At 44.9% G+C, this 288,358-nt stretch overlaps 2 protein-coding genes and 1 pseudogene across 2 annotated transcripts; 1 reads left to right on the top strand and 2 right to left on the bottom strand.

Annotated features, from left to right (window-relative positions):
• Window positions 1-38,755: 38,755 nt before the first annotated feature.
• On the bottom strand, window positions 38,756-38,995 carry LOC118579498 (annotated as a pseudogene).
• A 3,386-nt stretch (window positions 38,996-42,381) lies between these two features.
• Window positions 42,382-153,901, top strand: Rbm33 (RNA binding motif protein 33). The gene is made up of 19 exons (XM_036180437.1): window positions 42,382-42,941; window positions 55,439-55,517; window positions 60,345-60,393; window positions 67,406-67,482; window positions 69,996-70,308; window positions 73,503-73,622; window positions 81,048-81,219; window positions 86,839-87,047; window positions 89,620-89,902; window positions 96,863-96,921; window positions 116,706-116,838; window positions 117,190-117,530; window positions 119,150-119,464; window positions 120,849-121,136; window positions 124,204-124,908; window positions 141,485-141,694; window positions 143,981-144,169; window positions 147,975-148,063; window positions 148,314-153,901. Exons 1-19 carry the CDS (start codon window positions 42,899-42,901, stop codon window positions 148,360-148,362), a joined length of 3,723 nt encoding a protein of 1,240 aa, XP_036036330.1. The 5' UTR covers window positions 42,382-42,898; the 3' UTR covers window positions 148,363-153,901.
• An 18,643-nt stretch (window positions 153,902-172,544) lies between these two features.
• On the bottom strand, window positions 172,545-182,037 carry Shh (sonic hedgehog signaling molecule). Its single transcript, XM_036182874.1, is given in 4 exon segments — window positions 172,545-173,205; window positions 173,207-173,538; window positions 176,231-176,492; window positions 181,376-182,037. Coding segments are annotated over 4 exon segments (1,320 nt in total). The 5' UTR covers window positions 181,676-182,037; the 3' UTR covers window positions 172,545-172,779.
• Window positions 182,038-288,358: the final 106,321 nt, after the last annotated feature.

Consider the following 288,358-nt stretch of genomic DNA (forward strand, 5'->3'; position numbering starts at 1 on the left):
TCTTTAAAGTCTTATTTTATTACTTACAAACTACTTATTTTTTTCCCCTATGGCTGTCTATACACATTTTATTTTCTTTCTTAAGCCTATGCACATTTTAAAACACACTGTAACCTGTTTAGAGGTTTTTTGTTTTGTTTTGTTTTGTTTCTGTTTGAATCTGTCTTTACTGAGCATCTGCAGCGTTTTCTGATTGCATGAGACAAATCTTAACTGCTACGTCAGCTGCCACATGGCTCAGTTTAGTGCATGGTTGTAGCACGAATCTCTAAAGGGTCTTGTTAATAAAATCAAACCTGAAGTCAGGTATTGGGGTGAGTGCTGGAAGATCAGAGAAACAGAACAAGCCACAGCCACCTCGCCTTGCCAATTCCTCAGCTCATCCTGCTTCCTCAGATTGGAAGCCTCTGAGTTCTCATCCGAACAGATCTCAGCTGAACTGCTTCTCAAAAGCCTGAAAGCTTAACCAGCTCCAGTTCCTGGTCCTCACGCCTTATATACCTTTCTGCTTTCTACCATCACTTCCTGGGATTAAAGGCTCACTTTCTGGGATTAAATGCTTGGCTGTTTCCAGTGTGACTTTCAACTCAGATCCAGATGGCTCTCTGCCTCCCAAGTGATGGGATTAAAGGCATGTGTGCCACCATTTTCTGGCCTCTATATCTAGTGGCTGTTCTGTTCCCTGATCCCAGATAAGTTTATTAGGGTGCACAGTATTTTGGGGAACACAATATCACCACACATCATGCTGGTGGCTGGCTCCAGCCAGCAGGCAGCAACCAGTATCCATGTCTCTGTACATCACCAAGTCTACCCAAGAGACTGTGATCACCAGGAAGACATGTTTGACTCCATGTTTCAATTTTTTTCTAAAGCTTTCTCAGGCCTTATGTGGATACATGTTGCCCCGTGTTGGATGCCATATGGAGTCAGACTTTCCTTTTCGGGCCTCCAGCTCACAAAAAATTACACAGAGACATATTATTAACTATGAAAATGTGGCCTTAGCTTAGGCTGGTTTCTAACTAGCTCTTATAACTTAAATTAACCCGTGTCTTTTAATCTATGTTCTTTTATGTGGCTCAGGTACCTTTACTCTGTATTGTCATCCTACTGCCTCTCCATCTGGCTGGCAACTCTGCCTTTCTTCTTCCCAGTGTTCTCTCTGTCCAGAAGTCCCTGCTATACCTCCTGCCTAGCTATTGACCATTTAGCTTTTTTATTAAACCAATCACAGCAACACATCTTCACATGGTGTAAAGGAATGTTCCACATCAGGAGCCATGATGCTCAAAAGAAAACCATGGATAGGTTCTCCAAATACAGCATGACTGCTATCTGTCAGCTCAACATCTGCACTGGTGCATCTAGGTCCAGCCAACATCTGTGACCATATTCCTGTCAACATTCATCCTGGGCTAAGAACCATGTCCCACTTCATACCTGGACTGTGTGAGGGCTTGTCCTATCTTGGTCTCCCTGCATCCACAGAGTCCCAGTTCTCTTGCCTTGGCAATGGAATCCCAACCTTTTCTGGGATTTAAGTAAATATGTGCATCTAAAATGAAGGGTCAACCTGGGAGCCTGCAAGTTCCTAAGCCAGGGAAGCAGGTAAGCTAAATGCAGAACTTCCCTTCTCCATTCTTCCAAATCCAGCCCCTCAGTATTATCCCAACCTCTGTAGCAGACCACCTGCTGCAACCTCTTCCCCCCAACTCATCTCCAGGATCACACAGATCTTCCCCTCCAAACTTGCTTCCCCCCACTCGCTGCTTTATTGTAGCCCCCAACTCCAAAAGGCGTTTCCTGGGAACGTATAGGCCACTCCAGCCAGAGAAGCAGGCAGCCTGACTGTGGATATTTATTGCTCCCTTCTCTCCTCCAAATCCAATCTCCCAATCTTATCCCCATCCCTATAGCAGGCTCATCCCCATTGTGTAGCATGCCATCTGCTGAGGCCTCCTCCTCTCTGGCCCCATTTCCAGTGGATCACACAGATCTCCTCTAAACTTCCTCTCCACTCATCCTGTTATCCCAGCTCCCAACACTAGCAGACATTCCCTGGGACTTATGAGCTCAGCCTGGCAGAGAAGCAAGGAGGCCAGTGAGCAGGTAGAAAAGCTTCAGATCTTCACCCTCCCTCCTCTCCTCCAAATCCAGCTCTCCAGTCTCATGTCCTGTTCTATAACAGTCAACTTTTGTGGCCTCTCCTCACTCTCTGCCCTCATCCTCAGTGGACAAAGCAGGTCCTAGTGGAACATCATGTTTTCCTCCCTCCTGTGAACCCCCTTGCCCCCTCCCAGTCCATCCCTATTCCTAAGTGTCAGTTCCCAATACCTAGGAACACATCTTGCCCATAATCCACAGTAGTCATTCCTATGGAGATCCCAGAAGAATTTCCTACCGGGCAACACAGAGTCACCAACACTTTCCTAAGAACCAGAGAGGGCAACAGAAAACGAGGAACATAACACCCATCCAGCAGTGACAAGACCAGATATCAACACCCAAAATTATAATATTCTCAAACCCAGATGCCTAGATGCCAGCATAAAAACACAATCAATAGCAACCAGGACAATATGTCTCCACAAAAGCCCAGCAACCCTCCCACAGCAGGCCCTGAGTATTGCAACACAGCTGAAGTCCAGAAAAAGACCTGAAAATGCCTTTATGATAAAAGTCCTTAAAGAGGAAATCAATAAATCCCTTAAAGAAATCCATGAAACCACAAACAAACCTGGAAGCAAATGAGTAAAACAGTTCAAGATCTGAAAGCAGAAATAGAAACAATAAAGAAAACCCAAACTGAGGGAAATCTGGAAATGAAAAATATAGAAACTCAAACAGGAACCTCAGAGGCAAGATTCACCAGCAGAATACAAGAGATGGACGAGAGAATCTTAGGCACTAAAGATATAATAGAAGAAATGGATACATCTGTCAATTAAAATGTTAAATCTAAAATATCCTGGCATAAAACATCCAGGAAATCTGGGACAATATGAAAAGAAAAAAATCTAAAAATAATAGGAATAGAGGAAAGGCAAGATATCCAGATCAAAGGCACAGAAAATATCCTCAACAAAATCATAGAAGAAATTTTCCCAAGCCTAAAGAATGAGATGCCTATCAAGGCACAAGAAGCATACAGAACACCAAATAGATTGAGCCAAAAAGAAATTCCTCTGAGCATATAATAATCAAAACACTTAACCTACTGCACAAAGAAAGAATATCAAAGCTGCGAGAGTTTAAAAAGCCCAGATAACATATGAAGGCAGATCTATTAGAATAACACCTGACTTCTCAGTGGAGACTCTAAAGGCTGGGACAGATATTCTCCAGACACTAAGAGAACAGAGATGCCAGCCCAAAATACCAGAAAAACTCTTTTTTTTTTTTTGGTTTTTTGAGACAGGGTTTTTCTGTGTAGTTTTGGTGCCTGTCCTGGAACTCACTCTGTAGCCCAGGCTGGTCTCAAACTAACAGAGATCCACCTGGTTCTGACTCCTAAGGTTTGCGCCACCACCGCCTGGCTTAGAAAAACTCTTAATAGACAGAGAAAATAAGACATTCCATGATAAAACCAAATTCAAGCAAATCCAGCCCTACAGAAGGTGATAAAAGGAAAATTCCTAGGAAGGTTAACTATACTCATGAGAACACAGGGAATAAAGAATCTCAGAGCAGCAAAATCAAAAGAAGGGAAGTGTATACACCACCACCACTACCAACAACAACAGGAATCAACAAACACTGCTCATTGATAACTCTCAACATCAATGACCTCATTTCCCCAATAAAAAGACAGACTGACAGAATGGATGTGAAAACAGGATCCATCCTTCTGCTGCATCCAAGAAACACATCTTAACATCAAGGACTGGCATCGCCTCAGGGCAAAAGGATGGATAAAGATATTCCAAGAAAATGGATGTAAGAAGCAAGCTAGTGAGCCTTACAGACTGATAGTGGGAGACTTCAATACCCCCCTCTCACCAATAGACAGGCCATTCAGACAAACAAAACAGAGAAATGCTGGAGCTAACAGATGTTATAAACCAAATGGACGTAATGGATATTTACAGAACATTTCACTCGAACATAAAAGAATATACCTTTTTCGCAGCACCTCATGGAACTTTCTCCAAAACTGATCACATTCTAGGAGACAAAACAAATGTCAACAGATACAATAAAATTTAAATAACATCCTGCATCCTATCTGACCACCATGGATTAAAGATATCAACAACAACAGAACGATTACAAATTCATGGAAACTGAACAACTCAATATCAAATGAAAAATGGGTCAAGGCCAAAATTAAGAAATAAAATTAAAGACTTTCTAGAATTGAATGAAAATGAATATACAACATACCCCAACTTACGGGACACAATGAAGGTGGTTCTCAGAGACAAGTTCATAGCACTAAGGGCCTACAAAAAAATTGGAGAGTTCATACTAATAACTTAACAGCACACCTGAGCGCTCTAGAACATAAAGAAGAAATAACATCCAAAACAAGTAGACAGGAAGAATAATCAAATGCAAGGCTGAAATCAATTAAAATAGAAACAAACAACCAAAACAAAGGATCAACAAAACAAAGTTGTTTCTTTGAGAAAATCAATAAGATTGACAAACCCCTACCCAAACTAACTAAAAGGTGAAGAGAGAATACTCAAATTCAGAAAATCAGAAATGAAAAAGGAGACACCAAGAAAAATCAAGAGAATCATAAGGACATACTTTAAAAACCTATACACAACTGATTTGGAAAATGTAAAAGAAATGGGGAATTTTCTTGATCTGTACTATTTACCAAAGTTAAATCAAGCGCAGATAAGCAATTTAAACATACCTATAACCCTGGAAGCTGTCATTAGAAACCCCCCAGCCAAAAAATGCCCAGGGCCATATTGTTTTAATGCCCATTTCTACCCATCTTTCAAACAAGAATCAATGCCAATACTCCTCAAATTATTCCATAAAATAGAAACAGAAAGAATATTGCCCAATTCATTTTATGAGGCCCCTATTCCCCTGACACCCAACCCACACAAAGATTCAACAAAGAAAGAGAATTACAGACTAATTTCCCTTATGAACATAGATGCAAAAATACTAAATAAAATACATGCAAACTGAATCCAAGAACACATTGAAAAGGTCACCCACCATGATCAGCTAGGCTTCTTCCCAGAGATGCAGGAATGGCTCAACATACATAAATCAATAAATATAATGCACCATATAAAAAAACTGAAAGAAAAAACTCACATGATCATCTCATTAGACAAAATTCAACATCCCTTCATGATAAAGGGCCTGGAGAGGTTAGGGATACAAGGGATATACCTCAATGTAATAAAGGCAATTTATAGCAAGCCCAATCTAACACCAAAATGTTAAAGCTAACGTTTAAATGGGGAGAAACTAAAAGCAATTTCACTAAAATCAAGAACAAAATAAGGTTGTCCACTCTCTCCTTACCTATTCAATAAAGTACTTAAAACCTTAGCTGAGCAATAAGACAACTGAAGGAGATCAAGGGGTTACAAATTGGAAAGGAAGTCGAAGTATTATTTGTAGATGATATGATTGTATACCTAAGTGACCCTAAAAATTCCACCATGGAATGCCTAAAGCTGATAAACACTTTTGGCAAAGTAGCTGGACACTGTAAGAGAGTGTTACAACTCTAGGGGGAAAGGCATCCAACTGCTCGGGGAATCAGGTGATACCTTGAGCTTCTAGAACTGCTATGGGCAGCTAGAGCTGCAATGAAAGAGCTCAGCCCTGGAGGGGAAGGTATCCTGACTGTTTGGGGGGTCAGGCTACACTTTCAGTTGGGTGAGGTGGGGGATGGTCTCCCTGCAGGATATAGCAATCCTGCTCCTCTCCTGGAGAGCCACTACAACTAAGCTTTGCTCAGCCCCTGCTTAGGGGGCTTCCCAGCAAAGCTGTGTTTCTTCTCAGGCCCAAGATGTTGCTTCTTTTGTGTCACTCTTGCTAAAGGGGAAACCCCTGCAGAAATGTAAAAATCTCCTCCAGCTCCTGCGAAAAAATTTTACTTTTTCTGCTCCACCTTTGCTCAGTCCTCTAAGGGACATCTCAGCTAGGTTTTTCTGTTTAGCTCCCCCTTGCTCAGCCCTCTAAGGGATGTCTCAGCAAGGTTCTCCTGTTCTGCTCTGCCTTGCTCAGCGCTGTCCCCCTCCCCAGAAAGGGAACCTCTCTGCAAGTTTTTTTCTGCTCAGTCCTCTAAGGGATGGACTAAGTCTTAGCAAGGTTCTTCTTCTCTGCACCGGTGAATGAAGATCTTTACACCCAAGACTCTTTGAGAAAGAGATTTATTTGGGAAGGAGGAGTCCAGGAGAGTGGCTGCCTCTACCAGGTGGGAAGGAACAGCTGACATCTGAACAGGCAGGTGGTTTATATAGGATTTCTTAGGGGATGGAGTTTCTCCAGGGAGATTTTCTGTCCAGGGATTGGTTAGTTTCCTTGGCCAGGGGCAGAGATGGCTGTGATTTCAGAGCCAAACTGTGTTTCTTTCACTGGCCTTTCTTAGCTTTTTGGCTCTAATTCTAAGGCCAAGGTATATTTCTTTCACTGGCTCTGATTCTAGGGACAAATGTGTTTCTTTGGTGCTGGTTTCAGAGTCAGGGAATGTTTCTTTGGTTCTGGGTTCAGGATAGAGTGTTTCTTTCTCTGGATCAAGTCCCAGAGCTAGACTGTATTTCTTTCACTGATTCTGGGCTCCAGAGTCAGGGTGGGTTCTTTCAGCTGGCCCTTTTCCACCTACAGATACAAAATTAACTCACAAAAAGTAGTAGTTTTTTATCATACAAATGACAAATGGACTGAGAAAGAAATCAGGGAAACAACACCTTTCAAAATAGCCTCAAATAATATAAATTATCTTAGGATAATTCTAACTAAACACATGAAAGACTTGAATTATTAAAAACCTTAAGACATTAAAGAAAAAACCTGCAGAAGATATCAGAAGATAGAAAGATCTCCTATGCTCATGGATTGGCAGGATTAAAATATAGTAAAATTGGCCAGCCTACTAAAAGCAAATCTACAGATTCAATGAAATCACCATCAGAATTTCAACACAATTCTTCACAGATCTTGAAAGGACAACTTTCAATTTCATATAGAAACACACACACACACACACACACACACACACTGTTTGCTAAAATAATCCTGAATAATAAATAACCTGTTGGAGGTATCACCATCTCTGATTTCAAGTTATATTATAGAGCTATAGCAATAAAAACAGCATATTATTATCACAAAAATAGACGTGTTGATCAATGGAATTGAAATGAAAACCCAGACATAAATCCATAACCTATTGACACATGATCTTTGATAAAGAAGCCAAAAATACAGTGGAAAAAAAGACAGCATCTTCAATAAACGGTGCTGGTCACACTGGATGGCTGCATGTAGAAAAATGCAAATAGATCCATATCTATGATCCTGCATAAAACTCAACTCTAAATGGATCAAAGACCTTAATATAAGGCCAGATACACTGAATCTGCTAGAAAAGAAAGTGGGTAATAGTCTTGAACTCATTGGCACAAGAAAAAATTCCTGAACAGAACACCGCCGTTAGCACAAATACTAAGATGAACAACTAATAAAAGGCACCTCATGAAACTGAAAAGTTTTTGCCCAGCAAAGGACATCATCATTCAGACAACACGGCAGCCTACAGAAAGGGAAAAAAATTTACCAACTACATGTCTGATAGAGAGCTGATGTCCAAATAAATATAAAGAACTCAAAAAACTAGATGTCAAGAAATCAAATAACCCCATTAAAAAGGGGGTACAGATCTAAACAGAGAATTCTCAAAAGAGGAAACACAAATGGCTGAGAGACACTTAAAGATTCAACATCTGTCTTAATCGGAAATGCAATCAAAACTATTTTGAGATTTCATTTACACTCATCAGAATGGCTAAGATCAATATACAAGTGACAGTTCATGCTGGTGAGGATGTGGAGCAAGGGGAACATTCCTCCATTGCTGCTGAGAGTACAAACTTGTACGGCTGCTACAGAAATCAGTGTAGTGATCTTCAGGAAGATAGAAATAGATCTACCTCAAGATCCAGCTATACCACTCTTGGGCATATACCCAAAGGATGCTTCAACCTACCACAAAAATACTTGTTCAACCATGTTCATTGCTGTCCTATTCATGACAACTAGAAATTAGTAACAATCAAGATGTCCCTCAACAGAAGAATGGGTAAATAAAATGTGATACATTTACACAATAGAGTACTTCTCAGCTGCTAAAAAATGAAATTTACTGGAGGGTAGTGGTGCACATGCCTTTAATCCTAGCACTCGGGAGGCAAGGGCAGGTAGATCTCTGTGAGTTCGAGGCCAGCCTGGGCTGCAAAGCGAGTTCCAGGACAGCCAGGACCGTTACACAGAGAATCTATCTTGAAAAACAAAAACAAATGAAATTCACAAGCAAATGGATGGAACCAGAAAAAAATCATCCCAAGTGAGGTAATCCAGACCCAGAAAGAGAAACACGCATTTGCTTATATGTGAATAGTAGCTGTTAAGTCAATAATAACCAAGCTACAATCTGAAGAACCACAGAGCTTAGGCAGAAGGTAAGGAACAGGGGGTGAGGCAGATAGATCTGCATGGGAAAGGTAAACAGAATAGATACTTATGGTTGGATGGTGTTGTGGTGGGGGTCTGAAATCAGAGGATCAAGTGAAGAGGGGGAGGAGAAAGGGAATAGAGGGGAGACAGCTAAAATTAAAGGGCATGTGAGGGGTATTATGAAAATCTAACACAGCAGAAACTTCCTAAACTATGTACATATTTGAAGGCTCTCTCAATGAAATCACCAAATAATGCAGGAAACAGAGTCCCAACAGGCTGTCTTTTGTCACCAAACGAAGTTTCCAGTACCAGGATTGAATTGCATCTAATTGAGTTGTTAGCCAAAGGGCTCCCATGGGAATCCCCTAAGAACCCAAGCTGTTGCCAAGACTGTAGGCTGCTCTCCACAAACTGACAGCAAGGCCCCATTTCTGAAGACAACACCTACATAATTCATCAAACATGGAGATGTTGAGCTGGTGTCTATGCAAAGCCCTATGTTCTAGCATCTTGGGTACAGATCTACAATGGTGGTGCAAAGTTTGTGGGAGTAACTAACCAATATCTGATTTGACTTAAGGCCCACTCCATGAGACAGAACCCATTCCCAACACTGCTTGTGTGACCAAGAACCAGAGACTAGATAGCCCAGGGACCTAGGGTAGAACCAAATATACTGTTCTAAAAACAAAACAAAAAAAGTAGCAATAAAATGACTCCTAACGACATTCTGCTGTACTCATAGATCAGTGCACAATTCAGAGAAGCTTTCTCTTGTAGCAGATGGGAAAAAAAACCACGGAAACCCACAGCCAGACATTATGTAGAGTGAAAGACCTTGGAACACTCATCCCTAAATGGGATATCTCCATCAGACCCTCTCTTCAGGGCTCAGGGAGCCCTGTGAGTAAAGAAGTGGAGTGTCCTTTGCCTATATATTATGGTTTCAAGTTTAGTGTTTTTATGAAATTCCTTAGTGTGTAAATAAGCAGGTCTCTTTCTTAGGCTCTCTCTTGGGCTCTTTCTCCTCTGTTTTGTCCAGTTCTGATGTATTAGTTCTTATTATATTTTATTATTATCTTATTATATTTTATTATTATCCCTAAGAAGCCTGTTTGTTCCCTAATGAAAGAGAGAAAGTAGGTGGATCCTGGTGGGAGGGGAGGTGGAGAGGAGAGGGAGGAGTAGAGGGAGGGGGAAACCTAATCAGGATATATTATTGTGAGAAAAAGGTATTTTTTCAATAAAAGGAAAAAATGTAAAGAAAGAAAGAAAGGAAGGAAGGAAGGAAGGAAGGAAGGAAGGAAGGAAGGAAGGAAGGAAGGATCACTTCCCTTTCCATCTCCAGTGGAGAAGTTGTCTAGTTCCCAGGTGAGGCTGTGATGTCTACAGTGTTTTTGTGATACAGTTGGGTGTCTCCAATGTGGGAGTGTGTAATTTAACTTATCAAAGATCATTTTCTCCATGACCTATACAATGACAAGGGAAAGCATTATTCATTCCCCAGCCACATGTGAGAACATGGCTAGCAGCAGCATCTACGAAGCAGGAAGTGTCCCTTGCCAGATCCCACCATACTGATCTCAGGCTCCCATCCTCCAGAACTGAGTGGAGGGATGTCTGTTGCTGACAAGCCACCAGTCTGTTGCTTTCTCACTGCGTTCCCCTCCCCTCCCCTCCCCAAGGTCCTGAGGAATTGTGGGATATTGGATCACACTGTGACACCCTGGTTTTGCCTTAGTGATGGTTCCTAAAAGATCAAGGGAACTACTTGGCCTGCTAAAGGCGACAGTGTGGAGTTCTGCCTCCATCCCTTCACTGCTGACAGTCTCACTGTTCCCTGGCTACTCACCATCTGAGTGATGCTCCTAGTTTGTCAGAAGGCTGGGGACCCCTGGAGCAGCCGGTACTTGGTTGGGTCCTAGGAGGAAGGACACATTAAAACAGTAGTTACTAGTTGGATCTGATGGTACACACTGTCATCCCCTTGGGCAGCTGGAGAAGAAGGACAAGTTCAAGTTCAAGTTCAGCCTGGGCAACATACTGAGACTCTGTCTTGAAACAAAGCAAAAATCATGATAACTAAAAGAGAGAGAAAGAAAATCCAGTCAAAACCTCAGGCTTAAGATTTGCAAAGAGTTTTCTTTGAGACCTCTGTGCTTGCAAACTGAGGCCTGTAAAGGAAGCCTTGGCAAGGTTCTTCTCACGGGATTCCCACACCCTGTACTACCACCAAACCCACAGCTCTTTTATGTGTTCAAAAGCGCGTTATCGGACTTTAAAGATAGTCTGTTGCCTGCAGAGAAAAGGAATTCTTTTGCAGCATCTTTTCACAGCTCTGTTCTTTGCTCCAAGCAGATCGATAAGCTAAGGGGTGTTTAGGGAAACAGGCGCTGCTCATTCTGTGAGCCGGAGCTTCTGAAAGCGGTGGGATGCAAAGCTGGTCTAGAATTGTCCCAACATCATTTTGCATCTAAACACAAGTACATATTCATTTACTCCATGTTCTGGTTTGCTTCCAATTGCTGTGATAAAACACAAACTAAGAACAGCTTGGGGAAGGAAAGGGTTATTTGGCTTACATGTCCCAATCATAGTCCATCACTGAGGGAAGTCAGGGAAAGGACTCTGAAGCAGAAGCCACGGAGAAGCAGAGGGGAGCACTGCTTACTGGCTTGCTCCCCATGGCTTGCTCAGCATGCTTTCTTACACAACCCAGGGCCCCCTGCCCAGGGTTGGCACCACCTACAGTGAACTGGTCCCTTTCACGTTAATCACTAATCAAGAAAATTAAAGGCATTTTCTCATCTGAGGTCCCTCTTCCCAGATGACTCTAACGTGTGTCAAGTTGACATAAAACTAACCAGGACAGTTTAGATCCCTGAAATGATGCCTCTGTGGTTGTCACGGCTTTCTGTTTCCTCTCTCCTCTTCTCCAGGAGGTGGGGCATAGTCTTTGTGCTGACCAAAGCAGGTGAGATGCCTGAGATCACTCCTCTGTCATGTATAGCCCTTGACTGCCAACTTGTCTTCTCTTCCAGGTCACGGTATGTTTTCGGTTTCCTTCTCTGCCCCTACATGTACCACATATAGTTGTAGAATTAGGGCCCATGTGGAATCCCACAGGGGAGCAGAGGCTTTGAGTATGTGCAGTGTGTCTTTGCTGGGCCTCAGTGCACAGCTCAGGTTTAACTGGGGGTGGAGGGAGCAGGGTCTTGTGACAATGACTCCTCCTGCACTGGAAACTCCCAAACATCACAAGGGAGATCACACAGTGAGTGCCAAGCTCCTGCTGAGTCTGTGGTTCCAAAGCTCACTGTAGTATTTGTTTGTTTGTTTATTTATTTATGCTGGCAATGGAATTGTTGTAGGAATTCTTGCCATCCATCTCCTCCCTATAAGAGTCCAAACATACCAAAGTATGATTCACCAAAGTCCAACTTGGGGACCAATCTGTTTATTGCCTGGCTTACAAAACATGGGTAAAGGGGTGACTTACAGGAGTGTGGGTAAATCTTAGCGGCTGCACCACCAGAAAGTTTCACCAGCATTGAAGACTATTCCTCGTAGCTGCATGGAGAGTACCCCAGCCCCACCCCAGTGTCTCAGTCAGCCTCCCAGCCTCTGTGTACTCTAGCACCTCCCGGGACCAGAAGGTCACATGCAATTAGGGCAGAATTACATGTAAATGGCAGAGAGGTCCAGCTAGGATCTCAGCTGAAGGTCCAGTGATCCTTCCCCACCTCTTATGAGGGACCATGAACAAGTCCAATCTTGGGGCCCTTGCACAAGTCCCTAGGCTGTCCTGGTGACAATGATGGCTGTAATGGTCAGAGAATGGTGCTATATGGCAGGAACCCAGAACCTTGTCAAGCTTGGCAGGTGTCTTGTACTGAGCTCTTTTCTGAGGATGGAAGTTTCTGGGGAGAACTGCACTTCACACTGAACCGTCGGCAAAACTGATCCAAACTTCAATGCTGTGGAGAAGCTGAGATGTTGCAGGTGCAGAACCTAATTACAATTCATCTTGGGCTGTCGTTAGCCCCTTCATAGGCATCCCTTGCCCACCTCTGTGTCTGACCTAACATATCTGGGACTCACAAGTGAAAGGTTGTGGGATGTACCAACAGATACAACAGCTTCCGTAAACCAAAGGCCAAGGATCTCCTCTACTAGCACCTGAGGCCTACAGTGGTGCTGTTAGTCTGCTTTGCATTAGTCTGCCCACCTGACGTTCCTACCGATACATCTGAGAATTGCCTTTGTTCTGTGACCATAAAAAAAACCTTCATGAAACTGTTACCCTGTTGGAACATGAAATTTGGGGTATCCTGAATCTATGTTCCCAGGCCGTGGTCACTTCTCCAGAATTCCAGAATGAACTAGCTCTGTCCACTTGAGGTGAGAGTGGTGTTCTTACCCTGACATCTTCCTTTTCAACATTCATTTGATGGGTTGAGAACTACTATTGAGAATGGCAGTCTTCTGTTCACTGTCAGGCTGGGATCGCAGCTGACCAAACAGGTGTGTCGTTCTCTGTTGCAAATCATGGGCTGATTCGCTCCGCCAGGCATATTGCATAAAAGTGGCCCAAGTGGATCTGCCCTGCTCAGACAGGTCAGCTCTCGGGCCCTTCCAGCATGAAATCATTGGGAAATACTATTCTGACCCAGAGAGAAAACAGAGGAATAGACACGTCCTACCAGAACTGAAAGGTGAGTGGCTGAGAGCTGGTCTCAGGCAGAAACTAACATGCCTCCTCTGGCTTGGCTTTCCCCTTGTTTAAGTCAAGCAAAATCTGCACATAAGAATCAAAGAGGACACAGGAAAGGTGAGGTTTTGCATTTCAAACTAGTTTTGAAATACTGAGAATGCACCGGAGAAATGGATGATGTGAGTTATGGAAATCCTGTCAGTCTGGCTCTTTTAAATGAAGAAAAAGCTGATGATATACACAAGAAATAAAAAGCACTCCAAAAAATCCTTGAGAGATGATCAATCAAATTTTTTGTTGTTGTTAAAACAAAATTGATTTTTTTTGTATGCGGTTGGGGCCCATGTGCTCCAAGGTGAGCATTTGGAGGTCAGAACACCTCGTATGAGCTGGTTCTCTACTCCCACCACATGGGTGCTGGGGCTTGGCAGGAAAGAAGTGCCTTAACCTGATGAATTGTCTTAATGGTCCTTCCATAAAGTTTTAATTTTAAACTATCCACCTTATTAGATTGGGTTTTGAAAATCTTATATTGGGGGACAGTGCTGCTGAGACGTTCAGTTGGTAAAAGCTCTAGCCGCCCAAGCCAGACGACCTGAGTTTGATTTCTGAACTCATGGTAGAAGATGAGAACTGACCTCTGGAAGTTGTCCTTTGGAGCATTTATTGAACTGTTAATCCAAAGAGCAGGTTGTAGGTAATGTATGTTTAAAAAATACAAAACAGGTAGAATGTGGTGGCAGATGCCTACAATCACATCACTTGGGAAGTTGAGGCAAGTGGATAATAAACTGAAGGATGTCTCAAGCTACAAGACTTGTCACAAACAAGGCAATTATGATGAAACAGGCTCATCCCAAACACAATTTCATTTCCGCCCATATTCCCAAACTGGTTCTTTCTCCAGGGCTGCTCACATGCAGTGCCAATGATTGCCAGCAGGTGGCGCCATGAAGACTCAGGCAGGCCAGTAAGTAGATGAGAAAGCCAAGAAAGTGGTGTTCCTGCTCCTACCGTGACACATACAGTAAGGACATCTACGAAAGGCAAACCACGTCCTCCTTATTTCTTTCTATTTAAATATATTTGACATTCCATCTTTGATTAACATGTTTATATCTGAGGCATTTCTTTGTACACCACTACAGTGCCCTAGCACAGGGTACCATCACAGGCTAAGAAGATCCTAGAAGCATTATGTATGTCTTAATTGTCTTGGGAGCTTGGCAGGATAATTGAAGAATTCAAAGGTCAAAAAAAATCTACTTTGTCTTTCTTATTTTTCGAAAAACAGAAGTCCAGCAACACAAAGATTGATAGGAATACATTTTCCTTGTCTCTTCCACATGTTGTAATACACAGTAGAGATGTCAAGCTGACATGGCTTCGTTATGTCTTCTGTCTGATGGGAAACGTGCCTTAGTATGCCTACTAATAGAGATGCTAACTTCTAAAGAAAAACCAGGACTGGAGACAGAAAGTCAACACCGGAGAAAGCATTTCTCCCCAATGGTAAAAGCCAACTGCAAGATGCCAGGCCACACTGAACTAATCATCCACACTGAGCGCCTGCAAAGGGTCATATGAGAGAAGACCAATGGGACACTTTCTCTAGAGGAGAAGCTGGGGTCCTAGAACATCCAATCGTTGCTGTGGATTCATTATACCTTTTTAAATCTAACCTTACAAACAAGTGTAAAATCCAGAGACACAGGGACAGTTGTTTACCACTGGCAGTGGTATGTAGCCCAGGTTGGCCAAACCTCATTCCTCTGCTTCCTGAGTGCTAGGATTACATGTGTGAATCAGTAAGCTCAGCTAGCTCAACTGTAACATAGTTCTTTTAAGACAGGGTCTCACTGTGTAGCTCTCTCTCTCTCTCTCTCTCTCTCTCTCTCTCTCTCTCTCTCTCACACACACACACACACACACACACACACACACACACCAGAAGTCATCCAGGATTGTATATTTGGTGAGTTAGATAAAGCCTTCACCTTTCCTTGGAGTTATGCATCTGGGAGCACATAGGCAAGCTGTCTCCAGGTCTGAGCTCAGAAGGTTTCTATGCTGTTCTCTTACTTATCTGGGTTAACTACTTCTAGGCATTGCATATGTTTGTTTTAGTAATAAAAAACATCAGGAAACTTCATTGAAGCCTGGTTTACATAGTCAGTTCCAGGCCAGGGCCACATAGTGAGACCCTGTCTTAAAAGAAAAGAAACATGTTCAGCTGGGCTTGGTGCTTGCCCCTGTAATCCCAGCACTTGGGAGGCAGATGAAGGAGGGGACCAGTAGTTTGGCCAACCTGGGCTACACAGTAAGTTCTAGGTTAGTCTGAGTTATAAAAAGCTGATCTCTAAAAATTTTACGGAGGGGCTGGAGAAATGATTCAGGTTAAGAGCACTATCTGTTCTTCTGAAGGACCTGTCTTCTATTTCCAGCATCCACATGGCAGCTCACAGCCGTCTGTCACTCCAGTTCCAGGGGATCCTGACACCTTCTCTGGCCTACAGGGCCAACAGTTACTCATAGACAAATACATTAAAAAATTTACTGAGTGTTTGACGAGTGTGTGGTAATATATTGTGGACCCTAATAAAGTTTGCCTGAGGATCAGAGGACAGAGCTAGCCACTAGATTAGATATAGAGGTCAGACAGTGGTGGCACGCATCCTTAATCCTATCACTCAGGAAGCAGAGATCGGTCTGGATCTCTGTGAGTTCAAGGTTACACTAGAAACAGCCAGGCAGTGGTGGCACACACCTTTAATCCCAGTACTGGGAAGCACACACGCCTTTAAGCCCAGGAAATGACAGCAGAGTGGAGAAAGGTGTATAAGGCGAGAGGAAACAGGAGCTAAAGCAGTTCAGCCGAGAGCCTTTTGGGTGAGGACTCAGAGGCTTTCAGTCTGAGGATTTGGTGGAAACAGGATTGGCTGAGGAGTTGGCGAGGTGAGGTTGACTGTGGCTTGTTCTCCGATCTTTCAGCTTTCACCCTGATATCTGGTTCCAGGATTTTTATTATAATACCAATTAGACTTTGTGCTACACATGTGCTCACTGATTTTTGCCAACTTCACACAAACTTAAACATATCTGAGAAGAGGAAGACTTAATCGAGGAAATGCTTCCATCAGACGGACTGTAGGCACGTCTGGAGGGCATTTTCCTGATTGAGGATTTATTTATGTAGAAGGACCCAGCTCACTGGGTGGTGCCACCCCTGGGCTGATGGTCCTTGATGGTACAAGTGATCTGAGAAAGCCCTGGGAACAATGGAGTAAACAGCACTCCTCCATGGTCTCTACTCAGCTCCTGCTTCCAGGTTCCTGCCCTGAGTTCCTGGCTTCCCTTAGTGATGGAGCGAGTGTAACGTGAGAGGTGTAAACTGAAAACCCCTCTCCTCCCCTAGTTGCTTTTGACCATGGAGTTTTATCACAGCGATAGTAACCCTAGAAAAGATAACTGTTGTGGGATAATCATTCTGTACACTGTGAAGATGTGTCTTGGCCAAGACACCTTCTGATTGGTCTAATAAAGAGCTAAATGTGTTAGCAGATGAGTGATGCCATTCTGTACGCTGTGAATATGTGTTGCTCTGATTGGTTGATAAATAAAGCTGTTTGGCCAATGGTGAGAAGGAATAAGGTTAGCCAGGACTTTTTTTTTTTTTTTTTTTTTTCAGGATAAATGCTGAAAGATCAGAGAGACAAAGGAACAAGCCACAGCCACCTTGCACCTCACCAACTCCTTAGGCCAAAGGACTGAGCTCCTGTCTCCTCCTGCCTTATATTCCTTTTCTCCACTCAGCCATATCAACTCCTGTCTCAACCTTCTAAGTGCTGGGATTAAAGGTGTGAGCCACCACTACCTGGCCTCTATGGCTAACTAGCGGCTGGCTTTGCCCTCTGATCTTCAGGCAAGCTTTATTTGTTAGAGCATACACAAATATTACCACATTTCCCCCTTTGTCTAAAATTTTAAAAAGATATTACAACTAATATAAGGAAAACTATATACAATGAATACAATAACTATATATAATAAATAAGCAATAATTACATCAATAATGTCTAGTCTATTACCACTTGACAAATTCAGAGAAAATACTCCATTATTTATCCTATTTTGGTGAGTCCAAAATGTACTGAATTCACTTTCTTTTTTTTCATTTTTCTCTATTAAGAAACTTTCTACTCACTCCACATACTATCCACAGATCCCCCTCCTCCCTCCTCCCACCCCCCAGCCCTCTTTCTCAAGCCACCCCACATCCCCACATCCTCCAAATCAAGGTCTCCCATGGGGAGTCAACAGAGCCCAACACACAGAGCCTAGGCAGGTCCAAGGCCCTTCCCACTGCACCAAGGCTGTGCAAGGTGTCACACCATAGGCACTGGATTCCAGAAGCCTGCCCATAGACCAGGGACAGATCTTGATCCCCCTTAGGCAGGATATTTTAATGAGAGAGAGAGAGAGAGAGAAAGAGAGAGAGAGAGAGGAGAAAACAGAACAGAGGAGATGCTGCCAGTGCCACCAAGAGAAGCAAGATGTAAAGTACCACTAAGCCACAAGCCACATGGTGAAGTATAGATTTATAGAAATGGGTTAATTTAAGATATAAAAGCTAGCTAGCAAAAAGCCTACCATGGGCATGTTTTAAAAATAATATAAGCCTCTTTGTGTTTACTTGGGTCTGAACAGCTGCAACACTGAGGGGCCATGGACCAGGCGGGACACAGGAAAACTTTCAGCTACAGTTAGCATTCAGGCATTTACACTGGCCTGCTGTTGGGGACCTAGCAGGACATAGCAGCAGGACATAGCAGCAGCAGCAGCAGCAGCAGCAGCAGCAGCAGCAGCAGCAGCCAGGACACATCATCAGCTACAGCCACTCCCAGTTTGCACACACTACATCTCCTTCTAAAAGGCAAGCCCCTCGTGTGTGTGTGTGTGTGTGTGTGTGTGTGTGTGTGTGTGTGTGTGTGTCTGTCTGTCTGTCTGCCTCTGTGTGTGTCTGTCTGTGTGTGTGTGTGTGTGTGTGTGTGTGTGTGTCTGTTTGTCTCTCTCCCCACTCCCACTGCTCTTACCCCCAGAAGCTGGTCTTTGTGCCTCTGTACCTCTCCCCAATAAACCTCCAACATGAGCTCTTCTGCATGGTGTGACTTTCTGGTGCCCCTTGGCTCCAACCCACCAAGGTGGCTTTCCATTGCTAAACTAAACAACAAAATGGCCAATAGCTAGACAGGAGGGAACAGGCAGGATTTCTGAGGAGAGAGAGGAACTGGGGATGAATTTAAGCTCATGAGAGATGCCAGCAAGACACAGAGTAAGTTGGACATATAAAATGGAAGAGAGGTAAAAAGCCACGTGACAGAACGTAGATTAGTAGAAGCAGGTTAATTTAAGTTATTAGAGCTGTTGGGAACAAGCCTAAGCTAAAGGCCAAGTTTTCATAATTAATGATATATTTCTGTGTCAATATTTGGGGGCTTGTGGTCCCATGAGAAAGTACTACTATACACAACCATGTAGCTATAATAAGAGACTAAATATATAAGCATTTTATATACAGTATGAGCAAAATTAAATAAAATGATACATGTACTGGTTAGTTTTGTGTGTCAACTTGACACAAGCTAGAATCATCAGAAAGGAAGGAGCCTCAGTTGAGGAAATGCCTCCACAAGATCCAGCTGTAAGGCATTTTCTCAATTAGTGACCAATGGGGGGAGGGCCCAGCTCATTGTGGGTGGTGCCATCCCTAGGCTGGTGGTCCTGGGTTTTATAAGAAAGCAGGCTGAGCAAACCAGAGGAAGCAAGACAGTAAGCAGCTCCCCTCCATGGCCTCTGCATCAATTCCTGCCTCCAAATTCCAGCCCTGCTTGAATTCCTGTCCTGGCTTCCTCCAGCGATGGACTATGATCAGGAAGTGTAAGCCAAATAAACCATAACTAAGGCAACACACATTAATAAAGGAGATGCCTAGGTCACAGGTTACTGAATATCTGGGCAGTGGCTTCTGTGGTTTGAATGTATTCCCTCCTAAATTCAGATGTTCAAAAGGAATGGACAACGTGAAAGGATTAAGAGGCATGCCTTAATAGAGATTAGGTCTCAAGGGCTCTTCCCCTGGTGAATGGGCCTGTCCTCCTCTCAATGATGTGAGAACAGAATATTTCCTCCCTCCCAGGGATGCGGCCACACAGTACCACTTGGAAGTGTGGTCCCCATCAGACCCTGAACCTACTGTAGGCGCCTTTATCTTGGGCTTTGAGCTTCCAGTGCTAGAAGAAATAAACTTCTGCTCTTTATAAATTAGCCAATCAATGGTACTTGGTTACAGTAGCATAAAGGGACCAAGATAAAGGTTATCTTTGTTTTTCTCACTATTTCATATTTTCTACAATGAGCCTGCATTACCTTCAGTATCAGAAAACAATATTTTCAGTGGAAAAAGAATGAACTAGGACTCTTGTTATAATCAAAATGAACTCAAAGTGGATTAGAGACTTAGATGTAAAAACTAAATTATAAAATTTATAGAAGAAACCTTTGCCTTGTATTAACCAAAGATTACTTAGCAGACCAAAAATACAAGTCAAGGGGGGAAACTGGTAGACACACTTCATCTTAACTACAGACTTATTCTCTCCTTAAGAAAGGTTACAAATTTGAAGAGAAGCTGGGCATGGTGGTGCATGCCTTTAATCCCAGAATTCCACAGACAGAGGCAGGTAGATCTCTGAGCTTGAGGCTAGCCTGGTCTATAGAGCAAGTTCCACAACATCCAGAGCTACACTGAGATATCCTGTCTTGAAAAAAGTGAACACATGCATGTGCATGTGTGTACATGTGCACACACACACACACACACACACACACACACACACACTGAAGAGATTATTTCTGTTGTGGAATATTTAACTAGGCAAGATGTGCTAAATTTGTTTATGCTGCATTTGTTTAATTATGTAAAGATGTATTGCTGTTTTACCTTGCCTGCATAAGGCACCTGGTTGGTCTAATAAAAAGCTGAACAGCCAATAGCTAGGCAGTACAGGGATAGGCAGGGCTGGTGGGGTGGGCAGAGAGAATAAGTAGGAAAAGAAATCTAGGCTCAGGAATGAGAGAGAAGAGAGAATGAGGGAGAAAGAGAGGGAGACACCTGGGGCCAGTCAGCCAGGCAGCCACCAGCCAGCCAGGCACAGAGGAAATGGAAAAGTAAGACACACAGAATGAAAGAAAGGTAAAAAGCCCCGAGGCAAAACTTACATGAAGAGAAACAGGTTAAGTTACAAGAGCTGGCAAGGAACGAGCCTAAGCTAAGGCGGAGCATTCATAACTAATAATAGGTCTCCATGTTATGATTTGGGGCCTGGTGGTCTGAGAAAGCCTACTATACATGTCACCAACTGGAGAAAGTATTTTCAAAACACAAGCCTGTGTCCATCACATAAAAAGATTCTCAAAACTTGGTAAGAGAAGAAAATCCACCAAAAAATGGGCAAAGGGTTTGCACAGGTGTTACTAGCAAAGGTATGTAGGAACCAGAGCAGAGCAAAACACCCAGTGTCCTTAATTGTCACTAGGAAAATTCAAGTTAAAGCCACAGTGCAACACCAACCACTACACATCTGCTTCAATGGCCAAAATTGACTGTTTTTACAGACCAAACGGAAAGTTCTAAGTGCTGACAAGGACTGGGGCACTAGTGTCTCCCATGAGCTGCTAGTGCCCATGGGGGATATGGCCTCACTTTGAAAACCAGCAGGCAGTTCTTGGTGGATAAACTCAGGTTTCTCATGTTACCCAAAAATGTCACTTCTAAGTGTCTGCTTATCTGCTTGAGAGAAACAAAAACATGACTATGTCTGAGAATATTTGTCTTTCTTCCCCCTTTCTCCATCCCTTCTTCTCTCTCTCTCTCTCTCTCTCTTTCTCTCTCTCTCTCTCTCTCTCCTCTCTTGCCCTCCTCCTCTGCTTCATTTTTTAAAAAGACAGGGTCTCACACTGTATCCCACACTGGCCTTGAATTCATTATGTAGCTCAGGCTGTCTCACATTCAAGCCAATCCTGTTCTAGCCTGCTGAGTGCTGGAATGACAGGCCACTTGGCAAGGAGAGAACACAGTCACACCCCAGTGGAGAAATCCCAGATACACTGGGCTGAGGAAGAGTGCACCGGGCAAGATCACTTGTAAGACTTTCTAGAAAAGGCAACCAAAAGGCACACAGTGGACCAGAAGGGGTATAAAGCGCAGCTATTGGTACATCCTAGCTGAGGTGGGCTGTACCACTTACACTTTCACAGGACTTAGACCCACACTTAAGCAATGCTGGGTTCCTCTTTCATTGAGTTTCACGATTGTTGTTTCACGGTTGTTGTAAAGATGAAGGGATTCTGGAGCTGGGGTGTGGATGACTGTTCACCAATACGGCTGTTTTGGATGCCACTGCACTACACATTTCATGCTGTGTGTGTCCCACCCCAAGGACACAACTCCTTGACTGCTGTTCTGGGATTTATGTGTGCGGAGCAGTTGCTGGTAAAGCTGGTTTGTCTGACACACCACGTGTACCCTCCCAGCCTGACTCACTTTCTTGTCAATCATCAGGAGGCCTGGGAGGGAAGCCCTGCTTCAGGCCTGACTCATCTCTTACTGTTTCTGCTGTTGCTTTAAAAGGAGGGACCTAGTCATAGCTGAAGAAGTTGTGTCTTCTTGTCGGAGACACTGACCTAAGGGACTGTGATTAAATGACACAAACCAGAGATTTGTTTTCATCAGCCAAATCTATGAAAATTGAAAAAAAGAAGCCATGGTTCCATGCAGACAAAAAGCAATTACTGAAGACATGAACTAATAGGCAAGAGAAAACCCCCCTCACAGCAGCATCACTAGCCATAAACACAGGATCATGGGCTTAGGCAGCAGTGTTTGATGCTTGTTATAGTAACTATCGATTCAGACAGGAATCACTAGTGTTAACAAACCTCTTCAAGGTACTCTGTCGGAAGTGGGACATTCATGTGGTCTCATTGACTCCACAAGATGTGTGTTACATACAGAGTGAGAACTTCCAGGTGAAAAACAGGCCAATGTCACCTCACCACGGAATCTAAGCCACTGTCCCTATGAGTGTGCCCCCTCCCCCACATTGGCGATCAATGAAGACGCAGCTCATCCTGTGGTGTCACTACCAGCCTAAACCTGGACCAAGCCAGATACACTGAGGCACACCCTGCCAAGTCCTTTGTCAGTCTTCTCTGAATGAGGCGGGGACACAAATAACAGAGCTGGATGGAAGATACCTCAGCTTATTGAGATGCAGGATGTTGACTTTTTACTTTTGGTCTGTAACGGCTGAGCCATCTCTCCAGCCCAGGAACCTGACTTTTAAATGCAGCTTGTGACCTTGGGCCAGAAAAGCTCGTGGATTTTCCCACATTGGTATGTTGGGTTCTAGTCTGCCATTTTCATTTCTGTGAACACATCACAGTCTGTTTCTCCCTCTTCCTCCTCTCCCCTCTTCCTCCTGCTTTCCCTCCCTACTTCCCTCTCCTTCCCTTCCTGCTTTTGTTCCTTCTCCTCTTCCTCCCTTCTCTTTCTCTCCCCTTCCTCCTCTTCTTTCTCCTTCTAATTTGGTTTTCTACGTGCTTTGGTTTGGAAATTTTGTTGACTTTGCTCCTGTGACCGATGCTGCAAAAATAACTGGTTCGTATCTTACACATGCGCACAACTCTCCAGGTTATGTGGTTGTTTGGAGAGTCCACATTTGATGTTGCCAAGCCGCTCTCCACAATGGTTCCTCTACAGTGTTTCCAGCACCATGAACACCCTCACTGGCGCTAGTTGAACATCTCCACTCTGACCGGTGTGAAATGTGATTAATTTTATTTCTTCTATAGTATGAGCCTTAGCAGCTTCTCATATTGCTGCTAGCCACTGAGTTTCTTCATTTGTAATCTGTGTTTTTCTTTGCCTATTTTCCTGTTGGCCTATTTGTGTGTTTTTAGTAAGAGATTTGTAATGTACAGGGCACAGATTATTTGTTGAGTGAGCTGCAAATATCTTTTCTTGGTTTGTGGCTTGTATTTTCACATTTAAAAATAGATGTATATGTGTATGTCTTTGTGTGCCTGTGAGTACAGGTGTCCAAAGAAGCCAGAGGTGTCAGATCCCTGAGGAGTTGGAGTTGCAGACAGTTGTGAGCCACCCAGCATGGGTGCTGGAGACAAAACCATGTCCTCTGTGAGAACAGCACATGTTCTTGGTTGTGAGCCATCTCTCCAGCCTCATTTTTCACACTTTAAACGTCTACAGGTACAGAGCAATTTCTGTGTGTGCTTGTGTAGACATGTATGGGTGCATGTGGAGGCCAGAGGCCAGCCTCCAGGATGTCCAGTATCATTCCTTAGGAGCTATCCACATTGTATTTTGAGATAGGATCTCTCCCTGAGACCTGAGACTCACTAAGTAGGCTAGGCCCAATATCTGCCTTCTTTCTCTTCTCTGCTGGGATTCCATGAACATGCTACCAGACCCACCCTTTCTACATCCGTCCCTCACACTTGCAAGGCAAGCACGTTACTGACTGAGCTGTCTTCCCAGCTCTCTACCCACTTTTAATTTTAACCTAGTAGGGTTTGTTTTGAGAGAGTATCATGTGTATCAGGCTGGCTTCAAACTCACTATGTAGCCAAGGGTATCCTTGAATTGTTCCTCTCATCTTCAAGTTGAGTGTTAGTTTCCAGCTGTGAACCAGGATGCCCGTTTTATGCAGCCCTGAGGGTGGAACCCAGGGTTTCACTCACATTTGTTCATGCACTCTATAAAGCACCACCTCCCAGGCCAGATTCATCTTCAAATCAACTCAATGGTTCCACCATTCTCTTTGCCTTTGTTCTGCTTTATTTATTTATTTATTTATTTATTTATTTACTTACTTACTTACTTACTTACTTACTTACTTACTTTTCTTGCTGGGCATGGTGGCATGGCACACACTTTTAATTCCAGTACTTAGGAGGCAGAGGCTGGCAGATCTCTGTGACTTTGAAACTGGCCTGGTCTACATAGTGAGTTCCAGAATAGTCAGGGCTATAGAGAGATCCCATCTCAAAAAACCAAAATAAATAAAATTAAAAAAACTTTTCCTTCCTTCCTTCTTTGAAATAGGGTCTCCCTTGTATCACTGGTTACATGGACTTTGCTATGTCAATCAAGCTGGCCCCAAGCTTCCAGCTACCCTTCTGTCTTAACCTCCCAAGTGCTGTGATTACAGGCATGTGCCATCACACTAAGTTTTTCATATCTTGGTTTTTAGTCAATATTTATTTTACATGTATTTATTTTGCATGTGATGGGGTGCACAGGGGGGATACCTTGCAGGTATGGTTATCTGCTGTGGGATGTTCTGTATGTCAAATGTGTTGCTCTGATTGGTTAAAATAAATAAAGTACTGATTGGCCAGTAGCCAGGCAAGAAGCATAGGGTAGGCGGGACAAGGAAGAGGAGAAGGTGGGGAAGTGAAGGCTGAGGGGAGACGCTGCCAGCCACCGCCATGATAGAAAAGACATAAGGTACTGGAAAGCCACGAGCCACATGGCAAAGTATAGATTAATAGAAATGGGCTAAATATAAGAGTAAGAGCTAGACAATGGTAGGCCTGAGCTAATGGCCAAGCAGTTTCAATAATATGAATGTCTGTGTGTTTACTTTATAAGTGGGTTGTTGGACTAACAGGGCTTGGCGGGGGCTGGAGAGAAGCTCTCCAGCTACAGTTATCTTCTTCCACCATGGAGGTCCAGGACATAAAACTTAGGTCACCAGTTTCAGCAGCAAGTGCCTTTACAAGCTGAGCCATTTCTTCAACCCCCTCATCTTGATTTAGAATAACTCTTCCCTATCCACTGAACTGATATAATTCTACTAATAGGCAGCTGTGCTGTGGATATCGCTCTGTACAAATAAAATACTGTTTGGCCAATGGCTAGGCAGAAAGTATAGGCGGGACAAGAGAGAAGAGAATTCTGGGAAACAGAAAGCTGGAGGGAGACACCGCCAGCCGCCGCCATGAGAAGCAACATGTGGTAAGCCACAAGCCATGTGGCAAAGTATAGACTAACAGAAATGGGTTAATTTAAGATAGAAAAGGTAGATAACAAGCAGCCTGCCACGGGCATACAGTTTGTAAACAATATAAGTTTTTGTGTGCTTTCTTGGTTGGGTCTGAGCGACTGTGGGACTGGCAGGTGAGAGAGATTTGTCCTGACTATGGGCCAGGCAGGAAAACTCTAACTACACAGCTGCTTATCAAGACATTGATATTTCCCTGAAATGTTCCAAAGATCAGCAGCATGTTACCTTTGATGATCCCAACAAAGTCTGCTAATTGTCTAAAATGTTGTCACTGGCATCTCTTACTGTGCCTCGCTTATAAAATAAACTTTATCATAGGCATTTATATCGAGGAAGAGCATAAGACATAGAAGGGTCATTAGTCTGCCATTTCATTTACCCACTGGGTGTCAGAAAATGAGGGAACTACTGGATATATTATCTTCAAAGATAGTGGATAGATCTTCAAATTACAATAGAGTTAAAAATTGACAAAGCAAAAACCCAGCCAGACGTGGTAGTGCATGCCTGTAATCTAACAACTGAGCAGGAGAATCAGGAGTTCAAGGTCATCCTCAACTACATAGTTTGGGGCCAGCCTGAGTTACATAAGATCCTGTCTCAAAAAACAAAACAAGTCAGCTGGTGGTGGCACATGCCTTCAATACCAGCACCGGGGAGGCAGAGGCAGGTGGACCTCTGTGAGTTCGAGGCCAGCCCGGTATACAAAGCAAGCTCCAGGCCAGGCTCCAAAGCTACACAGAGAAACTCTGTCTCGAAAAACCAACAAAACAACAACAACAAGAAAAACAAGCACTGACGTAGGCCATGTGCCCTTTGAGCCTGGCTCAGGGCATGCACACAGCCCCACTTCTGCAGTCCCCTGCTGTCCACAGTGCTTGCCGCTGTGTTTGTGCTGCCCATCTCTCCAACTGTGTTCAAACTCCCAGGCAGAGATAACTCCAGCTGCTGTTAACCATGCTGTGGAGAATGCTATAAACCGGCAGCTGGCAAGTGGAATGCAAACAATAGTTGGCAAATGATTTTTGCATGGGGTTGTTTAGACTTCATGCCATGGGTCTAAAGCTCATAAGCCAGAAGTCCGCCGTCCTTCCTTTTTTTCTGCTGGTGGAAATCCCACTGTTTAGCTTGTACTTTAGGAAACTGACTTTGAGGTTGCAGGGTGTCTCGGGCCCCAGACCTCATTTCTGGCTGCTGCCTCTCTTCCTTTGAGCCTGGTGGTGCTCTGAGGGAAGGGCGCAGCCACTGGCAGTGCTCAGGCATTGCCTTCCCAACTCCAATCTGTGAGAAGATGGACTCCCACCACAGCTGTGGAGGCGAGGGTTCTGTGAAGGGTCCTCACTGGATCTATGCCACCTTTGAAGACCCTGGAGAGGTGAAGACAGGATTCTACCCAGGCTTCAGCTGCCAGAATTCTGCCCATTCTTCAACTAGGCTTTTTGGCTCAAGACACAGCCTCCCAGCTGTCCCTGCCAGTCACAAATTGGGTGGGGAGTTAAGGAGATAGCAATTGCCCCGAAGAAGGGGGTGATCTCCCTTCACAGAGAGAAAGATAACTATAGAATAGATAGAATATTTTCTTTAACTTTGCTAAATACAAATAGACTAGATATTATAACTCTAATTCCTGCTTGATAACTGTTCTATTATAGGTAATTTTACTATGTTAAAGTTAAAATCTTCCTTTTTGAGTAGACAGAAAAGGGGAAGTGTTGTGGGATGTCTTTCTGTATGCTGTGAATATGTATTGCTCTGGTTGGTTGATAAATAAAGCTGCGTTGGCACATGGCAAGGCAGCTTAGAGGCAGGTGGGAAATCTAAGCAGATACATGGAGAGAAGAAAGGAGAGGGGAGGGAGATGCCAGCCACCACCAAAGGAGCAGCAAGATGCCAGCAGACCGGTAATGCCATGGCCATGTGGCAACTTATAGATTATAAGAATAGGTTATAATCTTATAGAAATGGGTTAGTTGTAAGAGCTAGCTAGCAAGAAGCCTGACATAGGCCATATAATAAGCCTCTGAATGATTATTTTATAAATGCCCCAGAACTGCAGGGCTGGGTGGGACCAGAGAAACCTTCCGGCTACAGATAACATGGTCACCACATAGAATGATACACAGTCACCACACAGGATATGGATCCTGGTCTAGATAGCTTATGGGGCCTTGGCCAAACCTCTATTTATCCTCTATGATGTCAATATACTTATAAGCTACCAGATGAAAAAAATCCCATTATTTCATAACAAATGGGGGTCATGTGTTTCCTCCATTCTTAAAACCTTTGCCAGTACATTCATCTGTCCTAAACTTTAGAAGCTACCAGAACTCTACACACACTCATTGTGTAGCTATGTATGATTGCATCTTAGGAAATTTCAGTCACTTTCTCTAGACTTGTTGAATGACCCCTGTGAGGTCATTTAGTGATTCCGGGATTCTTGAGTATAAAAGGTCCTCTCTCTACAGTTGTTCTTGGTCCAAAGATCTAGGGTTTCAGGTGCTCATAGTCACCAAAGATGTAACTGGGTCAGGCCTCCAGCTTGTTGTCTTACACCAATGAATATTAAAGTTGAACTCTTATGGGACTAAACAAAGTGAAACACAAGCTTTCCTACGACTTATTAAGGAACAGTGAGGAATTAGGAAAAATGAAACCCTGGAAAGTGAGAGGAGTTCCCAGAAGAGAGAAAAGCCACTGAGCTTTCCTGTCTAGGGGTTTTTATAGAACCATTAGCAAGAGGCAGACTGAAGCCAAGGTAATCTTTATTGGTTCTCTGGGCTCTCATGAGCCAAACCAATGGAAAGCACACACCCTGTCTGCATGACCTCCTGGTCTAACCAGAAATGATTATCACGCTCTGTTCCGACACTACCCGCCCAGTAAAGGGTGGTGGAGTCACTCCTCTAGCCGTGTCTGACTTGTGCTTTGTTAGCCATTGACCTTGCTACCTAAGACCTGGCGGGTGTCTCAAGTCCTTTTTTCTTACAGCTGTAAGAAGCAGTTATAGTCATTCTTGGTCAACTTCGTGTCTGTAGGATGGTCTGGTCTCTTCCCTGAGTAGGTGGAGGCCGCTTGCTAGAAGCCAGTCTTACTTAGAATTTAATTTGTTACAGTTAGCTGCATTAGAAACAGGGATATATAAAAGAGCAGTGGTGCCTAGTTCCCTAAGTGTGCATGTGTTCCCTGACTGTGGTGGTCTGAATGAAAATGGCCCCCATAGGCTCATTGGGAGAGGCACTGTTAGGAGAAGTGGCCTTGTTGGAAGTATGTCACTGGGGGTGGGTTTTGGGGTTTCAAATGCTCAAGAAATGCCAAATCTCTCTCTCTCTCTCTCTCTCTCTCTCTCTCTCTCTCTCTCTCTCTCTCTCTCCTTGCTGTCTGCAGATCCAGATGTAGAAACTCTCAGCTACCTCTCCAGCACCATGTCTCCCTGCAGGCTGCAATGCTTCCTGCCATGATGATAATGGATTAAACTTCTGAACTGTAAGCCAGCCCCAACTAAATGTTTTCCTTTATGAGTTGCTGTGGTCAGGGTGTCTCTTCACAGCAATAGAACTCTAACTAAGACACTGAGGGTAAGGAGTATCTCACGGAAGCTAGCCAGCCATTCCCTGAGCATTGGCCTTGCTCCTTAAGAGTTTTCGCCTGCCTCTCATGAGGTCCACTTGGCTATCTTACAGCTATCTTCAAGCTTCTCTGCTTTTCCTGTCTAGTGCTCCTGGCCTCACCATTTTAACCCTAAGTTCCTTTTTAATCTTGATGTCTGTTCTCACTGTAACGTGTGAGCAATTTGTGGTTTTCACCATGGGCTCTGTTCTCTGCCTACTGACAACTGGCTCCTACCTCATCAGCATCATAAAATGCACCTAAGGAAAGCTCAGGGATGTCATGGGAGGTGACTTCATTAACAAAATTGCAGCCTAATTTTTTTCTCCTGAGACAGGATCTTAATACATCATGCCTGGCTCAATCTAACTTTTTAGTTGGAGTAATCAATGGCCAGGCTTATGTATCTAGCCAGTATCTGAGATGATCAAGTTGTAGCTATTAAAAGATGGTGCTAGTTTTTGAGTGGAGTATACTGATTTTTTTTTTTAATCATTAGCTTCTTTCAGTAAGAATATTTCAAAACATGACCTTGCTGTTTTGGTATCAGCCCAGATCTTCAGGCAGGTGCAAGGCTGGGACCCCCTTGTGGAGAGAGGCAATCTTTTTTTCTTCTATGGGTCAGTCTACTGCACAGCTGCAGGCCTGGGCTGTCTCAGAGTCAGAAGAGACATTTCATTTGTTTTTACACAATCCCTAATGTTAGTGTTAATGCCATTCAGTAATTTTATACTGTTTTCCATAATATGAAAAAAAATATCAGATCTACCTGGGCAGTGGTGGCAGTATGTGCCTTTGGGAGGTGGAGGCAGGTAGATCTGAGTTTGAGGCCAGTCTGGCCTATAGAGTGAGTTCCAGGACAGTCAGGGCTATGCAGAGAAACCTTGTTTCCAAAAAAAAAAAAAAAAAAAAAAAAAAAAACCCAAAACAAACACACAAACAATCAGATCTAAGAGCAGAGGGTGGACGAATGTCATTGTCCCCAGCACATCTGTGGAACTTTGTCTCCTGGATCTCCCATGTGAGCAGCAACAGAGGAATAGTAAAAGCTTGAGGGGTGGGAAGCCAGGCTGTGCACAGTGCCCACAATATACCACATCCAGATTAATGCTCTGTTCTTTCATGCTAGAAAAGAAAATCTTACCAGAGTAGCGCCAAATAACATGTCACATGGTAAGTCATCACTGACAGAGAAACTCGTTCCTGTTTCACAAGCAAATACCATTTGATTAGTGTTCTTGTCTCGGTTGTACTTTATCTCCTGTCATCTGGATGGGACTCTGGTGAGGCATGCTGCTTGTGTGCTAGAAGAACTGGAATTGGGGTCTGGAGAGGTGAAGCAGTGGTTAAGAGCACTTGCTGCTTTTGCAGAGGGCCCAGGTTCAGTTCCCAGCACCAACATGGTGGCTCACAACTCTCTATGACTCCGTTCAAGGGGATTCAACATTATCTTCAGGTTATTTTGGGAACTGGACAACTGTGGTGCACAGATATACATACAGGTAAAAAGCTCATACCCACACAATAGAAATAAATATCTCTTTTAAAAAAGAATTAGAACTGTCATTTCTCCATAATTAATGTACCCATTCTCACACTCTGCTTACAATTAGATGCATTGCTGTGCCAGGAGCTATGAAGCTCATGACCTTGGGCTTGTATTAGCTTCCACGGTGGACTGAATTTAGCAGGTGGTTCAGAAGTGAGTCTGTCATTTCTGTGAGGATTTCAGTTTCCATTTCTAAATGCATTATTTAACTGACATGTTTTAGAAATCATCCAATTCATATGGAGTATTTCAGTCTTATCAGTACACATTAGGATGATGTGGTTTTAATGGCTTTATAATGACTTGTTCTTAAAGTGAGAGGACAAAACCAGGCTAAGAATAAAGCAGCATAATAAGAGAATTCATTATGATTGAAAGTAGTAACTGGGAAGTAAAAAGGAAGATAGATGGTGTATTAGGTAGGGTTTTCAACAGAACCAATGAGTGTGTGTGTGTGTGTGTGTGTGTGTGTGAGATCCTCCTTTCCATCTCCTTACAGACATGTGCCACCATGCTCAGGTGGAGGGATTTTATGAGATCAGTTTACATAATGGGCGGGTACTCCGACAATGACTGCATTCTGGAGTGCCTGAGAACTCCGTAGCTGCTTACACACAGTTGGACTCTTCAGCAGTTGCAATCCATCCCTGAAGGCCTGGATGCTCTCTGAGACTGTCTGGCCTGAGTCCACAATGGGAGGCTGAATGACCTGGAGCATCATGTCAGCAGCAGAGATAGGCGTGCTTCTGGAGGAAGAAGCCAGGCTCCTGAAATACTATAGAGACCCACAGAGGTTTGCTAGTGAGAACTTACTCAGGATCTGAGAATCTGAGCTTGCTTCACCTAGCAGGGCTGCATAAGGGGATGATTTGACCATGGGCATGGTTACCAGGTGTTTGCAAGGGTCTCCACTTGGCTGTGTGGTGTGCTTTGATCTAGTAAGGGGAGGTCTTTTGCCCTGACCCTGGGCATTGTCATAAAAAGCCCTTTTGAATAAACAGAAAAGGCCATTGGGTATTGACCCAGGTCCTCCTGAAACCATCCTATGTTTCTGTCTTTCTCTTCTTTACTATCTTTCTATCTAATATTTTCTTATCCCTCTGTCCTCCTCAAAGGAACCCTTGAAGAAGTAAGAGCTGGTTTCCCACAAAACAGTACTTTCCCTCATTATATAAGCACTGTCCTCTGGACAGTGTTATCCAGCTTGAGGGCAGGTCTCTCTCCCTCAGTGAATACTCTCTGATCTACCCCAGAAATGCCTCCTAGGTAATTCCAAATCCTGTCAAGTTGTGCCAGCAAGACGGCTCGGTGGATAAAAGCCTTTGCTGCCCAAGCCTGGCAACCTCTGTTCTTTCTCCTAGAACCCACAGTGGAAGGAAAGAATTGACTCCCCTAATTATCCTTCTTTTGGCTTCCATAGTTGTCCCACCAATAATAATAAACACTACTAATAATACTACATTAACCATCGAGGATGAACGAACATGAGATTCTTTACAATAACTGCCTTTGAGAGGATTGTGCATCTGGTGCCTTATGTATACAAGAACACAACTGTGGAAAGTACTTGTGAGGGTTTCTCAGGCCACTTTTAGGAACAGGGATCATATTAGGGTTTCCCATGACCCCTTGAGTTTGATAATTTCCTGGAATAACTCCTAGAACTCAAGAGAGCACTATACTTATGACTGGGGTTTAAGTACAGCAGGAAAAACAACAACAACAACAACAACAACAACGAAGCTAGGCTAGCCAGAGGAGGGATCTAGGTAGCCATAAGCTACCTGGATACAAAGCCTCTGTGCTTTCTCTGAGGAAGCCTCCTTCTCCTTCTCCTTCCTTGATGCACACAACCAAAGGGCTTTGTGAGCACTGCATCTGCCTTGTGATCTGCTCTCTTTCATTCACCCCTGCTTTGGGCTTTGCCATCTCCTGCTTTTCCATGTTAATTCAGTTGTGCTGGTTACACACAGCTATGCACCGATATCCTCCATTTATGTGGTTCTGGGGCTTTAGGCAAGCAATCTGTCTACCAACTGAATTGCATCTCTAGCCCCTAATTACTATTGTTGTTGCTGTTAGTGACAGAGTCTTCCTGTGTAGCCTTAGCAGGCTTGCTGCTCATGGTCATTCTCCTGCCTCAGACTTTCTAATGCTGGAATTATAGGCTTGTGCCACCACAACTGGCTTTGAAAGTGGGTTCCAAATAACAACTTGATAGCAATCTTTTTATTAGAAGGCAATTTACATTATGACTCTTAATAACCTGTTAATAGCTAGTTTCTATCATTTAGTATTAATCCAGTTTCGATCTTTTCATAGTGTTTCCCTTTCATTGATTTCTACTTTTGGTGGTTGTCACTTTTTTGTTGTTCAATTTTCCTCTCTCCCCCACTTCGGTGAGAAAAATTCCAAGTGTGTTCTGTGGTATTGTGTTCCCAAAAATATTTTGCAGGTAATAAATTTATCTGGGGTCAGAGAACAGACAGCCACTAGATACAGAGCCACAAATGGTGGCTAGAAAATGGGAAGAGTAAGCCATAGCAGAAGTTGGGCAGTGGTAGCACACGCCTTTAATCCCAGCACTGGGAGGCAGAGCCAGGTGGATCTCTGTGAGTTCAAGGCCACCTTGGAAACAGCCAGGCACAGTGACACACGCCTTTAATCCCAGAAAGCGAACCTTTAATCCCAGGGAGTGGAGGCAGAAAGGGAAAGATTATACAAGGTGTGAAGACCAGAAACTAGAAGCACTTTGGCTGGTTAAGCATTCAGGTTTTCAAGCAGCACAGTTCAACTGAGAGCCATTGGGATGAGGATTCAGAAGCTTGCAGTCTGAGGAAGCAAGACCAGCTGAGGAACTGGCGAGGTGAGGTAGCTGTGGTTTGTTCTGTGTCTCTGATCTTCCTAATTCACCCCAATAACTGGCCTCAGATTTGATTTTATTGATAAGACTTTTAAGATTCCTGCTACAGTGTTCAGCATAACTCTTATTTTTCTCTTGTTTATTACATTTAATTGTGCATATGAAAAGGTGAAAGTGTTTATGCTGAATTCATCCTATGAGCAACATAAGGTCTTTAGTAGAATTACTCTGGCCACAGCCTCCTAACTTCCACTTGCTGTTTACTTGGTACTTCATACTTAGCCATTCCACAAACGGGACAAAAACAAATTCCACACTAGCTGTGACCTGGTTTCGTGTGGGAGTACCACGCACATTTGCTTCCCTTGGCATGCATGCTCTTGGGTCTTGTACTGGGGCCACTTGCCTCCTTCGGCAGTACTTCCTTTGCAGCCTCTTCTTCCGGGCTTGAGGTTGGAACACTAGTTTTGTTCCTCAGAGTATGGCTTTCTTGTTCCCTCATGATTGAAGACTGCACTGAGTGTTTGCAGTTCTCATCAAGAGCTCTAAAGATTCTCCTTCTGTTCTGGTTTCTATTTTTGTTACTAAAAGGTCTTTTCTTAGCTTGTCTTCACTGGGTAGATGACCAGATTGTTCTTTCTAACTACTGAAAATGTGTTATACTTAAATCTGTTGAGGAACAATTCATATAGAATGAGATGTGCATTTATGTATATGTGATCAGGGTTTCACCCTGTAGCTCAGGCTAGCCTTGAACTTAAAATACTCCTGCCATGTGCCACTATATCTGGCTGAACATTTCCATTATAATCACGATTGGATGAGCTTGATAGTTTTATATGTACTTGTGACTGATGGCACCTCCCCCTTTATTCCTTTGCATTGACCTTCCTCATTTGCAACCCTAGCAACCAGAGATCTGCTTCCTGTTTGTGGTGATATTTTGTTTGTGGTCTAACAAATAAAGCTTGTCTGAAGATCAGAGTGGGGAGCTAAGCCACTAGTTAGCAATGGTAGCACACACTTTTAATCCCAGGACTTGGGAGGCAGGGGCAGATGGATCTCTGTGAGTTTGAGACCACCCTCAGCTACACAAGATTGGTCCTGTCTAAAAGAGAAAGAGAGCCAGGCAGTGGTGGCACACACCTTAAATCCCAGCACTTGGGATCTCACGCCTTTGCTCCCAGTTCTTGGGAGGTATATACTCCTTTAATCCCAGCACTAGGGAGGTTGAGGTGGAAAGTGATATGGCTGGGCAGAGAAAAGGAATATAAGGCGGGAGGAGACAGGAGCTCAGGCCCTTTTTCAGCTGAGGAGTTGGAGGGGTGAGAGGTGTCTGTAGCTTGTTCCTTTGTCTCTCTAATCTTTCAGCATTTACCAGATATCTGGCTCTGTGTGCATTAGTTGTTTCGTCTGCTGATTGCTAAGTGATGCTCCATTATACATACATATTACTGTTGATGCACTGGTAGTGGATAGAAGCCATTGCACGTGGCAGTCTTGTAATTGTCAAAAACTCTTTCTTGCGCATCTTTTCATTTCTCTTGTTTAAAGAATTGGTAAATCACGACATTAGTCCTCTCATCACCTTATTGGAAATGTAACCTAGTGTCACATACATGCCAAGCAACTGTTTTACAACTGAGCTGTATCTCTAGCAAGTCTATTTTTACTTTAGAAAAATGCTAAACTCTTTCACAAAGTAGCCATACTACTTTAAAATCCTGCTAGCAATGCATGAGTTACAGTTGGTTACACTCAAAAGCTTATTTTGTCTTCCTTAGTGTTATACATCCTTGTGGATGCATACATGAATTTAAATGTGATATTAATTGGTCACAGTGACTAATGATGCATTTCATGTGCTTATTGGCCATAGATACCTTCTTCTGTGAGGTTCCTATATATTTTTTTCTTTCTCTATGTAGACCAGGCTGGCCTTAAATTTAGAGATCCCTCTGCCTTGATTCCTGAGTGCTGGAATGAAAGGTGTCCACCATCACACCCTGCTGTTTATCTTTTGTCCATCTGAAAAGAGTGTATTGTTTGTGTTCTTGTAACATTCTTTCTTCTTGTAAAATATTTTAAGCCTGGCAGTGATGGCGCATGTTTTAATCCCAGCACTTGGGAGGCAGAGCCAGGCGGATCTCTGTGAGTTTGAGGCCAGCCTGGTTTACAGAGGGAGATCCAGGACAGGCTCCAAAGCTACACAGAGAAACGCTGTCTTGAAACCCCTCCCCTGCCAAACAATTTTAAAAGTGTGTGTGTGTGTGTGTGTGTGTGTGTGTGTGTGTGTGTGTGTGAGTGTGTATCTGTGTGGGTATGTACATGAATACAGATGCCTGCAGAGGCCAAAAGAGGGTGTCAAATATCTTGAAACTGGAATTACAGACAGCTGTAGGCCACCAACATGGGTGCTGGTAACCAAACTTGGGTCCTTTGTAAGAGCAGTCAGTCTATGCTCAAAACCGTTTAGCCTTCTCTCCGGCTCCCAGCTTCATTCTTGTCTTCATTCTTGTGCTTTGTAGCAGGTTCTTAGTTATGTGTGTGTGTCTCACACATATTTCTTCCTTTGCCTGGCTTGCTTTTTCTTTAGTTAAGGGTGCTCTTTTGAGAGCAGAAGTTGAAGTTTTTAGGAAACCTACTTTTCAATTTTATTCTATAGTTTACTTTCTATTCCATTAAAAAAAAACTTTGTCAAACCAAATGCCATGAATATTTTTTTCTAGAAGAGTGGTCTCAATCTTCCTAATGCTGCAACCCTTTAACATAATTCTTCATGTTTTGGTGACTCCCAACCATAAAATTATTTTTGTTGCTACTTCATAACTGTAATTTTGCTGTTATGAATCATGATGTAATTATCTGTGTTTTCTGATGGTCTGAGGCAATCCCTGTGAAAAGGCTTTTTGACCTTTCAAAAGGGGTCCTGACCCACAGGTTGAGAAACCATTCTATAATGTTATCACCTCAGTTTGCATGCACAGGTATATAATACATACGTTGTTGATTCCTGTGTGGGGGTATAGTCAGGGTTGAGGTGGGGCTTTTCAGGATGGCTATGCAGTCATTTCAGACCATCTGCTAGATGAGACTAAACTATATTCCTATTGATACTGAGGATTGAAACCAGGTTCTTACATATGCCGATTAAATGATCTACTGCTGAGCTATGTCCGTAACCTTTACCCAGTTGCACAGGCTTTGATACGTGCACAGTCATGTATGGGATGCCACAGAGCTATATTGGATAGGCAGTCATCCTAACTCTCTATGTGACAGTTCTGTATAATCTGCTTCTCATCACCTTACCACCTGACAACCACTGACTAGCTTCCTCGTTCTACAGTTTTACCTTTTCCAGAACATATATGAACTATGAAGTGCTCAGCCTTCTGAACATATAGCAAAATGTATTTAAAATCCATCCACGCTGCTGTGTGAATCGACAGCTCATTAATTATTCGGGAGTTGTAGTCTATGACATGAACATACCAATTTATCCAGTCACCTACTGGAGGATGATTATTATTTCTGATACAGATAAGCATGCTACAAGCACTCACATGCAAGTTTTAAACCCTCACAGGCTTTTCTGTGAAAAAAAAAAACCAAAAAACCAAAAAACAAGTCTTTAGTTCACTTGGGTAAATACCTAAAAGAGGCATTGCTGGATTGTATAATAAGTGTACTTCAAAATATTATGTTGTGTGTATGTCCTGGCAGTGCATGGAGGTCAGAGAATAAGCTGTGGACATCGGTTCTTTCCTTCTTTTTACTATATGGGTTATGGGAATTAAACTCAGGTTGTCAGGTTCAGTGCATTTACCTGCTGGGCCATCTCACTGGTCAGATAAATATACTTTTATTTTTTAAAGAAATTGCTAGGTTTTCCCAAAGAAGCTGCACATATTTTGCATGTTCATTAGCAACTTTAAGGATGGTTTATTTTGGATTCAGGTTTCAGGGGGTACAGTCCAACCTGGTGGTGGGGCATCATGGCCAGACTGGTTCATTGGAAGCTTGCTGCATAGCTTACTCATACTTTGGCTGATTAGAAAGTAGAGATTGGTCTGAATGAGGGTGGGCTGTAACCTTCAAAGGCCTTCCCCTAGTGTCCTACTTCTGCCAGCCAGGGTAACTTTAAAGGTTTCACAGCCTTGAAATAGCACCTTCAGAGCAGAGGGGATCAAGTGTTCAGACACATGGAGCTATGGGGCACATTTCAGACGCGCAGGTGGTTCCAGTTCCTCTAGTGGTATCTTATCTGTCACATGTGCTGTGGTCCATTGGTTGTTATTTCCATTGTCCACTCTTGACCTGGATTTTGGCTTCTCTTCCTGCTGCATTCTTGACAGACTCAGCCTCTCACGACTGCCACCTGAATCCACCAGTTACTTGCACTGGACTTTTAATTGTCTTTCTATTTTCTTGAGGCAGGGTTTAACTGTGAATTCCTGGCTGGCCTGGAACTTGCAATATAGACCGGGCTGGCCACTCACTTGAAGCAATCAGCAATCTTTCTGTTTTTGCCTCTCAAGCGCTGGTGTTATAGGTATGTGTCACCCTGCCCACATGCACAGTCTTTGAGACTTGTTTAAAAATTGTTTCTGAGCTGGGCAGCGGTGGTGCACGCCTTTAATCCCAGCACTTGGGAGGCAGAGGCAGGTGGATCTCTGTGAGGTCAAGGCCAGCCTGGTCTACAGAGTGAGATCCAGGACAGGCACCAAAACTACACAGAGAAAACCTGTCTTGGAAAACAAAGAAAAAAATTGTTTCTTTCTCCTTTTTGGTGGTAGGGATGAAGCTATGGCCTCATACATGCTACACCAGTACTTTATCACCGAGCCACACCCCCCTAGTCCTTTAACACAGTAGGAGAGGGGAGAAGGGAAGTCTATGGATAATGATCAGGCCTCTATGTTGGGCAGGCAGCCCCTGAATCTTGGGGTGTGGTGGGGTTTCTAGTACTCCTACTTCAGTTGCTGTGCTGGATGAGCATGTGCTTCTGTTTCTCTCTTCTCTGTGCTCTCCCACAGTGTTACTGGTTTTCCTCGGTGCCCTGGGGCGTGACTACTTTTTGTTCTTGTCACATATCTGCTTTTATTGAAAACAGCAAGTGGGAAACTTGTAGCAATGGTTAAAAAAACCCCTAATTTACAAAAGCAGGGACTTGGTGAAGCTGCCTGGTGGGTACTCTTGGGGACTCATATGTAGATGCCAACCCAGAGCAGGAGGAAGAGGACTCTGAGGCCTGTGAAGAGTGAGGCCACCAAGGAGATGAGGAGCTCTTTCGAAGTATCACGTGTGTACTTGGTAGAGGTGACCTCGTAAACCAAGAATCAGGAGGGGAAGAAGATGCCAATGGCAAGAAGTACCACAGCCAGGCTTGGGAAGACAGCCCAGTTGACTGGGCTGGTGTACCTACTCATGGTCTCAAGCTCCATTTTGCTCCACACACGGTAAACCACCGACCGGTCCACCACCAGAAGATGTGGCTTCGCTTTTTGTTGCTCCCCTCCATGAAGATTGAGAATCTTTTCATAAGGATAAAAAGGGAGATGTGTGTGGGTGGAATTTCTTAAGTGGCCACCGTTCCCTTCTTCAGCCATCACAGTGCTGGGCAGTCTCAGGATTCTCCCTACCTTTCATGAGTACATGATCTAGTTCATGGAGAAGCCTGCAAGGGAGGCAGTGTTTTTACTCTATGGCTAGTCCACACATGACATTTACAAGTTCATTAAATGTTTCTGAATTGTAAGCTTGGCAGTGACGCTCTTCTGAGCTCTGTACATCTCTGTGATAGAACTAGGAATTTCTGATCTTTTATTCCTATCCACTAAGTACTTTATTTCAAGCATAGCTCTAGAAAGTTTACTTCATATCATCTATTATTTCCTTATTTGGACCTTATTTCCCTCTTATTCTTTTTTTTTTTTTTGAAACAGGGTTTCTCTGTGTAGCTTTGCGCCTTTTCTGGAGCTCACGTGGTAGCCCAGGTTGGCCTTGAACTCACGGAGATCCGCCTGGCTCTGCCTCCCGAGTGCTGGGATTAAAGGCGTGCGCCACCACCGACCGCCCGGCCCCCCTCTTATTCTTTGAAGATACTTATAATTGTTTGAAATTCTTTGTAATTCCATTGATTATCTTTCTTCTAGAATTGATCATATATGCTGCTTCTTTTTAATAAAGGTTTAAATTTTTCTTATGTGTATATGTGTGTATTGTTTTTTAACTAAGTCTCTATCGTTCTATTTTATCAATAAAGACTCAGGAGGCAGATGCTGGGGTGAAAACCTGCTAGCTCAGAGAGGCAGAGAAAGCACCCAGCTGCTTTCTCCTCCGCCACTGTTCCAGAAAGAGATTTTTCCTATACCATCTCAAGCGAAAACTCCTCCAACCAGATATCCCGGCCTTCTATTTCCTCTCCATCTCTCAATCAGTCCTCCTGACTCCCTCTTTCTATGTTTTTTTTTTTTTGTTTGTTTTGTTTTTTTCCCTGTCAACTGGTTGTTTACTCTGCCTCTAGCTATGGTTGACTTGATTTAATCCTGTTTACAATATTCAAGAAGAAAGCTTTTGGATTAAATGTGTGTGCTAGGGCTGAGCCACACCACAGCTAGGAACAGGTTTCTCCAGTAAATACCGCAATCTCGGGGGTCACAGTGTGATCAAATACACTTGGGAGTCCAGGAAAGGGTGTCAGATCCCCTGGAGCTGGAGTTCTAGGTGGTCGTGAGCTGCCTGACAGCGGTACTAGGAACTGAACACTGGTCCTCTGCAAGTGTAGTAAATGCCTTTAACCACTGAGCCATCTCTCTAGCTCCATGTTTGGCTTCTTCACTAATCATTTTGGGTTAAATGCACGACTTTGTGAATTTTGAGTAGATACCCATCCCCAACCCTGTGTATATTATGCAAAAGCATTCTTCTTACATATCAATCACAACAATCAAAACCAGGAAATTAACTGTCATATTCCACCTCGCTAATCCTGAGGCCTTCCTATTTTCACGAGTTGTCCCACTAATGCACCTCACTCTGGGAGACCCATTTCAGAGTCATGTGCTGCACTTGGTTGTCATGACTTCTTTATCCTGGGACTCCACCTCAGTTTTTCCCTGACCTTCACAAATCTGATGCTTTTGAAGATTACAAATCCGCATAGAAGAACATCTTTCAGGACGACCTTGCCATGGTTTCTCAACAATTGACTCAGGTAGACATCTTTAATGAGATTACCATGACAGACATACTGTTCTCCCATTGCCTTCTGTAGATACACATCATTTTTATTCACTCATGATTGAAGTGTTTAATTAATTCAGGTGGAGTTTTCTGAGTTTTTCCCCAATAGAAATCATTCTTTTAGAGTATAGGGTTGAAAAGCCAAAACTTGGGTGCTAGGTGTTGCAGTGCTCTTGGGCTGGTCTCCTCTAGGCTCTCTTGGTAGACTTCTGAAGTCAATTCCCAAGTACACACACACGGGGAGAGAGAGGCAGAGAGAGAGAGGCAGAGAGAGAGAGACAGAGAGAGAGAGAGAGAGAGAGAGAGAGAGGGAGAGAGAGGGAGAGAGAGAGAGAGAGAGAGAGAGGGAGACTTACATAGCCATCTTCCATGAAGGCACGATATCTCAAAGTCCACTTAGGTACTCATTGAGGGTAGGAAGCCTTCTTGGCTGACATATGAGCCAGCATATCTCACAACAGCTCTGAGGGTCTATTTTTAAACCCTCGTATTTAGGTAGTATCCTCAAGTAGAAGTGCATAAAGGAATGGCTTCCTGCTAGGTGTTTCAGGATTGTTCACTGCTCTGAAGCCAGAAGCATTGTACTACTCAGGGATCACTTTCACAAGCAGTGCAGTTTGGTATCCTAATTGACACCGAACCTCAACAGGTTTCTACAGAGTTGGCCGGAAGTGGTATGTAGTGATGAGGAAAAAGGAGTTTAAATCTGTACATAGTAAGTGATCAAATCTCTAAATATTGAATGTTCATATTGTAATGTTTTTCTAGTGAATGTTTGATTAAAAAAAAAAAAAAAAGTTTAGAGCTTCCAGTCCTGGAGAATTTCAGTTTTAGGTGTTTCATAATTCAGATACATGTCTTTTTTTCATATGTAATATGGCTATAACGTATTACGAGGTAATTTTATCATTGTGAATCTTTTTAAAATGTTTTTCTCAAGATCACCACTGCAATCATCTTGAAAAAACTCTGAATTGGGCATTCCATCTTGCGCAGTGCAATTAGTGAATTAGTGAAAGGTAACAAGAGGTTCAAGCAGTTTAGATATGAATTTATTAATGCGCCAGGCTTACTTTTATTGGGCAGTGACTTCATGAGTTAAATGAAAGTGTTTTTTAAAAAAAGAAAACAATTTCTGTTTCTTAGATGAACATTATTTATTCGTTACTTATAAAATCAGAAATGTTTATCTCCTCCAACATTTTATGAAGAAAAATTTCAATGAAACAACGGCGGAAGTTTATAGGAGACATTCTTTCAGCCCCCATGACTTCCCGTGAACGTCGACTCTGTCGGGAATGCTCACTGAGCCAGTGACCAGCCTCCATCCTGGCCTCTCCAGGAGCCCACCTGCGCTGCCCCTTAGCCTTCCCAGCTCACTTCTGCCCCGACACCTCCCTTCTAAGGCGCCAGGCCTGGACGCTTCCTGGGATGCTCAGGGTCGGTCTGTGAGGCTATGGTTCCCAGCCTCGCCTCATCCCGGCGCCCAGGACCACTGCAACACACCTCAGCTCCTTTGGCTGGACTCAGCCAGCCTGCGCTAACGCGCGTGCGCGAAGGCGGCGTTCCCGCGCACCATCCCGGGTCGCGCGGAAGCCAGACTGGGCCGTTACCACCGCGGGCCGCGCGCTTCAGCTCCTCCACCTGCCACGGCGGGGAGGCCGTCGTAAAGCGCAGCCGTGCCGACTGCTGCAAGGCGACTTATGACGGCCTCCGGTTTGACTTACGGCGTGCGGCCGTGCACACTCCTCCCGTTCGGATCCTCGGCCTTCTCGCCTGGCGGAGACCGTGTCTGTGCGCCGGTCCCGTTAGCGCGCGCCGCCGGGCACGGCCGGGCTCCGGGGACCTCGGGCGCCCGCCTGCCGCCGGCCAGCTCTTCCGCCCGCCTTCCTCCCGGCGTGCACTGCGGCGCGGCCATGTTGCCGTAGTGTTGTTTTCTTCCTGCGGAGGCGAGAGGCCGCTGCGGACCGCGACGCGCGGGCCTCGCCTCTGCTCGCTCGCGGGCTCCGGCCCTCGCCGCTCCCCCGCCTCTCCGGCCCGCACCAGCGCCGTCGGCCGCCAGAGGCTCGGGGGACGGCTGAAGGCCGGGCCCGGGGACCACCATGGCGGCCGCTCTGGGCGCGGGCGGAGGAGCAGGCGCTGGAGGTACGTGGGCCGCGGTTGGCGCCGTGGGCCGGGCAGCCTTTGTGTAGGGCTTTCGTGTCGCCCCGCCACAGCCGGAGCCGTCCTGGGCCTGCCTGTGCCGACCAGGCCGGGAGCGCGGAGCGTTAGGCTCGTGGCGGCGCCGCGAGGTCGGCGGCGAGCCCGTGACGGGGTCGGGGGTCGGGGGTCGGGCGGCCCTGGCGATTTCTAGCCTCCCTGGAAGATTCTCCCCTGGTTAGCGGCAAGTCGCCCAGTCAGAATGCAAGAGAAATTTCGCAGCTTATTAGAGTGCTTTAAATAAACCCATTGTCATCTGAGGAAAACCTGTGAGTGGCTATGTGCTTGCGAGGATGAAGATAGGGCACAAAGGTTTAGTTACGGAACCAGTTTCTTGGGTATTTGTTTCGCCATTGTAAACGGTATGGAAAGACTAACCAGTTTTAAATAAAACCACATTCTGTTGAATGAGAGTGTTTTTGAAAAATGTGAAGCTGAAAATGACGTTTCAGGACTTGGATCAAAGGAGACCCCTGGTAAAGTGTGGACAACAAAAGCATTTGCCACCAGCTTGCTCTTGAACTTAGACACTGCACCTTCCAGAGGCGTTTTGTGATGCTTCCAGATGGGCGGGCATATTAAAACAACCCTGCTTAGGGATTCTGGCCTAAATATCAAAATATTTGTATGATAAACGCAAAAATAAAACGGCAGAGGCTACATGCCAGAATGTCGTTTCTGGAGAGGATGTGGTATGGTCTGTGTCATTGCCAGCTATTACATAGATGATTTTTTTTTTTAAACATACGAATCTGAGGCTTTCTAGTTAAATCTTTAAAATACATTTTATCTGCCTTGAGTAGAGAAGGTAAAAATTAAAGTTTTATATGTGAGTCCCAATGTTATGGACACCCTTATATCAAAGTTGTCTTAAGTGAAAGATGAAGATATTTTAATTTTCCATTTGTTTTTCACTAGTGTGCATTGAGGCCTTCCAGAGGCTTTGTGGCATATGAAGACATGACATGGATGGCTTAGGGACTGTGTGCTTGTGTGTTTAAGTTTCTCATTAAGTCTTAAAATAGTAAGTACTGGTAAATAGCCACATAAACAAGATTAGGAAGCTATGTATTAATTTTTAGGCCTGGAAATTTGAGGGTTGTAATTTTAGAGGGCTAGATAGGTTTTCTGGAAGTTTGGAATTTTTCTTTCATTTTTATTACCCTGCCAGCGTTCACATTTCTTAGACTCAACCCAAACAGTTCTGTGTGAGTTGGTCCCTGTGTGAGTTGGTCCCTGGCACTCACCATCCCTGCAGCCTGCGCTCTTTCTGCCCTCTTTCTTGTAGGGCTGTCTCCTGATTCAGTAGGTTCAGCCTCCTAAGTGAGGAGGCCTCACCAGAGAAATCATTGGCTTATATGTGTTTTCCTTCTATGCTTCCCTGTCCATCTAGTAGCGCTCCTGTTTTCCCTTGAATGTTTATCTGAATCTGTAGTTTTGGTTTTTTTTTGGCTTTTTGAGTAACTTGTAAGACCTGTGAGAACAAGCATGTCTGCCTGCATTACCATGCACCCCAAGTTCCTGGTCCATAGTATGTGTTCAACAAATACTCGACAAAGGAATTAGAGATTGAAATGTTCCCTTAGTAAATCTGGACAAAAAAAGTACTGTGTCCTTTTGTCCACTAGGTCCATATGTTTGCTGTATAACCAACAAAACCATTACATTGGAAATATTTACATTGTAGGTAATACCTTCTTTGTATCTAGGTTACTTACTTGGTACCTCAGTTTAGCATATTACCTAGCACAATGGCTTTCAGACTTTATAGTTACAGCTCACATTCATATTGACATCGTGATAAAGTACTTGCACAAATTTCATGGCTAGTTCTAGTGGGTACTATGTGCCAAGCTTTCAGATTTCTGTTTCATTACATCAAAAGGCTGTTGTGTACCTGGTATGAGCTTGTAATACCAACATTTGGGAAGTTGAGGTGCAAAGGTGGTGAGTTTGAGGCCACCCTGGGTTGCATAGTGAGTGCCTGTCTTTACTCCCTCCCTCAACAAAACCTGATTGCAGCCTAATCTAACTTGGTTATTGAACTAAATCCATTAAATATCCCAGAATTGTCAGTTTAAAATCACCTCATGTATTGTAATGTTTTCATTATTTTCATTTTCATATGAAAAAAGAAGCATGAGAGTCTTGATGGTAAAGAGAATATTGGACATTGGTGATAAGCATAAATGTAGAAGTAGGCCTTTAAGGACACATATTGTAGAGCAAATAATAAATTTCAAGATCTAGTGCTTGCTTTGTAGTATAAAATACAAAGTCAAAATGAAAAGTCAGAACATAAATTTTAACAAAAATCCTCCAAGCTGATTTGTACGTTAAGTCCTAACAGTTCATAAAACAGTTCATGAACTGGGTTAGGATGAGTGCCCTATCTCATAATTTAACAGTATTCTTGGACTTCAAATACACTGATTTTTTTTTTTTTTTTTTTTTTTAGGTGAGGAAAATAAAAAGTACTTGTGAAATTTTGTTTCTTGGGTAGATCTTACTGAAGAAAAAGATTGAGTCAAGACTTTTCAGATATACCTAATATAATAAGCCCAGTGTCAACATTTATCCACATTTTGATGTTCCTTGACTCACACAACTTTTATTGTTTTTTGAGGCAGTGTCTCTCTGTGTAGCCCTGGCTGTCCTGGAATTCATTAGGTAGAGCAAGCTGACCTTGAACTCAGAGAGAGTCTGTCTACCTCTGCCTTTAAGTGCTGGGACTAAGGTATATCACTACACACAGCAAATTTATGACTCACATATGTCCCAGTACCAAATATGACTCAAAATTGAATTTAATGGGTTATCAAGATGTTTCACTGGGCAAAGGCACTTGATGCCAACTCTGACAACATGAGTTCCATCCCTGGAAATCCATCCATCCCAGTGGAAGGAGAGAACTGACTCCAGGTTGTTCTGTGACCTCATGTGAGTGGTGACATGTACCCACAATAAATAGGTAAACTTAAAAAATGAATTTAAACATTTAACCTTTGATACAGTCTAGCTAACTGTAAATGTGCTCAGAAAGCAGTATTGACAGTGCATGTTAGTCTGAGAGACGCTGAGAATTCATAGTTCCTGATCATGCTCCCTTTGGGTAGGAAGTCTGGAATACATTAATTTCTGTATGCTGATTGTTAGGTGGTGTGTGACAGCTTAATCCTCAACAATTTTTAAACCTTTTTTAAAGATTCATTTTCATTTTATATGTATGGATGTTTTGCCTACATTTGTGAGGGGTCTAGAAGGCCCAGGGTATCAGACTCCCTAGAACTGGAGTTATGGACAGATTTATGTGAGCCACCATGCAAGTCATGGGAACTGAACCAGGATCTTCTGGAAGAGCAACCTGTAACTGCTGAGCAATCTCTAGCTCCTCCTTTAAAATTTTAGCTTCATCAAAAAGAAATTGGGAGGTGGAGAGGACTTTGAGACAGCTTTGGCTAGCCTCTTGAATTCAGAGGTCTGCCTGCCTCTGTCTTCTAGTGCTGGGATTAAAGGCATGTATGTCACCATGCCTAGCTATTTTTAAGATTGATTTTTTAATTGTGTGTGTGTGTGTATGTATGCATATATGTGTACATGTAACTGAAGGTGCCTGTGAAGGCCAGAGGTGTTTGATCCCCTGGACCGAGAGTTACAAGTAGTTGCAAGCTGCCCAGTGTGGGTGCTGAGAATCCAGCTCCAATCCTCTGCAAGAGCAATAAACTCTTAACTGCTGGAGCCATTTCTTCAAGGATAGTTTATCAGATACAGAATTTTTGGCTTGGTCTTTCCTTTTCTTTCTGCATGTTAAGTATTTCATTGTACTGCATTCTGGGCTCTGATTAGGAATAGAATTAAATATAACCAAGGACCTTTGTATGTGAGAGGTCACTTGGGAATTTCAAAACCTTTGGCTTTGGTTTTGAGAGAGTTTGGTCTTATATGTATACCATTGTTGGTATGGACCTCTTGAGTCGTCCCTGCTGGAGTTCACAAAGTTCCTAGGGTTTGTAGGCTCATCTAATTTGGAAATTTAGGGCCATTTCTTCCGGTCTTGCTCACTTTGTCTTCTCTGTCACTCTTCAGTGTGTGCTCTGATACTCTGGATGGTGTTGTTAGCTTCTCTAAGTCTTTGTTCATTTTTTTAAAAATATTTTTTCAGGGTTGAGGATTTAGCTCAGTGGTAGAGCACTTGGCTAGCAAGCGCAAGGCCCGGGGTTCGATCCTCAGCTTAAAAAAATATTTTTTTTTCCTTTAGCTACTTAGAGTGTATAATGTCAGTACTTTTTAAAAATGACTCCGTTTTGGGACTGAAAACAGGTCATTTTGAATGTTATAGTGAAGTAATTTGGGAAATTTTAGGATGTATCTACTCCCTTGGCTGCTTATGACTTGTGATTTGTCTGTTTTTTAAAATAACTTTTCCAAACTGATTTCACAGAGACTGCTCTTTTTGTGTAGTTACTTATGTCTCCACCTGTCATCTTAGTGCTCAACCAGTGAACTGACATATTTTCTTATATTTCTGGAACCAAATAATAAAAAGCACACCCTGTTTAGTAAATTGGCAGTAGCTGAAGTACTTCAGTGTTCATTAGGCCATCTGTAACTCTGCCTTACTCTACTTTCTGCTTACCAGAGCCCTATCAGCAGCCAGAGATGTAAATCTTCCAAGAGTGTATTTAGACCTGGGCATACATAAGGTGCTCTTGATTCCCAATTATACATCAGTGCTCTTCAGAACCTTTTTCTCACCTGCAGCCTCCTCTTTTCCAGGCTTTTTGGTAGGTGTATTGTTTCCTCTGTCTACAGTTGGTCACAGTTGCTTTGGATCACTACTGCCTGGATTGCCACTTTAACTCTGAGCTCCAAGAGGGTAAAATAAAGGCAGCCTCTCAGTTTACCTCAGAGATCCAAGGGCAGGTCTCAGTGCAGTCAGGTGCTTTGAGGGTGTGAACAGCACTGTTAGTCTTGGGAAGCCCTGGGAACATTGCATGCATACCCTGTTGCTGCTGGGTGCTGGGCTGGGGAATGGGTTTGTGGTTTGTGGTAACAGAATTCACAGCACTGCATGCTACAGTTTACTAGCTGTTTTCTGTTTGAAGCTCCAAGTTTTTTTTTGTTTTTTTTTTTTTTGTTTTGTTTTGTGTGTGTGTGTGTGTGTGTGTGTGTGTGTGTGTGTGTATAAGATTCCAGGGTTCAAGGAAAGTTGATTCTGGCAGTTGGTAGTTTTTGTCAGTTTAATGTTGCCTCAGTGGCCAGACAGGTTCTATTCCACTGTCTCTAACAAGTTAAAAGAATTTTACAGTGACAATAAGGCGTGTTTGTCACTCCCCCATGTGTGTTATGTAGGTGTTCATGTGAGTGTGTACACGTGTGTGTGTGTGTGTGTGTGTGTGTGTGTGTGTGTATGTGTGTGTAGGACAGTGGTGTATGTATCACTTCGCCACCTTTTTTTGGGAATGATCTCACTGCACATGGAACTCATCCATTTGTTTGAGTTAGGCTGGCCGGCCAGTGAACTCGAGGGATTTGCCCTTCTCTGTCCCCTCCCATCCCCTAGCACTGGGGTTACAGATTCAAAACCATCTGGTCCAGTTTTATGTGGGTGTCGGGGATCTGAACAAAGTCTTTATGCTTGTGTGGCAGACACTTTATCAACTAAGACATCTTCCCAGTCCTTGAGTATAGTTTTTCATATCTGGAAATATCTTGTTTACATGACCACCTTGGAAAGTAATCCTGTGAACATGTAAGTTACTTTAAAGGGTGCTTTCTGGGTTGTGTGATTACAGATCAGCTCTGGCCTTGTTACCGGACTGCTGTCCTGGATAGTAGTGCTGTATTCCAGTAAATGTTTGCTTACATGAATGGGCTGTTGCTAAATTTAAATAAACATATATCACTGCTACTTGTCCCATGGCCAAAGTTTGCTGACTCATAGATGGACAATTACTAGATCCTGGTCTTAAGCTAACCCAAGGGTCTGGAAGATGACTTGATGAGAAGAGTAAGTAAAAGTTGTTTGTGCTCATCGTAGGCACCATTTATCATGTGCTAGAAACCTGCATCACCCAGCAAGAGGCCTTTAGGTTTTCTTGTTAGAATGAGCTAGGTAGTGTGGGATTTAGACTTAGAGCATCGAAGCAGGGATGTCCCCTTTTGTTTTATTGGGTGCTCCCTATTCTTGTAACATCTGGACTAAGGCAAATTGTCTTCCCTTATTTGTGTTCTTCATGACTGGTAGGTGTAAACTAGCATGACTGATACAAACTGGAATTTTAAAAATAACTTATCTCTAACCTGGAAGATGAGTGGAGAAAATATAAGAACAGAAACAGGTTTCGGGGCACTTAGTTTGCTTCTAAAGATTTTGAGCTAGAACTATTACACTGAATACAATGCCTTCAAGGTGTCCATGCTATAGCACGCAACAGAGTTGCTCCCACCCTCCAGTGTGTACATGTATACATGTGTGTGGAGGCTAGAGGTCGATATTGATGCCTTAGTAACTCTCCACTTTATCTATCTTTCTGTCTACCTACCTGCCTACCTACCTACCTACCTACCTACCTACCTACGTATCTATTTATTTGGGACAGAGCCTCTCACTGAACTCGGGGATCTTTGATTGGCTAGATTGGTTGACTATCAAGCTCTAGGCATCTAATAGGATGGATGCTGCTGGGCCTAGCTTTTTATGTTGGAAGCTGGGGATCCAAAATCAGGTCCTCATGCTTGCATACTAAGTACGTTAGCCACTGAGCCATCTCCGCAGTTGCAGAATTTCCTTCAACTTTTAAACAATTATACAATCCTCTCTTGTGTGTATAAAACATGTTTTCTCTGACTGTACTTGAATTTCCACCTTTTGTTTACTAAAGAGACACTGTTGTGATCACTGATACAGAAATAACTTCAAGCTCTGTATTGCTTGTTTCAGGTGTATTGTCTGGTTTTGGAGCCCAGTCTAATAAAAATGACTTTATCTGAATGAATTATATTTGCAAATTCTTTGCTGTTTCTAAATAAGGGCACATTCTGAGGTTCTGGTAATCAAGATTTTTGATGGGCACTAATTGTAGTATGATGAAAGGAAGTCTGGCTTTGTTTCTGGTTCCGATGCAGAGTTATTAAAACTCTGGGAATTTATTATCTTTTTTGCTAATGAAATGAGGGAGAGGGGTTTCCATAGCTGTGGGAATGGAGGCTGGTTATTTGAAAAATCAGCCATGTGTGTTTAAGGAGTTAGAACTTACAACTTCAACTTCTAACCTCCAAGGAATGCAGTCACAGTCAATGCACTTATCGTGGACACATCTGTGAGCTGAGAGGGTGGCATACATTCCCTGGCTCTTCACTAGCTCCTCACTCAATTGTCTTTGTAAAATTAAAAGGTACTTTGACTTGTAGATTGCACGGATTTAAACAATCACTCTGTAACATCAGTACTTCCTTTTAATTCTGACAACCCCAGAGTTAGGGCTCCATTCCACACACAGTACTGCTCCTGCTGAACATGGTGAATGAGGTCCAGGCTATCCACTGTTAATGCTTGGGCATGCTCAGGTTCTACAGTTTAGTGAAATAGTTTACAGGGAAAAAAAGAGTTCTGTCTGGCTTGTTTTTACTTGCTGTATTGTGCCTGTTGGGGAGTAGATGCTGTAGGTTCTGATGGTGTCCAGTTTGTTAGATCTTCCATTGGTTTTGGATTTACTGTTACATGAAAGAATGTTTGCCTAGCCCAGGAATAAAGACTTTCTTTTTGTGCTTTAGCGGAGTATTGATTCAGATTCACTTTATTTAATTTTTATCATGGCCATGCAGTGTTGGTGAATTTTCCCTTCCCTTGTATTGAAGTATTTAAAGATAACTCTGTTGGGTCACTGAGTAGGAAGGGATTTCAATACACACATTAAAAAAAGGATAGAATAGTCTTTGCAGAAATGGTTTGGAAGTCATTTAATGGATGACAGCCTTCATGAGTAATAGCAGTAACCATGGCCATGGGAGAGGTTGTTACTCTGTTGCAGTATTTAAGATACATAGTTTTAAATGAAAAAAATCAGTTTGTACAAAGAACCCAGGAAAGGATGACCTATTTCCAGGAGGAAAAGAAATAGAAACCATCCACTAGAAGGCCCAGAAACGCTTTGAAGTAACTGTCTTAAACACTCAAATTGCTTTAATAAATCCTAGGCCACAAAAGAAGAAACCAAAACAAATGAACAAGCATACACTGAAAGAATCCTGGAGAACAGTGTGCTCAGAAATGGGACAGAGCAATAAAGATAAATTACAAAGAGGAAGCAAGGGACAATTCCCTTTTTTTGGTTTTTTGAGACAGGGTTTCTCTGTGGCTTTGTGCCATTCCTGGAGCTCGCTCCATAGACCAGGATGGCCTTGAACTCACAAAGATCCACCTGGCTCTGCCTCCCGAGTGCTGGGATTAAAGGTGTGCGTGTGCGCCACCACCGCCCGGTGCAAGGGACAATTCTAGAGCTAAAAAGTACAGTTTCTGAAATAAACTCTGGGCAGTTCAGTAGGAGATTGAACAAATGTGGAGGTCTGTGAGAGTATCCATTTAATGGAGAAGGGGGTAAAAGCCTGTAGGATCTGTGGGATACCATGAAGTGTATGTACCTCTAAACACATGTACACACCCAGGAGGAGAGCACAGGGAGTGGCAGACAAGGATAAGTACCCCCCTGATTCAGGTGAAAGGCATAACTCTGCATATCTAAATAACACAAGTGAGTAGCCTGATGGAAACAGATTTACAGTGAGGAGACTGGAAGCGCCCTACTCTGGATACCATACTCTTCCAGTTCTGGTGGTACTTGTCTAGAAGCCTCACTGTTTGGCCTTACATGGTCCTTTCTCCTGTGTATGTCTTATCTCCAAATCTTCTTTTCCTCACAAGGACATTAGCCATTGATTTAGTGTCCTCTTAATGTCCAGTATTACCTCAACTTGAAATCATTTCCATCTTATTTCAAAAAAGGTAACAGGGAGTTATTTTCACATAATATTTTATAGCACATAATTCAATTAATGTGGATCTGCTAGACACAGAGATCTTGTTTGTGTGGTTTTTTGTGCATGTTATTTTCATCTCTGTGAAGGATAGTTTTCCAGGATAAAAGGCACTCTGAGTTCTGTTATCCTGCTGCAACCCCAGCTTCTGGTTCTGATGATGAGCCACATTTTCTGTGGTTACCTTGTAGTGATGAGGCCTTCTCTGCTTTCCAGATTTTCTCTTTGCCTTTGGGACATTTTAATTAGTATGTGTGTCTCTTTTTATTGTGTTGTAAATTAGTTGTACTTTTCTAGATATGAAGGCCGATTTAAAAAAAAAAATTGGGGAAGTTTTTAGCCATGTCTTCAGGTATTTTTCCTGCTCCTTTGTACCCTCTTTCTGTTATTTCTCTTGTGTTTATATTTATGGGATAGTGATGGTCCAGATTTTCTGCAATAGTGGTCATTTGATGTTACTTTCTATTTTGCCAGCTTGAATTTGCTTTTTTTTTTTTTTTAAATGTATACAGAAGAGGGCGCCAGATCTCATTACAGATGGTTGTGAGCCACCATGTAGGTGCTGGGAATTGAACTCAGGACCTCTGGAAGAACAGTTGGTGCTCTTAACCTCTGAGCCATCTTTCCAGCCCTTGAATCTGCTTTTATGACTGATGTAAATGAATTTTGTTTGTTTGTTTGAGACAGAGTCTCACACTGTAACCCTGGCTTTCCTAGAACTTACTTCATATCTTTGGCTGGCCTCAAACTTATGGCAATTGACCTGCCCCTCCACCTTTCTGTGGCTTCTGGGGGTTGAACTCTGATCTTCAGGCCCAGTGACAAGCACCTTTATCCCTGCTGAGCCATCTTTTCAGTCCTCCTGTTAGTTTTAATTTCAAGATTTATTTGGTTTTGTACTGGTTTGCTTCTTTATCTGTTCTTTGCTGTGGCATTGCTACCTTACTTTTTGATTCTTCTGGTTTCATTTAGTTCTTTGAACATAAATAATCTGTGATGGCTACTTAAATGTTTTTATGAACCTCTCATAGGTAGTTTCTGCTGCCTGCTTCTTCCCATCCCATGTATGAAGGATTATACCTTCTGCTTCTTTGTCTGCTGTGTCATAAGACTTTTCCTGGGGAGAGGGAACACACACACACCCTCACCCTCTCTGTCTGTCTGTCTCTCTCTGTGTCGTCATCGTCCCCCCCACCCCCCCACCCCCGCTTCTCACCTGCTCACTCCAGACCAAAGTCCAGCTTGGTGAACCATTGAGTTCTATGGGGGTTATTTAACAGGAATATAGGTTAGAGGTTTCTTACAGGAGCAGAAATGATTCAAAGACAGCTGCATCACTAAATCCCACCCCAGCCTGGGTGATAGCCCACAAAAGCTGAGAACCTGGAGCTCACTATACAGTATGTTGTAAAGTGTCTTTCAAGTGACTCAGTTGGTTCAGATCTTTTCAGGGTAACTGGTCTGGTCTGATTTCAAGATTTGCAGTTTGTATTGTCTGAATGACTCTCAGCAGTCTTTATTGTTTGCTCTTGGGAGGGAGGGGCTTAGTGAATCTGGTCAGTTTTAGGGACTTTCTGAAGCTATCATGAGTTATATACCTTGGACTTAAGAATTTTCCCTTTAGGATGGACTATTTCAATCTCAAGGAAACTTCTAAGCCCCCCCCCCCCCCCCTACCCCCCGTCTTTTTTCCCCCTGGAAATGGGCATTTGAGAGAATACCTTAGAGTGACTGTGGGTGCTGGCTTGCCTACTCCTTCTCCCTGGGTTTCTTGCTGTTCTTTGCTTGTTGGTTCCTTTGCTGATTGCTTGTTACCTACAAGTTGGGAAGCTTCTGTTTTCCCCTTCAGCAGGGACATCTTGGTTGAGTGCCCCACTGGTGAGTCTTGGTGTAGGAGAAGGGTTCCTTCCCCACTGATATCCCCTATAGCTGAGCCTCAGCAGCAGATAGGTTGGTGATGGGATACCAGAGGTTCTAGCCCTCATTGAGGGAGCAAGGAGCTCTGTGATTTTGGAGGAACAGGAGAACCCTTGCTGCCACAGCTTTGAACAGACATGTAGTCAATTTCTGTAATATGTGTCTTTCATTTGTTACTTATCCTTAGAATCATCTCAGAGACTTTATATGGTCATTTTTCTTTGTTTTTTGAGACAGGGTTTGTTTCTCTGTGTAGCTTTGTGCCTTTCCTGGAACTCACTTTGTAGACCAGGCTAGCCTTGAACTCACAGAGATCCGCTCGCCTCTGCCTCCTGAGTGCTGGGATAAAAGGCGTTAAAAACAGGTTTTATTTGTTTGTTTTGTTTTTTTCGAGACAGTGTCTCACTATGTAGCCTTGGCTGTCCTGAAACTCACACTATGTAGATGGGGCTGACCTCACAGAGATCCACCTGCCTCTGCCTCCCAAATGCTGGGATTAAGAGTGTGCGCCACTAAACTAAAAACAGTTTTTATCAGGTTCTCTCAGGAGTCTAATCTGGATAAGGGTTGATATGATTGATGGTTTTGTTAGAATCTTAGTGTTTAATTTTTCAGTCTGAGCTAGAGAGATGCCCTAGGCAATAGGAATTTGTGTTACCCAAGTGTTCTGGGTCTCTTTCTTTGCAATTCCCCTGTCCCCGCCTCCCAGCATGTCTCACATGAAAACTTTAGTCTCAGTTCTTAGTGTTTCCTAACATTAAAAATAACCATCAAGTGCCTTTCCTATTATACAAATATAGTCAAATTTAAACTTCCAGCAAATTTGTGAGGTAAATAATAGATTATTATTTTTTTTATAAAATAAAAACAAGTGCTCTGTTTCTGAGCTATCTTAGTGGCCTCTTGCCATGTTGAGATGTGAGCGGTGCTCAGAGTGGAAATGCACTTAGGACTTCATATGAAGCAAAACGCTCGCTGCTGCCTTCTGTTCTGATTCCGTGCCTTAACGGTCATACTTTGGATATAACATAATATAATATAAGTTAATAACAGTTAAAATTTTGTCCCTTAAGGTTTGACAGTTTTTGCTTTTTATAAAGTGGCCAGTAAATAGAAAACTTTTATATAGCTTGCATTCTATTTTTGTTATTTAGAAAAATGTGAAAGCTGAAAAATTAATATTATAGGAGTCTCTAATTTAAAAAAAAATCACTTAACTCCTTTTGTGCAGTAAAAAGTTATAATTTAAAAAATACTGTTTTCACTGAATTTTCATACCTAGTATTCAATAAATTTTTGGGTTGCTTTTATTTTATTAAATAAAACATTTTACTAATGCTTCAGGATGGTTGAGGATTTCTGATTGCTGTATGGGGAACTTTGTATCTGGAGGTGAAGCTGGACTCCTAAGGAGGCTGGTACCCTAGTTGATTTTGTCTTTTGTCTGCCTTGATTTAACAAAACTGACTTGAGTGGACTCTTCTTCACAGATGATGACTTTGACCAGTTTGACAAGCCTGGCGCAGAGCGGTCCTGGAGAAGAAGAGCTGCCGACGAGGACTGGGACAGGTGTGTGCACACTTGGGCTTCCCTAGGGTGTCAGTGTCATATCTGTGACCGTCCGATGGATACAGAGATCTTTACCAAAGATAGTGTGCTGGCCCTTTGGTGCCCTGTCCTACATCAGTCTCCCTGTGGGGCTAATAGGAGGTCTCTTCAGGCCTCACTAGGGCCCAGTCCAAGCTTGTGTTGTAGGTAGCTGTATGGAGCATGAATTTGCTTTCTCTCTGTTTATAGAACACCACCACAACCATTTGGATGCCACAGTACCTTTTGCTATGTATCCTGCCCAGTAGCTGTTGAGATTTGAAATTTTTGCAATTTTAATATGTATTGATTTTTAACTTCATTTCCCTAACTAGTAATGTAGGTGAACATAAGTGCTTAATAGTCTGCACTTGCACACACATTGGAAAACATTGGTGATGGCTGATGTCAGCTCAGTGTGCCTCGGGGGATCTCTACTTTAGAGGAGGGGTGCTGGAAGTGTACAGGCTGGCTGTGTTAGGTGCTGAGGCGAGTGAACAAAAACTATACTACGATTATGTGCTGATTTTGTTTAAGAACAAGTGCCTATAGAAGTTTACAGAATGATTTACAATGGAATCTTGGATGATCAACATAAGGTTGACTATCCTTTCCTGACTCATTCAGTGCATCAGTCAGGATGCTAGAGAAAGGACTGTTAGGGTGTGGAAGAAATGTATCTTATTTGTGTGGGTGGATGGGAGAGGTATGTATGTATTATATGGTTCTGACAGAGTTAAGTTTTTAACAGGGTATAGTTACCTGAAATTGATTATACCAATTGATATTTAACTTATTCAGACTTTCAGGCACATGTGAATGTATACTATAGCACATTGAACCCAATGTACTGTCACCCATGTGATGATCAGTTTTTATCTGTACAGTCTGCAAACCCCTGAAATCAGAAGTAGTTTCACCTGGAAACATTTGAGACTATTTCTTAAAATACAGTGTTTACACACACAGCCACATTGAGTTCAAGAGAAATCCATGAGTATTTATACATTTCTAGCTAGTGTTCATTTTTGCTCTTTTACCTCTTAGGTTTGCATTTGTGCCTGTGTCAGTGTGTTCTCACACAGTGCAGGTACATGACTGCTTTTCTGTGGTTTGAAATTATATCCAGATAAAGGTCCTTCCCGTGGGTGTTTTCTGTTACTACAGTGATGTGCTTGGACAGTCAACATAGGAAGTTGTGGTTTTGGGCTCATAGTTTTAGAGGCTCTAGTTCATGATGGAGTGGCCCATTAGCTTTGGGCCTCTGATGAGGAAGCACATCATGGTAGAGGTACATCCAAGTAAAACCACTCGTATTATGAGCCAGGATTGTACTCATGTCCCACTATCCCCTGTGAACCTTCCTAGGACCTCTCACTAGGTCCTGTCTCCTCAGAGTCTCATTACTTTTACCAGCACCACCCTGGAGACCATGTTTTTAACTGAATCATGACATTCGGAGTCCATTTATCAAAACCAAAGCCTTGAGTTCTTTGTGAGAGGAACAAAACAATATATTTTCTAGGATTTCTGCTTGACTGCTTAGTTTTAGATAGTCTAACCCTTTGTGTTTTATGTAAATGAATATAGGTGTAGATGTTGTTCACATTGAAGTCTTAGTGTAGGGAGTAAAGGTATGTGGAAGTCTCTTGTGTCTGTCCTGTACCTCCACTTCTGGAGAACTTAAAGTAGTCACAGAAGTTGCTGTAATGTGTCTATTAACTAGGAAGTCTTCCAAGGCACAGAGTAGACAGGAGATTTTCATCTGCCCATTTCCAAAGTCATTACCTGCAGCAACTTCTGCTCCTGAGCATTGTTTTAGAATAATTTTAAGTCATAGACTCTTAGGTCAGTTGTGTTTAACCTTCCATAGTTATTCTCTTAGTGGTGGTCAGATTGTCCTAATAGTCCCTCAGTTGGCATTTATCCTGGTTGGCTCCTAAGTCTGTCTGATGTTAGGATTTGTAGTTTGGGGCAGCTTCCTTCCTTCCTGCTCTGCTGTGTGAGGCAGCCTGGTTTTATTACTCTCCTCAGTGTGGGTAGCAGTTGTCTCTGTTTGTGAACCAGCTTCTGTCCCACATGGTCTTCAGTAAGATGTTTGCACATTCAAGATTCAGTGTTATGCACGTTTTTGATATTATTTAAGCATAAAATACCTTCTGCCTCCTTGCATAATGGACAAGTTTAGAAGTTTGGAAGAGTGATTGTTAAGAAAACCTGCTCTAGTGTTGTATCAGTGGAGATTTGCAAGAAAATACCATGATGCTGGCTCAGCATCTGAAAAAATTTTAAGTTCAAGCAAGACAGAAACACATTGAGAAGGTCTTAACTGAAAATCATTTGATGAATGCTTATTTAGAGAGCAGGCTTAAAGAATGAGGAGGACGCCCAGAACACAGTAGTTCCTACCCAGGCGCCATGGTAAGGCAGGTCTGGGGAGCCAGGAAAGTTGTAGTGGTGGTGGTGGGGGCTATCCTTATACTGCCTTCGATTGGTGGTGATGATAAATCTTCCTGCTTGGTGACATTTCCGTAGGTGCTTTCCATTAGTCTGATTGAAACCAGAAGTGGGACAACTCTTGTGAACCATTCCTGGTGGACATAGTCTTAAGTCCAGAATGGGTTGAAAGGGTCTGGAATGGACAGGAGCCAGGAGGGCAGGAGACTGGGCTTTCAAGCAATGGCCATGCTGTTATACATAGACCAGTGACTGACAACTAAACACATGGTCATTAAGAATTGGTTTCCTATTTTCAAATGCCTTTGCTTATTAGCAAAAGTTGCATATTCTTTGTGTTTTTTGGGGGGGGTAATTTTGAACACCTCTCTTATTACTATCCCAATTAGTGTTTCCTGGGAACGTGGTGTCACCTTCCATTTTTTCTTTACTTAAAGCTGTGGCATGGAGGTATGCTTATTTTCAAAGAGGTACTAGCATGGTTTTTTTTTTTTTTTTTGTTTGTTTGTTTGTTTTCCGGAGCTGAGGACTGAACCCGGGGCCTCATGCTTGCTAGGCAAGCGCTCTACCACTGAGCTAAATCCCCACCCCCACTAGCATGTTTTTGGTCGTGTAGAATCAGGTTCTTAAATAGGGCATTGTCTAGCAGCCCATTTTCCTGCCTTCATATGTGGAGTGTAACAGAAAATAATCAAATGCCAGATGTTATTGGCTTTAGAATATTGGAAGGAACTGGAAGCAGCCAGAAAGGTGGTTTTTTTGTTTGTTTCTTTGTTTTTGAGACAGTGTTTCTTTGTGTAGTTCTGGCTGACCTGGAACTCTTTTTGTAGACCAGGCTGGTCTTGAACTCACAGAGATCTACCTGCCTCTGCTTCCCGAGTGCTGGGATTAAAATTGTGTGCCACCACTGCCAGAAAGGTGGTTTTTAAAGTCCTTGCTTTTCATCTCTTTCTTTTGTGTGACCTTTGGCAGGTTATTTAAGGTCATGCCCACATTTCTATTTGTGAAGTGAGGGTATGAGACTAACTACAGGGTAACTTACAGTAACCAGAGCCTACCATGTGAACTAATGATTTGCCAGGCTATTTCTAGTTCTGAAAGGCCCTTTATGGGAGTGTGCTTTTCTCTTAAAACTCCATCTCTGCACTGTTAGCTCCTAGTATTAGTTCAGCAACCTGCTAAAATAGTAAACTAGTGCTGGTGTTAATCTCAAAACCTAAAGAATTTGTTAACCAGAGCCTAGTCTAATGGTAGCCATTTTCACTTATCAAAAATCTTGTTTTGATGTGTTTTCTGTGCCTTGGGGGCCAAATGTGACATACTATTACAATATGTACTTGGGCTAAGAATGGAGAAGCAGAACTGCTTTGGGAACAAAGGGAACAGTGGGAATGGGGAGAAGAGGGAATACCTTATACACATGAATGGAAGTGGCCTTACATAACCCTGAATAATAGAAAAGATTTAGAAAATGAAGTAGAAAGTATTTCAAGCTTCTTGATGTGTTATAGATTCCCTCTGGAGCCTTGAGAAAACCTGCTCCTAGTCACTTCAGCACAAAAGCATGCTGGGAGACCTGGCAGGTGACCACTGTGGTTTCCACACCACACTCCTTAGTTACTGCATATAATTTTATAGCATAATTTTAAATTTCGTTCTGTAAAAGATGTTAAAAAATTTATGTGCTCGTGTGTGTGTGTGTGTGTGTGTGTGTGTGTGTGTGTGCGTGAGAGAGAGAGAGAGAGAGAGAGAAAGAGAGAGAGAGAAAGAGAGAGATGCCCTTAGAGGCTAGCAGGGAGTATTTGATCTCCCAGAGCTGGAGTTGAAGGTGATTGTGAGTTGCCTGACATGGGTGCAGGGACAGAACTCTGCAGAAGCAGGAGGTGCTCTTGACTGCTGGGCTGCTGCTTCACTCATTTATTTTATATTCTTTTGGTTTCTGGTAGTTTAGTGAGTATCGGATGACTTCTTGTGGGCTTTTTCTTCTGATTAATGATATTGAGCAACTTTTTTCATTTACATCATAAGTTTTTAAAGATAGGAGAAAGCTTAGGTGTTCCTTTGTATATATTTCATATTTTGCTGATTACTGAGCAGGTACAAAGGGATTAAGTACTCTACTGTGTTGCTAAGCTTCAGCTTAAGTCTAATAAGCCACCTGTATTGAGCCTGACCTTAGCTGACAAAGACTTGTCCCGTGACCTTGAAAATATCTTTATTCTTCATGTAGAGGAAGGAAAATGTAGTATAGCTACCTGAAAGTTCCCACGCCCTGGAACCCTACTGGATTTCTGAGTGACTTCTCATTTTCTATTCTAATAGGAGTGACACTTTGCATTTGTCTTTCCCCAGTGAACTGGAAGATGACTTGCTTGGAGAAGATTTACTGTCTGGCAAAAAGGTAAAGAAATAAGGTCACTTAGAAGAATTATTTAATTGTACCTAAAACACGAACACATAGGATGAAGTTAAAGAAAGCTGAGCATAGACCAGAAGTTTGTAAATGGAGTGATTGTTATGTTGCTTTAGCACCTCACAGATACTCAGCATGTGTTTGGTCCTGTAGTTACTCCTCCAGCTCAACAGAATGACTGCTCATTAGTAGATGCTGTCAAAATTATTGTGGTGAGCAAGCATTTTGGTTCCTACTGTGTCCAGTGCACTCTAGCAGGTATCAGAATTGGGACAACAGTAGCATAAAACATGTGCTTAAAGGAATGTAGCATTTATAGTTTTGATACTTTACATTGTAATTATAGAATGCACTTCCTGGGAGTATTCACTGATAACTTAAAGGTAAATTTGCCAATTTATACTATATGCTATATAATAGAGCTGTATATAAATATGGCGAGACATTCTCATAGAAACTTTTCTGGACCTTTTTGGTTAAATACTTTGAAGCATTATCTTTAGTATGTGTGTATCTGCCTAAAACAAACATCTAATCTGTTTCATAAATCATGTGGAAAGTAGAAATGTGAAGCAAGAAATGAAAGTGAAAATTTTACTTTCCTTTTTTTAAATGTGGGTGCCTATGGTGATATTTTATTTGTACTGAAATGTGATTTTATTTGTATGTTAATAAATAAAGTTGCCTGGGAGTCAGAGCTAATAGCAAGCCATAGCAGAAGTCAGGCGGTGGTTGTGCACACCTTTAATCCGGATCACATGACAGACAGATCTCTGTGTGTTCAAGGATACAGCCAGCATGGAGACACACGCCTTTAATCTCAATACCAACCATAGAAGACCTGGAGGTCTGTATAGACAGACAGTGAAGAGGAGGTCATGTGGTTGGGTTTACAACCAATGAGAAGGCAGAACAGAAAGTCGATAAAAAGACATATACAGAGGAAGTAGGTGTCTTTTGGAGAGGAAGGATGGCAGTGGCAGGAAGGGTAAGAAAGGGTTTTTGGCATCAGCTCTTAGCTATTGCTCTGACCTCTTGGGCTTTTAATTCTGCATTTGGTTCTGTGTTTCTTCTTTAATAAGATGGTTACATCTACAGGTGCCTGCATGTTTGGGTATGCTTGTATGTGCATGTCTGTGTAGAGATCAGAGGTTGACATTCTGCATCTCTCGCAGTCTCCTTAGTTATTGAAGCAAGGTCTCTTGCTGAACCTGAAGGTAGCTCATTCAGCTAGTCTAGCTAGCCCTTGGGTTACAGTTGGGCCATCGTGCCCACCTAGTTTTTGCTTGTGTGCTGGGAATCTGAACTATAGCCCTTACACTTGATTGGCAAGTGCTTTATTCACTGAGGCACCTCCCCAAATCCTCTAAAGTGAGGTTTACTAAATAGTTTAAAAACATTTTCTGTTTTCACTTAGTATTAACATAATTATTTTAAAATGGTATTTGTGAGTGTATACAAGTGTTTGTAAGAAAGAGATTATGCATATACATGTATGTACGTGTGTATGTTCATGTGTGCATGTGGAGGCCAAAGGTTGCTGCTATTTGTCTTGTTCAATTGTTTGCTACCTTGTTTTTCAGACAGGTTTCTCACTGAACCTGGAGCTTACCATTTTGGCTGGACTGGCTGGCTAGTCAGGGAGTTCAGGGGATCTTCTGTCTCAACCTCTAGTAGTACAATTCTACTACTACACCTGACCTTCACATGGTGCTGGGAATTAAACTCAGGTCTTTATGCCTGTGTGGAAAGCACTTCATTAAGCTTTCTCCCAAGGTCCTCAAAATTATTCTTTATACTTCATTTTCAAGTCTTAAAATTATTAGGGCACGCATTGTCAAGAACTATACTGGAGCTCATTACACTTGGAGTTAAGACTGTTTCAGAAAGTATAGTAGACTTGGGCTGTGGGTCTATCCCCGTCCTGCTCTCTGGCTGTCTGTTAACTCTTAGGCCTCATCAGCAATTTCTCTAGTAATTGAATGTGACTTAAGGTTCTTCCTGCTTCTATTGATTTTTAGCCTGTGTCCCCTCTGGTTTTGGGCTGATGCAATCTTCCCCAATTTGACACATTTAACACATGAATCCTGGGGTATAGTTAAGCAGTGTCTAAATCATAGCAACTTTAAAAACACCAACAAATGTTCTTTTAAATTTTTTTGAGATTTTAAAGATAAGTACTATATATACAGTATTCCCACTCCACCCTTTCCCCCTAACAGCTTCTCTGGTATCTCCCTCACTAAGATCCTTTCTTTAATAATAATAATAATAATTATTATTATTTTTGGTTTTTCGAGACAGGGTTTCTCTGTGTAGCTTTGTGCCTTTCCTGGAACCACTTTGTAGACCAGGCTGTCCTCGAACTCAGAGAGATCCTCCTGGCTCTGCCTCCTGAGTGCTGGGATTAAAAAAGCATGTGCCACCACTGCCTGGCTTTAATTATTATTGATAAATACAAACACACATATGTATGATCTGCTGAGTCCATATAGCTTATATGTATATGTGTTTAAAGTTGACCACTTGGGATTAGATAACCTGTCAGGAGAGCTTGTCCTGTGATTCTTTCTCGAGCAGCCATTGCACTTCTTTGTTTTTGTAGAATGGGGCCTTGTGAGAGTTCCCCCATCCACGTTGGAATGTCAGCTGGTTATCATTGTGAGGGTCTTATTTAGATGACCGTATTGTTCATGGGTGCATCTCCCTGACATATATAGACATTGTCTGATTGCTAATGTCCTGGTCCTCTGGTTCTTTTAGTCCTTTTACTTTTTCTTTCCAGATGTTCCCTGAGCCTTCAGTCTAGGGGGATCATTTGGGGATGGGTAATCCACAGTCAGTTGTTTTCTGAATTTTGACCAGTTGTAGATTTTTGTAATGGTCTTTGTCAGCTGCTAAAAGGGTCATTCTTGATGAGGGGTCAGAGCTACATTTACTTGTGAATAAAATAGTAGGTTTTTAGAATGAAGTTGGGACTTCCACTGTGTGCTGGCTGGTCTGTGTCAACTTGACACAAGCTGTTATCTGAAAGGGGGGAAACTCAGTTGAGAAAACGCCTCCATAAGATCCAGTTGTAAGACATTTTCTTAATTAGTGATTGATGGTGAGGGCCCAACCCATTGTGGGTGTATCCCTGGGCTGGTGGTCCTGGGTTCTATAAGAAAGCAGACTAGCAAGCCATGGGGAGCAAGCCAGTAAGCAGCTCGCCTCCATGGCCTCTGCATCTGCTACTGCCTCCAGGTTCCTGCCCTGTGTGAGTTCCTGTGATTCCCTTTAATGATGGACTATGATGTGAAAGTGTAAGCCAGATTATCCTTTCCTCTCCAACTTGCTTTTTGGCATGGGTGTTTTCATCACATTAGTAAAACCCTAACTGAGACACACTGGTTTAGGAAAGTGGAAGTAGTAGGTCCTCCTCTAGGGTCCATGATCTCACAGCTACAGATCAGTTGTCTGGTTGTACAGTTTACGTGCTTGAGTTTCCTCCTATTGAGTAGGCCTTAAGTCTAATTAGGTAGTTGTTGGTTACCCTTGAGGTCAAGTGCCACTATTGTACCCTTGGGTATGTCTTGCCATGCTGGTCATTGTTGTAATTTGTAGGTTTTACAGCTGGGTAGAATTTTTAACTACTTTTCTCCGTTGACAGTTTAGATGGCACCTATAGATACCGGGAGAGCTATTCCTCAGGGAGGGGTCTTCCTGGTCAGTCCTAACTTGATTCTTTCAAGTTTTCTCTTGCAAGTATATGATGTTTTCAGCAATAGGGTCTTACCTTTAAGTTTTGGGAGGCGACTAAGGGTGATAGCAGCAGATTATATTGTTTAGGGAGTCTCTTTAGATTCCCCTGCCCAACAGATGGAAGGGGGGTTTCCCATGACTGATACTGCTAGATAGTTCATGGCTCTTGGAGGAGCATTATTACCCCAGTGGAGTAATTTCATCCCAATTATTTACATATGCATGTATGTACTGGCTATATATGTATGGTTTTTTGTTTTTATTTGCTTTTTTTTTTTTTTTTTTTTTTTTTGGAGACAGTCTCTCTATATAGCCCTGTCTTGGAACTCAATATGTAGATCATAGTGATGGCTTCTAACTCCAAGAGCCTGTCTCTGCTCCCACCACACCCAGCAATATATGTGTGTTTTTAGGTAAGCATAAAATACTGTTTCTCTTCGACTGGTTCAGTCATCTCTCTCTTTCCTTCCTCTTTAGTGTCATTCTCCTTTTCCTCCCTCAATAAAGCTGTCCCCCATTTCCATTTCCCCTTCACAGCACCTGTGCTGTACTATCCCTCTCTCCAGTACTCTCGCCTCACCTGACCAAGTAATAGTACTTGGCTGGTTTCTGTGATTACTCCAGGTTGTCTGCTCATGTTAAACTCTTCAGTGGAAACTCGAGTTTATAAGGAAGAAGAGAGAATGGTATAGTTCATTCTGATGGGGCTTTTTCCAGTGTCATCAGTGTTTAGTTAGAGGTGGTCTTGCTTCAGCATTACTCTCTCACTCCTTCCTGAGTTATTTTGAAGGGTACTTAAGATAGGATGTGTGGTTTTTTTTTTTTTTTTTTTTGTGGAGCCGAGGATCGAACCCAGGGCCTTGCGCTTGCTAGGCAAGCACTCTACCACTGAGCTAAATCCCCAACCCAAGATATGCTGTTTTAATGCATAAATCTTAATGTGCTTTAGTGGTCTTTGGAAGTCAGTCAGGGGGTAGTTCTGGTCTCAGGGTGTGGGCATTTCAAGATTTTTTTTTTTTTATATTGCCAAATTGCTTCCTGGAAATATTTGATTAGCTTTTGTTCCTAATAACAGTATGTGGCTTGGTATGTCTCACCTTCCTTTCCCACAGGTCTGATGCTGCTTTTAAAAAAAAATCTTTGTCAGTGTGACTGATCTTAATGATTGCTGGTTAATTCATAATTATTTGATTTCTAGTAAGATTTAGCACTTTTATTGCTCTTGTCTGTGACTGCACTGGGTGCCAGCACTATGCTTTCCGCTAGAACAGGTGGAAAGAGGTATGCTTTCGTAGTGGCATGTAGGCCGTCATGACAGTGCAGACTATCTAGGGCTGGGTTTTAATTGTGTTGAAAAGGCAAGGCTATAAACTGAGGAAGGGAATGGCTGAGGTGGAGCTAGGCCCCTAGTTTGTAAGTCCTTTCATTTGTTTTACTCTGGCATCACCTCATGTCTGGACAGGTATTCTGATACACCAACGAGTCTCTGTCTTAAGTACCAATGTCGGAAGAATGTTAGAGGACCTTTTTGTCCCCATCTTTAAACCCCTGGTACCCTGTGCAAAGTTCTCATTCTCAGGCCTTTTGGAGGCAAAGGATATCACAAGCATTCACTGCCACTCTGTATACCTTGCTTGGAACCTGCAGGCTTTGTTTGAGCAGAGTTCTCCCAGCCTTTCTGCTTGCCTGAAAAATAGTTCACAGCAGTACAGTGGGATGTGCTGAAAACCATTTCTGGTTTGGTCTAGTTTCCCCTTGAGGAGTAAAGCTTTTCCAGAGGAGTGGGTGTTGGTTCGCTGCTTCCACTGTTCTACTCGGTAGGCTCACAACTGAGAGAAAGACTCAGTCCTGAAAACTGAGATTTGACCACCCCTGGGACCTACCACAACATATATTCCATTTAATTTTGTTGTTGTTTGTTTGTTTGATGAATTACTACTGGGATGGTTTAGGAACCGGTAGTTGGGAGTTTAAACACACAAGTGCATACATACCCACAGAATCCCCTTGTAGTTTAGATACGTGTGCACGTGCACACACGTGTGTACACAAGTGGCCCCTGAAGTTTAAACCTACGGTACACACAGGCATGTACATACATGCTTCACACACAGTGAAGCAGCCCTCCTTGAAGTTCACTGAATTACCAATTTTTAAGCATTTCCTGAGGTTTTATTTGCTGAACTGGAGAGTAAGCTTAGGCTTGTTCATAGCAGGCATGGCTACTGGTTAGTATCTGCTCCACTGTCAGAACTGGCCCTTTTGAGTGGCTGGTTGTATCACTAACAGCAAATTTATTTTGGGTCTGTGAATTGCTGTGCTTTGTTCTCATACAGATCTATCCTGCTGTGTTGGAAGCATGGCTTTAGGTAGCTTACTTGATTTCAGAGCTAGATGAGGTCTCATGAGCTAATAGTTTCCTAGAATTGTTTTTGACTAACAGCAGTACTGTAATAAAGAATACACAGTGAAGTTTAACCTATTTTGCAAGCTGTAGATGTCAGACTGATTGTTCATTTAAGGAGTAGAAAATCAGGTCAGTTTTTCTTAGAGAAAGAGAGAGATCGAGAGAGAGAGAGATTGACTACCCTTTGGAAGGGTATACCCCATTTAGACTTTGGAATGCCTTTAGTAGAAGAGGAACATTGAACCACTCCTCAGTCTGTATATTGAGACATGTTTAGCCAAACCTAGAATTTGGAACTCTAGCAAATCACTCTGCTGCCTTTGTGTACTAATTAGGTGGTGACAACACTGAAAGAGCTGAGCTGTTCTTAGTATTTTCCTGTCATCTATATGGGAAAGTTCCCTAATTAGTTTAATTTCCGATGCAGTGACCTTACAAACAGCTTGTACTGGATTTGTATCTCTTCATTTTTTTAAATTTTTTTTTTTAAACTTCAGATTTTTGTTAGTCCTTTTAAGGCCATTCTTCTTTGAGTATTTTGGTGGAGAAATTGTTTAGCAGATTCTCTTCCAAGGATGTTTTACCTAATTCTTTTTATCCTAGAATTAGAATAAATTGACCATTATACTTGTTGCTTGATACTTACTTGCCTGTGGCATTTCTCAGGGGTTAGCCAGCAGGCTGTCTGTGGGCTCACTGGATTCTCTGTGGCAATGCCAGACTGAACAAACCTGAATGACAAGAGGTCAAGCAGCTAGAGGGTTAGAAACAACCCTCTCAGGGTAAGCTTGTGCTTGGTAACAAGTCTTTTTATGGGAATGACACATTAATTAGGTTTCTTGTTTTAATTAGAATCAGTCGGATTTGTCAGATGAAGAACTGAATGATGATCTTCTACAGAGTGATAATGAAGATGAAGAAAATTTCAGGTACTCAATATTGAATCATTAAAACTAGGCCATATTTAAATCAATGGGAACTGTTTATATACTTTGTAATTATAATGAGTAATTGAATAATGGGGTATTGGATTTCTAACATACATTACATTCTGAGTGAGATATTGGTATATTCTGATATGGAAGCCATATAGAGTGTTCTTATAAATAGATAAGTGGCTTAAACATACGTTATTCAGAGCAGTTTGGGAAGGCTTAGTGTTTTGTCTGCTTGGAGTTCGTGGTCTCTGACATGATGCAGGTGAGATTGATGTTACTTTGTTTTCCTTTCAGGCAGTTTTTTTTTTATTAAATATATTAATTTATTAATTTTTTTTCATTTTATATATCAACCCCAGTTCCCCCTCCCTCCCCTTCTCCCGCTTCCTCACCTCCCTCCCACTCTACCCCATCCACTCCTCAGAGTGGGTAAGGCCTCCCATGGTAGTCAACAAAGTCTGGCATACCAAGTTGAAGGAGAACCTAGCGGCCCCCCCTACCCCCCCCATTCTATCTGCTGAGCAAGGTATCCCATACAGGGAATGGGTTCCAGAAAGTCAGTTCATGCACCCGGGATAAGATCCTTTTTATTGATGCTGCTCTAGAGAGGTACTTTGGAGATACTCAGAAAATTTTCTAGTTTTAGGAAGAACCATGGGGAAAATACACACACATCTCTGGGTTATAAATATGATTGCAAATAGATCATATAAAGGCCATAGATTTGAAACTTGTTTTCCCACATAGTTTGTGGCTAAAAGTATAGTTTTATTTTACCAGTGAGATTCTCTTCTTTGATATAATGAATTATATTTTGATCTTTTGAATGAAGTTGGCCTTGAAATACATCTTTGGAGTTTGGCCAGATGCTTGAAGTCTATGGTGTGCTTAGTTTTGCTGTATAGGCTGCTTGCTGTAAACACAGATTTACTCTGTGGTCTTTGATTTAATTTATTTTTAATTAAAAAATTATATCTAATATTTTACCTGAATGCATGTCTGTGTGCCACTTATGTGTCCTCTGAGGTCAGAAGAGTTCCTCTGAAACTGGAGGTAAAGATGGTTGTGAGCGACATGTGGGTACAGGGAATAGAACCTGGGTCCTCTGGAAGAACAAGCCAGTGGGGGTCCCCCCCCCCCCATTCAGGGTTTCTCTGTGTAGCTTTGCGCCTTTCCTGGAACTCACTCTGTAGACCAGGCTGTTCTCGAACTCACAGAGATCCGCCTGCCTCTGCCTCCTGAGTGCTGGGATTAAAGGCACCAACACTGCCCGCCCAAGCCAGTGTTCTTAACAGCTGAGCCTTATCTCCAGCTCCTGTATTTGAACTTTTACCTTGAAATGTTTGCCCTTTAGGACTTAGTGATATAATAGGTATAGTAGGGGTTTTGTGACATTAAGGCCTTTTGCTATCTAATGAAGAAATTGCCAGTTTGTTTGGTTTACTTTTTGAGACAGATTATAGTGTAGTGTAGACTGTTCTGTAACTCATGCCAATACTCTTTCTTCAGTATCCTGAGTGCGGGGATTATAGACATGAGCCACCACAGCTGGTGGTGTATCAATTATTTTTTGCTAATGTATTTGTGATTAGCATACATTTATTTGAACATTGAGATGTACTTTGACACAGATTTTTGATTTGATTTTCTTAGAGAAGAGCTTACAATTTGCATCATACATTTTTAAAAAAGAAACCAAATTGTTCTCAATATTCTAATTGTGAGGGCTGGAGAAATGGCTCAGCAGTTAAGAGCACTTACTGATCCTGCAGAGAACTCTTGATTTATTTATTTTCCAGCACCTATATCAGGCTACCCACAATCATCTGTAATTCCAGTTCCAGGGGATCCTGTGTTCTCTTCTGGCCTGTGGGCACCAGGCTACATGTAATGTACATACTACCTGCAGTCAATCAAAATTTAAAGAAGTCTTATAAACAATCCTAAGTATGATTTTTCTGATTGAGTTGTACTCTTGCTTTCTGCAAACAGTCATACTATCCAGGTTCCATCTGTTTCATTGTATAAAAGTAGTTGCTGGACACGGTGGCACACGCCTTTAATACCAGCACTCGAATGTCAGAGGCAGGCAGATCTTACAGAGGCCAACCTGATCTACAGAGTGAGTTCCTGGATAGCTAGGGCTACACAAGGAAACCCTGTCTCAAAAAAACAGAAAACAAAACAAACAAAATAGTAGATGAAGATTCAAAGTGTTTAGGTTCAAGTCTTGGATGTTTGACAGCTAGACCAGCTACTTCATTGGGCTGACTTCATTCTTTAGGTCAGGTCACAGAGCTGACATGTGGAGATGCTGTCTGCATTGTAGGTCAGTGGCCTTGGGCCATTTGGAATCTATTGCAGCTATATTTTCATGGATTGTTAAGAGAGTGTACTCACCCAGTAGGATGACTTGTAACCAGTGTTTACAACTCAATCAATTATGTAATGATGCAGCTTTGTGTTTCCTCTCAGTATATCTTTTATTTGTTTTTTCTTCCTAGTTCTCAGGGTGTCACCATCAGCCTGAATACCACTTCTGGCATAGTTACATCATTTGAGCTGTCTGACAATACCAACGACCAATCTGGGGAACAGGAATCTGAGTATGAACAAGGAGAAGATGAGCTAGCTTACCACAAACCCGAGGAACAAGAACTGTATACTCAAGAGTACCCAGAGGAAGGACAGTATGAAGGCCATGATGCAGAATTGACAGAAGACCAAATAGAATATGGGGATGAGCCAGAGGAGGAGCAGCTGTACAATGATGAAGTGCTAGACATCGAAATCAATGAACCTTTAGATGAATTTACAGTGAGTCTTTTCTCTTTTGAATGGCCAAAGATAACATGGCTTCCTGCGCTTAGGTTTCTAGACTGATTTGAAATCTGTTTACCTCCCATGGGAAGGAGAGAAATTAGACCTTATTATCACTGTCTGCCAGTTTCTTTATCAGAGCTATGACAAAGTTTGTGTTGACAGCTTGTTTGGCCAGAGTTAATGCTCCTTTGTCATTCTGGAAGGCTGCAAAGAATTGTGACCTTGAGGATTGCACCCTAAGGAAGAAAACAGCTTTGTGTGGTGGAGGCACACTGTCAATGTTAGAAGTACTTAATGCAGGGCTTTTATCCAGGCTTTAGACAAGATCTGATAAAGTCCTTCTAAGGTGAAAAGATTATTGACCTGCTAAAGACATCTTTAAGGTGCTAATATTTCACAGTGATTGATGTCCTGTTTTCATTCATCCCTTTCTTACTGAGAACTGTCTAAACCTGAATAAAGAGGTTGAGGTTAGTTTAGAAAATGTCACACATAATTTGTTATCTATAATCAGCAAGCTAAGATGGTGGTGGTCTTTATTTTAGAAAGATGGCTTTGGTAGGTAGTGTTTATTTTTATTAAACACCAGGAAAGAAAGAAGTATTGGTGTAAGATTGGTCATCTGTCATAATGGTATGATATCAGAAAAGGTTTGTGTTTTATAAAAAGCACCTAATGACATTTATGCTGGAAAGATGTTATTGCTGCATTGCGTAATGCCTAAGGGTTTCATTTCATTGGGGTCCCATGAAAGCAGAGTGGAGGTGGGGCTGCTCAGATGGACTGGAGGTGTGTAGCATCAGGGCTGGTAGAACCTTGTTGGTAGGAGTAGCACTCTCACTTGTGGTGTCATTGTTAGTGTGTGCTTGCATTTGAGGACAGCAGCCAACAGTTGATAAATCTTGGTCACTTATTTGTGAAGCAGCCTGCTTCACAAGGGGTTGGTGATGAAGAGCCTGAAAATATTTAGTTCAGTCATGACTGTGCTTTGATGTCTCAGGAGGTAAATGCTTATTCTTCAGAAAGTATGTATGGTTTGTAGTCAGTAGAGTCATGAAACAGCGTTATGGAGCCTGCTGTCTGTGGTCCTATAATGGTGTATTTTAGTAATCAGCCCTTCAGTAGATGGGCAGCGTCTTCTGATAAGTTTGTGCTTGCTTATGTGAGACCCTGTAATTTAAAAAGTTTGTTGATTTAGCCCAAGGTCTTTTGAAAATGTACCTGTTTTCTTGTAGTATTTGACTCTTAGTATTCATTTGTAACATTATCTGTTCACTTCTTGGCTCCTTTACTCTTTAAATCAGCACATCTTTACTAACGGATAGCCATGTTAATATTGTTGAACCATAAAAAGCATGGAACGTGTGTGCAGGGTGAGTTTCCTCAGCCACTTACTTGGTTCTTGTGGTCTTGTGAAGAGAGAACTTACAATCAGTGAGAAATTTTCCTCTTAAATATTTTGTTGTCCAACTTAGGGCCACATAAAGTTCCAGGAGTAATACAAAATCCATTTAAATAATTCAGCATCCTGTGGTCCAAGATTAAGGTACTGAAAAGAGTAAAATATTTCAATTGAGACATTTATAGAACTCTTCATTAAAATGAAAGTTTTTCAGAATTAAAAAAAACTCAAAAACTTTGAAATTTTATTTAGAAATTCTGAGTGTGCTAGTATTTCCCAGCTGAATGCTCTATGAACAGTGGCTGCCTACCTTACTATTTGGTGTTAGAGCCACAGCTATCGTTTTCTTTCTTCATGGAAACCACAGTGGTAGTGTCTGAAGTGACGGCCCTGGGTGGGAAAAGATCAGAATTAAGCTGTGGAATGCTTTGCTCTTGTCCAGCAACCAGGCCTTGGCTCAGACTACTGTCCCTGATGTGCATATTGTCTTTATACCAGTAAACACATGAATAGATGGTGTCCCATGTACCCTAGGGGTGTGTAGTTTATTGAGTGATTTAAACTGGTTCCTTGTCCCAGTCAGAATTTGTTAACTTGCTCTCTAAAGCCAGACTAAACTCTGAAATGTGAACCCACAAGCATGGGCTTTCTTTTGAGAGCCCACCTATAAAAACATACATTTGGTGCATAATTGGTAATAGAATCTTTAAGACCACAGAGTTTGTAAACATGTTTCTGTTACCTGTGAAGAAAGGGAGATCTGAGGAGGTGTTGAGAGACTGGTTAGCAGAGCTCTGGAGGTCTATTCTATTGTGTTAAGTGAATTTTGCAAGCATCGTTGTTGAGCATGATTTTTATTTTATAATCTACGCTGGTAGCCCCAAGAATTATATTGCTCAGTAGCCAACAGAATAGTGTTTGTTGGTGACATTAGAGTGTATTTACTCTGAAGTTAGTACCAAATGAGATTTTTTTTTTTTTTTTTTTTTTGTAAAGCATTGTTTTGTAAAATTGAGTTCAAATTTACCATTTGTGTAGAGAGTAGCAGACTATCCCATTGTGTTATTTGGCTATGTTAATTTGCATCTCTACTTTTTGATGGGATGCTAATGATTTTTGTGCAAAGTGGAATGCAGTGTTAGGATCATCTTGAGGATCAGGTGGGTCAGCTCTCCCTACCTTTTTACTTGTTAGTAGTGCCAGCAGCAGTCTGCTTTCTTTGCCAGTGTGGTGATCTCCAGTCGCCTTGCCTGCTACCCTGTCTAAGCCCAGAAGAGACAAGCTTGCCTACTGATAAGCCCTAAAGGCCATTTACGAAAAACTTGGAATCATCCTTTCACCCAAGAGAAAGAAAGGCCTGATGAAGAATCCACTGTAGTGTAATGTCTGAAAAGCACTTTGCTGTGTCAAATTGTCCCACTCCTGTTGTCTCTGTTGGCCTTAGGTTGTTGAGGGGCATGAAAGTCCAGCTTCTGCTTCCAAGCTCCTCAGTAAGGACACAAGCCTGGCTTTTGACAAGCTTTTTTCCTTTGGGTGTGGATGTAAAGGCTGCTCACCAGGGGCTTGGTTCTGCAGCTGAGCCATTGTCACTCTGCTCATCTCTGGACCACCATGTACGCTTGGTTTGTATGACCATGCAGAGGAAGCTCCTACGCTGTGCGCTCAGTTAGGGCATCACCACAGTAGCATGTGTGACAATAACTCCGCATGAATCGTACATGAAAAGTGGTTGAAAACACCCAAAAGCTTTGTGAGAAAAATGTTTCTTCTCTTTAATGGCCGTTAGGATGAAGAATACTTGCAGGCTTATGGTGGGCAACAAGGGCTGCAAGTGCGGGAAGACTGTGAGGCTGAAGATGACTTAGATGAGATTACTGATTCCCAGGTTGCTTCTGAGACCCACGAGGTACTTGTTCAACTTCTACAGTTTCCTGAGTTTCTTTCCTTCCAGATTTAAAATGAGCGTTTTTTTTTTTTTTTTTGTTTTTTTTTTTAAGTATTAGTGAAAAGTTGATGAGTCTGTGAGTCTGTGAACTGTGCATTATGATAGAAACCCAAGTCTGTGCCTAGAGAAGTGAGATGCGGTGCCTGGTGCCTGTGAGAAGTATGTGCCCTGGATCAGTAATGCTTGCCTTTTTAAATGTTTCTTTTTATTATTGCATGTTTATGGTGTATGTATGTGTATGTATGTGTGTGTATGTGTGTGTATGTATTTGTGTATTTGTCTACGAGTGTCTCTGCATGCCACACGCATGGTCAGTCAGGGCAGCCTGTAGAGTCTCCTCTCCTTCTACCTTTTGTGAATTCTGAATGGTCAAACTCAATTCACCAGGCTTGTATAAGTGCTTCGCCTGCTGAGTAGAGCAGCTGGCCCGAGTGGTAGTGTTGAAAGTGATTTTTAGAGTTGACTTGCAAAAAAGTGTGATTTCAGTACCTTGAAATCAGTGCTGTAATTATCTTAGTTAGTTAATATTAGTTAATTTGGACCATTATTCAAGAAACACTGCAAGGTTTTCTGTTTTAGGTTCTGTCTTAGGTGTTGAAGAAACAAACAGTGATGACCTAGGTTTCGGCCCCCAAGGGACTTGCAGTCTGACATAGGAGGAAGTTGCTAAAAACTACCGTTACACACAGCAGAAAGTGATAGCTCGGGCTGGAGAGATGGCTCAGAGGTTAAGGGCACTGACTGCTCTTCTAGAGGTCCTGAGTTCAATTCCCAGCAACCACATGGTGGCTCACAACCATCTGTAATGAGATCTGGCGCCCGCTTCTGTATACATAATAAAAAAATAAATCTTTAAAAAAAAAAAAAGAAAAGAAAGTGATAGCTCCTGTGTTGGGGAGGGTCCATGTCTAAGGCTATATGGAAGAAAGGACCTCTGAAGTACTCTTAAAAGAACAGTGGGCCTCTGCTAATTCTCTCACTGAGTACTTGTAGGCACGGTGGCTTGGTCTATAATGGCAATAAAATCTTCTTAGCCCTGGGAACTTTCTTAAAACTTAACATTTTTTTCCTCCAATAGTTTTTTTAATGCTCTTTGCTGCCTGCCAGAGAAAAGTTACACAAAAACCAGTGTTTCCTGGCTTAAGCCATTTTATTACTTTGGGTGTTAATATTAGGACTTTAGAAGACTACATTTTCTTTTCTCTGTGAATACTGGGTGCAAAACAGGAACCTTTCCCTTAAGCTGAATTTGGACTTTTTCTTTTGTACTTTGTATCTCACTCTCACTCTGAAAAATGAATTAAAATTTCAGGAAAAAAATAAAATTAGTATAAGAGACTTATTCTCCCTGATTGTGGAGTTGCAGAAGAAGGCGTCTAATCCAGGGATCATGGCAGAGTTGAAGGAGACCCAGGTTGCCCATAGCTTTCAGTATCATTCTGCCCACGACACTGCTCACCCAACTTGCTCGAGCCTGCAAGGATGATTGCGATAGAAATCAAGAACCCCTGAAAGCAGGGAGTAGAGCTGCTGGGAGGCCACCAAGGAAGTCTTTGGGCGGTCAAAGATTGGAAAGGAAAAATTTGGTGCGTATGTCCTCGTGGATAAACAAATAAGCTATAAGCACATGAAAATATATTCAGTAAGGTAAAGATTAAACCTATTTTAATAGTGGCAAAACCTGAACTCATTGGAAGACGTGGTCTTCCTTTGTTGGGGAATAGTTACTAGAAATGTCACAACACCACATCTCTGGGTTCTGCATATTTTGTGAGCATATAACTACTTGTTCTTGGTTGTGCTTGTGCTTGTGCACCCAGTGACCTTGTTGAAAGAAAGGGTCTTCTTCAGGGCAGGTCTGTTTAGATTAGAACAGAGGTCCCACAGGTAAGGATACATCCTTAAACACAGATCCCTCTGGACATGATCAAAGGGTCCTGGGTGAGCAGGTCCTCAGGGCAGTACTGCTGCTGGGGAGGTGACTCATGACTCAGCCCACTTACACCAAGTCCTGGTCTCCTCACATCTTCCATGAGTTTGTGTTAGACGGCTTTGCTAGCTTTCAACACCCTCATTGTCATTGACAGGCTCATCAACCTTGAAGCATGTTAGTTTTTATTCAATACTTCTACTTTAATGAGTTTATTTAAAGGGATACTCTAAGATGGATTCAAAGCCCTAGTACTTGTGTGTGTTGGCAGTGTAAACATTCCATTAAGTCACTGTAGTGGCCCCATAGGAGAGGAACCCATGTCTTCCTTTTGCTGTCCAGCATGGGAAGATATGTCTAATTAAGTGAAAAAATGCTAGGTGATATGTTTTGCTCTCAGCTCCTCCATGCTCTGTATCTAAATTGCTTGTAAATCTAAAAATAAACAGTCAAAAGTCTGAATGAAGATAAAGTAGCCAAAGTGATTGATTTTAGACTTTGGGGTTGTTTAGTCATGACTAGAGTTTTATGTTAATTCCAGTATTGGAGTATTATAGACAAGTGGATCCTGGGAGTTCACCAGCCAGATAGTCTAGCAGAAATAGTGATTTTTGGATTTGGTGAAAAGACCCTGTCTAAGCCTGCGCACAGTGTAATAGTTTATATTCAGTGAATCAGTCATTTAGATATCAAATGATTAAATTTTTATTCATGTATAACCCAACTTACCATCTTGTCAGCAGCTGTGGGGTGCAAGCCAGAGACACAGCTCTGCACAGCCACCTACAGAAGCCTGATTCCTTTTCAGAGACCTCCAGTCAGGTGAAGCTGGGATTCTTGACTTTACCACAAGAAAATTTCAGGATAAGCCAGTATGAAGCAGAGTTGGAGACCATTGAGAGACAGATTGCACAGTTAAAAGAAAGACTTCCAGGGAAAAGATTAAGAATCCCTCCTGGCATTAGTCACACTGTATTATTATATGTCTTTATAGGAGCCACATACCCTTACGTTGGCAGGTTCTTCAGGGTTTCAAGTGATGAAGTAATTGGAATTGCTGATTGAGTTAGAATGTTTTCATTGTAAACTAAAATTAATAGTGGTTTTTATGAGACTCTCGTAAAATATCTGGGAAAGGAATAGGACAAACTCAGGGCCTTCAGAGTGATTTATGTTATTTTAACTTTCCTTTTTGAAAATAGCTCTATATAAAAGGAATATATTGTGATTCTGTTGGTAAATCTTGGTAATTATGCTAGAATCCTTGATTTGCCACTAGTGATACATTTCTCCCAAACTCCAGAATAGGGCTCCTTTCCTGTCTCAATGTTTCCATAATTCCCCTTGCCTTCTGTCCTACCTTTACTGTCATTGATGAGGGACAATCCCATTACCCTCCAAAAAAGGCAAATTCAGCTTAAGGGCAAGTCTCTTGTTTTACACCCAGCACTCACAGAAAAAAGATTGGAGTGGTTTTCTAAAGCTCTGATACTAACACCCAGTTAGACACCTTCTTCTACAACTGCACCATTGGGTTGAAGAGTCTTACACTAACGTACTTTTCCTCTGAGTTTTCATTTATTTCATAGAGTGAGAGTGAGACACAAAGGACAGAAAGTCACATTCAGCTTAGAGGAAAGGCTCCCGCTTTACAGCCAGTGCTCACAAAGGTAAAATTGGAGTAGTCTTTTAAAGCCTTGATATTAGCACCCAATGCAGATAAATGGCTGAAGCCAGGAAACACTGGCTAACACTATTGTTTCTCCCACCCGACTTGATCAGACTATACTGGAAGTTCATCTTGTGACTAGCTGCTCCCCCTTTGTTGGTTTTTGTGGTGTTGGAAATTGAAAGTAGAATCTCAAGCATGTTAATAAACAAGTTTGAGCTACTACACCCATAATCTTATGTTCACCTATTTTTGCTTAACATAATTTTTAATTAATTCAAGTACTTACATGTAGTAATAGTTATTTTGTTTATTGATACACCTTATTGGCTTTTTTTTCCTTTTGTTAAATATTGGGTTGTTTCTAGTGTTTTTTGTTGTTGTGTTATAGATGAATGTTCACCATTTTGTGGATATACATTTTTGTTTTGTTGTTAGATATTGGTAGAATTACTGAACTACAATAGCATGGTGCTGATTTATTCATTCATTCGTTTATTTTTTATTTTAAGGTAATTACCAGATTTTTTCCAAATATGATTATCATTTTATACCCTTCATCTGGTGGAGAGTCCTCATTGTTGTTCCCCCTTCTTTGGTATCAGTGTTTTTCTTCAGCCCATCAGTTGCTGTATCATTGTGGGTTTTGTTTGCATTTCTTTGATGGCTATGATACTGAGTACTGTTCATATATTCTTTTGGACTTTATATAGTCCATGGGTTTGGTTTTAGCCGCCTTTTCTTTAAAGTGAGTGGTCTTGTTTATATAAGCTACAGAATGTATAAGCTCTTCATTGAGATTATTATTTATACATTTGTACTCTACATAGTATAGTTGGTGCATATGTTCTTAGTGTCTGTTATTGAGAGAGGTTGCTGGATAAGTGTTTATATAGTCTAGATATCAAGTCCATTGGTAGATAGATACATGGTTTGTGAAAAAAAATTTTCTGAAGCTCTGAATTATATCTTCATTTTCTTATATTTAAAAGTTTTTTAAATGGGATCAGATGTGTTCAGGTTGTAAACAAATTTAAATTTTTAATAATGTCTTTAATGATATAGGAGTTTTGCCTACATGCTGGTGTGCCATGTGTGTACAGTACCTTGAAGGTCAGAAGAAAGGTCATCAGACCTCCTGGGTCTTCTGTTGAGCCATCTCCCCAACTCCCAAATTTAATTTTTTAAATTAGAACATAATTTGGATGAAGACCAAGTAGTTTTGTGACCTAAGAAAATTTTGACTACCCCATGATTATAAAATCAGCTCCCTCTTTTCTTGTGGAAGCTTTGTGTCATATTAGCTAGTGTTAGTTTAGAGTTAGAGGCTGCCTTGTCTAGTAGCATCTGAGGTACAAGAGTAATCCATTGGTTTTAAATAAAAATGTTTTTCCAGCTGTCCCACTGGTTTGCGGTAAAGGCTTTACTGCCCATCAAATCAATGTAGTTTTGTGTTGTCAGCTGTCTTTTTTACCCTCAGGCTCTTCTCCATTAATTTGTTTTTATAAAGTCCGTATGTTAGCACTACAGCAGTTGGAATGATGGAACCCGAAACGAGGCAGTGTAAACCCACCAAGTTTATTCTTTTCTAAGATTCTTTTATGTAATGGATTTGTTGATATCTACTAGAAGTCTGGATAGGGTTTTAATAGAGATGACCATGTATCTCTAGATCAAAATGGACAAGTTTATTATTTTAAGTTTTAAAGGCTTTATTTTTATATTGCTTTGCTTTGCACGCAAGTGTGTGTTGTTATGTACACAAGAGTGTGTGTGTGTATTTAGTTATGTACACAAGAGTGTGTGTATGTTTAGTTATATACACGAGTGTGTGTGTGTGTGTGTGTGTGTGTGTGTGTGTGTGTGTGTTCGGTTATATCCAGGAGTGCAGGTGCCCATGCATACCAGAAGAGGTGTATGATCTGCCAGTGCTGGAATTACTGGTGGTTGTAAATCACCTGATTTGGGTGCTGAAAACTCGGTTTAGATCCTTTGATAGAGCAGTGTGTACTTTTAACCACTGAGTCATTTCTCCAGCACCCAGGGTAACATTTTTAAAAATTATGTTAATGAAAGCATTTTCCTTCTTTCTCTGTAATCAGAATCCTTTTATTTCCTTTGCCTTACTGACTTGTAGTGCAAGTGCTATCTACAGCAGAAGACTAGCTCCAGAGCAGATGTTTCCTACCTTACTTCTAGTGCTAGGAGCAAGGCACTAAGTGCTAGCTTAAAGTTTTGCTTTCAGATTGAAGATGTTCTTTTTCATTCTAGTTTGCTGGTGGTGATTTTCTAATGAATACCTAATTTTACTAATTCCCTCTTTGTATCTATAGTAATTTTATGGTTGTTAGAACTGCTGCAGTAAAGTATTTGCTTTGGTGGACATGATGGCTTCTCTGTGGCCATATTACTGAGTGTGGATCCAAGAGTTGGCTTCCCTGGGAGCTTGTGAGGAATGTGACTCTCAGGTGCCACTCTAGACCTCTGGAGTCAGAAGCTGCTTCTGAACAGGATTTCCAGTCACTGGTGTAGATGTTAACACAGAGCAGGCCTGCCTGCTCATGTAGAGATAGAGTAGGGACATTGTGGCATTGGTACCTAGAGGGCTCATCATAGATACCACTCACTCTGTTTTCAGATTTGTATACAATGATACAGAAGAGGTAATGTTACACTAACAAGAATGTGAAATTCTAGGGCTGCAGAATTCTCCAGCACGCTGAAGCTCACAGCACTGAAAAGCGAAGTCATTAGACTGCAAGTGTTAACCTCCGTGTTCAGCATTTGGCTTCCTGGAGCTGCCTCTGTTTGTACTACTGTCATAGATTCTGACTTAGAGTTAGCGCCTCACATGGAAGATGTTTAGCAAGAAAATTCACAGTGATTGTCTGTGGGTTTAGCTTCTTGTGTATTTTCTAACAGCGTGTCTTTGTTTCTTTGAAGAATTAAAAATCGTTCATGATAATGGAGAGGCAAGCTGCATTTTTTTATTACACTGGTAGAAAGTGTTTAAATGAACCCTATATTCAGTGCATGCCAGTCTTCATCTGCCAATGTGCTACTGAGACTGACCTAAGAGGGCCATAGGAGCTCAAAAGGAAGAATTGTATGAAAAAGTTTGGGTTGGCACTAGAGGGGTTTGTAAGGGACTCTGCTAAAATAAAACTTGGTTTTGTTTGGTATGAAGAAGTGGCAGAAGGAGTGGTTTGTCTTTTACTGGTCTCAGCACTAGTATGTGGTAAGTTATTGGTAGACAACAAGAGTGAAGTAAGTAGGAAGGGGAGGGACAGCAATGGAGAAGTGTTGTGAAGACCAGAACACTAGAAGCAGCCACAAACCTCAGAACGGACAGCGACAGCGCTGACGGAAGGGCAGAGTCTGTGGTTAGGGGCTGTGGCCTCTTACGCTTACGTGGGTGAAGTGGCCATTGCGGCTCCCAGATGGACTCCAGTGTCACCTAGTGGTGTGGCCTTAGAGACGCTAGCTTACATTGTAGTCAGTTAGTACAAGTTAGTTGTGTGGGAACTTGGTTGTGTGTTCCGGACTGGATGGAAGGCAGCAGTGATGTTGAACTGATGTCTGTGCTCCAGCAAGTGTGAGTACCGGTGGTGTGGAGGTCCTCATGTGTTAACTACAGGCAGGAATTGGAGGATTTCTTGTTAATATTTGAAGTTTTCCTCCACTGGGGTTGGCTTCATGTTTCCTATGGCCTTTTCCTAGGATCTAGATGTCTCCTCACAGTTTTAAGTGACTATGGACTGACCTCTCCCTGTTTGTCTGCTTGTAGGGAGGGATGGAAACCCTGGAACTCCAGAAAGATATGAAAGAAGAATCAGATGAAGAAGATGACGATGACGAAGAATCTGGAAGATTGCGTTTCAAAACTGAAAGGAAAGAAGGAACAATTATTAGGCTCTCAGATGTAACTAGAGAGAGAAGGAACATTCCAGAAACTTTGGGTAATTTTTGGTTTTGGCCTGTGGGTAATTTTTTTTTTTTTTCCTGTTTCCCCAGTCTTCATTTTGTCTTCAGATCTTTCCAGATCTTATCATGATTGACTGTTGATGAGGGTGTGTGATATATGGGAGGCTGGTGCTCAGCTGTGCTGTGCTTTCATTCTGCCAAACAGCTACTTCTGGGTTATAAGTGTTTGAGTGACATATTTAAAAGTATTTTATTTTCTTAGTAGTTTTCTTTGGGAGTATATGGCCTAAAGCTACTCTCCTTGATGCCCTATGTTCCTGACTATACTGAGGTGGTGGCATGGGGATGCTTGGCAAGGATACTGGCTCTTCTCAACTAGACTGCCCCTTGGGAAGCCAGTATTAAATCTGGGCCAAATTGGTTTTATTTTGCATTTGTAACATCTTTGTAGTTGTTCAGTGACTAGCTTACCGAGATCATTAACTGGATGTCAAGAGTCTGCTGTTGAGGACCTTCCTCAAACTGTTGCTGGGTAACAGCAGTGACCCTACCCTTGTCTACAGTTTATGTCCCTTTCCACTGATTGTTGGGTTTAATTGGAGTGTCACAATCATCCCAGGGGCTGGGAATATTGCTTAATGGTAGAGGCATTTGTCTAGAACAACCCTGGGGCTTTTGAAAATAATGTTGGGGCAACTCCCAGCCATTCTGAGTCTTTAGACCCAGGCAGCGCCCAGGAAGATTGTATTTTCAGTGTGCTGCTTGGACTTTAGAAGAACAGAACCAACAGGGTATGGCTTTCTAAGAAGGAAGGCAAGGCTCATATGACATCAGGGTCTATCTTCCTTTCTGTTTGGGTCAAGATAAAAATCAAGATCAAGGCCTCATCATTATCTTGGCGATTGTGTGTGTGTGTGTGTGTGTGTGTGTGTGTGTGTGTGTACGTGTGTACGTACATACTCAAGTTGGCAGCCACATTCTTAGCCCCTTTATTTTTAAACACCACTGTTTGTGGTTTGTATTAGTTATTTTCTATTGCTGTGACACAATGCCATGGCCAAAACAACTTACAAAAAAGTGTTGTTGAGCAATGTATGGTGACAGGTATAGCTGAGAGCTCAAGTCTTGATCCCAGATGGGAGGCAGAGAGAGCAACACAGACACATTGTGAGTCACCTGAAACCTCAAATCATGCCCCCAGTGCATACCTTTCCAGCAAGGCCATATCTCCTGATCCTTCCCAAACAGTTCCACTAACTGGGACCAAGCATTCAAATATATGAACCTATCTACCTTGTCATTCAAAGCTTGAGACCTGGAACCCTGGCTAGGAACAGTGAGGGAATGAAGAAAAGACAGACACATATACAGTAGAGCTGGAATCAGGTGAGGTTCTCTAACAGTAACTTGAGCTACTTCCAGCTACTTGGAACCTCAGGTTTTTCATTATGTATAGCACAGGGGAAGGGGCTAGCTAATCGTGGTAGGAAGTCTGTATGGGGAAGCAATCTCAGGCTATAAACATCCGGGAGGAGGAAGCTGATAGTCTTTGCCCATGTAGATCAGTTGTTCATTCTTGGACTCTGACTCCAAGGAAAGCTTTGCTATTCCTCTAGAGCCTAGCCCACACGGGTGTAATAATATTTGCTAATTTCCCTTGGGTCAGTGAGTCCTCAAAATGGTTGTGTACATCTCAAAATACGTTTCTCTCAGGACTTCACTCACTTGGGGCTTCTCCACCTCTCCTCTACCTCCCCACCCCTGCTCCCTAATCTATAAGGGCCATTTTCATTCAAACCACAACATGGTTGTTTTTACTTTTAAACAGGAGCAAGCAGCATGCAGCATGTATATTTCAGGGGTACATACAAATTCTCTGGGTGAACACTAAGCTGCCCTTATCTACTAACTCAAATTCAGCTCATTATCATAGTTGTTAATTATTTTATCTCCCTTCGAGGATGTGAGGATGGTTGTTTTTGAACATTCCACTTGTCTGTATTTGTACTTTCATTTGGTACATCCCCTTTTCAGGATCTTTGCCTTCTTTCCTTCTTTTCTGAGTCATTTATACTTTCCTTTATTCCAAAAGCTGTCAAGTCTGCTTTCTTTTCAACGTACCTGACAGCTGTAGTCAGTGTCTCCAGAGACAAACGGAGTGTTGTTTTGTTGTAGACGAGTTGTGCCCTCCAACTGGAGAAGGGAGAGGGCTTGGAACCCTTAGAAACAGTACTATAAGGGTAAACAATTTGATTATTGACTGTTCTTCTAAAAAGGACTGAGTATTTTTGTAGAATATGGTCATTTGGCTAGGTAATTGGACAAAGGAAAATGTTACAAGTTTTGTCTTGCTGAGCAGTGGTGGTGAACCCCTTTGATCCCAGCACTTCAGAGGCAGAGGCAGGTGGATCTCTGTGAGTCCAGCCTGGTCTACAGGGTAAGTTCCAGAACAGCCAGGGCTAACACAGTGAGACCCTGTCTCAAAAAACACCCCCCCCCCCCCAAAGTTCTTTTGTCTCTATTTAGAGTTCTAATTTAAGGAAGCTTAATGTTTGCAAAGTTTACCAATAACTTCAAAGTTAGGGTCATTCTCAATATGTAAAGGATGTCACCACCCATCAGAAGACTTGCTTTCCTGAGAGAAGGAGCTTCTTGCTAGGGCCACACCTTCTCAGACAGTGGGCAGATACAAGGCTTGGTGAGAAAGAGGGGAGGGTGCCGTAGCCTCTGAGAGCTGGAAGTTTACATGAGTGTCACCTATTAGCTCGTGTCCCCAGTCCCAAGATTGAGTATATTGGATTATAAAGTAGTTTGCCTGCTTTTATACTGAGATAAAAGTGTTTCTACTAGAGTCCCTGTGTTCTCTAGTGATGTATAGCTTTTGGACTTTTTTTTTTTTTTTTTGTCATTTTGTTTACAAATAAAAACTTAAAAAAATTAGATTTATATATTTTATTTTGTGTGTTTTCAGTGTTTGCCTGAATGTATGTATGTGTATCATGTGTATGTGTTGGTGCCTATGGAGCTTAGAAAAGGGAACAGGATCCCTTAGAACTGGAATTAGGGGTGATTATGAGTGGCCATGTGGGTGCTGGGAATTGAACCCAGGTCCTCTCGAAGAGCATTCAGTGCTCTTAACTCTTGAGCCATCTCTTTAGCCCATAACTAACAGCTTACTACCTTAGTGATAGATAGCCTTAATTAATGTTGAGAATCCTTTGTTCTTTAAAGAATAATGCTGCTGTGGTACCTCCTGTTCCTGACTCTGAAAGCATGTGTGTGAAGTGATGAGTTCTTTCTGAGATCCAGAAGAGTTTGGTCGCTTTCAAACACATAATGTTGCCTTGTGTGAAGAGCCCTAATTCACACACATGACCCTCTCCACTGTTAAAAAGCTAAATACCTCAGTTGTTAATTGGGGCATTCACATCAGTCTGGGTTAAAATTGGGGGTTATAATTTGGGGCTTTCATTTAAGTTAGTCTTGCTTAATTAGTTAGCCTTTTTCTCAGTCAGGATTCTACAAGTTAGCCTTACAGAAAACTAGTTAAGTCATGGTTTTCTCTATTTTCCCAAGGATGACACACACCTGTGAATTCAGAACAAAGTCATTCTGTGCAGATAATGTCACTGGTGTAGGTAGTAATGCTCTGGTAGAGCCCAGTAGAGCAAGAGTGCTAGACCATGTGTGTAAAGGGATGTTTCATTGTGTATGAAAAGGCCAGAGTGTGCTTTACACATGGACACTTTGACCATCATTTTTTTTCTAGGCTGAGCCTGGAAGTGAAGAGCAGTGGCTTCTCTTGCTCTAGGAAGCAGACTTGGACTTGGGTGGTCTTTGAAAGCAGCATGGGCTATGAGGGAAAATGCTTTTTACTTTCTGAAGCTAAGATTTTTGTTCAGTTTCACTGGCACATGCATCATGTTAAATTACTTTTTATTGCTTTGACATAACTGCCCAGTAATTGTTACATCTTGTTTTGTTGAAGTAGCCCCTTGCCTAGAAGACCAAAGACCTATGGGAAGAACCTTTCACCTAGTGACAGTGGGCAGTGGTTAATGCTAGTTGTCAGATATTCACCTGTTTATACTGTGATTCTTGTGTTTGTTTTAAAATTCTTTTGGGTTCAGTTAACGTTTTGTGGTTTGGCATTTTTATTTTTGCCAAACTGTATTCCATAAGTAAGTATTTATTTCTAACTACTCTATAATTATTTGGAAGCAAATGTGTTGTTACTAGTTAAGAAGGAATAGGGCAGTATAATTATAGTTGCTTTATGATATATCTCTTTACTTTAGGATCTGGATATAGTTCAGAAAACACTTATGGGGAAATTAACATTTCAGTTGAAGTTACAAATGTAATTTCTATCCTGTCATATTTTGGTGACCTTTTGTGACAGCTTGTCTCAATTGGAGGAGAGCATTTTTTCTTGCTGATTAAAGATGTCATTTGAAACCATTTTATTACTGAGGATAGTAAAATTAATCTTGACACTCAGAACCACTAGAAAAATAATTGCTGATTCACTGCATAAAATGTGTGTGTGAAGCAATCATGTAGTCAAGATTCAAATAAAAATCTGTGCTGGTTAAAAGGAGATTATTACGTTTTCTTTCCGGTGGGTCCATATTCATTTGAAGGAGAAGGGATACCATATTAACATTTTCAAGAAAATGAATCATAGCTTACAGATGATTAGTCTGAGGCAGCAAAGTAGACTGGTGATACTTAAAATCTAGCCCCAATGGAGAAGAAAGGCTTCTAGTAGTGTCTAGTGGTGTTTTAACAAAATACACGTTTACTAATAAAAGATGTATTACCACATTTAGACACTACTATAAAAGAAAGGGACCCTATTTGGATGAAAGGGATCTTCCCCCTTAGGGGATTAGTATAATGTGCCCATGTTCATTGTCCCCTGGAGCATGGGAGAGACAAGTGGCTATGTGAAGTTCCTGCAGTGTTTAAAGTAGCCAGCTTTTCTTTGCATGGCTTTTCCTTTCTTTTGACAAGGTGTCTATATTTGGCTGTATGGACACAAAATGTCTTTTTATAGCATGGCATGTATACTAGTGAATGTAAAAGTTTCAAGTGAAATGCAATTAATGAGTGTTCCATTCTTTAGGAATTATCCTTAATAATTTTACTTGAGAAGGAGGTCGGTAGTGGCTTTGATTTACATCAGAACACTTAGGGTATTTCTTTTTGATTCTTTTTGATTCTGTGCCATTGTTAATTAGTGGCATTTTTTCTTTTTTTTTTTTTGTTGTTGTTTTTTTTTTTTGACAGAGTTTCTCTGTATAGTCTTGGCTGTCCTGGAACTCACTCTGTAGACCAGGCTGGCCTCCTCTGCCATGTAGATCTGCCTGCCTCTGCCTCCCAAGTGCTGGGACTAAAGAAAGGTATGTGCTACCATGCCAGGGTAGTGACATTTTCTTATTGGCCTAATTGGATCCCAGCAGCAGAGGAGGAGAGTTTCCAACTGTAATGGTCTGTAAGCATTGACTGCTTTTTTCACTCTGAAAGTGAAAGCATTTCAGATTGATAGATGATACTTGTATAAAGAGTTTGCTGCTTGGTCCTTACTGTTCTCTCTCCACAGATGTATGTAGTATGGGCTGTATTTAACACCTGTACATCTTTTTACATAGAGCTTTCAGCAGAAGCCAAAGCTGCATTGCTTGAATTTGAAGAAAGAGAACGACAGCATAAGCAGGGACGCTATGGTTCCCGGCGGGGAGGAAGGCGAGGAGGCTCTCTGATGTGCCGTGGAATGGGAGACCAGAGACGAGAGAACAGCGAGAGGGGACGGGTGAAGGAGCACAGACCCGCCCTGCTCCCTACACAGCCTCCTGTCGTGGTGAGTGTGGCGTTTCATTGCTGTACCTAACGGTTTTGGGAGTCACGTAGTTCATGCTTACCTTTTCTGAAAGGACACTGAAGCAGTAGAAGCGATGGCTGAAGTTTCTTTGGTCTATGGCACTCTGTTTCATTTGTAGTCTGAGCATTGGGCTCTCACATTATTGGTAGTTAAAAATCCACCTCAACTTCCATTGAACAGCTGTGGCTTTTCCCTCCTACCTACATCACTGAAGCCCTCTCAGTGCACTACTTTTGATATGCTGGTGTTAATATGGATGAAGTTTAGGCCATAGCTGATTATTTCATATAGTGTTTTTCTATAGGTTTTCCCTTCAATATCAGTTTTTCTTAATTATTATCTCTTATAAAGCTGTTCATGACTTGAGACTGAATTATGTGGATAAGCCTGGGTAAATGTCTCCAGGATGTCTTGGAAGCACAGATAGGAAGGAGTCATGCTGTTTATTGTCCTATTGTCAGCTAGAGGTAAACTTCATAGCTTTCTCCTTTGGAAGTCAGTGTTAAGAAACATAATGTAAGATGTGTCCCTAGTGTTTACCACATACCCCTTTAAGGCTTGCAGCCTACACTTGGCCTTTGTTAACAGTGTTAAAGGGAGCATCCATTGTTGAGATGATGAAGTAGAAAGGGTGATTGTTGGTCTTGTGTATGAATCTAGTTTTAATGTACCCCAAGGAAAGAAGAAAGTTTGGTGACATCAATGCATAGCTCTTTTACACACAATTGGATGGTTCTCCATCAGGGTAAACAAGTTATGCCCCAGCTTGGTTTTGTATCATCATGAGTGCCACAGAGTTCTTTATTTATTTACAGGTGAGGAAGGTAAATGGAGAGGGTTGGGGATACCATTAACAGCCAGTCAGAAAGCAAAGGTAACCTGCATCCTGACAGAGTAACTGTGCCTTTGGATCCTGGTGTGACTAACCACCTGGTGGATTGCATTGCCACCAAACAGCTGGTAGACTGACTGACCAGCAGCCATGCATTTAAATCAGGCTCACAGCATCCAGCAGAAATCAACCGAGGAAGTTGAGGCAGTTACCTGGTGTTTCTGATTTAGCTTTTTCTTCATTGATCAGCTTCCTGTGGCTAAAATTCCTGTTTGTCTTTCACTTTAGGTGTTTTAGGCATTTTTGTATCATGGGATAGCAATAATAAGATCTGTTAGAAATGGTTTACCTGATAGCTATTCTCAATGACATGATGTTTTTACTCTTGGGCAGTTTGTTATTCAATTCCTTCCTTGTCAGAAAGTTAGGGGGCACTCCATTCCAAGACAAATATGCTAAGGTCTGGAGTGGGGAGGAGACACCCCCCAATTTCAGTGCTAGCCTCTTTCAGTGAGCTCAGACAACACATGACAATTTCCCAATTTTGTATATTACATACTTGAGTGCATAAGGCAATGAGCAGCAGGGCGTGCCCTGGATTCTGGGAATAGGGAAGTTTAGGTTTATTGGTTCGTGAATCTTTGGGAATGTCTTTTCTGAGGAAAGCCAATCTTCTTGTTCCTCCCAAGTCTCTCAATGCCCTTCATCAGACTGGATGTTTCTCGTATTTGCCTTTTGCTGTGAGCTGTCTGCCAGGCCTGTGTTCATCTCTTTCCTCTCACATGATGAGCAGTCACTTTCATAGAGAAGGTCGATATCATTGGGGGTTCCTCGCCCTGCGTGCTGTATCTTTCACTTGGAATGCAGAGGCCCTCTGTAATTGGGCAGACTAATTAGACAGCTGAATTATGAGTATTTTGACTACTAATTGGCAGTATAGCTGATTTGATTTGTGGATAAAAGCAAAACTTGTGGAATCAGATCGTCCAAATCCCACTCACTTTCTGGCATTGTCAGGAGTGGGCCTGCTGCATCCGGTATAGCCTTCCAATGGGGACTTGAGATAAGGGCTGCAGTGGGTTGCAGGGCCACCTTGGGTTGTGTTTTCATTTATTTATTTGTTTGTTTATTTTTGGTCCCTGTCCTCTTACCTTCTTTTTTTATATTCTGTAACTCTCCTTGTTGACCAAACATGAAGTCCTTCCTCCTGGGTTTCTCCATTCACGGTCTGTTTTTCTCTTCTATGTGATGTATCCCTTTTCTGCATTGGAGGCTTGGCCCAGATACCACTTTCTCAAAACAACTTCTTAGAACAGCTCTCTGTAGCCCTGACCCTTTCTTAATGGCAGGCTTCTAGTGTTTTCTCCTATCTCCTGTCTCCTCGAGGAGAGGCAAGGCTAGCTGTGCTTAGAAGCTGTGGGTAGCTTTGCTTGTTAATGGGCTGTTTTGTTTCTTGGGCTGACATTCATTTTTCAGAATTCATGCTGTGTGGTTTGGGTTGTCATTTTTTTCTCCTTGCCTTGGACTGGTTGGGTTGTGTGTCATCTTGTGAGTCTGTGGCACAGCTTATTTATTCTGTGTACAAAATTTATGTATAAGTTGTGACTGTAAGCTTATTTCGAATAAGTTAATTGGTATAAGCCTTGGTAGCACATCAACATTACTTTAGTTTTCTTCTAAATTTTGATTTGTTAATTTTTCTCTTTTGGTGATTTTCAGGCTCACTCTCCAAGATTAATCCCTCCTCCACAGCCGCAGCCTCCTCCACCTCCGCCACCACCTCAGCAGCAGCCAATCAGAAGTCTTTTCCAGCAGCAGCAGCTACAGCCTCTACTCCCCTTACAGCACCCACATCACCCCTCCCCACCTCAGGGAGTGCACATGCCCCCCCAGATCGAGACTCCAAGGATGATGCTGACTCCTCCCCCAGTGACTCCTCAGCAGCCCAAGAACATCCACATCAATCCACACTTCAAGGGGACAGTGGTGACCCCTGTTCAAGGTGCGTGTTCTCACCTGGTATGTGTTGAAGGACTCTGGTGGCAGAGGCACAGAGCTGCCACAGTAGTGGCTAGATTCACATTCAGCTCTGTGAGGATTCACAGACACAATTTAGCTTGGCTTATAAGTTCCTTTCTTCAAAATCTCTCTCTCGTTTCGTGATTGGACAGAAAATACTATGCCATTGTCACACAGTATTTTGTCACTCTGTCAATGTGAGACACAACTGGAGATGTTACATTGTCTGAGTCCTTACTTTATGTGTCTCATGGCGAGAGTGTTGGAAGTGATGAGTATTCTTCTTATGTGTGTGTCTCTTTAGTTTATGTTACCTGGCAAGGAAGGACCAGCCTTATCTTTCAGTTGTTAACTGTGTTGCTATGACAGAAGAGGTCCTGGAGCTGGGAGCAGCTTCTTTGAAACAGTGGATCATCCTGTGTTTGTCCCTGCCTCAGGCAGCTTGGCTCTTTTGGAGAGCAGAACAGACAAGAGTTCTGTTTGTGCTCTTGCTCCTTCATAGGCAGAGGCAGTCCATCAGCACAGAGGGTTGGGAAATGGGGCTTGTGTGGCATGCTAGGTCCAGAGGAAGAGTAAAGCAGAGTTCCCAAAGGGAGTGGGTGGATACAGCTACCTGGGGGCTGACTGAGCAGGTTAATTCTAAGGGTGTTGAGAAAGATAAGGAGTGGCTCATCTAGAAAGATGGTCACAAGTCTTGGGGAGAGATACACCTAGGAGGGGCTGTTGATAGTGAGCCCAAGTCTTGTGTTGGAAGTAATTAAGAGAGATGACCAGCACTTTGTGGGGTGACAAAAAGAGGAAAGTGACACAGGGTCCTGCTTTTCTGGGCCACTGTAAGGACTTAGTTTTTTACTGGGAGGAGTGCCTGGGTTATAGGATATTAAGATGGAGCAAAAAAGAGTTGCAGTTCTCACATAGCTGAAACTGGCCATTTGATAGTAGAATGCATTTTTGTGTGCTTCTGCTTACTCATCTTTTTTGTTTGTTTGTTTTATATTTGTGTTTTAATTTTACACATCAGCCATGGGTTCCCCTGTCCTCCCCCCTCCCGCCCCCACTTTCCTCCCATCCCCTCCCCTCCATTCCCAACAGGGACAAGACTCCCCTGGCGATTCATTTAAACCTAGTGGATTCAGTACAGGCAGGTCCAGTCCCCTCCTTCCAGGCTGAGCAAAGTGTCCCTGTGTAAGCCCAAGGTTCCAAACAGCCAGCTCATGCACTAAGGACAGGTCCTGGTCCCACAGCCTGGGTGCCTCCCAAACAGTTCAAGCTATTCAGTTGTCTCACTTATCCAGAGGGCCTGATCCAGCTGGGGGCTCCACACTCCTTTGGTTCATAATTCATGTGCTTCCATTCGTTTGGTTATTTGTCCCTGTGCTTTTTCCCATCTTGGTCTCGACAATTCATGCTCTTACAGTCCCTCCTCTTTCTCGACAATTGGACAGCTGGAGCTCCACCTGGGGCCTGGCTGAGGATCTCTGCATCCACTTCTGTCAGTTATTGGATGAGAGTTCCAAGACGACTGTTAGGGTGTTTGGCCATCTGATCACCAGACTAGGTCAGATCAGGCTTTCTCTCGACCACTGCCAGCGGTCTACAGAGGATATATCATTGTGGATTCTGGGGACCTCTCTAGCACTCTGCCTATTCCTGTTCTCATGTGGTCATCATTTATCATGGTCTGTTATTCCTTATTCTCCCTTTCTGTTCTTGATCCAGCTGGGATCTCCTGCTCCCCTTAGCTCTCTTTCCCTCAAACCTTGCCCTTCATGACTCCCACTGTCGTCCAGGTTGTTCATGTAGATCTCATCCATTTCTTGCTGGTGACTGTAAGAGCCAGGGGTCAGAGGAGAATGCAGCAGAGACAGTGCGAAGTTGCAGATGATGCAGGTCGATTGGATGAATAGGGGGGAGAGGCTGGGTGTCTGGAGACTAGTCAGCAATTGAGCAAGTTCAAATGATCTGGGCTAATGGTTCAAGTTGGGCATTGCCTGTGTATAGAGGGTCTAGAACAGTGGTTCTCAACATGTGGGTCCAGACCCCTTTGAGGGTGTCAAACAGCCCTTTCACAGGGGTTGCCTAAGCCCAGATATTTACATTAAGATTCACAACAGTAGCAACTGTAGTTACAGTTATGAAGTAGCAACAAAAATAATTTTATGGTTAGGGGCTCACCACAGCATGAGGAGCTGTGTTATAGGATCGCATTAGGAAAGTTGAGAACCACTGGTCTAGAGCATTAGCAGAGGTATAGGTAGATAGAGAAGACCTGGGTTACTGGAGTTGTGAATGGGAGCAAGAGAATTTGGGAGAGCTGCTAGGGGCAGATTGGGAGCTGAGGAAGCAGTGCTGGGTAGGCTGTTGATTGCCATGGGCTGAGGGAAGACCTCAGTTCTGTTAGTGGCTTGTGAACTGGAAGTAGTAGGAAGGAGCCTGAGTTGTGCTTAGAAGGGCAGTCCTGATGTTTGTGGACAGGATTTCTTTCCATAGTGTTCTCGGAAGTTCAGTTGTTGTTGGGGAAGGGGAAGCAGGCTTGAGAAAGGTTGAAGCAGGGAGAGTCACATCCCACACTTAGAGGGAAGAGCTAGCTGCACAGGGAGGAACATCATTATCCAGGTGAGAGGGAACCTCATCCTGCAGGACCCTAGGTGCCAGGAGTGGGGATGGGGAACTTACAGGCATGGGGTCAGGGACAGCAGTGTGATTGCAGAAGGTGGCCCTACGTGTATGGTGGTAGGAAGCAGATAAGTTCTTGGGATGGCCAAAGTTTTCTTAGTGAGCAAGTTAGGGGTAGAATATGTGGGAAAGTTAGGAGAGAAGTCTAGAAGCCATGCTCTGGGAACAGAACAGGGCTAAGACCCAAATTTGGAAGAAATGACTGGAGATGAGAGTTGGCTCAATGTTGTGAGTAACTGTCTATGCTTGCCTCTTATTCTGGGTGTAGCATGGACAGCTGTGTTCAGAGCAGTGGATAAGCCAGGCTTGAAACTGATGGGTCCTGTGGAGAGAAAACACCAGAGGAGGGGAGATAGTTATTGAAATTGGTCCTGGAGGGAGAGCCATGACGATGGAGTGCTGAGAGATACATGGAAGGGAAGGTACCTTCTTGCAGAAGTGGCAATGGAATTGGGACAGTGAGTTATGAAGATGGTGGCAATGACTTCGGGAACTGATTTTACAAAGCAGAGAAGGAGCTTTAGGTGGCCTGAGGTTTGGGTCTGGGACAGTAGTAGGATTGGGAAGGAGCCTACCTGTCAGGAAGAATGGGAGGAATCCTTGCAACTTTGGGGCTCCTGAGAAAGGGACAGTGCTAGTGATTCTTTATGGTGAGCTCAGGGGGTAGAGAAAGTTCACAAGTTGAGAGAAAAAGTGCAGGGTCCCTTGCCACACCTGGTCAGTTGCTAGCTTATTCTGGGTATTCCCCATCTTTGCCTTCCCAGTGCTGTGATTGCAGCTGGGTTTTCATACCCATGTGACATTCTGCAGGTGCCAGGGGTCTAAACTCTAGTTCTCACACTTTCACTTCTGAGACATCCCTCCAGCCCTAACTTAAGTCTTCTCGGTTTCCCTAAATTGAATTTCTCAATAGTTGTCCTATACCAGCATCAGTTAATTCAGTATTTCATTGTAAATTTCAATGACAAACTGGCGGCTGGTAAGATACATGATTTTCTTCAGCCTATCAGAAATAAGATAGTACTGAAAAATAATAAAGCTGTAAAGTGGTCCTTCAATGTTCTCTAGGCCAAATGGTGTCACTTGCTAGAAGTCATCAGACTGGGAAAGTACTAAATGCAGATCCTGCATCCAGGAGCTTGAGTGATTCAGTAAATGTTGAGTCTATTTGAAGCTCCTTAAGGTCACTATGAATCCAGGAGTTTTGCTGCTACTCACTCCGTGCCTTTCATGCACCTGATGCTGAGAGAATTAAACCTTATTCTTCTTGCTGGGCACATATGAGGTCCTAGCAGTATTTGATCATTTAGTACTTTGTAAATAAGCTTAAATTGAAGCCCTACTGGGAGAGGCTGAATACAGATTAAACTAGCACTTTTGAGTCTTAACAGCTAAGTACACTTAAAAGTCTTTTTAAAGTATATGCCTTTAATCCCAGCACTTGGGAGGTAGAAGTAGGCGGATCTCTATGAGTTTGGGGCCAGCCTGGTCTATATAGTTTTAGGACAGCCAGAGCTACATAGTAATACCCTGTTTCAAGACAAACAATAAAAAAGATTATGTCCATCCATCCATCTACCCACCCACTTACTCACCCACCCATCCATCATCCATGCAGTCTCAGTGTATAGCCTTGGTTGCCCTGGAACTAACTATGTAGACTAGGCTAGCCTCAAATTCACAGAGATCTGCTTGCCTCTACTTTATGGGTGCTAGAATTAAAGGCATTTATCTCTATGCCTAGATAAATTTATTTTTAGTTACATATGTATCTGTTTAGGGGTGTGTGCATGTGTATGTCAGTGCCCATGGAGGCCAAAAGGTATTGGATCCCTTGAGCTGGAAGTACAGGTGGTTGTGAGCTGTTCAACGTGGGGCTCTATGAATTTGAGTTCTTTGTAAGAGCAGAATGCACTCTTTTTTTGCGCCTTTCCTAGATCTCACTCTGTAGACCAGGCTGGCCTCGAACTCACAAAGATCTGCCTGCCTCTGCCTCCTGAGTGCTGGGATTAAAGGCACAGAATGCACTCTTAACCACTGAATTATCTCTACATTCCCCCTGAAAATCTTTTCATAATTAGCATATAAACAATTTAAAGAGTAATTGTATGAATGCGCTTGCATGGTGCTGGAACTCAGAGCCTCCCCAATGCTAGGTTCTAGGTAAATGCTTTTCCACTGAGGTAGAGTCCCCAGCCCTTACACATCTCTTTTAGATTAGTCTCTTTTCTTTCTGAGGGTGAAAGACTACTCCATTGTAATATAATTAAGTGAGTTTGATAGAAGCTTAAGTTGCTCTCCAGATGTCCATCTGTACAATTGTAATAAATTGAAAATGTCTTCTGTTAGATAGATATACAGGATGCTAAGAGTCTATATAAATAGTAAATACCAAATTTTCAGGTTCAAGGTTTAACTAGACTGGTGGGAACATCAAAAGTTTTAAGTTTCCTTCTGCTCCATGTGATGCATTTAAGGGGTTGGGTCTTGATCCTACTGCTGTCTAGATTGGGCTGGAACACACCTGCTCCCATGCTCTGCTCTGCTCTGCCATTGTGAGCTCTGTACACCATTTATTTCTTGAAGAAAGAGGGCCAAGACTTTGTCATTGTTGCCAGTTCCTCAGAGGTCATGTTAACAAACCTATTCATTAGAATCAGCTCTCATCATGGGCTGTGTTGGAATTGTTTAATACCTATAAATGGTTGGTTTGGTAGAGGAGCTAGGTGTTTTATATTTGGTACTTGATTTAAAAATATTGTCCATCTGTTGTTAAATGTGCTGTTCTTTTCTTCACCTTCATTATAATCTTCTGAGATGAGAATACTCCCTTCCCCCTCCCCCCCCAATATAGCTTGTACTTTCCCTTTAGATACCTGGTTGCTGTATGTCTTCTTACAGGGAGTCTTATGTTGGAATAGACTCAGAAGGGCTTGGACTTCTGCTAGTTTGACATTCTGTGAAAGAAAGTTTCAGTTACATTTGCTTTTGATCAAATAGTGAGATGGTCCACATGCTCAGTTAACATTGAGCCTGTAAAGTGTGATATTAATTATACTAACCGTGATACAGTTCAATGTATGGGATTCATTTTGTGAGTCACTATTTTAAAGTGATTGGATTGTTTCTTCAGGTGCATTTTTTGTGTCTATATTTCTCATTTCTCAGTGTCCTCTTAAAGTTATGCTGTATTAAAACTTTGATTATTAGTTTGCTGAGGCTGGTGTAACAAGCACTGCTTGGGCAGGCTGATTCCCCTCGGCTTATTTCTTGGATTGCAGATGGCTTCCCCATGTTCTCACATGGTCTCTCTGTGAGCATGTGTTTGCATTTCTCCTTTTCTCCAGGATGCTGGTTAGGTTGGATTAGTGCTCACCATTGGGACATCTTTAAAGACCTCTCCAAATGCATCACATTTAAGGTGCTCCATATGGGAGTTTTCCTGGGTGCATCTAGCACCATGTTTGACTGCAAGCTCCCACAACACAACAGGGATGTGTTTTTCCAAATCCAGGTCAGTGAGATCAATATATAATGTGCGGCACATAGCCCTAAGGCTTAGCCCTCACTTTTTTGCTACCATGAGATAGCCTCTTAAAACAAATTGACTTCTTGATAAAGTAGACTGGTGGGAATTTGACCTCTTTGAAAACAAAACCAACCTGCAAGTGTCAGCACAGCAGTTTGCTTCCTTGTCATTCTCTGTAAGGCTACGTGCGCATCATTCCACCCTTCCTCTACCTGCTGCTTTGTCTTCCTCTTTTTCTCTCTCTCCCTCTTGTGATTCTAGAGGGTTCACATTTCAATTTGTGTGTAACTGGGCAGGGTCAGACTATATAATCTAGACTGGGTTTAAGCTCACTGTGTAGCCTAGACTGGCCTCAACCTTGCAGTACTCTTCCTTCTTCAGACTCCCTGCACGCTGGGGTTAGAAGTGTACCCTACCATGTCACCTCCCACTGAAACTAGGCCTTTTTATTTCAAAGGAAAATTATCTTCTTTTGTTGTAAACATATTATAATTCTAAGTAATAATTCTCTGTTAGAACTTAAACTTCACATTGTACAGTTTTATTCTGGGGCCAAAAACCTTCCTCTCTCCTTTTATGAGATTCTTAAAAGTACCAAGTGTGTATAGGTAAAGTCTAAACTTTATGTTACTGTGTGTCCAGTATATGTACTGTATGCTTTGTGTGAGAGCTCATGTGTTGTTTTCCTCCCAGGCAGTCTGATGCCAAGTGATTGTAATGCAAGATGTTTTCTTACAGTGCCCTTGCTGCCAGTTCCGAGCCAGCCGAGGCCTGCTGTGGGACCCCAGAGATTCCCAGTGAGTAGCAGCTGTTCTTCTTTTGGGCAGGAGGAAGCACATGCTGACTGAGAGATACTGGTACTGCACTTTCCTGGCCAGATACAGTGTGGGCATTAGTAAATGTTGACTGCAGTCTCTGTAGTGGAAAATGTTTATTAAAACCTTAAGGTCGGTGGATATTTGAGCAAAAATAATTTTAACTATAAAATAGCTGAATCAAGACCATCAGCAGAATTTCTTTCATCCTAAAGAATATGAATTCTGATTTCATCATGGTTGTGTTGAGGTCACATCTTACAGGCATGTAACATCTGTGAGTCTCTATGTCAAATTCCAGGCAATAAGAATGAAGTGCTTGTTTATTAAAGAGCTGTGATATTCCTGAGCAACCCTGAAGGGGGGGGGGGGTCAAAAGCTCCTTTTAAGCAGAGGTAAGGGAATTCCAGGGAGGAGGGATTAATCTGGTGATGATTGGTGGATGAAAGATTAGTCTGGGAGCTGGTTGGTGGGCGGCTGTAGTGGTTAGAGGCCCATTGGTGGTGGTGGGGGTCTAGTGTCTAGGGGGTTGTTGACAAGAGGGTAGGGAAAGCTATCTTTAGCTAGCAGAAGTCTGGGGGGCATCTGCTGACCCAGCAGAAGAGGCTTTGGGGTGCCTGCTGAGCCAACAAGAGGCTGGGGCGGTGCACCTGTTGATTGGTTGCCCCTAAGTTGTGGTTTTCCTGAGAATTGCTTGCTCAGTTCCAGCCGGTTCTAGTGAACCGAAACTAAGGCCTGGTTGATGTCAGGGCTACCAGGGGAGCCTGTTATGGCCCTGGGTTGGCCGTCTGGTCCTCTCATTTATCTGATGTTAGAAGGAAAAAAAAAAAACAACCTAATGATGTTTTAAGGATATTATTACTAGAGGAAATGAAAGCTTAGCACCTGGAGATCAGGACAACTTGAAGAAAAATTGGTTCTTCCTACCATGTGGGTTCCAGGAATGGAACTCAGATTGCAAGGCTTGGTGAGGCCGACGTCTTCACTCTACCTCAGTCACTGTTCTACTGCTGTGAAGAGACACTGTGACCACAGCAACTCTTACAAAGAGAACCTAAGTGGGGGCTGGCCCACAGTTTTCGAGGGTATGTCCCTGATCATCATGATGGGAAGCAGACAGGCATGGCGCTGGAGCTGGAGCTGAGAGCTTTACATCCTGATGAGAGAGAGAGACAGACAGACTTGGCCTGGCCTGGGGTGGGCATCTGAAACCTAAAAGCCCACCCAAAAGACATGCTTCCACCAACAAGGCTACAACTCCTAATCCTTTTCATACAGTTCCATTCACTGGTGACTAAGCATTCAAATATGAGCCTATGGGGTCAATTCTCATATAAACCATCACATTCTCTGAACCTTCTCCCTGGTCCCTTAATTAATTAATTAGTTAATTAAATAGTGTTAACCATTCACTTTTAAAATTTATTTATGTATATATTTTTTTAATTGGCAATTTGCCTGTGTGTATGTCTGTGTGAGGGTGTTGGATCCTGGAGTTAAAGACAGTTGTGAGCCATGTGGGTGCTGGGAATTGAATCCAGATCCTCTGGAAAAACAGTCATTGTGCCATCCCTGAGTCATCTCTCCACCACCACCACCCCAAATTTATTTCTTAAGGTCTAAAGACTACTATGAAGATGGCATTAATATTCCTGAAGCTCTTTCAAGACACAAAGTATTCCTGAAGCTCTTTCAAGACACAAAGTATGTTCTGTTTCCAGGTGGCAGCCTGTGCTGGGAAGTAGTTGGGCTAGATGTTGGCTGTGTGTATAACTGAACAAACCCTGGAGGTCTTTGTTGGCCACTGTCTCATAATGTTGCTTTGTGTGACACGTCCTAGCTTCTAGATAAAAAAGCTAAGTCATGGTGAGCTCACTGAAAATATGCAGGGCTTCATCTACTCCTGTAGTCTTTCAGAGAAATCAATGTGGGGCTTGTTTTTTCTAGTACAGCAGAGATATTGGGTGTGGTTTTTGTTTGTTTTTTATCCTTCAGAATATGTTTGGGAGATAAACTCAAGGCTGTCTTTTGACATTTATTTAAGCTGGGACTTTAAAACAACAACCACAAAAGGCCTTTTTTTTTTAAACTACTATTTTAAGCATGGTTGCATGAATATAAACTTGATATTATAAATGTTTAACAAGGATCTGTTTTATAGCAGTTCACAACTATTACACGGACCAAGCAGAATTAAATGAAGCCCAAGTTGGATCTTTACTTAATACCTGAATAAAGTGATAAAAGCAGCAAAAACAATATTGTAGTCTAATTAATAAGCCTTTGACCATTTGTCTCTGCTGGTCATATGTACTACAGACCCTATCTCAGCTCTTCTCAACAGTTGAGAGACAGTTATTTATTACACAGACTTTTGCTGTATAAATTGACACAGTGGCATATACCTGTAATCCTAGCACTTGGGAGGCTGAGGCAAGAGGATCCTGAGGTAGATGCCAGCCTGGGCTGGATAGCAAGACCTTGCCTCAGAAAAAGGGAGGAGTGGGGTCTAGAGATAACAGCTTAGTGGTAGAATGCTTGACAAACATGTTCAAAGTTCTGACTTCCATCTTTAGCATCAAGTCACACACACATGCACACAAATACTATACACAGAAATGATGAAGTATTTAGTTAAGAAACCCAGTTTCAGATTTTCTAGGTGGAGTGGATTCATTGTATTTCTTTGGTGCATAAAATTAGATTTGAATCTGAAAGTCTTTGCACCAGTTTAAATAGAATTGGGAATTGAGCAAAGTGAAGTTTGTTTTGTTCATCTTGTGGGACTCTTTTAAATGTGCATTCTCATCACCCTGAGCATAGATATTGACAAATTTTCGACTTCCAGTTATTAGATATCCTCCACTGTTGATGTAATAAACCAATCAAGTCAAATTAATAAATCCAGGTTTAATCTGAACAGAGCAAAGCACCTCCCTCCCATATGGCTCTTAGGAAGGCAAGGGAGAGTGCACAGCAGTTATGGTGGCCAGGTCTTAAGTAGCCTGTAGGTGTGGTCTTGAATAGCCCCAAGGAGGGGCTGACACTTGGGCTTTCTGAGGGGAGGGGCCACTGCTTGGTGTGCTTTTGTGGGGGGGGGGCAGGGTCTGAAATGGGAGGAGTGAGACTGGAACATGGAATCCCCCCTCCCAGCTGAGCTCCCTCCCCAGCATCCCAACTTTGGGGGTATATATGGACACTGGTTGGGCTTTCACCAAAACAGACACTATTCTGGGCAGTGCTACACACACAGTGCACAGCAGGTTCTCCTGTTAGAAGTTGTGTGACAAAATGTTTCCTGGGGAGATGCAATATATCCATCTACTCACCCCAAATAGGAATTCCACAGCAGGCGAAGGTACAGATACCACTATAAAGTCCAGCTCTGGTGAACCAATTAATTTATTGGGGGTACTTACAGAATATGGGTGAGGGATAACTTACAGGAGCAGAAATGACTCAAAGCTGCATGACCAAAGCCTACTCCATCATAGGTGTCAGCTCACAAAATCTGGGAACCTGGAGCTCACTGCACAGCCTACAGGCAGCTCAACAGATTGGAGAGTGCCTTTTCCAGGTACCTCAGTCAGTGTAAACCTCTTCTAGGCTGCTCTGCTGCTTGCTATCTGCTTCTTCCAGGTAGCTGATCTGGTCCAGAGTCATCTTTGAAGCTTTTCTCCTCTGAGTGTTTCTGGCGGCTCAGCTCCTTGTTAGGGGGACTCTCAGTGTTTATTGTTTACTCTGGCTGGGAGGGGCCTACTGAATCTGGTCAGTTTCAGGGACTTCCTGGAGCTATTTTGAGTTGTTTACCGTTGGCTTAAGGAGCTTCCTGCAGGATGGAATGTTTCAACTTGAGGAAGCTGTTGCACAATATTTGAGTTGAGAGTTTACTGGTACTTGTGAAAGTAAATAGTGTAGAGAAGAAAGAATGTTTAAATTTTTGTATTTCTTGGTTTGTAAACTTCAAGGATACATTGAACTTGTATCGGAGAATTAGGAGGTACATACTGAACTAAAAAAGATTCTCTGCTTTGCCTCCCTGACTGGGAAGCAGATGGGGCAGACATGACCAAGGATGGCCCCTAGCTCCAGGTCTGGAAAGGTTTATGGTGCATTTGCCCACTTAGCCTGAGCAGGTTTTCTCTTCCTGACCAGAGGTAACTTAAAAGTCCATTTTATTGGCTATTTATGAAAACTTGAGAAATAATTAAGAACTAGTATGTTGTAGGATATTTGATCACACTATGAACCGTTAGATTTCGTTATTTACTGGGAAAACCTGTTTCTAGTTGTATGGCTCAGCTCTATCACACATTTTTAATCCAAGAGTGTTCTGCTTGAATATTTTTAACAGAGTAAAGTCAACCAGGTCAAGAAGCAACCAGTTGACAGGAAGTGAACTTAAAATTATTATTAAGAAAAAACCATAGAAAGGAGGACAGATAGAGAGGCATACAGGAAGTAGAAGGGAGGGACATTGGGTTTGAGGAAGTTTGTTTGAGATGGTAGGAGAAGAGAGGCTTCTGGGACAAGGGCAGAGGAGGGAAGTAAGCTGTGTGCTTTCTCTTCCTCTCTGAGCCAGCAGGCCTTCATCCCACAGCATCTGGCTCCAATCCTTATTTTTAAAATCGAATGATTGAGACTTTGGTAAAAACAACACTAGTATGTGAAAAATTCTTAGTAACAGTTTCCTCTAGATTGGTTGGTGTGATAAAGTTTTTGTTTTGTTTTGAGTGGTGCTGGGACTTGAGCCCAGAGTCCTCCCAGCCTTGCCTCCATTATATTAATACAGAGACTGCTAGTCACCCTAACAGCAAACACTTTGCCATGTGATGACTTAGCATTATTTTAGATATGACTCTTAATGTATTGTAGACTGTTGGTGTAAGACTGACAATGACTATTAGATAATTGAATATCACCTTTCAGAACAAAGACTTAAATATCAAGATGAGAAAATGCTCTAAGAAGAGCCTGTGTTAAGTACTCCGTCTTTGAAGAAGCTGTTGTAGTGGCACCTGGGTCATAGTCTTTGTGTCATGTCAGTCTTCTTACATGAATGTGGTTTCTAACCCTTTCTGCTCATGTGCAGTATTCCTTAGTACTTTGTGATTTAAGCTTCAGGCTGAAAATTAAGTCTATGCACTGGATTTCCTTTTTTAATTTAATGAAATAACTTTTATATTTTCAGACCAGACTTATGAATTTCTTGCAAATATAAATTATATCTCAGTTGGTACTGATCAGAGAATGGCTGTTTCCCCTTTTATCTTGAGTCGCTGTTAGTCTTCTGAATGGAAAGTACACCTGTTATTTAAGTAATAGATGCCCACAGGAGCTAATAAAAAAACAAGCAGCATCCAAGGCAGGGTCATAGGGTCTCCTTTCTGGCCTCTTGCCTATTAATAAACAACACTGCACTCACTGCTCACTGTGTGGACCAGAGCTTGCCAATGCCAGTTCACAGCACATTTATGTCTTGTTTTTACAAGAGTAAGAGCTAGTTTACCTTCTAGACAGGTCTTGCCTGTTTCTGTTTGAGTTCTTCTTTCAACTTAAGTGTTCCTGTTTTCATGTTAAAAATCTTTTTTGTTTCATTGCACAGAGACAGTCCCTACTTTGTGTGCCATTTCTGTGGCTGGTTGTGAGTCTTTTTCTTCAAGTATATTTTTTAGTCATTTAAGAAAAGACATTGCTTACTCACAGCAATGCTAAAATGTCACTTGTTGCAATAAACTTACTTTGAAGTTTTGTCAAGATAGTTTCCATTTCAGTTCCATTGATGTTTTATATATAAAATTTTGATTTAAAGTAGTTATTCTCAACCTGTGGGTCACAAGCCCTGGGGGATGTCAAATGAGCCTTTCACAGGGGTCGCCTAAGACAATCAGAAAACACAGATATTTGCATTATGATTCATAAGAGTAACAAAATTATAGTTATGAAGTAGCAACAAGATAATTTTATGGTTGGGGGTCACCACATCATGAGAAACTGTATTAAGGGGTCACAGCATTAGGAAGGTTGAGAACCGCTGATTTAAAGCTTCTGACATAGGATAATAAGCATTTCAGTCTTTTGATTTCACACCGTTGTATTAGGCTGATGATGTTTCTGATGACCAACAGCATATGGGTAGACGATGGAAATGGTTTTCTTTAATTTTTTTTGCATACAGTATATTTAGATACTCTTTCCCTTCCCCTAGATTCTCCTCATTTCCCTACCCACCCAACTTTATGTTCTCTCTCTCAGAACGAACACACACACACACACACACACACACACACCAATAAAACCAGATGCCAAATAAAAACCCAGTAAGACAAAACCAAAAACCCAGTAAACACCCCCCCCCAAGAAAAGCACAGCACCCCCCCCCCCCCCCCCCACACACACACACACAAACCCATAGAGTCTCCTGGGCATGAGGCCTGACCTGGAGTGTGGTTGATATACCCAGTTATACTTCATTGGAGAAAATTGATTTTTCCCTTTCCCAGCAGGTATCAATTGCAAATAGCTTCTTGGTTTAAGGGTGAGACTTTGTGTCCACTTTCTTTTCTCTATACTGGTATGGAATGAGTTCTTGTTCTTTGTTTAAATTAAGGATGAAAATGTGTGTACTTTTAAGTTGGAATTAGTCTTTAGCAGTGGCTGTATTGTTTGACTTGACCTGGTGAATGAGGCTGATGATGTGCAGCAGGGCTCTGGGCATGCTGTGGTTCTTGGTATCAGGTGCTGATGATTGGGGCTTGCTGGCTGGGTCCTGAGTGCTATTTCATGCAAATCATGTCTCAGGGACTGCTGCAGCAAATCCTATTTCTTTTCTGATTATAGCCTCACTGATGAGAATCAAGACTCTCCTCTCCAGGAAGGAAAGTCTTGCTTTTGAGTGCTTACAGTTTTTACAACATGACTGCAATGCCTTATAATTATTACTACTTAAGATAGGGAAGGGATGATGGACATTTCCTCTTATCAGATCTTTGAGTAGTAGCAGGCGAATATGGTAGGAGATCCTTACAGCTGTCAGATATTGTCAGGCTTGCAAGAAGAGAATGCAGCTTAAAATGCAGGTGACATAATACCCAGCATCCTTCACTTGCTTCTGGGTTTCTGATTAATCATGATTACCATACATTATCATACCATCAAATTTAATCATATCAATGAATGCCCATCTGCAGCAGTAACAGGAACAGCTAAACACAGTGGAAACAGCCATTAAAGGAAGAGGTGGTTTATCAGATTCAGTAACCCATTAACTTGACTCTGCTACGTCAGCATGCCTTATGCACAGGACTGGAGGTGGGACTGGGTTAAAGGCCACACTAATAACCCAAGGTCCAGGAAATAGCCATTGAAATTGTTTTGTATTGATTTTTTCTTGTGCAGTAATCAGAATCATTGCACTATTCTGTAAAAACTACATTATAAAATAAGCTGTTTGTCTGCTTTTTGGGTAAAAGTATTAAATTGACAACAGCATATTATCCTGAGATGTGCAGTGCCATGTAAATAGATTTGTATCTTTTTTACATTCGGGGTGTGTGTGTATGTGTGTGTGTGTGTGTGCTGGCGCTTCTGTGTGTACATCTATGGGTATCTTGGCATTCTTAAGGAGTTCAGAGGACAGCTTTTGAAAGTTGGTTCTCTCCTAGTATGTGGATTCTCAGGTACTCAGGCTTGGCAGCAAGAGCCTTTACACAGTGAGCTGCTTTCCTGTCCCTAGACCTCACTCCTGAGTACAATTTTCCCCATCTACAATATAGTAATGCAGCCACCAGTGTCACGGTTTGTTCATGTAGCCACCCATGTTGGACAGTGATAAAGTTAAAACCATGGAATTGCTCTCTATGCTACGAAAATCTTCACGTTTTGTTTTGTTTTTATTGTGGTGTGCTCTACAGAGAATACAACACACCAGTTATTTTGTTTTATTAGGTTTTCGAGAGAGAGCATCTGCACACATACCTAGGTTATTAGTGATTATTCCTCAGGATCACTATTTATTTTGCAGGATTAATCACTGGGACCTGGGGTTTGTGGTTTTTTTTTATGCTAGGGTGGCTGTCCAGTGAGCCATTGGATCCATTCCGGTATTCACTTCCCCGGGACTAGGATTACACATATGCTGCCATACCTGGTTTTACACATATGCTGCCATACCTGGTTTTTTACTTGGGTGCCCAAGATCAAACTCTGGTCCTCATACTTGCCTAACAGGCACTTTCCAAGTGACCTATCTCCCCAGTCCTTACCATTTATTTTCCCAGGAGTTTTTAAGACTCTCATAAATCAGTTTAGATATATTTTCAAAAAGAAATTATCAATGTGAGGGTAGGGCACAAGTGCCACAACCTGTGTGTAGAGGTCTGAAGAATAGTTGATTTTCTCTTATCATATGGGTTCTGGAGGCAGAACTCAGGTTGACAAGCCTATGCAGCACTTTCCCCCCTGAGCCATCCTGCCATTGCTAGATACATTTTAAAAATAAACTTTGGAAGATGTCCTAGACACATTGAAATGCATTTCTTCCCAATGGTTAGACTGCTTTTTTTCCCCAATTAAAATAGTATTTTTGTTATAATGGTCGGTGAGCTCTTCATTATGGTGATAGTAAAGGACAGTGCCATCACACCGGGTCTGCGTTGTCCCTGCCAGCCCTTAATGTCTGCTGGAGGCGTTAGCACTTGAGCTTCCCTGGCTTTGTTGAATCTGCTCGTGACTTGTCCGTGCTTGTTGCTGTGCAGTATTCCAGTACTGCAGTTTGTTTATTCACTACATACAGTATTGCTGGACGCATGTGCTCATCGTTAGGTTGTGGAAAATGTGTTCACAGGTGGGAATTTACAGGCTCTTTGTTTTCCTTCATATGACTAGAGCATGCATGGCTTTGGGGCTTGTCGTCGTTGTGGTTGTTTTTGAGACAAGGTTTCTTTGTTAGCCTGGCTGCCCTGGAAGAGAGTATCCTCACTACAGACTGTCCTCGCTCTCTAGACCAGGCTGGCCTTGAATTCAGAGATCTGTCTACCTCTGCCTCCCAAGTGCTGGGATTAAAGGTATGTGATACTGCCACATGGCTATGACTTTGCTTTTTATTTGCTTCTTTTTTCTTGAAAAAGTTTTACGGCAATGTTGTTAAAGATCAAACGTGTACGAAACATTACTGATAGATTACTGCATTTTAGACTTTTTCTCATAGCTTATGTCCAGCAACCTTAGGATGCAGAGGTGTTACTATTTTGTCTATTTTACAAACTGGGAAGCTGAGTCTTGGAAGAATTAATGCTTAAGCTTACATAGCTTACAAAGCTGTGCAGATGTAGCATTTAAGCCAAGAGTAGTTCATGTCCAGCATGTCCTTTCGTTTTTTATCCTGTACTTGTCCTTAAATATCAATATGCACTTTTAAAATTATTGTTACTTGTATTTATTTAACTATGGTACGTGTATGTTCTTGCATGTGTATGCATGCACATGTATGGAGGTCAGGGGACAACTTGTGAGACTCAGTTCTCTCTTTTTACCCTGTGGGTCCAAGGGCTCAAACTCAGGTCATCGGGCTTGGCAGCAAAAGTGCCTGTACCCACTCAGCTATCACACTACCTCTCAGCATGCAGTGTAATAAACTTTGCTTTTAAGAAAGAGAGCTTGAAATCCAAGAAACTAAACCAATTCTACAAGATTGTCTGCAGGCTGTATTGTCCTTGGTATGCTCATGGAGGATTTGCTAGCGGGGCCTGTTGGTAGGCCTGGCTGTGGCGGGCATGTTTGCAGGAGTAGCGCACTGCTTCATTCTGTGACAGAATACAGGATTTTTTTTTCCTCCAGTGGTGGTATTTCAGATAGGTTTTTAGCTTACAGTCACTGTTCTAGTTACTTGAACCAAAAGTAACTCCATGTTCCTGAACATAAAACTAATACTTCCTTCTTTGGAATAGTCAACTTGAGTCTATAAATATAAAAATACCTTCTAGGAAAATCAATATATTTAGACAAGGCACAACCTTAAAGAAAAAAAGCTATGGAGAATGTTCCGATGAGAGGATTAACACATTGTGATAGAAGGCTGTAATTTTAATTATGTCAGAGGTCACCGGTGGCCTTTATTCTCTGCGTTTAACCTATTTAATTAGAATTAACTGAGAGGTGTTTTTAAGTGTCAATTGGTTTCTTATACAGTTCTTTGCATTTTAAGTGAGATTAATAAATGAAAACATGTTACACAGGAAGGTTGTAATTTGTTGAAAGATTCATGAAATTTCAATGACATTGTTAAAGTATTTAATTAGTCTTATTAAAACATACCAACTGACCCTTTTAGAGAAGCTGATAAGTGGCATAATAGCGGTTGAAGCCTTTTTATTCTTCCTTTATACGATTAAGTTTTTGCTAAGCAATTTATGCAAAGTTTCCATCTATTCTTTTTGTAACTGAAGTTATCAGTTCTTTCTGAATAGGATTAATATAGATAATGTCATGTAATTAACAAGAGATGCAAAAGTGAAAGCACAATCTGTATAGGAATTATGAGAGGATGATAATCCCTTATCTCGGAGTTTTAAAGGGATATAAAGAAAAGCAAAACAGCAGTTTGAACGGATTAGATTAGTCTTTTTTTCCATTGGTAGAAGACTTCAGCAGTGAAAGTTCCCTGACAACACAGTTGTCAAAGAATTCCGAGTTTGGTTGCAGGAACTAGTAATTTGCTAACCTTTATACCCCTGCTGTGGTAGGAGTCACTGCAGGAATGACATGATGAGTCAGAACTCATAACTGTGTCTTCTGTGGCTTAAGCATTGAGCTGCGGTCGGTGGGGAGAATCTCAAGCTGCCATTCATCTATAGTAGAACTCTAACCCTGAGTTTTTCATCCCATTAAGGAGTAGTGGCTTTTTCAACTCGATTCCTTGGATTGTCTGTATGCAAGGTGCAATATTGTACCTGACTTGTGTGGGTCAGGGTGTGAGCAAGGGTCATACAGCAGAACTCAATTAGTAATTTCTTTTTCAATTAGTAATTCTAAGGGGTAAGAAAGGGAGAGAAAGTTTGTGTTAATGGCAGTTCTATGATGATTTGGGGGCCCTTATTACTTTTCTGCTCTTAATATGTGTGAGTGCATTCCAGACTTAAGGCTGGGTAGATGGTGCATACCAGGGGAAGCACCCCAGGATTAAAGGAAATAAATAGCATTGTTGCTGTGCCCTTCTGGGATCCTCGGCTGGAGTGATGGCAATGGGGCTTGAATCTGAGGGTAACAGCAACACAGCCTGGCTGGGCAGAAGGAAACAGGAAAGAAAGGCTGTGAATCAAGGCTGAGTCTTGAGCTCCAACTTGTTACTTAGTTCAGGATCCTGACTCCTACCTTTAACCAGCATGTGTGGGTAAGAGTTCTCCCTCTTTTTGTTAGGTAGGTCTCAGAAAAGCTGTGACAGTGAGTCTGGGTGCTGTTTAAGATATCTGCAGGTGTGGTTTGGATACCTAGATGGCTTCAGAGTGCTCATCTCAGGTCTACACATTGGAGTGGACTGATCTCACAGGTGGAACTATAAGATATGCTTACTGTGTGGTTTGTCCAGCTTCATGTATATTGACTCTTCCTCTGATCCTGATGTGGCCTCTACATTTGCAGGCATTTGGGGAAAGAATGAGGATAATTCATGGGAAGTTTAAGGTTTGTAGGTTAGATTTCACTCATTGTGTATGTTCTCTGGCCACATGGCCTTCAGGGAAGGCTGCATGCCAGAGCCTTGCTGGTTCTCAAAAGATGACAGACACACTTGGGGAACTCTTGCGGCTAGCAATCTTTAGAGGAGTGGGACTCAGATCTGTGTAAAGCAGACGGCACTGGAATGCATTGGTATCTTTTTTTAGCACCCGTGTTCTTGCAGTAACAACAGGATACTTTTCAGTTTTTTTCTGTTAGCTGCTATCTACAGACAAAAGTTGTTGTCTAGCACTTGGACAAATTCAGGAAATTACTTATATAAATAATGTAATGGATGGGTAATTCTGCCATGGAGCAGACTCCTTCCTTCTACTTACTCTTTGATAAATTTCTGTCTTAGGGTATTTCTAGTTTATTGATCTGCTTTTGTGTTTGGATCTAGCCCTGAAAAATACTTAATACTTATGTGGTGAATGATTAGGGCTGGACTTTGTATATCTTATAGGTGTTTAAGTCTCAATTCAATGTATAACAGAGCAAGGGAGGCTAGCAGGAGTCTTGGAAGTAGACACCAGACTGTTCAAATACCTATAACGCTTCAATGAAAAAATGTTGCCTCTAAGACAACAACTGGGGAGACAGATTCCATGCTCATCTCAGAGAATCTTAGTGTACTATTCTTAATAGTCTTTTGTCTTTAAACCTGTGGTCCCGGGTTGGGGATTTAGCTCAGTGGTTCGATCCTCAGCTCAAAACAAACAAACAAACAAACAAAAAACCTGTGGTTACCTGCTCTTGGCAGCAGCTGGGAAGTGGCTGGGGAGAAGGGCAGGGTCAAGGTAACTGCCAGTCAGCACTGGGTTCTTCTACTCTATACCCTGGAGCAAATGCTGCAGTCAGTGTGATTGTGAACATCCGTTCTCAGCTGGGAGTTAAAGGTTCATCTTGAAGCCAGAATGCTTTACTCTGAGTCTTAAAAAGCTCCTATGTTCTACTGAACCAGAGAACTATTGTGTGAGAATCTGGAGACTTTGCTGCACACCTCACACATTGTAATGCTTGTGAATATGCATTTAAGCAGCATGTGGGTGCCTAGAAAAGAAAACTTAACAGTGTTAACATTCCAGAGGGGCAAGATTGGAGATTACAGTATATTTTCAGTTTAACATAAAAAGACATCTTTAGAAGTTACAAAGATTTAAAAGATACTTCTGTGGACTCTTGATAGTGCTTAGAGATACCTGGGACCAAGAGCATAGCTCAGTTGGCAAAATTCTTGCCATGCAAGGATGAAGACCTGAGTTCAATACCAAGCACACATAACAAAGCTCGATGTGGTGGTTTATGTTTGCAATCCCAACTTTGGTGAAGCAGAGTCAAGAGGATCCCTGGGACTTGCTGAGCAACCAGCCTGGCCTGCTTGGTGAGAGACTTGTCTCAGAGAATAGGTAGACACTACCTGAAGAGGGGAATGAGAGCTGGAGTTGGACTCCAGCCACCACATGCTCCTTCTCACACATGCATGGTCACTGAGAAGCAATGTACCTAGTTTGTCATAGCTTGAAGTTCTTATTGGAAACCGTTTGTTGGTCTCCTTGGAGTCCTGACTCTGACTACTAGTTGGGACAAGGATATGTGTTAAGGAGAGAGCAATGCCCTGGTCTCTCCACGACAGCATAACTCAGCATACCTTCACTTCTGGCAATGTGGGAGCCAGTCTGCTCTTGCAGTTACATTGGCCTTACCTATAAGAAAACCTCTCCTTGGGTGACTCAAAATTAACTGTTTGGTGGAGAGGGGAGAAGGAAGAGGGTTATGAAAAGCCCTTGCTGCCATATGACTTATCCTGTCAAGCCTAGACTCAGTGCATGTGTGACTGTAGAATCCACATGGAAGCAACACAGTTTCTAGTTCTGTGAATCCAGTAACAGAAACAGACAGGAATGCTGGACTTAATTATGCTCAGTTGTAAAGTACGTATGAAGAAAACAGAATGAAGGGAAACTGGAGCTTGCTTGTCTTCCTGAGATCTGAACAGAAAGGGCAGCTGCAGAGGGTCTTATGTCTTACACTTCCTGATACTGTAGGAGGTATGTGTAGAAAGCCAGGTGCACCCTGCAGCAAGTCACTCTGGTTCCGGAAGGAGATGGTGAGGCTGAGTGGGGTGGGGAGAGCAGCATTGTGATGATGAATGGTAAATTAGGCTTGCTGCACTCTTTGTTGAAAGTTGTAGGTTGATAAAAGTTTTCACACTGAGTGTTGCTTATTTCCAGCTATCAGTACAAGTGTTGTGTGTTATTAAGTGGTAAATTCTCCCTTCGGTTCTTCCTGCGTCTGCTTTTTGTCAGCTTGTTAACATAGCTAAACATTTATGCTTTTGGTGTTTGTTGTAATTTAGTATACTGTTTGTTTTTATGAAAAGTATGACTAAATGAAGTAATAGAATGAAAACTTGGATTATCTTAAATAGGCTGCTGCTAAAAATGAGCACACATGTTGCTGATGACTATAGATGATACTTGGATGTGGCAAGGCTGCTCAGACTGTTGCAGACATAGGAACAGCTGTGTTGTAGATCAGAACCAGAAAGAAGATGATCAGATGGAAAGTGACCAGGGCAGTGGGAGAAGGAGCTGACTAGGGATAGGAGAAAGACTACCCAGTGATGATGGACATGTTAAAATTAAATACACACTTGGTGATTCTGATCTGCTGTAACGAGCCTTCCTTTTGCGGACCTCAGTAGGCTGGGAGTGTGGGCCATCAGTGGTCTGCACCAGGGTGAGTCTCTGAAAGGAGTCAAAGAGCAGAGTCAGTCAGGGACTGTCTGGATTGCGGAGGGACGACAGAAAGCTCTGTTTTTACCAGAGAAGCTGTTTCCAGAGGATTTTGTATTTTTGTCTAAAACAAAAACATGAAAGTTTCCAGAAAATTAGATGCAGTGTAGAAGTTTATATACTGTGTGGCATAGTTCCCAGAGTTCATAGTGGCCATGCAGGATACAGGCACTGACATTCTAAGGGGAAAGTTGATTGTTGTTTGAAATCTCCAATTCAGCAATCTTTGTAAGGTCTTTCCTGGCTGGGCTTAAACTCCTTTCTGCCTTTTCAATTTTTCCTGACTATGATGACCTGTGGGAGCTCCCACTGAGTTTTTAAAGTGAAATCTTTTGGTGTGGTTTAGTGACTATAGTATGGTTTAAAATGACCAAGACAGAGGTGTATGGCTTTGACTTTAGGCAATGATTTGACACCATTTTTTCCAGGCTGTGATTGATGAGGTGATATGATTGATGATGCCTTGTTTGGGTAGTAGTAATGGCACTGTCTTCGAACTAGAGCACCTTTGGCCCTCTGCAGATGATTATGAAATAGATGATAATGAAGTGTGGATTCTGACTGGTTCTTGTTGGATTCACATGGTAGTTATTAAAATTTTGTGAGGCTTTCTGTAAGGTAGTGAGTGTGATCCTTCATTCAGACCCATTCTCTCAGCTCCCCTGACCTCAAGACTAACCATATAATCAAAGAATCAACAGTGGATTCACATAACCTCTTGTAAGCATGCCCAGTGCCTGATGTTGGAGTTGGGGCTACACCTTACCACACATACTGAGTTGTACCTTCTAAGCTGTTACATGAGATGGCCCACTGTTTCTGATTTTCTGTTTCAGACTGCCCCTGAGGTGGCAGTGCTACACAACTTTTGAGGACAGTGGAAAGGGTCAGGATTGCTAGTTTGCTTGGTGTGCTGGCTAGTTTTATGTCAGCTTGGCACAAGTTAGAGTCATTTTGGAAGAGTCAGCCCTAACTGAGAAAATGTTCCTACCAGATTGGCCTGTGGATAAGCCTCCAGGCTATTCTTCATTGATGATTGATGTGAAAGGGCCCAGTACATTGTGGGGTGGTACTACTCTGATGATGGTCCTGGATGGTATAAGAAAGCTGGCTGAGATGAAATGAGCTCATTCCTCCCTGAAGTTTCTTTTGGTCATGGTGTTTTATCACAGCAACAGAAACCCTACGGCACTTTCATTAGAAGCCACATGAGCAGTTAGACTTAGTCACATAGCAGAGGTATGTAAATTGGTTCTCATTCATTCATTTCATTCATTACTTTTCCCGCCCTTCTCTTACCCCCTTCCTTTTTCTTCTCTACCCCTATCAGAAGCTACATAAACATGATTGCTAGTTTATCATCCAGGGAGTTTTGAAGATCTCTTAGAAACGTGTTTGGAGGGGGCTGGAGAGATGGCTCAGTGGTTAAGAGCACTGGCTGCTCTTCCAGAGGTCCTGAGTTCAATTCCCAGCAACCACATGGTGGCTCACCACCATCTGTAATGAGATCTGGTGCCCTCTTCTGACCTGCAGGCATACATGCAGGCAGAACACTGTATACATCATAAAATAAATTTTAAAAATAAAAAAAAAAAAACAAAACAAGAAACGTGTTTGGATATACTTACAGATGTTGAGTCTGTCTGAAATGGTTAGGTCCAGAGTATTTCAGGTTTCAGAGTTGTCTAGTTTGGGGGATGCATACCCTACATTTTACCCATTGAGTACCCGTAAGCCAAAATTTGAAATCTGCAGTATGAAACTTTGAGTGAGTGACTTAGAAAGTTACTGATTTTTCACACTATGGATGCTCAAGTTGTATATGTCAGAATGTGCTGACATGTGAAACCAAAGCTAGAGTGCTCATACCACGCTTTTATAGATAAAGAATATGAGATGTACAGTACACCTGATATGTGTCGTTGACTTCATGGCAGAATAGGCATGTCCATTAAAACTCCTCTTGGGAGTTTATTAAGTATAAGCATGGTAACCTGTTTTGATAGAAAAAGGTTTTCTGCATGTTATCAAAGTGAAGATGTTAAAGACTCCTCAAAGCATCAGAGTAGTGATGTCACTAGCTAGTATCTTTGGTGCTTGTTCAGTCAGGGAGAAAGCCTTTCTGAGGATGGGCAGATGTGTTACATATTCAGGATCCTCCTTGTTGGCTGCGCTTTGAGGGGGAGGGAATCTTACTTCACGTGTTTTATGGTAGCAAGAAGCAGTGCTCTTTAGACTTCAGTATGGTGAGGGTTGACTCAGTATCACTTGAAATAGCAAGTAACAGCTAAAAGAATGTAAGCTTTAGGATTTCTATTCTGTCTGTTTGAATAAATCATAATGTTTTGCTTTTAGAAAGATGTAATATTTGCATTTCAAACCTCATTTTATTGCCATTTTTAGCTAACAGGTAAATGGGAGCATTTCTTTGGCAGTTTTTTTTTTTTTTTTTTTTTCAAGGCAGGGTTTCTCTCTCTCCTGTAACTCACATTGTAGACCAGGCTGCTTCAAACTCTCAGAGATCCACCTGCCTCTGCCTCCCGCCCAGCTGGCAGTCCCTCCCTCCCTCCCTCCCCCCCTCTCATACACACTCACTCTGTGTCTGGATGTGTTTGTGTGGGTGCATGGGTATGTATGTTTCTTATGTGGGTACACATGTAGAGGCCAGTATTGTTGCTGGATGTCTTCCTTGGTCAGTTTTGCACCTTATTTTCTGAGTTTGTCACTAAATCTGGAGCCATTTTAGCTAGGCTGACAGGCCAGTGAGCCCTAGGAATCCTCCTGCTGCTTTTCCCCAGTGCTGGACTATGAGGTCTGTGCTGCCACATCCTGTGTTTATATGAATGCAGAGGATCAGAAATCAGGTCTTGTTGCTTATACAACAAGTACCATTGAGACATCTCCCCAACTCTAAAGTAGACTTTTATATTTGTTTATTGTTTCTTTGTGCTTGTGTGTATGGGTGCATGTGTAGAGAGAGGTCAGAGGACAGTTTGCAGGAGTCAGCTTTTTTCTCCATGATGTGGATTCTAGAAATCAAACTCAGGTCACCAGGTTTGGTGTGAGGCATTTTTCATTCACTGTGTCATCTTGCTGGCCCCAGAACAGACTTTTAAAGGCAACAGAAAAAGTATTTCTGATGTTATAAAATGGGGTCACATTTAGGGGGAATAGCTAAAATTAGTAATAATACAATAAACAAGGCATTAGAGTTTTGTGTTTATGAGGAAGAAGATTCCATTTTTCTAAATTTTATTTTTAATTCTATATCTCTGTGTTGGAATGTACATGGGGGTGCTGTGCTTGCATGGGTCAGAAGAGGATTTTGGATCTGCTGGAGCTGGAGTTCTAAGTGGTTATGAGCTGCCTTCAATAGTGTTGGTAACCAAATTCAAGTCCTCTGCGAAAGCAGCAAGCATCCTTAATTGCTGTGCCATCTCTCCAGCCCTAGAAGCTCCATTTTTAAGAGTTGAGAAATACTGGGTCAGTTCCCATGGATGAGATGATGCTAAAAGAAAAGAATCTGATATTTATTATTTCATCTTAGAACACCTGGTGGCCTCTTCTCTTTTGAGTAGCAGTTTCTTAGATATTAGTGTAGTAGTTTAACTATCTCAGTGAGCACACTATGGGACAATGGAATGAAGCTTTTTTCCTTTACCTTTTTCAGCTATACTAGTAAAATATAGCTACTGAGAAATGCTTGAATGTTGCTTAGTTTTGTTTTTTTGTTGTTGTTGTTGTTGTGCTGGATATTGGACCTGGGGCTTCACATTGGTTGGCAGAGGAACACTCGACCACTGAGCTATAACCTATCCCAAATTTAAGTTGTTTTTAATCCAAGAAAGTCAGCTGTATATTATTTCTTTTTTAGTAGTTTGATTTCTTTTTCTTTTTTATTTAAGATTTATTTATTTATTATGTACAGAAGAGGGCGCCAGATCTCATTACAGATGGTTGTGAGCCACCATGTGGGTGCTGGGAATTGAACTCAGGACCTCTGGAAGAGCAGTTGGTACTCTTAACCTCTGAGCATCTCTCCAGCCTGATTTCTTTTCTTTCTTTCTCTCTTTAAAAAAACCATTTTATTTTCTTTATTTTATGAGCTTTGGTGTTTTAACTGCATGTATGTACTTGTGAGAGTATCAGGTCCCCTGAAACTGAGGTTACAGATAGCTGTGAGCTGCCATGTGGGTGCTGGGGGTTGAACCCTGGTCCTCTAAAAGATCAGCCAGTGTTCTTAACCACAGAACCGTCTCTATAGCTCCATTATTTGATTTCTTAAAAAGTCACATTTTTCTGTTATCTCAGTATACTAATTTTTGTTAAGGTACAAACTGAATTTTTTTTTCTTTTGAAGTAAATTTGCTTCATGGCTTTAGCCTAGGGTTATATTGAGTAAATAACAAAGAATAGCATCTTTGACAAACAATTGCAATGGGAGTCTGAAATAGATGTTTAGTTTTTTGGGATTCCTGGAAATGAGAGTCAACAGTTGTGTAGTTTCGTAGTTTTGAGTAAGCCTCGAGGCAATGCTGTGGCTCTCTGTAACGTATTTTCTCTTGGGCCACCAACCAGCTCTCAGATCAAGACACAGAGACATTAGTTATGGAATTCATGCCCTTATCTTCTGTGTGTCCCACCAGTTCTTCTAACTTAACCTGTCTCTTCAGTTATGTTTTGCCTCGGCTTTTTAACCCCCCTAACCCCCCTTGTCTGTCTGTCTCTGTTCTACTTTCCTGCTTCTTGTGGCTGGCTGGCTGGTGTCTTCTGCTCTCTCTTTCTCCCTTGTTCTCCCCACTTCCCCTCCTGTTGCCTAGATTTCTCCTCCTAAATATTCTCTCTGCCCGCCAGCCCTGCCTGTCCTGTCCCTCTCCTGCTTAGCTGTTGGCTGTTGAGCTTTTTATTAGACCAATCAGGTGCCTTAGAAGGGAAGGTGAAACAAATGTAACACACCTTTACACAGTTAAAGTAATATTCCACAACAGCTTTCTAGTAATGTTAAAATCCTGATTTAATTTCTTGATGTTGTATTTTGATTCTTGACTGTTTTATTATGGCAAAATCAGTTTTTATATAACATCATTTACATTTGCATATAGGTATTTGTCTTTTATGTGCATATGTAGAGAGAGATAACAGAAAGAAGTAGGCTAACCATAAGAAATGAGTTATTATGTTGTTAAGCTTGGGATTATGTGTATATTCTGAAAATTATATAGTATTTTTTTCATCTTGTTTTTCATTGTTCTTTAGGGCCCTCCAGAATTTCCACAGCATACACCTGGACCTGTTCCCAACAGTTTTAACCAGCCACCTCGACTTCCTCTCCAGGACCAGTGGAGAGCCCCACCACCACCTCAGGACCGAGACCCTTTCTTCTTGGGAGGTACATGAAGGGGTGTGATGGGCACAAGAAGTGACAGAAGCTGCATTGAATGGTGGACCTGTGCAGTTACTGCTAAGACAGTTTACTGCCCCTAGATGTATCCTAATATTCTACCCATCATTTCAGTGGCTAAAATGAGACAAATATTGGATCTGAAACGTGACATTCTTGTACAAAGAAGGAAATGTTTATAGAAAATGACCCATAAAACCATTCCAAGATAGCTAAAATCTAGGATTCTTTATAAAATACAATCCTAACATTTGGGAATAGTAAGGTGGTTCTTAAAAATACTTGTCTACAAAGTGTGCGGTCTTTCTAACTTGAAGATAATGTTGTGTTACTATTCAGTTTCAGGTGAACCAAGGTTCCCCAGTCATCTTTTCTTGGAACAGCGAAGTCCTCCACCACCTCCTCCTCCCACACTCCTGAACAGCAGCCATCCTGTCCCCACTCAGAGTCCCTTACCATTCACTCAGCCTGGACCAGCATTTAATCAGCAAGGACAACAGCCCGTGTTCCCTAGAGAGAGGCCTGTAAGACCAGCCCTGCAGCCCCCAGGCCCAGTAGGGATCCTGCACTTTAGCCAGCCAGGGTCAGCAACTGCCAGGCCTTTCATTCCTCCTAGACAGCCGTTCCTACCCAGCCCAGGACAGCCGTTCCTGCCTTCACATGCACAGCCTAACCTTCAGGTATGCACATGAACCAGCCTTGAGGGAAACTCTTATCTGTGTGGTGCTGATCCTTTGTGTTTCGTGAAAGGGAAACTTAAGCTTCTAATTGTTTCTGCTAACTATGGTTATCTGAAGAGTATGAGTAGTAGTCTTAATATACTGATTGTTACAGCCAGTTTTCTTGATAGTATTGTTTATTTCTTAAATACTAGGGACTATGAAAAAAGTGGTTCTCATTTTCCTGGAGCTGAACTTTGTCACTTTTAGAATTTTAAAGGGTAATTTTAACACTAGAGTACTGCACCTAACACTAAAGTAAGTCCTGATGGTGTATTTGCTCATCTTGTGTAGTGCTCTCCTCCATCATGTTCCTGCTGGGGAGGGGAGAGGCCTTGGTGGGGAGGGACACTCCAGCTGCTCACTCTGCATGTGTCAGGCTTGTGCGCCCTCTGCTGGTAGGTGTTTACTGGCCAGTACAAGTGTTTGTGACATTTTTCCTACCTGGTATATTTTCTTTGTTTTTAACCTTACTATCAAGTATCAAGGTATATAGCAACCCAGCAAGGTGCAGTGTCATTCCTTAATCCCAGCATTTGGGAGATGTTTACCGGAAATGGGGGGGAGAGAGAGTTGGTAATAGTACACTTTGACTCAACTGTTTAGATACATAGGGAATATAAGAATGTATACCCAGGGGCTGGAGAGATGGCTCAAGTCATAAAGAGCACTTGCTGTATTTCCAGAGGATGGGATTCAATCCTCAGCACCCACATGGTGGCTCACAACCATCTGTAACTCCAGTCCCAAGAGATCCAAAGTTTTCCTTTGGCCATGGTGGGCACTAGGCATGCCCCTTGATACATAGACATTCATTCACCTGAAATATCCATACACATGATCAATTCCTAAATAACATATCTAGGCTTGCAAACGTAACTTAGCAGGTAACAGCTCTTGCTACCAAGCCTGAGTACCCTAGTTTGACCCCTGGAACTCACATGGTGGAAGGTATGAACTGACTCTAGTAAGTTGTCCTCTGATCTCCAGTGTGTATTGTGGCACAGGCTTGTGTTGGTACACATGTACTCACATATACACACAGCCAGTTGAGCCATAAGTAAATGAAATAAAAATTTTAAGAGTATGTGTTTAAGTTTAAAAGAGAAGATAAGTATTTTCAGTGTTCAAAAAGGGGTAAATATTTTGAATTTTTTCTAAAAATAGAAATATTTCCCCTCTATTGTATAAATATTGGAATATAGGTGAGTATAAAGAAATTAAATAATTCTATTACCAAGCAGCAGTTGCCATAACCATGTAGTTGTATCTTTTTTAGTAGGAAAGCAGTCCTTGTCTACGTATTTTTTCCTCAGGTAATATAGTCACTGTGGTCTTTCTAGTCTTGTGAACTGTCTTCACTGTACCATCTGAGCATGCTGTAGGAGGTTACCTATTATGATGGTGCATATATTCTAGGCATACAAAGATAGTGCCGCCAGCCAATTGCTGCATTTATGATTCTATTCTCCACACGAAGCTGCTTCTCAATGCTGGGGATTTTTAAGGAAACCGTTGGGATGAAATCTACCTAGCACATCTGTTTGTAAGCTATTGTTTCTCTTTCTTTGGAATGGAAGGGACCCTTGCATCCTCCGTTGCCGCCACCTCATCAACCACAGCCCCAGCCTCAGCAGCCCCAGCAGCAGCCCCAACATCACCAGCACCAGCCACCCCTTCAGCCTCCCCTCCAACCTCCACACCAGCCTCCCCCACAGCATCAGCCGCCCCCTCAGCATCAGCCACAGCAGCACCAGCATCACCACCACCTTTCCGCTCCTCCGCCTCCTCTGATGCCCATGTCTCAACCACAGTTCAGGCCGCATGTGCAGACTGCTCAGCCTCAGCCCAACAGCAGTCGGATGCAGTGCACCCCACGTCAGGGGCTACGACATGTGAGTACCACATGTGGCTTAACTTACAGTTCCTGAGGTAAATCATTTTCCAGTTTTTTTTTAAATTAATAAATACGCAATATATTTTCCAAAGTAAAACAATAATTGGTTTTTAAAGCACTTTGGAAAACATTTTAAACTATAGATATTAACTTGTCCTTTTTTGAGCATTAAAGGCTATGCTAATATTTACTTCCTTCATGTATTTGAGTTTTCTGTAGTGATTAGACAGTACTATTGGTTGATGGTCATTCCACCAGCACAAGCAGCTTAGCCTTTGATACAGGGTGTCTGCCTCTGGGTTCTGAATAAGCCTACATTCAGTTGTGGAAGTTAACTTGCGTTTGTTTGTGGTGGTACATTTTACATACTGTCAGTAGATGTGGGTCTTGTGCATTGGAAGGAACTGGAAGGTAATAGGTTGCTGTGAGAGTAAAATGTAGCTGCCATTACCTTTTCCTCTGTTAGTAACTGACATTACTTTCTCTTTCAGGACAAAAGATAATATTGCTAACAGTTCCGTCTATAAGTCTTCTTTACAGTCCTGTACCTTTTTTCTCATTGTTTGAGCAGGTCATTGGGCTGCTTTGAACCTGTCTTCCTTTCCCTGCCTCTTTATATATCTTAATGTGACTTGGATGAAAGCATTAAGGGGATTTCTAGGTACTGAGGAGAGGCATGTGTGACTAGGTTTTCTTGTTAGGGTAATGGCAGCAACTCAGTCCCTCCTGACTCAGCTACCTCTATCCCTTGATGTATGGGTTCTTTCCCAGCCACGTCTAGGGAAAAATAACCAAGACTCTCTTGCGATAGGACTTGGTGGCAATGTTCTCCTCCAGAAAGCTTTTCATAAGATTGAAACATGGTATTCGGGTCTCCTGTTCCATTTTAAACTTAGATGAAGTAGAAACAGTATGCAATTGATACATTTGGGTCCTGGAGGTTTTTTGTTGTTTTGACCCAAAGTTCTGTTAAAAATGTTAGTCCGTAAACTGAAAAATCACTGGGTTTGACTTTTATATGAAAGCTGTGTCTTTATGGAACCGAGGCTTAAACATCAGGGCATCCAGCAACATTTGTATTTGCCAGAGTAAGGGATCCACCTCTCAGAAGAGAAGGCAGTTGTTTTTTGTTTTTTGTTTTGTTTTTGTTTTTGTTTTTGTTTTTTTTTTTGAGACAGGGTTTCTCTGTAGCTTTGGAGCCTTTCCTGGAACTCACTCTGTAGACCAGGCTGGCCTCGAACTCAGAGTTCTGCCCGCCTCTGCCTCCTGAGTGCTGGGATTAAAGGCGTGCGCCACCACTGCCCAGCTGAGAAGGCAGTTTTGATGACTGTGATCCTTCGTATTTTGACTCACGAATAAACTTGTGTTTCGTTTTCTGACAGAATTCATCATCCCAGAGTATAAGCAAACGGCCCATGCAGCAGATGCAACCCACTGCTCCCAGAAACAGTAATCTGCGCGAACTCCCCATAGCACCTTCACATGTGTTGGAAATGAGTGGGAATCGCTGCTCCTCCACACCTGCAGCTCAGGTGAAGCCCATTGTCAACACATCCCCACCCTGCAGGGCTGTGGTGGCTTCTAGGAGCTCACAGGGAAAAACTGATGCAAAAGTCAAGCCACTTAGCCCTGGGGCTCAACCTAAGGAAGAAGCAAAAGCAGAACCAGAGGTAGGACCTCTTTCCTGGGATGTGTTTGTTCTGGAATAGGGGGTCTGACAGTCACTATGTTCTGCTTACTTCAGTCATCCAGAAACTCTGCCCACTTATTCCTCCCAAGTAGATTCTTCATTTAGCCTAGACATGTTCATAAAAGATACTCTTACTGCTGGGGGAATGTAGCTCTGTGGCAGAGAACCTTAAGCAGCTTGTATTTTCATTCCCTGGAGTATGCATGGGTACTCTGACATTCTCAATGGTTTATGATATTAAACTTTTGTATTTGTACAGTTATTCCTGTATTATATAGAATCAATGTATACCCAGGTTTAGCAGATATTTTCTTTATTTTATTTTATTTTTTTTGGTTTTTCGAGACAGGGTTTCCTTGTGTAGCTTTTGCGCCTTTTCCTGGATTTTGCTCTGTAGCCCAGGCTGGCCTCCAACTCACAGAGATCCGCCTGGCTCTGCCTCCCGAGTGCTGGGATTAAAGGCATGCGCCACCACCGCCTGGCCCAGATATTTTCTTTAAAGGACCCCAAATTTTAAAAATGTTCCAGACCAGCATAATCACTTACCCCTGCCACTGTGGCTCAAGGCAGTTTGTAAATAATAGTTCTTATAGGAACAGGTGTGGTCTATACCAGTAAACCTTACAAAACTAGGTGGTTCTGTGGCCTTACTTATATTTGGTAATTTAAAATAGGTGTAGAATAATAATCATGGGTCAATATTTTACATGGTTTTCAATTTTGAGGTCCTTGGCCTTTCCCAAGTCTCAATTTTCTTACCTGTAAAATGAGGATGAAATAAGATAGGGTATATCTGGGAGCTGGGCACAGACAAGTCCAGGGAGTTACGTGAGCACCAGTAAAATCCATGCTTAACAAAGCCCCTGACCGGTTAGCTGATTATTATAGTGTTCGGTATAATGATAGCCTGGAGCATTTCCTTAAGTAAGAATTTAAAGAATTCATTCTTTCTTTCTAAAAACCAATTATACTATTTAAATCTTTTATTTGGGTTTTCATCATTCAGGTTTTCTTCTGATAAATGATTGTGATGGTTTTAATTGTATCACATCAAAATTATGAAGTCAGACTGTTGGATGTCATTTAATAAACTGTCATTAAAAGGGTGATTGTGGGTTTCATAATCAGTGTATGAAAAAAAAAAACTGTGGAACTATAGACTGGAATGGAGTGGTTTATAAAGAGTTCTTTGTGAGCTGGGTCTTGGATTGTACTCTTGTAATCTTAGCTACTCTTGAGGGCTGAGGCAGGGAAGTTGCTAGTTCAAGGCCAATCTGGGCAACTTAGATCCTTCTCAAACTTATAAAAAGAAAAAAGTAATAAAGAGATTAGGGATAACTATATATAACTATATATATAGTTTCAGTGGTAGTGCATTTGCCCAACATTCTCAAGGCCCTATGTTCAATCTCAATCTCTCTCTCTCTCTCTCTCTCTCTCTCTCTCTCTCTCTCTCTCTCTCACACACACACACACACACACACACACACACACACACACACACACCCAAATAATAAAAAATGGTTCTTTGCCAATAATTTGATAGTACCTTTGGTTTATATAGCTAGCTTAGAACTTGTATATATGTTCAGTCTGGTTCACATACAAATTTCTTACTTAATAACAGTGACTGAATAACACAAGGAGAGGAACAATCAGCCATGTTTATTCGTTTCATTTTAGACTTACCATGAATTCTTCTGTAAATTTACCACATGCAGAAAATTCTCGAAAGTAAAAGAGAAAGCTTACAGGTTGCAATGGTATAGGTTGAATATCTTAATTTGTTTTAGTTTAGTTTTTTGTATACATTAAGTGGAACTAGGTTTATATTTTTTCCTTTTAGAGAAATATATTTATTTTGCTTAACTAAAGATGGCTTAATGATTTGGATTCATTTAGTTGGTATTGGTTCAGAAAGGAATAAATCTAAAGTATTTTTATCTATATCTTTGAACCTACTTTCACCCTTTCTTGACTGCTTGGGAAACAAATGCTGACGAATAACTCCTGTGTTAGGAAATGGTGCATCTGGATCCTGCTACTGCATTCTTTGCTGTTGGATTGCAGGGCTTCTTACTCAGGCCTGCAGAGTAAGAGTCTCTCACTCACCTACCTTTAGTTTTATTTGAAATGTGCCCAAGACTTTGACCTTAGACAGGTCAGCCCATGCCAAGAAGTCCATGGGGGGGGGGGTGGGGCAGGGGACGGGACAGGACCTACTCAACTCTCCTGCTCTGTGATTGTCTTACATTTCTAATTCTTGAGATTTATGCAAAATAGGCAAGACTTGTAATTAGGTGAATTCCAGATAGACTGAATCTTATTCTTCTGTAAAGACTATGGATAGGTGATTTTAAAGAACTTTTTTTTTTTTTTTTTAAGTTATAAGCTTTCTTCATTGGATTCTTTAGTAAAATATTTACTGAAAATTCTCTGTATAGACTTTTAGTGTAGTTTGGGTCTGGGATATTCAGGGCATCCACTGACCATTAATATTCCAATACTGCAATTGGCAGCATTTTGATTCTAAGGAGGGTGTGGGAGTTCAAGGTCAGGAAGATTGACTTGTGCTGTTCATTATAACCAATTATTCTGTGACAAATGAGTTTGAGATCAGGCTGAAAATTCTGTACGAAAAATCAATAGTCCTAATCAGGGCCTTTCAGGTCATTTACACCCCACCTTTTGTTGGTATGTCAGGGAAGAGCCAGATAAAAACGCCTGTGACAACAGGGACTCGTGGCTGTTGCCATTCCCATTCGAAATATATTTTGATATCTTAAATGAATAGTTTAATTGGTTTCAAACTTGTAAATGAGTGGAAATTTACATTACTTCATTTTTAATATTCTGATAAGATTTTTTCCAAATTAGGTTTGGCTGTATAATTTTCCTCCCTCCCTAGAGGAAAGAGTTACACTTCTTGTTAAGCAGATTTTCAAACGCCTTCTTTCAAATACTGAATTGAAAGGTTTAGGAGAAATTGATTGTTTAAAGTGGCCACCCTGCACTGTAAAGTGAAGTGAACTGTGTTTCCATTTTAGTTCCCTGATGAAGATGAAGAGACAAGGTTATATCGACTAAAGATAGAGGAGCAGAAGCGTCTAAGAGAAGAAATCCTCAAGCAGAAGGAGTTACGAAGGCAACAGCAGGCTGGTGCCAGGAAGAAGGAGTTACTGGAAAGACTTGCACAGCAGCAACAGCAGCAGCAGCAGCAGCAGCAACAGCAACAGCAGCAGCAACAGCAGCAACAGCAACAGCAACAGCAACAGCAGCAGCAGCAGCAGCAGCAGATCTATGGCCCACAGACCCCTGTGGAGCAAGAGGAGCTGGCAGCTACACCATCGCCCACCAATGGTAACCCACTGTTGCCTTTTCCAGGGGCACAGTGCCGGCAGAATGTGAAAACCAGACTTCTTGTTAAAAACCAAGATGTTACCATTGCGAATGTTCAACCCAAGGCAGTAAACTTTGTCCCTCCTGGTGCTAACATGCAGCATCAAGGGCAGCATGTGAGACCACTGAAGCATCTGAGACAGCTGCCACACAAAGTCCTCCAGGTCAAGCCTATGGACATGGAGGAGCCCCCCAACTCCCCACAGGCAGCCAGAGTGACGTCCCTCCAGGGCCGGCCTCAGGACACCAAGCCAGGGGTGAAGAGGACTGTCATGCACAGGGCCAACAGTGGAGGTGGTGGAGATGGGCCACATGTCAGCTCCAAGGTCAGGGTGATTAAGTTGTCTGGAGGGGTAAGTTGATAAATTTTATAAATTCTTTATAAATTTGATTGCTTTAGAGGGTTTTAGTCTCCACAAAAGCATTGAACCTGGCCTCTGGTAGAGTCAAACCTTAAGGGTTGGTAAGAAGGTTGTCATTCAAAATCTGCTTCTGCCTGGACCTATATTGTCTCAGCTATCTTGAGTCTAGTGATTGACCATGGTGACATCCTGCAGCTATACCTTTCTCAGTTTTTAGCTTTTTTTGTAAATAACAGTGTAATCAATTTCTCATAATTCATCAAACGTGAACTTCAAGTTTGTAGTAGAAGTAAACTTTCCTATACATATGATCATTGTTTGTAGCTGTGGAGTCAGTGAGCATGTGTGGTCAGGGGAATGGACCCACTTTCAAGCAGCATGGACTGTTGAACCTGTTCTCAAGACTCTTTTCTCTGTTGTGTTTTAAAGAGAAATTCTACTTTGAAAACATGTTCTCTTACCAGATCATTTCAAAGGTGATTATTCTCCTTTATGATGATTCTCAGTGAGACACAGGAAGTGCAGTTTACATTGTAGTAAGGATAAGTTCAGCACTCTAGAATAGCAAGTTCTTGCACCCAGTCTTCATGAAGAGGTGCTGGATACTAACTTTCTTCTAGTTGTATGAGCTTTGTTACAGTGCATAATTCATAACTGTTGCCTTAATTACAGTGAATTCTAAAGCAAATGCCATTGTCCATATGTTTGCTGTGCTCTGTGGCAGTGATTCCTGTTATATATATATATATATTTACATTGTAAATTGGGAAAATGGGAACCCTGTGAGCATGAGCTTTTACAATAAACCAACTATAGTGATTGACTAAAGGCACAAAAATGTGTACACCAGAAAGGAAAACACCTCGGACTTCACCTGTGGAGGAAAGCGGTACTGAGGAATGTGAAGTGCCCTGTGGGTGACTTGTCAGTTAGCTGAGTGCTTGGAGACAGAAAACAGAATCTCTTCCATGTGGTATAAGGACACTTCTATAGAATAATATCGAGTAAAATTACATATGTAGAATACTCAGTGAGCATCTATAATTCTATTTTATCTGATTGTTTCCCACGTGTTTTTCTGATTCAGATGCTGATCAGCAGATGAACTGTCACATTTAACATACAAAGCTGCTGTGTTCAGTGGCACAGTAAATGCTCATGTGTTTGTACAATGACTTCTTAGCTTTGGGCCTTGAGGTGTCAGTCTGTCTCATTGAGTTTAGAACTTTCCCCACTGGTGGAAAGAGCTGTGTAGATCCTCTGCCCCTTGAAGGTTGGCAGTAGATGTTAAGTATCTACCCACAAAGAGCAGCATTTAAACTAGAAAATGTACTTCTTTTCAAAGAAAAACTATTTACTTAAAATTATCTGTCTGCTCAGATGTAAAAAAACAAAAACAAAAACAAAAAACCCAAATCATATTTAATATGAAATTTGATATATGATCTTACTCTAATCCTGCTGCCTAATTTTACAACAAATAGAAAAAACAGTCTTTGGAAATTTCCACTTGCTAGCCACCAGTCAAGTGCTTTGGAACAGGTTCTAACCTGTCTTTTTGACTCTTAAGTACTGACAAACATTTCTAACAGTGTTGATGGGCTTTTCCTGTCCTGACTGCCAGTTCCCAAATAACTGACTCAGGCTGAATATGAAGTATAAATGCTTGGCTGGTTGCTCAGGCTTGTTACTAGCTAACTCTTGTGTATTCCACCCCCTCCCCCCAGACAGGGTTTCTCTGTGTAGCTTTGGAGCCTGTCCTGGATCTCACTTTGCAGACCAGGCTGGCCTTGAACTCACAGAGATCCACCTGGCTCTGCCTCCCGAGTGCTGGGATTAAAGGCTTGTGCCCCTACCACCCAGCATACTAGCTAACTCTTACACTTAAATTAACCCATATTTCTTATCTATGCTTTGCCACGTGGCTTGGTACCCTTTCTTAGTACAACATGCCCATCTTGTTCTCTCTGCCTTTGCTGGGAACTCCTGACTCTGCCCTTCTTCATCCTAGCATCATCCTTAGTTTGGTTGCCCTGCCTATACTTCCTGCCTGGCTATCAGCCAATCAGCTTTTTATTAAACCAGTCCAAGTGACAAATATTCACACAGTGTACAAAAGGATTATTCCACAGCACAACAGGTCTTCTAATTCTGTGTTGTCTAACCTGATGAATCTCTGATGGGGTTTGCTTTTATCTTGGGTAAATAGTGTTTTCCTAATGCCATGAGTGTGTGTGTATGTGCGTGCGCATCCACATACACGCAGTGGCTAGGAACTATTCTTAAGAGAACCCAAAATTGTGAGTTAGTTGCAAAAAGGTGCCTAATTAGGATAGTGCAAAAAGTAAGCAGCCATGTGTCCCAGCATGAAGTGCCGTCACATTTATTTGACTTTTATCATTGTCCTTAGTTGCTACTAGGTATCAGTCACAGTTGTCCTCTTTTCTACACTGGCATCGTCCTAGTGGCTCAGGCATATGCTTGTGCTCTGCTGCTAAGAATCTTGTTACGAGTCTGCACAGAGTCGGGCAGTTGGGCTACCTGGGAATATGGGGAGGACAAGCTTGTGATATGGCATCTGTTGTAGTTAGGGTTTCTATTGCTGTGAAGAGATACCATGACCATAGTAACACCTATAAAGGGAAACATTTCATTGTGGTGGCTCACTTACTGCTCAGGTTTAGTCCATTATCCTTTTGGTGGAAAGCAAGGCAGAATTCAGGCAGATTGGTGCTAGAAAAGGAGCTAAGTGTTCTTACATCTTGACTCACAGACAACAGGAAGTAGTCTGAAACACAGGGTGTGGCTTGAGCATATATGAGACCTCAAATCCTGCCCCCACAGTGACACACTTCCTCCAACAAGGCCAAACCTTCTCCAACAAAGCCACACCTGATAGTGCCACTTCCTTTGGGGTCCATTTTCTTTCAAGCCACCACAGCATCTGTGTGGAACGTTAGCTGTATGTTTTAGTTTTCCAGTTCACTGTTTGAATTGTGACATTTCATTGTTAGTTGAATTTCATTTTGATAGGAGCTATTGACTTCTAATAGGGTAAAAGTATAATATATAACTTTAAAAGTTTCTTTAAGAAACCCTAAATATATTCCTTTTTGATTCCTTTTGTTGTTTAAGATAGTTTCTTACTGTTTCCCAGGGTGACCTCAAACTTACTATTCTTTTGCCTCTGCCTCCTTCATTCTTGGCTTGCAGACATGCACCACATACCCCGTTGGAAAGATATATCTATATCTATACATACATATGTATGTGTATGTATATTTCAGTACATATATTTCATGGTTTGAGATTAATATAATTATATCATTTCCCCATTCCATTTGCTCCTTCCAAACGCTCCCTTTGCTGTCTTTCAAATTTATGGCCTCTTTTTCTTTAGTTCAGTGTTTCTCAACCTTCCTAATGCTACAGCCCTTAGTGCAGTTCCTAATGTTGTGGTGGACCCCCCCCCCCCAATTATTTTTTTGTTGCTACTTCATAATCATAATTTTGCTACTGTTATGGATCATAATGTCTCTGGTTTTCTTTTAGTCTTAGGCGACCCCTATGTAAAGGTCTTTTGGCCTCCCACCAAGGGGTCAGGACCCACAGGTTGAGAAATACTGCTTTTAGGGTTTTTTGTTGTTGTTGGTTTTTTTTTTTTCTTTGGTTTTTTTTTTTTTTTTTTGGTATATTCTTAAATAAATAACTGCAATCTGCTCAGCCTGTATAATGGTACTTGTATTTTTTAGGGTTGACCATTGGAGAAAGTTTTATTATAGGGCAGAAGTGAGCACTGGCTTCCTAAAGCTACCTCCTTTACTACTGTCTAACCTAGAATTTACATAACTGAATCTAAAGTGTCCTGTAGTCTCTTCCTTCTGGTGGTCATTCTCTAGCCAGGATATGGGCTCCCTGACCAGCCCGGCTCAAGAACTTGTCTCTGTGCTTGGCTATAGCCAGCTGTTCTTGTATCTCATACCAACTGGGAATGTCTCAACTTCCTTGAGCTTCTGTGAGTAACTTAACACCTGTGAGGCTGCTGTGAATCACTGTAGGTGTCTGTTGTCTTCCATAGCTCATTCAAAAATCAAATCACAAGGTGGTGGTGGCGCACACCTTTAATCCCAGCACTCTGGAGGCAGAGCCAGGTGGATCTCTGTAAGTTCCAGGCCAGCCTGGTGTACAGAGCAAGATCCAGGACAGGCACCAAAACAACACGGAGAAACCCTGTCTTGGGGAAAAAAAAAAATTAAAAATCAAATCATTGATCTTCTTCACATGTTTTGTTTTGTCTTTTGAGACAGTCTTGTGTATCTCTGAACTTGCTATGTAGTTTGAATTCCTGATGTTCTTGCCTGCACCACCAGATGTTAGAATTAAAGGGGGATGCCACCATACCTGGCTTTCTTAGGATTTCTTTTAAAAAACTGGATTTTGTGAAAGATAGAGAGCCTGAGTCTAAAACAGTAGGTTTTAGGCTTGACTCTCCTTCTTTGGGGTCACAGGCTAACTTTCTTGTGTGGCCATGTGACATATCAAAGCTTTCCAGCTTTGGGTGCAGAAAACCCATGTTTGCGTAGTTGTCTATCTTGGCTGCTTCTGGGACACTAAACAATCTTTTCCCCCCTCTGAATCTAATTTCCTACCTATAAGTGGGCTTAATCCAGTTGCTGGGAGGAGTTCTAGATGGAGGTGTTCTTGAGGCCCTGAAAAGGTCTGTGCTTCCTGCTGGCATTTGCAATGGCTACTGTTTGTCCAGGGTTGAGCATGTGCCACAGCTTATGAGACTGGCAGAGGTGCATTCTCATTTCACAGGGAAGCAAACTGAGTCTCAGAGATGTCATGTGACCCACCTGGTGCCATACAACAAAGCAGTAGGCCCAGACATCTAGCCGGGTTTAATTCTGAGTCTTGGTCTATTTAATAATAAAAGCTAAGGTAGAAGATATAAAAAGTTTATTTACTGTGAACTACTGGAGTCATCAATCATTCTCTCTGATTAACCCAAAAACAAATAATTAAAACAAGTATATGCCTGGGGAAAAGCCCTTGCAGCCTCATCTGGCTCTTGGGAGACAGCATCCAGTTCACCTCTGAGTGACCTTGGTGACTTGGGTTGATTGAGCTCCTTTGCCAAGCAGTAAAATGAGGGCATGGTCTCCTTTCAGGATCTTGGAAGAGAATGAAGTGTGTTCCTTAGGACATGGTCATTGCTCAGGAAACGTCACAACACTGTCCTTTAGTTGAAGAAAGAAAGAACAGTTTAGTGTCAGGAAAGCAGGCAGATTTTATCCTGACCCAGGTTATGAAAATTTTAGAAATTTGGCAGCAAATGAAGTAAACAGTTGTTGGTTCTGTGGGCACACAGAGGCATGGGAGAAGTGCAGGACCCCCAGTAGGAAAGCCAGCTGTTTGGCTGTGGCTCTTTTGTATTTATGTTTAAAGGATGTCAAAAACTGCTTTTGGAAGGTCCCAGTTTATCTGTGGACGCTTGCTTTGGAAAGTTGGGTGAAATTGTCCATCTTTTTCTCAATCTTTGTTGTCATCACTGGGCCTCCTTTAGAGAGGCAGTGAGTGCATGGGTCCCTTTCTCTGTGGGCCATTGGATGAACTTTCTTTTGTTACATCTTCCATGAAAGAGAAGTTCTGAGGTCTTGCCCCTTTACCATATCCACCAAGTACTTATATCATACTGCATTTGCTCCTGCACCCCACCCTGTCTCTCTGTCTTTTAATGTCCATTCATCATCAATCACTTTCTCTTCCTCAGATGGTTTAGGAGAAGGTTGGAGGCCCAGTGTGTTGACTTAGGCCAGAGACACTAGAGACTGCAGTTGTGTGCTGTAGTGCATCAGCCTGACCTGGGTTCTCACCCAGAGTCATGCATTTGGTTTCTGGTCTCCTTTTAGTCTAAAGCAGTCCCTTGACCCTTGTGTTCCTTGCCCTTGACATTTAAAGAGCAAAGCCAGTGATTTTATGGCCTCTGCTGTAATTTACATTTATCTTTTTCTTCCTCCTTATAAGCTTCAGGTTGTATTTGGCAGGCTGCCCACAGAAGGTAACCTGTCCTTGGTGTGACTGCAGAAGACTTGTGCTATATTGCTGAGCTTAGCTTTGATGACTTGGGTGAGATAACGTTTACCAAGTCTTTCCTTCAGCTGGCCTCCCCTACTGTGTCTGTAAGTTACAGTTGGGAAGGAGCTCTGTGTGATGTGGCCGATTCCAGCATGCACTGTGTGTCTCTCAGCTGTCATAGTCTCACAGTGGTTGCTTTGTCTTCACCTTCATTTACTTGTTCATTTACCTAACATCATTTTAGGTGTATGGCGTTTTGATTTTTCAATGAACTGTTAATGGATAAAGATAATGCTAGCAATTCACAGAGTCTGCTTAAAGGGCAAAGGAATTCATTAGAGAAAGAAAACTTTACTATACAGAACAGAAAAATTATTTTAGGGTCCTGGAAGGCTGAGAGGCACAGTCCCATGCTGTTCTTTCACCTTGTCTGTCTCCAGCATGTAAAACTGTGCTGGAGTAAGGAGCACACCATAAGTGCATCCCAAGTCTTAAGGGTCCCCAGCAGCCACACCCCCGGGGCATGAACTTCAAGGTCATAGGCAGGTTTAACAGTTACCTGCTACCCCACTAGGGGCGGTGCTTCCAGGTCATAGCTAGAACAGCTACCCACTATAAACTACTGTCACTTACTTTGATGCTAGGTCTGGCCCTGATTCACCAGAGAGAGCCTCTTCCTGCAGACTTCTGTGTCCATTGAGAACTCTCCATTGTTCTTTAAATGGATGCTTACTTACTTCCTGTACTCAAGCTTGTTTGATGTGTCTTGGCCTATTTCTGTGTGATTCTGGGGTGGGTCCTATTCTTTATAAGGCTTCAGCTCCTTGGAACAGAAGTGTCAGAGGCTTCTGTGACCATTGCTTCCCATTGCTGTGATAAGATGAGGTAATTGGTTTGAAAGAGGAAAATGTTTACATTGTCTCACCAGGTCAGGGTTTTTGTCCACAGTTTCTAAGCTTCACCTCTTCAAGGTTATTTGACACAGTTCCTCATGGCAGAAAAGGCCTGCTTGTCTCCTAGCAGCTGGACAGAGAGGCAAACAGAGAAAGGAGCAGAGGTCCCTAAAATCTCTTGGGCTGTTGCATTGACTTTTCCTGGGGAGGCATGAAAAAATATTTGTTGCATGGCAGACCAAAGTAGGTTTCCACCAGAGTCCAGCTTGGTGAACCAGTAAATTTACAGAGCACAGAGGAAGGATAACTTACCAGGATGTGAATGACCCCCAAACGGTTGTATCACTACTAAGTCCCACTCCATCATAGACAGTGATCTTATGGAACATGCATCATGGAGTCCCACTTTCAGTGAACCTTCCATGTTTTGTATCTCTAGCATCTCCCAAGATCACTTGCAACTGCAGGAGAGCAGGAAGGATTCATGACAAGAATTCCAGATGAGCCTCTTGTGACTCTCTCCTCAATTACCATTGTGTTGACCTGGCTACCACTGTGTTGTTTTGCTTTTAGTGGCCCTAGCTACTGGGCCACAGAAATCTCTACTCCCAAGATAGCTTCATATTATGCTTGGAAGGAAAAATGCCATATAACTAGGGCACTTTCCAATGACCTGTCACCTTACAGGAACGCCACAGATAGGGAACTAAGCATTCCTTTAGCCATTGCCTTTGGAGGACATGTAAGATCTTACTTAGCCTTCAGTGGTTAGTACATCATTGCCCTTAATACATATCTGGGCCTTCCTCTGGGAGCTGCAAAGAGATCAGTCATCAAGGCACTGCTGCACCTGCTGAGTTTTACTAAGGGTGCATATTTCTTGAAAGATTATTGGCAGGCAATATATAGATATGCATGTTTTTTTATTACATTTTGTTATAGTTATTTAGTAGCGAAAAAATCAAGGGCTGGAGAGATGGCTCAGAGGTTAAGAGCATGGACTGCTCTTCCAGAGGTCCTGAGTTCAATTCCCAGCAACCACATGGTGGCTCATAACCATCTGTAACGAGATCTGGAACCCTCTTCTGTGTACATAATAAATAAATCTTTTTAAAAAATTGAATATATTCAAGGATTTTTATTTGTTTGGTTTTTCGAGACAGGGTTTCTCTGTGTAGCCCTGGCTGTCCTGGAACTCACTCTATAAACCAGGCTGAGCTGGAATTCAGAGATCTACCTGCCTCTGCCTCCCACGTATTGGGATTAAAGGCACACACCACCATCGTCTAGCATATTTAAAGTGAGTCCCTTCTGTACCTCGGGGCTGGCCAAGACATGCCCTTGTGGTACTAGCCAGGGCACTTGATGGGAAGGAGGCTGTCTGGGGCTTGCCTTTCATGACAAGGTCTCTGAATTTTGGTGTTCGTGTGTATTGGTGAGGCCTCTGGCTTCCCCAGTTACTCAGGGAGGACGGACATGGTATTGGTGTCAGCAGTGAGGTCTCATCAGAGTCTGCAGAGCAGCTGTGTAGTCTCAGTTGTCACAATAGATGTGACATGAACTAGGGCACTAGACATTAGTGGTATTTGAGCTTCATACAGAAGCAGGCCTGCCTTTGTGGAGCTTTACTGTGGACTGAGCACTCTGGACTCTGTGTATAATATCAAGGACAGCAGAAGTGAAGTGGGATAGTACCATAGCAGGGAAACCTGAAGCAATGGCTTCTGAGTGGAGAAGAAAGCAGTGTAAAGGTATGTGTGTGGGGAGGGGCGGCATGTGTAACAGTGGCAGTTGCTAGCTGAAGGAAGGGTCTCTACTGGGTTGAGTCTGGAGATGAGCCATGCATAGGCTCTTTGGGTCTTAATTGTTAGAGCAGCAGGAGCCACTTGAAAGTTCTGCTGAGCTGATATTCTCACTTTGTTTTGCTGGCTTAAGGAAAAAAAAAAACTAGAAAACTATGAAACTGGCAGTTTTATTCATTCATTCATCTATCTATTTATTTATGTTTTATGGATTTAGGGTTGAGTTCTGTCTTAAAGTTAATACACAGAAGGATATAAGACATAATTAATCACCTGAGTGTTAGGGTTGAGATGAACAGAGACATTTCTTTTATCCCTCAAATCTTCTGTCACTTTGGGAAGTACCAGTCTGACAGAGAGTTGAACACATATCCTTAGTAACAGGCTTATGTCGAATTTGCCACACATCCCCTTCTTGTTCTCTGGAGGTGCCATGTCTCAACCCTCTGACTCCATTGCTCAGGACTTCTGCTGTTCTGGGACCCTGCCAATGCTTCTGCATGTACTCTGTCCTGCCTGCTCCCCAGAGCTTCCCATGCCTTAGAGCTCTAGCTCCAGCTGCTGGTCCCTCCTCCTCCTCCTTGAGCGGCTTTCAGCCTCCTGTTCCATGTTTGACCCTAGATCCCAGGACAGTTTCAAGGATGTCTTAGGGTTTCTGTCACTGCAACGAAACATGACCAAAAAGCATATTGGGGAGGAAGGGGTTTATTTGGCTTACACTTCAGCATTGCTGTTCATCACTGAAGGAAGTCAGAACAGGAACTCAAACAGGGCAGGATCCCAGAAGCAGGAGCTGATTGTAGAGGCCATGGAGGGGAGCTGCTTACTGGCTTGCTTCTCATGCTTGCTCAGTCCATGTTTTTATAGAACCCAGGACCAGCAGCCCAGGGATGGCACCACCCACCATGGGCTGGGCCCTCCCCTATTGATCACTAAATGAGAAAATTCTTTACAGCTGGATCTCAAAGGGGCATTTCCTCAACTGAGACTCTTTTCTGAGGACTCTAGCTTGTGTCAAGTTGACACACACAACCAGCCAGTACTGAGGATATTAAAAATACTTAAGAAACTTAAATATGAAGCTGAAGACATCTGCATAGTTGAGTTTCTTGTTTCAAAACAGAGGTGGAATGGATGCAGTATCTCTGGAATGTCTGAAAATGAGCAGGGCAGTTGTTCTCTAGCTTTGTGGTAATACCAGGAAGCGAGCAGCAAAACAGGAGCAGGCCCAGGATAACGTTGATCTGTACTGTTAATCTCCCCCACCTTCCGCTTCCCCTCACCCCAAATCCCTTTTTCATTTGGTTTGCAGAATAGGATTGTGTTATAAGGTTTATTTGCTGCTTTTGAATTTAAAAATGCTCACAATTATTTATTTTGGTGATAAGGTGTGCTACTGTTTATGTGTGAAGGTCAGAAGACTTGTGGGAGTTGGCTCTTTCCATCATGTGGTTCCCAGGCATAGAATTTAGGCTTGGCATCAAACCCCCTACCCACTGAACCATCTTTTTCGGCCTGCTGTTTTGAATTTTGAAGTGGTCGGTCTGTCACACTTGCTAGTTTGACACTGTTATTCAGTGGACACAACTCTGCCCTACCTGGTTCTGGCAGAAGCTACCTTTGTAGGGCAGTGTGGCAGTGCATAGGTTGCTCAGGTGGAGGGAGGTAAAGGTCCAGGTAGAACTGACTGGGACAGTGGTCTTGGCAGGTATAAAGGACAGGACCATGGATAGAGTTCCGGGGAGATTGTTGTAGACCTGGGTGGGACAGCAGGTAACAGGTTTGTATTAGGAAGGCACCTGCAGGGACAGAGCTGCCTGGTGGAGGCCTCTGAAGCCTCACCTCTGAGTTGGAACAAGACAGTTCACAGCTCCACTGCCTAGGAAGCTTCTGTATTGGAAAGGGCCCAGAGCCTTCCTTCTGGTACATTTGCATCTTCATCTGGTAGATTTGTTCATCTGCCCTGGACCTTGTTGTTTCTTCTCAGAGGCTCAAAGCTTTGGTGGTTTTTTTTTTGTTTTGTTTTGTTTTGCTTTTTTCATTTAAAGACAAGCTAATTCTTCTCTTTAAAGATTTCTTCATACATAGCTAGTCTCAGAATGGAAGATTATTACACAGGTAAGCACTTAAAAATAACTGCCACATTCTCATATGGTAAAGTGGACACATTCACTTCCCTCATGAAATGAAGCCCAGAAGTTAGGTCTGCCTACTCAAGTGGCTTTTAGCCTTTTAGATTTGGTTTGAAGCTGCTCTCTAGACCCATTACCTGAAGTAATATTCCAGATTTCTGTCCCCAGTCTGCTGGTGTGTAAGCATGCCTGATGACAGAAAAGAACACTGCAATATAAGATGTTCTCACACCACACACAGCACCTGGTGCCAGGGTCAGGGCTGGCCTGTTTCTGGCCTGCCTGTCCTATAGTCCAGCAGTCTACAAAAAGAATATAGAGTTCTATACATATTTGTACTTGGAAATTTCACCTAGCTTGCATATCATTTATTGAGCGGATTCTGAGCAAGCCTCCCACAGATTGCTGGGATAGGCTTGTATTGTTGTCCTTAATAGAAACCTGTGCAGCAAGGGCTGTGGCTGCATCATCATCTACATTGCTGGTGACAGTGAAGTGTGGCCTTATCAGAAGGAGAATTCATAAGAGGCTGCCCTGGGACACCACGCCACTGTCCTTCTGTGTGTCCTGACAATGTTATCTGTCCTTTCAGTGCCGAGTATCAAATGTCTGTCATGAGTACAGAAATTAATTTAATGTCACCTGAAGACATGCAATTAATCTTTTAGAGGTTTTCATAATACCTTTACAGAAAGAGTTGCCAGTTTGGCGGATTTGGATTTTGGGGTTTAGGAGAAGATAAGGAAAATTAATTTTTCATCAGGGTTAATACAAGCTAGCAGGGCCACAAAGGCTGAGGAAAATGATTGGGGAATTTGTCAAGTGTTGTCACTCCAGAATAATGCTGCTTAACGCCTGATAGGTATAATCAAGGGCTGAGGTTCTATGGAGAGGGATTAATCAATTTGCCTGCTAGTGAATGCAACTCAGCGATACCACTTCTTCATGGGCTTTAAAGAATGAAAATAAGATTTGATCTGTCAAATTGCAAGAAGCCCTGACAATATCAGTGGGCATTTTTATCTGTACATTTAAACCATTTGTTATAAATAAATTTGTCCTGCTAATGTTGATGGCCACAAACCTCATTTTTTTTTTTATAAGATTAAGCTGATAAAAAGTATTCCCTGGGTTTACTTAATTCAGATAGGTATTTTAAAAACAAAATACTAGTCTAAAGAGACATTTTTATTGTCTTCCTTAAAGGGCAATCATTTTAGAGCAATTCTACAGTATGTTTCTACATGGGGTTAAGATGAGCACAACTTCTTCCCCTCATCTGCTTTAGAGAAGCTGCTGTACCAGAAGTTACAGCATGCCCCATGCTGCTTGGGGAGACTGCTCTTCCTGCAGGCTTGCTTTTACATGGGAATGTAATCTGCTAACCACTCCAGGATACTGGGTTGCTTACATCTCATCAACAGATTTCTAAGCAGCAATATTTTAAACCTTGTGTAACTTTCGACTAATAATTACAGCAGGTAATTCGGTGCTAGAATTGGGTGTACAGGTCACAGCAAGCTTATGGATATAGGCTTGATTTAGTTTGGCTTGACACTCACCATGTTGATGTGCATTACTGTGGATATAAAAATGTGTTCCTGGCAATGGCCTGTTAGCATGCCTAGTGGCCATTTTCTAAAGTTAATCCAGAGTAATAAAACAAAAAAAAACAAAAAAACACCAAAAAAAACCCAAAACTCCCTAGAATTAGCTTTTCATTGTACAAATATAGTATTTGTTCTCTCAATTGGGGGAAAATGTTTCTGTTTCTTTTCAAAAGGAGATAACCTGTTTGTTTATATTTAAGCCTTCAGTGCTTAGAATGAGTTTTATAAAAAGTTAAAGCACAGCATTATGATAGTTTAATTAAAACAATCTAGTTGAGAGCAAACTATGTGATCTTAGCAGTGGGAAGGCTGACACAGGAGGATCACCACAGGTTCCAGGCTAGCCTGAGCCACAAAAAGAGATGTCACACAAGCAATGAGGTGGAACTGTATGAGGTTTGGTCACCTCTGGGTAGTGCTTTGGTGTTGTGCATGTGTGGCCAAAGGCTTCTGTCCTATGTGCAAAACAAAGATTTTACTATCCAGCTTATGGGGAGGGCTGAAAGAAAACTTGGCACAGACCCTGGCACATTCCTGGTCACAGTCACAGGGTGAAGGATAGGTAGAAAGTGTGGAGTGGTGTGCAGTGCTCTTGATGGTTAAGACCCTGCCATGCCTCAAACTCAGGTGGTTGTAGAGGGCACACATGTTTGTCCAGAATTAACCTTCCACTCAGTGGGAGCTTGTGGAAAGGCAGGCTCCTTATAGGACCATGATCCTCAGAAAGTCGGGCTGTTGCCCTCTGCCTGTCAAGAGTCCTGAGAAGCTTTTGTCCTTAGGGTTAGGAGATACATCCAGGCAGGAAAGGCCTGTTCTAAGAGCTTATATTTTTCAAAATATTTAAAAAGTGACTGGGTTATCTCATTTTGTACATACTGAAGAATTTCCATGGTAAATGTTTGAAATGACCTGCCTACCCCCACAAGGGGGGAAAGAGTAGACTGTTGTAAGGCCAGTACCCCTCAGGCTGGGGTCTAGCTGTCCACAGCTAGATCACGTTATGGCACACTAATTATTTGAGAGTTGAATTATACTTGGCCATCATGTGAGATGCCTTTTCTGTCTTGCTAGAGTGAATCAGCTAACATCTTGATGAAGTTGTTTTGGTTTGTTTGTTTTTTATGTGTATGTTTCTGAGAGATGTTCTTTAGTTGGTGTTTTTTCTTTTTGATATTGGTGGCTTTGTGGTCAGCTTGGAGAATGAGCCAGAATATGGGCCTCCCATCCCCCCTTTTACTTTAGCTCTGTGGTAAAAATCTCCTGGGAGGAGATTGGAGTCTTTCTTTGTGAGAAACGTCTCTTCATTAATTCTGTGTCCTTGCTCCTTAGAGCTCTAGTCAGTTTGGGTTTTGTATGATTGGCCCACTTCATTGATTAATGTGATGACATAGTATTCATACATCCCTTTCACTGCTTTAGGGGTTATGGCCCCTCTTTGTTTTCTAATTTGGAGCATTTGTGCTCTGCCCATTCTTCTTGTTCAGGATGGTTAAAGGAGTGTGGTGTTTGTTCTCAGAATAGCCTGTGGGACTGATGGAAAAGAGGCTTCTCTGTCCCCACTCTTGAGTGTGGTCTTCATTGTCTCCTTTTTGCTTTGTTTGGAAGTGGGGCTGGTTCCTCTTAAGATCTCAACGTAATGTTCGGTCTTCCCCCCCCCCTTTTTGCTATAACTAGCATTTAAATCTCTACATTTTGATATATTATATTTGCTTTAAATGTTTTCTCTTCATTTTAATCATTAGTTCTTAATATGACTTTCTTAGTGCTAGACTGGTACTGCAGAGCTTAACACAGCCCTTCAGGTCCTACTCCCCTAGCCTGAAGGCACCCTGGAAAGTGCCTGGACTCTGTGGCTCTTTCAGTCTTCAGACAGAGCTACAGCCCCAGAAACTTGTGGGTCTATGGGTCGATCCAGTTCTGTACAGTGCATACACACTCAGTCCTGGCAAGCAGTATTCAGTCACCTGTTTTTTCACTGTGTGTGCTGATATATTGTATGCCCTATTTAACTTTTCTGAAGATCAGACAAAGGAACAAGCAACCTCTTACCTTTAGGACTCCTCAGCCTGAAAAGCCTCAACCAAAAAGGCTTTACTGTCTTCTCATGCCTTATAGACCTTTCTTCCTTCCTTCTTCGTGCTGGCATTAAAGGCATGTGACTTCCCAAGCAAAGGCATGAGATTTCAAGTGCTGGGATTAAAGGCATGTGACTTCCCAAGCAAAGGCATGAGATTTCAAGTGCTGGGATTAAAGGCATGTGACTCCCAAGTATTGGGATTAAAGGTATGTGCCACCACTGCTCTGGCTCTGTTTTTCTCCTAGACTGGGTCAATCTCATGTAGTCTAGGGTGGCTTTGAACTCACAGAGATCCAAACGAATCTCTGCCTCCTGAGTGCTAGGATTAAAGGTGCCTGCCACTGTCTGGCCTCTATGTTTATTCTAGTGACTTATTCTTGTCCTCTGATCTTCAGGTAAATTTTATTACAGTACACAATATATCACCACAACTATGTTGATTGCACTGTGTGGAAATGGTTGCTTAGCAAGTCTGTGAAGTTTTGCAGAGACAGCTGCAGTGGGTCAAAACTCTGTCTCCTTGTAACAGTTTTAAGCTTATCTTCTCTTGGGTCATAGTTACATTGTTTGCTTTTCCTTGAAGGCCCATTTGTTCCACTAAGGGGTTTCTAAAAGATAATTTAGGAGGTTTTCTAAGTCTTTTTTTTTTCTATTGTTATAACAAAATACCAGAAGCTGGATGAAGAAAAGAGGTTAATTTTGGTTCTTGATTCTCCAGAAGGGAAATTTCAGAGTATGGTACCAGGATCCAAATTCTGATGAGGGCTTCATGGAGGAAAGTCAGACAGATGCTTGCAGAAGAGAGGGAGGCATAAGAAGCCAGGTGCTTTTTGATAGCTAGTGGCATAACTAACCCATTCTCACAGAACCACATTAATCACTTCATGAGGGTGCAGCCTCTCTAACCAAAACACCTCTAAGGGCTTCATAGCCTTTCATGCGATTGCACTAACAGTTAAACTTCAACATGGTTTAGGTGGGGACAAACTACAATCCAGCTACAGCAAAGTAGGAATTGGAGGTGGATATGAACACGTACCTCTTTGGAAATCATTTGCTAGGTCGTCACCCATTACTCTCAAGTTTCTGCAGCCTGTGTGGAAAGGTTACCAACGATCACCTGATGCATGCCTCTTCAGGTCAGAAGGAATACAAGTTTAGTGCCACTTCTCAAGGCCCAGCATTCATTTTTACTAAGATTACATGATGTAGCAGAGCAGAATTCTTATCTGACCTTTTGGTCCCACTCACCAGTCATTCTTTGAAACACTGTGCTGAAAACTGCAGATTGCCCATAAGTCTCACCCACAGGCTGTCTTTATGTTGGTGCTTGGTAGTATAGTAGACTCAGATGCCTGCTTGACGTGGGCATGCCTCATAGTCCTTGTGGGCAGGAACAATTGAGATTGAGAGCAAAGGACCAGAAAACAGGTTATGGATGTTTCCAAAGCTCTTAGCCAAGCATCTGTACTACTTCTCTGGCATTCACTCACTGTGAAACCTTAGTGGTACATATCCTCAGCTGGGGAAGCTGCCTGGCTCCTCTTGACTCCTACAACAGATGCCAGAGCCAGGCAGCTTCCCCATTTGTGGTGGGTTTGAGCAGCAACTACAAAGTTTTTTGACTACTGCTTATGCACACTGTCAGTTTTCAACAAAAGTGTTCTTGACAGTAAAAATGAAGTAGTTTCACAATTTAGCCATACAAATTAAGCAGTACTTGTGTTCATTGCAGCTCTTTAAATGGATATATTCATTAAAAGAAAATTTAATGATTTAAATTTCAAAAATACTGTATTTGAAACCTTAACCACTGCCCAATGAGAAGTTTCCCTACTGGCTCCAGGAAAGAGGCAGATTTGATATTATTTATGTCTGAAAGTTTCTGCCTCAAGGTCAGCACTGGCCATGGGTGCCAGTGCTTGGCCAGACTGGTGGGCAGACACTGATCCGCCTGCTCCCTTGTTGATTTCAGCAGGGAGGAGAGAGCGATGGTTTTTCTCACTCAGAGAGCCAGCCCCAGCGGCTTCCCCAGCCTCCGGACATGAGACAGCAATCTACTCGCAAGGTGACGCTGACCAAGGGGGGCCCTCAGCAGCCCCAGCACCTGCCTGTGGGGCCACACATGTACCCGGCTATTCCTCCAGGGATCAAAAGCATCCAAGGGATTCACCCAGCCAAGAAGGTACCGAGGTGGAAGGGCCCTTGTCTCCTGTAGTTTCCTGATCACTGACTGAGAGAAGTTGGGCATTAGGTGGTTTTTCTGGGGCTTGCTAATATTCACATTAGTAAATGAGTCATTGTTTTCTTAGTCCTGATGTAGAAAGCCTTTCCCTCCAGTTGTTTACTCGGTGGTACAACTGGAGAGTGTGGCTGTCTTGTACCCCTGAACACCACTGCACTGCACTGCACTGCACTGCACAGGTAGCACTAGTACCCGTGTTCCTTCCTACTTGACACCAGCGCTGTCCCTAATGGAGAACTAGCACTTCCTGTCAGTGACTACTCCTCAGCTCAAGGAATGGAGAGAGACAAATCCCTATGGAGGTGTGGAAGTGTGGAAGGTCGTCTCTCAGCCCAGCCTGCCAGCTGGGAGGGCCTGGAGCCCACAGACTCCCTGTTGCTTCTCAAGGAAGCCAGTCTAGTCATGTTGTGGGCAGAGAAGTGACAGTGTACTATTCTTCAGCTTCCGGGGGAAAGGCAGCCTTCTAGATGCACAGACGTGTGCTGTAGCAGTAGCACATGTCTGAGGTGCAGGTGAGGCCAGGCAGGAGGAGACTGGTGCTGGCTCTTCAGATGTGGGGTCTGCTCATGCAGTGTTCCATTTACCTTGTGTGTGCTGGCTCTCTTAATGTCCATCTCTTAATGAGATAGGAGCCAGTAGCTGGCTGCTGCTGCTGCTGCTGCTGCTGCTGGCAGATGTGTACACTCGAGTGATAAATACAGCAATAAAGTGGTTGGTCTCACAGACTGTTCCAGGCTGCATTTCCCTTCAGACCTCACCCTGGCTGTATGAAGAACATAACTTTAGAAAATTACATGCAGGCGTGCTAGAAGTTTTTCGCCCACCCCCAACCCCTTAGCTCTCCTTCAAGAAGCTGATGATATTTCTCACTTGTTAAAGCTATTGTGAGGCTTTTATCAGACAGTTATGGTAAAACCTAGTATCTGTCTGAAATTCGCACTCGAGTGTTCATAGTGTGACTTTCTGTAATGAAAGCAGAAGACTGGTAGATTCGCTTTTAACTTGTCTTTGGTGTGAATCCTGGAACTGTTGTCCCTTCACTTCTCCATAACTTGTCTCACAGCAGTAGTGGTGGCCTTCTCTAGATGAATCTCTAGTTGTGTTCCTCTAGGTTTACATACCTGTGGTGCCCACGCACATCCTAGGCATCAACTCTGGCTTTCTGCCTTTTCTTATGAGGTGGCAGGGTATGGTAGGTTGCTCCATTTTTGTTTGTTTGTTTGTTTGTTTGTTTTGTTTTTTGTTTTCTCGAGACAGGGTTTCTCTGTAGCTTTGAAGGCTGTCCTGGAACTCACTTTGTAGACCAGGCTGGCCTCGAACTCACAGAGAGCCACCTGCCTCTGCCTCCCGAGTGCTGGAATTACAGGTGTGTGCCACCACCGCCTGGCTGGTTGCTCCTTTTAACCAAACGCTGGGACAGAGTTAGGGTAGGACCTGGGAGAGGTCCAGCGTACCTCTAATCAGACAGCTACTCTAGCTGACTCCATTGGTGAGGTCCAGTGTGCTTCTCTTCCAATGTGTCTGCACTCCTAGCTAGAAAACTGCAGACTTAGGCAGTCTCTCGTTAATTGTCTTACTAGTTGAAATGCTGGAAATGCCAACTATCTGTTCTTTTTAAAGGCTCTTCATTGTAGTTCTGATACTTGGGTAGCTTTGAAAGATGTGTTTTGGGGGTCCTTTTACTGACAGATTGGTGTGTGATTGTATAAAAGTTCTGGAGGTGATTGTCACACATGGCTATGAAGTCCTGTTTCAGAGGCTTGAGAAGGGTGCATATAAGCCTTGCCCATTTGAGTAGGATCTTGGAAGCTGTATACTACTCATTATTAATGCTGGATATTTAGCGCTGTGTATACCATGTGTTTATTGGCTTATGCTGTGGTGAAGAAGTGTGTGTTTGGGGCAGTGAGAACGGGCTCTGACCCCTCCCTGTGCTAACTGCATGCAGTGTCCGTATCCTTGCAGTGTTTGCTTCACAAATAAAAACAACACCAGAATCCTTCCCATGATAGCTGCGGAACTCTGGGACTTCCATCTTAGCCTACTCAACCATGATGTTTCTCCAGTCAGCTGTTAGGCCACCCTCTAATGGTAGATTAACACACAGAAGATTCTGTGGCTCACAGCATGTCCTCATGGGCTCTGGGCCCATGCTTACTTTGTACTTTAGCTACTACAGGAAAAATCCACTCAGATATCAGAATGCATCTTCTTTGTCATTGCCAGGCCATCATGCATGGACGAGGCCGAGGAGTGGCAGGTCCCATGGGCCGGGGGCGCCTCATGCCCAATAAGCAGAACCTTCGAGTGGTGGAATGCAAGCCACAGCCCTGTGTGGTGTCCGTGGAAGGGTTGTCCTCATCCACCACTGATGCCCAGCTGAAGAGCCTACTGATGTCCGTGGGGCCAATCCAGGTGGGTTACCTGAAGGTGGTGACGATGCCAATGAGTCATCGCTTCAGATCAAATTACTGTGTCATACAGCACAGTGGACATTGTGGGTCACACTGTATTAAGATGGTATTTGAGAAGAAAGGTGCTAATGCTTGCCTCAGTTCAGATTCTTATTTACAAAGTTTAAGAAGTAAATACTCTAGTAGAACATATTATCCCTTGAAATCTGTCCTGAAGTTCACATGTGTATGCACTTACATGTTTTGTATCGATTCATATTTTATTTGTGATAATTTCTCAAAATTTCAAGTAGTTAGCCACCTTGTCTAATTTTCTGAAGCTGTCTCATGTATTCACAACTTTGGTGCTCATTTTCACAGTACAGATGCAGCAGTAACTTGCACTTTGTCACATATCCTTTAAAGTGGCAGAGTCTAATGCCTAAGGTCTCAGCCTGTTACCAGTGATATGAAGGATGGGGACGGACAGCATTCCATGGCTGCTATAAGCAGGTTTGCCCTGCATTCTGCCCCTGCAAGTGGTCTTCAGAGTCAGGCATGGCCAGTGGAAAATGCAGGTTACCCAGAGAATGTTACATTTCTGAGCACAACAAAGGGCCTTCTTTTACTTTAGTTCTTGACTAAGGTGTTTCAGATCTCCATTTACAGCTGGATGTAGTGGCTCAGGCCTTTAATTCCAGCATTGGAAGGCAGATGCTGTGAGTTTGAGGCCAGCCTAGTCTACGTAGCAAGTCTTTACTATTAGGAGGTCTTAAAGTGAGTAGAGGAGAAAGCCTTCTAAAACTGAGCCTAGTGTTTAGGTATTTGAGTTTAATGATAGCCACCTTCATTACAGGATTCTCAGAGAAGCTGTAAAATTTAATTTAGTGTTTCTTATTGAGAGGTTAACCTCCAGACTTTGGCTCCCACTTTTGCCAGCTGTTGATAATACTGTCTTTAAGGATAGATAGTTTTAGCTACTGTTAGGTGCACACCTATAATCTCTGCACTGAGAAGCTCACACAGAAGGAGCATGAGTTTGAGGCCAACTGGGGTACATATTGAGGCTGTCTAAAATGGGGATTGATGCTTTCTGAGTAGTTTATTGTAGTATGGGTTATTTGCAGGAACAGAATTAATAATAGAGGATTATAGATGCATTAACATGTAGTAACCAGGGAGTCAAAATAACTAATAGTTGAAAATTTTGGGTCACATAATGGCCCAATAGGCCAGATTCCAACACCACGGTCTGGTCTGCCGTTATGCACCATGGCCTCAGGTGCCTGCTGAATGAAGGCTTGTGTTTATAATGGGGTCACTCCGCACTGAGAGTGAGGGCAGCTGTTGCTCTTGCCATGTGCCCTGGCTACAGCATTAGCAGTTCCAGGTATTCTCTTGACTCCGAAGATCCCCAGCAGAAGGTTGAGTGGGACCCACAGACTGCCTGGAGATAATTAGTTGAGACAGTGTTACCTCTTTCTTACCTGTCTCAGACTTTTGTACTTTGTGATTAATACAGACCTCTTCAATGGCTTTCCTTTCCTTTTGCCATTTTCTTGTGTTCTGAAAACAATCAGAATAGTTGTGTTTTAAATAAAGTTTATTGTGGCCATCTAAAATCCCCAGCAGAAGAAATGCTGCTTGCTGTTGATAAATGGCATGTGTTGGAGAGGAAGGTCTGCAAGCCAATGGAGAATTTCCTAGGTTATGCCAGTAACATGCCTATCCTTTAGATGAATTAGAAGATTCAGTGCTGTATTTGCCACCCTGGGAGTCCCTGAGGGGACTGATGGGCCCAAGGCCTATTCACCTTGGAAGAGAGCAGTTGGTTCCTACTGGTCTTAGGTCAGTGGGATGGTTTTGAGTAGGAGTGTGTGGATTTTTAAGCTCAGCATTTATGAAAATTACTGCATCTCTTTTTCTTTCATGTTCTCTCTCTCTTTCTCTTCTTTATTTGTTTGTTTTTAGGACAGGGTTTCTCTGTATAGCCCTGGCTGTCCTGGAACTCACTCTGTACACCAGCCTGGTCTTGAATTCAGAGATCCTACTGCCTCTGCACCCTGAGTGTTGGGATTAAAGGCATGCACCAAACAAAACAAGGTCTGTTTGTAGTTGATGGGTAAAGAAATGACTCAGGGCTGTAGCGATGACTCAGCAGCCAAGAATGTGTATTGCTCTTCAGGAGGACTAGCGTTCGATTCCCAGCACCCATATGTGGTGACTCATAGATGCCTGTAAACATTTGACACATTTGGCTTTCTTGGCGCACATGCATACACACACACACACACACTCAATTTTTAATTTTTTTTTTTTTAAGTGATAGAAATGTGGTTTCAAGAGTCTTTGCTTACTTTGACTGGTTTAAATACAGATATCAAAGAATTGGTGTGAAGTGGATGAACTAGCTCTCCAGCACTGCTGACCTGCTTTGAGAAGTTGTGTGTCTGGGGAATTATACTTTGGTGTTTCAGAATGAAATGTAGGGTTGATGTGCTTTGGGTATGGCACCACCTAGTGCTCACTCACTTAGTACTGGTGTTGGCCAAGAGGATACCTGTTCTTTCAAGCCTTTTACTTGAAAGAGTGATGGTAAACCATCCTTTAGTACCTCAGACCTGAGAATTGTGTGGGGTGAGGCAGTGAGCCCATAGAAACTGCTGGTCTCAATTAGCATGACTACTGACTAACACTCTACAAGCTCTTCTAGACCAAAGGAGACTGGTGAAAGGTGGGGCAAGAGATACATGAGGTGTATGTCTCCTGGTGTCTAAGTTTCAAATGGAGAGGGCCAGCTAGTTGAGACCTGTGAGTCAGAAAGTTACTGTTCTGAGAGCAGAGCCAGGTTAAAGCTTAGAGTGAAGGAAGTCAGTGTAACTTCAAGCCCCCTCTCTTGAACGAATCTGTTTGCTAGTCTTTGCCCCAAATTTAAGTTTTTACCCCAGGAACCTCCAGTATCTGCGAACAAAAAGCCACTCCTCCCCTTTGTGGCCCAATGACTGTGACTTCAAGGCTAGTACTGGGTGTGAGCCGTAATGTAGTGATAACTAGCATCTGAACCTGCCTCTGCCAGGTTTTCATTTCTGTGTTAGCATCCCTGTGTGTTTAGTAATTCTGTGAACTAGGTTGAAATGCCCAGCCGTTGTGAGGGTGTTTCCCGCTGCCACGTTGACTCTTGGGAAGGCAGCTGGCCAAAGCAGTGAGATAACAGGCCATGGGGCCTGCCTCGAATTAAGATCCCTGTTTTGCTGTTTCTCAGTGCAGCTTTTGTCAGAGTTCTCACCTGAGAGCCAGGTTTGCTACATTTGTAGAAATGGAGAACTGAAAAAATCCAAAGCGCTAGGGGCTCACTGTGCCATCCGTGCAGAGGGCATGCAGAGGGCCCCTCACCCAGAGTGGACACTTGGTGGATGTGTTGTGTCCCATGCCACCCCCACCCCATCATGTCATGTGTCCATAAACTATTTACCCAGTGGTAAACCAAGGATGAGTGCCATTTTATAGATGGGTGAGGACACCATCAAAAGGCACAGGGAAAGAGTTTTTACCCTGGGTACCCATGTTAGTCTCAGAGTGTGGGAGCTGGTGTGGCCAGGTGGGGGAGGGCTGAGTGTCATACTAGAGGGTAGACCTGTTACTCCCCAGCAAATCAGCATCATAGCTTTGCCCAGGTGCCCAGGGAGGCAAAGAAGGACACGTGGCTTGTTTTCATGTTCCAAGTGATAGCCTCGTCTGCTATTCTGTATAGAAACTTGTAACATGTAATTGCTCGTATTTTATGTCACAGTAGGCATTAATTCAGTGTCTTTGTTTTCTTCCTCTAGAGTTTACAGATGCTTCCCCAGCAACGGAAAGCCATAGCAAAGTTCAAGGAGCCAGCCCACGCACTAGCATTTCAGCAGAAATTCCACAGGTAGCCTTTGTTTTCTGTAGTTGGTGACTGGGGGCAGAGGGGAGGAGGGTGCTGTGCTGTGCTGTGCTGTACAGAGGTACAGAACACGGCTCCACATCTTTTCTATAATCTGCTTTTGCTGTCAGGAGAAGGCCCCTTCTGCTTCCATACACCTTAGGTTTTGCTCATCAAGTTCTACTTCACTTCTGTGTACCTTGGTGATTTGCTGTCATAAAGAGTTTGTGTTAACTGTCTGTTCAAATTTCCACAGGCACATGATTGATCTGTCCCACATAAATGTGGCATTGATAGTGGAGTGATCTTGAATGGGAAAATCTGACCTCATGCTGCACACACTGTGGAATTTCTTCAAGGAAGCTATAGGTCGGCGCAGGATCCCCAGAAGTGTAGGTCTCTCTGATCTGCGGTTTGCCAACTTGTCTGCGCGCCAGCCAGCCACAGGGTGATTCCAGAAGAGAGTTAAACTGGTGGACATGGGATTGGAGTCTGGTGTTTGATTGCTTTGAATTTGTTGTCCACAAGAACTCTGTTCTCGTGTTCTTTTGTTTCCAAGTGCTTACAATGCATGTAGACCTTGTTCTTTGTGATCCTACTATGTGATTGGTCACAGTCTTAGATTCAGGAAAGAATGTTACCAGCTCAAATTCCAAGGATTTTTCCACAGCAAAGAATATTTGATAATGGTTGCACTTATCTTCAGTACAGGCTAGAAAAGAATTCTCAACCAGGCTTAACTGGAGTGGTCTCAGAAAGCCCTCACAGGCTCTGGTAAAACATAGGTAAAAATTCGGGTGATTATGATTGACACTCACCTGCCCTGGAAAGCCAGGGTGTGAGATGGGTGGCTGGGATTGGTGCCATGGAAGTGGCAATTCTGCTTCTTGTAAATGCCTCCAAAGTGCTGCCTGTTCCAGCAGAAACTCTCAGGTGGGCACAGTGCTAGCTAAGCAAGCACAGGGAGCTCCAGGGTCAGTGGCTCTGTCGCCCCACAGGCAGCCTCTTGGCCTAGTTTCCTGGCACAGGTTGAGGCACTGCTTGAAGGGTCGTCAGACCTACTTGGGCCCTCTGCTTTTTAAATGCCCTAGCTCTGTGGTGTGTGCTGTCATTGCTTTGATTACCTCACTGTCCTTCAGGGCTCTGAGTTTCTTTGGGTTGCCCTTCTGTCTCACATGTGTGAGGGATGGATTTATTTCTCAGCAGGGCTAATGCTGCTCAAGATAAGTGTATCTGTCCACATGAGTCATGCTGGTCAATTCCAACAGGTGAGACTCATTTTCTACAAAGTATCCCATGGAAGTCCATGCTGTGCAGACACTGAACACAGTGCCTTATTATGTTTCCCCATGAGCGCTTCAGTGTTTGGGACACACTCTAAACTGGGCAGCGACACTAGGATGCACTCAGGACTTTGTAGTGGTATTCATACCTGTAATTTTACTTTCCATATCTTAATAGGACTGAGGGAGATAGAAGTCTGTTGTCACTGACTATCACTGGGTAATGAGGAGTAGGTGCAGGATTGGAAGCAGCTGGCTTCCACAGCTGACGTTTTACATTGCGTTTTCAATTAAGTTGCCAATGTTAACAACTGGAGAATGGTTCCAGGCCCTGTGAAACTGCATAGGACCAATTCAGAGGTGGTATGTGCTGGCAAGAAGCACCAGGGCAATATAGTGGTTGTTTGGGTTCCAGACAATTGAGGTGAGGCATTCATAGGATATCTTAGAAGACCTTGTGGCTATGGGACCACCTCCGACCACAGAGCCTCTGCCTTGCCCTTGGCAGGTGCCCTGAGAGTCAGCCTTTACCACGCTTGGCCCTACCCACCCAAGTGCTACCAGCTGGTCGCCCCATTGTCACTCCCACGCATGTCTCTTAGACACGGGGGTGTTGACAGATAGTTCACTATATTGGTGAGTTTGGTAATGTGTTAGCTGTAGTTGGATGAGATAGAGGCCATGTAGGAAGTTGAGGATTAGGACACAGTAAAAGGAGTTTAACAAGTTTGCTTCTTGAGTGCTGGGCCTTTAAAACCCAAATCTGCATTTTTGTCTGAAAAGTAGGCACTGGCGCATTGAAGTCACTTAAGGAAACATCCTCATCAACACCACTGTTCACCTCAGGCCTCAGGGCCACTTTGTGTGTGATGAGGTACCCAGGAGCATGTGTGTCCCTTAACAGTCTGCACACATGAGCTAGCTTTCTTTTAGTGCAGTGTCCAGAGAGACCAGCTCCAAACACTGCTTAGAACAGCCACTGGCTCTGGCCGTGGTTCACATCCACCTGGAGTGGACTGTCCTCAGACCAGGCAAGCCAGTCTTCAAGGCTCAGCTTCTGTGAAGGAAACCACAGAAAGATAAAGAAGCAGAATTAGAAAGAACACTCCCCTCTTGCAGTGCACTTCTCACAGTGCCGTCAGACCACCACCCGAACTCAAACAGTGGAAGATCTGCTGCAACCATTATCTCTGTTCTTTCTTTATCATGCATTTCAAATGAGAAGAAAAAGCATTAGCATACTGTGTAAATATGGACCTTTTGAGATTAAAACGTTATTGGAAATGCTTTCAACTCAAACAGCAACATCTTAGCTATTTGTTAGTTCTTTTTTTGTTGTTGTCTTATCAAAGTTTAATGGAGACACTTTCGTAATTGTTGTTGTGTGTACATTCGATTTTCATAAAGATGGTAGTAAGTCAATACATTAACCCTCATCTGTGTATTATTTGTTCACAAGTTCCAGAAGGTTGAAGGAATGACTCTCGTATCTGTCCTGAGGTGGAGAGTAGCGGGAGGGAACAGATAACTTTCCCTCTCTTTGCCTTGTTTATTTTGTGCTGTAATGATTGTGAGTTCACTTAGCTGCTTACCTCAACATAACCTTGTGTTGCCCTTGGCTTGGCCACATTTGTTAAATCCTTATATTGATACTCTTCTTGAGGGGGAAATCTCACCTTTTCTTTTCCAAAAGAGATTCTGAGGTAAATTCCCACCTTGCCCCCGCCCCCAACCCAAACAGGCAGTTTCTTGTGCAGGTCCTGCGCCCATGCCTTGTTGTGGAGGAGTGTGGCTGGAGGGGGTGGGAGGTGGGTTTCCATAACCATTTTCATCTGGGTAGTTCTCATATGATGTGAAAAGGTCCAGGATGGTTGTCTGAATCAGGATGGAGCTTAGTTCCCGCACCCCTTTTTCCCCCAAGCAGCATTCTGCTTGAGGCAGGTAGAAGAGGGCTTTGCTGCTCACGAAGCTGGCAGGGAACCTAAAAGGCATGGGAGGGAGGACTAGACAGTGGTCCGGTGGGTGAGGAGAGAGAGAGTCTTAAGGATGGGAATGTCAGTGATATACACCTCTGATGGGTCCCCAAGGGTGGTCTTTCACTCAAGTGTAGAGCCGCTCAGATGGGTGCATAAAGGAATTTTTAGACATAGGCTAGGTGAAGGGTCTTTCTTGGAGGACTAGGCTTAAGGACTATACCTGTCTTCTGTCTTGGTTTTTGTTGTCTGTCTTTTATTTCTTGTAGCAGTATTGGGAAGGTAAGCTTGATGTAGACCATTGGCTAGTCGAAGATAGGCACTAGCCCAAGAGGTCTGTGCAGTAGCTAAGTATTATTCTTGGTCATCATTGGGTGCTCTGAGGCTCTTCTCTGTGTCCTCTGACCCAAGACAAAATGAACAAGTCAGGAAGCATGTCCCTGTGCCAGAGCTGTGGGCTACAAGGGGTGGCTCTGTTGCTTGCTGTTTCCCTTGCTGGGAATCAGCTTTTAATTCCTGCCTCCTACTTGTTGGCCCCAGCTTTGGCTTTGCATCCTCACTCTCACGCCCATTTGTTTTTGTTTCTCAGAGAGGGAGAAGAGGCCTGGGAGAGCTAGTGGGAAATGTATTGGCCATGCAGACTGTACCTTGAGATGCTCTGCAAAGGAGCTGACTAATGGGCACAGGGTGGACAAGAACAAGACCCCTCCCCAAAGAAGAAGCCATGAGAAGCTTAGCTCAGTTATGGGAGAGCCTTAGATACTTTACCAAGTCTAATAATACTGCAATGGTGGTTGGGTATTTTATATTTTGTGAAGTGTTATTTTTACATTAAATGTAAAACTTGGAAAGGCAGTTAGCCTTGACTTATTAAATCCTAAGGATTTTCTGTAAGGTTTTTTGCAACCTATTTAGTTTTTGTCATTTAAAATGCCTAACCTCTTAGGTACACAAACCCATGGCTTTGTGTACTGGAACCAGAGTAATCCATGATTCATATTGGATCCCAGGTATACCTCCTGCTGGTATCAGGGGTCAGGAAAGGGCACTTGTTAATGTACCTCACCTGACTTTCCAAGAAACTGCTGCTCATCTAACTCTTCCTGTTAGTGTGTTGGTAGGATAGGCTGAAAGGACAGACACTTTCACTGAGAAGCTCTCTCCTTGTCCCTTAGACCTACCGTAGGGAGAGATAAGTGTTCTCCCTGGTTCAGGGAGAACCAGGGAGATTTGAAAAGGTTTGTGGGGAAATGCAGATGATTTAGAGAGAACTTTGTGTAATTTTTGTCTCAAAAGTCTCACAGGTGGGATGGGCAGGTGCATGTTATTGTATTCTGTGTTTGGAAGTTTAATGTGCTCTAGACAGGAGACCTCTTGACCTTCTTACATGACTCTCTGCTAAACTACTTTTCATTTTAAGGACACATGCAGCGGAGGCTGGTTTGGGGACTAACACCTTTTGCATTCTGCACTGTTGTCTTAGAACACATACATTATAGACAGCATGTTGCACCCAGCCACACTGACTGGCCCTGAGGAGCAGATAACCACTTGTTCTTTACATTTCACAGGTGTGGGATCCAGAGCTGTGTCCTCTGTGAGGATTTCCCTCCTAGGCATTAATGTCACTGTTTAATTTGCAGGTGCAGTGGTGATGGAGTGTGGTTTCCTTTATGAGTCTCTGATGTTCTGTTCTCTTCTCCCACTCTTGCCTGGCTGGGCTCTGGCTCCTTCCTTCCCTTCTGCTTCCTTCCCTTATTCACACATGAGCTGTTGTCACTGTCCCCTCCTGGTGATTCTCCTGTGTGCATGCTCTCTCCCTCAACTTCCATGGTTTCCACACTTGCAATGGCCACTGATACACTTGAGTCAGGCTCCCTCTGGCAGGAGGGGACATTGTGGATATCTGCACCAGGGCCACATCTCCAGTCTCTCTAACCTTTTTGCCTCAACAGGTCTTTCCTGGGATTTGCTCCTCCAGAACCTGAATTGGAGAGCCTGACCTTTTGCTTATTATTTTGCAGTTGACTCTGGGCCTAAAGATGCCAGTGCCTCTCAGCTGTGGTCTGCATGTCATTAACCACCCCTCTCTGTTTTTACCCCTCTACCTTTGCAGGACCCAGGGCGTGGGTCAGTGTTAGTGGTAGCGTGCTTTCATTCGCTTGGAAGTGGTGGCCATGTGGCCGTTATACTGCCCCTGCTGATATGGCCTCGTCGTCCGTCGTGTATGTGTGTGCGCCTCCCTGCTGTGCAGGCAGCTGGGAGTGCGGTATGTTGCTGGAAGTGCGCTGGCTGCTTAGAAACCACGAGACACCGCCTTGCTTTCTTCTGGCCTCACTGTTCTGCCGGTCTTCGTGTCTCTGCCAGTCACGTGCTCTTCCCATGTGAGTGACAGTGCCGTGCTTCACTCGAGTTTTCCTTGGCATTAACCACTTGGGAACTCTTGCAGGCTGTATATGTGAAAAATAGTAGTGACGTAGGAGCAAAGAAAATGTATTGTTGTGTGTATTATTTGTGTGGTTTCATAGCAAATAATGTGTTTGAGCTGTACTGTAACAAAACTTCTGTCAATAAAATATTAGAGGTTCTCCTGGCTCCAAGAGTTCACTTCCACTTGCGTCTATCAGCCCCATACAGTGCTGGGCAATGGCTGGTCCCGATGGGTAGGATTGGGGAGAGCTGTGTGTTTGTGTGTGCGCGCATGCGTGTCCCGTCCCCCCCCCCCCCCCCCCCCCCCCAGTCCAAAGCTTCAGCACAGGTGTTTCCTTGGTGGAACCGTGAAGCGTGAAGTCAGGCAACTTTCCCGCTGTCTTTGGACTGTAGGATTTGGAAGTGACCAAACAATGACACGGGGGTGCTGGAGTCAGGGGGTTCTCTTCTTAGAACTATGAATGCATTCACAGGTAATGGTTACAACTTGCAAGAAATGCATATTCTGCCACTGTGCTCTCAAGGGCCTAGACATGAAGGCATCAGCTATAGCACCATCTTGTCCCACTCCTCCTTGCAGCTGCTGGCTTTGTTCCAGATCTTGTATTCTTAGTCTGTTTTGGGAATGAGGTATCATACAGCTGCCCTGCTTCTGGGTACTGTTTAAGGAGAGAAGCCAGACAGTGTTGGGCCCCATGAGCCAGGCTTCATCATCCAGTGTCTGTGAGTGAGGATAAGGAAGGTGAGTGAGCATAAGGCAGGTGCACATGCAGCCATGCCCTGTCAGCCCTGCACCTTGTCCATCAGGCCAAGGCTATGAGTTGACAGTTAATAGGAAGGGACTTGGGGAAGCTCTAGTTACTTGAGCAGGAAAGGGACACTGTCCAGCCTTCCATCCCACACAGCCCAGTTGTAAGTCATTTTACATTTTGGCCCTTGGCCCAGCCATATAAAAAAAATGTGTATCCAAGTATTGGCTGGAGGATAGGGGACCAGAGACCCATTCCAAATGTGTTCTTGGAGTGCGGCTGTTCTAGTCCAGCTGGTGGGCCAGCTGTAAAAACATGACTCCTTTTGCCTGCAAGGTAGACCACTCAAAGGAGGCACTGAGTGGAGATCGCCCTGCTCTGGGGAGAACCTGGGTGTTCTCATCTTCTAGTCGTGGCTAGCTAAGGAATGGTACTTCACTTTTACCATGTTTTCTTCAACTCCTAGCAAGTGCAGAAACCCTTGGACTTAAGAAAATATTTTAATAAAGTAACATTAAAATCTTGTTTTTCAAAAAATCAAAATAGACCATATGCTGCTTCAGGAAAAAAGAGGAAGCACATATGCACGACAGGAGGTAACTGCTGAGGCAGTAGACAATCTCATGAGGTTTGGGTGTGGTGTGGTCACCTGTCCTCCCAGGTATTGCTTCACACCTCTGTGTGGCCCTCACGTGGTGCAGAACCCTCTTCATCCTGGGCAACTTGGACTCTGTCCCCATTGAGCGCCTGACTCCCAGCAGCTGCCATTCTGCTCCGTATGGCTTCCATGACTAAGGAATCATGCAGGAGTTTGCTTTTGTGACATTTTTTTCTTCAAGGTCTTCATGCAACTCATTTCAGAAATTCCTTTATAGTCTGCTGCTGGGCCACACTTTACTTTTCTGTCCATGTGTTGAGCATCTGGTCACTTATACCCTGTTACTGTGAAGACGTGAACAGGAGCATTTAAATGTCCTGCGTTCAGTGATTTTGGCTGTGGATCCAGAATGAATACTGGATCACATGATAACTATTTAGTGTTGAGGGCCACCATCTTGGTCTCCAGAGGCTGCACTGTTTCACAGCCTCGTCAGTCGAGTCCAGGGCTCCCACCTTCTGGCTCTCGACAGCATGGGTTATATATTTTTGTGACAACTGTCCTATCAGGTACGTGGGGATGATGGCAGTTTTGATTTGCATTCTGATGAAGCTGAATGCCCTTTTGTGCTCATGGCCATTTGTGTTATCTTAGGAATAAAGTCATCAAAGCCAAGCTTTGCAGATCTGCAAATAATATGGATGATACAATTTTGTTTATTAAGGGGCCACAGTGGGCATCTAGCTTAACTTGTTCTCTGTGGGAGCAGCAACACAGTGAACTTGTTGCAACTGAGATGCAGCCATGCTACATTCTGTGTCCACACAAAGCAACATCATCATTACTATTCTGATTATCAGTGCAACAGATAAAGAAATACCTGAGACCAAATACTACACTGAGAAATACGAAATTGGGCAGGAGAGATGGCCGAGTTAGTAAAGTGCTTTTTTGTGCAAGCATGAGGACCTGAGTTTGGGTCCCCAGCATATACATAAAAAGCTGAATGTGAAGGCATACATCTGTAATCCCAGTGGTGGGGGAGGTAGAGATAGGTGAGTTTGTAGGGCGCTCTGGCTGGCTAGGCTGAGACATTCTCAAAACAAAGTGAGAAAGGCATCTGATGTTGACCTCTTGGAGGCTCCCAAATGCACTATAAACAACTGTACCTATCAGCACTACAGGAAAGAAATATGACATTCCAGGTTTATACCATAAATGCCAGGTGTTTCTGTATTAGGAAGTCTATTAAACACTCACGAAATATTTGAAAATCTGCCGTATTTCAGTATCCATTCCTTCATTGCACTCAGATAGACAGGAATGGAGAAATTCTTAACACAGTAAAATGTGTGTCTTCAGTCCTAAAGATCAGATGTGTCTTGTCCCTGAGTGGATGTCTTTGCCAAGCCAGAACAGCCAGGACGGTTGTTGGTCTGCTACTTAATAGTCCTGGATACATTAGCACAAGAAGTAACTTTCAGAGCACTGAGCGTAATAAAAGCTTCTGTTTGCAAGTAACATGATAATGTACTAAGATCCCCTAGAAATCAATCACGAATTTATTTTAGAAAACAATCCAAGGTAGCTACAGATCAAACTATGATGAAAATAAAAAATCTGTGGCCCATACCTGTAAAAAATTTCAAGTTGCTGATGGTAGCATGAAAGAGAAAATGATCACTTACAAGACAAAAAGAATAAAATTAGTATGAAATTTTCAGAACAGCCAAAAACCTGAAAACAGGTGAGTAGGGTAGATACTTCAGGTACCCGATTCTCTCCTCCTCCATATCTGTGATTACAGGACTTGGTAGAAACAACTTTTAAGTTGGAATTGTTTCTCTTGGCTAGAGGTTTCCTGGGTCCCTCTGTCCTAGCAGGAGGGAGTCAAAGCACGTTAGCTCATGGCAGCCAGGAAGCAGAGAAAAGATTACAGGAAGGAACCAGAACAAGAAGAACCTCATGGATATACTTCCAGTGACTTGCTTCTTGCTAGGTCATTCTTCCTACTTGTTAGCCTCTTACAATTGTGCCATCATATCATGAGTTCAGCAGGATAGGTCAGGTCAGTGTTTGAACAAGCAAGGATCTGAAACATGGACACACTCCAGAGTGCTTTGCTAAAGCTGGGCATCTCTCCATCCAGTCACAAGTCCACACCCTATCAACTAGATACCCAAACACATCTTAAACTATAACCTTATACCTCTGGCACCTTGAGAGGCCCACATCACCTTCTAAGGCAAAATGTGTTCAGTCCATCACCTTGAGTCCCCATGTTATAGCTCCAACATTGAAAGCCCAAGTTCAAAGTCTCTTGATTCTCTTCTGAGACCCAAGGCAAAGTCAGCTGTGAACCACTGTAAAGAAAAAAAAAAAAAAGTTACATACTCGCAACATACAAGAACAGGAAACAGAACCAAAACAAAACTAAATGGACCCAAGATTCAAGCACCAATGCTCTGTGTTGAACATGCAGGGCAGGTAGTGTCATGATAGCTGGGGCAATCTCTGCCACTGTGGCTTTAATACTCACAGCCTAGTTGGTCACTCAGGCCATTTCTGCTCAATGCCTATTTTCAAAGCAGATCTTACACAGTTCTGGAATCTTCTGATATTCTGGATTGGGCATCACAGCCTCACAGTTTCATGCATTAGTCCCCAAAGGAGCTTTTGGTAGGAACACTGACCTTCCACGCATTGCCTGGCCTCCAAAGCCTTCCTCTGGAGACTAGCTGAAGCCTCCAACAGATGCACTTGGCCTGCCTGCACAAGTGACAGCGTGTGAGTGTCACCAAACTGTCATCTGGAGCAGTAGCCACTTCCTTGGCACCCTAGCTATAGTGACTCTGAGTGGCTACGTGGCTGAGCTCAGGAAAATCCTGTGCAGACCCTAAATGTTTTATGTCCTTGAACCATTGGTGGTGAAGCTGTTGGAGCTTCTGTGGGTTCCTGAGATATTGTCAGGATTAAATGTTAAAGACTAGACTTCATGTTGAAAACAAGACTCAAGGATATGAAGGGAAAATGTGATGAGGCGCTAAGAGAGGACCCTAGACTCTGGTTATCTGAATTCGCCAAAAATGTCTGTGGGTAGGACCTTGTGTTGAGTGTAGGGAGAGGCATTTCTGCAAGAGAAAGTTGGAGCAGACCCAGCCATGTGTGGAGGCCTGCATGAATAAGGACCCTGGGCCCAGTCACCGACCTATGTGTCAGAGTAACTGTAACCGTGCAGGAAACAAAGGATAGGAAGTTCATTGCTCACACTGGGGAAACAACACATTTGGAGACCAGAGATCAGAGACCCTTGGTCCTTGTGGGCCTGTGAGTGCTGGTGATCAAACACGCAGTGTCCTTTGTAGCTCCTGAAGCCACTTAGATTACTCCTATAGTTTCTGCCTGGTGGGGGAGCGGTCCGCAGAATGCCCTCATGGTAGCAGATGGCATGACAGTTGTAGCCAAAGCCCAGAGAGAGGGCAGTGCATGCCATGCAGGGATGGGGCACACTAGGGAGGGCATCGGCTGCACGGGTGGTGAGGGGCCAGCTGTGTTCCTTGTGTCGTTTTTCTAATAGCTGTGGTGCAATAGCGGATAAAAGTAACGAGGTAAGAAGAGGCTCCCAGTTTGAGAGTGTGGTCCGTTAGGAGGACCATGCTGGCAAGAGCTGAGCTAGCTGGGCAATGGGAGCATGAGACCATTCCCAGGTACCTCCCTCCCGAGTTCAGGAAACCGAGAGAAAACTGCTCTTACTGTCTGGGGTTGGCATCCAGGGTGGGCCTTCTCTCATCAGTTAAGCTTGTCTGAGGACATTCTCACAGACATGATTCTAGATGTGTCTCAATCCAGTCAAGTTGACAGTGCATATGAATCACTGCAGCATCCTAGAGTTGTTAAAACGAAGCACTGTAGCCTGTGGCTTAACTGGAAACTGACGTCTTCTAATCCTAAAGACTGGACATCTGAGATCAATGTGTCAGCAGGGTCAGCTCTTAGGACTATGAGAGAGGGTATTGAGTGATAGATACTGTTCCAGAGAGACAAGAATAAACATTTACTCACCCCAGATAGGTTAGCAAAAACAGAGCAAAATACTGATTCCACCTGTCCTGGCTAGTGGGTGTTTTGTTTGGTTTGTTTTGTTTTAATCAACTCAACACAAACTGGAGTTATCCGGGAAGAGGAACCTCAATTGAGAAAATGCCTGCATCAACTTGTCTGTAGGCAAGTCTGTGGGACATTTACTTGATTAATGGTTGATGAAGGAGAGCCTTAGATGGGGGGCTTTCAAAGTCAAAGCATAGTGGCCTCAGATCTGATCTATCAGCATCAACCCCAGCTGACTACCAAGCCTTCACCGCTTTGGGGAGACACTATATCCAGATCATGCCATTCTAGAGCAGTGGTTCTCAACCTTTCTGGTGCTGTGACCCTTTTATACAGCTCCTCGTGTTGTGGGGACCCCAACCCTAACATTATTTCATTGCTACTTCAGAACTGTAATTTGCTGCTGTTACAAATACAAATGTGAATATCTGATGCTCGGGATATCCGATATGTGACCCCTGTGAAAGCATCGTTCAACTGCCAAGAGGGATGTGACCCAAAGGTTGAGGACCACTGCCCTAGAACATTCACATCCAGGCTCCTTTCTGCCTATGCCCACTACTGGGTCACTCTGGCCAAAGGCTCGGGTGGTTGCTTGTAGAGCCAGCTGCTCATACAAGGCCTTTTTCTAGTGATAGGGCTAAAAGGCCCAAAGGAGAAACGGCCTCTTTCCTGCTCACTGTGTGAGCACCTGGAAAACCGTAAGAAACTGGAGGGGAGAGTATGAACCACTAAAGGGCCTTCTGGCAGAGGGAAGAAGGAATGCTCACCACAGCTGGTATTATGTGTTATTGATTCACCCCCTGACTGACGAGGCTTCACACCCTCTGGTGTCACAGTGCTGTCCAGAACAGGGACCCTCCATGGAAAACACCACGCAGAGCCACTCCCTAGTGGTAGCTTCTGCTGGCACACTCATCCTTTGCTCCACCTCTGTCTAGTATATGCACATGAGCTCACAGCAGCACATAGCACATACACAGAACCACATACAAATAGCACATATTCGAAGGCGCACACACACAGTTTCACTTATACACACACATCCATATGCAAGCACTTCCACACACCAGGTGACAGGTATGTACATACTTACACAGCCCTCCCCTCTCAACATCGCCCCGAGCCCATGTGGTCACTGTCTCTGTAATAGGGAGAAGGCAGCCTAGCTGAGGTCACTGCTGGAGAACCTCCAAGGGCTTGCTGGCCCTCATGAGTATAGAGGTCCTAAGGCACAGGAGGTACCAGAAGACTTCTGGGGACTCTGCCCCAGACTATAGGAGCTGTGGTGTTTTTGACAGCAGTGGCAAGCTAGTAGATACATTGTGGTAGGGACAGTCTGGGTTGCCTGCAGGTGCCAGGGGCTGGCTCTGGCAAGTCCACCTAGGTGAAGTCACCAGAGCTACTCCTGATAGTCTCCCCCTCCCCCACCTCCATCTAACATATTTGTAGACATAGCCAAAGTATTTTAAAACTCATTCCCTGACCTAAAAAGGGTTTTGTTTTTGGTTTTTTTTTTTTGATTGAATAGGTTGTCTTAGAAGACTGACTAGGGACCATTGTCTATAAATACCTCAGGATGGAGATGGAGAGATCCCAAGGCTGCTGCAGCCTGACGGACCAGAGCCACCACCTGCCTTGAACTTGAGAACTGGGCAAAGTGCATCATTAGGAACTAGCATTCTGTTGAGCAAGCCCAGAGGTGTATCCAAGACATACTTCACAGTGCAGGGACTTTCACGGAATCTGGGGTGTGGTCAGGACCCAGAGCTACCATGATGTGAGATGATTTGAGTGCTGAACTCTGTGGAATTTAAAGTCAGTCTTTGTGTGTGTGTGTGTGTGTGTGTGTGTGTGTGTGTGTGTGTGTGTGTGTGTGAATGCCCATGCCATGCCATGCCTGTGGAGGTCAGAGGGCAACTTGGGGGAGCCTATTATCTCCTTCTACCTTGAGGTTCCTGGTAGTTGAATTCAGACCATCTAGCTTGGTAGGAAAGCTAAGCCATCTCTCTGGCCTTGACCTTCTGAGACAACAATATTGAAATCTGATCAATTAATAACTGTGTGTTTATTAGCTTCTAAATGTCCAAGTGCAAGGATGAGCCTTTCAGGTTCAATAGAAAGTTGAAATGATTGGGCTTAGCCAAGGAGGCTAACTAAGGTCAGCCTAAAGCCAGGTCTCTTGCACTGAGTGGATAACCCAGTTCTGAGTGCCAAGGAAACCTGGAAGGAAATTGAAAGTCCTGCTCCATTGAGCACACTAGCGATAAGAAAGTGAAACAGCCATGTTGCTGATATGGAGTCACATCGGAGAGATCAAACCAGCCTCAGCTTTTTCTCCAGGCCACTGCCTGACCCAGAGAGGGTTCCTACACTCCCTGTCTAGGTCAGAGGGGCAGTGAAGAGGTGACACTCAATGACATGCTTTTAGTGTAGAGTAAGCCGTCTCTCCTTGGATGAAGACTCTTCTGAGAACATTCATAGCTGGAGAGAAGGAGAAGCCAATGTCTGAAGAAGGACAGATGGACACTTGTCAGGATCTACCAGGGATCTTAGGAATCATGGATCCACTGCCTGTTCTCTACTACAGCAAAAGAATAATAGCAAGTCCCAGAGAACCATGCCCACCTCTGCTTACCATGTGACTAACGCGGCTCCTGCGCAGACTAAAGGTCCCCTCGGGAAGTCCTTCAGAAAGTTGGCACATTGATATTGGTTGCAGCACCACTCACAGTAGCTAAACTGCAGAATAAAGCAAAGCGTCCAACAACAGAGAAATGGAGACATGTTACTGTAAGGACCAGCGAGGTGGCTCCACAGGCAAGGTGCCAGTAGACAAGTCTGATGACCTGAATTTAATCCTTGGAACCCACATGGTGGAACGAGAGAACCAGCTCCCAAAAAGTCACCTCTGCTTTTCGCACATGCACCCTGGCAAGCAGGTGCCCCCCCCAAAACAAACTAAATAAATAAGTAAATAAAATTTAAAATATATAAAAAGGATGTCACACACACACACACACATACACACACACACAGGATTTTTTTTTTTTTTTACAAAGAAGAATGAAGGCATGTCATCTGTAGGAAAATGGACACAACTGGAGACTATCAAATTAAGTGAATTAAGTCAGCCACAGAAAGACAAATACCATGTTTCACTCCTAGATGACCTATACATCGTGTATGTCTTTATGATGGGAAAGTAGAAATAAACCTGTCTAGGGGATCAAACAGGAGGGATGACCGAGGAGAGAGTGGAAGAGAATGGGGGGAATATGTCTAACCTACAATGTATTCCTGAGGAAGTGTCTTCAGGTAAAACACAATTCAGAATCGATAAGTAATAAAATACCAACAGTACCGTAGTTGGAGGCACACAAGGTCATGTTTTCATGTCTGTGGCTCCAGTGCAGCCCGCGGAGCAGGGAGGAGTCCCCCCTCTTTGGTCTGATGGAAAAGTCTATGTGGAGGGCTGTCGCTGTGGTGGGCAGAGGCCCCTCTGGCAGAACTGAGCAAAGTGAGTTGACAATGTTCTGGAAAGGACCTGCCACTGTAGATGCCATTCAGAACATTTCTGTTTCACAGGAAGGCCAGAGTCTGCACTAGCAGACATTTGGAAGGCAGTTACAGCCCACAGGGGAGGAGGAGGCTGTGGTTATTGAAACAGCAGGCAAGCTTGACTTGACCTGGGGCCAAAAGACTAGTGGGTCACTGCTGTCTGGATTGCCTGTGGATAGCGGAGGAGCTGGGCTTAGGGATGACCACAGGAGGGCATTTCTTCCTTTTAAAAATTTAAATCCTATCTATAGTTTACTTCTAAAAAGATTTTCTAAAAATTATGTGTTGGGGCTAGAGAGATGGCTCAGTGGTTAGGAGTACTGGCTGCTCTTCTTAGAGGTCCTGAGTTCAATTCCCAGCAACCATATGGTGGCTCACAACCATCTGTAATGAGATCTGGCATCCCCTTCTGGCCTGCAAGCAGAACACTGTATACATAATAAATAAATACATTAAAAATTATGTGTGCCTGTTTATGTGTGTATACAGCTGTGTGTGGATGCCCACTGGGTTTCATTATGATATCATAAGAGGCATCAGACTCCCTTGGAGCTATAGTTACAGGTGGCTCTGAGTTGCTGAACATGGGTCCTGGAAACTGGACTCAGGTTCTTGCAAGAGCAAGATGCACTTTTTAAAGAATACATGTTTGCATGTGGATATGTGCACATGATTGCAGGTGTCCACAGAGACCAGAGGCTTCAGATCCCCTGGAGCTGGAGTTACAGATGGTTGTAAGCTGCCTGATACGGGTGCTGGGAACTGAACTTGGGTCCCCTGGAAGAGGATAAAGTACTCTTAACCACTGAGCCATCTCTACAGGGCCTGTACTTCACTTTTGAAGTTGACTTTTCAGTTAATATACAATGATGGGTTTCACACACTCACATCATTTGATAGGGTAAGTCCTTTCCCACTCTTTCCTTTACCTCTGCTGGCCCTTGTCAACTCTCTGTGGAAGGTTAGTTAGTTGCTCTGTTTCATTTGTCAACTTGACACAAACTAGAGTCACTTGGAAGGGGGGACCTCAACTCCATCAGATTGGCCCACAGGCAAGTTTGTGGGGGCATTTTCTTGATCAGTGATTGGTGTGTTGGGGGGGGGGTCTAACCCACTATGAGTGGTGCCACCCTGGGCAGGTAATCTCAGGTAGTGTAAACAAGCAGGCTGAGCAAGCCGTAAAGAGCAAGCCAGGAAGCAGTGTTCCTCCATGCCCTTTGCATCGGTTCCTGCCTCCAGGTTCCTGCCCTGAGTTCCTGCACTGGCTTCCTTCAGGAGTTCCTGCGCTGGCTTCCTTCAGCGATGGACTGTGATGTAGAAGTGTAAACCACATAAACCCTTTCTACCCAAGTTGCTTTTTGGTCATAATGTCTTATTAGCAACAGAAGGCAAGCTAGAACAGGGAGCTATTGCATGTATGTGTGCCTATGGAGGGTAGAGGACAACTTCAGGCATCCTTCCTCAGGATCCTTTTCTCTTTTGTTTGAGACAGGGTTTCTCAATGGCCTGGTCTCCCCCCCTCCCCCAAGCATGCTTGGTTGGCTGGCTGGCTATTCACTGCAGGGATCCACTTGTTTTTGCCTCATAGCTTGCCATCACTGGGGTCAAGGGCACCCCATTATGCAAGCTCATATTTTTCATGTGTATGGATGTTTATTGGTGATCGTGTGTGTGTGTGTGTGTGTGTGTGTGTGTGTGTGTGTGTGTGTGTGTGTGAAGTTGACACTAGGTATCTCCCTCGAGCATTCTCCAGTTTTTATTGAGGCAGGGTCTCTGGCTGAACCTGGGACTTGTTCATGTGGACCAGTGTGGTTAGTGTGCCCAGGTATCTCCTGTCTCTGCCTCCTGGGGATTATAGGTAGTTGTTGCCCCTGTCTGTTTTTATGTGAGTGCTGGGGATTTGAACTCTTACCATCAAGCTTTCATGTGTTATCCACTCAACTGTCTCCCCAGCCGGGGCTTGACTTTGTACATGGTTTCTGGAAATTCAGACTTGGAACTTCATACTTTTGTGGCAAGTGCCTTACGGACTTAGCCATGTCCTCAAACTCCAGGAAGGAGGTTTCTTGAGAAGGAATCCAGCCCTGTGCCCAAGTGACAATAGGTGAATCACGGTATTATTATAAGTTTAGTTGAGAAGAGGCCGCAGGGCTGGAGAGGATTATTCCAGCTTTGAGAGAAATGTGTCATAAACTTAAGGGAATGTCCATGAAGGGAGGGTGGACAGGGGTGGCACAGTCCACTGTCTTATTAAGAGAAAAAGTCACCTTGAACACTGTAGCCTTTCACAGCCACCACACCAGTGACTTCGAGGAGTGATCTCCAGAAGCAGATACAGCTCAACAGGGGCCCAGATGGTTCCTGGCACTAAATCCCTTATTGCTAAATATATATTTTATGCTACAAAATATCTATATATCTCTCTCTCTCCACACATATGAGTGCGTGCGCGCACACACGTAAAATAAATGTGACTACATAATGCATTACACATTTAATAGACCCTGGTGAATGGGGCCTAGCAGCACAGGCCTGTAAACCCAGCCAAAGAGGCTGAGTCAGGAAGATTGTCAAATTCAAGGCCAACCTGGGATACAGAGTGAATTCAAGGCCCAAGGAGGTTCCTGAAAGAAATCCTATTTCAAAATAAGAAAGTATAAAGAAGGCTGTTTCCACAATCCACTGGTAGGCTCTGAAGTGGTTTGTCACCCAAGGAGAAAACAGAGTGTCAGAGCTAGGGGTGCTGTGAATAGTCATGCTTGGTCTCTGGTGGTGTGTGCAGGCGCTAGTCTGGAAGGACGGAGCTGTATGAAGCTTGGTGGTAACAGCTGTTTCAGATCCCAGCATCAAGTGGACATCCATGACCTGTTATATTCCCCCACTTCAATAAAAGTTCATTAAAAAGAAAGGGAGGAAGGCTTGAGACCATTAAGAGCACGAACTGCTCTTCCAGAGGACTCAAGTTCAATTCCCAGCACCCACAAGAGGGCTCATGATTCTAATTCAAGTTCTAGGGGATCTGGCACCCTCTTCTGGCCTCTTTGGGCACTGCATGCATGCAGTACACAGCCATCCAAGCAGGTACAACACTTGTACACATAAAAACAAAGAAGGAAAGGAGGCTGATTCTTGCTTACAGGACACGAGAGCTGGGTTGGCATGCTGGTGTCACAGAGAGCATCTGCCATTGTGGAATGCTGACTATTCCAGGATAAAAATTCCTACTGTCTTATCCCGACACTAGGTCTTTCCTGGGGTGGATCCCAGGTTGCTACCCAAGCAAGGCTGGGCCTCCTCAAGGGACCGTCTCATGTGATAGGAGAGCATTCTGGATCCAGCAGCCCAGGCTCCCGGCTTTGCTTCATTTCTTCATCTGGACTCTCCTGACTGCTTTCTGCAGGAGCTAGAGAGATGATAGCAGGCTCTCCCTTCCTCTCCTCCTCCACCTCTGTTGAGAGCACTTGCTATCCACACAAATGGCTGTTCTCACTTGATGGGTCCAGAGTGCTCTTAGCTCAACTCTGGTGACTTGATGCTGAAGGTAGATGCTGGTTCTGATGTGGCTGGGATATTGCCAGTAGGCAGGAAGAGGTGTGAGCTTCACCCATGGTGTCTGGGCATATCTTCTCTGTGCCCTCTGGGTAACTCTGCCACTGTATATCCATCTGTTTCTCTATTGGCATAACACCAAGGGCCAGGGGCTCACTGACTTGGGAAGGAGCTGTAGTAGTGGGCGAGGGTTGACAGATGTACAGGTGAGGTAGCTTAGGCCCTCCATGAACTCCTGTAAATGTTACAGTTGTGAGGGCATCTCTGCCCTCCACCCTTGGTCAGCAGGCTACTTCCATTTCTAGATTACACCTTTTCTCCTTGCTTGTCTTCATGGCTAGCATGACCTTGTGCCTCTACATGTTCCTTCCTCAGTGGCCCAGTGGCCCTGGATGTACATGAAAGCTAGAGAAGCCTGAGCCAGTGAGCATGCTAGCAAGCCGCATTCTCTATGGGGTCTGCTTCAAACTCCTTCCTGCTCTGACTGCCCTCAATAACGGACTATAACCTGTGAGCTGAAATAAACACCTTTCGCCTCGAAGTTGCTTTTGGTCAGAGCCTTTTATGACAGTTACAAAATGAAACTAAGAGAGTGCAAGCCCTTTCAGACATTCAAGGGAGGAAGGCGTGTCTTTCACTCTCCTACCTGGCCTGAAGTTATTTGCAGCCCAACTTATCTCAGTCAGACCCAAACCCACGAAGCACTCAGATGGCTGGACAGACAACAGTGGCCGGATGTCAGTACAGTGTGTGGGGGATCAGTACAGAGCTCCTAATTTGGCCTTTTCTTTTTACATTTTTATTGATGTCTGGGTAGTGCCTGCTCCTGGGCCATGCGGTTGTGCCCACGTGACTGTGTCCTGTCTTGGCCACCAGAGGGCGCGCGGCCTCCACGCAGGGAAGAGTACGGGCACAGCTTAGGGTCTCCTTTCCCACCTAGCTACCAGACAATGCAGGACCACAGGGAATTCACAGTGCCAGGAAAATGAAGAGTACACGCTCACCCATGCATGCCTCATGCTCCTGGGACAAATGAGAACCAGAAAAAAAGGAGAGGATCTGGATATGTGTGAGTTAAAAGGCTCAGGGCCAATTCTTCTGCACCCAGCATCTTTTACACTTATGTCCAGAGGAGAGCTGGGGTCGCCCAGCATGGGCTGGAGGACCCCAGAAAGTCAGCCTCGTGAACTTACAAAGAGAAACGGAACCATCCGCATCCCCCCAGAGCTGCCTTTGGACAGCCTGTCTCTGCAGGCGCTCATGGTGTTGTAGAGCTAATGGCAGCTGACCATGGACTCTGACCTCGTAGACTTGGGGGTTCCTAGAAAGCACAGATGATGCGCCAGTAGAATGAGACCACAGATGTTGACCTTGGCCTCCACATGCACATCCACACACAGCGAACACAAAAGCAAACATATGCATATGCCACACACAAAATACATCACCAATGAACTGAAAACCAAAATCGGTTTGGGGGCTGGAGACAGGGACTGGACTTCCGGGGCCTGTTACCATCCGAGGTGGGGGTGTATTTCACTAGAATTTGCAGGGCTGCACGCGATGCTTCCCTCCCTGAGAGGGTTTTTTTGTTTTTTGTTTTTTGTGTCCAGAGTGGTGGACAGTCACGTGTGTGTGCGCGAGTGCACTCGAGCATGGGGAGGTCACTGTCAATGCCTGATATCTTCCTCTGTTTCTTCTTATTCTCTATCGATGTCTTCTAGGAACCTCTGAGTCTATGTCTTCTAGTGACGTGAACTGCTCAGGTGACTTGTCATCTCCTGGGTCCCCTTCCCCTGCCTAGCTGCTCCATCTGCCCTCTTAGCCAGAGATGGGTGGCCCTCGGGACAGCTGTCAGCTGGAACCCCATGGACTTGGTAGACAGACTTCACCATGGGCCGGGGCCTTGAGGCTCCTCTCAAGGATGTGGGTTAGCCTTCAGGCTGTGGGGACCTAAAAGCCAGCCCTTGGATTGTGCTTAGGCGCCCTGGAGACAGTTTTCCAGCTGGAATGAGGCTGAGCCAAGGGAAAAAGTGTCATTTCTCCAGAGAAGCTACACACGGGTCCTTACCTTGCACACAAGACTCCACTGAGAAATCGGTTTTGGGTAGGGGCACTTTTTTCTTTTATGTGTGTTGTTTTATCATTTCTTCTGCTATGAACTCCTCGGCCTGCTAAAGTTTAACCAGCTTCCCATCGGGAGACGTGGCTGCTCTGCTAAACACCAGAGTGGATGATGGCGGTGGACTCCATGCCTCCTTCCAACGGGCCCAGCACTTTTAATGTGGTAAGATGTATGTTGGTGGTGCATTTTCTTAACTTAAGAATCAAGCTCTAGGCGAAACAGCCATTTTCTTCCTAATCAGGCTCCCATTTTGGGGGTGACTTGGGAAGTTTCTTTTGGGAGGTGATGGCTCTGGGCCTGGGCTATTCTCTCTGACCAACACATCTTTGATTGACATTCAGCTGTTTCACCACCAGGTGGGGTGGCTGCCCATTAACCTGGACCCAAACCCTCTGAAGTCCTCTGTGCTCTCAGGGAGGAAGGCGTTGTGTACAGCCCTGTGAATTCTAGTGTATGACACCCCTATTTCTGATGGTAGCAGGCCTCGGCAGCTACCTGCCCCCTACCCCTAAGCCAAATTTTTAAAAAAGTAATGTATTAAATCTTATTTCATGTGAATTGATGTGAAGGTGTCAGATTCCCCTGGAACTGGAATTATAGACAGTTATGAGCTACCATGTGGGTGCTGGGAATTGAACTCAGGTCGTCTGGGAGGGCAGCCAGTGCTCTTAACCACTGAGCCATCTCACCAGCTCCAATTTTGGTTTGTAATTAATCCTGAAGCTCACTGATTGGCCATGCCAGCTGGTGAGCCAGCCCCTGGATTCCTTCCCATCTTCATTGCGGGTACTGGGATCACAGGAAAGCACCGCTGCACCAGCCTTTTAAGTGGGGGAAACCTGGGGTCACCCTTGGTTCCTAGTTTGTGTCATAAGCACTTTGCTGACCAAACCACCTCCTCAACCCCTGGTTTGGATCTTACAAAGAGGACCAGAAGCAGCCTCGTCCGGGGCTCCACAGGCCTCATGATCTCTGCTGTATACAGAAACTCTGGCACACCAGCCGGAAGGAGGCCGTGGGCAACGTGCTGTGAGCATGCCTGGTATGTCCCTGTGATACTTTACTGATGGCCACTGAGCTGTGAGTTTCATGTAGTTTTCAGGCACCATGAAATATCATCCTTTAGAGCTGTTGTTTCAGACATTCAAAGGTGCTAAAAACAATTTCAGCACATGAACTATGTGGAAGTAGGCCTTGGACTAGATTTGTCCCAGGGCCATAGCTTGCTACCTCTGTCTTTGAATGTATTCCCAGCAGAGACCTGAGAAGTCAGCTTGTGATTTGTTCCTATGGAGTCATGTGCAGGCTACATCCCTGGGCACCCACAGAGAAGGTTGGCCTAGCTTTCCTGGGTAACAGGGAGCCCCAAAGGCTGAGTACAAGCCAGGTTCCTTGTGCCAGCTTGAGCCCCTGGCAGGCACTTTGGTGCTTTCTGGCCAAACCTTGCAGCCACCCGGCATTCTTTGCATGTGTACCCGACACTTCCCATTTGAGTGTGACGCTGACAACAGAGGGTTCCACCAGGAGAGGACCACTCTGCCATTCTATCAGCAGCTGAGTCACGTGCCTTCCTGCACAGGAGAAATTCCCACAGCTTGACTCAATCCACCCATTGAGAGAGTGACATCCACCCTCTCAATGGGGTTTTTCTTTCACACTTGCAGCTTGCTCTCGTGGAGAGACATGAAGAATGTGTGTGATAGTACTGGATAGGAATTCTGCCACATAACTGACATCGCAGGAAGTCTCTGTGATTTCTCCAATTATTCAAACTGTAAAGCGCAAAGACACCAGTTTTGAGAACATCCTGATGTAGTTTTTTTGTAAGCACGGACAAGCACTTACATATGAAGGGGTGGCAATAAGTGCCACAATACATTTTGCACAAATTCTTGACACCATCAATCCTGAAGGGGCAGGACAGCCTGTACTTTCTTCATGACCTCTATTTACCACCTCCGGGGTAATGCCTTTCTTTCACGCCTATCAAAAGATCTTTCAAAGGACTGAGGGAGCCTGGGAGGTGGGCATCAGGACTGTGCTACCTGGCCCTCCAGGAGCGGGCACTGGCTGAAGTTTAGTGTTCCGTGGTGCCTTTGTTTCTGGAACTCCTCTCAGGCCATGGCAAACTGTTGGGCTAGGTGAATGTCCAGCTCCTGCCTCTGATGGACTGCTGCACGGGCAGTTGGTCAGGGTGCTCAGCACAGTCAGGGTTGTTGGTGTGCACAGGCATTCTGGTTTGCCTTTGATGGATTGATCAGAAAGGACAACAGAGAAGCCACGGCCAATTCCAAGAGGCATCGGCAACACCAGCGTTGACACTGTTTACCACCTAGGAGACCAAAGAAAACTCTTTTGTGCAGAGAAACCAAGGCCTGCTGCTACCTACAGGGTTGGCCTTGGGGAAGCAGGTAGTGGGCCCAGCCTCAGAGGTTAGGCTCTCACAACAAAGCTCCTCAGAGCTGTAGGCACCCACAAAGGCCTTTCCTCGGGAGTCTGTCCTGCCAGTGCGGCTTCTTAGACCAGGGCCAGCCTCTATCTGGTCAAGGCTTGCTCAAGCCACAGAGTAGGACTTATTTGGTACACTAAAGAACCAGGAGTGAGTCTAGGCCTGATCCCTGGATAGAGTCCTCTTGAACACACTGCCGGGCACCAGTAAACTGGAAGGGATCCTCAACCAGACCTAGCTAACACTGGCACTGACTGAGCCCTGGGGCTAAACTACAGGAGTTGCCATTGTTCCAGACAGACATGGACCAAGAGATTACTAATGTGGCCAGAGGACCCTGGCAACACCCGCCCTCTAGCAGACAACTCACCAGGCCCAGATGGACAAGTTATTCCAAGGACCATGGTAGGAGGGTTGAGAGAGCTAAGCTCCTTTGGGATCCTGTCTCAAAGGACACAGCATCTTAAGCTATGGAGCCTGTTCTCTCCACATCAGAGACCACAAGGTCAGAGAAAGGCCCCGGGCTACCATGCAAAGGGGGCTGTACACCCTGGGCCTTTTCTCTCTGCCTACAAAGAAGGCTTTGCAGGTGAAGAGATGGGGCTGGGGGAAGACTGTCCCCCCAAACACCACCAACTCTGGGGAGTGTGGACAGAGCTTTGCAAAGAAAGCACAGGACTGAGGTCTCTCACCAGTGAGGGGAGCAGATGGTGGATTTGTTCTGTTGACTTTGGTTTCCTAAGCCAGGGTCTGAATTCACAGTAGAAGCATTACAATTCAACAGAATTCTGGGGCTCCAGATTCCCCAGAAAATGAAGCCCCCCAAAAAAGAAAATAAAAAAGGGCTGCAACAGGAATTCTCAGGAAATATCTACTAACCACTGGGTGCGTGGCACACTTTATTTCTATAAAACTATTACAAAATATTCAAAAATACATTTTAGTAAATTTACAGCAGTTATTTCTCAGTTTATTAATGCAAAAACATCCTTTTTTTTCTCTGTACAAACTACAGGCTCCATCATCGTGGGCTCACCGCTATGTGCGCTTTTAAAAAATATTATTTTCTAATAAATTCTTTGAAGTTAAAAATAACAGAGTTCTTCCAGTTTGTCAAAAAAAAAAAAAAATGTATGTGTGCATTAACAGTCTCGGTTTCCAAGAACATGACCAAAGTGGCAGGTACAAAGCAAATACAAACCATGAAGGCAGTACAGAAGACAGCTGTTACATTGGAAAATAGTTAAATTAAAATAATATATTTTCATATTTTACACTATTTCAAAAAAAATGAAATGTCATTCAGTTAAGTATTGATCTCTCAAAAATCTAATTTACAATTCTGTGTATAAAAATATAATTTGTGGACCCCCATGGAGCATGTTTTAGTTTACACTTGCCGAAAAGCAGGAGCATAGCAGACGAGGAACGCCGAGTTTTGCCTTCTGATGCGCAGGACGAGGGAGTGTAGAAAAATAGACTCTCAGCAGGTTGCTTGGCCTCACAAAATAATCTTTCCCCCCTGTGAGTACAGTTCACACGATAATAAATTATCCAAGACACAAACTAGTTAAGGCTCTTGAAGGTCCGTTCATATTATTTAAAACATCTATTCATACCAAACAAATAAATAGCCAGGAGAGGAGAAAAAAAAAAACCCAAATAAGACAATAACGAAAAAAATTAAAAAATATATATAAACTAAACACAACAACAGAACTCCCCGGGGTCTTTGCTTCCTTATAGTCTACTTTGGACTGTCCTACTTATTATTATTATTATTAATTACTCTTATAATTAAAAGTCTCCTTCCGTGCGCTTTCCCGCGTCGGTTGCTCATCTCGCAGTCGCCCCCCGCCCCGCCCGCCCCTACACCCGCTGCCCAGTCCCCTCCGACTTCAGCTGGACTTGACCGCCATTCCCAAGGGATGCAAGGTCTCGCTGTCCAACAGCCAGGTGCCAATTTGGTAGAGCAGCTGCGAGTACCAGTGGATGCCCGAGGCCGGCCCTGAGCCCCTCGCCTCCGCTGCGGGTTGGGGTGCGGGGACGCTGCCCCCACCCCCAGCGTCCGTGCGGGCGGGCGCCAGCGCGGCCAGGAGCGCGTGCGCCAAGCGGAAGGGCGCGAAGGCCCGGTGCGCCCAGCCGTGCTCCTCGATGACGGCGTAGCACGAGGCCAGCACCCGGTTGATGAGGATGGTGCCGTGCGCCGTGAGTGGCGCGTACGCGCCCGCGGCCTCCTCACGCAGCGTCACGCTGTGCACCGCGGCTGGCAGCAGCCGGCGGTCCCCGCCGCGTTCGGCCACCACGTACACACGCTGGCCCGGGGCGCACGCGGCTGGCGAAGAGCGCGCTCGGTCCGGAGGCAGGCCCCGCGGCTCCCGAGTCGTTGTGCGGCGCCACGAAGAGCAGGTGCGCGGCGGTGAGCAGCAGGCGTTCGCGCGGCTCCCGCGTCTCGATCACGTAAAAGACCTTCTTGGCGCCTTCGTCGCGGTCCAGGAAGGTGAGGAAGTCGCTGTACAGCAGCCGGCCCTGGTCGTCAGCGGCTAACACGCGGTCACCCGGACGCAGGTCCTTCACCAGCTTGGTGCCACCCTGCTCCAGGTGCACTGTGGCGGATCCCGGGAAGCAGCCCCCGGATTTGGCCGCCACCGAGTTCTCTGTGGGGAAGAGAGAAGATGAGAGAGGGTGTTGAGTGCCAAAGGAGACAGGTACGCCGCTGTGTTTACGTGCCTGTGTCTGTGGCGGTGCACGTTCGTGCCCCACTCGGCTGGACCAGGGGTGCGCGTGGTGGTGGGAAGGGGGGGCGGGGCAGGGGGTGTTGTCAAGCCAGACTGACCTAGCGCAGACCGCCCTGAGCCAGCAATCTCAGCGCCCCAGTGGCTAAGTTCAGACGCAGGCGCATTCCTAAACGACCCTTCAAGATTGCACCCGCACGGGGGAAAAGTTAGCTGGCATCTCCTGCAGGAGGCGGGGCAACCTTCCTCCTGCCTCCGGCCCCATCCCCCTCTCTTTAACCCAGCCTCACGGCGAACCCAGAAGGATATTTACTCTCCACTTGGATTCCTCAGGAAGCCTCCTTGAGCTCGCGCGGGCGCCGGGCACACCCTCCTCTCTCGCGCCCGGACCGCAGGGCGCGGCGCCTCCCAGTGCGCGGTGCGAGGAGGCTGCACCCGGGGAACCCGGGCCGCCCCCGCCTCCCGCTTCCCTAGTGAGGGCCTTGGTGTTGGCCAGTGGATAGCCAGGGGGTGGGGAGCGAAAAATAGCTGTAGTCGTTGTAGCAACTGGACAAACATTCCAGAGGTTTGCCCGAGGTGTGAAAGCCCAAGACTTGGGTGGATTTTCTAATTAAAATCCAATAAAGAGCCTGGTATTGTCATTGTGATTTGTGGGATAAATAGGAGACAGCCTTGGAAAGGGGGACACTTCCATTTTTCCCTCCTCCTCATTCTCAGCTCACTCTCCAGCTCGCTGGCCGCCCCCTCCCTATTTGCTCAGGTGCAACCCCCCCCCCTCCTTCTCGTGGAGTTCACACACAGGGACTCTCCAGAAGCCCGGGCCTCAAAAGGCACTATTTGCACAGCCCGGCCCCTCTTCCAAGCACTCGAGATGTGTATTTGAATTTTAAATGGCCAGGCCTGCTCAGAGCGCTGCAAGCGCGGGTTCTCAAGGCCCCTTGACTACCCGCTGTACCCAGCCCTCGGTAGCTCTTGGAGGCTCCCTGTCCGGGAGGACAATAATTGAGGATGGGGCGGAGCGCAGGGGGCCAGGGAGGAGGGGTGGGGAGGTCCCAGTCTTCTTTGCATTCCAATCTCCAGGATCATGCTTTTGGCAAATAGAGATTGCCAGAAAGAATCTTCCTGCTGGAATTGCAGAAGGCTTTTAATCTTCTCACCGGTTTCTCCAGCACGAAGTGCGGGGCTGGCGGTTGGAAGCACTCCATAGCCCCCCGGAATGCGACCCGGGGCTCTAGTGAGCCGGAGTCGTCGAGTCGCACGACCCCGCTTGACACACACGGCGCGGCGTCCCAGCCCGCGTGCGCAGAATGCCAATGAGCTGCCCTCCCCGGCCGGGGTCTGCACTGCCTGCGAGACCCTCGGGGCCGGATTACCGCTGCTCATTTGGGAGGAGATCCCCTAGGGACTCCCGCCAGAGGGACTACGAGAACCTGGGTGACAGGGAGGCCTTGTGTGTCCAGGGCAGACTTGAGGTCCAGGGAGGAGCTTCTTCAGAGCCTGGGCCACTCTGCTATCTGTATTTCTCACCCTGGCCAGAGAGGCAGGCGCGCCTGCCCGGGGCGGGGGCGAGGTGGGGGGCTCCTGGAGCTAACATCTTCCTTCCCGTCACGGCCCCTGCGCGTCCTAGCCAGCTGTTATTGCCAGAGCCACACTTTACATTACTGACTCCGTGTTTCTTGATGTTTGAATTATTTCCAACTAACATGTGTCCTTAAAATACACTTTAGGAAACTTGGGAAGCTGGGGAGCAACGGGGGTGGGGGTGGGGGTCGAGGGTGGGGGTGGGGATAAAGCTCCACGGATAGTCACTGCGACCTGCCCTGCCAGAGCACACAATCCCTAGAGGCATGTTTGCTGACTTCCTGCCTCCCTAGCTGTTCCTCCCTGCAACAGAGTGTGGCGTTGCAGGCCCAGGGAACTCGGCCTCGCGCCGGCTGGGGGCAGCCGCTCCAGCGGGAATTGCCTTCCGCGGTCTAGCCAGGGGCTTTCTGCATCCCAGCTGGGCTCCTAATAAGAACGGATGCTTCTGGGCTTGCGGCCTCCCGAAGTTGGAAGTACACAGTTTATTACCTCCCACCAGGCCTTTCCCCCACAGGCTTAGCGAGTGAGTTAAGTTAGTTTTGAATCCACAGGAGCCCAGCGGGGAGGAACCAGTACCTGGGTTTATGCCCTGGACAGACCCTTTGCCCCTGGTGTGTGTGTGTGTGTGTGTGTGTGTGTGTGTGTGTGTGTGTGTGTGTGCGTGCGCGCGCGCGCGCTGGCAGTAGGTTAAGCACTGAATGAAAGGGAAGATCAAGGCGAGCTCTGGCTAAGCCAGGAATCACCAGGGTTATCTCAGGACCTCCCTCCACGATGCTCACTGACACCTTGTTCTCTACTACCTGAAGCAGTGGATTCTGGAAACCACACAACCTAGGAATATGGGCCTAAAACTTTGCAGAGGTACCTGGCTGGGGAGGGGTGGTGGGGGTGTCATAGGCTATTTCCCCACAACTGAAATCTACTCATTTTCAAGAGCATTCCCCTCTTTTCACGTCTTTCCTCTCCTACCCTCCTTTCCCCCCAGACCTCCTGGTGGGAAGGGTTGGAGGTAGAGAAAGGCCATCTTGCTTACCTGCTTTCACAGAGCAGTGGATGTGTGCCTTAGATTCGTAGTAGACCCAGTCGAAGCCGGCTTCCACTGCTAGGCGCGCCAGCAAGCCATACTTGTTGCGGTCACGGTCAGACGTGGTGATGTCCACCGCTCGGCCCTCGTAGTGTAGAGACTCTTCTGAATGATGGCCATCCTCATCCCAGCCCTCAGTCACACGTAGCTTCACTCCCGGCCACTGGTTCATCACAGAGATAGCCAAGGCATTTAGCTTGTCTTTGCACCTCTGCAGGGAGAAGGGAGAACCCTTAAGTGACAGACACCTTGGTCGGTGGTTTCTCTACCAACCACAGGCCCAGGCCCCGGGGATTGTGTGAATGAGATGTGGGTGGAGGCAAAGCAGTTGCTGGAGGGGCGGGTTCTCCAGGGACCCAGCTGCGGGCCAGTCTTCAACCCAGAAACTTAGGTGCAGCTACAACGGTCCGAGGAATTTCTCCTTGTGTGAAATTCCAGGAGCATCTCTTGGTGGGGACAGAACTTCTGATGCACTTTAAGGATTGGAAGCTCTGCATTATCCACGGAGGCCGGGCCTTTCCTATATCAGCCTGGCCTGAGGAAACCCACAGCGAAGCAGCCCCAGGACAAGCAGGCAGGTGAATGCTGATGTCCAGCATAGGCAGGGCCAGAGGACAAACATTCTTGGTCCAAGCAGCCACATTCTTTCTCCTCTCTGCTAGGCTTGTCTGGGGCCTGATTGTATTCATGTTTTCTTTGACCGGTTCTCTTCCTCCCTCTTGTTTTCTTGGCCCTGCACAGAATGGTGTCCGGCAAGTTTGAAGAGCAAACTTAAGAAGTGGGTGGGGGGGGGGTGGGAAAGGTTGGGGGATGGGGAGCCAGAAAGGCCCAAGGCTTCTGAGCCCTGCCCACGAGGAGGGTCTACTGTGAAACTCCTGTAGCTCAACCTCCTCCCTTGCAGGGCAAAGTGGAACTTGGGATAGTGGGGGCATTCTTGTCTCACATTAAGAAAAAAGATGTAATAAAAATGTGTGTGTGTGTGTGTGTGTGTGTGTGTGTGTGTGTGTGTGTTGTGGGGGGAGCTAAGTCAAGTGTGTGTGGTGGGGCACTAATTCACTGCTTGGAAGTTGATGTTGCTGATGGTGGCATGCTGACTGGGGGTTTGTGGCTGGAGACAAAATGGTAAAGGCGCGTTACCCAGAGAATTGGAGCCCAGTGGAGGCAGTGGTAATTTCAAATTGACTTCTGCAGAGGGTAGGGCTAATCGCCAAGGATCCCTCAGGCCGAGAGGATTTCGGGCAGGTTACAGGGACGAGAGAATGGCCCCCCTAGATGACAAGTTCTAAGTGTAGCCAGAAGGACTCTTGCAAAGGATTGTTGCCCAGGCCTTCAGGGACAGACAAAAGGAAAAGTCATGTATATGGCAGCAATAAAGCCCAGGAATATGACTGTAGAGTTAAACACACAACAAATAGGAAGGGTGTAGTAACAGCAGTTCTGCTCTGGCAGGTTTCTGGGCCTGCCAGAGGTTTTCTTTAGGAGAAAAGTCCAAAGGACAGAGTTGGAGTGAGGTCATCTTAGGGACTGAACGCGTTTTACACGAAAATCAATAAGTAAACCAGGGTCAGTTTAGAACTGAGATTCGAAGTCAGGGCGCGCAGGCGCACACCACGGTATCTTATCTCCTCCTTCATTCCAGCCTGCTCTCCACCAGGCTCCCTTCTCTCAGGAAGGGGAAGTTAGCGATCTGTGGCTTGAACAAGCTTTCCCGGAATCCCGCAGCAGGGGCGAGCTAGGGTAGGTTGGAGAAGGCTACCAAACCGGACACCCTGAGCTGCGCCACTAGGGCAGACACGGAGGACCCCAGGCAACGAACTCTGGGCTGAGATAGGCCCTTGATCCGGACAGGCCAACGCCGATTGTCGCCTGGGTTGGCACCCGGTGCCCCAGAGCCCTCCCCAGCACCAGGTTCAGCGAAGCTCTGCAGGCAGATGCAGGGTTCTCCCCCCCCCCACCCCCCGCCAGCTCTGGAAGGGAATGTCGCAGGCAAAGCCGGGAAGCTCAGCCCGGTTATTAATTCATTGGGTCGTGTGCCGCTAATCAAGCCCGACTGTGCAGCCACCGTGAAGCCCGGCAGGGTCACTGGGGCCCGGCTTTGTGTCTGCGGAGGCCAAGTTGTTCCTGGGCCTCCAGCCCACCTCCCGGATCTGCACACCGGCGCAGTCCATGAGCACAGAGCAGGCAGGGACTGTCACCTCCAAAAGTGGGCTTCCCACATCGTGAGGGAGGCTCTATTCTCTAAACACGGTCTCACTCCATTCTTCCCCTAACTGGGCTGGGGCGGGGACAGACCTCACTCTTGAAAGCGGAAAACCACTCTTCAAACCCACACCTGGGCTCCTTTTCCCGGCTAGCCCCTAAGCACGCAGGAAATCTATTCAGCCAGGTTCCTCAGGTGGTTCCACCCCCCTTTCACCCTGCAGAGCCTGCAGATCAGGCCCCTCGTGGCCGGCCTCCCACCCCAGCCCCCTGGCCGCGGGCACAACAGCCTGGCACTCTCTGGGGCCTGGCCTGCGCAAGGAGAGTGTCTGTCGGCGCGTCCCTCTCCGGAGTTAATATTAACCTGGAGCTCCTGCGATCCAGAACTGCTCTGAAAGTTCCACTGGGGACGGTCCTGCCATGGTTGAGGGACTTGGGCTCAGTCACCTTAGAGAGACAGACTGGGAGGCAGGCGAGACTGACTGAAGAGAGGGGCACCGAATCAGGTGGTTGGCTAAAGAGGGGCTGGCCGATGGCAGGTTCCTAGGAGAGTGCTCAAATCCTGAGCCCATGGTTCTCAGACTTCACTCCTTCACCTCTAGGCTAGGCGTCTCGCCGCCTCCTTTCTTCCTGTTCCCTCTTAACTCGGCCAACCCGGAATAAGAAGCTGGCGAGGGTTGTACCAAGGGGAACTTCCAGACTGCCACCTTTACAGCCATCCTCATTGGGGGTGGGGGGGATCTTTGCGGGATGGGTGAGAAGATCCTGGCCTGGCCTTCCCCACCCCCCACTTTTGCTGTCTCTACCCTTTCTTTTTGTGTTGGGAACTAGAATAGCCACTGCCCAAGGGAAAAAGTATTTGTTTTCGTTTCGTTCGTCTGAAGGAACTTGACAGAAGGTCAGAAGTTCAAATGCTGCTGGCGCGCGCACGCGGCCGCGGCGGCGGTGGCGGCGGTGGCGGCGAGAGTGGCCCGGGGTAGGACTGCTGGGCCTTGGGTCCTGGGCCGGGAGGACCAGAGTGAGGGCAAGGATGTAGTTGGGGGTCTCCAGGGACCCAGAAGGCAGCAAAAGGGTTGCAGTCCAGGTCAGGCCGGCGGATCTCCCCGCTCTGCGACTCCTCCCAGCTCAACCCCTGCCTGCGCGCCCAAGGGAATGAGCGCGCTCGGAGCCCAGCGCTCCGCGCGTGCAGAGGCAGGGACCAGCCGCCAGAGCCCAGCCCCGCGCACGCTGAAACCCTAGCCGCGGGATCGATAACGCAGGAGTAAGTGGAGCTGAAAGGCGTCTGCCGCGCCGCACGGCTCGGCGCTCTCGCAGCTCTGCAGCACTCAGAGGCTCGGCTAGCTGGGCAAGGGAGCCGGCCTGGGACCCCCTCGCAGATCCACCCGGAATGAGAGACCTTGCGTGTCCTCGCCAGGCCTCTTTGCATGATCTCCCTCCTCACGCGTTCCCAAGGACCTCCTCACCCTGAGACGCACCCCCCCCCGGGGGGGGGGGCAGGGTAACCAGCGGAAAGACACCCCGAGCTGGCGGGAGAACTCGCTCCAGCTAGCTGCACCAGCCCGGCACCCCGCGGCCCGCGCAGAGTTAACTATGGCTCACGCAGCTTCCCGGCTCCCGCGCGCGCGCGCCCACACTCGCGGTCCAGATTTAAGGTGGTCGGGAGCAGATGAGGGAGACTAGGGAAAGAATGGCCCTGTCCTCAACCTCCAAGACTCCCCTTTGCTCCAACTCTGGCCCGCCACCCTAAGGCTAGTCTCCTAGGCTCCTCAGCCAGCAGGTACCGGGTGGCGAGCCTCGCGACGCGTCGCAGGCAGCTCCAGCCCCCGCCCCCTGCTCTTGCGCCCCGCCAGCGCCGCTCCGCCAGCCGCTTGGCGCACCTAGCCTTAAAGGTAGGACTTGAATGTTTTAATAGGGCAGTAAAAAGGATGCTGACCTATATTTGCAAGGAAACCCATTTCCAGCTTCAATCATACGTGCATGGAGTTTCAGAAAGTCTCGATTTTGCTGGGAGATTGGCAGCCCAGAAATCTCAAAGGAGGTGGGATGGGAGAGAGGATGGTGTTTTGCTTTGCTCTCTGTCCATCCACCCTCGCCGCTACTAATGTTTTTTCCGCTTCTAATTCTTATGAAAGCAGGTTGGAAATTAAAGCGATTGCAAAGCCAGCAAGTTCCAAGTCCCTCCCCTAAGGTACCGCGGGCTCTGGAGAACAGAGGAGCATCCTTAAAGAAATATCAATACATTCCCTCTGACCGGCACAATTGGGGACCATGAGATCGCAGTCAGGCTATGTGGTACAGTGGGGACAAGACAAGCGCCTCTGGAGCGCCTGCCTTTTGTCAGAACTGCCCCCCTGGCTTTCCCAGTTAGAGTTCTTTGGTGGTGGCAGGGTAAAGGGTGGGGGTGGTCTTGGGAGAAAAAAAAAAAAACAACAACAACACAGAAAAGGGAAAGGTAGGAGTTAGGAGCTGGAATGCTCCAGGCTACGTTTGCAATGACCTGGAGGCCCCTTGAAGTGTATAGGGGCATCCCCACTCCCTCCATTTTCTGTTCCCGCTTGGAAAGGGCAGACACCCCCAGAGTGAAGGTCTCTCCAAGTTACAAGCTAGACTAGAGACAGATAGAGGAGACCATCCCGGGAGACTAATTAAATGAGGGACATAGCGACCCCCATCTTCTGGTGCCCCCACTCCACCCAAATCCTAAACTTCCTGCTGGACCCTTCACCTCTTTTCTCCTCCCGGAAGAGGAGTGCTAGGTGGGCAGGTGGGTGGAGAAGGAGAGGGCCAAGCAGCCTTCCTACCTGCCCAAAGAGCAAACAGAGCTGGGCTGATTGCCTGGTCACACGCAACCCCCCAGGGGAAGGAGCCTGTTTCCCACCCGCAATGGGTCTCTACCTGAGTCATCAGCCGGTCTGCTCCCGTGTTTTCCTCATCCTTAAATATGATGTCGGGGTTATAATTGGGGGTGAGTTCCTTAAATCGTTCGGAGTTTCTTGTGATCTTCCCTTCGTATCTGCCGCTGGCCCCTAGGGTCTTCTCGGCTACGTTGGGGATAAACTGCTTGTAGGCTAAAGGGGTCAGCTTTTTGGGGTGCCGCCTCTTTCCAAAGCCCCTGCCGGGCCCGCACGCCAGCCCGGGGCACACCAGTAGCGAGGAAGCGAGGACCACCAGAAGACATCTCGCTAGCAGCAGCATCTCGTCCGCAGAACCCGAGGACTTGCGAGCTGTCCCCGCGCGGTCTGTGCGCGAGCGGGTACGCGCGGGTGTGTGCGTGTGCGCTCCTCCTTGCGCTCGGCTCTCCCTTCCTCGCTCGGCTCGTTCGTTCCCTCTGGCGCTGCCTGGCTCTTTCTCTTCCTATATAACCTTGCCTGCCGCTGCTGCAGGGGACTTGTCTCCGATCGCCACCCAGACAGGGGCTGCGATGGCAGGCTGCCGGTCGCTGGTAACGGAACACATCGGAGTTGGGTCTCGAGACAGCAATTAAAAGACAAAAAGAGCCTGATTTTAAATGGTAGCAAGGCTGGAGAGCTTGTGAGACAGGCTGCCTTTCGCACTATATTATAGCTGGCAGGGGCGCATCTGATTGGCCAAGCCGCACAAGCTTGTCTTCTGATGTTAACCCTGAGAAAGACTACATTCCGCCCCCCCTCTTGCTGCTGTGGCTTTATTTTCACCTGAAGGCTTCCAGTTTAAAAAAAAGAAAAAAGGTCTTTACTAAGGTAAAGGTGGGCGGGAGGAGGAGGCCTGTTTATTGGAATAATACCCCGCACTGCCGGCTTTGTGTGCGTGGTTGCTTCCCCCTTACTTCCTCTAGAATGGTAGATGCTTTGGTTCGAGCCAACATAAGTTTTTAAAGGACAGTCCAGATGCCCCCCCGCTCCAAGCTTCAACCATCAAACATTCTCTCAATTGTTTGAGGGCAAAGCTACCTCACTCTTACTTACCTTATTTACACCCCCACCCCCAGATGTGATTGTACAGGCTATATGTCATTGGGTTGTGAAAAAAAGCTCACCCTGAGTGTCTCCTGAATGTTTAGCATCTTTGGGCAGAGGCAATCACAAGTGGCGTGACCTAAAGTGTCGTTGTTTTAAGTGCCTTAGGGAAACTTGAAAATACTGCCCTCCATTCTGTTCCAATGACTACATCATAGGCGAACCTCTGCAGATGCATGCATCTGAGCAGAGGGGCAGGTACAGTGTGGCTGCAGGATGGGTAGGTTGCAGAGGCCCAGTGGGTCTGGGTGCTGCACCTTAGCCTAGGCATGGGAGGAGGCCAGGCTGGTGTGTGCTTGGTGGGTGGAGGCCATTGTGCCGGGGTAGCTGAGAGTGGGCAAGGCTGCATACATGCACCACCCCCATAATCGATCCCCGCAGAATACAGGGCTGGGATAAGTTGAATGTGGAAGCCAGGTTCCTCACTAAGGCTGGCCTTACGCTGGAGCTTTGCAATCTAGTCTTCAAGGGCAGAAGCTGGCCAGATGTAGGGGCTGCAGACTGAGGGTGTTAGGGACCTAGGGGGACAGTTCTGACCATAGAGAGGTATCTGAGAAGAGGACAGGCAGTCTAGAGGTCAGTACTGTTTGAGTGTACCTTTTGCCCCCCTCTTTTCAGAGAACGAAAATTGTCAAGAAAAGTCGCAGTTAAAGCAGAGAAATAAAATATGGAACTCCTTGTTTTAATGGCTCATAGGCTTCTGCTCTGGCCCTTCCCCCACCCTACTCACAGGCAATGATTCCTCTGGAATGGGCAATGGGGGTGAGCCATTCATGTGGAATGGAATACCCGCCTGCTTGAGGACTGAGTTCTCCCAGGTTACCCTGTGGGACCAGCCTCTCTCTCTTGATCCAGTGTGGGAGTGGAGGTGTGGGGGAGGTCCAAAAAGCCTGAAGCTCATCCCTCAAACAGTGGCATCTCCTAGCAGTTCCTTTTGCTTAGAAACTTGATTACTTTGGGGTTGGTGGTCATGAAGGAGAGAGGAGCTTGCTACTGTCTACTGTGAGTCTCAGCAGGCAGTATGGAGAGAGCCTCACTGTCCCAGGGTGGGTAGAGGACAACTCAAGCTCCCCCACCCCGCGGCTGCTCTGTGTTTCCTATCCTTTGATGTGTGGAGAACAAGTACAGATTCCCGGTGGGAAGTAGTGGTCCCAGCCTCCTGTAGGCCAAATGAAGAGCCAGGCTCTCAGCCTGTGTCCTGTGTGTGCATACTCCCAGGAAAAATAGATACCAAAGGGAGCTGCTGTCCTTGACCCAGGAGGGTAGGCCTGCATGTCATGTGGCTGTCCTGTCTCTGAGAGGTGTGGTGCCCGACAAGACCTGAGCATCCTGGAGCCTCATCTTGCTTCAGTCTTTTCTCACTTTTGGTGCATGCTGGCCAGCATGCTTTTCTTGATGTCTTTGAATATAGACTGGCCAGTGGATCCTGCACCTGTAGGCACCTCTCCTCAGAATCATATGGGGTGGGTGACTGTGCTTCGGAAACAAACCCCTAAGCTGCCAGAGTTCCCTGTGGGTACAGTTGACTTTGGAGGGCCCAGACATGATCAGCTCCCCCTTGGCTGTGGGAAAGGAGAGTGACTTGGTTCTGCGTTGGCCTGTTGCCCACCTCCACTCCATCTCTAGGGACGAGGGATGGTAGTTCCAGAGAAAGCCTGGTAAGGGCTGGCCTTCCTGGAGATAGGGAGGATCTTTATAAGAAAATAAAGATTCATTATAAACTCTGTTGTTTTTTTAACCTTGTACCTATGGGCAGATTGCTTTCTGCTCTCGACTGCAGAAATGCTTGGATAAAAAGCAATCACCGTTCATATTTGTTGTCTTGAAAACAAGATTATGAGCCTAGCTATGGGGTTTGAGGGATAAATGCGGCTGCTGTCCACTTGCCTCTTCCTGGTGCATCCCACCCACTCCCCACTTCCCAGACACCAGACACCCGCTGCCTTCCACCTCCAGACACCAGATGGCTCCCTCTCTTTGCCTTTCCCCTCCAGACCATTGGGGCCCCTCCCTGAGCCTACTAGAGGTTCCAAAGCCCAGCCTCTGCCTGGCAGGGCCAGCCATCTCCTTAACTCTCGGGGGCTACTTCTTATTTGTCTAGGCTCAGCTATTCTTCCTGCTGAGCATTTACATCCTTCTCACACTTCTCCCATCTTCCCACCCACCTTTCTTTTCTTCACTCTGAGGAGGACTAGCCAGCCTTTATGTCTGCCCCACCCCCCAGGAGGCGCAGTTCTGGGCATGGTCCCTTCCTTCTTCCGGCCCCTGCCGCTAGATGGCGTCCTCACCCTGCCTTCAGCCTTGGCCTGCCAGGTTTGGGAAATTCCATGGTCTCCGGTTGGAAGGACCTGGATGCAGGGCTAGACTTTGGTTCATCCTCCTCTTGACTCTGCCACCTGTCTTTCCTTCCCAACCCTTACTTCTCTTCCCCCCAGTTTGAGCCAGGGATCCAGTCCAGCCCCGGTCTGCACTTCCAGTCTCTGGCAGGGCTGGCCTCTTTTATTTTCCTCCTGGTTTTTCTCCCAGTTGATTTCTTTTCTTTCCAACAGCTCTGCACCATCTCGTTCCATCCAATTACCCAGTTAGTTCCATTTTTCTTCCTGAATTTTTTCAATTTTGGCAAATAGAGTTTCAGCGGCTCCGTTTTGTTCTCTGGGGTGACATCTAGGGAAGAGGAGACCCCCACAGTCCAAGAGATATGCTACGGCTAGGAACCAGCTTCTGGGTTAGCTGTCAGAGAGTCACATGGCTGAGTGACACTGTGTCCATGCCCTCTTGGTCCTTCAGTGGCGTCTGCTGGTCCCCACACCTCAGTGTAAGCCATGGGTGTTTCCTCTTGGGCCCAAATAGGCCTCAGCTCTGTGGATCCTTATAGTTTCTAAGTGTTTTCTGATCCACTATAGTCCCACCAGCTACATTTGTGACTTGGAAAGGGGAACTCCATGTGGGCAGGTGGCCTCAAGGCCCAGAGGACCAAGGGATGATTTTGGATGTATGACCCAGTTCTTTTGACCCTGGACTGGGCATTTCTCTACCACAGCTGCTTTGGTACACTACCATGCCACTACCATTCCTCCAATCTCAGAACTACTGAAGCGCAGATGCCCTTGGGAAAGGTAATACATTAAGCCTGCACATTAGAATCACCTGGGGAGATTGAAAAAAATATGCCAGCCAACAGCCATGGGGCCTTGCTCCCAAACAATCAAATCAGAGTTTCTGCTTTGCTGACTCTCTTGATGGGAATCCCCAAGACCTGGGGCAGGGGAGGGGGAGCCACCTGGCTGCAGGTTTCAGCTGGACTGGGGATGTCCCCCAGTCCCATGAGGATGCTCCTGGGTCCTCTGGAGACCCTCTTCTATGACTGCTCCTGGCATGGAACAATACACATGGCTTCCTAAGACAGAGAAAAAGGCCAGAAGTAAGCTTAATGCATTTATTCTTCTAGAGAGCAGTGTTGAGGTGCAGTGAGGGGTCAGTGTGTGGGTGAGGGGGTACATGAGACCAGGTTTGGAGTGCTACAGCAAAAGCCAGGGGTTGGGGTGGGGGGAGAAGGCAGGAAGCTGTGACAAGCCACTCTGTCCAGAGTAACCACAGGTCTAGATGCTCAAATGCTGTGGGTGGTGGTGGTGGTGGTGGTGGGGATGGAGTGGGGTCCCTGTCTTTGGATGTCCTTCAACACCTCCAAATTGAGGAATGGAAAAACAGACCATTTTTACCTTCTTTCTGATTCTGGGGAGTCTCATTACCCGCTTTGACCCTCTTTGGCCAGATGGGGCGAGCCATAGAGCATTACATCATCTGGGCATCCTTTGTCCAGAATGAAGAGAGCAAGAAGGGATGCTGCAGCCCGGGTGTAGGGCCAAGTCTGTATGGGAGGGTGCCCCAGATTCATCTAGCCCAAGAGTAGGTGTTATGGTGTGTCCATAGTCATCATCCTGTTGAGGCTCCAGGCTGTTGATTCTTACACTGGCCCCAGAGTCACTGTTTGGAATCTGTGTCAGTTAGAATGTAGGATTCCTAGTTTGCTGGTTGAATTCTTGTCAACTTGACACAAACCTAGACACATCCGGGAAAAGAGATCCCCAAGTGAAGAATTTTCTCCTTCAGGTCACCCATGGACAAGACTGTGGTATATTTTCTTGATTGATGATCGATGTGGAAAAGCCCACCCTATTGTGGACAGTCTCAACTCTGGGCTGGTGGTCATGGATGGTATAAGAAAACAGGTTGAGCAAGCCATGTGGAGCAAGCCAGTAAGCAGCACTCCTCCATGGCCTCTGCTTCAGTTCCTGCCTTTAGGTTCCTGCCTTGACTTCCCCTCTGAGGCACTGTCATGTGGAAGTGTAAACCAAATGAGCCCTTTCATCCTCCAAGTGGAATTTGGTCATGGTTGTTTATCACAGCAGTAGAAAGCTAACTAGTCTTTCTAGGAAATCCTGGAACTCTGGGTAAGGTAAGAGATTCCTTGGAGATTTCTGACATGGTGCTGTGGAGAGACAGGCTTGGATCTGTGTGTGAGAGGAAGGGGCTCCTCCTAGTCCTTTACATCCAGTCTCTTTGAAATTCTCACTTGTAAAATGAAGGTCTGAAGCTGAGATCTCCCTACTGGTAACCCTTCCAGTGGTCAGTCCAGGAAGTTGTGGTCTTAACCTCAGGAGAAGCTCCTGGTCCAGGCCACAGCCACATTTTAGAGGAGGGAATTGAGAACCAACCTCTGGACACAGAGGTCCATGCAGTACCCTTCTGACCTCCTCACAGGCTGGGTCCTGAGCAGCCTGATCTCCCTACACCAGGACCAGCTGCTGTCCAGGAGTGACCATATCCCCTGTGGCTTGGGTACGGACTGTGTTACAGTTGCAGGGTACAGCCCAGGGCAGAAACAGCAGCTCCAGGAGCTCAAGGAGCATTAACTTTTCTCCTGCTTGTGAAGGACAAGCTTTCTGTTTTTGCTGTCTTGAGAGAGACCCTGCCTTCCTTCTTCTTCACAGTGAAGCTGAGAGCCGGAGGCAGAAGAGGCTGGTGGTTCAGGCCTGCTGTGGCAAGGAGAGGGGCAGAAAGAGGGCTGGTAGGAGGGAACCAGGTGGGTACAGAGGGTGAGAAGGTGAGGGGAAGGGGCTGGGTGGGTCAAGAGGTGGGAAACTGCCCAAAAAAGGAAACCAAGGATGCTCCACAAACACTTGAGCTGTCTGGTGTTAGCCAAGCTGTGAGAACCTGACTCACTCAAACAGGCTTCTTGCCCTGTGATGTTCCTATGCCCTAATCTAGGAGTCTTTGGGCAACTAGAAAACCAGGTGGGCTACTCTGGCCCCCTTCTTCCCCTGAGGCAAGGGGATTTTGCAGAGGATCCTGCTGGCTGAAAGCGTTTGCTCACTCCATATAGAGCCACTTTCAGCAGAGGCTGTGTGGCCCTCCTGAGTGGTGTACCAACCCTAGGAGTCATGTCTGAGTGAGCACCAGAAGCTCAGGGCTGGGCCTAGTGGGTGGATAATGGGTGGAATGCTGCAGAAGTCAGCGTGGGCTCAGGGGCAGGAGTTTTCTCCAAGGAGAGGGATTCTCCCCGCTCTTTGTCTTGCACTCACAGTTCCCTCCTTCAGTGGCCATGAGAGTCCATTTCTTTGGGGGCTGGGCTCTTTATTTTTGTCAGTCTTATCCAGGGAGGGTCTCCAGGCCTGAAGTCACATGTCGCCTAGAACTCAGGTTAGTAGAATTTTCTTGCTCAGTGTTGCACATCTCTTTCAGTTGTACTTGGATTGAATGTCAGTTTACCAACACAAACAATCCTATCAGGGAAACGGAGGCACAGAGTTTGTATACCCAATCTGACCTCACAGGGAATCCACAGCAGGAGCACCAGCAAGCATGGTCCCCTGGCCTCAGAGCCTGCCTGTAGATCTTCTGATCTGTGGGGCTTGTAGCTGCATCAGCGGAGGGGAAGTAGATGGAAGGTCCTGGGTACACCAGGAACAGAGGAGGAAGCATGGGTATACACTTGGAAAGATAAGCTGCAGAGGAATGTATGAGTCTTGGGGCTCAAGCAGAAAGTGGCCCAGAGATTCTAGGGGTGTCAGAGAGCAGATCCCTCTGTTGCTCAGTCCTTTTTAGGCACACAGGATCCCTGGGAGAGATGGGACTCTCCATTCTCAGAGAAGCCTCCATCCTCACCCTTGCCCTGGAGGGGCATGCCTCTTCACAAAGGACAGGGGACCTCACCCAAAAGCACCAAGGCATGAGTGGTCTGTGTGGCCCTGACCCTCAGCTTCCTCCCTTCCCAGTCTGACATAGGAGTGTTTCCAAGAAAAATACCATGTGCCCAAGAGTGGGCAGACACCTGGGTTCAGGTCTAGACATGTTCAAATTTTGTGATTCTTTAACCACGGATGGAGCCATCTCCCTGCTGTTCTCAGAGGCCATTTCATCTCCAGGACTCCAGCTACTTTGCAATGGCTCAGATGGGCATGGTGGCTTACAAAGGAGAGATTTTTTTAGACGTGGCTTCTAGTTCATTTTCCTATTGCTGGCATAAAATATCATGACAAAAACAGCTTCAAGGAGAGCTTTCTTGATTCAGTTTGAGGCCCTGTCCATGACGACAGGGAAGTCCTGATGGCAAGAACACAAGGTGACTGGTCACTCTGCATTTTCAATCAGGAAGGAGAGAGAGAGATGAAAGCTGATGTAAGGCTCACTTTCTCCCAAGCCCAGGAGATGGTCCCACCTACAGTGGGCGGATCTTCTTGCCTCAGTTAAGCTAGTAATCAAACTTCCCTATAGGTATGCCCAGAGACCCATCTTCGATGTGATTCTAGATCTTATTAAGTTGACAACTGAGATTCACCATCATGGCTTCCTGCTTCGGCCTCATTGACAGACCCTTGTTTATGGTTCCTCTGTGGCCTGCACACTAAGACTGTGAGTGTCAGATCCCATTGCCTTTGGTTGGTATCTCTTAGAAGGGGACATGGCCAGGCTTCCATGTGTCAAATACCTGCTAGTATAGAGAATGGACAGTGACCATGGAGCCTGTCCCTGTGGCCAAAGTGATTCTTCTTTCTCCATTATCATGTTGTAGCTTTGGCAGAGTTCAGTTCTATTTTCAGATTATTGGTGTATGGGGTTCAGGTGACATGTATTCCAAGCAGATATGGTGACTATTCAGGGCTGAGTCTTTGTGCCATCTCCCCTTGAGGCAAGTTGCTTCTATCTGTGAGTTTGTTGGCTGGTCTCCTACATGCTGGGCACTGAGTGCTTGGCTAGCCTGGCTAACATGCTCAGTCTTGGCCTGTGTGTTTGGTCTATGTGTTACGCACAGTAGGCAGCTTAAAACAAGAGTCTCATTAGAGTGTAGGCTAAAATTATGGGCTTGGTGGTGGTGTTTGTTTCGTTTGAAGGACTAAGCTGTGACCTAGCTTTCTCTTGGTAGATGCAATGGCATTCAACCTCAAGAAATACCAGAGACCTTGGCCCTACTTGACAGTCTGCAGGGCATCTTCCCATTGGGATCTCACTGGGCCCCCAGCATTCCTAGTATAGGGCAAGGTGGGAAACCATGTACATTTCATAGCTGGTGTTGAGTGATTTCCAGAAAGATTCCCAATCAGAGGATCAGGATCAGACCTGGAAGGCTTTTATTTGGCTCCAGGTTGATATAGCAGAGATGCTGGGAACTTTATTCAAAGCTTTTGAGTAACTTCAAGAGGGAAGCTTCTAGATGCATCCTCTTCTATCTATTCCTGACCTTTGACGGTTTCTATAGGCACCCGCTCATGTCTATAGGATCCTCTGCCTTTGCCATAAATACCTTGGGCAGGGATCACTCCTGGTGTGTTCTGTACGTACTTTTGCCTGCTGCCCTGAAGGTGGCCTCCAGCCCTCCCAAAGCCTGTTCATCTCTAGCTGTCATTACCTACGGTCCCCAGACTTCTAGCTTATTGTGTTGTGGGAAGTTAACCAATGGCCTGTGCTGTTTTTTATATCTATATTTTATGTGGGGGGGGAGGGGAAGGGGGAGTCAGTACTTGCATTCTGATGTCTAGGCTGCTATCAACACATCTACTCACTTCTAGAAGAGTATTTAGGGTATTGGTCTCATTCATCTTCCTAGGTCCCCCAGCTAAGATGATGTTCAATAAATATCGATCACTTGATGAAAGTTTCTTATCAGTGCAACACACATCAGTAGTTTCTATTTAGAAAAGAATCCAACAAAGATAAAGCAAGGAAACCAGTGTGTAATAACAACCCTAGACACCACCGCTGGCATTTGGCTTCACAGGGGAAATGTGTGTGAAGTGAAAGGCAACTCAACATAGGAGAAGCCAGATGATTTTCAAGAGGCCATTTCTTTAGCATGTCTTAAAAGGACACTCAACCAAACTGAGTTACTTTAAAAAAATTCTCCCTCCTGTATTTCCTGTACTCTTTAGAGTAACAAACAGGGTAAGCCATTGGGACATTACCAGGTAGCTTAGTGGGTCTGACCCTTACAAAGAGGCTGCCCTTTAGAAAGCAGCCTCCTATTTATTTATTTATTTATTTATTTATTTATTTATTTATTTATTTATTTATTTATTATTATTATTTTCTGAGACAGGGACTCACTAGGCCTGTCCTGGAACTATGTAGATCAGGTTGACCTCAAATTCCTCTTACTTTTTTATTTGGCATATGACTCCTTTATACATAGGAGCCCTGTGATGACTGCAGAATAACTAATAGCCACGTGTTTCCAGAGGGCATTGAGTCCTCTAGGTAATACTGCCAAGTGGGCACACCTCAGCCATCATGATATTCAAGTGACAGGAAATTGAGTGTGGCTGGATTCTTAGTTCGGTCTCTGCCACAGCGGCCCAATGAGATGCATAGTTCATTCCCTTTCTCTGCCTTGGAAGGCAGGACCTCAGTGAGCTGTGTCCACTAACTTTGGGCTTAACTCTCCACACCTAAGGCTTGAACTTCCAGGACGCTCAAGTATCCAGGCACTGTCCGGCACTCACTCCACACTGTTTCCTTCCCCAGTGAGGACCACCATAAACTCACAACATCTGAGGGAGCTGGCTGTTTCCACCGGCAGCCTGTCCACAGAGAGGAGAGGCTCCTCACTGGCCTGTTCCCTGGAAAGTGCTCAGTGCCACTTTTCCACAGATGGGGGGTGGTGCTGAGAAGGAGCCTGGAGGGTGCCTTGCTGGGGGAGGGCAGGATGTCAAGAGAGACCCAAAGGTATGAGAGGGATCCAAACACCACACTTCTCCCCTGGCCTTTTCAGTGTGAGGTGACTTGCCCCAAAGTACACAGACCCTCAGACTGAATCCAGCTCTATGTTTGAGTAGCACCCAGACAAAGCCTGCCCTTGGGGATGCTCCCCTACTCCCTCCCACCATGGTAACCCCGGCATTCACTGGACCATGGGAGCAGGCCAAGTATGCATGTGATTGTCTAGGATTCTCTTGTTTCTTCACATTGGCAGACCGTGTTTGAATGTTGCGTACATGTTTTTCTTTCTCATCCTGACATATTTATACCCCAGTTTTGTTTTGTTTTATTTGGCCCGGTGGAGAAGGGATGTGTGGGAGGTGACAGGGTGGCCAGGACACCCTTTGTATTAGATTGGTTGTGAATGCCCATCTATGGGTCTTAGAATTTGACCACGGAAGGAAGGGACTTGGAAGCAGTCTTAAAACTGCATGCCAATGTGATCGCACGGCGTTTTGATTCAGCTATTAGTGAATCAAATGAAGCAGGTATAAAGGCTTCACATACCTCAGGCAACAGTTCCATAAAGAAGGCAGTAAAACACGTAATTAGGCAAATCAAATAAGGCACGGCAACAGCTTTCAAATATTTAGTCACATGCCATTTCCCATTAGTTTACTGTGTGCTTAAACGAGCCTGTGGTTTTATGGCCTGGTTAAAAAGAGAAGCGACTGCAGAAGCATGGCCGTTGAAGGTTGCTTCTTCACACCTCAGGGTGTCGAACTTCCCAAAGACTGCCTTGGCGAATGCCAGGGTCACATCAACATCAAGTTCATGAGGCTGCAACCAGAGGGGTCCTTGGGGCCCCAAGCTTCCCACTTCTGTGAGGTAGATGGTCTCTTGAACAATTGCAGTACTTTTGTCCAAATCCGCTGCAATGTGACAACTATTGGTCAACCCATCGGTCGCCTTTCTTTGTATAAATAATCAATTCCAATCAGTAATTGCGTCTGGGCAACAGTTCAACTCTGCTGTCATCTTTTGGCTGCCAGTATCATGACTCAAGGGCAGCAATACACTTTACTATTGCAGTTCTCAAGGCCAGACAGCATTTCCTCTCATGCTTAACCATCTGGTTAATACACTGTGTTAATAATATTACGCCACGTTTCAACTCCGTCTCCATCGTACAGAAAAGAGAGACATGGGAGAGTCAGACTCTTTGGAATGGTGACCATCTGAGCTCCTAGAGAGGATGAACCACCTCTCTTAGTTTTTATAGCTGTAGCCTGGGATTGCTGAAGAGGTTTCCTGGGCAATTTTCTTTTCTCTTTTCTTTTATTATTATTATTATTTTACTAAGGTGCTGGATACTGAACAGGAGGAAGGACTGAGGAGAAAAGTAGGTGTTAGGTCAAAGATAAACCAAAGCTCTTAATGCAAAGAGCTTGCAGACCTAACCTCTATCTGCATGAGTGAGCGGCACATGGGAAGGGAAATGGGCCAAGGCAAACAGGTGTGGCTACAAGGCTAGCATTTGCAAAGACACGCTGCGCCTCACTCACCTGTGTCCCTGCGTCCATTCTTGACACTGCAGCACACTGAGTCTCTTCTCTGGCCGTGGTGTGGCCTACCAACGGGCTCGGGGTATTCTAGACTGAACGGTGGCTTTGCCATCTAATTTGGCCTTGTATCTTCTCAAATCAGATGGTTAAATGTCCAATCATCTGATTTATTGAATAAGACCTCCCTTAAGAACCTTAGTTAGATTGAGGCTTATAGTACAGCCCTCTAATCGCAGCTACTGTTTTGTTTTTTGTTTGTTTTTTGCTTTTTTCTGATTTTGGTGGAGTAGGAGTAGGGGTTGAGGTAGGAGGATGACAAGTTCAAGGCCAGCCTGAGCTACAAAGTGAGTCCTAGGCCAGCATGGACAACTTAGTAAGATTATGTCTCAAAAAGTACTAACAACAGCTGGAGTTACAGCTCAGTGGCGGAACACCCACCTAGCATGCACATGGCCCTAGGTTCAACCCAAGTAGCAGAGAAAAGAAAAATAAGCTTAATTAAAATAAAAGATGTCTGTTCTTAACTATTACCTTAGGGTTGGGTAGGAGCAGGGGTCTGCAGGGACCGATGGAGTGTTCCTGACATCAGACCATCAGGGGGCTGGTTTAAATCAGATGTGACTACGACATGCTTTTAGGGGTATTTAAAGTGTGACAAGTTCCCCTCTTTTTTATTCTCTCTCTCTTAAGATGGAGAAGGAAAAAAAATTCCATTGTTTCATTAGAAGAAAACGTGACATTTGCTCCTGGTACAAAGGTTTGTGGGAGATGTGCTGTGAAGGAATAAGAATCCTATTGAAATATTTATAAATCGAAACAGCCCCAGAAGCCACATGCTCTATTAGGCCTCTCAGTGTTCTGTTCTGAAAGCCAGATAAATCATCATTCGGAGAGCGGAGATGAGAAGCGCAAACAGACACGAAGAACTCAGAGGGCTGCTGCAAGACGAGGCCGTCCAGGCTGGGAACTCGGCATGGCCGCACACGGCCCGGGAAGCCTGGGCATTTCTGACTCGTCCAAAGGGAAAAGGAGATCTGTGTGTTTGGTACCTCCGGAGAACACCAGGAGGCAACCCGTTGTCTGTCCTGGGCTGCTGATCCTTTACAGGAGAGTGAAGTTTGTCTGACCTGAGCCTGGAGAGGGTGGAGGTGGGGCAGGCCAAGGTCCCGCCCACCCAGACCGGAGACCCCACTCTGGCCTTGGAGAAAGACTTGTGGACCAGGGACACATTTCTGTGTGTCCAGAGCCTGTTTGCTCCCCGGCACAGCTGCCATCACTTCTGCCTACAACCATTTCATCCACTGCACTCCTGGGGCAGGCTGAGGCCATGCCAGCTCCATTCTTTGGTGTAAACTGGAGGTCCATCCTGTGCCGGGAGAAATAGCTGAAGTGACCAAGGAAAGAGGTCATGTTTGCTTCTTTATGCCAGGGAGCCATGGATTTCTCAACTGGGCATCATGTACCATATAGCTGGTATAAATTTGAGAGGCCACATCCGCACAGCACCAATGGGTTCTACAGTAGAGTTTCTACGGGCAAATGTGTGGTGTTTTTGTTGGTTTGTTTCTTGTTTGTTTTTTGCTTTTTTCTGATTTTGGTGGAGTAGACCCCTTTGCTCTGCTTGGAGTCAGTACTAGGACCTTCCTGTCCCCTTCTCAGCCACAGCACCTATGTTCAGCTGAGGGCTTCATCCCCCTCCATGGCACAGGCTAGTGCCCACTGCTGCAGTCGCTACCCAGCTAAGGCCCTGTTTATGTGTCTGACTGAACGTTCTATCTCCTTTTGGGGCATCTGAGGTTTGGTTTTCTTCCAGAAATATGCCAGACCTTAGAGGATGATAAGCTACTTGTCGAGTATATTTGCAGCCTGGGTGTGTGGTCCCAGCTCATGTCATGGTGACCAGATCTCTCTCTGGTCCCTTCTCTGGACAGAGTGCTGATCCAAGATCCAGAGGCACCTGCTAACTGGGAGGTGATGGTGGGCAACAGGCTACGACATTTCCCAGTTTTGTCAGTATGGTGGGTGTGTGGACTTACTGAGAAGAATGCCATCTGTGTAACCATGATGGAAAGTTCTCGGAGACCCAAACTAAAGGTTCAGCAACCCCACTACTGCGAAATAAAGTCAGTATGTTGATGGGACATAGGTCCTGACAGGCTCATTCCCACACTGTTTGTGCAGCAAAGACAAGGGGAAGCGGCTGGATGTTCATAAAGGAATGAAGAGATAAAATTTGGGATATACACACAGTAGGATATTACTCAACCTTTAAAAAGGAGAGGAGTTCCGTTGTTTTCAAGAACATAGCCTAGAAGAAACTATGTAAAGGCAAGGAGACCAGACACTGAAGGACACTGAGGTCCCATTTAGATGAGGTAGTTTGAGTGAGATTGTCCCCCAGAGGCCTGACGTTTGAATACTTGGCCCCCAGTTTGTGCCACTATCTGGGGAGGTTTCGGAGGTGTGGTCTGATTGGAGGAAGTGTGTCACTGGAGGCTGGCTCTGAGGGCTTCAAGACTGGAGCCATTTCTAATTAGATCTCTCTCTGCTTCCTGCTTGGGGAGAGAGCTAGTTTTATATATCTATATCTATATATCTAATCAGCTATTCCTGCTTCTGTGACTATTGTCTCCTGCCACAATTCCCTGCCGTGATGGGCACCGTGAGTCCAAATAAACACTTTCTCCTCTAAGTTGCTTTGGTCATGGTGTTTTATCACAGCGGTAGAAAAGCACTGGATACAGAAGCAGATTCTAAAACCAGCTGAGTCCACAGCAAGAGAGGACAGCATGGTGGTTGCCAGAGGCTGGGTGGGGAAGGGTACAAGGGTTACTGCAGCCAGACCACATGCCAGGGACTCTACAGTCAGGAGTCATGTTACAGGCTTCAAATTGGCTTAGGAAGTCAAACTCAAGTGATCTCAAGACAAGAAATGCAACCAGATGAGGCGGTACACATGTAAATTAATGTAGCAGCCATTTCACCTGAATGAGCAATCCAGGAAAGTGCTTGCTGTGTATCCACAAAGACTCAAGCACCCATGTAGAAGCCAGGAGAAGTTGTACTCATTGCTGGCAGGCAAGGAGGGAGGCGGTGGGAGATCGGTGGCTCCCTGGAGCTTGCTGGCCAGTCAGTCTAGCTGACCCAGTGAGCGCCAAGGTCTTGCTTCAGAAAGTAAGGTGGAGAACAATGAAGATGGCTAATGCTATTCTCTAGCCTCTGTGCATGTGTGCCCTGTACAGAATGACTGAAATATGTGCATCATTTTATTTGCTACTCCTACTTGGAACAAGAAAGGGTGTTTGGAGGCCTGGCGCCCAGGGTAACATAACCTCTTTGAAGGCGCTTGCCTCCGCAATGCCTGTGCCCATCCTTGCTTGAGGAGAGAGGGCATTCTTCTTCCTCTTTTGCTGTCTCACTTCTGATGCCTCTTGCTGACTGAATACCCCAGGGACAGCTGCAGGTAACTCTTTCCCAGAAGAGCTGATTGCTGGAATAGCCATCTAGCTCGGTGCTCTGCCCCACATGATGACCTAAGTCGGGCCACCGGGGAATGGTGCTTTAACAGAGCCTCTGTGCATGGTCAGCAGCAGCTCCTGGCACATCCTATGGGGATCCAGCACTTGGAGGGACTGTGCCACAGGAAGATGGAGAGGAACACAGTCCACAGTGAGTGGCTGGTGGGCAAGTGACCAGGAGCAGCCTGGCTTTAGACATGGCTCCACCCTTCTTGCAGAATGGCTGGCTGTGTCTTGGATGAGAATCTGAGTGTTTTGTCTCCTGTGGTGTCAACAGCCCTGGGATAACTTGTTGCTGGTCTGCTTAGCCCAGGACTGCTGGCTCTAATGTGTGGCAGTGTGGCTCTCTGTTGATGGTAAGTGGGAAGCCAGACCTGGTGAGGCACTGTTTGCCAAACACAAGTGGGAAACCGTGAGCAGGACCTTGAAGTGAGAGACCTGTAGAGGGAGAGTTGGGCTGAGCAGCAGCTGGTAGAGAGAGCTGGATAGCAAGTGCCGGGAGGTAAGTCCTGGGCCGCAGAGCCTGGCCCTGAGCCTGGGTCAGGATCTTTCTTTTGCAGCCTCCATTTTGCAGGTAACAGGAGGGAATTGCTGCATGTTGGCTGGGCTGTGAGGGGTGCTGATCTCCACATAGGTTTGGTGCCTGGCTATGACTGAGTAATTGCCAAATAGTGCTCCACTGAGGAGATGGTGTGTCTCTGAGAACCCTGTGGAACTCTCTGACTCTTCCTGAGGCCCTTTCTGTCCTACCATGTGTCCTACCCTAACACCTCCCCATGTGGGGCTCCTGCTTTGGTACTCTGTGTAACTGGCCATGTAACTGGGCATACCTGGCCAAGGATTAAAGCTACCAGCCACCGGATGGTAGCCCAGTTGGTAGTTTGTCTGTGACTTCCCTGTGGTCAGCATGGAGCATCTGTGGACCAACAGTGCTCTGGTCTTGTGTTCACTTGTTCTTGGGGTAGAGAATCTTCCCAAATGGTAAACAAGTACCAAAAGATGTCAGATCTATGAGGTATCAAAGTCCCATCCCAGGCCACTGGGTTCTTCACTTTGGTTGCGCATTGAAGCCATCTGGAATATTCCAGAAAATTGCCTCTGCCAACCTTACTTCTGGAAATGATGATTTGTTTTTTCTGGGGTGGGACTTATTCGCCACTTTCTAGGTACTTCTGATGGGTCACCAGGAGGAAGACTTACTGTCCCAGCATCAAGGAGCTCAGGAGTCTGGGAAGGAAATGACTGGGAAGGTAGAGGGGTTGGCGAGGAGCTACTGGTGGCAGGTCAAATTCTGTCTCCATCAGGGCTCACTGCTTATAGGTAGGGCTTCTTTTGCTGTGATGAAACAAAGCAGCTTGGGGAGGAAAAGATTAATTTCAGCCCACAGCATATAGTCCATCATCCAGGAACGGCAGGGCAGGAACTCAAGAAGGAACTCGATGGCAGGAAATGGTACAGAGGCCATGGAGAGGTGTCATTTACTAGCTTGCTCTCCATGGATTGCTCAACCTGCTTTGTTATAGCATGCAGGACCAACAGCCCAGGAGTAGCACCACACACAGTGAGTTGGACCCTCCCACATCAACCATCAATTAAGTTTTTTATTTTTTTTTGGAGGGGGAGCCTCTGGAGTAACTTAAAAATACCTAAGCCTGTGCTAGGGAGATGGCTCAGTGGTTATCCCCTGAGTGCTTGCTGTTCTCGTGGAAGACTCCAGTTCTGTTCCCGGCATCCATCCATATGGTAGCTAACAAACATCTGAGGGTCCATCTTCTTCTTCTGGCCTCTCTGGGCACTGCACACATATAATGCACATCCATCCATCCAAACAAACATTCATACACACGAAATAAAAATAGTAAAATCATTATCGGCTGGAGAGACTGTTCAGTGGTTAAGAGCACATACTGCTCTTGCAGAGGACCCAAGTTTGATTCACAACTTCCATATCAGGTGGCTCACAACTGCCTGTAATTCTGGTTCCAGGGGGAACTGACTCCTTTGGTCTCCATGGATACCTGCTCACAAATGAACACAACGCACAACTTTAAAAAAAAAAAACAACAAAACAACAACAACAAAATCTTTAAAAAAATATTGAAGTTGGAATTTGCAGGTTCTTGGAGAACATCCTCAATGGAACCTCAGAGTGGCCTTTTGTTCAATGTCTGTGCAAACATCCACCTCACAGATGGTAGGATTTCTCTTATTTTCATCTCCAGCTCCTTCTTGCCTCATCTCGAGCGCTGGGGTGACAGGTGGGTGCCACTGTGCCAGGCATTTGTTTAAGGGTTCGAAGCACTTACAGTCTTTGCTAATTGATCACCCCACCCCCACCCTCAGAGTGGCTTACAATATATTAGTACTGTGGTCAGTCCTGGGAGCCTGGGAGGGCATAGCAGCCCCGATTCTGTCCTTTGCGGGCCTCTTTGACTCACTGCCTGTGGACCAGAGTCCACGTCCCCAGGGAAGAATTCCTTGGCAGTGTCCTGGGAACGTGGTGGCCCCTGGGCTGCATGGTGACAGCTGGTGGGCTGGCCCTCCTGTCATGGAACATTCTTCCTGAGACAGCCTGAGACCGCAGAGAAGCAATAGTGTGACAGAGGAAGCTGGAGGTATGGCTACCTGCTTCCCTAGGAGGACCACCCAGCTAGTGTTCAGAAAGTCCCATTTTGGCCCTGTCCTTGTTGGAGATCCCTTGTGCAGTGAGGTCCAGCAGGAGACAAGGGCCCCTGGGAGTACCATCCTGATGCTGGAGAATGCAGGTGTACTCTGGATTCTGTACTCCGTAAGAAGGACTAGATTTCAAGGAAAGATGACCCTGTGTGTGAGGAAGGAGCACTTCCCAGGGCTAGGGGCTACTTTTTAGGGGGATGGTGGCAGGGAACCTGCTTTCCCTACCTGGATTGTGCTAGCTTGGATTCTGTAAGTCCAGGATAGGAGCCAGTGGCAAGTTTTCTGACTCCTCAAGAGAAAAAAATAATCAGTCATTAGGATATAATTCACTAACTATATGTTTTCTTATTTAAAGTGCTTATCATCTTCAGAGGTAAGTACAGCTGTCCCAGCTTTAGAAAGTTTAGAAAATTATTTTTGCATGTATGTGTGTCCTCTCATTTTGTGTATAGGTGCACTTGTGTGTGCACTCAGGTGTGTGCATGTGGAGGCCAGAGGAAATCTCAAGGGTTCTTCCTCCAGCATCCCCCCCCCCCCCTTTTTGAGACAACTTGGTCTTTCATTGGCTTGGAGTTCACTGATTAGGCAAGTCTGGCTGGCCAGCAAGCCCCAGGTATCTGCTTGTCTTTGCCTCCACAGAACTGGGGTTACAAGCACATGTAATCATGCCAGGGATTTTTAACATGGAGCCTGGGGATCGAACTCAGGTCCTTATGCTTGCATGGCAAATACTTTACTGACGAGCTGTCTCTCAGTCCTTGGCAGACTTTAGCTGTAACTCTTCTCTCTAGCGCCCCGACACTGGGCGAGCACAGATCTCTTCTGTCCACCCCAACTTCCTGCTCTGCACAAATCACAGATGGAGCAGTGCCCCGTGTGGGCTTGTGCTTGCCTCCTTTCAAGTAGTGTGGTATACTCTAGGACACCCATCACTGTGGCATCACTTTCTGCAACTGAGCAAGGTCCTGTTGCGTGGACAGGCCATCTTGTATCCACTCCCCAATCAGAATCAACTGAGTGTGTGTTGGTGGCAGTTTTGGCTATTGTGACCTTTGTGTTCAGGTTTCTATGAGGACCTGAGTTCAGTTCTTGAGACCGTTTCTAGATGGCTTTTCAGGAGCCAGGCCAAAAGTAAGAGGCAGTGTGAGAGACACCAGGAAAAGGGCTTACCAGAAGGATAAGGACACTTGCTCCTTGGTGGTGGCCTTGGACCAGGTGTCAATATGTAGAGCTACCCTTAGGAGAGCTAGCCTTTCAGTGTGCAGTATCCTGTGAAGGCTGGTGAAACTGTGTTGGTCCCTGCCCTCAGAAGTGGTCTGTGTTCTTCCTATAATTCTTGAGATTTTCATGTATATTAAAAGTTACAATGAAAACCATGTGTGTGGAAATATGCATGGGCACTCAATCTGCACATGTCCTGAAGTCCACCCTCCTGTTCTCTGGTCTTGAGGAATGGGCACAGCCACATGGTTAAGATGGATTTGTGAGTCATGAGAAGGAATTAGCATGTACAGGTGGAGAATATAGACCTTGGGGAGAGGAACAGGGACTCTTGCTTGGCAGGTTTCCTTGGCCTTATTTCCTCTAGACTGGGACCCTTGCCTCCTAGGGTACTTGCTTGCATTCATGCCATTGGACCTCAGTTTCCCTACCATTGAGACGAGGTGGCACTGGCGGAGGCCATCACTCTGAGATTGCATTTGAAATTGGAGACTCCTTGGAGATGCCTTACTGGCATCCTCATACAGCCCACTTCAGTCCACGTGACTCCCACCCAGGAGCTCTGGGATGTTTTCCTCGCTTGTGGACGAGCTGGCCAGGAGTTCATTTCCAGAGCAGCCCTGGCCAAGGACAGGTGAGTGTGGGCACAGAAGCCGTTCAGCTTCCTCTCCCTTGGGGCAACTAGTCACTTCCAGCATGTCATCCTTTGTTGTCCTATGGTCACCTTTTCCAGTGTTCAAGTCCTGGTCAGGGCACTGTCCCAGAACAGAAGTTCTCTATAAACCCATTTGTGCTTTTCCTTGTTCCTGGGCAACAGATTTTGGGGTGCTTGCCCCTAAGGAATATTTGTTGTTTGCTGTCTTCTGCCTGAGCCCAGGTGTTTTCTAGCTACGGTATCTCTGAGCCAGGTAAGGGAACTCTACTAATCTTTGCATAGCACACGCCTAATGCTTGGAATTAATCATCACTGTGTGCAAACAGGCGTGAGCTGGATCACGTCAGCTGGCATCATCGTGCCTATTCTCAGCTGAGAGCTGCAGAGAGGCCCAGGGAACTCGGTGGCTGATCATGATGAGTGTGGATGGTCAATCATCTAAGCAGAACTTCCAACACATGAACTTCGATGGAAGTGTGTGGTCCTCCAGGGCAGGGCCCCTTGAGCTGGGTATCCCATGTCTCGGCTGGGCCTGAGTTCCCTCCCATGAAAATGAAAGCCTTGAACTTGATCGTTTACCCAGGGTCCTAGTATGAGTCTCTGAGCTCCATGGAGCCCCCTGCCTGGCTGATGACCAGGGGCATATGGTCTTGGCTCCTAGAGGAGAGAGGTTTGCAGAGGAGCGAGACGCTGGCCATTGGTAGCTGGCCACTGAGTTCCTGCAGTGTGGAGAGCTCTTCTTCAGTCAGGTTTTGTTCCCATGTGTGGACCTGCAGATGGAGGCTTCCATGGCTGCCTTGGAAAGGGGCAGTCTCCCTGGAACTTAAGCTTGGAAGGTGCCTGTGCTCTGTTCTCCCCGAGGAGGGACTTATGTGTCATTTACATGCTAGCTCCCTTCCTCTCTGTCCCTGTAGGCACAGGAAAGGTTTAAAGATCCTTGAAAAGTGCTTGGAGAGTTTGCCAGTGATGATTCCAAAGCCTCACCAATAAGGGTGCAATGGAAGACGTTCTCCCCATTTTTCTATAAGGTGTTGGCCTGAACAAGGGGCTACTTTGCCGCTTAGGCCAGAGGAACATGAGTCTTTCTTCATGTTAGCTACCTGGGCCTTGGTTGGCAGAGATAGGCTGTGGGTTAGGGCATGCATGTGAGAAACCCAAGGCTCCCAGCTCTGCTGGGGCTTCAGAAGCTAGTTATCCACATAGCTTCTTTATTTGGTAAAGGGAATGGAGCCAAAGGTTTTTAAGAAATGCCTGCTAGGGCTGTCTTGTGGCTTTTGGTGACCCTCACATCCCATTGCTTTCTAGGAACACTGATCTGGAGTCAGAATGAAGACTGGCCTGCTTTCCGTGGTCTCTGGAACCTGGGCAGCCATTCTTAACTCCTGTTCTTGTCCTCAGCAACAAGTGGGCGTGGGCAGGAGCATTTGTACCCCACATTTACTTATGGCTTGAGCCCCACATGGTGGTGGGAATATGTGAGATAATAAAGATAAATAAAAGCCTTGTGTGTTGGCACACACCTTTAATCTCATTATTCGAGAGGCAGAGGCAGGTGAGTTTCTGTGAGTTTGAGGCCAGCCTGGTTTACAGAGTGCGTTCACAGACAGCCAGGGCTATATAGTGAGATCCTGTCTTGAAAAAATAAACAGACAATTAAACGAGCACATTAAAGCTTTGACAAAGGAAGAGAATGAGACATAACTGACAGCCTGTCACTCTTCTGACTATATTTACATATCCCCACCTCTTACAGACACTGGCTCATACTCACACAGCAGTATGGCCTTCTATCTGAAGATGTGGCAGAGCAGATGTCACTGCTGTACCCAGTACTTCATATGGCAGGAGGTGGAACTGTAAGGATGTCACGGAACACTGTGGTTCAATGCGCTGAGCCAAGGGACCCTAGACTTGAAAATAAAGTAACTTTGGTTGATTTCTGGACTGTTCATTATCATAAAGACTTGAAGCTAGATGACCTGAATTAGAGAAAAGTGGGTTAACCAAATACATTGCTCTCCATGCTAGGCTCTGACCTATGAACTTATATTACCCAGTGGCAGCCCTTGGCAAATGCTGGGGAAATAAAGAAATAGGTGACAGGTAAAGAGATGGATGGCTCAGCAGTTAGGAGGGCTTGTTGCTCTCTTTTTTGTTTTGTATTTTTGAGATAGGATTTCTCTGTGTAACAGTCTTGGCTGTCCTGGAACTCACTCTGTAGACCAGGCTGGTCTCAAACTCACAGAGATCCTCTTGCCTCTGCCTCCTGAGTGCTGGGATTAAAGGTGTGTGCTACCACCACTGCCCAGCTGAGCTTGTTGCTCTTGCAGAAGATCTGGGTTCTGTTCCAAGCAAGCTCAGAGCCATCTTTAACTCCAGTTACACAGGATATGTCGCCTCCTTCTGGCCACTGTGGGCACTGCACACATACAGTGCATGTACATACCTGCAGGCAAACACACATAGAACAATAAAATAAAACAAAAGTCTTTAAAAAAATAAGTAGGTGATAGTGAAATTTAAAAACAACCTATAGCATAAGCACCAAGTAAGAATCTTTCCAAGAATATTGATTTGGTTCCCGGACTTCTTTCTATGGTGTTTCTGCAAGCTTATAGAGTTAGTCCTTTAGCAAGTGAGCCTTCTGATTCTCAAGATTGCATTTGATAGATGTTTGCCAAGATTGGTCCAGTAAACTGCCGCATCCATAGAGAAAGTCCCGAGACCAAGGTCTTTTGAGTTGAGAGCACCAAACTGGAAGGACTTGGCTTTGAACCCCAATGTCACCACGAATCTAGTGAATCTACCTTTTATCCTGTGGCTTAGGATTTGGAGTCCAGCATAGGGCTGTATGTCACTCTGTAACACTGGAGTCTGTTCTCAGAGATGCCATGGTTGGTCCATCTGTTCCAGCTGCAGCACAGGCGCAATAAAGTGCTGTGTGCTTAGCCTTCTTTGAAGGCAGCAGGTCTTGTTTCCTGTCTCCAGATAACAACTGTCTGCCCAAAGCTCAGAAAACAGGTTCAGCAGGTTGTGTGTTCTGAAAAGCAAGGCTCTGGCAGTCTCAGGTCCTCCAGTGCTGATGGGAGAAAGGGGCTCTGACTGCCAAGGGGTCCTGCCACTCTAGGGAGGTTGGACCTTGTTCAGGTGTGGTTCTAGCATCAGATTTTCTCTGCCCTCTAGAGCAGCCTGTTGATGTGTCTGTATCTGCCCTGCTGTCAAAGAGAAAATCTTACCTCTGCTCATGACTAAATATACAAAGGGCAGGAACTCCGCTTGGCAAACGGCCCTGTTTACTTGGGGCTGCCTACCCTGAACTCAGGCAAAGTTCATGTGCTATTGCTTGCAGATATGGGGGGCTTTGAGTCCCCAGAGCACTTCACAGCCTGTGGGCTCAGCTCGGATGTGCACCAGCAGGGCTTCCCAGACACCAGCAATGCAGTTGAAAACTGGAGGGTTCCTGGTGGAGGTTCCTTCCTCCCAGGAGTGAGCCCCGTGCTGACTCTGTGGTCCCTGCAGCTTCTCCGGCCTCTGTTCCTTTTCTTATCAGACAGATAGAGTTTATGGGAGGTTGTGAGCAGCTATCCATGGGGGGATCTTGGACTTATCTTACCTGCAAGTGTGTTTCAGCCAGGTTCAGGCAGGTCCAAACAGGGATGACACAAGGCATGGTGATGTGACAAAGAGCTTCTATCTGGAGGAGGATTTGTTCCTTAAAATGGTTGGTTATGGAGTACCTGGGTTAGTCAGCTTTCTATCCTTGTGCCAAAACGCTGAGGGAGATGCTTTAAAGGTGGGAAACTTGGCTCTGGCTCATGTTTCAGGTGTCTCAGTTCGTGGAGCCTGTGGCAGCATAGTGCCAGTGTACATGACGAAGGGAGAGAGAGGAGAGAGAAGAGAGAAGAGAGGAGAGAGGAGAGAGAGAGAGAGAGAGAGAGAGAGAGAGAGAGAGAGAGAGAGAACTAGTGCAGCCAAGCTCCCAATGATCCAATGATTTAACTTCTCACTAGGTCCTATCTCCTGAAGATCCCATCACTTGGGAGCCCTGCTATTTGAGGATCCACCTTACATTACATGGCCTTTGAGGATATTTCAGATTTGAAGCCAAACAACACTTATACTATTTTATCCATTTATTATTGGCATATATTAGCTAATGATGTTCACACTTCATAACTCATAGCATGCATTATGACATTTTCATGTCATATAATGTGCTTTGCACATACTTACCCCTATTATTATCTCCTGACCTCCCACCACCACCCGATACTTACCTTCCTTTTCACAGGTAGATCTTTTTGAACGTTCATGTCTTAATATGTATATATGTGTATATGTGTCATCCATCTATCTATCTATTTATTTACACAACAGTGAAACTGTAAAATCCAATGGGAAGCTCCACAGCTTCAGAATGGCTGTTTTAACTATACAGAAGTTCATTGAGATGTATAGATTTCGGGAATGGTTAATTTCACTGCATGATGTTTTTATTGACAATAAATTTGAAAAATATGCAATATGACAGAATTTTAGTCTTTATGTCTGAACATTGTGTGTGTATATATCCATCTCTCCCTCCCTCCCTCTCTCTCTCTCTCTCTCTATCTATATATATATATATCACATTTTTTAAATCCATTTGTCTATTGCTGGGCACCTAGGCTGATTCTGTACTAGGCTCCTGTCACTAGTGCCACAATCAACAGGGAGAAGGGGTCTCTGTGGTGTGCTCACCTGGAGTCCTTCAGGGTTATCCCCAGGCATGGTGTAGCTGGGCCACGTGATAGTTCTCTGTTTGGTGTTTTGAAGACCTTCTGCGCTGCTGCTTTTCATAGAGACTGCATTAGTTTACATTCCCACCAGCAGTGAATAGGCTTCCTCTTTTCCCACATCCTCAGGATCGTTGTTTGTCCTCTCCATGATAGCCAATCTGCCTGGGGTCAGATGGAATCACAGTGTAATTCTGGTTTGCATTTCCTTCATGGCTGAGGTTGTTGAGCACTTCCTCATGGTTTACTGCTCAGTTGTACTTCTATTGAGAGCTGTCTGTGCAGTTCCTTTGTGCACTTGCTAACTGCATGTTTGGTCTTTAGGTTTTCTTTTTTCTTTCTTTCTTTCTTTCTTTCTTTCTTTCTTTCTTTCTTTCTTTTTTTTTTTTTTGAGTTCTTTGTAGATTCTGCAGCAGTAGCTTAGGAAGTAGTATCCCCTAGGCATTCATGTGTGGGTCTGTTTGGAAACATGCTATGCTGTACAATGAAACTCTTAGCAAGAGGAAAGGCAACTTTCTTTTCTTGGCACACTACTGCACCCATCTGGACCCTGGGATATCAAGCTCCCATTGTACTCGGATGCAGTTAGACATCCTCTTTCTGGAGTTGGTAGCTGTCATTCCTGGTTGTTTGAACATAAAAAGTTCACCTTTGCAGACTAATGTTTCAGATAGAACAGAGGGCTTCTGGGTGCTTGATTCAGGGTGGAGATTGATAGAAAGGTAACCTCATCTGTAGGAACACATTCATCGTGGGTACACATTTCAAATTCTATACCTCTCAGCTCTGGGAAGTATGTTCCACTTGGGGTCCCAGAGAGGTAAGGCATTGGCCCTCAGCCACCTGGTCACTGAGGGCCATGTGCCAGTTTCGAAGCCTGCCCTCTGGAGGCATCATCCTGTTCCTTCCCACCAGCTTTGCTTTTAGAAATGCCTTGCTTGTTCCTTTCTTATGGATCTGGCATGCTGGCATTGACTTTGGAGTTTTGCCTGCCTCGTCTTGCTTCAATTGGGACCAGTTCCCGACTTTGTAGACTTGGCTCTTTTTCACTTGTAAGATTAGTGACATCCTCTCTCCTCCCTGTCCCCTGCCTTGTCAAAGAGAAGGAGGGAACCACTAGGTCACTGATGTCTTAGAGCAGCAGTTCTTAACCTGTAGGCCACAACCCCTTTGGGAGTAGAACGGCCCTTTCATAAGGGTTGCCCAAGACCATCGGAAAACACAGATATTTATATTGTGATTCATAATAGTATCAAAATTACAGTTATGAAGTAGCAACAAAAATAGTTTTATAGTTGGGAGTCACCACAATATGAGGAAACTATATTAAAGAAGGGTTGCAGCATTAGGAAGGTTTCAAACCACTGTCTTAGAGATAGCATCACCTCATGAGCCAACATCTGCCCCTCATGACTGTACCAATGTTGAGCTCTTTATGCCCAAATGATGGTTGTGTGTGCTTATATGTACCCGGACATCTCTTTGTAAGGTTTAGGTTGCCATCCAGTGGCATTTGTTTTGTTGGACAAGGCATCCAGCTGTGCGGATGTTTTCTCTGTTGCCCTCTGTGGCTCAGCACTGTCCCAGGAACATCAACTGCCTGTATGAGGACGAGGAGGAAGTTGAGCATCCTTCTATCACCTGCTTAAGGAGACAGATGTGAACAGAAATGCCCCTTCGGAGCGCCCCCCCCCACCTCGTGCCTTCCCAAATCCCTTCAGTGTTGACATGTATTGTTTATTTTTATTCTCTGGATGCTTCACCTTGACAGTGAACTCTGACTGCAGCTCACAGATCCCAGCTACCTTATCCACACCATGCTCTATCTAGGGAGTGATTATTGCAGGGCCAGAAACAACCCCACCCCTTCCATCCCCCACCTTGGTATTGAATCATTTGCAACAAAGAATGGCCATAATGGTACCTGGTTCCTTTCTTGGCTCCTTTATCTGTGTGAACATGAACTCCTCAGAGCAGCACCCTTGCTTCACTTTCTGACAAGGCATACGAGGAAACCACCGAGGTCTACGAAGAACTGTTACCTTCTTCAGAGATACATATTTGAGGAACAGGCGTTTCTGCCTGTACCATGGTGGAGTGGGGCAGGTGTGAGGTCCTTCATTTTGGTCCCAGGAAGCTCATCTGTGCTTCAACAGTGAGCTAGAATACACTCAGTGCTGCCCTGTGTATCCCCACAGTCTTTTGGGAAATAGAAGAGGTGTCCTGAGGTAGCCCAGAAAGGAACTTCCCTTGAAGACTGACCAACCCTGAGATAGAAGAAGTTAATGTGTGAAGTTGTTGGAAGAGCAGGAACAAGAAGAAAGCTGAGAACTCTGGGCTTGGGTTCTCCCTCATGTTCAGTGGGCCAAGCAAAGTCCAGACCACCAACCAGGGAAGCTGAGGACTATAGGCCAGGGCTACCTTCTCCCTTCACCAAGACTGGAGGTCCCTCTGCCCAGGGATTTCCTTGGATGTGGAAACATTTTAGTGCATCTGAAAGTCAAGAAGTGCCCCTCCTTCCAGGTGAATCTGAGGGCTGCTCAGGCGGCTGGGTAATGCAGGATGGGGATGGAACCCTAAGCCTTCAGAAGTCAGTGACTCTTGCGTGCTGTTTTGTTTGATTTTTGCATGCAGGCTCTGCTTTATGCACATGTAGGATGGGAGTCTACCTGGCCTCCTCCTCTCAAGGGCAAAGAGTCAAGTGTGCCTCATTCAAGGCTAGTCCTCATTTGGTCCTTGGTAACATTGTGCAGACTGAGTGCTTGTGTTTCCTGGGTACATGAGAAGGCAGCAGGAGGAGACCCACTTCCTTCACCGTGGTCATTGTAGGCAGAGGCTCCAGGATGCCTGAGATGGGGAGATACCTGTCAGGACTGACTGTGCAATCAGGATAGGGCTCAGCTGTCCTGGGCAGCATGGCCACTGGAGAAAGCACCAGTCAGGAGACCATCCCAGGCTGCTGCATGCATGCTCTTTTGCTTCACTGTTGTCCCTGTTGGGCTCAGGGAGCAAAGAAAGTGCATAGGTCTGGTTGTTCCCGAGAAGCTTTTCTGCAGTGGCTGGGGCTCCCCCTTGCTACTTCCTTAAAAGCTCTGGGCCTGCAGGGCTGTGGCTCTCCTTGGGCCCAGAAGCTGTTAATGATTAACTTGTGAGCCTCTGGTGCTTGGTGTCCCCTCTCTGCTGGCACATCAGCAGCTCTTGCTCTTGAACTGGAGCCAAGGGGTGTTGGGGAGAGGCAGCAGTCTGAGAGCAGGAGGAGGGTGGAACCCCAGGCCATCCCTATAACTCTAGAAAGAGGCCAGACTGGATTTTCCTTAACACAACTCCGTCTCTGAATTTGGCAATGTGGTAGCACCCTGGAAACCAAGAGACATTGCCAGCCTTCAAAAGAGTCCATGTGGAGGACTCTGGGACCCTAGTTCCGAACTGTGTGAGGGTGCAGGCGTCCCAGTGGCTTCCCTGTGGTAGCAGCTGCTCTGCTTTTTGTGCTTTTTTTTTTTCTGCCTGCCTTCTCTGGATTACATCCCCACCATCTCCTGGCCCCTCTGCTCACCCCCAGGGAGTGGAACACTTACATGCTTGGAGCCCATTGACCCTGACAGAACACTCTGGTTTGGGGGGCACTCCATACCAGGATCCTCTTCAGCCGAAATCATGCCTCTCCTTGGGTGGAAGCCTTTCCCTGTCCCCTGAAGGGTTTCCTCAAGGCTGGCCAGGCCTGGAAGCCCTTGGTGTCTCCACTTTCATTAACTGAGGTCACTTGCTGTGTGGCCTGAAAGATCAGGGATCCAGTGAGAGTCATTTCTGCATCTCTCACAGCTGCCTCTGCTTACCTGTCAGGTCCTTTGGTGACAGGCTCCCACGGGACTACTGCCCTGGCTCCACAGGGTGTGTGTGTGACAATCTTGCTCAGCAGGTTGCACTTCCTCCCTCCTTAGCTCCCTATCCAGCTCTTCACTGCTCACCCAGTGGGCATATGAGGTGTGGGTGAGGACTGCTAGTATGATGAGGGGGTAACTAAAGGGGAGTAAGTTACATCAACAAGTTTCCATGGTGCTTTGGGGCTTAGCTGGGCCCTGACCAAGTTCCTTTACAGGGCATAAAGCTCAGGCTTCACTCTCAGTGATTGTAAACAATGGTTCTCTTCTTAAGAGGACTCACATAGCCCTCCACTCACTGCTCCTCTCTCTCAGGTTAGATGGATTTTCCTGGTGGTCTCCAGCAAAGCCAGTGCCATGAGTGTGCAGAGGTTTCCCAGTGAGCTTATATGAGGCTCTCCATCTCTGTGTGGTCCTGGCAATCACCAAGGGCAGATCCAGACATGATGGGTACTTGGTTGCCCTTTACCCCTTCTTTCAAAGACAACCTCACAGAAGGGGTTAAACTGCAGCTGCAGATGGAGAAGGCACTCACAGGGAAGCCATAGAGGAGTGAGGGTTCTGATGTCGCATCTTTATATCTAACAGCTCCCTTCCAGATGCTGGGCTGACCCTTCCGATCAGTGTGGCTAAGCTGGGGTTGAGACGCCCCATTAATGCCCCGTGGAAGTCGTGTGCTCGTGTGAGCCTGAGACCAGCTCTTGACAGCTCAACTGGAGCCTCTCACAGTGTTGCTCAACCTCCTTTTCAGCCACCCCCTGCCGGTTGTCCAGTCAGCCACTGTGACACCAGCCATCACAGGTGTCTCTGTCCCCTCCACCCCAGCCTCCACCCTCTGGCTTGTATGTCCAGAGGACTTCGCTCTTGCTTCCAGGATGGGCAGAGTGTGACTCACGGTTCTTTGACTGACGTTTTAGCACTGTGGATGTTTGCACAAAGCAGAAGCAAGCTTCAGGCATGTTCTAGTAACTTGCAGGAAACGGACCAGACCAGATATTCCAATGTGAGCCTTGACAACATGTAATACAGGGAGATGTTAGGGAATTCCAGGGTCAAGAGAATCCAGAGTTGTAGTAACACATGTTGGAAGCAAATGTCAAAGGATAAAGGCTCCCCCAGCTCTGGTGTACTTTACTTCGAAGTAAAATCACAAAGTTCTACAAAGACAATTTACTGTGAATACAGATGGGGCCGTTATTATTAAAATCTTTCCTGTGGACCATCCTGTCAGGAAGTTAAAATCCATTCTTTAGGTTTTATTTATTAATCTATTATTATTATTGTTTGTGGGCATGCGTACTGTGGTCCCCATGGAGTTGGTCCCCTCCTTTCACTTGACTTGGGTTCTGTGTATTGAACTCATGTTGTCAGGCTTGCGTGACAAGTGGCTTTGTCTGCTGGTCCATCTCAATGGCCCTAAAACCATCTTTGAGGGGGGCATCATAAAGATGGGAGTCTGGAAGTTCCCAATATTTCTTTGCTCCATAACAAACAAACATCATATGCTAACAAAATGGTTGAAGACAATCTGAATGGCCCAGGAATCTCAGAGACTTTCAGAGTAAAGAAACTGAGTTTTGCCAAGGAGAAAAGGGTGAAAAGGGTCTTTGCAGACGCTGTCTTATCCCTAGTTGGCTGCATCTTGGATACAGAAAGAGCCCTTTCAGATGGTCTCCTCCTGTAGGAGCACCTTTATTACAGATGCCCCCAGCCATCTTCACTGATATGGAGCCTACTAACAGAACTACTCAGGGGCCATGTCTCAGTGCTCCCTCAGAGAATGAGCTCCTGCTCTACCCCACACTTGGGCCCCTGCTGCTGCTGCATCCAATTCCCTGAGGGTTATGGCTGCTATCCCCCACTATCTGGATGATGATAACCGTAGCAACCTCACCCCTACTCTGCCCTCTGTGGATGATTGGTTGATAAATAAAACACTGATTGGCCAGTAGCCAGGCAGGAAGTATAGGCGGGACTAGTGGGAGAGGAGAATTGGGAGAACAGGAAGGCGGAGAGGAGCAGCAGCCAGTCTGCCCAGGGAGCATCATGTAAAGGCAGCAAGTAAAGCCACAGAACATGTGGCGACATATAGATGGACATAAATGGGCTGAGTATAAGAGTAAGAGCTAGACAATGGTAGGCCTGAGCTAGTGGCCAAGCAGTTTAAATAATATAAGCATCTGTATGTTTATTTTATAAGTGGGCTACAGAACTGCTCGGGCTTGGCGGGACCTGGAGAGAAAAACTCTAGCTACAATCCAGGGGTCCTTACTCTCACTACCTCTTATTCCCTGACCTAACTATGGAAAGAACTAGAGTCACCTTTGTGGGGTGTCCTTATCCCCTGACACCAGTCACTGCTGTACCCTGTCATCTCTGGGGACTTGTTTCAAGGAGCAATGACATACTTCCTGTGACATGAAGGCTCTTGTCCTGTGCATCCAATGCCTGAACCACAATACTGATGTTATACTGTAGGGGCCTGGGATAATATTCTGCTGTTTCCTACCTTCAGGCTCGGAGTGACAATTGTGTACCAGCATTCTCAGGACCCATGTTTCCATGGTGACTCATGTTTCATAGTGGCATCTTAATTGTGGGAAGGATCATTCCTTGGGTAAGGAGTCCTGGATTGTATGAAATGGAGAAAATATGATGAGTATTATTATGCACTCATTTCTCTAAGCGTCTTCACTGAAGATGCACTGTGGCCAGCTTCTTTGAGCTACTGACACTGTGACTTCCTATAGTGACAGACTGCACTTGGGACTGGGAGCCAGCGTAGACCTTTCCTCCCTTTAGTTGCTTTTCTCAGGGCTTTTATCACAGCAACAGGGAAAGAAACTAAGACAATAGCTGTAGCTTCAGTATTTTCTTTGAAGGATATACTGTATTGATTCATTTTCTATTACTGAGATAAAACACCATGGCCAAGACAACTTATAGAAGAAAGTGTTTATTTAGATGTATGCTTCTAGGGGGTTAGATGCTTGATGGCAGAGCAGAAGCAGCTGGAACAGAAGCTCAGGGCTCATATCTTGAACTGCAAACACAAAGCCGAGAGAGAAAATTGGAAATCATGCATGACTTTGAAAGCTCAAAGCTTGCCCCAAGTGACAAACTGCACTCAACAAAGTCATACCTCTTAAACCTACCTGAACAACACCAACTGGGAGCCAACTATTCAAACATTTGAGCCTAAGGGGAATGTTCTCATTCAAACCACATCTGCATACACATATAAAATTTTAAACTTTGAAAATTGTGACCTCAGAAGAATTAAGTGTTTGGGACAAACAAAAATATAATTTTTGTATGTGATTGAGAATAAGTTCATTAGTTAGAAATAAATTGGTTTAGTTTTAAAATGTTTTTTAATAGTTCTCACAATAACCATGAAAGATTACAAAGTAGCCAGAAAAGATACATAAGACAAAGACTTCAAATATATTACTATATAACATTCAAAGAAACACACACACACACACACACACACACACACACACACACACACGTGCAGAGAGAGAGAGAGAGAGAGAGAGAGAGAGAGAGGAACAAAGGAAAACAAACCATAAAACAACCAGAGAACAACATGATTTCATTAGTAAGCTCTTAACTGTCAAGTCATTAAACTTTCAACCTAAATGGATTAAGTTTTTCTACAATGGTAGCTGTATAGGTAAGAATGCATATCCCACTATATGCTGACTACAGGAAACTCACCCAGCTTCAAAGACAGAGGTAGGCTGGAAGTGAAAGGATGGAAAAATATATTCCTTACAAATAGTAACTAAAAGAGAAATGAAAAAACTATTTAATAATAAAAGAGAAAATTCATGAAAATATAAGAATAATAAATATTTATATACTTAATTTCTGAGTACCTAAATATTAAAGTCAATATTGACATAATTGAAAGAAATAAATGTAATAATAATAATAATTTTAATATTCTACTTTCAACATGATATCTCCTATTGAATCATCAAGATAGAACTGATTTCAATAACAGCATAGACAAAATGGCCCAAACAGACATGCACAGAAGATACCGTCCAACAGAAACAAGAACACACATTCTTCTCAAACCCACAAGGAATAGTCACCAGGACAGATTATAGCATAGCTTATGAAATACATCTCAACACAAAGTACCATAAAATGCTATTGTATACAGTTATGTGCTCATGAGTTGGATAACACAGAATAAATGGACAGATTGCTAGACACATACAATTCACAAAAACTAAGTCAGAAAGAAATATAAAATTAGAAAATACATCAGTAATTAGAGAGGGTTAATCAGAAATCAAATACCTCCCAACAAGAAAATCGAGGAGTTGATCAGTTTGCAGGTGAATTTGACTAAACATTCTGAGGAGAATGAATATTAATCCTTCACTAAACTCTTTAAAAAATGGGAGAAGGAATACTAAATTCATTTTACAAGGCCAGCATTACTTATAAGCTAGACAAGGAAACCACATAAAAGACAGCTACAAGTGAATATAATACAAAATTATTCAATAAAATAGCAAGTTGAAGAGTTATGAAGGATCATACACTATGATAAACTGGGATTTATCCTTGGAATGAAAGGATGGTCCAACATTCACTAATAAACCATATGATAAACTCATAGGGCTAGAAAAAGCATTCACCAAAATTCAGCATCCTTTTATGGTGAAAACTTATGTATAATAGAAATACACCTCAACACAAGAAAGGCTGTGCATGGCAGGCTCGCAGCTGGGCAGATGAACACACTGTATTTATTGGTTAAAGTGAAAAGGTTTTCTTTTAAGATCATGAACGAGACAAGGATACTTACTCTCCTCACTTCTATTTGACATTGTACTAGGAACCTTAGCCAGACGAAACAGGCAAAACAAAGCAATTGAAATTGTTCAGATTGTAAACAGAGTTATGTCTGTTCTAGAAGACATGCTGTTATGTACAGAGTCTTTGGAGTCAAAGACTAGGATGAAGTCTGTTGTAAAATAATTCAGTAGAGTTGCAAGATACAAAATATAGTTGCACTTCTATATGTTAAAATGGAGCCACCTGAAAATAAAGTTAACAGTGACATTACATAGCAACAAAATAATAAAATAGTAGAAATCAATTAACAGAGATCTGCCTGCCTATGCCTCTGGAGTCCTGGGATAAAAGGCATGAGCCACCACTGGCCAGCTAGATAAAAGAACTTTTAAGAGGCAAATAAATGGGAAGATATTCCATATGTCAGGACTTTAAGGTTTAATGTTTGGTTTTTTTTTTTTTTTTTTGATTTTTTGTTTTTTTTGTTTTTGTTTTTCGAGACAGGGTTTCTCTATGTAGCTTTGCACCTTTTCTGGAGCTCACTTGGTAGCCCAGGTTGGCCTCGAACTCACAGAGATCTGCCTGGCTCTGCCTCCCGAGTGCTGGGATTAAAGGCGTGCGCCACCACCGCCCGGCGGTTTAATGTTTTTAAAAGCCCCCTCCTGCCAGGCAGTGTTGGCACACGCCTTTAATCCCAGCACTCCGGGAGGCAGAGCCAGGCGGATCTCTGTGAGTTCGAGGCCAACCTGGGCTACCAAGTGAGCTCCAGAAAAGGCGCAAAGCTACACAGAGAAACCCTGTCTCAAAAAACAAAAAACAAAACAAAACAAAAAGCCCCCTCCTTAGTCTCACCCCTTTCCTCTCCTCAAATAGTCCTTTTGACTCTCATATATGCCTTAAAAAATCTTGATTCTGAAAATGTGATACTTATGTTTAGGGCTTATTTCATTTAACATCATGACCTTCAGTTCCATCTGTTTTCTTGCATATGACATAATTTGCTCTTTTTCTTTATTTTTTATTTTAATTCTTCTTCTTATTGTTATTATTATGGGTATAAATGCACATGCCCTACAGTATGCACACGGAGATCAGAGGAAAACATTGGGGAACTGGTTCTCTCCTTTCACATGGGTCATAGAAGTCAAGCTCATCAGGCTTAGCAGCAGGTATCATTACCAACAAGTCATCTTGCTAGCCGAGTTTTGTTTTTCTTTGTGGGCAAATAAAACTCTGTTGTGCACGTACATGTGAGCACAAATACATAACATACATATGTACATACCTCACATATTCTTTATCCATTCATCCACTGATGGGCACCTAGGCCAATTCCACAACTTCACGATTGTGAATGCTGCATCAGTGAACATGTGGGTATGCAGGCATTACTATTGTGTTCTGATTTGTTTACTCCGGGTGTATAACCAGGAGTGCTATAGCAAGAGCCCTAGCAGGTCACTCTAGTTTAAGTAATTCTGAAGAATCTCCATGTTCATTTCCATGGCATTTGGACTAATTTTCATTCCTGCCAATAGTGCACAATGCTTCCTCCTCACATCCGGCTATCCTCACCAGCATTTGCTGCTTGCTTTCTTGAGGATAGTCATTTTGGCTGTGCTGAGGTGGGATCTCAAAGATTTGATTGTCATTTCTTCAATGCCTGAAGATGGTGCATATTTTTTTGTGTGTGTTTATTGGCCATTTGTACTTCTGAGAACCGTTTGTACAGTTCATTTGCCAAAAGCATGCAAGTGTGGAAATGCCATGAAACCAATTATTTTGCATAATTAATATACATTAGTAAAAAGTTTATTAATTAACAAGGTTATTATTACTTATAGTAATTTGCAGATTCAATACCATCTTTCTTAAAATACCACTAAGAGTTTCCAGAGAAATGGAAGGAAATATCTTAAAATTCATAAGGAATCACAAGAGACCTACAAGAAGCAAGGCTGTTATTGTGAGCAGGAAACTCATAGCTGGAGTCATTACACATTCTTATTTCAAACTACATCACAAGGCTATAGTAACCAGAGCAGCATGGTGCCATTCCAAGAACTGAGGTGCTTATTGTTTGTCTCAGAACTGAGAGTTCAGGATTCACTCATGCCTAGGTGACTAGTGTTAAGGACACACAAGGAGAAGGCAGACCCAGTAAACAGGGATGGGGAAAGTTGGTACCCACTTGCAAAAGAATGAATTTAAATTCCTATCTTTCACTATACACAAAAATCAACTCACCCAAGGCCTGGTGGTGTGGGCTTATAATCCCTGCTACTTGAGAGGCAGGAGGATCATGAGTTTAAGGCCTGCCTGGGATATAGCTCAGTAGAAGAGTGCTTGTCCAGCATATACAAGACTCTTGGGTTCAATTCCCAGTACCACACAACAAAATCAACTCAAAATGGATGTAGGATGACACATAACAACCCAAACCCACAAAACAAGAAGATAACAAGGGTCGAGTTTCCCTAACACTGATCCTGGGGGCTTTATGAATACTATTCCTTAAACACAGGTAACAAAAATGAAAATAGACAGGTGTTGCTACATCAGACTAACAAGCAACTGTATAGAAAGGGGATCCTTACAACCCAGTGGCAAGGTGGCACCCAACTGAAGAGGACAAAGTACCTAAAAGATGCAGAGTTTTCCAAAAGGAGACATGGCCAACAGCCTATGAAAAAGTGCACAACAGCACGTGTTATCATAGAAAATCATAGGAAGACCACAGTGAGATGGCCAAGTGATGTAAGTGGTAAGGAGGTGCGGGACAGGAGACTCTTGTTCCCTATTGGAGGGACTGGAAGCTGGTGTAGCTGTTACAGGAAACAGCATAGGCATTCCTCCAAAAACTAAAAAGAGGAATACAATGTCCCACAATCCCACTATGTCTTGAAGGAGTTGGACTTGATATTCAGAAGAGAAATCCAACAAGCCTCATTCACAATAGCCAGGAGAGGTAAACAGCCTGAGGGTGTGGATGAATGGATGGAAAGGAGAAGAGATGTCTAATCATAATTATTTGTCTATGAAAAGTACATTCTGCCATTTTGAACAAGGGAGATACAGCAGACTGGGAAATCAATGGCTGAATGATTCCATGTGTACTGAACCTAACAGAGTAGAATTCACAGCAGCAGAATGAACAGCATGCTGCCAGGGACTGGGGATTGGTGGAAGGGACAGGATTTTGCTCCAAGGATAAACTTCAGTCCAGAGGAAGTTATGGCATGGTGATAATCAATCAGGTTAAATTTTTTTTGGATGCTACAGTAAATTCAGTTGTTTTCTTAATTTATTTCTGCATAGTTTCACGGCAGTGAAACTGCTTTGTGCATGTTGATTTTGTGTCTTGCAACTTTCTGTTTTTTCTTATTAGTTCTAGCAGTTGTTTTATAGAGCCTTTGGATTTGTTATATATGTATAAATTCTATCTATCTATCTATCTATCTATCTATCTATCTATCTATCTATCTAATCTTTTTAAATAGGGACAGTGTCTCATTTTTTCCAGTATATGCCTCTTTAAAAAAATTTGAGCCAAGGTCTTTCTGTGTTAGCCCAGGCTACCCTTGAATTTGTGATCCCTTTGATTCAGCCTTCCAAATGTTGGGAATACTCAGCTCTAAATGCATCTTTTTTTTTCTTGTCTAATTGCTTTGGGTAAGACTTCTAGTGCCATGCCTAACAGAAGATGAAAGGATAGGCATCCCATCCTGTTCCTGATCCTTGAGGAAAGGCCTTTAGCTCTTTGACACAGCATGATGTTAGCTTCTGGCATGTCATGGGTGTGTCACCACACACAGAGTGGTAATTATATATATTATAATTGATGATCATGTTAATTGTGTTATCACTTCAGTGTGTGCATGCATTATCAAAATAGCTTATTGAGCATCATGTGCCCCTTAACTATGTAGTTATTTGTCAATTATACCTCAATACAGCTGAAAAAAAAAACATTCCTAAATGTATACTTTACATAAATTCTAGTTGCAACATGGGATACATTTAAATTTATATATTAGCCACATTGCGGGCAAAAATGACCCTCCTGGGCATGTCTTGGGTAAGAACACAATTTACATTCATTTTGTTGGCTCTCATGGATCTCCCCTCTCCTGCTTGTAGATCTCTGTGACTCATTGGCCATCTTGTATGTGAAGATACACAGAATCCCACCCAGATGCCCAACACCCAGGGCAGCTGACCAAGGCCTGCCCTTCTCATAGCCTTCAGCACAACTGGCACAGTGTGGGCCGAGGACAGGCATGCCTTGGGCTTGAAAGGCCCCCCGGCACCCCTATAGGAATGCTATGTTTGCAAGGCTTATAAGGGAACAAAAGACAGTTCCAGGAAATAGAATGGCCCCACTGCAGCCCAGATAGCCGATAAGCATTGCCCTGTTGTGCAAACCCCTAGCTTGTGAGGCACGTAGGGGAACAAAGGAATTCAGCTAGAAGGCAACCAGAGCAGCTGGAATTCTAGATAGGGGTTGAGTCGACACACATATCTGGTTACCAAGGAAACCCACAAACCGCCCTGAGCCTGAATCCATGCCCCATTTGATTTATGCTTATATATTCGCGCCTCACTTGAATTGTCCAATCAGAACCATTCGCGCCTTGTTTAAACTATCCAATCAGAACCCTTTGACTATTCGCGCCTCACTTGAATTGTCCAATCAGAGCTTTGTAACCATTTGCGCCTTGTTTAAACTATCCAATCAGAACCCTTTGACTAATGCTTTCCCGCGCTTCTTGCTATAAAAACCCATCCCACCAACCCAGAGGCGCGCTGGTCTTCCGAGAGGCTTGGTTGCCCCAGGTACGTGTGTTTTAATAAACCTCATGCTGTTGCATCTGATCGGTGGTCGCTGCGTGCTCATTGAGCCGGGGGTCTCTCCTGAAGGGAGACCTCTCCGGGGGTCTTTCATTTGGCCACCCTGAACGCGCCCGATCTCGTCTGATCTCGGAAGCTAAGCAGGGTCGGGCCTGGTTAGTACTTGGATGGGCGCCAAATGAAAGACCCCTGGAGAGGTCTCCCTTCAGGAGAGACCCCCGGCTCAATGAGCACGCAGCGACCACCGATCAGATGCAACAGCATGAGGTTTATTAAAACACACGTACCTGGGGCAACCAAGCCTCTCGGAAGACCAGCGCGCCTCTGGGTTGGTGGGATGGGTTTTTATAGCAAGAAGCGCGGGAAAGCATTAGTCAAAGGGTTCTGATTGGATAGTTTAAACAAGGCGCGAATGGTTACAAAGCTCTGATTGGACAATTCAAGTGAGGCGCGAATAGTCAAAGGGTTCTGATTGGATAGTTTAAACAAGGCGCGAATGGTTCTGATTGGACAATTCAAGTGAGGCGCGAATATATAAGCATAAATCAAATGGGGCATGGATTCAGGCTCAGGGCGGTTTGTGGGTTTCCTTGGTAACCAGATATGTGTGTCGACTCAACCCCTATCTAGAATTCCAGCTGCTCTGGTTGCCTTCTAGCTGAATTCCTTTGTTTCCCTACGTGCCTCACAAGCTAGGGGTTTGCACAACAGGGCAATGCTTATCGGCTATCTGGGCTGCGGTGGGGCCATTCTATTTCCTGGAACTGTCTTTTGTTCCCTTATAAGCCTTGCAAACATAGCATTCCTATAGGGGTGCCGGGGGGGTCTTTCAGGCTCATGCCAAGGACTGTGCCACACTAGCAACAACGGACTCCCTGGAGCTGGCACTGGGCTGACAAAGGGAAGGGAGGGATCCCTGCTCCTGGTAGTCTCTGCTTGCTGCCCTCTGCTGGGCAGAGGTCCCTCATTTGTGTTTACAGAGCCCTCTCAATGCACTCCTCCTCCCCACCCCCACCTGGGTCCCACTGACCACTCTGAGGTAGCTCTCACTCACCTGTGTTCCAATAGAACACACTAAAGCATCAAGTCCACAATGCCTCAGAAATGCCTAACACTAGTTTATGCCTTCAGGGGGGCAGTTCAGTTTGGTCTGAAATGTTTCTACTACAGGAGGAGTATGTGTGCATGATGCTCAACTATGGATTCCTCTCTTGATCAGGGTTCCATAATCCCAGGGCTAACATTTTGAGGAAAGGGAAGGAGAAGATGATTAGCTGGGAGAAGCTGTGGAAACAAACTACAATGGTACACATCAGGTCCTTGAACTGCCCACTATGCCTGTCTGGATAATCATAGCAGGGCTGGGCATTCCTGCCTCAGTGGCAGTCAGTGGAGACTGGCTCACCTGCACTGTGCAGCTTGAGGAAGCTTTGCAGCCTTCTGGGGCCTCCATCATCTGCCAAACAAGGCCAAGAATCTCTCCTTGCTGTAGTGTTTGTGATGCATCATACCACCTACACTGACAGTGTGTTACCTTAAAAACTTGCATTTGGGATCCAGTATCCAAGTGTACCAACACGTCTATTCTTTGAGCAGAATCAAACCCATGAATATTCTGGAACTTGCTCCTCACAGTGTCATCCAAAGTCTGACAAAATTCCATCTTGGATGTTCCCACTGCTGAGGTCTTGGTCCAAAGCTGCATGTAGGTTGAAAGGCAGTTCAGTAGCTCCAGTCTATGGAAGAAGAGGCATTCACTCCACCGCTGTGTGTAATCAGGGCCAGGAGTACATGTGAACATGGAGGGCAGACTGGGGTAAATGATGGGAAGCAAGCTGCCTCCCAAATGCACTGTGACTTCTGTTATTTGTGAGTCTGAATCTGTGTTAGTGTGTGCAGATGTGAGCATACATGTATGAGTGTGTCCATGAATATGCATTTATATAAATGTGCACATATATGTCTAGGCATGTGTGAGTGTACACATGACTATGTGAAAATATTAGTGTGCATATTTGAGTATGCTAGCATATGTTCATGCATGTGTGACTATAAGCACATATGAGTGTAAGATGTGAGTGGACACTCATGTCTACAACACATATGTGGCCATGGTAGTTTCATAGTCTCTCTATTATCCATAAGTAGTCTGTTTATCTACCTACCTACCTACCTACCTATCTATCTATCTATCTATCTATCTATCTATCTATCTATCTATCCGTCCATCGTCTCTCTCTCTCTCTCTCTCTCTCTCTCTCTCTCTCTCTCTTTCTCTCTCTCTCCCTGTATATCTCTATCATCTATCCTACTTATTATTTACTTACTTACCTGCCTACCTATCTCATCTGTCTGTCCGCATATTAGTCATCTCTGTCTTCCTATTTGTGATCTCCATGTCCATCTTGCTGCCCACATCTGTCTGCGTTCCGACTTCTTTCTAGTACAAGCAGCAGGATCCCCTGCCATTTGCCCTCACTGCCTGAAGCTTTGTCCTCCTGGATGCTATTGACTCTGTGTAGGCCCTTTCTTCTGCTCCTGACTAAGCTTCCTCAGGGGGCAAATCTGGGGCTGCTCCCAGGGTCTGCTCCCTGGGTTACCAATGGCTCTGGTGAGTACCCCATGAATCACTGTCAGATGAGCAACATGGGTTGAGCCCCTGGTCAGGACAGTAGCAGGGCTGCAGGTGGCTCTTGGCAGCCTCTGTGTGTCAGGAAAGTGTCTGGCTCTAGGAAGCACTGCTGCTTTGTAGCTACTATTTTTAGACAGCCCACTGCAGAGAGGTCTCAAATGGCCAGCTCTTGCAGAGGGCAGCAGAGGGTCCCAGCTACGGAACTCCCGAGGGCCCTGGGCACTGCTGTGTGCATGGAGATGTCACACAGGTACACCCTGGGTTCAGGGCTGCCCACTCCAAATGAATGAAAAGACTCTAGAGAGGGGAGCGCATGCTTCGAATGACCTCATCCTGCTGTGGAGAGAAAGCTGACGTCTGCTCTTATTTGCAGTCCTTTTTCCTCTTTCCTGCAGAGCAGCCCCTACTGCCGGGAGAGCACTTGGCAGGCAGCCCCACTGTGGGCTTGCCAAGGCAGCATTCCATCACTGAGCACTGCTGAGAGCCCTGTGAGGGACAGCTGGGGAGGGGTCTCCCAAGGGTGAGTCTGGTGGACACCAGGTACCTCTTGAAGTGCCTGGCCCAGCTGTAACTCTGAATAAGGAGGCAGTGTGACAGGAGGGGCTGCTTCCCAGCTCCCTTGGAGAGTCATGGTGAGTTGGCCCTCAGCCAGCCTAGGAAGGGGCTCTCAGGCATCACCACCAGGCTGGGCTCTATAGATGAACCTGAATCATGGTCTTTGACACTGAGCCAGTGCACCTCAGCACAGAACTTAGGTGTAGGTGGAGCAGAGATTGTAGGAGGGGCCTGAGGCCAGCCCAGGTGCTGTATGCCAGAGCTCTGGAGTTCAGGTGCAGGACAGAGGGACGGTTTTTCTGACTAGTGGGGGCAGACAGGAGTTACCGGAAGTGAGGACTGTGCCTAGAGTCCCGGAGGCTTTTTGAGGCCACGAGGAGAGTTGCAAGTGGCAGTTCTCTGGGAATTGCTCCAGGTTTGGGCAGTAGCCTACCCTGGCCTGCTGCATGCATGCCCTTGCAGTCCCATAACTGTGCCATTCGGCTGCTCCTGTGCATAGCACAAAGCACGAGGCAAAGATACCTCAGCCACCTACCTTCCAGACTCTACCGTCACCATACAGAAATGACATTGGTGGCCATCTTTCTCTAAGGTACTGAGGTGCTCTTCTTCTTAGCCCAGGGGAAGGGTTCATCCTAGACTTCACTCCCTGTTTCACTTAAAAATAGGTGTGCATGGGCCACCAAGTTTTAGTTTACACACTTAAGTTAATGCGTTTTTAAGGACAGATGATTATCAACTAACCAATGTAGTTCTTGACTGTTAGGTCAGGATATACTTAAGATGGGAGGCTAATCAGTGAGGCACATTATCCCTACATACTTGCAACTGTACATTTCATCTTCATCCACAATCTCTCTGTCTCTCTGTCTCTCTGTCTGTCTCTGTCTCTCTCTCTGTCTCTCTCTCTCAAAGCACTGCTATTCTAAAAGTAAGAAAGCATAGAGAACATTCTTATCTGGCCACCTGTCATAGGCTGGGAGAACACACTCCACCCTGCCGCTGTTGCTCAATTTCAGCAGTATTGATTTTATTACTCATACTTTATAAATGAGATGCTATTCTTAAAGAATGCAAACATTTGCTTGGTCGTGCTGTTGTCTCGGCCCAGCACAAATCTTTCCTTGATACATGCCCATTGATGATTAGTCTTGTCGCTCTTTCACGGCAGGCTGCATTTTCATGATCGGGGCCTGCTGGACTACATAAAGACGTTCTGTTTGATGTTGGAAAATTCAGTGCAGACTTGAACTTGAAAATGACGTGTGATACATGTAAAGGATGCTGCAAGTCTCTGGAGAACTGGGCCTTCCCCCAGGCTATGGCTTGCTGGAGGCTCTGCCTATCCTGAGGACCATCTCTGACCCTGAAACCCTAGCCATATCTAATAGAGGATTCTCCACCTTCGTCATCTGAACCCCTATCTGCAATGCCAGTGAGCCTCAGAGATGTAAGGACATGGTGCTTACCAGTTCATACCCTAGGGATGCATTGTGCTGTGATTATTCATCCCCATAGGACTTTCTATATCAAAGGTTACCATAGTGCTCATGTGGACCACATAGGGGAGACTATAGCCTTGCCAGGGTCATCACTACAGCCTGTGCTTGGTTTGGCAGTCTGCTGGCTGTCCACACCCACGACACTTCTCTCCTTTCTTGCCACTGCTGTGCCCAGGGCCTCCCGCATCCACTCAATAGGGAATCCACTCCTTAGGTGAGAATCTACAGAGTTCACAAACATCCAGCAAGCTGGTGGGGCCTGATTCCCATATATTACTTCTTAAACAATTTCCTCTCAAGACATCCCTTTAGGTATGAGGGTACATCTTCACAGCTACATGTGTGCATGCATACATGTGAGGTCAGAGGTCGATGTCAACCTCTGTCATTTTAAGACTAGGTCTCAGTTGGCTAGGCTGGTTAGCAATTAGCTCCAGGGATCTGCCTGGTTCAACCAACCCCTGCCACTGGGGTTATAGATGTGTGCCGCCATACTTGGCCTTTACAGAGGTTAAGTCCATGAGCTCAGATCCCCAGGCTAGCCATCCAGGGGAGTTCTGTCTACTACTGCTCTCAATGACCACCTTCCTCCCTTTCATCCCCCTGCAGTTCATCCCTTTATGCTTTCTAGTCCCTTTGTGAGCATTCTCTCAGCAGAATCTGATGCTGGAGGGAGGGGAGACACACACACAATCTGACCACTTCCAGATACCAGCTTCTTCTATTAAATGAATCACATTCTACTTAGTTACTACACTAGAATTGTATGAATTTATATTTCATATGGAAAATGGATGTGAATCCCTCCCCATGACATAAATTATAGAGAACTGAACCTGACAGATATCCCTTCCTAGTGTGGACTTGCAAGTCTGTTTGTCTCTGGCCCATGAGAAGACCTCTGGAGAAGGGTTTGTTGAGATTTAAGCTGTACCCAGTTCAGAGTCCTTGTGATCTAAGTGAGATCAGCAGCCAATGAGTCATATTAGTCCAAGAGTAAGGTGTGGATAGGCCTTCCCACCCAGGTTCCCTCTTTCCCAAGCCACCCCATATCCCTACATCTTCCAAATTAAGGTCTCCCATGGGGAGTCAGCAGAGTCTGGCACACTGAGCCTAGGCAGGTCTAAGCCCCTCCCCACTGCACCAAGGCTGTGCAAGGCATCACACCACAGGCACCAGGCTCCCAAAAGCCTGCCCATGCACTAGGGACAGATCCCGATCCCCCTGCCTGGGTGCCTCCCAAACAGTTCGAGCCAAACAACCATCTTCCGTATCCAGAGGGCCTGGTCCAGTCCCATGGGGGCTCCACAGCCACTAGTCTACAGTTTATGGGCTTCTGCTAGTGTGGCCGGTCAACTTTGCATATCTTCCCATCATGATCTCGATGTCCCCCGCCTGTAGAATCCCTCCTCTTTCTCATTGATTGGATTACTTTGAGAAGATCTTATACATCAAAACTGGATTTTGGCACAGACTCAGAGAAGAAAGCAATGGCGTAGAGGAGAAATGCCCTTTTCTCTAATAAAAGAAAAGTCTGCTGCAGGAGAACTTGAAAGTCACAAGTACTGGGTTCCAAAGTGTACTTGACTTAGAAGCCCAGGACATCACTGTGTGCTCTTTCTGCTTCCATGCCTCTGTATTGTCACTCTCAGCCTCAAGGCTTTTGGGTTGCCAATCTGTCATCCCATGACTGTTCCAGGTGTAATGTGGTTTGATCAGAATAGGTGGAAGGTCTCTCCATTTATCCTGAGGAAAAAACATTCACATAACTTACCTCTTACTGCAAGATAGACAGTGAGAAGGCATGTCAGGCAGGAGATGGAATGGCAGGTGTCAACCCCCTTTTCCCAGTTTAAAACCTTATCAGAAATGGATGTCAAGATCACAACCAAGGTCTCACGTCCAGTTGGCAGGGGTTGGTGGCTGGGTATCTGTGGCATCAGAAAACTTCATGGGTGATTCTACTTACTGAATTTGAGAAGATCCCCTTAGCATCAGTGCTGACAGTGTCCTCCCAGGAAGACAGAAGACTTTAACATGGGACCCATGGAGGGTGAAATGACATCACACTGTTGGACCCTGATCAGGGACCTCCTTATATACTCACAATAATGTAAATGTATTCGTTATTTAAGAACATTACTTTTCTTTTAAAAATCAGCCAGCCTATGAGAAAAGCCCAGAATACTTGATTATGGCTCCAAGATAGAAATGCCAAAGCTGTTATTCCTGACAATGTAGATTCAAATGCTAATTGATGAAAGTGAGGTGGTAAGGGAGAGCAGAGGAAGGGGAGGAAAGACAGATCTGCTGCCATCCTGAGCTGCATAGCTGTAAGTCAATGGCTCCCTTCAAAGTGGAAGAAACAGTTTGCAAGGGTGGGCATCAGAAGAACAGAACACAATAGCCCCTTGTCACTCATTGTTCATACTTACCAACTGAGCTATGTCCTAGGCCTTGGCCACTTGTGTTTACATGGCCATTGACTTTGGAATTGCTTCTACATTTTTTAAAAATCAAAGGGAGAATGACGTTCCAGGACATATGAACATTATGTGTAATCTAAGTTTCTATAACCATAAGCAAGCTTTATTGGAGCCCAGCTATATTTATTGGCAGCTGGGACAGTGGCCAGAAGCCCTTAGAGTCTAGTTCCTTGCTCATCTTCATAGCACAGGTTTTGCTGTCCAATTGTCCACCATGATTCATTAAAAATTTCCTTAAATGAATTAATTTGTGTCATGTATGAGTGTTTTGTCTCTGTGTGTGCACAGCATGCATGTCTGTGCACCACATGTGTACACTGCCATAAGAGGCAAGAACAAGATGGTTGTGAGCCATCATGTGGGCACTGGGAATCAAACTCGGATCCCCTGGAGGAGCTGCCAGTGCTTCTAACTGTTGAGCCCTCTCTCCAGCTCCCAAGATGCGTTTTGCTGGTTATAATCTGCTTCCTGGTCCCCATTCACACTGGGTTCACATCTTGTTCACATGTCTAACTAGCATCTTCCGGGTGAGGGAGCAGGCTCCAGGGCTGCTGAGAAGACCCAGAAAAGATGGGTGTGTCTTCCATGCTTTGTATAGCACCCTGGTCTGCCATGTGGAAGGCAAGAAAGATGAGAGGCTGTCCTTATCTACAGAGTAAGTGCGGTTGGGTGTGAGACTTTATTCACAGGAAAGCATGAGGGCTGAGTGCTGGGTGAGGTTCTCCCAGGGTCCAGGCTCTGCTGGGTGGGTCTGTTACTTGAAGAGGGTGCTTTTACACTCACTCGTGGGGATGGGTGAGCAGTGCAAGGCCCCAGGCGCAGCCTCCCTTTAGGGCTTAGTGCTAACCTGGTTTATAAATATTACATGGAACTGCTCATGCACAACTGGGGAGAATGACCCCATTGTGGGCTGTGCAGGCCTCACATTCATTAACTTGGTGTTTCACAGGGAGCAGTCCTGGGTCCTGGCACGGCCACCTGAGGGCTGTGATCTTATCGGGACAGGCTGAGCTCATGGCCTGGTAGCAAGATGGAGGGGTGGGACCAGTTATCAGCTGGTTGTGGCAGCAGGTTCTCTGAGGTCCATCAGGGCCAGAACACACCTTGGGGAGGGATCTTAGGGACTCATTGCCCATGCTGCAAGTGGTCCATTTTCTAGAAGGGCTGGTTCATGGGGCAGAGGCATTTGCCTTCCCAGTATAGAATACCCCCCAGCCCTCCTTTCCTTGCAAGAACTTTGAGGATCCATATCCTCTCTCTCTCTCTCTCTCTCTCTCTCTCTCTCTCTCTCTCTCTCTCTCTCTGTATGTGTACATACGTGTGTGTGTGTGTGTGTGTGTGTGTGTGTGTGTGTGTGTGTGTGTGTGATGGGTACAAGTGCATGTGGATGTCAGAGGATTTGAGACAGAGTCTCCCATAGGCCTGAGGCTTGCCAAATAGGCTGGGCTAGCCAGCTGGTGAGTCTTAGAGACCCACTCGTCTCTGTCTGCCCAGTGCTGGAGTTACATGAGGTCACCATAATATCTGGTTTTTTACATGAATTCTGGGGCTAGAACTCAGGTTCTCCCCAGCCCGACATTTGTAATCATTATATATAAACATTATATAACACAAGGTATGTTGTGTTCTTCATGGCTGGTGTCTCAGGGCAATCATGGCTTTCTCTGCTACTCTGTTGTTTTGTCAACATGACACAAACTGGAGTCACCTGGGAAGATGGAGCTTCAACTGAAGAACTGCTTCTGTTTGTTTGGCCTGTGGGCATGTGCATGGAGCATTCTTCTTGTTTCATCATATGGGAGGGCATAGTCCACTGTGGGTGGTGCGTCCCCTGGACAGGTAGTCCTGGGTTGTATAAGAAAACAGATTGAACAAGTCACAGAGAGCAAGCTAGTAAGCAGCACTCCTCCAGGGTCTCTGCTTCAGTTCCTGTCTCTCGGTTCCTGTTTTGAATTCTTGCCCTGACTTAACTTCACGATGGACTGAGAGCTACAGGGCATTTTCTTGATTAATGACTAGTGTGGGAAGGCTCTGCTCACTGTAGGCAGTACTACTCTTGAGCACCATGGTCCTGGGTGCTATAAGAAGGTAAACTGAACAAGCCATGAGGAGAAAGCCAGTAAGTAGCATTTTTCTATGGCCTCTGCATCAGTTCCTGCCTTACTTGAGTTCCTGCCCTGACTTTCTTTAGTGATGGACTGTTGCCTGGAAGTGTAATACAAAATAAGCCCTTTACTCCCCAAGTTAATTTTTGTTATGGTATTTTATCACAGCATTAGAGACCCCCAACTAAGTAAAACACCATGTCATGGGGCATTGTCTCAATTGGTGATTGATGTGGGAGGGCCCAGCCCACTGCGGGTAGCATCATCCCTAGGCAGGTAGTCCTGGTCTGTATGAAAACGCAGCTGAGACTGGGACAGAGAGCTAGCCAGTAAGTAATGTTTCTCCATGGCTTTTACCCCAGGTTGCTACACTGAGTTCCTGCCCTGACTTCCCTTCATGGTAGACTGTGACCTAGAAATGTAAGAGGAAATAAACCCCTCCCTAAGTTGGTTTTGGTTGTTGTGTTGATCACAACAACAGAATTAAACTAGAAAACCTCACATCCTCTCAGGCCATTGTCCCTTTGTGTGCCCATGTCCTGATGTCATCTTATGAGGAAGCAGTCGGATTCGATTAGGTTCACTTTGATGACTTTATTTTTGCTTAATTAATTCTTGAAAGACCGTGTGTTCCAGTACAGCTACATTCTGAGGTTCTATTGTTTGGGAATTCACTGTAGGCACTTGAGGGTCACAATATAGTGTTACACCTCCCAAATAATTAGTATTGGGTGTTGGGGAGGTGGCTCGGGTGGTGGGGAGCTTTCTGCAGGCACACAAGAATCTGAGTTCAATTTCTAGTACCTCGTCAAAGAAGCCACAGTGATGGTGAATGATGGAGACAGAAGGAATCCTGGGACTCAGCTGGTCAGCCAAACAGGTGAGCTCCAGGTTCAGTGAGGGACCTTGCCTCAAAAAAGAAGGTGTATAGTGACTGAGGAAGACACCCAGTGTTGACTTCTGGCCTCCACACCAACATTTGCATACATGCACATCCACAGTGTGTTCACATGTGGGCACACACATACACAAAAGTAAATAAAATAGAAACCATTGCTTAAAGAAAGCTTTTTTTTTTTTTTTCTTTTTTCTTTTTTTAAGGACCAGATGGGCTGTGGCCTGAAGGTCCCCACAGCCACCAATGCAGCAGGACCTCTCTCTGCCACAGGAAGGAGGCAGGCTCAGAGAAGGAAGCTCTGACCTCAGAGTATGGGTAATAATCTGTGAGCTGGGCCTGGAACATGGCTCACCACTGTCCTCATTCCGTCCCAACCACTTCAGTTGTTGACAGCAACATTGGTGGCTTTGGGAATCATGTTTTCGCTAGTATTGAAGAGTTCCAAGGCCTAGCTATACGGCCTCTGGCTTCCCCTCAGCTGCCGTCACTGCTGTGCTGGCAGGGTGTCCTAGTGGGCTGTTTGCCACTCTTCAGAGCATGTTCACCTTTAGACCACATGTCCATGGTACCCCACCTTCAGCAGCTCTAGACAGTGAGCCCAGGAGTCTTGGATGGACCATGACCCCAAACCCATCCTTTTCTTTCTAGATAAGCTGAATTCTGAGGAGCCAGGCATTTTTCAGGGTCACAGAAGATATACCTTGCTCCTAACTAGCAACTGCATACATCTTATTTACGGATTTCCATTTCCCAAGTTGAGAGGATAATGTTATTTTTGTTCTGAAAACTTCAGCCTTCCTATTAATAACAAATGCAGACCCATGGCCATGTCCTGCCTCTGTTCCGTGCATGGATCGATGGCAGGATATAGCTTGTGCTATATGTGGGTTTTCTTTACTGATAACACATTCCATTTAGGTGAGTTTAACACTGTTTGGTTATAATTGTTCAGAGTATCTGAGAAATGACTTTGTGTTTTTGAATCCCCCTGGTTCCATCATGTGAAAAATGATTTGCAGTAATTTTAGCTCAATTTTGACTAAATAAGTCTCTGCCTCTCCTCCCTCCCTGTCTCTTTCTCCCTTGCTCTCTCCAGTGTGTGTGTGTGTGTGTGTGTGTGTGTGTGTGTGTGTGTGTGTGTGTGTGTATGTGTGTGCATCCACACCTATGCTGTTGCACAGAGACCAGAGGTGGGCATTAGGGGTCCTGTTCTGTCACCCTCTGCTGTATTCCCCTGAGACAGAGTCTCTCACTGAAGCTGGAACTCGCTGTTTTCAACCAGGCTGGCAGACAGCAAGCTGTAGAGGCTGCCTTGTCTCGGCTTCCCACAGCACTGGGTGTGGATGTTTATCCCCAGCTTTTCTTGTGGCTGCTGGGACTTCAAACTCAAGTTCTCTGCTACTGAGCCTTTTCTCTTCCCCACAGAGAATGAAATTTTAGAAGTTAAAAACATGAAGGTCATCTGCTCCCAAGGCTTCATGGTGGAAGAGAAAAAGAACCGGGTGTGGAGGGATTAAAGAGCTCAGCGAAGTCAGCACCAGAACTCAGGCACTTTGCTTAACCAAGGGTCTCTTCTTTGAAACCCAGCTTTGCAGAGTGCACTCTGTCTTACAGGGGAATCTGTCTGGGGGCTCCTGATCCACCGTCAGTTCAGTGATTTAGTCACAGCCTGGAGCGAGATCCTTTGGGTGACCTGGATTTCCTGCGGTTCCTTCATAGTCCTGTTGGTTAACACTGAGTAACCTCTGCTGGCACTTACCCAGCTGTCCATGCTGTGATCTGCACTGGCATCTCCTCTGTGCACGGGGCTGGAACAGATCGACTCTGCTGTTGGATCAAGGGAAAAAAGAAAACCACACTTGAGGAATCTAATTAGACATTTAAGGAAACAGCAGCCCCAGCATACTGTCCCCCAGGTCTGTCTTTGTGCTGCCTCAATAGGAAAGGACCCTGGAGCAATCTGAAAATCTGCACAGCCAAGTGCTGTCACCAGGCAGTGGTATATTGATCCTGCATGGCTTTTATCGATTTTGAGTCACCTCTATGATTTAGTCATGTTTTCTTTCCTAACTGTTCACAGTCTTCCTTGCTATTGTATGCCATGAACCAGATGCAGCCTTGTGGCCTCTGAGCTGGCCAAACCAACCATGTTTCCCAGTGGCATTGTTTCAAAGAAATTATTAGGCTGCCAGTATGGGGCATGGGTGGACAGCATCACATGGATTGTCTAATATCATGTGAGAGTGTAGGGTATCAGCCCCCAGCATTAGTTAAGAGTGGCATGGGCCAGCAACCGCTCTTAGGGGACATGTGCTTCTGTTGTGATGCTTTTGGTCTCATGCTTCTCATTCTTCCTCCCACAGACGCATGTGACAATTCTTAGGTCGGAATGGCCAGAGGGAGACGTAGTATCATGAGGTCATATTGTGTTCGTGAGGGGATCAAAATGGTGCTTACTGTTTCATGTCATTGGAACCATATGACATGAAACAGCAAATGGTCTTAACGGGAGTGGTCAAGACAGACATGAAAAATCAGGGCTAAACTGGTAGGCAGGGAGGGGACTGTGGGGCTGGCACAGAAGTTCCAGAAAGGACATCAGAGAGGCCAGTTAGATGGTTCAGTGGGTAAAGGCACTTGCTACCAAGCCTGAAAATCTAAGTTGGATCTCTGGGACCCACATGATGGAAGGAGAGAACTGACTTCACCAAATTGTCCTCTGATCTCAACATGTGCACCATGACACATGTGAACAGGAGCACACGTGCACACACACACACACACACACACACACACACACACACACACTTTTTTTTTTTTAAAGGACATCAAGGTGCACTTCCCTTAGATACAGGACTAAGTTTCTAGGAAGATATGTAGCAGTGACATGTCAGCTGTGAATGATGGCAAGCACTTAGCAGGTCCTGGCTGATCTGGGGACAATGGCTATTTCTGGTGGCAACCAGAAGATGGTGGCCATGTCCTAACATGGATCAGCCTGTGTGGTTGGTGATGAGACCAGAGTCTGGGAATTGACAACTTAAGAGGACTGCATTTAGAGTCTAAAACTGGGCCTTCTTGAGAAGGAAGTTATGGTTTTGCTTGATTTTAGTTTGTCAAGATAAAGATAGAGCAAAGGTGATGAAGAGGAGAGAGAGGTGGAGGAGAAAGAAAAAGAAGGAGAAGAAGGGGAAGAGGAATGGAAGGAGGGAGGGAGGGAGGGAGGGAGGGAGGGAGGGAAAGAGAGAGAGAGAGAGAGAGAGAGAGAGAGAGAAACATTTATCTAGTATTAGCCATTGCTCTCTGTGAGTGTTAGGAAGGACTGGCCTTCAAGTCCAGACCTCCCACAGTTAACTTGCTGTGCGATCCTGACATCGTTGTGGCTGATGCTTTAGACACAGCAGTGCAGTGTACCTCTAACTGCTCGTCATTGTTTCTTCCCCCCCCCCTTGGTTCCCTCTATTTCTCCTTCAGCTTGGTCAGACATTAGAATCTGGCTCCAATGCTGCATCCACCTTGACTAGGACCTTTGGCCTCTATTCCAAGCATCTTGGAAATAATAATCATGGAACAAGGAAGTTTCATTCATCAGGGGATCAAAGCATCTTTTATTTATTTATTTTTTATGCCACTGGGACCCTGTACACCAGCTCTTACAAGAGTGGTCAAGATGGAGTCATGAAAAGTCATAGTGTTCAGATTCCTTGTCACTGTACTAGAAATACTTAAAAGGTTAAGAGGGGTGTTGGCTGGAGAGATAGCCCAGAGGTTAACATCATGTTTTGCTCTTGCCAAGGATCTGGGTTCTATTCTCAGCACACACATGGTGGTTTACAACCATCTGTGACTCCAATTACAGGGACTCTGACATCCTCTCTGTCCTCTGTGAGCTCTTGCATAGACATGGTGTACACTTACATACTCAAGCACACATACAAACACATAAGACACACACAAAGTGAGAGAACATCTGAAAGTAAAACATGATGTGAAGGAATCAGTATGTTGGAAACAAGAAGAATGTCCAAATGTACCAACATATTGCTTGGAAAAAATAAAAACACCCCAAAAGTTTAATAATGAAGAGAAGATAGAAATGGCAAAGAAGAATTAAGGACAGATATCAAGTAACTAAAGTAGAGGAGAGTGAATACGATCATAATAGACTTTGATAAGATTTGGCTAGTCCTTAGGAAAATGAAGACTGGTAAAACTACACTGTACACACATGTATTGAAATGCCACACTGTACTCCATAGATGTGTATAATCACCATGTTAATTTAAAACACATTATTTGGGGCTGTAAAGATGGCTCAGCATTAAGAGAGCTTGTTGCTTTAGCAGATGACTGGAGCTTGATTCCCAGCACCTACACTGGATGGCTCTCAACTGTTTATGACTCCAGTTTCAGGGGACTAAACAACCCCTTCTGGATTCTGGGGACCGCTTGCACTCAGCTGCACAAACCCATACCTACATGCACAATTAAAATAAAATTTTCAATTTATTAATTAAAAAGAAAGAATATTCAAAATTGGCTCAGGAAGGTATCTAAAGTGGATAGATAAACATCATTGGACAAAGCTGAAACATTGTCAACAGCTATCTCTAAAACAAGAAAACATGGGTCTAGGACACAGGTAGTTTTAATGAATCAACCTCTTACAATCCCAGAAAAATCTTCATATTATTTAAATACTCAAGTCCAAAATAGAAACTCTTTCCAGTCCATTTTTCAAAGCTATCATAATTCTCCCATGAATCAAAACCAAGTAGGATGAAAATAGCAGCCTCAGATGCACATACAGGTGCTTTAAACTGGAAACACAATGCCAGATAATCCAGCAGGACAAAGAACACTGTGCCTCAGTGGCAGCCAGCATTTCTGTCCCATATGAGAAGCTGGTTTAGAACAGACATGTCATATGATGTATCTCAGCTGTAAGGATAATGGCCCCACTGATTATTTTGACAAATTTCCTTTTTCAAAAAATTGTCATTGTGTATATGAATTATTCTCAGCACTGTGTAGCATGATCCCAGTTTCATGAGTATGTATTGGTGTATGCTGCATATTGAACCTGTTCCCTCATGTTCCCTCTGCTTGCCCTCACCTCCTGCTGGTTCCTTTCATCTTGGGCCGGTGTCACCTTTACCTTAATTTATATAAACACATGTGATTTTATGGATCTATATAAAATCTAGGAACCACAAATGAGATAGAAATATGATGTTTATCATTCTGAAACCAGCTTAATCTGCTTAATCCGATAACCTTCATCTGCATCCATTTTCCTGCAAACAACATATTCCTTCTCGATGGCTGAAAAATTCCATTGCCTATGTAAACCCCATTTTCTTCGTTGGTTCCATAACTTAGCCCTTGTGACCACTACTGCTGCAATAAACATGCACGTGCAGGAATCTCTGTCACTGCTGTGATAACCATGGGTGTGCAGGTGTCCCCATGACATAAGGACTTGAGTCCCTTGGTGAATACTCAGGAGTGGTACAGATGGGCCACATTTAGGATACATTTTTAGATTTTTGAAAAAAATATTAGAAATTTAAGATAATTATTCTTTGACAAGTTTGTACTTGTACACAATGCATTTTAATCATATACTCCCCACCACCCTCTCTTTTTTCCACTCCTTACCTTGGGGACCCCTTCATCCACCTCTTCCTCCATGTCTTCTGTGATCCACTGAGTGGCTGGAATTAGGGTTGCTTGCATGAACACAGGTGGGTAGACTTTAGATTTCCTGGTGGCTGGACTAGCTTACATTCCCACCAGCACTGTATAAGGATTCCCTTTTTGTCCATGTCCTCACCAGCATTTGTTGTTCTTTGGTTTTCTTAATGACTGCTGTTCTGGCTGTAACAAGATGGATCTCAATGCAGTTTTGATTTGTATTTCTGAGACGGTTGTAAGCGTGGACATTTTCCACTTGTTTATTGGCCATTTGTGATTCATTTTTTTGAGAGCTGTTCATCTCATTAGCCTGTTCATTAAATTTGTTACAGGGTCTCGCTGTGTAGGGCTGGCTGGCTGAAACTCACTATATAGGATACATGGTCTGGAATTGTTTGTAGGTTTTTGGTTCTTTGTATATTCTAGGTATCAATCTTCTATCAGATGTATAACTAGCAAAGATTTTCTCCATTCTATAGGCTACATTTTGACCAATTTTGAACAACTAACCTAAGTATCATCATGAAGTAAGAAAACCAATGAAATTAAGATAACATGTACAGAAGAATGTCTAGATGGATCATTAATCCATAGATCCATTGTTTGGAAAAAATTGAAGACATTTGTCTTAGTTAGGGTTACTGTTGCTGTGATGAAACACCATGACCAAAAGCAACTCAGGGAGGGAAGGGTTCATGTGGTTTATGCTTCCACATCACTGTTCATTATCAAAGGAAGTCAGGACAGAAACTCAAACAGGGCAGGAACCTGGAGGCAGGAGCTGATGCAGAGGCTGTGGAGGGTGCTGCTTACTGGCATGCTCCTCATGGCTTGCTCAGCCTGCTTTCTCATAGCACCCAGGACTACCAGCCTGGGGTGGCACTGCCCACAATTGGCTGGGCCCTTCCACATCAATCACTAATTAAGAAAATTCCTTACAGGTCTGCCTGCAGCTGTTTCTTATGGAAGCATTTTCTCAGTTGAGATTCTCTCCTCTCTAGTGACTTTAGCCTGTGTCAAGCTGACATAAGCTAGCCAGCACAATCAGCAATTTTAAAAAGTTTTAGCAAATTAGGAATGAATTTTTATTCAACTTGATAAATATCCACCTTAAACTAAAACCTTTCATCAAACATTAAGGTAAAAGAGTTCTGAGATCTCTCAATGACTTCTGTTTTAGGGTCTTACTGCTGTGAAGAGACACTATGACCAAGGCAACTCTCATAAAGGAAAACATTTAATTGGTGCTCACTTACAGTTCAGGGGTTTAGTCCATTATCATCATGGTGTGACATGGCAGTATGCAGGCAGACATGGTGCTGGAGAAGGAGCTGAGAGTTCTATATCTTGATCCACAGGCAGTAGGAAAAGAACTGTGTGCCATTGAGCCTGGGTTTGAGCTTTTCAAATCTCAAGGCCTGTCCCCACAGTGACACACTTCCTCCAACAAGATCATACCTATTCCAACAAGGCTACACCTCTTAAAAGTGCCACTCCCTATGGGCCAAGCAATCACACACATGAATCTATGGGGGCCATTCCTATTCAAACCACCACAATTGGGCAGGAAAAGCCTTCTCTAACCTGAAAAATGTTATCAGTTTTAGAAAAATGCAATATGATAAGAAAAATACAACAAAAGCATATAATGAAAAAGACATATTTGTAGATGTTTTAGTTTGCTACTGAAAAGAACTCAAGAGAATAGGTTGAAAATACTTCTGATTACATTATAGGAGTTTGTATTAAACTGATAAGTCACAACCTAAAAACACTAACCGGTAAGTATTTTGTATATTGGCAGTTACTGACTTGGAAACAAGGGGAGAGTTGGGTATGGTGTCTCACACCTCTAATCCCAACACGCAGGGGGATTACCATGCTATTGAGATCAGCAAGGACTACATAGTGAATTTCAAACTTGCTTGGGCAGCAGAGTGAGAAATTGTTCCAAAAACCATCTGACTAACCAACGAATCAATCAGTAAACCAACCAATCAACCAACCAACCAACCAACCAACAAAGCCAAGGGGAGGATAGATGGTATTCATTGCAGTTGTACAAAATATTTTGGACTAAATAGAAGAAATATGCAAAGCTGATCTCACATTTTTTACTAAATGGGAAGATAGACCAGGTTTTCAAAGGGAAAGATTTAATGTCATAAAGGTATACTTTTTCTGTAATTAGTTAAAAACATAATTTAGTGCCAACCAAAATAATACCTAGATATATTGCAAGCTCAACCAGGTGGTTTTAAATTAGAGAAATATTTTAAAAGTGTATTAACATTTAAAAAAAAAGAAAATTCATGATTTGCTCTATTGGATTAAAATCAAGGAATTATTAGTTCAAACTACATATGTGTGTATGTGTGTGTGTGTGTGTGTGTGTAATATGTGTATGTGTGTGTTTATGTGTGTGTTTGTGTGTGTATGTGTGTGTGTGTGTGTGTGTGTGTGTGTGTGTGTGTGTGTGTGTGTGTGTATGTGTGTGTATGTGTGTGTGTGTGTGTATGTGTATGTGTGTGTGTGTGTGTATGTGTATATATGTGTATATATGTGTGTGTTTATGTGTGTGTTTGTGTGTGTATGTGTGTGTGTGTGTTTATGTGTGTGTTTGTGTGTGTATGTGTGTGTGTGTGTGTATGTGTGTGGTTTATTAAACACACGTATGTAATGAAGTGAAAACTGAAGAACAGACTCATCGCTTCATAATAACAACGTCTGACAGAAGGAACCCTCTGTATGAGAGGGAAAGAGTGTCTTGAGATGGAGCCTGGGCACCAAGTCACTGTTTGGAGACATGTTAGACCTCTTCTTAGGACATCACAGCACAATTAATCTCATGTTGATTAAATAATTCCACAGGGGGAAAAATCAAAGGGGAAAACCTCAGACTCGCTTATCTGATCTCAGTCCTGAAAGGCCTTTTTTTTTTCTTTCTTGCCAGCCAAGAGAACCAGAGAGGCAAACTTGGTAAACCCATTTTAAAATGAAAATACTTGAAAAATAAAATAGTATTTTAAGTTAAGATGGAAATATAATGTATTGAACAAATATTCACAAATGATAGACAAAAATTAAAATTTCTTAAGAGCTCTCCCAAGCCAATAAGAAAATGTTGGCTATCCAAGGAGAAAAAGGAACCCTGATATCAGACATTTACCAGAAATCAAACAAATGGGTAATAAAACAACATGTTCACCCTTCAATCATAAAAAGACTTTTTTTTTTCAGCAATCAAACTGGCAGACATCAGACAATGAGATCACACTAGTGTGTCTGGCAGAAGCAGAGAGATGCGGGCATTCCCATGTAACTATGAGCAAACTGGTGCCACTTTCTGGAAGTAATTTTATTACTTTTCATCAAGATTCTTAATGTTTAAATTATTTGATCTGGCAATAAGCTTGTCATAGAAGCTTATCCTAAGGAAATAATTAAACATTACATACTGAACTTTTCTTCAATGTCATTTATAACTTGGCAGATTGGAGAAAGCACAAACAGCTAAGTAGGGACCATCGAAATGTGCCCTATCCATGCTGTGGGAAAACAATCACAACACTGATGAACACCGATGAACACTGAAACTCGCATAATGTGACCATAAGTGACAGAGATGTCACCACTTGTCCTTGTTGGCTTTAATTGTCAACCTAACAGCCTAGAGTCATTGGAGAAGAGAAGCTTCAATTGAGGGTCTGTGAGCATGTCTGTGGGGGGATTGGATTGATTGTTAATAGATGCAAAAGAGCCCAGCCCTCTGTGAGCAGTGCCATTTCCTGAGTAGGTAGTCCTGGGCTAATGAAGAAGCTGGCTAGACATGAGAGAGAGAGAGAGAGAGAGAGAGAGAGAGAGAGAGAGAGAGAGAGAGAGAGAGAGAGAGAGAGAGAGAATTTCTCTATGGTCCCTTTTGTACCTCCTTGGCTGTGAGTGAGTTTCCTGGTCAAGGTAAGGCTGCATGTAACAGCAAACTGGCGGGTTCTCAGATTCCTGCTTCAACCTCCCTTAGTGATGGGCTGTGATCTGGAGGTATAAGCTGAGAGAAACCTTTTCTTCACCAAGCTGCTTTTGGTCAGGATGCCCTTATCATAGCAAAGAAAAGTAAACTAGAACACTGCTTAAAAGCAGTCTTAAGAACCCAGTGTTCTGAAATGAGCCTTTTTTATGGAGTAAGAACATAAAATTGTCACTGTTTATCAAGAACGACGGACTTGAGGACAACCCAAAGCTGCTTCTTTGTAGCTTCCAACTTGTGCAAATTGTGGTATTTTTACAAATGAGGTGAAGGAGTTATTGAAGATAGAATGTGGCATGTTCTGAAATGGACTACAAAGCCCACAGCCCAGGCCACTTGCTCTGCCACTTAATTTAACGGGGTTTTAAGTTTTTTTTTTTTTTTTCTGTTTCTTCTATGCATTCTTTTTGACACTAGCTGAGCCTCAGAGTTGATCTTCAAAGTGTATGGGTCTAGACCCCTAGAGCGGAATTTGGTTTGACCAGTTACAGTTTAACTATCATTTACAACTTATTATTTGTTTTCCATCTTTTCATGTTGATAAAGTATCAAGGAGCGAGGCTCTGAGGATACGTACCAGTGACCCCAGAGGTCTCCCACATGGAGAATAAGGCTCCTTCCAAAGCTTAGTTCTATCCCAGGGCTCTCCAGTCTGTGGTTCCCTGGAGCACCGCCAGACAGATTTCACTACATGGTAGTTCTCTATATGGGCGAGGAAAGGGTTCTAGCTAAGTCCCTAGGCAGGGAGCTTGGTGGCCTCAGACATAAGGACCTTCTGAATGGAGGTCTCCAGAGGGACTCAACACTTCCTCACTCGTAGCCAGTCCAGACATTCTACTGGCTTTGTCTACTTGCTTGCCATTCTGGAGGCATCTCTTTCCTCTGAGTGCTCTCCACATGTCTCTGATGGCTCCTGAAGGTAAAGTCCAATCCAACCATGAGTGTATCAAGATCACATTTCCATGGCCTGTCACACTAGCAGCCCTGTGTATACTGTGATGAAGTTACCCTATAAGCCATGCCTAGGGCATGACTGTCAGGTGCTGAGGTGGACTCTGGGGCTGTACACTAAACCTGCCCAGTAATTCAGTAGTCACATCTCATGGGCACTTGAATCTGGCCCTCAGCAAAAGTTGTACACTAGGATGATTTTTAGAGTGGCCTAGAAATAATGATTATGTTTTAAGTACCCATAAAAAATAGTGCCCAGAACCCATCCCCTATCTCTGAGATTTTTAGATGCTCAGTTGTCACCTCCAGGGCAGAGCAGAAAGAGGACACATTCATGACCTTTTTGGAGCCAGGTCCCCTGTGGTTTCAGTTCTCTTTGTGCTGGCCATTACCCCTCACCCTCTGCTTTTCAAGTTGCCCAACCAGGAACATGGTCCCAGTGAGGTCACAGGCAAGTAGCAGGTGGGATGTCAGTGAAGCACAAGGAGTGAAGCAGTGAGGTCAGGTGGGAAGGAGTCCCTGTGCTTTGCCTGAGGAGACGGTGGACCGCAGGGTCTTTCAGGTCCCAAAGGACCCTCAGTTCAGCTGAACTTTGCACATGGGTGCCATCACAGAGCACATAAACTAGTTCCTCCAAGGGTGTGTAGCCCAGGACCACCTACCCAGGGAATGGCACTGTCCACAGTGGGCTGGGCTCTCTTGCATCTATTAACAATCAACCCAGACCCCATAGACATGCTCATAGACCCTCATATTCACCACAGTGTCCTCAGCTCTGAAGCAAGGAGGGCTTTACAGAAAGGAACACTCTACTGTTATGTGACTCCTGGCTCCCTGGAGCACTGCTCACAGAGGCTCCTGCTTGTCTGCGCAGCTGCAGAGCAGAAGCTCTCAAACCCCACAGAGCCTGTGTGATGTAGCACAACTTTGTGAACTCTCTTCTTCGACAAACCGTACTCTCCCATCTCTAAGAAGGCATCAGTGTGGTGACCGCAGATTTGTTTAAAGTCAGATCAAATTTCTTGAAAGAATTAGCATGTCGTGGTCATGATGTCTTCCCCAGTACCTTGGAGTAAGGCCAAATCCTCCTCACTGGCCATGTCACTGATGTTGGCTTGGACATCGAGGGCAAGTGAAGCTTTTTGAGCCCTTCCTGAGTTGTTGACATGTCCCCATATATGGTGGTGGTGTCCCTTCCTGATTCAGTTGGGAGGATGAGACAGGTGGATAACAGCCCAGAGCCATGAATGTCAGTCTTAGGTGACAGGGGAGGGGCCAGAGCTAGGGAGCTCAACTGTGGGAAGCTGGTGTCAGCAGGGTCCTTTGGGAGTCAGGTGGCCTGCATGTGTCCCAGCCATGGGTGTGGGTGGGAGATAGGGAACACACTCAGGGGATTCTGAATTGTGAAGCAAGATTGCCTCCAATGACTATCCCTCTCAAGCTTTCCTGTCTGTCCCCAGGTGGTGGTGGGGTGGAGTGGGGGTAGGGGTTGGGCAATGCAGCATGGACAAGGGAGAAAAGAGAATCTACTCAGCGAAAGTGACTTCCTGCTCTTGGTCTGGGATCATCACCCAAGGTTGATGTCTAGATGGGCACCTCTGTCCTGCTCCACATGCGCCACGGTGCAGCCTTCAGAGTGAGCTGGTACTGAGAGCCCTCTGTAAGGGCTGGGGCCCTGGGATCCTTTCTAGGCCTGCCCTGTTAGAATCTGCTTATTCAAGGAGGGTTTCCAAATGGGGGTTGTATTTGCTAGGGTTCTCTAGAGAACAAAACCAATCAGATGTATTTAAATGACAAAAGGGGACTATTGGGCAGTTTCTACGGTAGGGGATACACAGGGCAGTCTGACAATGGCTGTCTGTACACTGGAGAGGCTGAGAATTTGGTAGCTGCCCAGTCTACAAAGCAGGATGCCTGGGCAGTCCTAATCTGATGCTGAAGGCCTAGAGCCACCTGGAGAATCAGGGACATTGATTTCTCACTGGAAGGCCGAAGAAGCCTGAGTCTGATGGTAACAAAGTGTAGCCACAGCGGATGGATACGCTCGCCTAGAAGAGAGGCAGGTAGTGCTTGCCGCTTCTCCTGAGGCCTCTTTCTATCAGGGTGGTTGTTGGGAGGTACTGCCCCATTCAGGGTAGGTCTTCCCTCTTCCATTAATCCTCCCTGGAAGCAACTTCACAGACACACCCAAAAGTGTGTGTCTTAGGTGATTCTAAATCCAGTTCCATTAACAACAGAGAGTGACCGTTGCAGGGTTACAATCCCATCAGAAAGGCCTCCCATTTACTAGCAAAAGGATGGGAAGGTTTGGTTTCATTCATGAAACCTGCTTGAGTCATAGGTCAGGCTGGCTGCTTGGCCTGGAAGCTGGCCTAGAGCAGAAGACACTCTCCCAGGCAGAAATCTACTCTGGACTGTGTGGCCTCAGAAGCTTCTGGACACTCTCTTTCCTGCTTGTGGGGATAGTGTCTTAGGACAGGTGCAGAGGGAAGAGCAGGCTGACCTAACATGAAGCTGGCCAGTGATGGAGGGCAGTGCCCTAGAGAAGTTCCCAGTAGCCCCTAGGCCAGAATGTAAGGCAGGACTGGAGAGTGGAGTTGGGTAGGACATGGAGCCTATGAACCTCCTGGAAGGTGGTGGGCTGAAGGTGCTTCTCAACTCCAAATGCCTTCCCCTTAGAAGGTTTGGCAGATAGTCATGTGGCCTCCTGTCCTTGCATGGATCTGAGTCTCCCCCTTTGTGTTTCACTATGAGCATGTGGTGTAATGACCCCACACTTCTGCCTGATCCCCAGCCCACATTTGAGGATTTTCCCTTCTGAGTGCACTGTTTCCAGCTCAACCCTCTGCTTGGTAGCTGCTCCACAGAACCGCTTTGTTCTGTCTTGAGCCACACATTGGCCTAGCGTTATAGACAAATAACAAAGAACTTGGTTGGCCTGACTCACTGCTGACCACCCTGCCCTTCCAAGGCTGTGAGCTCACCCAGCTTCCTCTCAATGACGCTGCTCAGAGCGTGGTGAGGTTTGTGTTTGTTTTCTGGTTCCCTCCTCCGCCTCTTCCTCTTCCTCCTCCTCTCTGTGGTAGAAGGGAGATGATTACTAGAGTCAGAAATCTTTTCCAAATGAGCACTCCTGAAAGCATGCCTTTGCCTCAATAGCAGAGAGGGAACATGTCAGATACCACTGTGAGAAAGAGATGGGTATTTTAGGAGACAGGGCCCATTTCTGAACCTAGCTTAGCCACACACCTCCCCACACCTGGATCTGTGGGAAGTGGGAAGCAACTAACCAGTTAGTGTGGAACCTGGAAGGCAGTGGGTTTTCTATATTCAGTTACTCCTAACATTCATTTCTGACCTAGGAGTCATGGTGAAATTCTCTGGGGGAAAAATGACATGGGTTCCTCATTTCCACTAATCCCCCATCTACTCACCTACCTACCCACCATTCATCCATCCATCCATCCATCCATCCATCCATCCATCCATCCCTCCCTCCATCCATCCATCCATCTACATATCCACTCATCTATCCAGTGACCAATCAATTCATCTATCCACACACGTATCTCTTCATGTATTCATGCATCCATTCACCCATTCACCTACTAACCCACATCCCCACTCATCAGCCACCTTCCTATCTATTCACATATCCACTCATCCACCTACCTCCACATATAATCACCGTATTTATCCACCCACCCATTCATCTACCTTCCACCCATCTATCCATCCCTCCACCCACCTATCTACATATCCATCTATATTCTCATCAACTATTCATCCATCAGTCTACCCATGCACCCATCTATCCATTCCTGCATCTACCTGCCCACTCACTTATCCATCCACTGATGTGGTCAGGGTATACTGAGCAAGCATGGCCTAAGGGATCTGATAGACACAGCATGAGAAAATGGCCATGCCAGATAGCCTAGAGCTCCAATCCTGTAGGGAAACAGGCACTAAAGAAACATGTAAATATCAACAGATGGTAGAAAGAGCTGTGCAGGAAGCTAACTTGGTCTTTACAGCCAGGTAACTAGAAGAACCTCCCAGACTGAAGGCTATATTCTGACTTGAAATTGCTTTGGCCCTTATAGATTTATATTAATGAATGAATTGATGAGTTACTTAATATTCACGTGTGAGGGTACATCTGTGTATGCAGGCACACATGCTTGTTTGTGTGTGTATGTGGAGTATCAGTCTCAAGTTGTCTCTGGTGTCATCCACCTTGTTTTGTGAGACAGGGTCTCTCATTGCCCTGGAGCTCACCAATTAGGCTAGGGTGACTGTCCATTGGGCCCCAGGGATCTTCCTGTCTGCTTCTCCAGCACTGGGATTACAAGTGTGTGCCACCACACCTGGCTCTTCTATATGGCTTCTGGGATCAAACTCAAGTCTTTAGCTTACGGAGCAGGTGCTTTACTGACTGAGCCATCTCCCCAACAACTGGTTTATTTAGGTTTTTCAATGGAGATACAGTTCATGTACCATCTTCCAGGATGTGATTTGGGGGGCTTTTTGTGTTATCTCCAGACGGTGAGCCATCACCACCACCCATTCTTACGTGTTTCCATCACCTCTAAAGAAACCCCACAGCCACTAGTCACTCTTTTCCATGAGGGGTGGGTGTAGCATCAGTTCCAATAGCAACCTGAGTGATGTCCCTACTCATTGGGGTAAGTTCTTGCTTAGTGAGGAGAGACACTCACAAATGCTTGCCTCACCACCTGGGCACCCTGTGGAAGGTGGCTCTCTCCTTCCTTCAGCCTAGACGAGGTTATCTTTTCCCTACAGGACAAAATAGAATTTTGGAAGCTTAAATGCCATGGCAAGTGGAACAGTTCCTTTACCTCAGTGTTACTGGACTTTGGGGTTTCAGCAGGAAGGTCTGGAATCCTGGGATGTCTTACAATCCTGTGCTCTTGGACTCAAGCTACTAAATGACAGGTTGGCATTTGAAACCAAACTCTTGACCCTTTTCACTAGAAAGTCTTTGGCTGTGTTGGAGATTTCTTGGGAGCCCCTTCCAGGCCTAAGAGCTTCATATATATATATATATATATATATATATATATATATTTGTAGTCTCATTTTAGGTCTTCAGGTGTTCATATTCCCATCTCTGCTGCACTGTAGAGGCCTTGAGGCTCAGAAGCAAAGGGTGACACCCTGTAGTCAGCAGGGGTGAGAGTTGGACCCAACTCTGGTTCCAAAGTCCCTGTTGTTTACTGCCTGCTGCCCAGGGTGCCTGGTGGGAGGTGGCTCCCAGTAGGGTGGCACCATAGATTCTCCTCCCTTGAGCCAATACTGGCCAGAGGAAAAGTGATTGCCCCCACCTGCTGTTCTGAGGAATGCAGCACCTGCCTGCCTGCCCAGGCCTTGCCTTGCCTTCCTCCGTGGAGATAAGAAAGAAGTAAATCCCCCTGTAAAATTCTCAAAGCTGTACATTCATGAGTGGTTTACTTTTGGGGGCTGAGAGACATTTTTTCCTAGTCTTTAATACAACCTTGGACCTCTATAAAGGGGCCTTTCTGGGGCCAGCTGTGAGATACAAAGAGCCCCGTGCAGGATGGGGAAGTCCATCAGTAGCTGGGACCCCACTGCCTTATCTCTACTTCTCACTGAGTGGCTGTGAGCCTGGAAGGTCTCTGGCCCCTGAATGTCTTTAGTGCAGAGTTTGCTCACCCGGAGTTGTTTGGGTGGCTAAGCCTCTGCTCTTTGCCCCTGGAGCTGTGCTAACACAGGAGGATGTGTTATCAGTGAGGTTGTGCCTACCTTCCACTGGAGAGGTGGGGGAGGGCAGGGGAAGTTGACCTTCTGGGAACCCTTAAGACAAAGCCACGAGGGGAGGGAGGGAGGCCTTGGAGTTAGGCAAACATGGGAGTGCATGGGGCAAATACTGAGGAATGTACAAGGCTGAGAGGGGAGGGCTGGCCCAAGGACACCCTGCAGAAATAGGCTGCAGCATGGAGTTGTCCCCATGGGGCACACCAGGTTCTCAGAAAAAGCTGCTGCGCTTGTGAGGCCTGAGTATTTTCCAGTGGTGTGGCGTGCCACTCAGTCCTTTCAGATGGCTCCTGGAATGGAGGTGTGCTTGATCTAGACCTTCCCCACTATGTGGAAATGTTCTACGACCTCCATGTCGGCATGGCATGATGGCTATCTAACTCATTCTCTACCCAAGAACACATTCCAGAAGGGCAAGAGACACCCACATTTAGGCCACATTCAGGGTTACCTGGAAAAGGCACTGCCCGTAGGAAGGTGGTGGTGGAGGGGGCGGAGGTGAAGGTCGTGGTGGAGATGGAGGTGGCATTTCCAGTATTGATGAGGTTGTGGAGATAATGGTGGAGATGAATGTGCTAGTTGTGGTGGTCGCGGCAATGAGGATGGCTTGCTTCTATTATTTTTATTTCATTATTTTATAACAATTGTATGTACTTAAGTGGTAAATGTGATGCTGTGGTGCATGAATACATTTGAGGATGAAATCAAGATAATAAGCATTTCCATAACCTTTAGTAGTTGCCTCTCCTTCCTCCGCTGTTCTACCTGTTCTGCAGTGTTCTATACACTGTTATCAATGGCAGTCATGCCTGTGCACCGATGCACAGCAGATCTTACTCTTCTCTTCTAAATAAACTTAGTCCTCAGTGGCTGAGTTCTCCCTCTCTCCTCTCTGACTTAGACTCTGGGAAGCACCATTCTACTTTTGACTTCATGAGACCCACTTTCATAGTGTCCACACATGAAGCAAGCACAGAAGGTGCATTTCTGTGCTTTGCATGTTGCATTTGGCATCCGTTCCTTACTTCCACCAGTGTTGCTGCAAATGACAGGATTTCATTTACTAACTGGTGAGTAATCTAATGTGTGTAAGTTGCACATTTTTATTTTTCCACTCCTTTGTCAACAGACACTTGTTTCTAATTCTTGGAATGAGTGAATAATGCCACAGTGAGCAAAGGTGGATAGCTGTCTCCTAAGTATGCCAAGGGGAGAGACTGAAGGATTACAGCATGCACTTCTGTACTCTTCCACACTGGTTGAGTTGGTTTCACTCCTGCCAATAGCAGGAGAGCTTCCTCTTTGTCACATCCTTGCCAACACTTGTCACCATCCATCTTTGATAGAGCTATTGTAATGGTATGGTGGCATCTACTGTGGTTTTGATTTTTATTTCTATGATGGCCTTCTCTATTTTTGATGTAGAATCTATGCTTCATGGCCAAGTTGTTTCCAGAGAGTTCAAAGGGACAGTCACTGATAAGTAACAATGAAACACAAACCTTCTGCTCTCCTCGACAGCATTTTTAGTGTGTTACCCAGAGGGCTAGAAGAGGCTAAAGAGTTTCCTCTGTCTGGCTTCCCTTGACCTGTGCCATCTAGAGATGGGCCAGTCTAGTCTCTCAGAGTCTAGGGACCCAGCAGAGGTGGCTGTGGCTGAGCCGAGTCCCCAGCCTCTCACTGCCGTTGGTGTCTGTGCCTAGCCAGCCCCACTCTGCACTTGGCCACACTGTCTCCCTGACTGACAAATGCCTGCTGAGCTGTTTCATGGAGGAAATTGAGAAGCGTAGTTTGAAAGGGAGAGCTCTGCTTTGTGCTGTGCAGGGATACTGTTGTTTACCAAATGCAGAGATCCCCGAGGTGGTGCAGATTGGGTCTTGTGATGGCAGTGGGGGCTCTGGCTACTAGTAGTCATCCCACCAACTCCCGCATCTGCCATTTACATGTTCACTTGGCACTGAGAAAACTTATGCTTCGGAGGCCATTTTCTACTCAGGGTGGGAGTCAAGCACCGTGTTCTCCCTGAAAGGCTGCCTCTCTTTACACAGTGGTTTGAATGTGGTATACCTCTGTTGGAACTCTACGTTTCTAGCTGGGTGTTGGCCTTCATGTGGGGCTAAGCTGGAGGACCTGAGCCACTGAGGTTGGGCATTGTCCTGGTTCCACTCTGATTCCTGACTGTGCATGCCTTGTGACCGGCTGCCTCATGCTCTGGCCTGTATGTCTTCCCCGCCATGATGGACCCGATGCCTTTCAACTGTGAGCCAAAACAAATGCTTCCTCCCTGGAACTGCTTCTGCCAGGTGCTTAGTCACAGCGACGAGACAAGCGACCAACCCACAGAGCACGCAGAAGGCGAGTCAGTTGGAAGACATTTCTTACAGAATTGTTTGTTTTCCCACACATGACTGCTAGCATCTGAGAGTTAGCAGAGGCAGTCTGCTTGTGAGGTGTTGTGTGTGAGGGAGATTCAAAAGCCTTCCCAGAACCCAAATGTCACAGTAACCGAGACATTGGCTGCGAGCTGCTCCAGTCTAGACTTTTCTCCATGGGACTTGGCTGACTTACCTTCAGGTTTCACAGTACCAGGAGCCTTTCGTGTCTGAATTCTGGATTGTCTCCACCTTCAGAGCAGAAGTTTGCCAATGCATCCGCATCCGTAGAGACGGGGCATGCCTTCTCAGCCTGCCAGGCAGACGGGGATCACCAAGACGGGGCTCCTCTGTTCAGGAGGTTTGCTCAGCTTGTGGTATGGTTTGTTTCAAGTTTCCATCCATCTCAGTGAGCAAGGCTCCGCATCTAAATAGTAGGCTTTGCCAGGCCAAGGCCATACTGATCAGCAGAAGTCTTGGTTCTAGGTGATATTAGCTCTTTTTGAGCAAAAAAAAAAAAAAAAAGGCAATTTGTTAGCATGGGTAACTGCCCCATCCAAAGTAGTATTTTTTTTCTTTTTGAGTATTGCTGACCCAGGTTTGCAAACAAAAGTCTGCCCCCCCAACTCCCCCCAAACACATGGGCAGGACCACACCACCTGCTTATATGTTGCTACACCCCATGATTCCAGAGGGGCAGCAAGGCTCTTCCTCTACATTTGGGATATCATGAAGGACTCACATGACCAAGCAGAGTCACACTTTCATCCCGAGGCCAGGGAGTCAAGTTCCTAGGTGAATGCACCTACTTGCTCAAATATGTTTTCAGTTCATAAACCAGTCCTTGGGGTACCTTTGAAGTGATTTTCAGGTGCAGAAGGCTAGAAACTTCCAGTCACAGATATGTGTGTTCCTGGCTGTGGTGGGACGAAGTAATAGATCCTTGACTCCTTGTCTTTGCTCATACTGTAGATAAACATACCAGCTGAGGTCTGTGCAGTGCGTTACTAATGCATTCTATCCTTTATTTAATGATTTTGCTGTTGATGGCCCTGACAGAGTTGAAGTATCTCTAAGCACAAGAAGGCCATGATGTATCATGGACAAAATGGGTGAATTAGATCTGCCTCGTTTGGGCTAGGTGACTGGGCTGCAACAATATGTGACCAATAAGGTGTTTGTAAACAGATATTTCTGTCTATGTCTCTCTACCTCTTTGTCTCTCTCTCTGTCTGTTTCTGTCTCACACACACACACACACACACACACACAGAACAAGGCTATGTACTGATTGGCCGAGGGACATGCAGGGATCAGTCTTCTGGAACATAGCCTACAGGTGCTTGCTTGTCAAGTCAGTATGCACAGCTGCAGTAGAACACACGTGTCTTGCACAAGGAGACTTGCTATAGCTTACCCACCATAGAGAAGCTGAGGGTCAGTAGCCCTGAGTAGTTAGGGCCTGGTACTCTGCTGGGGCCCTAACTTCTCCATCCAGGCCAGCTTGGTCGGTGGCCTTTCAAACAAGCACCTCTTTATTGTAGGCCATTGTGATCACAATGGCGTTTGTCTGTGATCGGATACTGCCTTTGCTCAATGCTGCATTCTTGGTGGATGCCGGCCATGCTGACTTAGGTCCCTGATGCTGTCACCTTTGTGGGGGCAGATACTTTGCTTGTCTAGGCACTCTCAAATGGCAGCGTGTGACCTTCCAGGCTGGACAACAAAGGGATTTTCATTTCTCAGAGACTTATAGCTCACCCATGCTTGCCTTGGCTTAGTCACACTGCTGGGTGACCTTCAGGCTGAGGATTGCTTGGAAGGTCTGAGCATGGAAGCCTACTTTTCCCCAAGACAATGCGAGTCCCATATGCCAGCTTTTCTCAATACCCTGCTTTGCTGTCTGTTCCATTCAAAGCCTGTAGGAGTCTGAAATACAATGCACGACGGGCAGGCCTCTAAACTGCTGTTGGGAATGTGCGCCGGATGAGCCAGCACATAGCATAGTGGATGGCTTCTGTCCATAGGCTGATCCTCGGCTGTGCTAGCTGCCTGGCTCCCACACTGTGTACCCTGCACCACCACCACCACCTGCTTCCTTCCTCAGATGCATCAGGAGTAGAGAGGGTAAGGGTGTGGGGACTGAGTGAGGCGGTAGCCATTCACCCCACTCTTGTGTCTGGAAGTGGGTGGCAGTTTCCTCAAGGAAGTCCTCCTCCATCTGGCCTTTCCTAGTGCAGCTCCTGAGGCTGTTTGTGGAAGTCCCCAAGGAGGCAGTGGAAGAGTGAGTAAAGTCACACCCCTGCAGGAATGTCATAAGGTAAGAGAGACTGTGGTGGACTCCTACTACAGACAGGGCATTGCAGCCGAGACAGGAAGCACAGCCTTTAGGGGAACAGCCAGACTGGAAGGGTGATAACCAAGGACTCTTTTCCCTTAAAAGAAACGATGAATTTTTCTGCCTCTGTTATCTGAGAGTGCATTTCCCAGCCGTCACCTTAGTAACCATCAGGAAGGTGATGGATGTGGAGAGTGGCCTTCCTTCACAAGTTACCTAGGTAACTGCTGCCCTCTCAGGAGCTTGGGGACACAGCAGCACAGGGACACTTAGATTGGAGCTCCACTTCTCTTGTGGTTTCATCTCTGATGCTAACCACACAGGCTCATGGAGGCAGTGTGAACCAATTTCCTACACTTGGGCAGTCTCCTTCATTTTCAACACACCTTTGTCTCTGGATTTGTGCTTGGCTGACATTCAGAATTTGTTGGGAGGAGTGGGCCCAGAGAGCAAGCCAGTAGTGCATGGACCACACTGATCCTGTTTGCCACCCCCTCTCTGCCTAGAGCGGCAGTTACCATTTTCCTGAGTTGCAAGGGTGGGGTGGAAACCCGCTACTGTGGACCTTATCTTGGGCTCCTGCTATTCTGAAAAGGCTCTAAGGAGGCAGAAGAAGACAGAACTCTGGAAGCAGGTGGCCTTGGGGGCGTCAGAGTAGCAGAATGTGGCATTATAGCTGGAAGAGGCTGGAAAAAGGGCCAGCTGGACCAGCATGTGGCTTGTGCTGTTTTCAGGGAAGCAGAACTTAGCAACATGGTCTATGTGGTACTAGTTGAAAGATAGAAGAATGGGGAAGTCATGGAGTCCTAGACCAAGATTCTAGACAGCCACTGAGGCCACATTACATTCCAGTGGAGGAGGCTGATGTTGAGCCTGATTCTCTATGTTAGACTGTGTGACAAAGAGAAGTTAGGGCTACTCACCAGGTAATCCTTTGTAGATGTGGTGGGGTGGGGTAGGGTGGGAGGGGAGGCATCCTGGTAATGAGCATGGACTGAAAGCCAAATGTCTCTCAGAAAAAAAGAGAAAACAAAACAAAACAAAAAACAGGGTGAGCATCAGAGGGACTTCACTGATTTGAAGGCAGAAGAGATCAGAAAATGTAAAGAGCAGCCAGCAGGTGACTTTGGGGTGAGGAGAAAAGATGTCCTCTTGCAGCCTGTAGGAGGAAACCGCCCTTCACCTTGGTCCATGGAGGACTTAATGATTGTGGAGCTGCATGACAATTAATTTGTACTCTAAGCTTGTGTGTTCCTACTGGCATCTTACAGAAGCAATAATAAATGAATGTATGAGCTGACCAAGAGTAGTTATGCTGATCCTCACTCCACAGGGTCTTCCTGTAGTGGTGCCTTAGTATCTGCTGGGGGATTGGTCCCAGGATCCCCATGAACACCAAAGTCTGCAGATCTCATTAAATAGCACATCATCTGCCTCATCATATACTAAAATCACCTCTAACTTCCCTGTTGGTATGATCTAAGCATCACATCAATTACAGCTGAACTGGTTGTTTAGGGAACAATGACAAGATAAACAGCCTATTTGTGATCAACACAGAGCTTTTCCCAATATCTTCAAGTTTGGTCAAATCTGAGGATGTGGATTCTGGGATAGGCAGGACTCCACACCCTTTAGTCAAAAGGAGGTGTCCTTAGCTGTTGTTCTTTGGGTCTATTTTTGGAGTGCTCTTGGTTCTTCTTTGGGTCTGCCCTTTTGGGTGCCTTGGATCCTCTTGATGCTTTGGTTCTTAGGGTTTGACCTTTAGGGGTGGTTTAAAATGGAACACTTTCCCTGACAGATGTGCGCATCCCTCATCCTTCCTTTCTCTCCATGGGGCACATCACCACTGACATGCCTCATCTTTCTGCGCCTGCTTCTTCATTACTTATTTTCTTCATTTCTGAGCCAAAAATACCTGGCAATTGAAGCTTAGAAAAGGAAAGGCTCCCTTTGCAGAAGAGCACCCCTGGCTTCTTTTGCTCATCACATGGTACTGTGAATATAACATGGTACCAGATGTGTAGCAAGACTCCCCATCTGACAGGTGGGTGGCCAAGGAAGACTGGGGCTATGAAGTGTGAAAGCCCAATGCCAATTGCAGGGGATTGAACTGTGTTCAGGGGAAGGACAAAACAAACAACAACTTTTACAAAGGTGTGCATTTTGGAAGCACGTGGCTATTAGCATTGACCCAGGGTTTTCTCAGGATGTGCAGGGCAGGCTGGATCAAGCAGATGGAGGAAGGGCCTTCTGGAGCCAGGATAAGAAACAGGAAGCAGAGAGGGAAGAGAGCATGGCACATGGGCTGCATTAATTGTAAATAGAGTTTGTGAGTGATGCAGCTGGTGCTCTGGTTAGCCCTAAGTGCCACGTTGCTCTGGAACTGGCAGAGGCTGACACAATATAGATTTATTTTGGAGACCACATGTGCAGTAGATGGAGGGGACCATGGGTGGAACTGATGTCTGAAGCAGGTAGGTGAATGTGCAGTGCCTGGGAACCCTGGCAGGAGTCAGATGCTAGGTCACATGGCTCCACCTGGAGTTCTGAGACAGACAGAGGTGTGGCAGGGGCTCCAAGGGGAGGCGATAAGGCATATACTCAAGTAGAAGGCTGCTGGAGACCAGAGAAAGCAGATGAAGCCCAGGGATTTAGCAACAGCCAGGTGTCCCAGGCAAGGTATTCTGTATATTCGGAGCCCAAATTCACATGGTGTCATTTCAGACGCAAACTCATGGATCCCAGGATAGGGGGTCACAGCTTTGGAGGGATGGGGTGTTTTGTGCTAGTGAATGGGTGGATGGAAGTGCATGGTCTCAGATGTGGCAGAACTGGGGTAGGCTGTCATCCTACCTAGAGACCTAAGGCACCAATGATGACAATAACATCACTCCTCACAAGATCCACTGAGAGCTTGGCCGGGAAGGTGCAGTTAAGTCTGACTCACAGAGTAGGAAACTGAGGTTCAAGGGAGCATAATGAGGCATCATAGGAAGAGTCAAGAATGGAGCAGGGCTGGGAGCTTGGTTCATCCAAGGATTCTGGGCTCTTCTGCACATGCCTGTGCCTTTTAATGGGAGTCTGTGGCTCTCCTTGCGGACCATCCAGCCCTTTCCCCACTAGCTCCACATTGTTCTGCCTGTGTTTGGTGGATTCCCATGTGCACACACTGGGCTCTGCTAGCAAAGGCCCTGCTTCTGCAGCGTTGCAGCCGGGTTAGCACTCACTGCTTCTGGGTCTGTAGATGAGGGCAGGAATCACAGCTCCAGCACCTCAGGATTTGGTCAGTTATAAAAATATCCGGCATCAGCCGGGAGCGGATTCAGGAACCGAAACTTCTTCTTCTTCTCTTCTTCTGGTATTGGATTGTACAATTATAGTGCCTCAGAAGTTTCCTAATGCGCCACAAGATGTCAAGCTGCGGCATCAAGATTAATTCCTTCTTTAATGACCAACCCTGACTTTGACCTTGGAGGGTGTGTTGTGTTTCCAGAGCATGCTGCTCTCTCATCAGCCTTGCTTCTGGGCTTTGAAAATTAACTCTTTGTTCTCAATCAGATAGTTTTCCAAAGGCGTTTTTTGAAATCTCTTTACCTTCAGGTGGTATATTTTAGAGAGCAATAGAGACAGGGATGAGTGGGGGTGGGGGAAGGGGCAAGGAAGAGGCTGGAGCTACTGGTGAGGACTGGTATTCACTGAATGTCTATCTGCCTCACTACCCTTCTCATGGCATCTCTGTTGCTGCCTGTGGGTAGGTGTCTGGGCTCTGGATTCTGGAGAGAGGGCAGGCAGGGTTGGGGAGGGATGGATGGGAAAGGCATCTAGCTCACTTGTACCAGTGTGGCTCACATTGCTTTAGGACAGTGGTTCTTAACCTGTGGGTCTTGACCCCTGGGATCAAATGACCCTTTTACAGGGGTCACCTAAGACCATTGCAAAACACAGATATTTGCATCATGATTCATAACAGCAGCAAAATTGCAGTTATGAAGTAACAATGAAAATAATTTTGTGGTTGGGGGGGTCACCACAACAAGAGGAGCTGTATTAAAAAGGGTGGCAGCATTAGGAAGGTTGAGAACCACTGCTTTAGGATAACATCCAGTATCCATCAGGAAGTGAACAGTTCCCAGGGTTCTGGAAACTTTAAGGAAGAGAGCATCTCTCTGGAGGACAGACAGTGGCCTCGGAGCTGGGCCTTGGAGGATGGGAATAAGGCAGAAGAATGGAGAGGACAGGGGTTAAGAGTGTACAGAACAGGTTGGGGGTGCAGTGGGGAGAGTAGGTCCATTAAGGGATGTGAGCATCTCTCAGTGTGCTCTGCATGGTTTGTGGATGAAGCTGTGTGTGCTCATCTGCCACCTGGGCTGTGTCACTTGCAAAATGGTTTCTCTCCTTTGAGTTACCTCAAGTCTTTACCCCTCCACTGACTCCTTGCTGAGTCACTCATGGATTCTGGCTTGGTGGATTTGCCTATATGCCAAAACATATCTGGAGCCTACAGTCGTTGCTGTGCCCTTTTGCGGTCACCACAGACACACGCAGTGGTGTGGCCTGTGACCCCTCTCCTGTGCTAATTGCTTCTTTCATGGTCATGGCAAAACCTCTGACATAATCAGCCTAAGAGGAGGATAGACTTAGCTCACTCATGGTTTCAGAGGATCACATCATGATGGGCAGGAAGCAGAGGGAGCTTAACAGGAAATCAAGAGGGCAAGATGTGACTCCAAGGATATGTGTTGAGATCTAACAGGTCTGGAAACACCCTCACAGACACACCCTACGATGTGCACTTCTCAGGCTCAATGTGGATAACCCAGTCTGACCTTCCTCCCTGGCTGTGTCTTTTTACCTGGGGGAAACAAGGCCCTGCTCTATCCTGGATCCCCATCACATGGCAAGCCAAGGGCTTTTGTGTGGCCTAATTAGTGCTACTGCCATTTACATTCATGTGATCTTTGTAGTGATTGATGTTACTGTTTGAAATGGCCCCATAAGCAGTGCTGAGCTCTGGAAGGCCCCATGTGTCCTGTGGAGAATCTGTGAACATGTGTCACAGTGCTCTGTCAGTGAGAACTGACTGTCCCTTTGCACCAGTTTTTTGTTCCTCTCCACACTCTGGAATTCTGACAATGGAATTGTTTATTCTTATCTCTCTGGCAGCTGGTGAATTCTTGAGTTTAGGCATTGTGAATAAGGGTGAGTAGAGACTAGAAACATCTGAGACTCCACCATAGTCCAGTAGTTCCTACATGGCATGCTGAGCCTAGAAAGGAAGAAGTAGGACTCAGACATACTGTGAGGGACTGACTGACTGGTCACGGTGTTGGAGAAAAGTGCTGGGTACTTGAGTGACACAGCCAGCTCCCTGGGGCTTAGGAGCCCATTCTGATCAATGCCAGAGAGTGTCTGCTCTCAGGAGAGGTCTGTCCTCAAGCATTTGAGGCATAGTGTGGAAACTTAGCATAGTGGAAACATCCTAAAATACACAAAAGCAATCCCAATGAAGTCTCCAAACAATAAGGAAGACATTGTCTCAATTGGCCATCCTTTGCCACCAAAGGAAGCTTCTAGTATTGGGACTGGGTTACATCTAGTTGAGTTGCTGGTCAAAGGGATCCCAAGGAAATCCCCAAACAACCCAGGCTTTTGCAAGACAACAGGTTATTCTTCACAAACAGACAGTATGTTCCCATTGTCTACACAACTCATTGAACATGGAGAGGTAGAGCTGGTGCCTACATAGAACCTTCACCCCTACATTCTGGTGTCTTTGGTGTGGGAAGGTACTCTACTGGCTACCAAAAGAGAAATGTAAATACCAATCAGCCACAAACTCTTTGATTTACGGTGCTGTTCTGCCTGCAAAATATGCTAGGGCAATGGTGGCACAAAGCTTGTGGGCGTAACCAACCAACATTTGATTTGATTTAAGGCTCAGTCCAAGATGAAACCCAGGCTTGCACTTGTTGGGTAACTAAGAACCAGAAATTAGACAGCCCAAAGATCTAGGGTAAAATCAAATACTACTTGCTTAAAAAAAAGTAGTGATAAAATGACTCCTAACAACACTCGGCTATACTCATAGATCAATGCCTTGCTCAGCCATCATCAGAGAAGCTTCCTCTTGCAGTAGATGGGAACAAATACAGAGACCCACAGGCAAACATTATGGAGAGAGAGAGAGAGAGAGAGAGAGAGAGAGAGAGAGAGAGAGACTTTGGAATACACAGCTCTAATTCGAATGTCTCCATCAATTTAGAATTCAGGGAACCTGACAGAAGAGGAAGCAGAATGAGTGTGGGAGCCAGAGGGGATGGAGGACACCAGGAGAACAAGACCCTCTAAATCGACTGAGAAAAGCTCGTATGAACTCACAGAGACTGAAGCAGCATGCACAGGGCCTGCACAGATCTGTACCAGGTCCTCTGCATACCTGTTATAGTTTTCAGCTTAGTATTTTTGTGGGACTCATGAGAGTGTGAAAGAACGGGTCTTTGATTCTTGTGCTTTCTCTTGGGGGCTCTTTTCCTCCTGTTGTTTTGCTTTGTCCAACTTTGATGTGATGGTTTTTGTTTTAATTTATTACATTTTATTTTGTTAATAATTTTTTAATCGTTTAACATTTTTATGCATATGCATGTTCATGTGTATGTATGTGTGTGTACATGTTCAAGTGTGTGCATGTGTGTGCGTGTGTGTGTGCGTGTGTGTGTGTGTGTGTGTGTGTGTGTGTGTGAGAGAGAGAGAGACCAGGGAAACAACCTTAAGTGTCATTTTCAGAAACACTGTCCTTTTTCCTTGAAACAGGAAATCTCACTGGCCTGAAGCCCACGAATTAGGCTCTAGGGATCCATCCTCCTCTGTCTCCATCTCCCAAGCATTGGGATTTACAAGTGCACACTACCAAACCTGATGTTTTCACCTGGGTTCAGGGGATCAAACTTGGTCCTCATGTTTGCAAGACAAGTACAGATAGCCATCTTCCCAGCCCTTTGTGTTCAGGTCTCTTGTGCACAGATGGGGACACCCAAGAGCACCATCCTTCATGTCTGCTTCACCATGTAAAACACTGGAAACCTGCTATGGAAAGAGCTAGCCAAGGTCAGCTATTGCTCTATGGATGGTGGCACATGAGGAAGTGGAGAGCTGTGTCCCTAGCCAGAGGACAGAAGTGCCTTGGCTGGCTATTAGATGGGAGGACACATGGATGCGAAACACCTCATCCCCTGCCCAGGAATTTTTTTGACTTTTATCAACCAGGACCTTCTCCTTTTTGTGTCATTTAGGCTGAAGTATCATTTCTGGATGTTCTACGCCAGCACATTGGTATATTGTCTTATAGAGAGATACATGTATGCAATTTCCATCTTGGATGGGCTTGGGAGCTAGGAAAAGTCCTTTGGAGACAAGGCAGGATAAAGCAGTCTATTTCCAGAGCCACACGCACATCTGAGGGTTTGGAAGTGACTCCATGATAAATGGTAAGAGGCAGGCAGACCTCACATGGGGGACTCAGACCTTTTCAGACTGTCATAGAGGTCTTCTCTGTCTGCAGCCTGGAGAGAGAAGCTTCTGACATTGTAAGCTGCTGCCAAGCTCATCCCAGTACACTGCCCCGTGGGTTTCTTCCCCTGTGTGCTCTGCTGTTGGGAAACCAAGACTGAGAGAGGTACCCCTGACTTAGTTATGCAAGTCAGGGCCTGGGCTCCATCTACGTATTCGCTGTATTACATTTGCCTCTGTCCTGAGCAATGGGGAGGCTCTGCAAACCCTTTCCTTCTGGACACTCTATATAAAGTCGGGAGAGAGGCACACAGGGAGTACCACATATGCAGAGGCAAGAGCTAGTCACTCAGAGGAGCCTCCCACAGGAGATTGCACTGTGTTGTTCAGCCCTATCACAAATCTTCAGTCACTGGGAATGGACTCTGGATTAGGGCTTCTCCACCCTACTTCCCTACCCCCAATGGACATGTGTTCACAAGCACAAGAGGTAAATGATGATGTAGTGGATAGCCATCCCAGCGTTGGCCTGGAAGTTCCAACCCCCATTGAGGCTTCAGTAATGGTCATGCCCACAAGGCGGGGTGGAGGAGGGAGCGGAAGACTGAGGATCGAGAGGAGGTTGCTCTCTCTTGGTTCTCTCTCTTGGTTCCAGGACCCTGGATGCTGGAGGTAGACCGAGCAGAGTTCTCCAGAGAACACCGCCGGACTGCACTATACCTTTGCCAGACCCTGCAACCTATCCCTTCATTTGTAAGTTACCCCACAAAATAAACCTCCCTTTTAACTACGTGGAGTGGCCTTAATAATTTCACCAATATGATGGAGTTCTGTGGGCCCAGGTTCCCCTCATCCCCTAAGAAGCCCATGGTCCTCAAACTTCTGCCTGAGTGAGAAACAGCATATATTGCTGGTGGCCAGTTAAGCCCTAGGGTCTGTTTGCTACTGAATCTGACCTGCGTGAATTGATGGACTAATTGATGGTTAGTTATTTGTCAATTTGACACAATCTGGGGTCATCTGAGAAGCAGAAACTTCAATTAATAAAATGCCTCCCTCGGATTAGCCTGTAGGCAAGTTTGTAGGGCTTTTTCTCAATTAGTGACTGATGTGGGAGCACCCAGTTTCCCATGTGCTGTGCCACCCCTGGGCAGATGGTCTGAGTTGTATAAGGAAGCAGGCTGAGCAAACTATGAGCAACAAGCCAGTAAGCAGTGTTCCTCTATAGTCTCTGATTCCATTCCCATGCCTTGAGCTCCTGTCCTGGTCTCCTCAAAGAGGTACAATAACCTGCAAGCTGAAAGAAGCCCTCTCCTCCCCATGTGGCTTTGGTCATGGAGCTTACCACAGAAACAGAATGCAAACAAATTCACTGAAAGTGACTGAACCCTCTGGGTCCACAGACACAGATGCCCAGCTTTAGGGACCTTCCCTCTGGGGCTCTGGAGTAGACTGTACAGGAGAACCTGTCCTTCTTAGTCTGTTAGGTGGCAGACCTCTGAAGCTTCCTGAGCATTTCTTAATCCACTGTTCTGCATCCCAGGGCTTCCAGATAGTACTCCTCAGGGTCAGTTAACTAATGAATTAATGACCATGGTAATTACCACCATTAGCATATCCATTAACACTGTAGGTCTCATGGCTCACATTACTGGGCTAGGCTGTCTCAGGAGTGTTCACAGAAGCCCCAGTTTCCAGTGGACACTAGAGCCCTGCTATGTTCAGGAACAGAAAGAGAGAGAGAGCAGTGGCAAGGAGGTGTTCTCATTCTTAGTCTTGGCATTATAGAGCATGCTAGCCAGTTATCACTGGCACACACCTGGACCATGTACCTGTGTGGAGGCCTAGAGTTCCACAGGGCTGCGACTTCCAGGGAGCTCCACATTCTACTCCAGGCTGTTTTTAGTGTCATGCCCTGTCTTCTGTGCTGTGCTGCTGAAAGCTCATGGCCTGCATTTGGGTACCCAGCCTCATCCCTGAGGCAGCCATAATAACACCTACCAGAAGTGACACACTGAGACGATGTGCCAGCACTTAGTCTCACCTCTGCCTCTGGGCTTCCTGGGAGCCCTTCCTGTAGGGAGGTGGGTGAGTAGGAAGATGTGGTTCCCACCACACAGCTCCCAAGGGACAGCACTACCCCTTCATTCCTCCCTTGGCAAGCATGTGCTGGGGCCACTGATCAACTGGCCCCATGCACCAGTCACTTAACAGTGACACAGCCCCTCCCCCTTCCAAGTGGGAAATTGACAAGGGATTGAACAGACAGCTGTAGCTGCTAGAAAGAGATTGAAAGGATAGGGGAGCGGAGACGAGCACCAAAGCCTGGAGGTAAGTGGGCAGCCCAGAGGATGTTCAGGGATATTTCAGCAGATGAGGTGGACAGTGCGGGGTCTCTGCTATGGACAGAGAGCACTGAGTGGCTTCTAGTGGGGAGAGAGGAGGCGAGGGTCTGGTGGTTCCTGTGTTCATCGGTTAGATTCTCCTCACAGCCCAAGTTTGAAGTGTATATAAGGCTGAACCCCCTGAAGCCTCCCTTCTTGGATTGTAGGTAGCATGTTTCCTGAGTTCTCATATAGTCTGCACCCTGTGTCAGCGTGCGAACCTCTTCCTAGAAGGACACCAGCTGTAGTGACAAAGGTCCACTCAGATGCCCTTGTTCTGACTTAGTTGTGTCTGTGAAGAGCCTGTTCCTTCACACAGTGATGTGCGGTGCTTAACAACAGGGGATAGTTCCAGTGACCACTCACAAGCATTTTCTTCTCGTTGTGTTTAGTGACAGTGAGATTGTGCCTTAGGAGGCCATCTTGTGCTGGAGATGAGGTCTGGTGCACTCACTGGCTAGGAGGAAGCTTCTCTCCCAGCTCTTTTTTCCTGCCCAAACACCTGCTTTCCGAATTTGAGCCACACCCCATCAGAGTACAACAGCAGTTTCCTCTTAAAAACCAGAATTCAGAGAATGAGTAACTGTCATTTACATCACACCCCTCTGCTATGGTTCAGGGAACATTTCAGAAGGGGTAAAGTGTGAGAATGGGGAAGGCTACAGTGAAACATGACAGGGCCATTGCACTCATGAACTCACAGTGGCTGTGGTTGCCTGCACAAGCCCAACACAAGATCAAGCCAGTCAATGTTCTAGCATGGTTAGGGGAGGGACTTATGAAGTCCCACTCCTAATGTAGGAGCTTTGGCAATTGATGGACGAGGGAGTCAGCTGTCTTCAGGGAAGTGGGAGGTTGCTCATACTCCAGTGGATGACCCCAACCCCATGCACATAAGGACAGCAGTGATTGGACCCAGTGGGCTATGGAAGGAAAATATAAAGTTGGGTGTGGAATGTAACAGAAGCAGTCTGGGAGTAGTTGTAGAGGGAATGAGGGGTTGATATGAACAAAACACATTGCATACCAACAGCCAACATCAAATTAAATGGAGAGAAACTCAAAGCGATTCCAGTAAAATGAGGAACAAGACAAGGTTGTCTGCTCTCCTCATATTTATTCAATATAGTACTTGAAGTTCTAGCTAGAGCAATAAGACACCAAAAGGAGATCAAAGGGATACAAATTGGAAAGGAAGAAATCAAACTTTAACTATTTGCGGACGATATGATAGTGTACATAAGTGACCCCAAAAATTCTACCAGGGAATTCTAAAAGATGATAAACTCTTTCAGTAATGTGGCAGGATACAAGATTAACTTAAAAAAAATCAGTTGCCCTTCTATATACAAATGATAAAAGAGCTGATAAAGAAATCAGAGAAACACCACCCTTTAAAATAGCCACAAATATGGGTGGTGGATTAATCCCAGCACTTGGGAGGCAGAGCCAGGTGGATCTCTTTGAGTTCAAGGCCAGCCTGGTCTACAAAGCGAGTTCCAGGAAAGGTGCAAAGCTACACAGAGAAACCCTGTTTTGAAAAACCAAAAAAAAAAAAAAAAAAAAAAAAAGGAAAAGCTACAAATAATATAAAATACCTTGGGTAACTTTAAATAAGCAAGTGAAGGACCTGTATGATAAGAAATTTAAGTCTCTGGAGAAAGAAATTGAAGAAGATATTAGAAAATGGAAAGATCTCCCATGCTCATGGATAGATAGGATTAACATAGTAAAAATGGCAACCTTACCAAAAGCAATCTACAGATTCAATGGAATCTCCATCAAAATCCCAACACAATTCTTCACAGACTTGGAAAGAACAATACTCAACTTCATATGGAAAAACAAAAAACCCAGGATAGCTAAAACAATCCTGTACAATAAAACTACCTCTAGAGGCATCACAACGCCTGACCTCAAGCTCTACTATAGAGCTATAATAATAAAAACAGTACTGGCGTAAAAACTGACATGTGGACCAATGGAATTGAATTGAAGACCCTGACATTAATCCACACACCTAAGAACACCTGATTTTTGACAAAGAAGCCAAAACTGTACAATGGAAAAGAGAAAGCATCTTCAACAAATGGTGCCGGCATAACTGGATGTCAATGTGTAGAAGACTGCAAATAGACTCCTATCTGTCCCCATGCACAAAACTCAAGTCCAAGTGGATCAAAGACCTCAATATAAATCCAGTTACTCTGAACCTGATATAAGAGAAAGTAGGAAGTAGTCTTGAATGCATTGACACTGGAGATCTCTTCCTAAATATAACACCAGTAGCACAGACACTGAGAGCAACAAATTAATAAATGGGACCTCTTAAAACTGAGAAGCTTTTGTAGGGCAAAGGACATGGTCAATAAGACAAAACGACCGCCTATAGAATGGGAAAAGATCTTCACCAACCCCCACATCTGACAGAGGGCTGATCTCCAAAATATATAAAGAATTCAAGAAACTAGACATCAAAATACCTAACAATCCAATTAAAAAATGGGCTACAGAGCTAAACAGAGAATTCTCAACAGAAGAATCTCAAATGGCCAGAAGACATTTAAGGAATTGTTCAACATCCTTAGTCACCAGGGAAATGCAAATCAAAATGACCCTGAGATACCATTTTACACCCGTCAGAATGGCTAAGATCAAAAACACTGAAAACAGCTTATGTTGGAGAGGATGTGGAGCAAGGGGAACACTTCTCCACTATTGGTGGGAGTGCAAATTTGTACGGCCACTTTGGAAAGCAGTGTGGATGTTTTTCATAAAATTTGGAATCAATCTTCCTCAAGATCCAGCTATACTATTCTTGGGCATATATATACCCAAGGAACGCTCAATCATACCACAAGGACACATGCTCAACTATGTTCATAGCAGCATTATTTGTAATAACCAGAATGTGGAAACAACCTAGATGCTCATCAACTGAAGAATGGATAAAGAAAATGTGGCACATATACACAATGGAGTACTACTCAGCAGAGAAAAACAATGACATCATGAGGTTTGCAGGCAAATGGATGGAACTAGAAAATATTATCCTGAGTGAGGTAACCCAGACTCAGAAGGACAAACATGGCATGTACTCACTCAAAAGTGGATACTAGATGTAAAGCAAAGGATAACTAGACTGCAACCCACAGCTCTAGGGAGGCTAGCTATCAGGGAAGACCCTATGAAAATGCATAGATTGCCCAGCTAAGGAGAAATAGATGAGATCTACATGAGCAAACTGGCGATGAGGGGGGTAATGAAGGGCAAGGGAACATAGGGGAATGGGAGGTTTGAGCTGGAACAGGGACAGAGTGGGAGAGCAAGGAAAGAGATACCATGATATATGAAGACACCATGGGAATAGGGAGAAACAGAGTGCTAGGGAAGTTCCCAGGAGTCCACAAGGATGACCCCACCATAGACTACTGGCAGTGTAGTTGAGAGGGTTCCTGAACTGGCCTACTCTGGTGATCAGATGGCTGAATACCCTAACTGTCATCATAGAACCCTCATCCAGGGACTGATGGAAGTAGATACAGAGATCCACTGCCAGGTGCCAGGCTGAGCTCCAGGAGTCTAACTGATGAGAGAGAGAGGAGGGATTCTATGAGCAAAGGACAGTGAGATCATGATGGGAAAATGTACAGAGATGACCAGCCAAACTAGTGGCAATGCATGAACTGTGGACCAATAGCTGAGGAGCCCCCATGATACTGGACTAGGCCCTCTGGATAAGTGAGACAGTTGTTAATCTTGAACTGTTTAAGGAGCCCCCAGGCAGTGGGATTGGGACTCATCCCTGGTGCATGAGCAGGCTTTTTGGAGCCTATGGTGGGATACTTTGTACAGCTTTGGTGCAGGGAGTGGGGGGGCGGGACCTGCCTCAACTGAATGTACCAGGCTGGTCTGACTCCCCATGGGAGACCTTGCCTTGGAGGAGGAGGTGGGAATGGGGGTGGGTTGTGGGGGGAAGGCTTGGAGGTGGGAGGAGGGAGGAGGGAGGAGGGAGGAGGGAGGAGAGGGGAATCTGTGGTTGGTACATAAAATGAATAGAAAAATCTCTTAATAATAAAAAAATGAAGGTGCTGGTGGATTTGAGCTGAATGATGGGAACATTTTCAGCCAGAGTAGTTTCTGTTTTATAATTCTAGTTCTCAGAGCCAACCTAGTCAGTGAGGGAGCAGCTTTGCTTCCACTTGCACTACGCATACTAGAGACAACAGAGTCGGAAGATGTGCAGTGGTGGTTTTCTGTGACCTGGGTCTTTCCTGGGTCTCACTTTGGGACTTAAGGTCTGTTGGAGGAGTTAGAGCCAGGATCCCACCAGGCTTCCTGGTCTCCAGGTTAGCCTCTGTCTGCTGTGACTCAGACCAGGTAGCCTTAGAGCTGGTCCAGAAGTGGCCAAACCAGTTCCCCTCTCAGAGCCTGCATTAACTTTCTGAGTTTCCTTCTTCAGACAGCCCTGGGTCTGGGGTTCCTCCCTTCCCTCATTGTGTGAGCTCACTGTTTCAGGAACATTTGGAAGGTCCTTTTTCCCCCAGCCCTGGCCAAAATTGTCAGACGTGCTGGTTTTGTCGAGCTGCCCCTGAGCGACTCAGAGGGAGTCACCTCTCAGGTCAGCAGTAATTGTGTACCATCTCCTGCTGTCCTTATCAGTGTAGGTCAGAGCTGCTAAGATGGGGACACACCTCCTTCATTTATGACGGCCTGGCAGGTGCTGGTTGGGAGTGGGTGGGGAGGGCTGGGTGAGCAGATAGGATACTGCTTTCTTCACAGAACTGTGTGACTTATTACCTCACCAGTGCACTTGTTGGGAAGCACAAAACAAGAAGTTTTGCTTTTTAATGGGACATGATTAAATGTTAATGACCAGTGACCTCACAGAGTGACTGCCATGCTTGCCGCCTACTCATCTACGCCTGTGTGTACCTTCCGGGCATCAGAAAATTACATAATTAAGTATAGATTACCTCAGACACATCACCACACATTGTTATTCCCGGGAGACTTAATTGGCATGTTTTGTGTTCATGTGTGCTTCTCATCAGAGCACCTCAGGTCGCTTAACAAATCGCATCTTCTTAAGCCTTTGCGACAGCCCTACACACAGCCCGATTTGATGGATTCGAAACCAGAACCTGAAGCCATTCTGTGCCAAGATGAGCACTCCCCGCTCCCTGTGCCACACAGGCCAGAGGCAGGTGTCCTCCACTGTCTTCCCTGGAAGTGCTTCAGGAGCTCATTTTCAAAGTTCACATGGAAATGAGCAGAGGCAGGTGGAGTAGCTATGGTTGCTGACACATAGGTCCTCAACCCAGCCACTCCTGTGGTGACTGAGTTCTAAGAGACTGCATGAACAGTGGCTCCTGGAAAGCTGTTTGTTTGTTGTTTGTTTTCTAATGTTTGTGCAGGGACAAGATGTGGCATTGACTGTGATGCTGTGAGGGATGCGTGCACCAGTTTGCCGGGTGTTAATGCTCAGTGTGGCCTTCTCTGATGTCAAGGTCAGTGGCAGGTGAGGTTGTGGATTGACCTGTACCAGGGTCCAGAGCCAATGTCTGTAGGCCTTTGAAAGGTGCATTCAGCTAGGATATTTGGGCCTCATTTCTGGCTTCCATGTTTCACGTTTGTGACCATCATTCCTTATAACACTCCTATAGGATACCCAGTGTCACCTAGTCTTATAAAATGGACCCCAGGCTGGAGACATGAGGTGGATCCTAGATGTCACAGGATATCAGAATGGTGAATATCAGGACAGATCCTGAAGATTCCAGGCTCAACGCAGCTCCCAAAGAGTATCTAGCATCCAAATTTGAAAACACCGCAACAAGAGAATGTAGCTGCTCCTGAAGAAACGGCCTCCTCTTTGAGGTTAATAAGAGGAAGTGTGACTCAGAATTACAATTCTCAGAGTTTAAACAAGCATGGTGATACCCACACCCTGTCCTAGCCTTGCAGTACTATCCACCTTAAAATGGTCCTTGCAGGGTACTCACATCATAGAGGGTCAAAGGGTGATGGGCTGCTGGCAACCAATCGGAACATTTCCACAACCGTCTTCCTCTCCGTCCACTCTTCTGTAAACCCAGCATTGAGGATGATGGCAATGAAGAAATCACAGTACCCGCTGGTCAGTGGTGCCCCACAAAGCAGATTTATAGTTCCTGTTTATTTTCTTCAGCTTCCTCATCAGCAGAGTGGGCGGGAGTCAAGCCTGTGACCTTGCACAGTTATCATGCATCTGCCTTGTCAGCTGGATGCTACCGGAAGACATTAAATGCATCACGTGTTTATCTAATGGGTAACTCATGGTGGGGGCTCTTGAAGAAACAAATTACCTAATTAATTGGGGAAATTTGACTTTGTAGGTTTAAGAAATTAGAATAGTTAGAACTTCCATAGACTCTTCTAGAATGGAGGTGAGGGGTGCCTGGAAGGAGTGGCCTGAGCTAGGGCCATCTGTGTGTGAAAAGGTGCTTGGATTAATGCTTTGGGCACCAGACAATTTTGTAAGACTGCTGTCCTGGTCTTTCAGGTCTTAGGAGGACCTGTGTGATACTGTGGGGGCGGGAGATTTGGGAGGGCACAGGCTTGGAGATGATGGAGATTGAGAGGACCTGCCTGCACTGTGCGTGCATCTCTCTCTCTCTCTCTCTCTCTCTCTGTCTCTCTGTCTCTCTCTTTCTGTGTGTCTTCCAGGACTTGATTTCCTTATTCACACTCCCAGTGACTGGTCCTGTTGGTGGTTCCCAGGCTTGGGGTATAGACTGGAACATTTAGCACACCAAGGAAATGTGTCTGCTAGCCAAGGCTACCTTCCATGTCTCTGCATTTTTTTTTTTTTTTCTGTTCAGAGTTTGGCAGAATTAAAGAGACCTATTATTTACTAGAAGTATCATGTTATAAATGGCAAAATGGTCCAAAACTAAAAAGGCAAACTTACCAACTGCAGGCAGTTCTTAAAATGTGATAAATTGGGCTTTATAGAAAGGTCATCTTGGGACAATTTCTGCTCTTACAAAGGACCTGGATTCTGTTCCCATCATCCATATAGCAGTCCGCAACCATCCACAACTCCACTTCTAGGGGATCTGATGCCCTTTCCCGAAGTCCACAGACACCAGGCATGCATGTGATGCACATACATATGCGCATGCATACAGGCACCCCCTCAAAACACTCATAAAATAAATCTAAAATAAGAAAGGTCATGCTGTTTTTCCTACTTAAGACAGTGTCTGACTTGGTAGCCCAGGCTGATCTGGAACTCACTATGAAGCTCAGGATGCCCTTGAATTCATGGCAACCCTTCTACCACAGCCTCCCAAGTGCTGGGGTTATGAGAGCGAGTCACCATGCCTAGTTATAAAAATTCACGTATGCCATGCTTCCTGCTCCTTTTATATCCGTGAAATCTTGCCAGGATCCAAGGATGAATATTTGGGGATCTGAGAACCTCTGGTTTACACCCTCTTGGTGGGACCCTAGCTCCCTACCTCAGAAGGCTCTGGTTTTCTAGAGGTTAGTCATGGGCATCCCTAGCCTGCAGTGGTCCATGTTTGTGACTGGAGGTCCCTCCCTCTACCATGTATGGGCAAGACATCACCACCATGGGAGCAAGAGTGTAGGTGCAGGTTCAGAGTCATCAGTGGCACCTTCCTGTCCTCTCATTGCTGAGTAACTTCCTGTGGCTTTTTTCATGACCTACCCCTTAGCCCTGGTGGCATGCTATTTGGGCTTTATGGAGGAACTTGCCCTCCGTGGCTACTGTGTGGGCAGTGAGTCAGTCCTGTTGGTAGTGGAGGTGGGGGTGAGGGGCCGTAGACTCCTCTTACAGTGTCTTTGGATGCTCCTGTAGCTAGGCCCTGGGTCTCCTCCTATCCTGTACTTCTGGGGCACGTCTGTTGGTATTTTCCTATGAAATCCCTTTTTTAAAAATTTTTTATTGTTTCCACCAAGAAGAGCTGATCCGGGTGCTTGCAACTGTAGAGTGGGCCTGCTTACTCCGGCTCCCTGTCTTGCCATGGGGTAGCACTGCTGCCCTTGCCTCCCCTTATGATCTGTACTCTGCCTCATGAATGGTTTGTGGAGACCACTGCTGGCACTCAGGCCACGGCACTTACTTGCACCTTGAGGAAAAAAATAGAATCCTCTCTTCAGCTCTGCCCTATTTCAGATGATGACTCTCTCATCAGCCTGGACACCTGGCTTCTCCTGACCTCTCTGGCTACTGTGGCTTGCGACTGACAGATGAGGGCTTCAGAAGATGAATGTTTCACACCAGGGACAGTTAGGCTTGCTTGTTACTACAACTTACCATGCACGTTTCTGACTACACAGAGCTCAGCATGCATGCATACATGCTTCTTATTTTCTTTATGTGCTCATAGAGTCTAGGCTGGCATCAAATTTATTATGTAGCCCAGGATGGTCCCTCTGCTTCTATTTCCTGGGTACTAAGATTGTAGGTGTGTACCACCATGTCTTGTTATATATGGTGCTGGAGACTGAACCTAGGGCTTCATGCATCCTGGGAAAGTGCTATACTGAAACTGATATACATCTCTTACCCTAATGAGTTTGTTTTTATTTTTATTACTTTATTATTATATATTCATGTTAAAATACTTTTATTAATTATTTGAGAAGTTCATGCAATGTATTTTGATCATATCCATCCATCTCCTAACTCCTCCCAGATTAACTCCCACCTCCCTACCCATCCATTCCTCTCCCAAGGCCTCCTAGATTAACCCCTACTTCCCTACCAACCTAAGTTTATGTTCTTTCTTTCTCTTTTTAATCTATTGAGTCCAATTTGTGCTGCCCAAATACTCCTCAGACTAGGACCTGCTCTGGCCCAAAGCTGACCTACCAGGGGCCACACTCTTAAAGAAAACTGACTCCTCCAATGGCAGCTGTCAATTGTCAATATCTCCTCAGCTATGGGACGTAGTGCCCACCTCTCTACCTCCATGCTAGGCTTTTGTCTGGCTTGAGCTTGCACAAGCCTTGTGCATGCCATCACAACTTCCATATGTTTAGGTGCACAACTGTCCTGTTGTACCTGAAAACAGTTTCCTTCTAGTCACCCACTGCCTGTGACTCTTAAAGTCTTTCGTCTTCCTTTGCAATGACCCCTGAGCATTGAGAGGAGGGTTGTGATATAGACATCCCATTTAGAGTCTGCCGCTTCGTAGTCTCTTATTCTCTGTATGGGTTGTGGGTCTCCATGTCAAATGTCATCTACTGCAACAAGAAGCTTCTCTGATGAGGCCTGAGAGACACACTAATTTATGGATAGAATGGTAAGTTATTAGGAGTTGGTTTAATACTATAGCCATTCACCAGAATAATAGCATTAGGTCTTCCCTTAGAGCCTATGACATGTCTAACCATGGGTTCTCGGCCTCAGTAATGGTGCCAGGTGTGGATTCTATCTCAGGAAGTGGGCCTTAAATCCAATCAGAAAGTGGGTGGTTACTCTCAAAACATTCATGCCACTATTACACCTGTGAGATAGCTTGCCAGGACACTTGAACCTTGTGAGCTATAGTAATGACCGTCCTTATGTGATATTACTTTTAAATTTGTATTGAGATGGCATATATGCTTATGATATGCTAGGTAGTTGATGTGGGTATGCACTGTGGGATGGTTTTATTAATCCAACTAATATATCCATCAGCTCACACTCTTATTAGTTTTTGTTATAAGAGCATTGAAAATATATTTTCTTCGTGATCGTCAATCATACGATACGTGACAGCTCTGTCTCAGGCTGCAGAGTGGGGCTCTAGCACCTATTTCTCTTTGACTAGCACCTTGTGTGGCTTGTCACATGCCCTTCTTAAATGTCATAGCAAATCCATTAGTCAACCTGCAGCATCTTCTCTCAAACCTTGTTCTCATGATGTAGAAGGCAGACAGAGATAGCTCCTCACTTACCATGGTTGTGAGGTCTGATGAATGAGGCATCAGCACAACTTTTTATGAGGACTGGGTATATCTTCCTGGTCACTCTTACAAATGTGTCCTTAATGTGACCTGAAAGCTTGTCCCCAAGTCATCAATGCCCACATTCCCACAGTTCCTCACATTAGCCCATTGGTTCCTGAGGGCTTCTTCTTCACTTTGGTCTCTTTCCTCTCTTGTGTAGTTTTATTGTTTTAGAGACAGAATCTCATGTAGCTCAGGCCAGCCTCAAACTCACTATATAGTAGAGGATACCCTTGTACTCAGTCTTTCTGCTTCCACCTCCCAAGTGCTATGATTACATATGTGTAACACAGTGCATGCTCGTCAAATACTTTGCCAACTGAGCTGTATCCCAGCCCCTGTGATCATTTTTTCTTTTCATTTTCTTCTGACAATGATGTCCTCCACTCTACCAACAGAGCTATATTTCCAGTCCCTCCTAATCTGCCAACAAAGTAGATCCCAGGCAACATTCTGCTCAGTGACTATTTTTTTCTCATAACAATATAGTGTTCTCAGAGATGTCTTTTCCTGCCTTACAGTAGGGTGGTTGTGGAGCTCTGTAGACTGTCTGGTAGTGAGTTAATTATTTATGCTTCTTCACAGCTGCAGGACATCATTAGGATGGACACTGGAAGAAGTCTTTGCACATATTTGTCATGGCTTTCCTAGGTTCCATAATTCAGAGTGGCTATACTGTGTGCTGTACTGAGGATTGACACATGGTGTGTGACTCTCTTCCAGAAGCTGGTCAGTTCATTTATCCTGCAGGCATGGAGCCTTGCACATTAGGGCAAATATTGGCAGTAGTTTCTATCAAAAGCTCTTGTGCCTTACTTCCAGTTTCCTAGAGGTGTGTTTCTGATGCTGCATCTCCACCATGACATGTGAGTCCATTTCCATCAAAGATATCCAGTTAAATTAGAACCTCAGACATACAACTTTTTTTTTTTTTTGCAGTATAAAGGTGACCTAAATATTGCACTGGACATGCTAATGCAAAAAAATGTTCTGAAATAGCCTGATATCCAGAATTTGATCTGGCATCCCTAATAAGAGGGAAGACTTATTTCCAAATAAAAATGTGAAGTATGTTTTAATCAATTGCCTGGACTGTCCCTGGGGCACTCCTTGCTCATTGGTGACATTCTAGCCTCTGGAGTGACAGTTAACGCTGCTGAGCTTGTACTTCATGGCAGGTGCTGTCCCAGGACCTCTGTGTGGCACTGGCCTCATTACTTCTCCCAAGAGCTCTGTCACCATGGTCCTGTCTGGCAGCTGTGAGGGATCATGCCATTGCTCTAGTGCTCTGCATGTCTTTGTCTGCCTTGGAGACCCTCATCCTCTATCTGATGTTCACACTACTCAGCATTCTTTCAATGTACTGTCCTATTTATTTACCATACTACCAGGAAGTTTATGGTTCATCTCTCCAATGAGACTATCTGTATCTAGTTCATTATCCTCTCCTAGGACGGTACAAATAGTTGGGATGTACTAAGGCCATTCTGAGTGGGACTACAGTGCATCAGTGTGGGAGTTTGCCCTCAAGGAGCACCATCTAGACGTGAACAGCTGTGTGGACATTCTACATGCATTATTCACTTTGCTCACCATAAAACCCCGGGGATGCAGATGAGGCTCAGTGGCATCAGCTTTGCAGATATGTCCACAGAGAGCTTTCTTTCTTTTCTCATCTTCTGACCTAGGCCTGTCCCTGGTACCTGGGAGACTCTGGCTGGACACATTGCAGCTAAAATGTTTCTTGGAAGTCTGACCCATCTGTCAGCCTTGGAGGATGGCCACGAGTCCTGTGCCAGCTCTCACTTTTCTCTCTGGGTGTGAAAAGGCTGGAGCAAGATGTGCTGGGCCCTGCATATGTCCTGTTTCCCAGGGAACAGATGATCTGGAAAGTGACCTCATGCTGTGCACTTTGGTAGCAACTAATGGGGTATGGGATGCTGGTGTCACCTCAGAAAGGATCAAGGTGGGCAGGAATGGTGATGGGTTAGGCACTGAGGCATTGGAACTGAGCAATTTTTCCAGTCTTGCTGCAAGGAAAATGTCCGCTGAAAAGGCAGCACCGCTTGGTTCATCTACCCCAGAGCCTGGCAAACAACAAGTATCTTAATAGAGTTTTTCCTCAGTGTGAAAGCCTTCTGTATGTCAGGGACCACTTCAGGTTTGTAGGTTGTGTCTCTGGACCCTTTCCTGTGTTTCCACATGGGAGTATCCCACTTGTTTTCAGGGCATGCTCTCATTCAAAACCCCACTCCTTAGAGGCTAGGGGGGCTCAGCCATTAATATTTTTATTTTATAATTAACTTAATTTCATATATCAGCCACAGATTCCCCTGTCCCCCCTCCTCTCACTCCCAGCCCTCCCTCCCAATCCACCCTCCATTCCTACCTTCTCCAAGGCAAGGTTTTCCCTGGGGAGTCAGACCAGCCTGGTAGACCCAGCCGAGGCAGGTCCAATCTCCTCCTCCCTACACCAAGGCTGAGCAAAGTGTCCCAGCATAGGCCCCAGACTCCAAAAAGCTAGCCCATGCACCAAGGACAGGTCCCCGCTCCACCGCCTAGGGGCTTCCCTAACAGTTCAAGCTAATCAACTGTCTCACTTATCCAGAGGGCCTGGTCCAGTTCCATGGGGGCTCCTCAGCCATTGGCTCACAATTCATGCGTTTCCACTAGTTTGGCTATTTGTCCCTGTGCTTTTTCCAATCATGGTCTCAATATCTCTCACTCATACAGTCCCTCTTCTCTCTTGCCAACTGGACTCTGGGAGGTCCACCTGGGGTTCGGCTGTGGATCTCTGCATCCGCTTTCATCAGACACTGGAAATCAATATGGTGCTTTCTTAGAAAATTGGGAATCAACCTACCTCAAGACCCAGCTTTACCACTCTTGGGCTTGTACCCAAGGAATGCTCAATCATATCACAAGGACACATACTCAACTATGTTCCTAGCAGCATTATTTGTAATAGCCAGAACCTGGAAACAACCTAGATGCCCTTCAACTGAAGAATGGATAAAGAAAATGTGGTACATATACACAATGGAGTACTACTCAGCAGAGAAAAACATGACATCATGAGGTTTGCAGGCAAATGGATGGATCTAGAAAAAATCATCCTGAGTGAGGTAACCCAGACTCAGAAGGACAATCATGGTACGTACTCACAAAAATCTTAAAAAGACAGAATAAGTACATGCACATGTGTGTGTGTATGTGTTAGACATGTGCATGCACACATGTGCATAGGTATGGGTAACTGCATCTGTGAGTGCATGTGTCTGTATGCGGGCAGTGTCCTCAGGCTGTGGCGTGTGATTGAAGGTACTGTTCTTCCTCTGGCATTGAACTCTCTAGTGACTGCATCTTTTTCTCGTTCCCTGAGGTCAATTTACCATTTGACTTGGGAGGCAGAGACAGGAAAATTCCTGAGTTCGAAGCCAGCCTGGTCTACAGAGTGAGTTCCAGGACAGCCAGGACTACACAGAGAAACCCTGTCTTGAAAAACCAAATAAGTAAACAAACAAACAAACAAACTTCTGTTTGAAATTTCCCATAACATGAAAGGGGATTTGCTGTGGGAGAAGAGAGAGAGAAGGATAGGATTTCCACAAAGGGGATTTTTATTCATTCGGATTTCAAGATCATTGGGATTTGATCTTTTTAGCTTGATTTCTATTGCTGTGATGAACACTGTGGCCAAAAGAAACTTAGGGGAGTGTCTTAGTCAAGGTTTCTGTTGCTGTGAACAAACATCATGGCCATAGCAACTCTTATAAAGGAAAACATTTAAATGAAGTGGCTGGCGGTTTACAGTTTCAGAGGTTTCAGTCCATTATCATCACAGCAGGGAGCATGTCGGTGGTATGCAGGCAGATATGGTGATGACTGTATCTTTATCAGAAGGTAATAGGAAATGGACTGTGTCACTGGGCAGTATTGTGAGCACAGAAAACCTCAAATCCACCCCCACAGTGACACACTTCCTCCAACAAGGCCATACCTAATCCAACAAAGTTACACCTCCTAATAATGCCACTCCCGTTGAGCTTATGGTGGCCAGTTACATTCAAATGAGCACAGGGAGGAAAGTGTTTATTTAGCTTATACTTCCAGTCACAGTCCCTCACTGGGGGATGTCAGGGCAGGAACTGAAGCAGAAACCATAAAGGATGTTGCTTACTGGTTCACTCACTGGCATATGCTCAGCTTGCTTACTTATGCAGCTTACAACCATTTGCCTAGGGATGGTACTGCCCACAGTTGGTTGGGCCCTTCAACATCAATTAGCAATCAAGACAATGCCCACAGACGCCCACAGGCTAGTCTGAGCAAGAAATTCTTCAGCTGAGGTTCATTCTTCCTAGGTGACTTTGAGTTGTATCAAGTTGACAATAATAACTAACCAGAACAATGGTCATTTGTTTTGCTCTTTTTGAACAATTTATTGGTGATGAAGCCAAGGGACTGACCCAGGATGGAATCTGTCCAAGGTCTCAGAATTATTGCCTTTAACATTTTCAGCCTATTAAAAAGGCAACAAGCCAAGAACAGATAGTTTCCTTTCATCAAAGTGCCCTAGCAGCTCTTTTCTATGATTGATGGGGAAAATTTTGGATGAGAAGCTAAAAGGTTTGAGTAAAGCACTCAGCTTGCATAGTGGTCACCATGGTCTTTCTTCTCCTCCTCTTTCCTCACCACCACCATCATCATTGGGTAAAACTCAACATTATCATTGTCATTATCATTATTACCATGGGGTAGAGCTTGCCATTGTTTTCATTATATAATCATGATCATGATCATTGGGTAGAGCTTATCATATCATCATATCATTATCATCACTTTCATCTTTGCATCATTGTCCTCATCACCATCATTATTGGTAGAGCTCATCATCACATTGGGTCACTATCATTATTATCATCCATGTCATTGGGTAGAGCTTGTCATTATCATTGTTGTCATCATCTTAATCATCATTGTGATGATTATTTCCATCATTGTCATCATCCAAGTGCTGGGAACACAAGGGCCAAGGTGCTATTCTAAACACTTGGCATCATTAATTTGTTTAATCTTCACTGTAATTCAGACACAAAGGACTGTATTTTCCCCACTTTCAAGGTAAGGAATGAACCCTCAGGAATTAATGAACTTGTGAAGCTCTCTCTCTTGGAGTTCTGGAGCTAAGACTGGTGTCCATTAGGCAACGTGGCTGAAGCAACTAAAAGATAACAGGCTTAATTTGCATCATGGTTTCATAAGAATTTCTGTAGCTGAAGGTTTTTTCCAGTCCTGCTTGGCTCCTGTGGCCATGCAGCTGCTTGTACCCAAATAAACACACAGAGGTTTATATTAATTACAAGCTGTATGGCCTAATGGCTTAGGCTTCTTGTTAGCTAGATCTTACATGTTAAATTAACCCACTTCTATAAATCTATACCTTGCCACGTGGCTCATGGCTTACTGGTATCTTTGTATCTTACTTCTCCTGACAGTGGTTGGCAGCATCTCCTGACTCAGCCTTTTTGTTCCCAGAATTCTCCTCTCTCTTTGTCCTGCCTATACTTCCTGCCTGGCTACTGGCCAATTGGCACTTTATTTATTGACCAATCAGAGCAACACATTTACAGCATACAGAATGATATCCACAGCAAATTTCAGTCCAGCAAAACAAGGAAACATAATGGAACATGTAACAGTGGCTTCTCGAATCTTGGTGGGTCAGAAGTGAAGACCATGGCAGTGACTAGGAGTGGCCACACAAAGACTTGCTCCTACTAGCTTACTTCTGTTAGCCAGGCTACAGTTCCTAAAAGCTGCACAGCCTTAAAAAGTACCACCATAAGCTTGAGACAGAATTAAAAACATGAGCCTATAGGGACATTTCAGAGTCAAATGATAAGATCACTCCTACCCACAAAGGTTTGTGGCGACTTCATAATGCATAATTCCCAAGAGTTTCAAGCATTCTAACACTGTTCAAAAGTCCAGTTTCTTCTGAGACTCAAGGTAACTTCTTAGCTGTGAGCCCCTATAAAATAAAAAACAAAGTTGTGTACTTCTCATATAAAGTAGCAGAGAGTAAATGGTCCTATTCCAAAAGGGAGAAATAGAGAGAGTGAGAAATATTGGATCACAGCATGACTGAAAGTCAGCATGGAAAACACTAAATATTGAAGCATCATGTCTAGCATCTGTGGCATGTGAGGCATTAGGCGGATTCCAATAGGCATGACAACCCCTGGGCCTTTGGCCCTTCCACTTGCCATACATATGACTATCTCTTGAGCCAGCTCTACTTTGTGCCTGCAGCTTCCTCCCCCCCCCGCAAATGTCTAACATCCTGGGATCTCCATTGTAATTTAGTCTTCTTCTTCAAAACTCCATGTATGGTCTGATCAGGGGCTCCTGGTACAGAATACTACTTTTTAAAAAATTCATTTCTTATCTCAAAGGCTTTATTCTAGAACCTTGGTATAATCCCTATGATCCTATACTTCTTGTATTCTGCACATCTGTAAACAAATAAACAAAAAAGCACCAAGAAATCAACACCAAGTTCTACTGCAAGCTCAAGAAAAGCCATACCCCTGTGCACCACTGCTTCATGAGCGATAGCTGGGAAATGGTTCTCCTATGCATCCAGAGTGATCCCAGTCTACCACTGTCTATTCCTATCTGGGCCAAGACGGTGACATGTACCAGGGATGTGTTGTGTCTTGGCTCTGCCACATGTGATAATAACAGACTCTGTCCTGCCAGGTCACTGGGACTTTGAGTAAGTCAACAAGAGAATCATAGAAGTAACCATTATAGTGTCTAGATGAGCTATAAGAAGAAAAACAGGTCTCAGATCCAATGACGTGTTGAATTTAGTAAGACCAAGAACCTTCTGGAATGAGACCTTCAAGGTGACCATGATGCCTCAGTGGAGGGTTCTTTCTGAATCAATAGCTGTGGTATTTTACCCAATAGCCCTGCAATCACAAAAAGGAAGACCCCAGGTGCTCCAGGCCAAGAACCAGAGGATGGGCAAACTTGTGCACTCTGGCCATTTGTGTCAGGAGAAGATAGATGAGACAGTGAGAAAAATGAGGCTATTCTTAGTCATAGTTTTACCACCATGTGCTCTGCTGTCCTCCATCACCATCCTACTCAAAGGGCAACTAGGTGCCATAAATTACAAAGAAACTGGCCTCCTGTGATGAAGCTGTAGGATCTCACAATTGTGTCTCAAGGCTATAAAATAGCTCCTTCCACTCAAGCACAGGTCTGAAAACACAACCTTGTTCTGAACTTTGAAGTAAACAGTATTTAATTTATCTGGAAAGAGTTCTCACAGATATTTAGAAAAAGCACACCCAAACACATGCATGCTCATCATATAGTTTCTTGCATACATAGCCATGCATACATACTTGTATTTTAGAACACACGTTCATATGTAAGGCAGGCTCTCTCTCTCTCTCTCTCTCTCTCTCTCTCTCTCTCTCTCTTTCACACACATACACACACACAGACATGCATGCACACACAGGCACACTCAACACACACACTCATTCATAGTTTCACATGCACTCAAGTACACATCTGGCCCTCCATAATCCACAGATGTTTTTCATGCCATCTGGCCCATCCATGGTGGGGTATTGCTACGGTTGTAGAGTGACAGCACACCTCCACATCCCTGCTTTCTATGGGGCTGCTCGCATTGCTTGGCTTTGCTCAAGCCAAAGGAAACAGAGTCACATCCTTGCCTGTTATGCATATTGCTGAAGCAGGCTCCCCGTTTTTGACAGACTGTCAATCAACATGGTGATAATTACATTTCCATGAGTGAAATGTGCATGTCTACTCTGGAGAGTAATTTCCCACACCCTTAGGTCTAACTCAGTCTTCTTTCCCTGTCCTGTGTTAGTATCTCTACCTTCCACAAACTGCTGCTCAGATGTAAAGCTTCCCAGAGGCTCACTCTTGACTTCTTGGGTTTTTTCCTACTAGGAATTCTGACTTGACAGAAATCTTGTTACATTTGCTTTTATTAACCCAGGCTGGATTCATCACTGCTTTCTCTTATCTCTTTGGGAGTACTTTAACATGTTATTTGTGTGTGGATCTAAATCACTCAGGTGCTCACAAGTGTTCATATTTCATAAAGATCATGTCCCACCCCAGGCTCAGCAAAGCCACAAAGCAGTGCTTCTCAACCTGTGGGTCACAACCCTTCTGCAGGGGTCACCTAAGACCTTTGGAAAATACAGGTATTTCCATCAAAATTCAAAACAGTACAAAAAATTACAGTTATGAAGTAGCAATGAAAATAATTTTATGGTTGGGACTCACCACAACATGAGGAATTGTTTTAAAGGGCCATAGCATTAGGAAGGTTGAGAACCCCTACTAAAGCTTTTTACTATTCCTGCTGAATCAAACTCCTTAACTCTCCTGTGAACAGTCTTTTATGGTATGATAAACAGGCCATCTCACTGCCTCTTACATATCCAGCTCCTTCAGTCATGCCTGCCCATCTTCTACCTTCTAGTCCCTGACATTCATGGAGACCTTGGCCAGAAATAAGCAAGTGTTACTAATGGCTCATATATGCCAGCCCACCAGGGGCTGCTTAACTTACCTCAGGTTATGCAGCTTCTGTTTTAAGGGGGAGGATAAGTAGTTGCATTATTCAGTTTCTTCATTTTTGCTGCATGCAAACTGATCCCATCTACCCCTTTATTCCACAGCCTCATAAGCCAGGCTTCAAGAAACTCTTTCATTGCTTAAAAGTCTTTTCTTTGGCTTAGTGGTTGAGAGTACTTGCTGCTCTTGCAGAGTACCTGGGTTCAGCTCTCAGCACCTGCACGGCATCCTACAAACTCCTGTGGCTCTAGCTTCAAGGGATCTGATGCCTTCTTCTGGTCTCCATGGGCATTTCATGCACATGGCACACATGCATACACACAGGTGAACACTCATACACAGAAAATATAAATAAATATTAAAAGTCTCTCCCAATTCAGCCAGTTGAAATGCTGAATATTCTCTGATTATAATTTATTGACTAGTTCATTATTAAGTTCCTGCCTGTATGCTGAATCCTAGATTTCCCCTTCCCTCTCTTAAAGCTCTCTGAAGGACACTCTTCTATTGTTTTGTTGTTATGGTTACTAGGAAGGGCTCTTTAGTTCAGTTTTAACTTTTGCTTTCTTTGAATACAACCAGCTATAAGAACCAATACACCAACATCCCATCTCCTTCTTCCCCACCCTCCCTGACAAATCAGAGGATGATGTGGAGGACAACACCTTTGGGAGCATCCTCACACTCACGTGATGTACTATATTCATCATGGAGGCAAGGCACCCCAACCAAGCACAAGATGGCAACTCTTGTGATCCTCCCACAGAGATGCCCCAACCAAATGGTTTGGTCTTTGTTGGATGTCCTGCTACCCATCACAGGAAACAGGAAAGGACCACTGCAGCAGGAAGGCATACTTTCCCATACCACACAGGGTAAGGTAGCCATAGCAGAATTGCCCTTGTGGATGCTCCATCTTCATATGGACCAGCCTCAGCCACATGTCAGCACACGTTTCTGGGATCACACAACCATTCCTTCCCAATCCATATTTGGTTCTGTTGGGTCTATTTGCAGGTACCAAGTACAGTCTGTGATTTTTCCTGGAGAGATATGAGCAAATATCTCTTTATTGTCCCAGATATGGCACTGATGACAAAGCAAAGCACAAGTTCCACTTGAGTAACTTAGTGAGCCAGTGAGTTTATTGAGGTCATTTACAGGAATGTGGGTGAAATGTTACTTGCTGGAGCATGGGTGACTCAAAGACAGCTGCCTCATTGAAAAATCCATCTCAGCATGCACAGTGGCTTATAAAGCTGCCTCCCTGGAGTTCTCTGTAGGACTTTCAGGCAGCATGGCTGCCACTCTCCTCTCCACAGCAAGTGGTACTGCTTACATAAACTTGGACAGAATCCTTGTGAAATTGTTAAGTTTCAGGAGCTTCCTTGGGTATACCATGTGAGCATGGGATACTGGTGAAACTGAATATAGACTTGTAAGTTTCACTTCCTTCCCGACTCATATGAGCCTTCCTCCTCCATTTGAGAGGTGATATTGCAATTCAGAGCAAATAACCACACCACACAACACATGCACACATGCACTCAACTGTACTCACACACATAGATGCTCTCATATATTCTCACATACACACTGACACCATCAACTGTGCTCACTCTCACATGCATTCATGCACACTCTCTTGTGCTCTGTCATATAAGCACTATACTGAAAAGCACACACACTTCTACTGTCATACACGCACATTCACTTGTACTCTCACATCCATGCACACACTCTTATGCGCTCTCACGTATACATGCACAGTCACTCGTACTCTCCAATACACACCACACTCTGACTTGTATTCACACACACTCACATGTACCATCACTTACTCTCTTGCACACATTCACACTCACTTGTATTTCTACATGTAAACATTTACACTTGGAACCTTTTACATATAGACACACTGCTGCTCTCACACACAGGTGACCCTATGTGTAGAATTACACATTTACTGCATACACCAACGAAAGACTCACATGCTCCAAACACCATGGTGCTTCAGCAGATGTGCCTGCAAATGCTCCTCATTTTATTCCTGTGTTTATTGTCCTTGGATAAAAAAATTCTCTCAGATGTGGGATGTGTCATGGGTAAGCCAACCCCCAACTAAATCTTAGATATCTTCTTTAACCACACAGGAGGAAAGGTGCTGTGGCATCCACATATTATTGAAAGAAAAAATGGGCAGAAAAGGAAGTCTTTGCTAAGGAGCTGGAGGGAGAGCTCGGCAGATATTCATCTTTATCACCAGCCTCAGTAGCTCTTGTCTCAGGCCAGATAGTCAAGGGACTTGGTCATCTCCTCACCATCATTTAAAACTAGTCAGAGGAGCTGGATGGATGGGATGTTGTATATGACAGGGGAGCTGAATCCAAGAGGGGAGGGTGAGCTCAGGTTATCTCAGCTCTATCCTCATCACCACCATGTTGGACTCTAGTCTCACAACTATCTGTGAGGCCTCTCAAAGTGATGCTGATGATGTACACAGTTTTGATGAGGACACACAATAAGTCATGATTTGTATTAAAACATTCTTGGCATTTGAATTAGCAAGTAACAAAGTGAACAATATAATAAGCCAGTGGAAATGTAAGGAAAATCAACCTTTGTAGTGAACAAACCCCAACAGCAGCATTAAGGATGGCTCCGGGATCAGCCAAGTGCAGGTCACCTACCTAGCATGTGTAAGACATGGGGCCCATCCTTAGCACAGCCATATAGACAGCAGACAAACACACAGAACCCAGCAGTAACTTAATATTTTCTCATCAAAGTGGTAGAGTTTTTAATGCTACCATGATGTTTAGTGAGTCTGTCGGTGGAAGAGGGTACATACTTGATTCTTTTGGGAACAGTTTATATATTTGATTTAAAATGTGAATTTTGTTTGTTTTTCAAGACAGGGTTTCTCTGTGTAAAGTCCTGGAAATCACTCTGTAGACCAGGCTGACTCAAACTCACAGAGGTCTGCCTGCCTCTGCCTCCCAAGTGTGAACATTTTATTTAAGAAATACAAGCAAACTCTAACTTATTTAAATGATTTAAACTACCTATGAAAACATTTGCTGCTCAGCCTTTGCCACTCTTTGATTCAGGGAACTATTCTAGGGTTCTTCTAAGCTTGCTTCCTTCCACCTACAGAATACTAGGGTCACTTCATATTCAGCCTCTTGCAGGACTGTGTGACTCAGGCAAGCAACCGGGAGGCTGGGATTTCTGGTTTCAGGGGATGAAGCAGGTTCTTCCTTTATTTTGGACTCCTGGCTAAGCACTGCCACATCCCAGCTCCTGTTCCGAGAAGAAAGCTGAAGTAACAGGGTCTGCCTGGTTCTGAGGCAGAATACAGCTGAGTCTGTGTTAGAGTGTTTCTCCCTATCCCATCTCAGAGGTGCACCATGGGGGACAAGCAGCTACAGGAAGTGATTTCTGATACCAGTATTCTGCATTATCTATAACTGTGAATATTACCTTTTTGTCAGTTGCATTGGAAAAGAATAAGTTATAACTAGTCAATCTCCTATAATCATGGGAGGGAGGCACGGCTTAATTGCTTCGGTTAAGTGGCCAGTGACTTTGCCAGCACTCATAAATGCCATTAGGCTTCAGGCCACTGAGATGGACCTGTTGATTTATTAAAGGATGACAGGCAGGGAGCTGGTGCAATTTTTTTTATGGGTTAACACACAGAGCTGAAACACCTAAATGGTTAAGTCTGATATTCTGCATGGCCTCTTCCAGGATCAAAGGAAAGGGGTGACAGAGGGTTCTCACTGTGATGATGGGGAATTAGCATTCAATGGGTTTGCTTCTCATCCCCTAAAGCGCTCACAGTAATTATCAACTGTTCAGGATGGGTTGATAACCTTTAGCTGTTCCCCTCCTTCCCTGCCTCCCCTTCCCTTGGTTAAACAGACATGTTTCAGATGGCTTTCCTTTTATGACCGTGAACCATAGTCACAGTATTCTCTGCTGGCGCAATGATTTGCAAAACTGACAATACACATCTATGCAATGCAACCTTGGTGTGCTGGGCAGTCAGTCTGCTAAACCCCGAGTCCTGTCGGCTGGAACAATCTCTTTCCTGAGAGAACTTAACTGTTAATGGGTGATGAAGCAGCAGCTTTGTCATGGGGGTAGCTGTCCTTTTTTCCTGTTAGCATGCTTTCCTCCCAGCCTGTAGCTTTGTCCTGTTGACCTGTTAGGAGGGTGGGGGATGCCCTTAAGGGTTCATCGTACTGTTTAGCTCCCAACACATCTCAGACACAGCTAGTGCTTCATAACTGTGTGGTGTTGGAGACAGGGCAAGAGCCCAGGATGTGGCTTAGTGGTAGTTTTTTGCCTGGCATGCTTGGGGTCTCAGTGATCAAAGTTCTGGGAAGGAAGGAATATTGGCCACTTAGAGTAGAAGTAAAGCAAAGGGGTTTTCCAATGCTTTATTTCCCCCTTCATGCTAAACTGACTTAGCACTTGTCTCTCCATGCCTCCAGCTTCTAGGCAAGCTGGAGAACCAGAGAGGATGCACGTCATGGGGGTTGTGTTGTGTTGATGGACCCGGCTATAGGGCAGGTGCTGCTGGGTCCCAGTGAGCCTGAGGGCTGAGTGCTGTGAACATTCATTTTGGGATACAGACCTGTTCCCTAGAAAGACCATTAGCAGTTGCTCTAGTGAAGGAAAGAGGCTGTCAATGCCACCAGCGGTGGATGTGAGCTTGCTATGCACCAGGTGTGCCTTAGAGGAGACTGTGGCCTTGAAGTCTGCGGGCTTCTGAAGCTTCTGAAGTCTGAAGCTTCCCAGCTTCTCAGAGGCATCAGTTCCTCAGAAGACTACATCCTCAGCCACAGTCACCAGGACAGCAGTGACAAGTGCCAGTGTTTGCAGACCTCTGCAGGTGCCCTGCTTCTTCTCACACTTGTTCCCTTTAGGGACAGTAGGATTGTCCAGGTCTCTGCTGGAGTTTCCCCATATATCTCAGCAGCATTGACCCACTCTGTTCTGCTATGCTGGGCACTACAGCAAAACATCAACCACAGTCACTTGATGAAACCCTCCAGCAACCGTTCTGCTAAACCCTCTCAGCCCTGGGAGGGAGGTTTTTATTAGTCTCATCCAAAGCTTGAGTTCTTTGGAGGACTAAGGTGTTTGTCTAAGATCCCCGCTTACCAATCTCTCAACAAATCCAGGACCCAGAAAGCTTTTCCTAAATTCCCATCTCTCCCTGCTCCATCAGGGTACTATGGCCAGGCGTCCCTCAGCTTCTAGCATCCATAGATGCAACATGAGGGCTTAGGCATACATGTACTTCCAGATGTGGCTTTGGTAGATGTTATCAAAGACTGATGACTTTGATGGTCCTGAAAAGCTGACCCACATTATTATATTAGTTTCCCACCAGGCCTTGGATTGGTACAAGCATTGTGTTTGAGTTAGAAGCGTGTCTTGGTATTGTTGGAAGAATGGTGTATAGGAGCAAGGAGTCTCATGCTTGCTGGGGAGATACTACCCATGCTGGAGAGCTCCCATGGGAATGTGAGACCCTGGTGGGTTCTCCTCCACAAGGACCAGGCTTCTTTGAGGGTAGAATAGTATTCCTGCCTTGTTACTACCACAGCATCAGCCAATGCACACCTGACTAGGAAGCTCATACCCCCATTGGAGCACACCATATTCCTGCCTTTATAAGAGCTCATGGTCATCGCTCCTGTTTATAAGCCTTGGTCACATGCAAAGACATTTCCTAAGATTTCGAAGGAGGATTCAGGAATAACCGAAGCTGAGAAAGATGGGGTTTACCACACCTCTTGGGGTTTGGCTTCTCAAAGCACTCTGAAGAAATGCAGCACTAGTATTCTTGGAAACATGGTGTCAGGAAGGACACATGGGGAACTGCAGCCATGGCCGATGTAGAGGGTTACCTCAGGGTTTGCTGTTTCAAGCACGTGGGTACCAGGCACAGCTCTGACTTGACTCAACATTTCTTGATGTTTGACGTCTTGTCCTTTGAACCTGAACTCAAAGGTATGTGAGGCTGGTGGGGTGGGGAAGAGTATTGTCTGCATGAAGCACCAGAAGAGGGGGAGGGAGGTACTTAATGGCAGATTGCATGTGAAGAGCAGGTGCAGCCATTCTCTCTGTGGCATGTCACAAACTCCAACTCCAGACATAAACTCAGGTGCTTCTTCTCCAACCAAAGCCTCTTCACTGACTCAGCTACCAAGCCACAAAGTTTCAGGTCCCAAGGAGCGGTCCTTGATCTTTTTGGAAAAATAGAGACTTGTGGGGTAGCAGAAAGGGAATATTTCTGCATCTTCTCCCCTTCCATCTCCAGAAGGGCTCTGAGTACTTAGTGAGGTTTGCTGTACTGTGGAAGGAAGGCCCCGCTGCTGCAGGGACAGTGTCTTCCTGTGGTCTAGTGAGGAAGGATGCAAGTGCCCCCCCCCCCCACTGCCCACCACTTGCTTTCTAAGTTTATGTGGGAGAGGAGCCTCAACTTCATGGCCTTGGCCTTCTGATAACAGTCTTAGAACACTGTGGTCACACTGTGAGTCTTGACTACTGTGATGGGGAGGATGAGTCCTTCTTGCCAGAACTGCTCTCCAGGGAGGGGTCAGGCCCTTTGTGACGGCCAGTGGCTCCCTGGTTCAGCAGTAGGTTGAATGGTGGCATGAGTCTCTGGGTAAGCTTCTTCCTCACAAGCCTCCTGCACACCAGCTCAGTGAGCCACCTGTGGGGCTGCGGATACTGCAGGAGAATTGAGGGAGCTGTCTCACAGGCCTGAATGGCTTCAGGAAGGTAGGTCTGACCGTAATGGAGTGTTCTGGGATCCTTGTTGCAATGAAGTACACACATTACTGGACTGGAGCCAGAGGGTAGGGTAAGGGGGGATGTGTTGGCAAAGGGTGTCCCTTCCACAGGGGTCTCCTGGAAGGGCCAGCCAGTCCCCAAGGTATGTGTTCATTTCCAGCTCTCCTTCAGGGGTAGCTCAGTGGGTAGCCCATTCCCATCAACACCCCTGGCTTCCCTTCTGTTATTGCTCATGTTTATTCAGAAAGGAACTATTTACAGCCTATTATTTGCCCGCCATCCATCCATCCATCCATCCATCCATCCATCCATCCATCCATCCATCCATCCATTCTTTCAGCCAACCCACTCACCCACTTATATATACACAATGTGGAATGTTTACTCCACTCTAGGAATTGCACTGGGGACTGGAGTGCCTATAGGAGGTGAGATTTCCCTGAGTTTCCTTCTGGAAGCATGAATCAGGTAGACAGAGAACACACAGGTGTAGGGGCAGCAGGCGGGTAGAGCAGGTTGCTGATTGGCTCAGCTCTTCAGTATCTAGTACTACTTGCTTCTTTGGGGTATATGCTAAGGTTGTACTCCTGTGGAAGGTATATCCTTATAACTAGATATACACTTGATATCAGTGTTTTAGAAAATTAAGAATAGGTGCATAGTATTATAGCTTTATTTTTAGAGACAGGGTTTTATGAATGCCAGGCTGACCTCAAACCCTCTAAGTAACTGAGAATGACCTTGAACTTCAGATCCTCTTGCTTCCACCTTCTGAATACTGGGATTAAAAGTATGCACCACCACACTTGACTTATGTGGTGCTGGGGATCAAATCTAGGACCTTATGCTTGTGAGCCAAGCACTCTATCAACTGAGCTATAGCCGCAGCCCAATGTCATAGCTTTACAAGAACTTGTTAGAGTTAATTATGATGCCAGTCACCTGTAACCCAAGCCCTCGGGATACTGAGGCAGAAGGATAAGTATTCTGTGCCAACCTGAGCTACATGGTAAGAACTTGTCTCAATGAACAAATGAACCAACCAACCAAAACCAATCAATGTCAACAATTATAAAATAATACATGATTATTATAGAATATCTTGAAAATACAATAATACTTAAAATGAGTAAAAGAGCCAGTAATCCTAGTGTGGTGAACTCTGATCCACTAATTAGCTCCTTCTAGGCTTCTCTGCATATAGTTTTTGAAGGCTGTGATTACAGATTATTAGAATTTCATATTCTCCCCCTCCAAGGTTGAGATCACGTGAATCTTCCATATTCTTAAAGATTCTTCGGAAGTAGGATTTTCTTACTACTGGATGATGTTCCACAATTCGGATCACTTCTTGGGCCTGGCATTTTTGTCACTGCAGATGAGGCCCTGCCACATGGACTTGTCAAAGGAGTGTTGTGGGGCTGTTTTTTCCATTGTTGTTGTCTGTTGTCTCTTTGTACGGATGTGAGTCTAGAGCTTTGCTTGTGTTCCACCACTGAGCTGCGTGCCCAGTCTTCTCTCTTTCCTTTAATTCTGAGAAGGATTCTGGCTGAGTTGTCCAGGTCGATCTTGAACTTTCCATACTTCTCCCTTGACCTCTCCAGTGGACTGACTATGTGTTGTTTTGTATTTATTGGAGCTGAGGGCAGGGCTATGTGGATGTTTTCAAAGGCCTGTGACAGGCTCTATCACAATTTCAAATGTTTCCAATGCACAACTCACCAGCCCACAGTGCTCACACAGGCACCATTGGCAGACACGCTGTATCCCTGTGGTCACAATGTATATTCTAACACAGTTGACTTTCTATTGGACATTTGTTTTCCTTTTCTGCCAATTCAGTCTCTTTACCTCTTTTTCCATCTGTGTCTTCCTCGTGTGTGTGTGTGTGTGTGTGTGTGTGTGTGTGTGTGTGTGTGTGTGAGAGAGAGAGAGAGAGAGAGAGAGAGAGAGAGAGAGAGAGAGAGAGATGTGGTGTAGGTAAGTGAGCACATACATGTGGAGGTCAGAGGGCA

This window comes from Onychomys torridus, chromosome 3 (genome assembly GCF_903995425.1).
Source record: "Onychomys torridus chromosome 3, mOncTor1.1, whole genome shotgun sequence".
In the NCBI taxonomy this organism is placed as follows: domain Eukaryota; kingdom Metazoa; phylum Chordata; class Mammalia; order Rodentia; family Cricetidae; genus Onychomys; species Onychomys torridus.

Coding starts and splice junctions, on each gene's coding strand:
- Rbm33 (XM_036180437.1), top strand. CDS start 42,899: ATGGCGGCCGCTCTGGGCGCGGGCGGAGGAGCAGGCGCTGGAG. Junction 60,394..67,405: donor ATTTACTGTCTGGCAAAAAG/GTAAAGAAATAA, acceptor TGTTTTAATTAG/AATCAGTCGGATTTGTCAGA. Junction 119,465..120,848: donor CACGTCAGGGGCTACGACAT/GTGAGTACCACA, acceptor GTTTTCTGACAG/AATTCATCATCCCAGAGTAT.